Genomic DNA, 288,358 nt, shown 5'->3' on the forward strand with positions numbered 1-288,358 from the left:
AACAGGGGTCTAATTTGAAAATTAGCTTGTCGTCTAGCACCTTGAGGAAGGGTTCCTGTATGGACAGGGCCTGGAGCTCGCAAACCCTCCTTGCGGAGGATATGGCCACTAGGAAGATGGTTTTCAGAGTGAGCCACTTAATAGATAGGGAGAGCAGAGGCTCAAACGGAACATCTGACAGCCCTAAAAGGACAGTGTTGAGGTTCCATGGTGCGACCATATTCCTGACTCTGGGTTTTAGTCGATCTGCCGCTTTCAGGAATCTTGCTACCCAGGGGACCTCATAGAGGCTGGTATTATAGAGGGCCCCCAAGGCAGACACCTGAACTCGCAATGTGTTAGGAGCAAGACCCAAATCCATCCCATCCTGGAGGAATTCCAGGATAAGCGGGATATTAGGGGTGGACTGGTTGAACCTGACTCCTCCCCAGGAGGCGAACTTCCTCCAAACCTTGAGGTACGCTTTGGAGGTGTTAGACTTCCTACTGAGTAAGAGGGTCTTAACTACTCTCTCAGAGAGCCCTAGCCCTAGCAAGAGGGATTGCTCAGAATCCAAGCGGACAGCTTGAGGAGGTTGGTATTGGGGTGCGGTATGGGACCCTGGGTTAGAAGACCCTCCTCCGGCCGGAAACGAATGGGATCTTCCGGGCTGAGGGACCTGAGGAGCCCGAACCAGCTTCTCCTGGGCCAGAATGGGACCACCAGAATCAGTCTGCACCTTTCGGACTGAAACTTTTGGAGCACTCTTGGGATTACTGGTATCGGGGGAAAAGCGTAGACAAGGCCAGTCGTCCAGCTCTGGGTGAAAGCGTCTATTGCCACACCTGGGTCTCTCCGATTGAGGGAGAAGAAATTCTGAACCTTGTGATTCTTTGCTGATGCGAACAGGTCTAGGATGGGATTCCCCCAACGGTCCCGAATTTGTTGGAAAGCGGTCTGGGACAAAGACCACTCGCCTGGATCCAGACTTTGCCGACTGAGGTAATCCGCCTGGAGATTCAGGGATCCCTTTAGATGTACTGCCGCAAGGGATTGTAGATTCTTTTCTGCCCAAAGGAAGATTCGGTCTGAGAGCCTCTGGAGATGACCGTGTCTTGTTCCTCCTTGGTGCTGGATAAAAGCCACTGCTGTAGAATTGTCCGAATGGACCAGGACGTGGCGATTTTTGGCCTGTATTTGGATGGACCTGAGGCCTTCCCACACCGCACGGAGCTCTCTGTAGTTGGAGGACATCTCTCTCTGGTCCTCGGACCAAATCCCCTGGAAAGTCTCCGAAGCCGTGAGGGCCCCCCAGCCCCAAGAGCTGGCGTCCGTCGTGAGGGAAAACACACTTTCCTGCCTCCATGGAACTCCCGATTCCAGGTTCTTTGCCTTGAGCCACCAGCCCAGTGAAGCTTGTACCTCCCGGGACACTGACAGCCCCTGGTCCAGGGATGATCGATACCCGTTCCATTGCTTTAGAACCAGCTTCTGTAAAGGCCTCGTATGGAATTGGGCCCAGGCTACCGCGGGGATGCAGGAGGTGAGATGGCCCAGCATTTTATGCCCTGCCTTATTGAGCAACGGGACTGTTTGGTGAAGTGGAGGACCCTTGACCTCAGCTTCTGTACCTTTAGCGGAGGGAGAAAAGATTTTTGAAGAACTGAATCCAAGAGAATACCCAGGAATACCTTCCGATGGTCTGGGAACATGTCGGACTTCTCCCGGTTGATCAACCAGCCCAAGTTCTGGAGGCGCGAGAGAACCACCTGGATGTGTCTGTGAAGGAGATCTGAGGATTCTGCTACTATTAGCAGGTCGTCTAGGTAAGGGACGATTATTATCCCCTCCTTGCTTAGGGAGGCTACGACCTCCGCCATCACTTTGGTGAATATGCGGGGTGCCGATGATATGCCGAACGGGAGGCACTTGAACTGAAAGTGGCAAAGTGTCCCGCCTTGCTCCACCGCGAACCTCAGATATCTTCTGGAACGGACCTGTATTGGGATGTGGAAGTATGCGTCGGAGAGGTCTATTGTAGCCATCATAGACCCTCTCTTGATGAGCTTCACCGCTGACTTGACTGTCTCCATCCTGAACTTGTGGTAGGTGATGTGTTTGTTCAGGGGTTTTAAATTTATGATGGTCCGAAAATTGCCATTCGATTTCCGGACCAGGAATAAGGGGGAATAGTGACCCTTCCCCAAATCTCTGGCGGGTACCTTTTCTACTGCCCCCAGGCGTAATAAGTTTCTTACGCCCTCGGATAAGGGAGACTCGAGGCCCCTGGTGAGCTTGGTCAGGACGAACCTCTGCGGAGGAAGGGAATCCAGTTCTATAGTGTAGCCATGTTCTACGATGCCTAATATATATGGATCCGTGATGGTTTGCTCCCAAACCCCTAGAAAGGAGCTGAGCCTTCCTCCGACCGGGATGATGTCATTGTTTTGATGAAGAGGGAGAGGGATCTCCCCTGTTGGGATTAAGGAAAAAACCTTTTCCTCTCCCGCCTCTCGTAAATCCGCGACCCTCGCGGCTCCTCCTATCGGCCCTGGGATCCTGCTGGGGCCTCCGAAAAAACTGTCTCCTGGACTTGGATTTGTCCTCTGGAAAGCCCTTCTTACGGTCCGTGGCATTCTCAAGGATTTTGTCCAGGTCGGACCCGAACACGTACTGACCGTGAAAGGGTAGGGATATCAGCCTGTTTTTCGATACGGAGTCGCCCGACCAGGCTTTAAGCCATAGTACCCGTCTGGTGGTATTGGACAGAACCGCCGTGCGGGCAGAAAGCCTAACCGATTCTGCAGCGGCATCGGCAAGGAAGAAAGTAGCCTTCTTCAGAAGAGGAATACTATCCAGGATCTCCTCCCGAGGGGCCTTATTCGCTAAATGGTGCTCTAGTTGTTCAAGCCACACCGCGAGTGTACGAGCCACACATGTCGCTGCTACCCCCGGTTTTAGGAGAGCTGCTGTAGCTTCCCAGGTTCTCTTGAGCAGACTCTCGGCTTTCCTATCTAGGGGGTCCTTGAGCTGCGCTGCGTCCTCAAACGGAAGGACCGTTCGTTTCGCTACCTTAGCGACGGGAGCATCCACCCTGGGAATGGTCTCCCAGTCGGCACAGTCCGCTTCGTCGAAGGGGTATCGCCTTTTGAGGCCCCGTGGGATAAAGGAACCCTTCTCTGGCTTCTCCCATTCTGCCCGTATCATCTTCTGGATATTGTCCGGGACCGGGAACACTGATTTGTGCCTCTCCCCTAAACCCCCGAAAATCTCCTCCTGGACTGACTTGGACCTCTTAGGGACCTCCATCTTAATAGTAGCCCTGATGGTTCGGATCAATTCTTCTATATCCTCTGGGTTAAAGAGGAATCTCCTGTACTCACTACTTTCCTCCAATTCCTGAGATCTAGCCGAAGTCCCCGCATCTGACAAAACAGAGTCGGCCGAGTCCAGATCACTCCCGGAGTAGTCCAGGCCTCTGGAGGAGGGTGGTCTGTGGCCCTGACAGGGCTGGGGTATAGGGGAGGCAGGGGGGTCCCTAGCGGCCAACGCTGATTGGACCTCCGTTCTGACCAGAGTCTTGATCTCCTCCATAAAACTAGAGGACTCTGCCTTCACCACGGTAGAGGTGCAGTCCTTACACAGTAACTTGGACCCTGAGGAAGGAAGGCGCTTAGAACAGACGCCGCACTTCCTGGGTTTGGATTTAACAGAGGAGGAAGACTCCTTTTCTCCCTGCAACACACAAGGGAGGAAAGGGTCAGCCACTGCAGGGAAAATATGCAATAAGAAAAGGTGCCAGCAGGCTACTCACACCGCCCAGAGTGGTAGGGGGCTCAGGACCCGAGCCAGTGGTGGTAGGGGCGCTCATCCTCTCAGCTCCCGTCCACTTACGATGCTGTCAGCAGGTAGGGTGAATCGTAGAGGCCTCAGAGCGGTCCGAATCGGTGTCCCTTTTTGAATTTGGCGCCGCCCGCGGCCTCCGTGACGTCACGACGCTGGCCACGCCTCCCGGCGTCCGACGTCATCACCTGGCGACTGGAGGGAAGCGCGTCATAGCGTCGCTCCAGCCGCCCTACCGCACTGCTTCAAGCCCGCCTGGGCCGCCGCAGAGGGAATTTCGCCGGGGTCACAATGAATGAGGGTGACCCGGGCATAGACCGCACCTGGAGGAGGGAAGAGCCGGACCCCGGAACCGACCTCCGGTCTAACGGATGACCCCCTGCCGTAGCAGGGCGAGAAGAAAAAAGGTAAAAACCGAAGAAAAAAAAGGACTAGGGAACCCAGAAGAGCTCCCAGCACCTCTCTGGCATTCCTTCCTTGTCAGGACAGGAAAAAACACTGGCGATGAGGGGTGGGGGTGGGGTTTTAACCTCTCTGTGTGCTTTTTCCTGTCCTATCAGAGGAAGGCAATCTCAGTTTGTGCTGTCATGGAGACGACTGGGGAAATATATATATATATATATACAGTACAGACCAAAAGTTTGGACACACCTTCTCATTCAAAGAGTTTTCTTTATTTTCATGACTATGAAAATTGTAGATTCACACTGAAGGCATCAAAATCTATGAATTAACACATGTGGAATTATATACATAACAAACAAGTGTGAAACAACTGAAAATATGTCATATTCTAGGTTCTTCAAAGTAGCCACCTTTTGCTTTGATTACTGCTTTGCACACTCTTGGCATTCTCTTGATGAGCTTCAAGAGGTAGTCCCCTGAAATGGTTTTCACTTCACAGGTGTGCCCTGTCAGGTTTAATACGTGGGATTTCTTGCCTTATAAATAGGGTCGGGACCATTAGTTGTGTTGAGGAGAAGTCAGGTGGATACACAGCTGATAGTCCTACTGAATAGACTGTTAGAATTTGTATTATGGCAAGAAAAAAGCAGCTAAGTAAAGAAAAACGAGTGGCCATCATTACTTTAAGAAATGAAGGTCAGTCAGTCAGCCGATAAATTGGGAAAACTTTGAAAGTAAGGGCTATTTGACCATGAAGGAGAGTGATGGGGTGCTGCGCCAGATGACCTGGCCTCCACAGTCACCGGACCTGAACCCAATCGAGATGGTTTGGGGTGAGCTGGAGCGCAGAGTGAAGGCAAAAGGGCCAACAAGTGCTAAGCATCTCTGGGAACTCCTTCAAGACTGTTGGAAGACCATTTCAGGGGACTACCTCTAGAAGCTCATCAAGAGAATGCCAAGAGTGTGCAAAGCAGTAATCAAAGCAAAAGGTGGCTACTTTGAAGAACCTAGAATATGACATATTTTCAGTTGTTTCACACTTGTTTGTTATGTATATAATTCCACATGTGTTAATTCATAGTTTTGATGCCTTCATAGTCATGAAAATAAAGAAAACTCTTTGAATGAGAAGGTGTGTCCAAACTTTTGGTCTGTACTGTATATATATATATATATATATATACTTCACAAATAACGAGGCAGCACATCCAGCTTTAGGTGGTAGGGTAAGGACCCCAAAACTTTAATCCCAGCAACGTTTCGGCCTGCTCAATGAGGCCTTTATCAAGCTTGATAAAGGCCTCATTGAGCAGGCCGAAACGTTGCTGGGATTAAAGTTTTGGGGTCCTTACCCTACCACCTAAAGCTGGATGTGCTGCCTCGTTATTTGTGAAGTATATATCGTGGAGGAGGGGCCGGCCTCTGTGGGGAATTGCACCCAGTCTATTAAGTCTGACTGTGCTGCTGCGATATTTGTGATTTTATATATATATATATATATATATATATATATACATATATATATAGATATACAAAGTGCATGTGCAATGAATCGTGAATCAATATATATAATTAAACATAAAAAACTAAAATAAAGTGCTAAAAGTGCCATAAATAGTGCATAGTGCCATTGAACATCATAATGTATTCATACAATTGTGCACATAATTATCATATCCCTATACAAAATACAGTGAGTACACCAAATCACATAATACCATAATTAATATTCATTACAAAGCATAATTGCTCCTGTATACTTCATATGCAAATGATTATTCAATGAATAGATCAAAAGATTCAGCTCACCAGGGGACAAACAACATTTGTGCACGCCGATGACAGCGTTCACCTGGCGCCAATGACCCTCTTGGGCAACCGATTGTCTCTCTGGTATGAGTTCTATTTTCTCACAAATAGCCATCTTTTTAGACAAGATATTATGTTGTTTTGCAACTGATGCACTGTCCTATATCCGTAATACTTCAGACTTTTTATTGAAACTACAGAATGTAGACTTGTCCGGTCAGAGTAATGTCATTTTGGCTTCTTTGACATTACAAGTAGTGATTAGTGGGAGGTGCCATATTCGATTTTGCGATATTTCGCGAATATTCGATTGAATATTCGTCTTAAATTCGTCGAAATCGAATATTTGTCATTATTCTATTTATCGCGAATAATATACGATTTAATTATTCGCGTATTGCGATTTTTCTTTTGACAGTATAAGGCAACGTTCCTATGACAATGGCTAGGCTAATATGTGTATTTTACGAATATTCTATATATAGCTATAACTTCGTCTTTTAGAATATTACGAATATTCTAAAAGACGAAGTTAGAACAATATTATGAATATTCGTAAAATACACATATAGATTGTAATTTAGCTAATATAGTGCTATAATCTTTTTTTTTTTTGTTTAATTTTTTTTGCCTCTTCTGAACTTTAGTTTTGGAAAAATGTACACTATTAAAAAATTATTATAGCACTATATTAGCTAAATTACTGTTTATATGTGTATTTTACGAATATTCGTTATATTGCTATAACTTCGTCTTTTAGAATATTGTGAATATTCTAAAAGACGAAGTTAGAGCAATATTACGAATATTCGTAAAATACACATATAGACTGTAATTTAGCTAATATAGTGCTATAATCTTTTTTTTTTTGTCTAATTTTTTTTGCCTCTTCTGAACTTCAGTTTTGGAAAATATGTACACTATTAAAAAAATTACTATAGCACTATATTAAATATTAGCTAAATTGCAGTGTATATGTGTATTCTACGAATATTCGCTATAATGCTATAACTTCATTTTTTAGAATATTCGTAATATTCTAAAAGACGAAGTTATAGCAATAGAGCGAATAAATTCGTTATTTAGAATATTCGTCTTTTTTTCCCCCAATGTGTACTGTTATTCCACTTTGGCATACTGCTCCCCGACAAGCGTCCCCGTAACCATGGGAACGCCTGTGGGTTAGAATATACCATCGGATCTGAGTTTTCACGATCTCAGGGAAAACTCAGATCCAATGGTATTTTCTAACCCACAGGCGTTCCCATGGTGACGGGGATGCTTGTCGGGGAGGAGTATGCGAACAACTGTACAGATAGGAAAAAAATAATGCCAAAATTCTAAATAACGAATATATTCACTATATTGCTATGTATTTGTTTTTTAGAATATTGGTCATTTAATTTTCCATATGAAAACATGATTCCCCCCTGCTTAAAGAGGACCTTTCACTAGAATAGAAAATCTAAACTAAGTATACAGACGGCGTCTCCTTCTCCCATGCTTTTCAGTTTTTTTTTCTCTCAGGCTATGAGCTGAGCGCCAGCGCTACAGCCTGGGAGAAAGAGACGCCGGCAGTCTCAACTGGGTGGAGCCGAACATATGAAGATACTGGAGGCTATACCGGGCGAACGGAGCGGCGCCCAGGGATAACAGTAAGTGCAGGGAGATCCCTGGGCGCCGCTCTCCATGTCCGTATACTTAGTTTAGATTTTCTATTCTAGTGAAAGGTCCTATTTAAGTTGCTTGTGGGCCAATGGCTTATTGACCCACAAGAAAGAAGCAGGGAGGAATCATGTTTTCAGATGTTAAAAAATGACGAATATTCGATATAACGAATATATAGCACTATATTCGTAATATTCGCGAATTTATGAAGTTACGATATTCGCAATTAATATTCGCTATTCAAATATTTGAGCTCAACACTAATTAAAAGCCTTTTTACTTCAATTGATAATGACAGAGGCCTGCAGGTTGTACAGAATATGTTACACCTTTCTATGTTTTCGGATAATGCTCAATATTTTATTCTGTCACTTCTAGATATTGTGCTACGATGCAATTATTTTTTATTCCAAAAAGATTTCTATATTCAGCAGAAGGGCGTAGCCACGTGGTCTAATGTGGCCGCAACATACGCTAATATGTATATGAGACATCTGGAGGAGGACATCATCTATGTTTCCCACCATTTCTCCCACATTTTGAGATGGTGGCGTTACACTGATGACGTCTTCCTCATTTGGGTAGGATCTCTTGAATCCTTACTTTTTTTCCATACTTTTTTTAATAATATCGATCCTGGGGTTAAGTTTACTGTTGTATGTTCTTTCAGTCATATTGAATTTCTCGACATGACTGTAAATATACTGAATAGCAGATTACAAACTGAATTATTTACCAAACCTACTGATAAGGATTCTTTGCTTAGATATGACAGTTGTCACCCTAAAAATATGATTCAACATCTACCATACAGTCAATTCTTACGTGTGAAACGAATTGTTTGTGATGACACGATCCTTATGAGTGTTGGAGATACACCAACTTACAGCTTAGTCTATTGCTGGATTGACTGCTTTTCACAGTTATAACACTAGATGCACTGTTACTAATGCTCACTTGTAGTCTCTCACTTTCTATGATGTGTTGTATTTCCTGTACATTGAGGTGAACTCACTGATTTCTTTTTCCTGTCTGTGCCATTCACCATGTAAGGTGACCTTCTGTTATTGCACACATGTTCCAATAAAGCCAGTTTCTGTTACTCCACAATGTCTGATCTGAATTGACTCTGCTGTACCCAGCAATCATACTCTGCAGCAGGTAATGGGCCCAGTGACCAGATAAAGCCCAGTGACTAGACGCGGCCCAGGCAGTCCAAAGCCCCGAACGGGAGACAGTGTGGCTGATGCTGAGATCGACATAAGGAGCTTTCCAGAGACATCTCCTGTAGACAAGTAAGAATGTTCATATATAAAGGAGGGAGAATGGCCAAAAACTCAGAGGTTAAACTCTCAGTGGCCAAGCTGAACAATGACAATTATCAGCTATGGAAGTTTAAAGTGGAAATGCTATTATCCCGAGATTGACTTGTTGGAGGTCACCACCACAGAGAGGCCACAGGACAATGATCAGGACTGGGACAAGAAAAACAGACAGGCACGGTCCACCATAAGCTTACTAGTGGAGGATGATCAGCTCATTCACATACGCCATGAGGGCACAGCGAAAGGCATGTGGGATATACTGAAAAGATTGCATGAAAGATCCAATTTAAACAGCAAGTTGTTTCTGCTGCGGAAACTTTACCAAATAAGGCTTAGCAGAGAACAGGACGTGCAGGAGCATATAAACGCCATGCTGGAAGTGATTGCACAACTCAGATCACTTCCAGATGTTCGGGGAGAACATAACAGACAGTCATCCCGCAGCCATGTTGTTGTGCAGTTTACCCGATACATATAATGCACTGATCAATGCACTGGAGACACGGCCTGAGACAGATCTGACACTGTTATGGACTATTGAAACAGTATGGATACTTGCTTGTTTTTATACACTTGTGTCACACTGCTCAGACACCGCTTAGTAGAAAAATCCTGCTTCCTGGATGTACCACCAGGTGCACACAGCTTTCCCACTATCTTGAATATGGGAGAGGGGAAGGAGCGCATTCCAAAGCCATAGATACATGTCAATGAGGGGGCTGCGGAGCTGCGCTGTTAGATGATTTCTTAAGTCAGCCTGATGAAAAAATAAGTGTGAGATTAACCCATTGAATGCTTGCTATTACTTCCCAGTAACCAATAAAAATGCACCACATTTAGTCACCTCCCACTGGGAAGGTATATTCTGTGTGAACACTTGCAATTAAACTAGAGATTTACTTTGACTCCAATTGGTGTGTCAGAGTTTGATTTCTCCATGCATGTTAAAACAATTTTCTACTAATTTGGATCAGTACTTCAACCTACCTGGTACCTTGACCAGATCCCAAAAAGTTGGCTCTCAACGTGGAGCTTGAAGGAAATGACCCCCTGATCTGGTACCCCCGATGACCAGACAAGGAGGACCTCACTAACGGACACCAGGACTGCAGCCGGTGATAAGAGGTAGGAGTTACCTTACCTCCATGTGTCCTTTGGTGTAGTCCAGTCTTCCTGGCTCACTGACATTCAATTACCCGGTTCTGGACTAGAAGGGGTCGTGCAGCATAACCCTGTTACCAAGCCACTTTCAGTCACTTCCCCTGGATTCTCCCGGACCAAAACCCCTCAACTCCACCTTCCAGCAGGAGTCATGTCGCAATTTGTTGTCAGCCAAACATGTCCCTTCAATCTGTTAGGCTCTGATCTTCTTCAGAAAATCCAAGCTAACATACAGTTCAGAGAGGATGGGATGGTCAACCTCGATACAGCTCTATACCCGGAAGAAACTTGCCTCCTCATGGCATTAGGGTCACTGATAAATATGAGCAAGGGGATTTGCACCTCATCCCCGATATCCTCTGGGCCAAAGGACCCCAGTATATCGGACGCCTTATTGTCCCACTAGTCACTGTGACCCTGAAGGACCCCAAGGTCCTGCCATATAAAGCACAATATCCGCTTTCTGTCTCACAACAGGATGCTATTACACTCCAAGTGCAGGCCCTCCTGCAGAATGGGGCAAATAAAATCACTACCTCTCCCTGTAACTCGCCCCTTTACCCAGTCCGGAAGAAGAGGGAGAAGGGACAACCTCCTATTTACCGCATGGTTCAGGATCTCCGAGCTGTCAACGAGGCCACTGTCCTCGAGACACCTATTGTCCCCAACCCGCACACACTCCTTGCTGGCATCCCACCCACCGCCACTACTTTCACCGTCATTGATCTGGCCAATGCATTCTTTTCTGTTCCCTTACATAAGGGCTGTTAATTCTTTTTTGCTTTCACTCATGCTGGCAAACAGTACACCTGGACTGTTATGCCTCAAGGAGCCCAAAACAGCCCTTCCTGCTTCAGCAAGGCTATGTCCTCTGTTATGCAACCCTGGCAGTCCGACTACATAGAAGTGGAACTCCTGCAATATGTGGATGACCTACTCCTCTGTGCTGTTTCTCTGTAAGTCTGCCTATCCATGTCTGTTTCACTTCTTCAGTTCCTAGCTTCTGCTGGCTATCGAGTCTCACAAGCCAAATTGCAGCTGTGTCTCCCCAAAGTTGTCTTCCTAAATCATTGTATCTCTCAAGGTAGCAAGCACTTCACTGATGCCAGGAAAAAGGCCATCTCTGACATCCAACTCCCGGACACCCCTCATCAGCTGCAAACCTTTCTGGGACTCATCTCCTACTGCAGACCCTGGCTCCCTGATGCTTCAGTCCTAATGCAGCCCCTATAAGACTGTATACACCGCAATGCTACTACTCCTTTCCAGATGACAATGGAGGCCGGAGAATCCATTCAGTCATTGAAGGCCGCCATTGCATCTGCCCCTGCTCTTGGCATCCCCAACTACAACCTTCCTTTCCGACTGTATATCATGGAATGTCAGGGCCACACGACTGGAGTCCTTACTCAAATTAATGGTGGCTGCAATAGACCCTGGGTTACTATTTTAAGTGCCTTGACCTCGCAGCCAGAACTGCCCCTTCCTGTGTCAGAGCCGTCCATGCTGCCAGCTCTCTTCTGGACGTCACATCTGACGTTGTGCTTGGTCACCCTCTCACTATTCTGGCTCCCCATGACATTTCTGCCATCCTCCAGCAGACACAACCTAAACACCTCACTGCACTGCGCCACCTCCGGCTCCAGTGTAGTCTGCTCCTGACAAATAATGTCACCATTCAAAGATTCCACATCCTTAACCCTGCTGCACTCCTTCCTCTTCCAAGGGGGGAGTATACTGAAGATTCTGAAGATTTTATTGATCTACATGCTGAAGAGGATCTTCAGGAAGATGAACTATGGGCTTCAACCGACTCTTTACAAAAAAAAGATCATGATTGCATCACAATCATGGAAGCTGAAGTAGGGACACCAGCATCAGTCCAAGACACTCCTCTGACAAACCCACATTGGACTCTCTTTGTGGATGACTCAAGGTATGCCAATGACAAAGGGAAGTTCCATACAGGCATGGCGGTCACTAGTGAGAATCAGGTGCTGTGTGCAAGACAATTGTGCCCAGACCAGTCAGCACAGGAGGCTGAACTCATTGCCCTCACTGAAGCCTGCCTCATGGCAAAAGACTACCGCCAATATCTACACAGACTCTAAATATGCCTTTGGAGTGGTTCATGACTTTGGAGTAATATAGAAAACCCGGGATTACATCACAGCCGCAGCAATCCCAATCAAGAATGCTTTAGCAGTAGCAGCTCTAATGGCAGCAGTACTCCTGCCCACCCAAGTGGCAGTGATCAAGGTAAAAGCCCATACTCGAGCTGACACCTCTGAGGCCAGAGGAAAAGCCCTAGCTGACCAAGCAGCCAAGAAAGCAGCAGTGGAAGAGAAAAGAGTCCAGTCAGACCAGATTATGGTAGCACAGGAAGACCTGGAACAGAAAGAAGTCACATGGGACCTACTGAAACTAATGCAGAAACAGGCCACTCCCATGGAAAAGGAAACCTGGTTGAAAGAGTCAGCCCTTGAAGAAGAATCTGGACTCTGGACACAAGGAAAGAGAGTGTGTCTACCCAGAGCCCTCTATCCCTAATAGCCTCAGTGGCCAATGGACCCACCCACCAATCCAAAACCATTATGAAAGAACTAATTGACAAAATATGGGTGGAGCCAGGAATCACCCCAGTCCTGGTAAGACATACCCAGTCTTGCCTCAGTTGTGCCGTGTGCAACCCAGGCATGACTGAACCCACACCCACCAAGTGCCTTTCCAGAGCCCTGTACCCATTCCAAAGGATCCAAATCGATCACATCCTTGATGCCAATGTGCCAAGTGTTTCAATATGTGCTAGTAGTGATAGACTTGTTCTCTGGGTGGCCAGAAGCCTACCCTGTCCGAAACCAGACAGCAACCACCACTGCTAAGAAACTAATGCAGGAAACTGTTTGTAGGTTCGGGGTACCTGAGGTCATTGAGCGTGATCAGGGCCCAGTATTCACTGCTAGTCTAACCCAAGAGGTCTGGAAGATGGTAGGGTTACACCTAGCGTTTCAAACCCCTAACCGACCCCAAATCAGCGGCAAAGTTGAAAGACTGAATGGGCTGTTGAAATAAAAAATGCTGAAGATGACCAGAGAGACAGGGCTTAATTGGGTTCAGTGCTTGCCTATGACACTCTTTTCAGTTATTAAATCTGTATTCAGTGCACTCTGTATAGAGACTGGGTGTAGGGTTCCACCCCAATTGACGCAATAAAATTAACAGCAGCCTTGAATATCGATGCTTGGGTACATTTATTGATGTTAATTAATTAACATCAATAAATGTACCCAAGCATCGATATTCAAGGCTGCTGTTAATTTTATTGCACTCTTTTCAGTTAGGCACACACCAAGGCCCCCACACAAACTGACCCCATACGAGATCATATTTGGGACAGGGCCAAGAATGGGACAGCATTTTCCGCAGCAGCTACAAATGCATTATGAATCTGTTGCAAAATATATGATAGCATTGAGCAAACAACTGTCTAACATACATGCACAAGTTCTCTCTTCAATTCCAGATCCAGACTCCCTAGAAGGAAGCCACACTCTGAAACCTTGAGAGTGGGCGGTAGTCAAGAAACATGTCAGAAGTACCCTCCAACCATGATACGAGGGACCCTACCAAGTGCTGTTGACTACCCCAACTTCCATGAAACTCGAAGGGAAACCCACCTGGATCCACGCCTCACATTGTAAAAGAGTCCTGATGACCCTGGAACAATAAGCCATGAAGAAAAGGCAACGCCATTCAACACGGTTCCCCCTCCCAGCTATGATGTCGTGCAGGGATAGGGTAAGATAAATCCTGGGGTACTATCATAAGCCCTGAAATTGGGAGCTTATCTATTAGAAACATAGAAACATAGAATGTGTCGGCAGATAAGAACCATTTGGCCCATCTAGTCTGCCCAATATACTGAATACTATGGATAGCCCCCGGCCCTTATCTTATATGAAGGATGGCCTTATGCCTATCCCATGCATGCTTAAACCCCTTCACTGTATTTGCAGCTACCACTTCTGCAGGAAGGCTATTCCATGCATCCACTACTCTCTCAGTAAAGTAATACTTCCTTATATTACTTTTAAACCTTTGCCCCTCTAATTTAATTAGAGATAAGTTGTCGCCACTGTAGGTGAAGAGGATACGAAGGGTATGCCCAGTGGATTCGGTAGACTTTAGGGATAGCCAACAATTAAGTTTCCAAGGGGGGACTGTTATGGACTATTGAAACAGTATGGATACTTGCTTGTTTTTATACACTTGTGTCACACTGCTCAGACACCGCTTAGTAGAAAAATCCTGCTTCCTGGATGTACCACCAGACGCACACAGCTTTTCCACTATCTTGAAGATGGGAGGGGGGAAGGAGCGCATTCCTAGATACATGTCAATGAGGGGGCTGCGGAGCTACGCTGTTAGATGATTTCTTAATTCAGCCTGATGAAAAAATAAGTGTAAGATTAACCCAATAACCCATTAAATGCTTGCTATTGCTTCCCAGTAAATTAACTTTTATAATATGCTAATTAGCCTCTAGGAGCAGGGGGGCGTTGAACCTGCTCCTAGAGTCTCTGTTTGCGCACCTCTTTTCACGCCCTTCTTCTCTTGATTGACAGGGCCAGGCAGCGCTAATCTCCTCCCTCTGGCCGTGTGTGCAGTGTAAATCTCGCACCGTTCAGTATTCGGCACAGGCGCAGTGAGGAAGCCAGCATCCGCCGAGCGTCCTTCCCTCACTGCGCCTGCACCGAATACTGAATGGCGCGAGATTTACACTGCAGACACGGCTGGCGGGAGGAAAGCAGCGCTGCCCTGGCCCTGTCAATCAAGAGAAGGGCGTGAAAAGAGGTGGGCAAACTGAGCCTCTATGAGCAGGTTCAATGTCCCCCTGCTCCTAGAGGCTAATTAGCATATTATAAATGTTTGTTTTTCTCAATAAAGGCTTTAGGCAGTGAGATGGCACTAATATAGTTATGTTCAGCTGACATTAGCACATCGCTAATGTCAGCCAGCGTAATACCCATTTTTCAGATGACAGAAACCCTTTAAAGCTACAGACTCAAGGTTACACAGGAAGGAGACCAGGGTGTGTTTTAGATGCCACAAACAGAGACACGTAAAGAAAGACTGTACTATGTGGAAAGCAGAGCAAATGAGACAGCTTCCCTCGTATACTAAACAAAAGATCAAAGCCACAATCTCTGATCCATGGGAAGGAAACTGGAATGCCACATTTAAAGTGATATGCAACCATAAATGTCAATGCTGGTGCAGCAACTCAGGGGGCAACCAGTCACATGACGAGTGATAGAAGTTTTTTCACAGAACTTGATCTGAATAACAAAGAAACTATTTACCTTGCAGATAGAAGTAAAATACATGCAGAAGGATATGGGCATGGAACAGTGGTATGCCCTGATGATGCGGGACACAATTTAGCCATACCAGTGAAAGATGTGCTTTATGTTCCTGATGTAGAAGGAGGACTCTTATCTGTGAAGCTTCTAACAGCCAAAGGACTCACTGTAAAATTCCAAGGTGACAAGTGTTCTATCCTGGACGGCAAGCAGACAATAGCAAGTGCCAATCTGGATGATCATCTGTATCACCTCAACACCGTGAAGGAAAAGGTGAGACTATGTACACATAAACACGATGACTGTATACACATGTGGCACAGGCGCCTAGGCCACAGACACCCAGAATGCATACAGGAACTACCTAAAGAGGAATCTGACAAAGGATCTAACAGTATCCCCTTGTCCAGTTACTGTTAAGTGTGAATGTTGCATCAAATCCAAAGCTACAAGAGAAACACTTCACAAAGTCAGTCAGAAGAGAGCTTCAAGACCACTTGACCTAGTTCACAGTGATGTATGTGGTCCCCTAAACCCACCTACAACTGGAGGCAACAGGTACATAGTGACTTTCATAGACGACTATTCAAGATACACAGTCACTTACCTAATGCAACACAAGAGTGAAGTGCTTGACAAATTACAAGACTATGTAGTGAAGACCAGTAACAAGTTACAGAGGAAGCCTCTCATACTTCAGAGTGATAATGGAGGTGAATTCACAGGACATAAGATACAAGAGTACTTAAAACAGAATGGAATAGAACATCAAAATACAGTCCCATACACACCAGAGCAAAATGGGGTAGGCAAAAGAACAGAACTCTGACTGAAATGATCAGATGTATGCTGACAGACTCTGGACTACCACATAAATCCTGGGGTGAGGTGGCAATGACAGCCACATATTTGCAGAACAGACTCCTTTCCAGAACAGTGGAGAAAACTCCATATGAACTGTGCACAATGAGAAGCCAAGTGTAAAACACCTAAGAGTTTTTGGATGCAAAGCGTTCATCTACATTCCAGAAGAAAACCCCACCAAACTCCAAAACAAAGCATTTGAAGGTGTCTTTGTTAGATACAGTGACAATGTTAAGGGTTACAGGATCCTAAATCCCAAAACAGACAAGGCCACCATTAGCAACAGCATAACTTTTGTTGAAGATCTGATAGACAATGTAATGACAACAGGAGAAGCAAGAACAGAAGAGAAAACTGACACTGACCAGACCACTTCTGAACAAACAGTTGAAGAGAGTGCAGACCAGTAATGAAGAGCAGACACAAGCAAGCTCAGAAGCGAGACGCTCAACAAGAGAAAACAAAGGTAAACCACCTTTACGTCTCTCATACAAGGCAAGCACTGCCAATGAACCTGCAACCTGGGAAGACATATCTCAGCTTTCAGAAGGGGAAGCCAGTAAATGAATAAAAGCTGCTGAGGCAGAGATAAAATCCATGCATGACACTAAAACATGGACACTTACAGAACTACCACCTGGAAGGAAAGCCATAGGCTGTAGATGGACTTTGAAAGTTAAGTTTAATGCAGATGGCACAATTGAACAATACAAAGCAAGCCTCGTAGCCAAGGGATATTCTCAAAATTATGGAAAGGACTATGATGAGACATTTGCACCAGTAGTCAAACACGCTACAATAAGGACTTTGCTGACAGCAGCCGTCACAAGGAAAATGCAAGTGAAACATTTTGATGTGAAAACTGTGTTTCTACATGGCAAGATAACAGAAGAAATCTACATGGAACAACCACCAAGGTTTAAAGAAGAACAAAGGCCAGACCTAGTATGCAAACTTCACAGGAGTATACATGGTCTAAAGCACGCAGCCAGAGCGTGGAATATAAAAACAAATGAAGTGCTTACACATCAGGACTTTCAAAAGAGTAAAGCAGACCCCTGCTTATACACAAAGAAATTGGCAAACAGATGAATCTATATGCTTATTTATGTGGACGATATCCTGATTTGTTTTGAGCAGGAAGGGGATGAAGCAGAAATACTGAAAATCCTAAATCAGCACTTTGAGACCAAAGATCTTGGCGACAAAGAATTACCTCGGCATCCAGATTGAGAGAGAGGAAGATGGCAGCTTTCTTCTGAACCAAAAACACAAAATACGAGAAATAATTGAAACATTTGGAATGGAAGACGTCAAACCAGTAAAGTCTCCCATTGAAACCAACTACCTGAAGGAGATGAACAGCCAAGATACCCCGTTACCAAATAATACTCAGTACAGGAAAGCAATAGGGAAATTGCTGTACCTTACCACTGCTACAAGGCCCGACATTGCAGCAACTATTCGAATCCTATACAGAAAGGTTTCAATGCCAAGTCAGATGGACTGGAATGCTGTAAAGCGAATCATTCACTATCTTAACCCCTTAAGGACTTAGGACGTACCGGTACGCCATGTTTGCCGAGTCCTTAAGGACCCAGGGCGTACCGGTACGTCCTGTGTAGTTTTGATCACTGCCGTACGGCCGCCAGTGATCGGAACGGGGTGCCTGTTGAAATCATTCAGCAGGCACCCTGTGACAATGCCTATGGGGGTCCTGTGACCCCCCTGCATTGCCGATCGCTACAAACCACAGGTCAATTCAGACCTGCGGTTTGTAGCGCTTATGCAAGTTTCTGATCCCTGCGGTCCGTGACCGCAGGGATCAGAAACATTAAAGTGCCTATATTTCGATGTTAACCCCCCCCCCCTGCAGCCCTCTGTGTTTTTGTGCCTGCGGGCGCACCTGGGGGGGGAGGATTGCGGGCGGTGCGGGAGGCAGGCGGGAGGCAGGCGGCAGTGTGGGGGGGCGGGCGCGCGATCTTCCGCCCGCCCCCCGTTTATTTTTAGGATGACCGAGCGGTTGAATCAGAGTGTCAGCTCATTGCTGACACTCTGATTCAAATGGCTGACATCTGTGCAGATGTCAGCCGTTTTAACCCCTTCCATGCCGCGGTCCGTAGGGACCGCTGTATGGAAGAGGTGAAGAGGGAGCTGTGCCTTTGCAGCCCCCGGACAGGATGGGGTCACAGAGGGAGGGAGCCACCCTCCCTCCCCTTCCCCGTCTGCTCAGTTGTGGCAGACGGGGAAGGTTCCCATGGCAACAGGACGCCTTCTCAGGCATCCTGCTGTCCATGGTGCTGAACAGCTCTGTGCTAAAGGCAGAGATCGGTTCAGACAAAGTGTGAGTCAAATACAGTACAGTACACTATATAGCGTACTGTACTGTATTATACAGACATCAGACCCACTGGATCTTCAAGAACCAAGTGGGTCTGGGTAAAAAAAAAAGTAAAAAAAGTGAAAAAAAAGTAAAAAAAAAAAAAAAACATTTCTCCCTAATTAAAAATTTAAAAAATTAAATTCCCTACACATGTTATATAACGACCCGATCTATAAAACGGTCATGTTACATTCCCCACACGGTAAACACCATAAAAAAGAAAAACTATGATGAAATTGAAATTTTGTCCACCTTACTTCCCCAAAAAGGTAATAAAAGTGATCAAAAAAGTCGTATGTACGCCAAAATAGTACCATTCAAACTGTCGTCTCATCCCACAAAAAATGAGCCCCTACATGAGACAATGGCCCAAAAAATATAAAAACTATGGATCTCAGACTATGGAGACACTAAAAAAAGTTTTTTTGGTTTCAAAAATGATATTATTGTGTAAAATTTAAATAAATTAAAAAAAGTAAACATATTAGGTATCCCTGCATCCGTAACAACCTGCTCTATAAAAATAGCACATGATCTAATCTGTCAGATGAACGTTGTAAATTTTTCCCTTAACAAAGCAAGGGTTAACAGCCAAACAAAACTCAATATTTATTGCCCTGATTCTTTAGTTTACAGAAACACCCCATATGTGGTCGTAAACCTCTGTACGGGCACACGGCAGGGCGCAGAAGGAAAGGAATGCCATATGGACTTTGGAAGGCAGTTTTTGCTGGACTTGTTTTTTGACACCATGTCCCATTTGAAGCCCCCTCTGATGCACCCCTAGAGTAGAAACTCCAAAAAGTGACCCCATTTAAGAAACTACACCCCTCAAGGTATTCAAAACTGATTTTACAAATGTTGTTAACCCTTTTAGTGTTCCACAAGAGTCAATGGCAAATGGAGATGAAATTTCTGAATTTCACCTGTCTGCCCCATAGGTTGATTTTAATTAGTTTCAGTATAAAGCTGTAGCCTGCTCTCACTACATTCATTGGAAGCTGTCTCGCACAAGGAAAGGTATAGAGTGGGCTCGGCATGCATGTTGGTACCTGCATTCCTTGTAATGGAGGCCATTATGGCACCAAAAATGGTAAAAAGCAGAGTGGATCCAGCATGCATGTGGATCCAACAATCCCTGAACTTTATGGCGGCCATTATGGCGCATAACAGGTAGTATTTAGTGTTAGGACCCGTCTAACAGAGATCGCCTTGACGTACGGCAGACGGGCTCAGATGGTTTTGTACAAAATGCATTGGCCAAGCATCTCACTTTATAAATAAGCGTAGCATTAGCACTATAATTTTTGGCATTATTGTACTTTATCTGATTTGCAGGGTGCTGCTGCATTGTCTCTTTTTTTCGTCTAGGTCTTTGCCATGGCAGCGTGCACCTGCGCACTGGGAGGTGCTGACGAACACCCTTTTTTTTCTAGAATGGGGTCACTTTTGGGTGGTTTCTATTATGTAAGCCTCACAAAGTGACTTCAGACCTGAACTGGTCCCTAAAAAGTGGGTTTTTGAAAATTTCAGAAAATTTTCAAGATTTGCATCTAAACCTCTAAGCGTTGTAACGTCCCCAAAAAATAAAATGGCATTCCCAAAATGATCCAAACATGAAGTAGACATATGGGGAATGTAAACTAATAGCTATTTTAGGAGGTATTATTATTTATTATAGAAGTAGAGAAATTGAAACTTTGAAATTCGCAAATTTTTCCAAAATTTTGGTAAATTTGGTATTTTTTTATAAATAAAAATGAATTTTTTGGACTCCATTTTACCAGTGTTAGGAAGTACAATATGTGACGAAAAAACAATCTCAGAATGGCCTGGATAAGTAAAAGCATTTCAAAGTTATCACCACATAAAGTGACACTGGTCAGATTTGCAAAAAATGGCCAAGTCCTTAAGGTGAAATAAGGCTGAGTCCTTAAGGGGTTAAAGGGACATTGCACTACAAGCTAAAGTTACCAGCGAGTGATGAAAGCACCCTAACAGGATATGTGAATACTGACTTGGCCGGAGACACCAGCTTCAGAAAGTCTACCAGTGGCTACTTATTTCTTCTGTCAGGAGTTGCTATCAGTTGGACTAGCAGAAAGCAGCTCTCTGTTACACTATCTTCTACTGAAGCAGAGTACGTTGCAGCAGCGCAGGCAAGCCAAGAAGTTATATGGCTGAGACAACTATTAACAGATTTGGATCAAACACAGTTGGAACCAATAAAAATGTTTGAGGACAATCAAGGATGCCTTGCACTTGCGCAGATGGAAAGAGTTAACTCAAGAACCAAGCACTTTGATGTGAAGTTCCACTTTCTTAGGAATCTTCAAGAACAGGGACTTCTTGAGTTACTTTATTGCCCGACTGAGGATATGACAGCAGATATCCTTACAAAGCCCCTGACCACTGAAAGACACTCAAGGCTTACAAAGAAGATGGGTTTAACGGACTAAGCCTTAGCTTGAGAAGGGGTGTTGGAGATACAACAACTTACAGCTTAGTCTATTGCTGGATTGACTGCAGTTCACAGTTATAACACTAGATGTCACTGTTGCTAATGCTCACTTGTAGTCTCTCTATGCATTTCTATGATGTGTTGTATTTCCTATACATTGAGGTGAACTCACAGATTTTTTTTCCTCTCTGTGCCATTCACCATGTAAGGTGACCTTCAGTTATTGCACGCATGTTCCAATAAAGCCAGTTCCTGTTACTTCCTCATACTCTGCAACAATCAGTACCTTTGATAATATGGTTCACAAATTTCAGAATAGGGGTTACCCCAATTCAATACTACAACCACAGAAAACCAAAGTACTCACTCTTGATAGACAACAAACATTACAGAGGACAGTCAGATCCCCCTCTGGATCCAGGATTCCTTTTATTCCTACTTATAATGAGCACAGTTTGCACATTCATTCTATTATCAAACACCATTGGCCTATGCTCTCTGAGTGTGTAAAGGAGATTCCTGAATTTACAATTCCTCCTTTATTCTCTTATCGCAGGTCCAGGAATCTTAGGGATCAACTGGTATCTGCTGATGCATCATATAATGTGAGCCCTAAACAGACTTTACTGTCCATACGGAAATCTGGTTGCTTCCTTGCTTGAGATGTGTCAACTGCCGCCTGATGATCAAAGGCGACCGTTTCACACATCCAGTCACTGGAGAGACATTCCCTATTAAGCATTTTTTGACATGTGACAGTGATCACGTCATTTATGTACTATCTTGCCCATGTAATTTACTTTATGTGGGTGAGACTACTCTTGACCTGAAAACTCGACTCATCCAACATCGCTACACCATTCGCAAGAAGCGTCAGAATTTACCAGTGTCTAAACATTTCTCTGAAGACAAACATAGTGAACATCAGCTGCCGTTTCAGATTATTGACCATGTCCCCCCATTAAGAAGGGGTGGCAATAGATCTGACATTTAGAATAAAAAAGAGCTTCAATGGATCTTTAGATTAAACACGTTAAAACCCACGGGACTCAATGTAGATTTTAAATTGAACACAATAATACGCTGATCTCCTTCACTGTAAACGTATGCTGGATGGCTTGCCCACCACTCCTGGTGCTCTCTCAATCAGCACTAATGTGAGAGTAAGTTTTTTGCAGTATATCTATTATAATTTTAAGTTAAGCTTATTGTCTTTTTCTTTCATATATCCATGATTAACCCCTTCTACACCGGGCCAGGGCGCAGCAGAAAAGGAACGCCATATGGTTTTTGGAAGGCAGATTTTGCTGGACTGGTTTTTAGACGCCATGTCCCATTTGAAGCCCCCCTGATGCATCCTTACAGTAGAAACTCACAAAAAGTTAAATTTTTATGGTTCAATCAGTTTTTATCGAAAGAAGGATAATAAGTGCGATGCACCGTCATATAGGTTGTACATAAATACACAAAACATCCAAAATTATGTCTAGAAGAAGGTTTTGGAAAAAAAAAAACGCATCCAGGTATATAACAAGATATGTCTTTCTAAATGGTAATAATTAAATTAAAACACCATATTAGCAACATTGAGTCAACAAATACAAACAGGGGGAGAGACTGAGACAAGACATATGGAGGGAAAGGAGGGGGGAGGTGAAGGGCGAATATCCAATAGATGACACCAGGATTCTATGTATCTTGAGAGATGATAATACCATGGGCATGCATTTTTATGCTGACAGATGGGAGGTGACCAAAGACATGACCCACCTGGTAACAAGGGAATGGGAGCTGGAGCAGACCTACCTACACCTGCTCAGCTCTATTCAGCCCCAACCTACCCGACAAGCAGAGCCAGATCTGCCATCCAACAACTGGGAAGACTGGGCGGCGATATCCCCTGCTTCCCTACCAGCTCCCAAAGTAGGGAACTTCATCGACTGGTTCTGGGAAGACCTCCCGATGGCAGGTATAGATGGGACCGAAGTATCTCCACTGGCTCTACAGGGATGCTGGGCAGCCGGCCTGGATCCCCAACTACAGCCAGTGTTACCCGGAGTCCAGACAATCGGTCTGACTCCCCAGCGGTAGCTTACCTTACAGGGAAAGATGACAACCGGTCTCTCTCCCCAGTGGCACACAGGATTTCAGGGAGAGGAGATTGTCGGTCCCTCATTCCAGCAGCAGCAGGTGGTTAATCCCCAAGCAGCGTTACCGGGAGTCGAGACAGTCAGTCTTACTCCCCAGCGGCAGTGTTTTGTAAAGGGAGAAGAGACAACTGGACTCTCTCCCCAGCGGCAGTGTGTCCTACAGGGAGTGGAGACTCCTGGTGCCATGCGCCAGCGGCTGTGTACGTTACAGAGAGAGGGGACCACCGGTCCCCCTCTCCAGCAGCAGCTGCTCAACCAAGTCCTGGTGGTAGTGGAGGAGACGTTAATACCCACTGACCCCTTTCCAGCAGAAGAGCTGGCATCCGGGCAGAGCGCTGCTAGCCTCTGCCCTACCCTTCCCTTGATCCAGAGCCTGACTGCTTACAGGTTGTCCTAGCAGAAGCGCTGGCACCAGGGAAGAGCGCAGTCGGCCTCTGCCCTCCCCTATCCTCTTGTCCAGAGGCTGACTCCCCACAGGCTACCCCAGTGGAAGAGCTGGCATCTGGGCAGAGCGCAGTCGGCCTCTGCCCTCCCCTATCCTCTTGTCCAGAGCCGGACTCCCCACAGGCTACCCCAGCGGAAGAGCTGGCATCTGGGCAGAGCGCAGTCGGCCTCCTCCCACCTAGTACCCACAGATCCAAGCTTGAAAGCAACAATGCATCAAGGAGTAACAGATGCACACTCAACAGCTGGGGACATACAGAACAGAGCCAGGCCCCCAGAGTTCAACAGGACCAGTGTTTGTTCATGGGTGGGCTACTCGACTAACTCACGCACCGACCAACAGGAGGTCAGGTACCTGGTTAGTCTACTGTTGGGAGGGGAGAAATGTGACGGACTGAACCATCACTGGGGCTGCTGGAGAAGCCTGAGGGCCAGCCTCCTTCCTACGGACTATGGACGCAGAACTATGGAGACCCCTCAGACCCTGCGGTTACAAGGAACTATGAACCCTGATTTATGTGTGGAGTTTATATGCCACATATTTCCTATTGACCACAAAAGGTGCAGGGTGTGAATCCAGCAACACAAAAAGGGTTAACTCTGCACTTAGACTCCCACTGATTGTGTTAGTGATGGGATTAAGATAGCTGACTCTAGGAGTAGCCGACTCCAGTGTAGATGAGTAGATCACCCTATGATACACTCAGGAAATAATCCCATCACATGTGTCTCCTCTCTCCCTATTCATTCATTAGGGAGGGGGTGAAGATGTCTGTTTGCATGTTGTTCATGGTTGATTGATTTATGTTGTTAGACTTTTTGAGCTGTATATATACTGAGTTGATCTTCAATAAAGGCAGTTCCTGTTTTACCTTCAACATAGAGCCTCGTCTCATGTGTGGGGGGAACAGCTATATTTACTCTGGGGAATGCTATCGGTAATATACTCCCCTGAGATTACAACACGGTTCTACCCACTGGAAGCTGGATCCTGGTCTTGGGCCCAGGGTGGGTGGAAGACGGCGAGATCCCAACCAAGCTGCGGCGGTTCGTGGGGTCGGCAGTGCTTACGGTGTCAAGTGGAGTGCTTGGAGTCCTCGGGAAGCACTAGGAGCATCACTCAACGGAGGTACCCAGTCGGGGTCCCAGGATATCCGTTACACACGCGGAGTAACTTTTTTTTTTTTTGCGGACCTATTGAAATGAATGGTTCCGCATACGGTCCGCAAAAAAACGGAATGGACACGGAAAGAAAATACGTTCGTGTGCATGAGCCCTTAAGCACATTTTGCATCCATTTTTTCCATTTCCACTTGAGGTCTGTTTATTTTTCTGTTCTTCTAATGGATCAAAAGGACGAAAAAATAAATGGTGATGTGAACCCGGCCTTACCTGAGATGTTGTTAACAGCATTTAGAGATATGTTTTACTGCAGCCACCATGGGCTATAGACACAATAGTATGATGGGGACTCATTGACTTCTAAGAGAGTTTTCTAGGCATGCTCTATGACCAGTTCAGAGTGTATCATTGTACAAGTTGATAAAACTGTGCCCATCAACCACTGTGAATGGTGGATCCTAGGTTTTCTATATATTGATGATATCTGTCATTGTAATCCTGCCTGTGATGATAATGAGATGACTGCTGAAAATGGACGTGTACAGACCAAGAAATGGCGCCTATTAATAGGCTTATTATAATAGGCACTATTATGAAAACTGAAGAATAAGAATTTTTAGGATGTTGACTTGAAAAATGTAAAATCGAATCACTAAAAAAATTCTTTAAAAATATGTTTAACATAAAAACTTGATTTAAATAATAGGTCATTTTCTGATGACATTCCTTTTAATGCCCTTTCAGCCCTGGTTATTAAGAGGTTAACAAAAGTGCTTCCCAATTGGTGCAAAGTACTTAAAGGGGTTGTGTCATCTCTAGGATTTGCCAACAATGTCTGATAGCTGTGGATCCCACCTCTGGGACCCACAGCTATCACTAAAACAGAGCCTGTAAAGTAAAAGAGAGGAGATCACGCATTAGCGGCCACGCTTCATTCACTACCACGGCAGTCCCATAGTAATAAATGGAGGGCGGCTGCTCATGCACGGTCCGGTCTCCTTCACTTTGCAGGCTCTGTTGTAGATATACTGTAGGTGCAGGTCCTAGAGGTGGGACCCACAACTATCAAACATTGGTGGCATATTCTAGTAATTTTCCACCAATGTATGAGCTGAAACAACCCCTTTTAACTCTTTCCAGACCTCCGCTGTACATGTACGGCGGAAGTCCGGTCTTTACAAATGGCGCCAGCTTGCGAGCGCTGCAGGTGCCATAACTGCTAGTTATGTTTTACACAGCAGAAGACTGGGGTTAATGTATGTGCGGAGTGTAATGCTGATCGTGGACATTTAACCCCTAAGATTCCATGGTGAAATGTGACTACAACATCCAAGAAACCTAAAACTGGGAATCGAGTGCTCGCCGGACCAGGCCGCCTTCCCCTGGCTGAGAGATATTGTACTAGTAATAGGCCTACATGCTCATGCACACAAACATATTTTCTTTCTGTGTATGTTCCGTACTTTTTTTTTTTTGCGGACAGTATGCGGAACCATTCATTTCAATGGGTCCGCCAAAAAAATGGAAGGCACTCCGTGTGCATTCCGTTTCTGTATGTCCGTATTTCCGTTCCACAAAAAAATAGAGCATGTCCTATTATTGTCCGCATTACGGACAATGATAGGACTGTTCTATTAGAAGCCAGCTGTTCCGTTCCGCAAAATACGGAATGCACACAGACATCAACCGTATTTTTTGCGGATCAGTTTTTTGTTGACCGCAAAATACATACAGTCGTGTGCAAGAGGCCTAAGTCTGTACAAGACTTACAGGCCAATTACTAGTCTATTCCAATGCCTGCTTGTAGGTGGCAGCACTGCATTGGAATAGACTGAATTCACTATTCTGTAATGCATAGATATGCATTACAGAATACAAGATGCATTTCAATGATTGCATGTTATAGTCACTTAGAGTCAGGGCTTTTTTTCTGGCGGAACGCACCGGAACGGCGTTCCGCCACCTTTTGACATCGCAGCCTGCCATGCTCCAGCATCGCAGGCTGCGATGTAATATCAGCGGGGAGGGACTGGGAGGAGGAGCTGGGGGCCGGTGCGTTCACTGTGCTCCGGCCCCCAGCTCCAGTACAGTTATAGAATGTGTAAAATTTGAAATGATTCCTATTCATGAGGCCCCCTCTGTAGTAAAACATTCAATCTATCCATCCTACTCACAGGGCTGTTATCGTAATCCAGGCCGGCCGGGCAGACGAGCGGCAGCGTCACTGACTGACGTCACGTGCCTGCCCGGCCTACTTTATGAATGAAGCAGGCGGCGCAGGCACGTGACGTCAGTCAGTGACGCTGCCGCTCGTCTGCCCGGCCGGCCTGGATTACGATAACAGCCCTGTGAGTAGGATGGATAAATTGAATGTTCTACTACAGAGGGGGACTCATGAATAGAATCATTATTAATTTTACTGTACACATTTTATAACTGTACTGGAGCGGCAATGGGGGGGGGGGGGGTCTGTGGATAGCACTGTTAAGGGGGGTCTGTGGATGGCACTGTTAAGGGGGGGTCTGTGGATGACACTGTTATGGGGTGGGGGGTCTGTGGACGGCACTGTTATGGGGTGGGTGTGGATGGCACTGTTATGGGGTGGGGGGGTCTGTGGATGGCACTGTTAGGGGGGGGGTCTGTGGATAGCACTGTTAGGGGGGGGGGTCTGTGGATAGCACTGTTAAGGGGGGGGTCTGTGGATGGAACTGTTAAGGGGGGGTCTGTGGATGGCACTGTTATGGGGTGGGGGGGGTCTGTGGATGGCACTGTTATTGGGTGGGGGGGTCTGTGGATGGCACTGTTAAGGGGGGGTCTGTGGATGGCACTGTTATGGGGTGGGGGGGTCTGTGGATTGCACTGTTATAGGATGGGGGGTCTGTGGATGGCACTGTTATAGGATGGGGGATCTGCGGATGCCATCCCCAGATCCCCCATTAACAGTGCCATCCCCATCTGGGGGGTTTCTTTGCTGGGCTGGACTTTTATAGTCCCCCCAAATTTTACTTGCATCCCTGTTCTCTAAAGGGGCGAATTTAGGGGGCGGTCCTAGGGGTGGGTAGGGGACGTGGCCAGGGGAGGGGGGCTGAGTTCCACCACCTTTTCTCTGAGAAAAAAAGCCCTGCTTAGAGTGAAAAAAAAATTTAAAAACTGTTTTAAAAATATAAAAAAATTCAAATCAGCCCACCTTTCCCTAGAATAAAAAACAATAATAATAAAAAAAAAATTGCCCATACTATTAAAATATAAAAATATTTGTCCCATATGGTGAACGGTGTAACGAAAAAAAAAAAGGTAGGTTTGCCATATTTTGTCACTTTATCTCTGCCAAAAAAATGAAAAAAAAAGTAATAAAAAGTCAAACACACTCCAAAATGGTATCAATAAAAACTACAGACTGTCCCGCAAAAAAAGGGCCCTCACATAGCTCCATAGACATAACTATAAAAAAAAAAGTTATGAGGGTCAGAATATGCCGATGAACAGATGAAGAACTAGATAAATGTGGTATCGCCGTAATCATACGGACCTGGAGAATGAAGTTTTATTAGATAGGGAACGCTGTAAAAACAAAACCCAATTCCACCCCATTTGGAATTTTTTCCCACTACTATGTATACAATAGTAAATAGTGCCACTAAAAATGACAACTTACCCGCAACAAATAAGCCCTCATATGTCTATTTGAACAGAAAAATGTATGGCTTTGGAAAGGCAGAGAGTAAAAAATGAAAATGCAAAAAGGGAAAATCACAGGGTCCTGAAGGGGTTAAAGCATACCTCCCAACTTTTTGGACGGTCAAAGAGGAACACTTTCATTGTGTGAAAGATACATTTTTCATGCTTATTTATACACTTCAATCGTTTTCTTTCATGGAATAGTGCTAAAGTGATCTGAATACATAAATTTCTAAACTCTAAATGACATCATATACAAGGCGGGCTCTAATATACAGATAGGAAACAGACCAACACCTTCTGGATCAATATTGTATATATAATAATGCAAATCTATACCTCAGATCAAAAAGATGGACAGTTAAGGAGCAAAGAGGGACATGGGTGAAAAGTAGGGACTATCCCTCCAAAAGAAGGACACTTAAGAGGTCTGCTTAAAGTTGTGCAGCGGGTTTATATTAATGTCCTATCCTCAGGATAGGTCATCAATATCAGATCAGCTGTTTGAAGAGGAGGTGGCACTCGTGCAAGCGCTTTTTCCTCTTTAAGATTACACTGCGAGTCTTCTCTCTTGCAATGGCGGTGCAGGGTAATTGCAAGTGCTGATCCCATTCAAGTGACTGCTCGCAAGTGCTGATCCCATTCAGTGCTCACACGAGTGCCTACTCCTCCTAAAATTGCTGATCAGCGGAGGTGACAGGAATGGGACCCCCGCCAATCTGATATTGATTACCTATTCAAAGGATAGGTCATCAATATAAACTCATGCACAGCCCCTTTAATTCACAATACAGGGAGTGCAGAATTATTAGGCAAGTTGTATTTTTGAGGATTAATTTTATTATTGAACAACAACCATGCTCTCAATGAACCCAAAAAACTCATTAATATCAAAGCTGAATATTTTTGGAAGTAGTTTTTAGTTTGTTTTTAGTTTTAGCTATTTTAGGGGGATATCTGTGTGTGCAGGTGACTATTACTGTGCATAATTATTAGGCAACTTAACAAAAAACAAATATATACCAATTTCAATTATTTATTTTTACCAGTGAAACCAATATAACATCTCAACATTCACAAATATACATTTCTGACATTCAAAAACAAAACAAAAACAAATCAGTGACCAATATAGCCACCTTTCTTTGCAAGGACACTCAAAAGCCTGACATCCATGGATTCTGTCAGTGTTTTGATCTGTTCACCATCAACATTGCGTGCAGCAGCAACCACAGCCTCCCAGACACTGTTCAGAGAGGTGTACTGTTTTCCCTCCTTGTAAATCTCACATTTGATGATGGACCACAGGTTCTCAATGGGGTTCAGATCAGGTGAACAAGGAGGCCATGTCCTTAGATTTTCTTCTTTTATACCCTTTCTTGCCAGCCACGCTGTGGAGTACTTGGACGCGTGTGATGGAGCATTGTCCTGCATGAAAATCATGTTTTTCTTGAATGCAGACTTCTTCCTGTACCACTGCTTGAAGAAGGTGTCTTCCAGAAACTGGCAGTAGGACTGGAAGTTGAGCTTGACTCCATCCTCAACCCGAAAAGGCCCCACAAGCTCATCTTTGATGATACCAGCCCAAACCAGTACTCCACCTCCACCTTGCTGGCGTCTGAGTCAGACTGGAGCTTTCTGCCCTTTACCAATCCAGCCACGGGCCCATCCATCTGGCCCATCAAGACTCACTCTCATTTCATCAGTCCATAAAACCTTTGAAAAATCAGTCTTGAGATATTTCTTGGCCCAGTCTTGACGTTTCAGCTTGTGTGTCTTGTTCAGTGGTGGTCGTCTTTCAGCCTTTCTTACCTTGGCCATGTCTCTGAGTATTGCACACCTTGTGCTTTTGGGCACTCCAGTGATGTTGCAGCTCTGAAATATGGCCAAACTGGTGGCAAGTGGCATCTTGGCAGCTGCACGCTTGACTTTTCTCAGTTCATGGGCAGTTATTTTGAGCCTTGGTTTTTCCACACGCTTCTTGTGACCCTGTTGACTATTTTGAATGAAACGCTTGATTGTTCGATGATCATGCTTCAGAAGCTTTGCAATTTTAAGAGTGCTGCATCCCTCTGCAAGATATCTCACTATTTTTGACTTTTCTGAGCCTGTCAAGTCCTTCTTTTGACCCATTTTGCCAAAGGAAAGGAAGTTGCCTAATAATTATGCACACCTAATATAGGGTGTTGATGTCATTAGACCACACCCCTTCTCATTACAGCGATGCTCATCACCTAATATGCTTAATTGGTAGTAGGCTTTCGAGCCTATACAGCTTGGAGTAAGACAACATGCATAAAGAGGATGATGTGGTCAAAATACTCATTTGCCTAATAATTCTGCACGCAGTGTACTATAGTAATATGTATAGTAGTTTGTAAACTGTGGAGATACATGGCTGGGTTCTTCCTTAGACATCGTGGCTGCCTTCTGTGAGAGCCTATGAAATCCAGCCCCCTGGATCTCACAGCCAGGAAACTGTAAGTGTATTACAGTGAGTAATACACTTACAGCCAATGCATTACAGAAGTATTGTAATGCATTGTACAGGGGATCAGACCCACAAAAGTTGAAGTCCTAGAGTGGGACAAAAAATAAAGTTAAAAAAGAAGTTAAAAAAATAAAGTTTTACAAAAAAATTACAAGTTTCAAGTAAAAAAAAAAAAAAAAAGAGTCCTTTTCCAAAAATAAAGTAAAAAAAATTGTAAAAGCATAGGGGGAAAAAAAAGTAGCGTCTGTATCGACCGGCTCTATAAAAAAAAATATCACATGACCTAACCCCTCAAGTGAACACTGTCAAAAAAATTTCATATAAACTGTGCTAAAAAAAACATTTTTTGTCACCTTACATCACTTAAAGTGCAACACCAAGCAATCGAAAAGGCATATGCCCCCAAAATAGTACCAATCTAACCATCATCTCATCCCGCAAAAAATGAGCCCCTACCTAAGACAATCGCCCAAAAAAATAAAAAAACTATGGCTCTTTAGACACTAAAACATGATTTTTTTTGTTTCCAAAATGCTTTTATTGTGTTAAATGTAAAAAAATATATAAAAAAGTAGACATATTAGGTATCACCGCTTCCGTAACAACCTGCCTTATAAAAATACCACATGACCTAACCCCTCAAGTGAACATTCTTAAAAAAGATAAAATAAAAACGGTGTCAAAAAAGACATTTTTTGGCACCTTACATCACAAAAAGTGCAATAGCAAGTTATCAAAAAGTCATATGAACCCCAAACTGTCATCTCATCCCGCAAAAATTATATCATACCTAAGACAATCACCCAAAAAAAAAAAAAAACTATGGCTCTCAGACTATGGAGAAATGCTGTTTATGTAAAACTGAAACAAACAACAACAAAAAAGTAGTCATATTTGGTATCGCCGCATCCGTGACAACCTGCTCTATAAAAATACCACATGATCTAACCTGTCAGATGAACATTGTAAATAATAAAAAATAAAAACGGTGCCAAAACAGCTATTATTTGTTACCTTGCCTAACAAAAAGTGTAATATAGAGCAACTAAAAATCATATGTACCCTAAAATAGTACCAATAAAACTTCCACCTTATCTCGTAGTTGTCAAAATGGGGTCATTTTTTGGGAGTTTCTACTCTAGGGGTGCATTAGGGGGTCTTCAAATGTGACATGGCAACTTAAAATTATCCCAGTGAAATCTGCCCTCCAAAAACCATTTGGCGTTCCTTTCCTTCTGCACACTGCCGTGTACCCGTACAGCAGTTTATGACCACATATGGGATGTTTCTGTAAACTACAGAATCAAGGCAATAAATATTGAGTTTTGTTTGGCTGTTAACCCTTGCTTTGTTACTGGAAAAAATGGATTAAAATGGAAAATCAGCATTCTTGTGGAATACCTAAAAGGTTAAGAAAGTTTGTAAAATAAATTTTGAATACCTTGAGGGGTGTAGTTTCTAAAATGGGGCCATTTATGGGTGGTTTTTATTATGTAAGCCTCACAAAGTGACTTCAGCCCTGAACTGGTCCTTAAAAAGTGGGTTTTGGAAATTTTCCGAAATATTTCAAGATTTGCTTCTAAACTTCTAAGCCTTCTAATGACCCAAAAAAAAAAAATGTTATTTACAAAATGATCCAAACATGAAGTAGACATATGGGGAATGTAAAGTAATAACTATTTTAGGAGGTATCACTATCTGTATTAAAAGCAGAGAAATTGAAATTGAGAAAATTGCAAATTTTTCAAAATTTATGGTAAATTCGTTTTTTTTTTATAAATAAAAATGAAATATTTTGACTCTAATTTACCACTGTACAATATGTGACGAGAAAACATTCTCAGAATGGCCTGGATAAGTAAAAGCGTTTTAAAGTTATCACCACATAAAGTGACACATGTCAGATTTGCAAAAAATGGTCTGGTCCTTAAAGAGGACCTTTCACCACAGGGAAAGCCTCTAAACTAACTATACAGACGTGTAGAGCGGCGCCCAGGGATCCCGCTGCACTTACTGTTATCCCCGGGCGCCGCTCCGTTCGCCCGGTATAGCCTCCGGTATGTAAGTAGTTAGGCTCCACCCAGTTGAGCCTGCCGCGGTCTCCTTCTCCTATGCTGTAGCGCTGGCCAATCGCAGCGCTCAGCTCATAGCCTGGCTATGAGCTGAGCGCTGCCATTGGCCAGCGCTACAGCATAGGAGAAGAAGACGCCGGCAGGATCAAGTGGGTGGAGCCTAACTACTTACATACCGGAGGCTATACCGGGCGAACGGAGCGGCGCCCGGGGATAACAGTAAGTGCAGCAGGATCCCTGGGCGCCGCTCTACACTTCTGTATAGTTAGTTTAGAGGCTTTCCTCTGGTGAAAGGTCCTCTTTAAAGGTGAAAAATGGCAGGGTCCTGAAGGGGTTAAGAGTTTAAAGGGAACCTGTCATCAACTTTATGCTGACCATATTAACGGCAGAATAAAGAAGAGACAGGTGAGTTGATTTCTGCGGTCTGTCATTTAAAAGTTAAAAGTAAATAGTTGCTGAGAACCAACATCACAATTATTGCAGACTGGGCCTGGAAAAGAGTCCCGGCCACCTGAGAAGAGTCCTGGTTATTCATGAATTCCCGCTCTCCTGCCCACCTGCTGATGACTGACAGTCTTCTACTTAGTTTTCTCCCTTTTTCTCTAAGAGAGAACTGCCAATCATCAGCAGATGGACAGGAGAGCAGGAGATTATGAATAACCAGGACTCTTCTCAGGTAGATTTGACTCTTTTCAAGGCCTAATCTGCAATGGTTATGATGCTGGTTCTCAGCAACCACTTACTTTTAGATCATAAGTGACACACCGCTGTGAGGTCAGCATAAAGTTGATGACAGGTTCCCTTTAAGAATTGTAAACGCAAAATTATACAAGATTTTTAATCTAAATTTTTTGCAAAGTTGCTTTTTTATTTAAGTTAGGGTACTTTCACACTTGTGGCAGGACGGATCCGACAGGCTGTTCACCCTGTCGGATCCGTCCTTCCGCTATTTCGCTGTGCCGCCGCTCCGTCCCCATTTACTATAATGGAGATGGGGCGGAGCTCCGGCGCAGTACGGCAGTTTGCGGTTAGAGGCCGCTGGACTAAAAGGTCGGACATGCAGGACTTTTAGTCCGGCGGTCTTTCACCGTGCACTGCCATGCTGCGCCGGAGCTCCGCCCCGTCCCTTATTATAGTCAATGGGGACTGAGCGGCGGTCCGGCGAAATAGCGGAAGGACGGATCCGACCGGGTGGACAGCCTGTCGGATCCGTCCTGCTGCAAGTGTGAAAGTACCCTAATACAGTTGTTTCTAAAGTTGAATAAATGTATGTAGAAACTAAAGGTAGAAATTGTGGGATATGTGTTAAGGCTGGCCTCAGGCTAGCCTGGATTTGTGGGAGGGGCCGGTACCTGTCTTAAGCAGTCTGGCTCTCCCAGGCAGCCTGGATTTGTGGGAGGGGCCGGTACCTGTCTTAAGCAGTCTGGCTCTCCCAGGCAGCACGTCGGCATTCGGACGTCTGCTACTTCCGGGTGTGACGTCATCAGCAAGCGTCCTGCACGAGTCGGATCTCAGAGAAGCCGGGTGTACCTTTCACTTCAGTCTGCAAGCTGTTCAGGTCGTTTTCCATGATAACTGCTTTGTTTGGGGAGCGTGGCAACGTGGAGGAGGGTAGGAGGGTGTGTAGAGAGGGGGAAGTGTGCCGGAGGATCGCTTCTCCTCACTGCGTTCAGGCACATGCAATTCAAGTTTTGGCACCAATGGGCAGCATTGTCACATAGTTGGAGCTCATTGCCTGTCTCAGCATAACCTGTATCTAAGTTCATACAGGGGCTGCGAGTCATCTGGGCTCAGCAGGTTAAACTCTGGCAGCTGGGTGCTGGTGCCATTACTGAGTTGATTACTTACAAGGTTGCTGCTTGTGCACATGTTTGACACTCATCACATACACTACATACATACCTTAGACACATAGTTCGCACATCAGGCAGTTTGACGAAAAAAAAAAAAAAAAAAAAAAAAGTGGGTTGTTCAAATAAAGAAAAAAAAAAAAAAAAAAAAAAAAAAACTTTATCCACCAAGCTGCATCCATACACCTCTAGCACAGGTTCATCCGCCAATACAGCTACACGCTCGCACGACATACACACCCCGTTTCATCTCGTAGACTAGTGTCATACGTCATACGGTCTGTTTTCCACAAATCCTATACTTACATACATCACCTACCACGTCTGTAGGTTCTTTAGCCCGCAGTATTCGTTTTTAATTAATCTGCCACGTCACAGATTCACACAAACTCGGGCTCGCTTCATACGTCAGTGGAAACGACTATCATACTCCCTGTCAGCCTCGAAGGCTTTTCGTTCAATCGTTTCACGCTGCTGGGGGGGGGGGGGGAGGGGAGGGGCTTAGATTCCGTCAGCTGGGTCCTGGTGCCATTACTGAGTTGATTACTTACAAGGTTGCTGCTTGTGCACATGTTTGACACTCATCATACACTACATACATACCTTAGACACATAGTTCGCACATCAGGCAGTTTGACGAAAAAAAAAAAAAAAAAGGGTACAAGTGGATTGTTAAATAAAGTAAAAAAAAAAAAAAAAAAGTGGGTTGTTCAAATAAAAAAAAAAAAAAAAAAACTTTATCCACCAAGCTTCATCCATACACCTCTAGCACAGGTTCATCCGCCAATACAGCTACACGCTCGCACGACATACACACCCCGTTTCATCTCGTAGACTAGTGTCATACGTCATACGGTCTGTTTTCCACAAATCCTATACTTACATACATCACCTACCACGTCTGTAGGTTCTTTAGCCCGCAGTATTCGTTTTTAATTAATCTGCCACGTCACAGATTCACACAAACTCGGGCTCGCTTCATACGTCAGTGGAAACGACTATCATACTCCCTGTCAGCCTCGAAGGCTTTTCGTTCAATCGTTTCACGCTGCTGGGGGGGGGAAGGGGAGGGGCTTAGATTCCGTCATCTTGTTTGTCGGCTTACGGGCAGCAGGTCGTAGGGTTAACAGGTTGTTTTTTTTAAGGTCCTAGAATTAAGATCATTAACACAGTACGATCATGATGCCTGTGTAGCCGACAGCCTGACACCCGGGGCAGTAGCTGGCAGGGCTCAGGAGGCAGCTGCCTTGGGCCCCCCCAGGAGCAACTGGGCCCGGGGCGGCTGCCCCTTTTGCCCCTTGGTAAAGACGGCCCTGGCGGCAACGCTGCTAAATGACGGTTGGGAAGTTGGCTGGTGGGTTCACTGGGCAGGCGGGCCCCCAGGCAAGTGGGGCCCCCGGGCAACTGCCCAGCGTGCCCATTCGAAAAGACGGCCCTGGTGGTGCAGGGAAAATATTCCAATAAATTTCGTTTGATTTATGATTTGTCTGCTCCACATTCTTCCCACGTTCCTAGTCTCAACTCGTTGATTCCGTCCGAGGAATTTTCCTTGAAGTATACTTCCGTAGACCAGGCTATCCAGGTCATTCTTCAAGACAGGCATGGGGCTTGGCTGTCCAAAGCAGATGTCTCTGATGCGTTCAAACTGCTGCCCATTAGCCCATATCTCTGGCAGTGGCATGGCATCAAATGGAGAGATGCGTACTATTTCACCACCAAGTTGACGTTTGGTTCCTAGAGCAGCCCCAGTCTGTTTGACAGGTTAGCGCAGGCACTGGAATGGATTTTGTTGGAACAGGGTTGCCAGAGTGTCATTCACTACCTGGATGATTTTCTGTTGATCGAAGAACCCTCTCAGGCACCTGTTGACTTGCAGGTTCTCTTGCAGGTCTTCAAGGAGTTAAACATTCCAGTGGCCGAACACAAAACAGAAGGGCCTGCGCAGGTTGTCACGTTCTTGGGGATCTCTCTGGATTCACGTGCCATGTCAGCCAGTCTGCCACAAGTCAAACGCGACAGAATCAAATCAGGTGTCCGTTCCTTGCTCATGTCTCAGGTTTGCACCAAGAGAGAATTGCAGTCTCTGTTGGGCATGTTATACTTTGCCATGAGGATCATTCCTCAGGGTAGATCATTCATTTCAAGATTGCTAGTCTATTACAACAGACCAGTGATTTGGACGCATCAGTGCATCTTAATGCTAACGCCCGAGAAGATCGGTTCATGTGGGACAGATTTCTCAGTGGGTGGAACGGCATTTCCATGTTTATTCCGAGGGCCACTTCTGATTCTCCACACGTATTTTCAGACGCAGCTGCCTCGGTAGGTTTCGCGGCCATATCTGCTCACATTGGTTCGCCGGCTCATGGCCCACACACGTGCTACAGTTGCCGGGGTTTTCTCAGATGTCGGCATTGTTCGAGATCTATCCTATCGTAGCAGCTGCTATAGTCTGGGGGCATAGGTGGTCGGGTCACACGGTGGTTTCCACACTGACAACATGGCGACCGCAGAGATCATTAACAAGGGCAGATCTAAATCGTTACTTATCATGTCTTTCATGCGTAGACTGACCTGGATAGCTCTGGAACGGGGGTTTCATTTTCATGCCCGGTTTTTGGACGGGGTCAGCAACGTTGCAGCTGATGCTTTATCTCGTTTTGATTTTTCTCGCTTTTTCTTACAGAACCCAGAAGCAGACTCAGTGGGCACCCCGGTACCGGACTGGCGGCTGCTGGTCTTGGATTAGACTCTCTGATGGTGGTCGCCAGTTCACTCATTACCAAGTCTTTGTCGGCCAGTACGTTGCGGTCGTACCGCCGAGCGTGGGTGTTTTTTTTTCGAACTTTAAGTTGGCATATCCTAGAGGTGACACAGGTCAGGTCAAGTATATGGTGGCTTTCGTGTCTTATTGTCATTCGGTATTGGCTTTATCCTGCAACACCATTAGGCTATATTTGGCTGGGGTGCTGCATTTTTTGGCACTTCAAGAGCCAGACAGACCCTCTATATTTTCAGCTCACCCGATCAAGGCCATCCTCAGAGGCATTCAAAAGAGCCAGGTCACGGTCAAGTCGGTCCGTCGACCTATTAAGGGGGACACGTTTCTTAGCCTGTCGGAAGTTCTCACATTCTCACCATTCAGAGTCCTTCCCAGCCTGGTGATCAAGGCGGCGATGTACTTGGCGTTTTACGGGTTTTAAGACCAGGTGAAGTGACACAGGCCAGACAAGGGGCGGTGGCTCTCCGCAAGGGAGATTTAGTCAGGATGGGCAGTAACTCATTGCAGTTGCCTCACAACAAAACAAGGCAGGTAGGTCCCGGCCATGTAGTTAAGTTCTTCCAGACCACAAACGCATGGTGTCCAGTGACAGTCTTGGACAACCTCTTGCTGGCCCTTAGTCTTCACAGCCCCACCGACCCATTACTTCCATTCCCTGTTGGTCCACTGACGTCCAGCCAGTTCATCAAACATATTCGCATCCTGTTGACCAGTGTAGGATTGAATCCGGCTCAATTCTCGGGGCATTCTTTCCGCATCGGTGCGGCATCCGCAGCGTCCAAGCATGGAGTCCCTGTGCATATCATTAAACACTTGGGGCGCTGGCGCTCGGGGTGCTTTGTACGGTATATCCCGGAGCCACAAGCGGAGCTGGTCCAAGCATTCAGCACCTAGCACCTCAGGCCTATCCTTCCCTCACTGGTGGGTTTTGCCCCCTTTTTCAGGCATACCGACCTAGTGAGGCCAAGGCACACCTCAGGCCAATTAGGTAGGGGGGTGGTGGTTGGGCATCTTCCACTCGTTTAGGTCCTGACCACAAGTGTTAAGGCTGGCCTCAGGCTAGCCTGGATTTGTGGGAGGGGCCGGTACCTGTCTTAAGCAGTCTGGCTCTCCCAGGCAGCCTGGATTTGTGGGAGGGGCCGGTACCTGTCTTAAGCAGTCTGGCTCTCCCAGGCAGCACGTCGGCATTCGGACGTCCCCTGCCCACCCATTCCCATTCTTCATTCAGTCATTCAACCATCACATTCAGGGTATGCCCCCTTTTTCAGGCATACCGACCTAGTGAGGCCAAGGCACACCTCAGGCCAATTAGGTAGGGGGGTGGTGGTTGGGCATCTTCCACTCGTTTAGGTCCTGACCACAAATTGTATTTAGATTCCAGGAGTTTGTTAATAGGATGTCACACAGGAGGTTACTGAATCCATTAAGGGATAGCAGTCTAGGGAAATCGAGCTATACTGGCTTGAAAACTGTCTTGAGGATAGAAGGTAGAGATTTGTTATTAATGGACTACCTCCGGCTGCTGTCCTCAGTCCACTGCTTTTTAATTTGCTTACTAACAGCACTGTAAGCTGCGCGTTTACGTCTGCTGATGGCACAAATTCTAAGCAGATATTTTATAAATGGGGACTGGAAGAACAAGCGACATGTAAAGTTTAACAAGATGGCAAACAGCGCAACTGGCATTATAAGGGAGCAAATTAATTGATTTCTGGAGGGGAAGTAACTTAGCAGGAAATTACTGTTAAAAAGATGCTGGCACCGAAAAAAGGCTTTACACGTTATTGTCTGGTAAGAACTTTTCATTTTCCCATCGCATTATATAGTACATTGCTCATTTCCAGAGGTTATAACCACCCTGCAGTACAGCAGTGGTGGTCATGCTTGCACACTATAGGAAAAAGGGGCGGCCCCTCTGGTGGTGGGGCCGTGCAAGTGCGCGATGACGCGCTGGTACAGCAGCTTCCGTCACGGCCACTTTGTATCTGTGCTGCAGCCAAACGAACAGGTTATAATACGATGGGAAAATAAATCTAGTTAGCATAGAAGGCAATATGGAGAATCACAATACATTAGTAAGTGCCTTGTATTAACTTTATCTACATGATAAAGGCCATTTGCTGAAGTGAAACAACCCTAAGGGTGCACTGGCCATAGACCGTACAGGGAAATTTTAAGGTGGGCCGATGCCCACCCAAGCCCTCCTCTTGGGAGGAGGTCTGATTCTCTTAGCCTATCTGGTTCTGCTGGGGTAGTATTTTGTGCTCTACGGTGGTATTTGGTTCTGCTAGGACAGTATTTCGTTCTGCTCTACGGAATTACAGCCCCCCCCCCCCCCCTTCTGTTAATTTCGAAATGCCTCCAAAATTGGGCCACTTTTTTTTTTTTTTTTCCAAAGCCACTTTAAGTTCCCAGTCCGCCCCTGGAAATCCCCTTTTAGGGTCTTTTAGGGTTGTAACTAAAAACCGTCCCTTTATTTGTAAAACCACCAAGTCTTAGTGCCTTTACTGAAAAACAACCAAGCCCATTGAACCTCCAGTGAGAGGAAAGTTTCAGCGACCATTACATCCCTCGCATTCTTCTCTATTAACCCTGTCTTGACAAACTTACGACCGAATGATCATGAGAGTAGGTAACCGTTTTTCCCTGCTGAGAAGGACAACTCTGTCATCTACTGCTATTGTTTTACTTTACCAGGGCTTACTGATTAAAGAAGAGGAAATCAATGTGTCAGCAATGTGCATAGCTATGTCTGGCATAAAGTGTCTAGGGACAGTAGTCTGAACATCAGCACTGTATACTGTTCACTGCAGTGTTCGTCTGTGTATTGCATGGGGGGACTACTGGCAAAACGGGAGATCTCCTTGAAGAATCGCCTATTATGCACTGAGAGACTAAGGTCACTATGTGAGTTTTGGGTGTAAGTGAAGTCTGGGGTGATGGGCTATGGCGACAGGTTTTGTTCCATGCATGAAGACATAATTTGCATGTCTTAGTACAGTTCCTGTGTACTACACATACATATGCACCGACACGTTACGTCAACATGGCACATATAAAGGGGTGGCCCCCAAACTAATTTCAGTTATGGCCATGAAATTATTTAGCACACCTATTTACTGGTGTTATGTTCCAGCATCGAGGATCCTGAGCCCACTATTTTCGGTTCCCTGATGACTGCAAGTGGGACGTCCCATCTATGGTCATGTGCACCACTGCAGCCATTCATTGGCCTCAGCAGTCATGTGCCACTTGGGGACATGTCACTCACTCTTTCTTTTCTTTACACTAATCACATTTAAGGCCATAACTGAAATTGGTTTTAAGAGGCACAACATATGTCTATAAAAATTGACTGCCCCAACTTGTCCCTAAAGAAATTTCTCAAGTATAGGTTATCATATCAAAAAGAATGGATCTATATAGGAAGTCCTATGAAAGAAGCCAGCAGCAGCGTTAAATGTTTTCTTCTGCTGAGCCCAACCACCACTTGTACTGAAAAATCACACCATTTAATAATCCTAAGGGCCCACGCTCACTGAAGTGTCAGATGAATGTCTTATGGATCCATAATATACATCTGTATTCTGATATGGGCCTGGACGGTACCTTTGTGTGCTTCTGATTTTATAGATGCACTCAGAGACTTCTGCTCTTGGATACGCACAGAAGTAAAAAGATTGGCATTTCTCCTAGAGGAGAATATAAAGTTTTATGGAGGTACTAGATGGCCAGACCATATGGAATACCTAGTGTGCACGGAATATAAGTAGTTCAAGATGTGTTTTTCTTTTCCAAATCCGGTTCATTTTAGGAAGGGACTGCAGGTTCAGCGGGTGGCTGTCACTGTCTTCATTTGATTAATAATAGACACCGAGAACACATGGGAGATTGCCTGTTTCCACCTTCACATTGTGACAGGAGTACAAATGGGAGATGGATAATCCCATCAATGAGTTCTATGAAATAACCGGGTAGATGGCATCCACGGAATTGATGGGAGAGAAGGCGGCTACAGCTCCATTAGCTGAACTATAACAATCCTGAATAAGCACGAAGGTTATCACAAACAAAACTGACAATAAACTGGTGAGAGGAAAAGTAGTAGAAACTAGTTTCCAATGTTTAGTTACATTTTCCCTGTCCTTCACCCAGTCATCTGTGATCTGCATGTTTTTAGCAGTCACCCGATGATTAGGGAACCAATGGTGGCATCCCAACTGGTGTTGTCCTAACCTTTCTCCGATGGCAGGAAAAACAGGTCAGGTAGTTGGATAGTTAGGTTTTAAAATGGCCAATTTTTTGTTCACAAGAGGAGAACAACAGAGGTGTCTGGCAGTGTCTTCATCCCTCTTGCCATAGAGAACATATGTTGTATGGGGGCGGGAGTAATAGTTATCGTCCTACAGCTATTTAAGGTGTATGGCCACCATCAACCTTTTACTACTCCAGAACACCCTTTAATTATAGTATAACTGTATAGTGGTATTATTGGGAACACCCACATTTTAACAAACCAATGCAAATTTGACCATACCAACTTTACCTTGGCCAACCATACAGGCCTCAATGTGCCCACCTTTTATTCTATCTTCTAAACCCATGTACAGTATGTCTGTGCCTTATATGGTGTATGCAAAGATCTTGCACAAAATGACTTTAAAATTAGCAATTATGCACAAAATTACTCAGATTTTTTATTTATTTTTTTTGCAATAGAGGATTAGTATAATGTGGAACAAAGAAAGCTGGTATAACATGGGCACACCAGGGGTATGTATACAGGGAGTGCAGAATTATTAAGCAAGTTGTATTTTTGAGGATTAATTTTTTTATTGAACAACAACCATGTTCTCAATGAACCCAAAAAACTCATTAATATCAAAGCTGAATATTTTTGGAAGTAGTTTTTAGTTTGTTTTTAGTTTTAGCTATTTTAGGGGGATATCTGTGTGTGTAGGTGACTATTACTGTGCATAATTATTAGGCAACTTAACAAAAAACAAATATATACCCATTTCAATTATTTATTTTTACCAGTGAAACCAATATAACATCTCAACATTCACAAATATACATTTCTGACATTCAAAAACAAAACAAATCCAAATCAGTGACCAATATAGCCACCTTTCTTTGCAAGGACACTCAAAAGCCTGCCATCCATGGATTCTGTCAGTGTTTTTATCTGTTCACCATCAACATTGCGTGCAGCAGCAACCACAGCCTCCCAGACACTGTTCAGAGAGGTGTACTGTTTTCCCTCCTTGTAAATCTCACATTTGATGATGGACCACAGGTTCTCAATGGGGTTCAGATCAGGTGAACAAGGAGGCCATGTCATTAGATTTTCTTCTTTTATACCCTTTCTTGCCAGCCACGCTGTGGAGTACTTGGACGCGTGTGATGGAGCATTGTCCTGCATGAAAATCATGTTTTTCTTGAAGGATGCAGACTTCTTCCTGTACCACTGCTTGAAGAAGGTGTCTTCCAGAAACTGGCAGTAGGACTGGGAGTTGAGCTTGACTCCATCCTCAACCCGAAAAGGCCCCACAAGCTCATCTTTGATGATACCAGCCCAAACCAGTACTCCACCTCCACCTTGCTGGCGTCTGAGTCGGACTGGAGCTCTCTGCCCTTTACCAATCCAGCCACGGGCCCATCCATCTGGCCCATCAAGACTCACTCTCATTTCATCAGTCCATAAAACCTTAGAAAAATCAGTCTTGAGATATTTCTTGGCCCAGTCTTGACGTTTCAGCTTGTGTGTCTTGTTCAGTGGTGGTCATCTTTCAGCCTTTCTTACCTTGGCCATGTCTCTGAGTATTGCACACCTTGTGCTTTTGGGCACTCCAGTGATGTTGCAGCTCTGAAATATGGCCAAACTGATGGCAGCTGCACGCTTGACTTTTCTCAGTTCATGGGCAGTTATTTTGCGCCTTGGTTTTTCCACACGCTTCTTGCGACCCTGTTGACTATTTTGAATGAAACGCTTGATTGTTCGATGATCACGCTTCAGAAGCTTTGCAATTTTAAGAGTGCTGCATCCCTCTGCAAGATATCTCACTATTTTTTACTTTTCTGAGCCTGTCAAGTCCTTCTTTTGACCCATTTTGCCAAAGGAAAGGAAGTTGCCTAATAATTATGCACACCTAATATAGGGTGTTGATGTCATTAGACCACACCCCTTCTCATTACAGAGATGCACATCACCTAATATGCTTAATTGGTAGTAGGCTTTCGAGCCTATACAGCTTGGAGTAAGACAACATGCATAAAGAGGATGATGTGGTCAAAATACTCATTTGCCTAATAATTCTGCACGCAGTGTATATATCTACACACTGTATATAAATGGAAGGCACAGCATACTGGTATGCATTGGACACAGAGGCTATGTACAATGCCTGTCCCAAAAAAAAGTCACCAAAAAAAAAAAAAAGATTCTCAATGGGGTTAAGGTCTGGACTCTGTGGTGGCCAAAATGTTGTCTCATGCTCCCTGAACCACTCTTTCACAATTTGAGCCCGATGAATCCAGGCATTGCCATCTTGGAATATGCCCGTGCCATCAGGGAAGAAAAAAACCATTGATGGAATAACCTGGTCATTCAGTATGTTCAGGTAGTCAGCTGACCTCATTCTTGGAGCACATACTGTTGCTGAACCGAGACCTGACCAACTGCAGCAACCCCAGATCATAGCACTGCCCCCACAGGCTTGTACAGTAGGCACTAGGCATGACGGGTGCATCACTTCATCTGCCTCTCTTTTTACCCTGATGCGCCCATCACTCTGGAACAGGGTAAATCTTGACTCATCAGACCACATGACCTTCTTCCATTGTCCAATCTTTATGCTCCCTAACAAATTGAAGCCTTTTTTTCTGGTTTGCCTCACTGATTCGTAGTTTTCGTACGGCTACACAGCTGTTCAGTCCTAATTCCTTGAGTTCCCTTCGCATTGTGCGTGTGGAAATGCTCTTACTTTCACTATTAAACATAGCCCTGAGTTCTACTGTTGTTTTTCTTTGATTTGATTTCACCAAACGATTAAGTGATCGCCGATCACGATCATTCAGGATTTTTTCCCCGCCACATTTCTTCCTCGGGTATGATGGGTGCCCACTATCCTTCCAGGTTTTAATAATGGGTTGGACGGTTCTTAACCCAATTTTAATAGTTTCTGCAATCTCCTTAGATGTTTTCTCTGCTTGATGCATGCCAATGATTTGACCCTTCTCAAACAGACTAACATCTTTTCCACGACCACGAGATGTGTCTTTCGACATGGTTGTTTAAGAAATGAGAAGGAAGCAACTCATTGCACCAGTTGGGGTTAAATAACTTGTTGCCAGCTGAAAGATAATATCCCATGCAGTAATTATCCAATAGGAGGCTCATAACTATTTGCTTAGTTAAATCCAGGTGGCGACTTTTTTTTTTTGGACAGGCAGTGTATAATAGTGTAACGTATCAGTAATGGACTAAGGGCCCTACTTCATCGATTATTAAGGGCGAATGTTCTTATGAACGCTCATTCCAGACAACTGCCCCATGTAAAAGTGCTGCCGATCACACGATGAGCGAGCAATAGTCCCCATCTCCCCTCTGCCTGCCAAGTGCAATCGCCGAGTGCCGATAAAGACAACAGAAAGCGGGGGCCTAACAAAGGCCTCCATGTCTGCCATGGCATGGCCTGATAGATTATGTGTAAGTTTTACACTCGGGCTATGAACTGCTTTGGTATGCTGTGTATACTAAGCATTATCAAACAGTTGAATTGTGAAGTTCCCTAGTGGGACTAAAAACTTTTGATGAAAGCAGCCTTTCCTTAATATTTATGGTTCTGCTCCTTTTTCCCCACCCCCCTAAAATAATAAATGTGAACGTTAAGGTACGCCTTAAAGGGACTGTTCTGTAGGCTACTTTCACACTTGCGTTTGGTGCGGATCTGCCTTGTATCTGCACAGACGGATCAGCACCAATAATGCAAACGCTTGTATCCGTTAATAACTGATCCGTTTGCATTATTCATAAAAAATAAAGTCTAAGTCAAAACGGATCTGTCTTGACTTACATTAAAAGTCAATGGGGGACGGATCCGTTTTCAATTGCACCATATTGTGTCAGTGAAAAACTGATCCGTCCCCATTGACTTACATTGCAAGTCTAGACGGATCCGTATGGCTCTGCATAGTCAGACGGTCACCAAAACGCTGCAAGCTGCGTTTTAGTGTCTGTCTAAAAAACGTAATGGAGACCAAACGCAGCCAAATTGATGCATTTTGAACGGATCCTTATACATTCAGAATGCATTGGGGCTGAACTGATCCATTTTGGGCCGCTTGTGAGAGCCCTGAAACGGATCTCACAAGCGGACCCAGAAACGCCAGTTGTGAAAGTAACCTAATTTATATACAGGTCATTAATATCTGATTGGCGGGGGTCTGACTCCATGCAGCCCCGCATCATCAGCTGTTTGACAAGAAGGTGGAGTTCCATGCAGGCCCCGCTTCCTGGTCATTACACTATGCATCACCTTCTGCGGAGCGGTGGCTTAGTGTAATTACAAGTACTTGGTACATTCAAGTGAAAGGAGCGAGCACTTGTCATTACACTGCGCTTCTGAAACGAACAAAGGTTCCATGCCTCACATCCAAAATGAAAAGAAAGCCAAAACCTAAACATACAAAATACTGTTAAGGCCTCATGCACACAACCGTTCCGTTTTTTTCGGTCTGCAAACCGCAGATCCGCAAAAAACGGAAGCCGCCCACGTGCCTTCCACAATTTGCGGAACGGAACAGGCGGCCCATTGTAGAAATGCCTATTCTTGTCCGTAAAACGGACAAGAATAGGGCATGCTATATTTTTTTTGCGGGGCCACGGAATAGCAATGGATGCGGACATTGAAGTGAATGGGTCCGCACCCGAGCCGCAAAAAAATGCGGCTCAGATACCGACCCGAGAAACGGTCGTGTGCATGAGGCCTAACAGATATAGATTTAATGAAGGGCTTTATTTTATTAAAATACATAATTTTTTGTTATTTCTAAGAATGTGATGACTGTAAAGTTCTGCGTCTCTCCTTCAGTCCATTGAAATTTCGTTTTTCTGATCTTTCAAGCAGCAGAATACAATGGCTATTGAATAACACTACGCCGGCCTAGAAGGGAAAGTTAATGTTGATTACCACAACATAAACTTTTATTCCAAAATCTATTCATCCTGTAACATGTCTAGAGATCAGCAATTTCTGGATGCATTTGACAAATTAATGTCTATATCCAAGAACACGTCATAATATTGAGAAATATACAAACCTGTAAAGGTTTCCACACATAGGGGTACATTTAACAATCCCCTACAGCAAAAATGTAGCACCAAAAAGTTGCACATTTTTGAGAAAAGCCATGTTTGTAACCTTTTTGAGAATTTTTTAAAAGTGGGAGAGAAGTAGACATGGTTAGGTGTATCCCAGATTTATCACCAATGTTACTAAGATGTGCCGTTAGAATGTCAGATAGGTGCGTTCAGCTCTGGGACCCGCTCCTGTCTATAAAGTCGGGCCCTAAAGTAAAGGAGAGTGCACCACAAATATGCTCTGTGCTATCCATTCACTGCTATGGGAGCTCCGAGTGAGCGCTTGGGTATTTTCAGAACTCCCATAGTGGTGAATGGAGAGCGGCCTCACCTGAGGCAGTGCTTGGCTTTCTCTTCCCTCACCTGTGCCATTTCCCGGGTCTAACCTCCTTCACCTGAGGCAGCACTCGACTCTCTCGTCTTCACCTATGTCACTGTCTGGCACTCTACAACCCTCACTTGTGGCAGCACCTGGCACTCTCCTCCTAACCTGTGGAACTATCTGACTCTCTCTTGCCTTGCCTGTGGCAGCAGTCAGATCTCTCCCCCTTACCTGTGGCAGTGCCTGGCTCTCTTCTCTCTTACCTATGGTACTGCCCAGCTCTCTCCTCCCTGTGGCAGTGCTCCTCCCTCACCTGTGGCACTGCCCGGCCCTCCCCTCCCTCAACTGTGGCCGTGCTGGGCTCTCTCCTCCCTCACCTGTCGAAGGGTCGGTCTCTCTTCTCCCTCACTTGTAGCACTGTCCAACTCTTTCCTCCCTTACATGTGGCAGTGTGGGCTCTCTCCTCCCTCACCTGTGGCACTGCTCGGCTGTCTCCTCCCCCACCTATGGCAGCCCTCGGCTCTCTCCTCCTTCACCTGAGGCAGTTCCGGGCTCTCTCCCCCCTCAACAGTGGAAGCTCCCGGCTCTCTCCCCCAACAACTTTGGCAGTGCCCGGCTCTATCCTCCCTCAACTATAGCAGTGTCCAGCTTACTCTTCCATCGCCTGGCTGTGTACTTCCTCAGCTGTGGTATTGCCTGGCTCTCTCATCCCTCACCTGTGGCATGCCTGGCTCTCTCCTCCCTCACCTGTGGCACTGTCTGGCTCTCTCTTCCCTCACATGTGGCACTGCCCGGCTCTCTCCATCCTCACGTGTGGCACTGCCCGGCTCTCTCCTCCCTCACCAGTGGCACTGTCTGGCTCTCTCCTCCCTCACCTGTGGCACTGCCCGGCTCTCTCCTCCCTCACCTGTGGCACTGCCCGGCTCTCTCCTCCCTCACCTGTGGCACTGTCTGGCTCTCTCCTCCCTCACCTGTGGCACTGTCTGGCTCTCTCCTCCCTCACGTGTGGCACTGCCCGGCTCTCTCCTCCCTCACCTGTAGCACTGTCTGGCTCTCTGCTCCCTCACCTGTGGCACTGCCCGGATCTCTCATCCCTCACCTGTGGCACTGCCCGGCTCTCTCCTCCCTCACCTGTGGCACTGTCTGGCTCTCTCCTCCCTCACGTGTGGCACTGCCTGGTTCTCTCCTCCCTCACCTGTGGCACTGTCTGGCTCTCTCTTCCCTCACCTGTGGCACTGCCCAGCTCTCTCCTCCCTCACCTGTGGCACTGTCTGGCTCTCTCCTCCCTCACGTGTGGCACTGCCCGGCTCTCTCCTCCCTCGCCTATCTCCTCCCTTACTTGTGGAAGTGTCAGGCTCTCTCCTCCCTCAGCTGCAGCAGTTCTGGGCTCTCTCCTCCTTCACCTGTGACACTGCTCAGCATTATCCTCCCTCACCTACAGTATGTCAGTGCTCAGATCTATGTAGAAGTTGTTTGGACGGCACTCCTTTAACAGTGGTCCGGTGCTCAGCGGTAGACAGTCAGTATATAAAGAATATTAAACCGCGGCACTCGAATTGAGTAGTTAAGTATTTATTAATCCATCCACAAAAATAGGACTTAAGGTCAACGTTTCGGTCTCATCCCGAGACCTTGTTCACGGCCTAGAAGCAAGAAACGTCTGGTGTGGAGGATGGCTAATAGCTATTAGCCATCCTCCACACCAGACGTTTCTTGCTTCCAGGCCGTGAACAAGGTCTCGGGATGAGACCGAAACGTTGGCCTTAAGTCCTATTTTTGTGGATGGATTAATAAATACTTAACTACTCAATTCGAGTGCCGCGGTTTAATATTCTTTAAGTGCTCAGATCTCTCCTCCCTCACCTGTGGCACTGCCTGGCTCTCTCCTCCCTCACCTGTGGCACTGCCTGGCTCTCTCCTCCCTCACCTGTGGCACTGCCCGGCTCTCTCTTCCTTAACATGTGGCACTGCTTGGCTCTTTCCTCCCTCAACTTTGAAAGCTCTCGGCTTTTCCCCCCCTCACCTGTGGCAGTGTCTGGCTCTCTTCTCCCTCACTTGTGGCACTTCCCTGCTCTCTCCCCCTCACCTGTGGCAGTGCTCAGATCTCTACTCCCTTACCTGTGGCAGTGCCCGCATCTCTACGCCCTCACCTGTGGCAGTGCCCGGCTCCCTCCTCACTCACCTGTGGCAGTGCCCGGATATCTCCCTCTCACCTGTGGCAGCTCCTAACTCTCTCCTCCCTGACCTGTGGCAGACCTTTGGCAGTGCCCGCCTCTTTCCTTGCTTACCTGTACCACTGCCTGGCTCTCAACCTCCTCAACTGTGGCAGTGCCCAGATTTCTCCTCTATCACCTGTGGAACTGCTTGGCTTTCTCCTCCCTCACCTGTGGTAGTTCCCGCCTCTCTCCTCCCTCACCTGTGGCAGTGCCTGCCTCTCTCCCCCTCACCTGTGGCACTGCCCGCCTCTCTCCTCCTTACCTGTGGTACTGCCTGCCTTTCTCCTCCTCACCTGTGGCAGTGCCCGCCTCTCTCCTCCTCACCTGTGGCACTACTGAGCTCTCTCATCCCTTACTTGTGTTAGTGCCCGCCTCTCTCCTCCTTACCTGTGGCAGTGCCCACCTCTCTCCCCCTCACCTGTGGCAGTGGCTGCCTCTCTCACCCGTCACCTGTGGCAGTGGCCGCTTTCCTCACCTGTCGAACGCCGCGCATCTCTCCTCCCTCACCTTTGGCAGTGCCTGCTGCTCTCCCCCTCACTTGTGGCAGTGGCTGCCTCTCTCCCCCTCACCTGTGGCACTGCCAGCCTCTCTCACCTGTGGCACTGCCCATCTCTCTCACCTGTGGCACTGCCAGACTCTTTCCTCCTCACCTGTGGTACTGCCTGCCTCTCTCCCCCTCACCTGTGGCAGTGCCCGCCTCTCTCCTCATCACCTGTGGCACTGCCCCCCTCTCTCACCTGTGGCACTGCCCGCCTCTCTCACCTGTGGCACTGCCCGACTCTCTCCTCCTCAACTGTGGTACTGCCTGCCTCTCTCCTCACCTGTGGCAGTGCCTGCCTCTCTCTCTCATGTGGCACTGCCAAACTCTCTCCTCCTCACCTGTGGCACTGCCTGCCTCTCTCCTCACCTGTGGCAGTGCCTGCCTCTCTCTCTCTCATGTGGCACTGCCAGACTCTCTCCTCCCTCACCTGTGGCACTGCCTGCCTCTCTCCTCACCTGTGGCAGTGCCTGCCTCTCTCTCTCTCATGTGGCACTGCCAGACTCTCTCCTCCCTCACCTGTGGTACTGACTCTCTCACCTGTGGCAGTGCCCGCCTCTCCTCCTCACCTGTGGCACTGCCCTCCTCTCACCTGCAGCCGAGGTGCTGCTCTCCTGCCCGCTGAGACTTGTTGCTGGCACCGCCCCCAGGTGCCCATTGGCTGCAGGAGCCGCGGGTCGGAGCGGATTCCCGGGGCACGCCCGGGAGAGGTGGAGCGGCGGCGTCCAGCGGTGGCTTAGCAGAGGCAGAAAGGTGGGAGAAGGTTCGCGCATCTCCCGGACATGGCGCCGTGTGACACCGGCTACCCGGCTGTGTATAACTAATGCCGGTGCCTGGGGAGCGCCTCTCTGCGGTACCGGCTCAGGAAACGCACGTTGTAGTCCGGGGGAGATGGACGGCAAAGTTTCCGAGGGAGCTGACAGCTCCTCCTCTTCATCACTTTCTTCCTCGGGCTCCCAGACTCTGTCAGAAGGGGAGATGAAGGCGTCTAGTGAGGGGAGCAGCACCGACTGCGACTCTGAGGGTCAGCACCTCACACAGGAGGAGGAGAGGAGACGGCGGAGCAGAGGGGAGCAGGACGAGGCGGACGAGGAGGTGAGCGCTGCCCCGTGAGTGTATGTATGTATGTGTGTATCTATATGTATGTGTGTGTGTATGTGTATATGTGTGTGTGTGTGTGTGTGTGTGTGTATATGTATATATATGTGTGTGCATGTATGTAGGTGTGCACCTGTGCTTATCTGTGTACACCACCATTGCTGCGCTGTGCACACTGCAATCCCTGGTCTGTCTCCCAAGGAGCTTTCAATCTAATGACCTTATCTTGTAGGCACCTGCTTATCCAAGTCTATCTGTCTGTGACCACATATGTGCCTGTATGTATAGAGCTTTCTACACCTGTGTGTGGTGTTTATATAGCACCAACCTATACCATGGTGCCAACCTGATTACCGGAAAACCTATCCAAACATCACCACCAGCCGACATTTTTTATGAGAATGTGTAATAAATCCTCTTGATTACTAGCGATCTATGTCTATAGGGGGGGGCGCTAATTCTATATGCATCTACTGTGACCAATAACATGATAATGACGACATATATATATTTTTAAAGTTACTTACAGACTGTTGGGGTCAGGCTGACCGATCTATCCTGCTATCTAATTTCCCTATCTGAGACACACGTGTATGTATCCGGACAGACACGCGCGGCGATTCTATGTTGACAACAGCGATGAGCAGGACGCGTTCCTTATGTCTGCACCTCTGTGGAATACACATTATACACTCGTGGTCATCTGGACTCTTAGGCTAAATGCACGGGATCAGGATTGCGTGCAGGTTTTCCGCGCGGATTTGCGTGCGGAAAATCCGCACCGTAGTTCACGTACATTGTATTCTATGAGAATTTGAAATTCTCAATGCACACGATGCGGATTTTGACCTGCAGTGCGGATTTTAAAATCTGCAGCATGTCAATGTATTTTATTTTTCCTGACCGGATTTTCTTCATTCACTTAGTGGGCACTAAATCCGCATGCAAATCAGCACCAATTGATGCGCATCGACCGCACAGATTTTCCTGCGCATTTCAATGCGGTTTCTCCGCACACAAATCCTGAACGTGTGCATGTACCCTTAAGGTGCGGTCAGGTTTTCGGATTCAGTTTTGGAAGCCAAAATCAGGAGTGGATCATAAATGGTGAGGAAGTATAACGTACAGGTACGACTTCTTCTCCTTTAGGAATACATTCCTGGTTTTGGCTTCCAAAACTGCATCCGGAAACCTGACCGCGTGGCCGTACCCATAGGCATACACAGGGATTGTCCACCTCTCAAGGTTATCACGGCAACTATGGTCCCAAAAAAAGACCAGATTCTTGACTTTTTGGACCCACTTTACTATAGTGACGACACAGATTGGAGTTCTAGCAGACGGTCGGTGGATGCATTTCTGAGGCACTCTGTGCTTGCAGTCCTATAGCTCCCATGGGATGTTGGCGGTGTACATGGCGCGTTCCCTCCTTCCAGCCAGTATGGATTAGAATTGCAGATTGGGAGAAGTCCTCCTCCCGTCCTGTGGCAGGGAAGTGCTGAGACGTGCAGACCTCTGGCTAATGTTACACTGTGTAATGTGGCAGCCGCTCATTAGACTACATCCACCAGGAATGATTAACTGGTGGAATGAGTCTTGAGTGACGCCTCGGCAGATCGGGGCTCCTGTGCGGGGCGGGAGCTTTGATTTGTGATGTGTTAAGTTATTCTCTTCCTGTCTCGCCGCGCTGTAAACCTGAAATAGAATTTCAGCCGTGTGACCCCAGGTGAGACTTTGATAAATGCCTTTGTCATGGGGCGTCAATGTTCTCGGTGACGGTGGAAGGGATTCGCAGACCGTCTGCTCGCCGTCTCCAGTACAAAATGTGACCTTTCCGAGGAGACGGGAAGAAGAAAAATGTAAACCTCTAACCTGTGAATTTATTACTTTCATAACGTTCTTAGACTTCTCCTACTTTGACAGATCTCAGTTCTCTGGTCCAGTCCGCTCCGGCATTTATCACCTGCACAGTAGAAGTAATGGGGCCCAATGTCTGGGTCTGTATATGGCGACAAAATCTCAACTCCCTGCAGTTCTACAGATCATTTTACGCTGCCTCTCAGGGGCATAATTATGATTTAAAGGGCCACGTAGCAAAATAAGATGGGAGGGCCCCTATTACCTAGCGTAAGAAAATTAAAACGGCGTCATAAGTAGCAATAAATAAAGGTATGTATAATAGCGGAATATAATAGAAAACCCATATTATAGCAAAAGGCAATACATTTTTATTATACAAAAAAAGGAACAATGTTCTGGTACCTGATAGGGGCCCATTTCAGGCGCCATGCCTGCTATGGCTATAGTTACGCCCATGGTTCCTCTGGTAATCTGATTGCTGTCTGTAATAGATACGGGTCATGTACTAATGCTCTTTACCAGATTTTTATTTATTTATTTTTTGAGAAAAGTCATAAATTTTGTCACAAATTTGCAACTTTTTAACTATGGCACTATTCAAAAAGTGGGCAGTAGGCGGTGACGCAATATGTGCACCTATAAACTGGTGCACCTTACACCAGAGACATGGTGGATGGCATGGAGGCACTGGGGAAGGGGGACATCATGGCAGTCTAGATGGCATGAAGGGACTGATGGCAATGCAATCATGGGGGCACTGGGGGACATGGCATGGAGGGGCTGATCTGATGGCACAGAGGCACTGAGGAAGGGGGACATCATGGCAATCTGGATGGCATGGAGGGGCTGATGGCAGCGCCATCATGGGGGCACTGGGGGACATGGCATGGAGGGGCTGATTTGATGGAACTGGAGGAGTAGGGGACATGGCAATGGATGGCATGGGGGTCTGGCTCTGATTGCAGCAAGGGAGGGTCTGATGGTGGCAGCCTGGGGGTCGGATCATGGTGGCAGGGGGTCTGATTGCGGGCTTGCGTCATGGGGGGGACTGATTTGAGGGCAAGGCTGACTGACTTGGGAGGGGTCTTATCAAAATGCTATGTCACTGTGCTGCATTTTTTTGTCTGGGTCCCCATTACAGTCAATGGGCATCCAGCAATGACTGATGCAGCCAGTGAACTCCGGCAGTCTGTTCCTCCACCGGAACAAACTGCCGGAGTTCACAACATAACCTTAGATACACATTCTCAGTTATAGGAGAAGGAGAACGGATTCGGCACATAACGGAGCCTACTGACCCCATAGACTATAATGGAGTCTGTCAGGTTTCCCCTTAGAAGAAGATTTTGGAGCAGAGACAAAAGTTGTGCGCGCAGGACTTTTGTCTCCGCTTTAAAAATCTTCTTCTGAGCGGAAACCTGACGGACCCCATTATAGTCTATGGCAGTGGTGGGCAAACTTTTTTGTCAACTGAGCCAAATATCGCCAAAACGACAATTGAAATTTCTTTCGAGAGCCACATTTTTAAAACCTAAAATATTGCGTCAACAGTACCAGTGAGGACTATTAGGGCTCATGCACACGGTCCGTGTGCCCGCCGTTGCCATATTGCAGGCCGCATACGGCGGGTCCGCAATACACGGGCACTGGCCATGTGCAGCCCGCATCATGGACCCATTCGCTTCAATGGGTCCAGGATCCGGGATATAAGTGCTACAGAGTGCTTCCGTGGTGCTTCTAGCTGTGCCTCCGCACCGCAAAAAAGTAGCGCATGCACTACTTTTTTGCGGTGCGGAGGCACAGCCAGAAGCACTCTGTAGCACTCATATCCCGGATCCTGGACCCATTGAAGTGAATGGGTCCATGATGCGGGCTGCACACGGCCGTGTGCAGCCTGCATCATGGACCCATTCACTTCAGCATGCGCTACTTTTTGCGGTGCGGGCAGTCGGATGCGGATCGCAAACCCCATTCAAGTGAATGAGTCCGCGATCCTCATGCAGCTGCCCCATGGTCTGTGTCCGTGCATTGCGGACCGCTATTTGCGGTCCGCAGCACAGGCACGGCGCCCTTACATTCGTGGGCATGAGCCCAGAGTGTGTTTTTACATACTTTTATATGTACTTTCTTTTATTTGGATCTTGATTATTATTTCATTTTATCTTTATCATTTTTTACTTTTGTTAAAGGGAACCTGTCACCGGGATTTGGGGTATAGAGCTGAGGACATGGGTTGCTAGATGGCCGCTAGCACATCCGCAATACCCAGTCCCCATAGCTCTGTGTGCTTTTATTGGGTAAAAAAAACTAGTTGATACATATGCAAATTAACCTGAGATGAGTCCTGTCCCTGACTCATCTCACGTACAGGACTCATCTCAGGTAATTTGCATATGTATCAAATCGTTTTTTTTACACAATAAAAACACACCGAGCTATGGGGACTGGGTATTGCGGATGTACTAGCGGCCATCTAGCAACCCATGTCCTCAGCTCTATACATCAAATCCCGGTGACAGGTTCCCTTTAAACTTGTCTGCAGATGTGGATGTAATGTGGATGACGCACTTATGGGGGATATCTGTGGATGACGCACTTATGGGGGATATCTGTGGATGACGCACTTATGGGGGATATCTGTGGATGACGCACTTATGGGGGATATCTGTGGATGACGCACTTATGGGGGATATCTGTGGATGACGCACTTATGGGGGATATCTGTGGATGACGCACTTATGGGGGATATCTGTGGATGACGCACTTATGGGGGATATCTGTGGATGACGCACTTATGGGGGATATCTGTGGATGACGCACTTATGGGGGATATCTGTGGATGACGCACTTATGGGGGATATCTGTGGATGACGCACTTATGGGGGATATCTGTGGATGACGCACTTATGGGGGATATCTGTGGATGACGCACTTATGGGGGATATCTGTGGATGACGCACTTATGGGGGATATCTGTGGATGACGCACTTATGGGGGATATCTGTGGATGACGCACTTATGGGGGATATCTGTGGATGACGCACTTATGGGGGATATCTGTGGATGACGCACTTATGGGGGATATCTGTGGATGACGCACTTATGGGGGATATCTGTGGATGACGCACTTATGGGGGATATCTGTGGATGACGCACTTATGGGGGATATCTGTGGATGACGCACTTATGGGGGATATCTGTGGATGACGCACTTATGGGGGATATCTGTGGATGACGCACTTATGGGGGATATCTGTGGATGACGCACTTATGGGGGATATCTGTGGATGACGCACTTATGGGGGATATCTGTGGATGACGCACTTATGGGGGATATCTGTGGATGACGCACTTATGGGGGATATCTGTGGATGACGCACTTATGGGGGATATCTGTGGATGACGCACTTATGGGGGATATCTGTGGATGACGCACTTATGGGGGATATCTGTGGATGACGCACTTATGGGGGATATCTGTGGATGACGCACTTATGGGGGATATCTGTGGATGACGCACTTATGGGGGATATCTGTGGATGACGCACTTATGGGGGATATCTGTGGATGACGCACTTATAGCATAAGATGCTATATATGTGTCATCCACAGATCTCCCCCATAAGTGCCTTCTAGTAAGTAAAGTAATGTATTAGTGGGGGGGGGGAAGGAAGGAGGCAGGGACACTTGTGGCGGGGCCGGTGCAGTGCCCGGCGCTGTGCACACACCGGGGGCAGCTCCTACCTTTCTGCTGCAGGACATTTTGCTCCTCCTGAGCGGCGGCCTCTTCACCACTCCTCACATGGCCGGCAGTGGGCAGCCGAACTAGAGCGCCGCTGCCCGCCCTCCTGCTGCTGTGCGCAGCGTGACATCTCACCCTCCGTCATGCACCTCCTGGCCCGCCTGCCTGCTTCATTCATAAAGTGGAAGGCGCAGACAGACGGGGCAGGAGGCGCATGACGGACATTTTGCAAGCAGCTTGAGCGGCGTGATATGGCTGCACGGCCGCCAGCCCGCACCAAAGAGCCGCATTGAAGAATCTAAAGAGCCGCTTGTGGCTCGCGAGCCGCACTTTGCCGACCACTGGTCTATGGGGTCAGTAGGCTCCGTTATATGCCGAATCTGTTCTCCTGCTCCTATAACTGAGCAGGTGAACGGAAAGGCTGAACGGTGATGTGAACGCAGCCTTAGAAATCTGCAGCATGTCAATTGTTTGTACGATTCATTTATTAATTTATTTTGTCCAGATTTCACCCTTTGCAGAGCAAATCCGCACCAAAAAATGCAAGTAACACGTGAAATTTGGTGCAGAAATGCACTGAAATCTGCACTTTGTTTGAAATCTGCACTCCTGTGCAGGTACCCTTAGGCTGCCTTCAAAAAAAAAATCCACCAGAAAATATACAGGTGGGGATTTTTATCCACCGATTAAAGGGGTATTCCCATCACAGACAAAGGGGGCATATCGCTAGGTTATGCCCCCATTGTCTGATAGGTGCGGGTCCCACCTCTGCCGGAGCTTGCAAAGCCGCGGAGGGCGCACTGTGCTATTTCCGCCAGCCCCATAGAAATGAATAGGTGCGGGTCCCACCTCTTGTGTGGCCACACTCCCATCAGACAATGGTATGCCCCCATTGTCTGAGATGGGAATACCCCTTTAAAATGCCGATTTTGTTGTGGATTACATCCCCCATTAACATGAATGGAGACCTTCTGAACCACATTGCATTATTTACGTAGCAGAGGGGTGAAACTTTTCAACCTCAAAGGATCACATGAAGGAAATTTTTATGTTGCATTTTTTTTAATGGCAGATTTTTCCGCCACATGTGAAGGCACCCTTATCTGCATTCAGGAAAGAAGTGGAAGCAAATTCTTTATGGTGCTTGATCTAAACATCTCCAAGACGCCCACAGCAATTCTTTATCACCCTTGGCAATGTGGCAACTGTGCGCTGTCCAGCTCTGGCAATCTAGTTGCCTCTGCTTGCATCTTTTTACCCCTCCGATGGAAGAACGCTTTGGTCTGGAGGTGCCACCGATGCACTTGGTAGACCTTCATATCTGACTAAAGGCTTGTGTAGGTTGGAGTCTTTCTTAACAGGCATTGTATAATAATAATTATTTATATGGCACCACCATATTCTGCAGCTCTTATTGGTAACGGTTGCTGGGACCTCTCTGGAGCTCACAGCTCCAATGTCATTTTGTACGTTGTGTGCCAGAAGGTTGAAAGTTATTTGGGGGGGGGTGTACAATCTCTCCTCGGGGAAACGGCGCCTTAATCGGCGTGAGGAGACTTAAAGGCCATACATGCTCCTCTGAAATTCTGAGAAGAAAGGGATGCAAATGAGCTCTTAACAAGCTCTGCCTCTGATGCCAGAAGATGTAGGAGAAGGTTGAAAGCACTTGTAATGTAAAGGAATGAGATGTTTGCCAGGTCCTGGTATCTAAGGCTGAAATGAAGCCGTCCTAATATTCTAGACGAGTCCTGATGACAGACCAATTTGTCTGAAATAAAGCTGATTAACTATGATGGAAATAGATCATCCATGAGATTCTCCATTTTCTTAATGCAAATATTATCATCAAGTCTTTCCCATAAATGAACTTGTGTCTTTTGATTAGTGACCCGTCCATCAGCAGGACGCAGAGCTAACACCATGTTGGATTGCGTTTGCTTTGGCCTTATTTCTTCCTGTCCTGGTGTCCGTCTTCATTTCTGTAAAGTGAAATATCCTCATATTGCCAAGGATAATTTCACGCCTCATGATTGCCTCACCTCAGAAATCTGCTCTTCCCATGCACAGTAAATGAAGCCCCTCATTTGTAAGAACATCTAGAATAGAAGTGGACTTTCTCATCTCAAGCCAAACTGAAAATTGGCTTTTTCTGGGGCGCCCCACTAGAGCTTGCTTAAACCAACTAGAGCTGTGTGAGGTTGTTGTTGTTGTTGTTGTTGTGTTTTTTATTTTTTATTTAGAAAACTTATATTTCTTCTAACCTTGGGCTCCAAACACTTTCCACTTCACAGCTGAATACAGGTAGGAATAAGGGCAGGGCCTCATGGTGTTCCTGCCATACTACTGTGCGGACATTAACAATGAAGACCAAATATAAATATGGTCCTAATTAATTTAATCTTACTCCGGCTTGTATGGCTGCGCGGTACTTGGCCGCCATGTGGCCGTACCCTGAAACAAACACCTGGAGCAGAATTATTAGACCTGTGCCCGTCATCTGTAAGCCATGTTCACACAGAAAAGGGAGCCTGTCGCCACCTTTTTCCATTCTAAACTGCTCCTGGTGCCCTGTAGATCACATTTACTATATCCCAGACATCCCTTTTTGTTGATGTATCGATCTTTGTTTCCCCCCAAAAAGATATTTTATTCTGATATTCAAATGAGTTTAAAAGAGCCCAAGGGGCAGTACCCTTGGGCATCGGAGCCCAGCTACCCCCATTAGAATCGAGGCCTGTTCCTCTCGTCGTCTTTTCTGACGTCAGAAGCCTAGCACTTGAAATCTTACACAGATGCATATCGCCCATCTGTTTTTGGCTGCACCGTCTGCTCCTTAGCGAAATCAACTGTGGTGCACATGCGCAGGAGGGATTGATGACCGATACTAAAGGGCCAAAGGCTGGGCCGCCTTTTTTTACGGCAGCCCAGTCTAAGTACACAGGTCTGGATGGACAGAAGCTGTAATGACCCGCACTACACAATTATCGTGTAATTTATCCCGTACGGTGAGTGAGTGTTTTTTTGCTTATTCGCCACAAAAAAATAAAATAAAAAGTGATCAAAAAGTGTTGTGTACCCCAAAATGATACCAATGAAAAGTAGAAGTCGTCCTGCACAAATGAAGCCCTCACACAGTTCTGTAGAAACAAACATAAATTTGAGTGTTTGAATGTTTTTTTGTTTTTTTATTGTGCTAAAATAGTAAAATGTAAAAAAAAACAAAACTATGGGGGTCATTTCTTAAGATCGGCGTCTTATTAACCCCTGCGCTTGCGGTGGATCTGCTGAAGTTATGTAGAGGCGGTTAATAGACTTTAATTTTTTTGAAAATCTTTTCTTACTTGGGTTCCTTTTGTGCTTCTTCTGATTAGTAAGACAATCACTGGTAACATGTTCACGTTGTCTCGTCTGCTGATCACACGCTGAAGGCTTCATGACTTGGAAAACTGCATTGTTAAAACCTGAGTGGCATTGTAAGCACAATAAATAAAATGAGACAGGTCCATTATCTTAGTAATCTGTGTATGCTAATAACAGTCCTGTAGATGATGCTGTGCTGGGTGAGCATTGGTCTACACCAGGAGCCTGATCAATCACAGACTTCACAAGGGGGGTATGAAGACCTGGAGGCTTGATAAATGAGGCAGGACCATCATAGATCATCTTGTGGATTGGCACCTGTACGCACCTCAGCTACTTTTTTGTCATACTTTTTAAAGGGCTGGAGGGACACTTACAAACTGAACTAGAATGACTCAAGTGGTGTCATTTTATCAACTAGATGTCACCAACCGAGTAGAGTTTTTTTTTTTTTTTGGCCAAAATTAGGGCTAAGCTTGTCACAATAAACTGGCATATGTGCTTTATACTACATTTAGGCTGGAGCTATACAGCTTACATGCGACAGAAGGTTGCTGTATAGTACTGCAGCCTCGCAACATAATGGCAGTGAAGGGGTTTGCATTACGTTTCCGCGACCAGAGAATCCCCAAAAATATTGGGAGTGTCCATGGCCTTACTCTGTAATTGCCGGATCTGTATGAACTGTTCACTATTTTTCCATGTTTCCAATCTCTACACTTTTTGCTTCTGTTCTTGAATGTGGCTGCATGTTTGACATGGTTATAAGGGAAAATAATAGCATTCTGAATACAGAATGCATGGTAAAATAGCGCTGAAGGCGTTAAAAAAATAATAATATTTAACTCACCTTAGTCCACTTGATCGCGATGCCCGGCATCTCCTTCTGTCTCCTTTGCTGAACAGGACCTGTGGTGAGCATTCATTACAGGTTAAGGACATGATCCATCACATGATCTTTTACCATGGTGATGGATCATGTGATGACCGGAGTGACGTCGCCACAGGTCCTTAACCTGTAATGAATGCTCACCACAGGTTTTGTTCAGCAAAGGAGACAGAAGGAGATGCCGGGCATCGCGATCAAGTGGACTAAGGTGAGTTAAATTTTTTTGAATTTTTTTTAACCCCTCCAGCGCTATTTTACTATGCATTCTGTATTCAGAATGCTATTATTTTCCCTTATAACCATGTTATAAGGGGAAATAATACAATCAACAGAACACCTAACCCAAACCCGAACTTCTGTGAAGAAGTTTGGATCTGGGTACCAAACATGGTGATTTTTCTCACGCGAGTGCAAAACGCATTACAATGTTTTGCACTCGCGCTGAAAAATCGCAGGTGTTCCCGCAACGCACCCGCACATTTTACCGCAACGCCCGTGTGAAAGAGGCCTTATTGTTTCTGGGCAGCAGATCATCCTGTCTAAGCAGCGATCTGCTGCCCAGAAACAGAGCAGCTGTATGAGGAGATGTATAATGTCCTCATACTGTAGAGGTGATCGCTGCATGTAAATGCCGCACCTCACCTCCACTGAATGAGCCGCCAACTGTAGGGGAGGAACACTTCCTTCCTGACAATCTGCTCGTCTGCCTGTGTAAATGCAGCTTGAGGCCTGTATTAGACCAGCAGATGTGGCAGACAATTGTCGGGAAGCGTTCCGTCCCGGCAGTCTCCTGCTTGTCAGCGTAGGCGACCACTATTTACGTGCAGCGATTTCCTCCACAGTATAGGGAGGAGCAGTGATTGCTAATGCCATTGTCTGTCACCATACAGGATCTTTATTAGATTAGACTGCACAATGCTTTAATATTGTGATTGCTAGATGAACGAGCATTTGCTCGTTGATCGGGTAATCGGTGGCAGTAATATTCACATAGATTATTGCTAATGAGCGTTCCTACAAACGTTTGCTAGAGATGATCTGCACTATTATCGCTAGGTGTAATACAGCCTTTAGTGTCTTTGAGGTTAGCTAGTTTATAGCGCCATATCTACTGTACATCCATTTTGATCCCCACAATGTGAGTTTTTCAGAAATAAAAGATTTTCCTACTTGCTTTGCTGCAATCCTTTTTTTTTTTTTTTTTTTTTTTTTTTTCCTGGGAGAAAAGAAAATATGGATGCCAGTATGAATTTCATATTTGTCCTTGCAAATATACCAGTGATCCAGTGGATACAAGTATTTCATGTTAGGCCCCCTTCACATCTGTATTGGAGCGTCCATCACTCATTCCATGATAAATGGCAGAAAAAATAACAATGCTACATGCAGTACTATTTATTTATTTATTTTCCTGGTAAAATGCCAGAGACCATCTTGTCAGTAATGTGTTAATGGCATTTGTTTTCCCATGATGAACTGTTGGGAGACGTGTACACACTTTCCAGATTTTTATAATTTATAATTTTTATTTTTTTGTGAAAACCATGTATTATTTTCTTTCCACCTCACACATACTTGCTACTTTGTGGTTGGTCTATCAGATAAAATCCCAATAAAATACAATTAAAAACTATGTACACCTTTTGGGAGCTTTTTTTTTTCTGCACAGAGCTGAGATGCTCTACTAGCTGCCTGTGGATTTTCTGTCTTTTCCGTCAGACCAGGAGCAGACGGACTCCTTATCTTTGCTTTCGTTATAGCTTAGTCCTTAGGCCCCTTTTACACGGGCGAGTATTCCACGCGGGTGCAATGCGTGATGTGAACGCATTGCACCCACACTGAATCCGGACCCATTCATTTCTATGGGGCTGTGCACACAAGCGGTGATTTTTCACGCATCACTTGTGCGTTGCGTGAAAATCGCAGCATGCTCTATATTCTGCGTTTTTCACGCAACGCAGGCACCATAGACGTGAATGGGGCCGCGTGAAAATCGCAAGCATCCACAAGCAAGTGCGGATGCGGTGCGATTTTTCACGCATGGTTGCTAGGTGACGATCGGGCTAGGGACCCGATCTGTATTATTTTCCCTTATAACATGGTTATAAGGGAAAATAATAGCATTCTGAATACAGAATGCAAAGTAAAATAGTGATGGAGGGGTTAAAAAAATTATAATAATTAACTCACCGAGTCCACTTGATTGCGTAGTTGCGGATCTCTGTCTTCTGTAATGTTGAGCTGCCGGCTAAGGACCTGTGGTGATGTCACACCATGGTGATGGACCATGTGATGAGCACAGTGACATCACCACAGGTCTTTTGCCAGGTCCTGAAGATAGAACAGAGACCGGCAGCTATGGAGCAGGTAAGTTAATTTTTTTTTTTTTTTTTTTTTAACCCCTCCATCCCTAATTTACTTTGCATTCTGTATTAAGAATGCTATTATTTTCCTTTATAACCATGTCATAAGGGAAAATAATAAAATCTATACAACACCTAACCCAAACCTGAACTTCAGTGATGAAGTCCGGGTTTGGGTCTGGGTACCAAACATGCCAATTTTTCTTACGTGGGTGCAAAACGCATTAAAAAGCTTTGCACTCGTGCGGAAAAATTGCGCATTTTACCGCAACGCACCCACATCTTATCCGGGCAAAAAACATGACGCCCGTGTGAAAGAGGCCTTATCTTACTGATAAGAATGTGTCCTAAATAAGTATTTATGATCTCTTAGTAGTTTAGAGATAAGGTTTATTAGGCAAGGGCTAGGCGGCGACACTGATCACGCGACACCTGTCGCGGCCAGAATCGCATAGTAGCGTTGATCCCATAGAAATGCATGAAATCGAACACAGCTGGATTTTTTGCGACTGCCGCGGCGATCCCATTCATTTCTATGGGATCACCGCTTCTCAGCGATCCTGGCCTTAGATGAGTGGCACAAAGGGAAAGTAAAAGTACCAGTCACACAGCTAAGAAAACAGTTAACCCTTTGTGACAGAACAGCTCAATATTTTTAATAAAGGCCAATTGAAAATATGACTTTTAGCCAAAAATGAGTAAAATGCAATCGTAAACAAAAATTGCATCCAAAGGTGTACGTAGCCTTAAAGTTTGTGGGTGGAACATGAAAAACATGTGGCAAAGTTCAAGGAGTATGAATACTTTTTGTAAGTGAAGCGGTGGTTTATATTTCTGTATGGCCTCATGCACACGGCCGTTGTTTTGGTCCGCATTCGAGCCGCAGTTTTGGCGGCTCGGATGCGGACCCATTCACTTCAATAGGGCTGGGAAAGATGCGGACAGCACTCCGTGTGCTGTCCGCATCCGTTGCTCCGTTCCGTGGTCCGCAAAAGAAACCAAACATATCCTATTCTTGTCCGCGCTTTGCGGTCAAGAATAGGCAGTTATATTAAAGGCTGTCCATGCCGTTCCACAAATTGCGGAATGCACACAGACGCCATCCGTGTTTTGCGGATCCGCGGTTTGCACAACGGTCGTGTAAATGATGCCTTTATTGCAGTATTTCAGCGTACTTTATAGGATCCTTATGTAGTAACATCAGCTGTTGGTTTATACACTGCAAGGAGCGTGGTGATACTGACGGCACATGGCTTTTTTAATAAATTATCCATTAGGTTCTTGGCTACAGCTGTCAATAAGAAATGTTTTTTGTTTAACTTGAATGGGATCTGTATAACTGTATCTCTCTATATTAAAAAATGGGATCCTGTGCTGGAAAATGAGCAATTAGAAGCAGCCAGACTGTCCTCCCTTGGGCTCCTGTTACAGAAGTCAGAAATCTGATATTTATGAGTTTCTCGGTGAGGTTGCTGAATTGGCACTATACGAGCTGTTTGAAATCCTGGATTGTTTGATCCGACACGAGTTAAATGTATAAATGTATAGCTCGAACATCCCTATTGCCAAATCTCGAGTGCGAGATGAAATGATGTCTGCACACGTGAAGAGGATTTGTGCAGCGTTAATCCGAGGCAAAGGCCTCTCGTCATTAAAAGGAAATACTACTACAGTCTTCTGTGCATTGTACCATCTTCTCATTGAGAAACGTGGCCCACCATGACTTGTGGTAAGGAGGAACATCTGCAATGATATCCCCAAAAAACTACATAGAATGTAAGACTGATTTGTTTTGCATGAAAAAAGGGTTTTCAGTCCCGATGTAGCTTGCAGCTCCTTCGCCTCAGTGCAGAATCTGTAAATGCCCCCTCCACTTAGCATGGGCCATTCATAATGCTGGTACTCAGCTGGTACCTCTGCATCCCTTGTTGTCCTGGGGTTCATTTCTTACCACCACGCCGCTGCCCATGGATTCCGTAGGTAAATACTAGACATGGCAATCAAGATGGCAGTGGTCACATGAGTTACCCAAGTGACTGCTGCCCTGGGCGCATCTCTTCTGCACTTGCTTCTCTGCTATATGGATCTGCACATGCGCTGAATTGGATGTATCTGGGGCAGTACTCAAGTGGGTAAATCATGGGACTGCCAGTGCTTTGATTGCCATGGATGCAGTGGCATCCATTGTTTGCAGATGGAATCCATGGGCAGCTGGGGCCACTGAATTGTGGGAGCTTGGAGTTTCTAATGCTAGGTCCTACAATCTTTATGTCTTTAGGCTGAACTCGCATCTCCATCAAGGAGATCTGGCAGGCTGTTCTAGCACAGAGCAGCCTGCCGGCTCCTGCAGGATCTGTAATGAGGTCCGGCTGTGATCTGGCCTCTTTCCAGGATAATGCCTCATTCACACAGTCAGTGTTTCGGTCAGTGATTATGAGCCAAAACCAGAAGTGGCTCTAAACACAGAACAGGAGCAGATGTTTTCCTTATATCTTATGTCTGAGTAGGCTCCAATCCTGCTTTTGACTCATAATCACTGATGGAAATCACTGACCAAAACACTGTGTTAATGGGGCATAAATGCTAGGTTTCCGCCAGACAAACACTGTTGCATGCAGCGTTTTTTTTTGTCCAGCCGGCATTTGTGCCGGATCTCTTCGACTGAGATGTGAACGAGGCCTTAGATATACTTTTTAGAAAGCGGCCATCCCCTTTAAGGCTGAGTTCACACGAGCGTGTCCGGATGCGTTGCGGCAAACCCGCGCGAGTAGGTACCCAATTGCAGTCAGTTTTGACTGCGATTGCGTTCCGTTGTTCAGTTTTTATCGGGCGGGTGCAATGCGTTTTGCACGCGCGTGATAAAAAACTGACTGTGGTACCCAGACCCGAACTTCTTCACTGAAGTTCAGGTTTGGGTTCGGTGTTGTGTAGATGTTATTATTTTCCCTTATAACATGGTTATAAGGGAAAATAATAGCATTCTTTAATACAGAATGCTTAGTAGGTGGTCAATTGAGGGTTAAAAAATAAATAAATTATTAACTCACCTTCTCCTCTTGATCGCGTAGCTGCCGGTCTCTTCTTACTTCTTTAATCATGAGCTGCCGGCTAAAGGACCTGTGGTGACGTCAGATCACATGGTCCAATCACATGGTCCATCACCGTGGTGATGGACCATGTGATGTGATGTCACCACAGGTCCTTTAGCCGGCAGCTCATGATTAAAGAAGTAAGAAGAGACCGGCAGCTACGCGATCAAGAGGAGAAGGTGAGTTAATAATTTATTTATTTTTTAACCCTCAATTGACCACCTACTAAGCATTCTGTATTAAAGAATGCTATTATTTTCCCTTTGTAACCATGTTATAAGGGAAAATAATACAGTGAATAGACTGTCATCTTAGCAACCATGAGTGAAAATCGCACCTCATCCGCACTTTATTGCGGATGCTTGCGATTTTCACTCGGCCCCATTCACTTCTTTGGGGCCTGCGTTGCATGATAAACGCACAATATAGAGCATGCTGCGATTTTCACGCAACGCATAAGTGATGCAGTGCGGGTGCAATGCGTTCACCTCCCACATTGCACCCGTGCGGAAATCTCGCCCGTGTGAACTGAACTCAGCCTAAGGTGTGCTATACTTTCGTAATCTAGCGGAGAGTATCACTGAACATACAAGAAGGCCTTTCTACCCATCTTCTCTCGGTGTCATAAAAGCCTTACACGCTCTGACCACACGCGGTCCTTTTATTTTGTTATCTTAGTATTATGTAATACTTCTGATTTTATCATTAAATGCACTCTGATGCATTAGGAAGGTGAATAATCCTCTCACACGGCAAGCCTTGCTTATGTTTTGATTTGACAGGCTCATGAATTCTGCATTATTTTGTCTGCTTTCTATGGAGAATACTTACAAGAGCCTTCTGCAGCTTCTGATATATTTAGTGCAATAATAACATATGGTTAGTCCTGGTCATAGTCATGACCTGATTATCAGTGGAAAGACAATTACCTTCCCCGACTTTACCTTTAACACAACCCTTACTGAACATGTTATTTCTAAGGCCGACTTCTCATCACTGTTCAGTTTTCCGTTCTTCTGATCCGTCAGAAGAACAGAAAAGTAAACAAAAAACCAGATCCGTTTTTTTAAGCATCCATTATGCTCAGTTAGTGTCAGTTTGCACTTCAAATAAGGCTAGTTTTACACCACACTCCTGGATGCAGACAGAATGTCCGCCGGCACCGTTAAAGGGGTATTCCTATCTGAGACAATGGGGGCATATTTGCTTGGTTATGCCCCCATTGCCTAAAAGGTGCGGATCCCACCTCTGGGACCCTCACCTACACTGAGAACGGAGCTGGGAAGGGGGTGGCCACCGCCAAGAGTTCTCCCCATAGGATTGAATGGGAGCGCACCACGCTTGCGCAGCCACCGCTCCCATTCATTTCTATGGGGCTGGTGGAAATAGCAGAGCCAGTGCTCCTCTCTTTTGAGCGGCCCCATAGAAACGAATGCCGGGTAGCTGCACATGCGCGGTGCCCCCTCCACAATCTTCAGGGGTCTGTTCTCGATGTAAGTGCGGGTTCCAGAGGTGGGACCTTGTGACAGGGGTCAGAAGATGTAGGAGACTGGCTGCATGTGATGTAATCTGACCGCCTCTCTGGTTTCGCTCTTCTGTGTTGTTGCTGGGTATGACCACACCTCTGGTCTCAGGTGTTGCTTAAGTGGTAATTCCTACTCTTCTATTTTAGTCTGGCCTCACTCATCATGCTATGCGGTTGATAACTCCTTTTGGTTGTGAAGAGCTGGTGTCTGGTTCTCCTCTGAGTTCATGCTCGTCTGCATATTTTGGAGTTGTCTTTTCCCGATTTCTTGTTCGTTGTTTTCCCTTACCTTTTGGTAAGTCTACTGTTCTATCAGCGGGGAAGGAACAGGTCATCTCTTGTCCTGACATGATTTCCAGGGCCCTTTGGGGTCAGCTAGGGCCCTAGGTTCCAGCGTATGAACATTCCTACCATCAAGGTCTGTTCATACTTATAGTGCTCGGGTCAGGGATTCACTAGGTGGTGACCTTTCCCCCTTTCCCTAGTTTCCAGGCCTAGTACCTCTTCCCTTCCCTCTTGTGGTCGGTGTGGAGTTATCCTCCCACACCGTGCCGTGACAGACCTGTACCTATCAGACAATGGGGGTATATTCTAGTGATATGCCCCCATTATCTCAGGTGGGAATACCCCTTTAAGTATAAAGTGATCTGGAGGAGATCCAACCACATTCCGGCAGACAATGCGGAGAATCGGTCGGACACAAACCGCTGCATCGGGAATGTGAAACTAGCCTAACTGATCTGTTTTGTTTGAGCATCACTTATGCTCAGTTTGTGTCCGTTCCATCAGAGATACATTATTTTTGAACAGAGAAAAAGTCCTGCATGCAGTACTTTTTTCTCTGTTCAAAAGTACCTGATCTCTGGATAGATAGGGTAGACCAAATCTTCAGATTAGAAGAAATCACTGCATGTCCCATGACTGTTTTGAGTTACCTATGGCTCCCTTGGTCCTTCAAGAAATCCATGCATCCTTAGGGTCCCCTTGACTTGCTCTCTGTATATTATCTTTACATTGATGGGCCTGAGATGTCTTCAACCTCCCTCCTGTTATAAAGATGCCGCCGAGCTAAGCTTGATGGTTAACGCGTTAAGTAAAGCATGACAAGAAAAAGATGACTAACTTTTCAATGGCTCTTGTCACCAAATAAACACATGCCAGTGTTATCTCGGTTATCAGAGTCAATTTTAGCTCGACTACATCTGTAGATACACCTCTCACAGCAAACTCCATGTTTTCAGCCTTGCAGTCCCGACTTGGAATGTTAGGCCTCTTTCACACGGGTGTTGCGTGTGAGGGCCGGACAAGATGCGAGTGCGTTGCAGGAAAATGCATGAGTGCAAAGCGTTTTAATACGTTTTGCACGCACGTGATCAAAATCAGCATGTTTGGTACCCAGACCCGAACTTCTTCACTGAAGTTCGGGGATCGGTGTTGTGTAGATTTTATTATTTTCCCTTATAACATGGTTGGGGTGGGTTCACACTAGCGTTAGGGATTCCGTTATGGCTTTCCGTTATAACAGGGTTATAACGGAATCCATAGGATGGAATGCAAAACGGAAGCCTCTAAGAGGCATTCCGTTTTTCTCCGTCCTAATAGAAGTCTATGGGAAAACATAACGGGTCCGTCTGGGTCCCGTTATGCAAGACGGAAAACAAAGTCCTGTTGACAGGACTTTTGTTTTCCGTCTTGCATAACGGGAACCAGACGGATCCGTTTTGATTCCCATAGACTTCTATTAGAACGGAGAGCAAACGGAATGCCTTTTAAAGGCGTCCGTTTTGCATTCCGTCATAATGCGAGTCTATGGGCAGCAAAACGGATCCGCCCTTCCGTCTTATGGATTCTGTTATGTTCCGTTATAACGGAAAGCCATAACGGAATACCTAACGCTAGTATGAACCCACCCTAATAAGGGAAAATAATAGCATTCTTAATAATGCTTAGTAAAATGTCCATTGAGAGGTTAAAAATAATAAGCAAATTTAACTCGCCCCATCCACTTGATCGCGTAGCGGATCTCCTCTTTCTACTTTCTTCAGGACCTTTTGATGTCACTGCGCTCATCGCTTGGTCCATCACCATGATGATGGACCATGTAATGAGCGCAGTGATGTCACCACAGGTCCTATTCATAAAAAAAAGACATGCCAGGCTGAGCGTTCAAGTGGATTAAGGTGAGTTTATTAATTGTTTTTTATTTTTTAACCCCTCCATCACTATTTTACTATGTATTCTGTATTAAGAATGCTATTATTTTCCCTTATAATCATGTTATAAGGGAAAATAATAAAGATCGGGTCCCCATCCCGATCGTCTCCTAGCAACCATGTGTGAAAATCGCACCGCATCCGCACTTGCTTGCAGAGGCTTGCAATTTTCACGCAGCCCCATTCACTTCTATGGGGCCTGCGTTGTGTGATAAACGCACAATATAGAGCTTGCAGCGATTTTCACACAACGCACCAGTGATGCGTGAAAATCACCGCTCATGTACACAGCCCCATAGAAATGAATGGGTCCGGATTCAGTGCGGGTGCAATGCGTTCAACTCACGCATCGCATCCGCGTGGAATTCTCGCCCGTGTGAAAGGGGCCTTAGGCTACTTTCACACTTGCGGCAGAGAGATCCGGCAAGCAGTTCCGTCGCCGGAACTGCCTGCCGGATCAGGCAAAATGTATGCTAACTGATGGCATTAGTAAGACTGATCAGGATCCTGATCAGTCTTAAAAATGCCTGATCAGTCGAAAAAATGCATTGAAATGCCGGATCCGTCTTTCCGGTGTCATCCGGCAAAAACGGATCCGGCATTTATTTTTTCACCTTTTTTTCAGTCTGCGCATGCGCAAACCGGAAGGACGGATCCGGCATTCCGGTATTCTGAATGCCGGATCCGGCACTAATACATTCCTATGGGAAAAAATGCCTGATCCGGCATTCAGGCAAGTCTTCAGTTTTTTTAGCCGGAGATAAAACCGTAGCATGCTACGGTTTTCTCTTTTGCCTGATCAGTCAAAACGACTGAACTGAAGACATCCTGATGCAAACTGAACGGATTACTCTCCATTCAGAATGCATGGGGACATACCTGATCAGTTCTTTTCCGGTATAGAGCCCCTGTGACGGAACTCTATGCCGGAAAAGAACAACGCAATAGTTATTAACATGTCATTCTAGAAGCTCAATATAACATCCTATTATACGGACTCCTCTTGATCTATTGAACTGACCGTAACAGATTGGCTGACTTGATCTTTTTGCTCCTTTTTGTATATGCTTTCAATGTATATGTTGTTTCTATATTCAATTTGACTACAAATAACTGATCTCTGACAGAACTGACAAAAACTGGTGTAAAGTGATCATAACTTTTATTTTTTTCCTGATATGAACTCTGCCTAAGAAAGCAAAGGAACAATAAGCAGCTAAACCTAAATGCCGCCTATCTGGGGTGTTTAGATAAAAAAAAAATCCTGGTTCACCCAGTGTTATTGAACCCATTAGATGGAAGCTAATGAAAATAGCAGGATCTGTCAGCAGTTTTCTAATATCTATGGTCCATGTAAGCTGGCTGATGCCTATGTGCATCCTATTGTCGTTTGCAGTAATCATAAGCTATGAATGACACCAAAAATCCCTGACTAATTTCAATGGAAGTCTGGTTTTTAATAACTGATCTCTATTTTCTCACTGCATAGTCCTCGTCATGTAGTCTTGGACATTCAAAGCATGCATGAATCTTCCTGTCGGTAGCCAGAAAATCTGAACAACCATGACAAATCCATCATCAATTTGAAATGAATGTGTAATTGTAAAACAACCTCTTGTTTAAATCAAGTTTTTATATAAAACTTTTTTTGAAAATTTATTTTGGGATATATATTTTTAATTTTCCCTGCCCCTATCTATATTTAAAAAACAATATAAATAAAATGAAATCATGCAGTTTTAGGCCACTAGGCCTAAAATATGTTAAGACTTTCTGTTTTTTTGAGAGCAGCCACATGGGCTATCGATATATAGATAGGAGGGGACCTCATTGACGTCTGAGAGATTTTTCTAGGCATGTTTTGTGACCTATGCAGATGTCAGGAGGGAGAAGCTGTGATATCACCTGTTGTTAATGGTGGATCCTGTGTTATCTATAGAGGTGATAACTGTCCTTGTAATTCTACCTGTGATTATAATGTGATGGCTACTGAAAAGTTACTTATACAGAAGGGAAATCGAGACATATTAGGCCTAGTGGTCAGTGCAGGATTTTATTTTTTTAAATATGTGACATGTAAAATTAAAACAAAAATCACAAATTTCAGTAGCTGTCAAATGAACTGTTAAGCTAAATTCTATCTCTAACGTCTCCCACATACTCACTTGGCCTGGTTGACCATGTATGTGTTCTCAAGAGAGCGAGGAGAAAGCCACAGCTTGATACCTCTGGCCTATCTCTCGAAAGAACCAAAGGATTGGAAGTTGAAATCGACATCCCCCACACTCATCTGTCAGGAGCTCCCCATAATCATTAGATTGTTGGTTGGCCAACTGAAAATGGTGGGGTCGGCCAACAATACTGTATTGTGCATGGGAGGCTTTAGGTTGAAATATGCAGTTTTTGCAGAGCTAAAGCCGGGTATTGTCCCAAAAGACAGAAAATTGTAAAACAAAGACTGATACTACTTTTCATCTCTTATGTTACCTTCCATGTTTGACTATGGCATGATAGCTTTTTGGAACCAGTTTGAATTTTTTAGTAGCCAGGCAATAAGAACTTCCATATCCTTATCTGTACCAAAATAATCCAAAATCTTATGCACCAGCACCAAAAATCTATAAAGGTGGCTATATATATTAGATAGAAGATGGTTGGACAGTACATCTGGTGAGTGATTGTTTTGCAGACACGGCCACACACATTTGACTCCATAATACAGTTGTTCAAACTGTCCATACACATTCAATGAAACTGGGCGATGGACCAAAGATCTTTCTGGGAACGTTCTTTCAAAGAAAGAGCTTTAGTTCCACAATCTTTCTTTGAACAAAAGATTTTTGTTGTCCAACTACCAGATGAAAATATTAAACCTGACCGACCACTTTTCAGATGATGATTGGCTGGAATGGCCAAACTCTGCCATACTGGCCAACTTTAATCTTATGTGTTTGGCCACCTTTAAGTGTATTGCCTCCTTTAAAGGGGTTCTATCCTCTTGGACATTGGGGGCATATTGCTAGAATATGCCCCCAATGTCTGATGGATGCAGATCCCACCTCTGGGACCTGCAACCATCCTTAGAACAGAGCCTGCAGAGTGGGAAGCGCGTTGTGCAAGTGCGGACACTGCTCCATTTACTTCTATGGGGCTTATGGAAATGGCCAAGCCAGTGCTCGGCTATTTTTGGCAGTCCCATAGAAATGATTGTGGGGTGGCCGAGCATGTGCGGTGCGCCCTCCTTCACTTTTGTGGGCTCCGTTCTAGGGATAGTTGCAGGTCCCAGAGGTGGGACCCACACCTATCGGACATCTGTGGCATATCCTAGCAATATGCCCCCTATGTCCAAGATGATACAACCGCTTTATCTCCCTGGCTTCATAGTCTTTTCAAGCCCTGATTTTCTCCACATGTAAACAGTAGGCATCATTACTTACCAGCCAGGAAAATGACTGAATTATTTTACGTCAGTTAACCCCTTATATAGAGTCCTCTTTGTTAAATCATATCCTTGTACATCATATTTAATTAAAAGAAGGCGGCATGTAAAGGAGTCTGGTGACTCATCCGGAAAGTAATACAAAGTTATCAACAGAAGTAAAACACGCCTAAGTGTTGTCATTAATAAGTAGTTCTTGCTCTGGACTTTAGTAGGAAAGGCTTAAAGGGGTTGTCTCCCTTCAGTAAGTGGCATTTATCATGTAGAGAAAGTGAATACAAGGCACTTACTAATGTGTTATTATCCAAATTGCTTCCTTTGCTGGCTGGATTAATTTTTCCATCACATTATACACTGCTCATTTCCATGGTTACAATCCATCAGTGGTGGTCGTAGTTGCAAACTATAGGAAAAAGCCTCAGCCTCTCTGGTGGCCGGGACTGTGGGGGCGCACATAGGCTGGTGCTTTTTCCTATATTGTGCAAGTACGGCCACCACTGATGGATTTCTCTACACGATAAATACCACTTGCTGATGTGAGACAACCCCTTTTAAGTGTAATAAACATATTTTTAGACTGTCTCTTTTTTTAAAATCTTTTTATTAAGTGAATGTTTTTTGTTCTGCTTGGATAAAAAGCACACTCAAGCATTTGTGTTGTGCACATTCAATTCTCGAGCGCCTCTGTGATTTGGTGCCTGACTAAACAGATGGCAAGCATTTAGTTTGAAATTGTTGCCGTAAACATAACTTTTTGCCCTCCGCTCCTGTTAATGTGTGATCCAGCTGTGCTGCTGTTGCTTTATTGGAGGTTTTCTGTGCCTCTGCGGGCTCACATTCTCTGTAGCACTTCAAGTAAGCAAGGTGCTTGGGAAAAATGTCACCCATAAACGTAATTACAGATCAACTCTGCGATGCATGCTGACACTGTATAAATTTACAGCAGTAAAGTAAGCGCCAAGTGTCTGGAGGCACTGGAGTTACTGAGACTGCGCCGAGCCTCCGGAGGAGGTGGGGTACACGTGTCACAATTTCCACGGCCGACATGCAGTCATGTACAATTAAGTCTCGTTACCTGTCATTTATTTCTATGATCTCAGACGCACATAAACAGCCTTAGAAAATGATCAAGAATATTAAAGTTTATCATCCGATAACTGGAGATCAACCTTTCATAACGTGGGGAAGGACTTTTGGCTCGCTCTTCTTTGCGGAATTGCTTTTGGCTTGCCTGTTTATCCTGGCACAGCTTCTCAATGAGGTTCAGCTCGGGACTTTGACTAGGCCATATGAAAACCTTAGTTATATTTCTATTGGGCTATTTAGAGGAACACAGGCTCCTGTGGTTTGGATGGTTGTTCTGCTGTGTAAAGCTGGCTATATGCAATAGATACATGTTAGCCAAATCTGCTCATTTTGGCAGGACTGACCGATCGTCTAATGTCGGGGGGGGGTGTCTCCTAAATCTCCCTCGCCAGCAGATGTCAAAGGAAGATAAGAATTGGGCTGTTGGATTTCACTTGCCGAATCCATTTGTTCTTGTGGAGTTAAGCCACTGCCGAATGTGGCAGCAGCTTTCTCCCCGTTAAGTACACATGCAAGCTCGGCCAAGTGGCGCATGCAGGTATAGGGAGGGGTAGGGAGTCATAGATGGCGGCTGAATGAGCAATTTTATAAGTCTGGTCAACCTCACCCAATTGTGTTTGAGCTTTAGTCTATGTAATGTAAACCAGACATTCTCTTTTTGTTTTGGTAGATTCATGGTCCGTCTGTTATGGCAGGTCACCTAGGCACCAAAGCCACACTAACACATTATTACTGTAGAATGCGGTGTTGGCTTTGTCAAAGAAAATGGAGCCTAGGTTTTAATTCCCATTCATTAGTCCACAGAACATTGACAAAAGACTTAAAGGGGTTGTGTCACTTTAGCAAGTGGTATTTAACATGTAGATAAAGTGAATACAAGGCACTTGCTAATGTATTGTGATTGTCCATATTGCCTCCTTTGCTGGCTGGATTATTTTTTTCCATCACATTATACACTGCTTGTTTCCATGGTTACGACCACCCTGCAATCCAGCAGTAGTGGACCGCCTTACACACTATAGGAAAAAGGACTAGCTTGTGTGCTCTCCCATGGTCCTGGCCACCAGAGAGGCTGGCACTTTTTCCTATAGTGGGAAAGCACGACCACCGAAGATGGCTTGCAGGGTGGTCGTAACGCCTGGATGCAGTGGTGTAGCGTGGGGGGGCATTGCAGGGCCGCACCGGCAATTTGGCAGAGTGAGGCAATCTCCCAGGCGCCGCGGCCCTGGTGACAAGTGGGGGGCAGCATCCACATTTCCGGTCAGCGGCTCCGTACTTCCCGTCCGTAGCTCCCGAAAAAAATAGAACATGTCCTATTCTTGTCCACAATAGTGGACAAGAATAGGCATTTCTATATGGGTGCCGGATCTGTGTATTGCGGATCCGCAATACACTACGGACGTCTGAATGGACCCTTACCCTGTAGTGATGGGAGGGTGGATATAGAATTTGGCCCACCCTGCCGCATCCTGGCCCCAGACTTCAGGTCACACTGTGCGTGTTCTGAATTCTGGGAGCTCACACCCATCTACTACATTATCTGCACTCGGAGAGTTATCACTGTGTTATCTGTGGTGTCCTGTGTATTGCAGACCGCAATATGGCCACGGGGGACACACGGTCGTGTGCAAGAGGCCTAAAAGGTCCCTTTACACAAGACAATTCAGCAGGTGATTGTCGTGAAGAAAGCGTTCTTTCCCTGCAAGCGCCTGCTCATCAGTGAAGTTGACCACCACATTTACATGCAATGGTCTTCTCCACATACATATTAGTTCAGCCACATAATCATAATTTGCCAGCAGCACAGCGTGTTTTAGACAGCGCGATTTGCGTCTGGCAAACAACAATTTAGCCGATCACTCGATCACTGTTCTTATGAACACTTGTTAGCAATTATCTAGCCAAGAATCAGCTTGTGAAAAGCGGCATTAAAGGGCGAGGTGTATAAACCTTGTATGTCAGTTTTGTAGTGTACAAAATAATTTTTACCCTTTTCCATCTCACTTTCCACTTTAAAAAAAAAATATATAAAAAAAAATTGGGCGAGCCGTGGCCATTAGGAGGTGGGCCGCTTCAAACAGGACCTCCACTGCTAGGGCTGATTTACCATGTGAGGCAGAAAAGCCTTTCACGTTCCTTTGGTTCACCCATGATCCCTATCTGAAGCGAGTGAAGACTGCAGTGTCTTAGGTGCTCATCACTTTTGGAGAAATTGCATCACTCCAGAGCCTAACGCTATAAATGGCTTTCTAAGGGTATGTTGACATGTGGCAGATATGCTGTGGTTTTTCTGCTGTGGGCGTAAATTCCACAGTGTATTACAGTGCCAAAAGACTGAATGAGACTTTACAAAATTATCATCCACACGCTGTGGAAAAAAATTACCGTATTTGTCTCCCTATAAGACGTACCGACCCATAAGATGCGGCTAGGTTTTAGAGAAGAACAATAAGAAAAAAAAAAATTTCATTAGACCTCAGGTCAGACCAACAATCAGAACCCCAATGTTAATCAGACCTCAGCTCACAGCCCCTATCAGACCCTGAATGTTGATAAGTAAAAAAGAGAAATCCTGCTCCGGTGCTTCGAACCCAATTCAGACAGTCTACATCCAAGACTGGGTTTGAAGTGCCGGAGCAGAATTTCTATTTTTTTACCTAAAGCACCTTTCCAGATGGACTGGACATCCCTTCTGAAGGAACCCCGACCTGCGGCAGCACAACCAAGGACCCACTCTTGTGTGACAAGCCCTCAATAGGGTTGTGCCTATACTAGAACAACCCCATAAGGTGAGCCTTTAGTGTACACCTTTGTTGCCATCTAATCGAACGTACTACCCTATTGTGTGCTTTCTTGAGCCTTAGGCACGTCCACCTCTCTAAAGAACTGAATGTTAATAAGACCTCAGATCAGACCCCAATGTGAATGATCCCCAATCAGACCTCAGATAAGAACCCCATGCCTATCATCGGCCCCCATTGCCTCATATCAGTCCCCATTGCCTCTCTTCAGCCCCTATATGAGCCCCCATGCCTCTCATCAGCCCTTTATATGAGCCCCCATGCCACAGAGAACTTAAAGGGAACCTGTCATGTGGATATTTGATTATAATCTAACTGTCACTACCAGAGCTTTGGGACGTTCTCACAGCTCTGTTTCTCCACCCCTGTGATGATGTCACTACTAGAGCTGGGAGGAGTTTTCTGTTTCCTTCCTCCCAGCTGTTTCTCCTCCGTTTGATTTCCCTGCCTTTATATTCCCCCTCCTCCTATTGTAGGTGTGGATTATATTTCTCATTTGGGTTGTAGCTCTTGCTTGAGTATCTTCCCTTGTATGCTATCCTTTCACTGGACCTGTGTTCTGCTGCAGCAAGTACTCCGGATATTGCCAACCTGTCTTTGGATCCGTCTTCACTGCGGCTGCAGCCCTTCAGCTAAGTGTGCAGACATTGCTGTGTATCTGTGTGTTTTCTGACTGGATCCGAGGCGACCACGGTTCCCTCCATATACTGAGCAGAGCACCGGTGGCCGTGCCCCTTCCACTATTGTAGGGGTTACAGTGGTCATCAGTCTTAGGTACGCGGGCATGCCTCCTTCCACCATTTGGATCCGGGCATGGGCTTAGCAGCATAGGGAGAGCTTTTGAGGGTCTGACAGGGGTCACCCTTTATCCTCCCTAGTTTGGGTCCGGTCAGTAGCTCTATTTTCTGTGCATGCTCTTGTTGCTCACATACAGCCGTGACATTATAATCCACCAAAACCGTCTTTTTTTGACATGGATCCGCTTTCTGGCCTGGTTGACCGCATGCAGGGTCTTTCTTTGGAGGTAGCGGATCTCCGTCAATCTATGACTCAGCTTCAAGCATTGGGCTCTGCTCCGGCCCATGGAGTCTGTTGCGAGCCAAAGGTCTCACTTCCGGAAACGTTCTCCGGGGGCAGTGAGAGTTTTGTTCGCTTCAGAGAGGCATGCAAACTCCATTTTTGCTTGTGTCCACATTCCTCTGGTAATCAGGAGCAGAGGGTGAGGATTGTCATCTCCCTGCTCAGGGGTAATGCTCAGACTTGGGCTTTTTCGCTGCCATCAGGGGATCCCTCCCTTCGATCCGTGGAAGGATTTTTTGTGTCCCTGGGGCAGATATATGATGACCCGGATCGTGTTGCTCTGGCCGAATCTAACTTACGTTTTTTATGCCAGAGCAAACTGTCTGCGGAGCTTTATTGTTCTGAATTTCGGAGATGGGCAGCTGATTCAGGTTGGAATGATGCTGCACTCCGGAGTCAGTTCTGTCATGGTCTCTCAGAGAGATTGAAAGATGCGTTTGCTTTCCATGAGAGACCAACGTCCTTAGTCTGCCATGTCATTGGCGGTACGCCTTGACAGGCGTCTAAGAGAAAGAAACGAGACCTCTCTGTCCAGCCATTGTCAGTCTAGGGGCAGTGGTGCGGACTCATTCAGTGTGCAGGGGCCTCATCCTGTCTCGCTCCCCTCTGAGGAGGAACCCATGCAGCTAGGTCGACTTGCCCCTGATAAAAGAGGATTTAGTCCTCAGAGTATGGTGTGTTTTTGTTGTGGGGGCATAGGTCATTTGGCAAATGTTTGTCCGTCTAGGAGATTCTTGAACTGTACTAAGAGCGATAAGAAGAGAAAAACCTCAAAAGGTAAATCATCAAACTCTGCTTCATCTCCTACTTTGGGCAAAGTTGATATAGGAATTGATGCTTTTCCTCTGACCTGCAGTTCCCGTTTTCTCCTGTCTGCCAGGGTGGCGCTAGAGAGCAAAGTCATTTCTTGCGAGATTTTTGTTGATAGTGGAGCGGCCGTCAATCTTATTGACACTCAATTTGTAGCCATGCATGGTTTTTAGGTTTGCACATTAGAAAAGGATATACCTGTTTTTGCTATTGACTCTGCTCCACTCTCACAGAGATCTCTGAAGGGCATTGTTCACAATATCCGGTTAGCTGTAGGTGACACTCATGTGGAGGATATATCTTGTTTTGTCCTTAACGGATTGCCTTCTCCTCTAGTTTTGGGGTTACCCTGGCTCACTAGACATAACCCCACTATTGATTGGCAAGGAAGGCAAATAAATGAGTGGAGTGACTTTTGTAGAGAGAATTGTCTTACAGCGACTTTTGCAGAGGTGTCTACTAAAACTGTGCCATCATTTCTCTCTGATTTCTCGGACGTGTTTTCCGAGAGCGGTGTTCAGGAGCTACCTCCTCACCGAGAGTTTGACTGTCCCATTAACCTCATTCCCGGCGCCAAGCTGCCAAAAGCTCGCCTCTACAATCTCTCACAACCGGAAAGAATCGCAATGCAAACCTATATCTCCGAGAGTCTCGATAAGGGGCATATTCGTCCCTCAAAGTCACCTGTGGCCGCGGGTTTTTTTTTGTTAAAAAAAAAAAGATGGCTCTCTGAGACCTTGCCTAGATTTTAGGGAGCTGAACCGTATCCCGATTCGCGATCCCTATCCCCTTCCTCTGATCCCGGACCTCTTCAACCAAATTGTTGGGGCCAAGGTTTTTTCCAAATTGGATTTGAGAGGCGCGTACAACCTGGTCAGGGTCAGAGAGGGGGATGAATGGAAAACGGCCTTTAATACCCCTAACGGGCATTTCGAGAATCTCGTTATGCCTTTCGGCCTGATGAATGCTCCGGCCGTCTTTCAGCATTTTGTTAACAGTATTTTCTACCATTTAATGGGGAAATTTGTATTGGTGTATCTTGATGATATTTTGATTTTTTTCCCCTGATGTTCAGACCCATCAGGATCATCTTTTTCAGGTTCTGCAGATTCTGCGGGAAAATAAATTGTACGCCAAGCTGGAGAAATGTGTTTTTATGGTATCGGAGATTCAATTTCTGGGTTTTCTCCTCTCTGCTTCTGGTTTTCGCATGGATCCGGAGAAGGTCCGTGCTGTACTTGAGTGGGAGCTTCCTGAGAATCAGAAGGCATTGATGCGCTTTTTGGGTTTTGCGAACCATTACAGAAAGTTCATTTTGAATTATTCCTCTGTGGTCAAACCCCTACCTGACATGACAAAAAAGGGGGCGGATTTTTCCTCTTGGTCGGAGGAGGCGCTTGCAGCTTTTTCTAAGATTAAAGAGAGTTTTGCATCTGCTCCCGTCTTGGTGCATCCCGATGTTTCCTTACCTTTTATTGTTGAGGTGGATGCTTCCGAGGTGGGTGTGGGTGCGGTTTTGTCCCAGGGCCCTTCTCCTGCCAAATGGCGACCCTGTGCCTTTTTCTCTAAAAAAAAAAACTCTTCCCGGCAGAGAAAAACTATGATGTGGGAGATAGGGAGTTGTTGGCCATCAAGTTGGCTTTCGAGGAATGGCGTCATTGGTTGGAGGGGGCCAGGCACCCTATCACCGTTTTTACCGACCATAAGAATCTGGCATACTTGGAGTCGGCCAGGCGTATGAATCCGAGACAGGCCAGATGGTCTCTGTTCTTCTCCAGATTAAATTTTGTCGTCACATTCCGCCCTGGGATCAAAAATGTGAAGGCTGATGCTCTCTCTCGCTGTTTTCCGGGAGGAGGAAACTCAGAGGACCCGGGTCCCATTTTGGCGGAGGGGGTAGTTGTTTCTGCTCTATATTCGGATTTGGAGGCCGAGGTCCAGGCTGCCCAGATTGAGGCACCTGCCCGTTGTCCTTCTGGGAAGTTGTATGTGCCTCCTGAGCTACGTCACAAACTCTTCAAGGAGCATCATGATACTGTTCTTGCTGGTCACCCCGGGAGTAGAGCCACGGTAGATCTCATTGCTCGGAGATTTTGGTGGCCGGCTCTTCGTAAGTCGGTGGAGGTTTTTGTGGCTGCTTGTGAGACGTGCGCTCGCGCTAAGGTCCCTCGTTCACGGCCTTCAGGTTCCCTTCTCCCGTTACCCATACCTTCCCGTCCTTGGACACACCTGTCCATGGACTTTATCACGGATCTTCCTCGTTCCTCAGGGAAGTCGGTGATCCTGGTGGTGGTGGACCGTTTTAGCAAGATGGCTCATTTCGTACCTTTCCCTGGTTTACCCAATGCTAAAACGTTGGCGCAAGCTTTTGTTGACCATATTGTTAAATTGCATGGCATTCCCTCTGATATTGTTTCCGATAGAGGCACGCAGTTTGTGTCCAGGTTCTGGAAGGCTTTCTGTTCTCGCCTGGGGGTTCGGCTGTCCTTCTCTTCTGCTTTTCACCCGCAGTCGAATGGTCAGACTGAGCGCCTCAATCAGAATCTGGAGACATATTTGCGCTGTTTCGTGGCAGAGAACCAGGAGGATTGGTGTTCATTTCTCCCTCTTGCTGAGTTTGCTCTGAACAACCGCCGTCAGGAATCTTCTGATAAGTCGCCATTCTTTGGTGCATATGGGTTCCATCCGCAGTTTGGGACATTCTCGGGAGGGGCTCTTTCTGGTTTGCCTGAGGAGGAGAGATTTTCCTCGTCTTTGTCTACCATTTGGCAAAAGATTCAGAGTAATCTTAGAAAGATGAGTGAGAAGTATAAGTGTGTGGCTGATAAGAGACGTGTGCCTGGTCCGGACCTGAGTGTGGGTGATCTGGTGTGGTTGTCTACAAGAAATATTAAACTGAAGGTTCCCTCCTGGAAATTGGGTCCCAAGTTTATTGGGCCTTTTAAAATCTTGTCAGTCATCAATCCTGTTGCCTTCCGTCTTGATCTTCCACGGGTTTGGAAGATACATAATGTATTTCACAGATCTCTCTTAAAACCATATGTCCAGCCCACGGTACCCCCCTCTTTGCCTCCTCCTCCGATTTTGGTTGATGGCAATCTGGAGTTTGAGGTTTCCCGAATTGTGGACTCTCGCATTGTCCGCAGTTCTCTCCAGTACCTCGTTCATTGGAAGGGTTATGGTCCTGAGGAGAGGATGTGGGTTCCGGTGTCGGACATTAAAGCCACTCGCCTCATCAGGGCATTTCATAGGGCTCATCCTGAGAAGGTGGGTCCTGGGTGTCCGGAGTCCACCCGTAGAGGGGGGGGTACTGTCACTACCAGAGCTTTGGGACGTTCTCACAGCTCTGTTTCTCCACCCCTGTGATGATGTCACTACTAGAGCTGGGAGGAGTTTTCTGTTTCCTTCCTCCCAGCTGTTTCTCCTCCGTTTGATTTCCCTGCCTTTATATTCCCCCTCCTCCTATTGTAGGTGTGGATTATATTTCTCATTTGGGTTGTAGCTCTTGCTTGAGTATCTTCCCTTGTATGCTATCCTTTCACTGGACCTGTGTTCTGCTGCAGCAAGTACTCCGGATATTGCCAGCCTGTCTTTGGATCAGTCTTCACTGCGGCTGCAGCCCTTCAGCTAAGTGTGCAGACATTGCTGTGTATCTGTGTGTTTTCTGACTGGATCCGAGGCGACCACGGTTCCCTCCATATACTGAGCAGGGCACCGGTGGCCGTGCCCCTTCCACTATTGTAGGGGTTACAGTGGTCATCAGTCTTAGGTACGCGGGCATGCCTCCTTCCACCATTTGGATCCGGGCATGGGCTTAGCAGCATAGGGAGAGCTTTTGAGGGTCTGACAGGGGTCACCCTTTATCCTCCCTAGTTTGGGTCCGGTCAGTAGCTCTATTTTCTGTGCATGCTCTTGTTGCTCACATACAGCCGTGACACTAACTAATTATAAACAATCATTAACTACTAAAAAGTGCCTTAGATGTATTCACTTACTGGTGTGACAGATGGTTATCTCATAATATACACACAAAGATGCCACATGCTAATGAGCTGATTTGAGTCCAGCGTGATGTCATTGAGTCCAGCGTATATTTAATTCAGAGCTATAGCCACTCCCCTGCCCACCTGCTGCTGATTCATATGGAAAATAACTGTCAATCAGCAGCAGGTAGGCGGGGAGAGTCAGGAGCTCATGAATATTCATGACTCATCATTATCAGCTGGAGCTTTTCAATACAAGATGTTGGCAGATTGACTGGGTCAATTAAAGAAAGTGACCCAGCATTGTGCTAAGAGAATCAGTCACTTATTTATGTTGCCTCTAGTTAGGACACCATAAAACTGGTGACAGGTTCCCTTTAAAATAAAAAACACTTACCTCTCCTGCTCTGGATGCCGCTGCTCCTCACCCACAGCGCGATCCTCTTCATCCTGCTGTCGGCTATGCTGTGATCTGACGCGCACAAAGTGAGGTCACAGAGCGCCCTCACGCTGTGTGCAGCTACTGCACAGCTGAAGACCAGGAAGCGGTGAGTACAGAGCCTTCACCGCTTCCTGGTCCTCCGGTACTAATGAGCTCTTCCATAATGTGTGAAACCTTTATGGGGCAATCTAGTGTATGCCTTCTGTCTAATATCAGAAACTCCAAAAAGAATAGGTTAGCATGGGCTACCTTCTGGTCAAAGAGATCTTGGATTCAACTGTCATTCACTTTTCCCAGGAGATCACTGATGTCTCCCTATGGGGTCCATTCACACGAACGGGTGTGGAACCATTAATTTCAATGTGGCCGCAAAAGATGCGGACAGCACACCGTTCTGTGGCTCCGCAAAAAAGATGGAGCCTGTCCTAATCTTGTCGTCAAGAATAGACATTTCTATCATACGGCTGGCCATTGATGCGGAACGCATGCGGCCAGTACCTGTGTCTTGCAGATCCGCAATTTGCAGAGCCCAAAACAATTAAGGTCGTGTGAATGGACCCTCAGACAGAGGATCTTTCCTGGTCCGGCATTCCGTCCAAGATGTTCACAAAGCCTTTCCTGAGTGGCTTCGGGTGTTGTAGGTTGCCCTGGCAAGCTTGATCTGCTGGATGTGTCTCCCATCATTGGATTGTATGCAGGGGCAGATTGAGAACTAAGTGGCCCCATGTTATAGGTGGGTCCAAACTGACAGAAGGCAACATAATTAGGCAGGGCCAAAAGAAGTGTGCCCTAGAGGACACCTGGGGCTGCTGGTCAGGTGCGTAGGAGAGAATCAACGGCCCATCAGGAAATTTCCCTGTAAGGTCTATCGGCAAAACGCCCCTGATTGTATGTAGCAGCCAAAAACTATAACTTGTAATTTTGTAAAATTCTTTTTTTGGCCGGATATTTTTTAACAGGTACAACGGATGGTGCTGGACACAGCAGCCACTGCACAGATGACCTTTAATAGGATACAAAGGAAAAATTATCTTATCTGAACACAGCAGTCATTTTGGAGTAGTGCACAATAACAGAATCTGACTATTCGGCGGTATGAGAAAATGCAGCATGTGCAGAACGTAATGAGGAGTCCTCCTTTATCAAAGAATCAGAGCCACATTGTAATCCAATGCTGGGGTAAAAAGGCAGGCTTTAGAGGTCGCTGTAATTTTGTAATGTATTTATTTTCCTTTTATTTCTCTTGTATTCAGTTTTGAGCTGTGGTCACATGACCATGTCCATGCAGCTCTTATTTCCTGTGATGTTATGTCCATGAGCAGAGCAGTGATAGGGGAGTGTCTATGTAACTAGCTGGGGGGGAGGAGCTATAAACTAGCTGGGTGGCGTTAGGGGCAGTAATGGGGCACGGTCTATGTAACTAGTTGGGTGGGAGGAGCTGTAAACTAGCTGGGCGTTAGACACTCCCCTATCAATGCCCCTAACACCCAGCTAGTTTACAGCTCCTCCCACCCAGTTAGTTACATAGATACTCCCCTATCACTGCCCCTATGTAACTAGCTGGGTGGGAGGAGCTATAAACTTGCGGGGCATTGTTAGGGGCGGTGCTTGAGCTGTGGCAGAGAAAGAAGTGCATCATGGGTTTGGTTGGATACAGCAACAGGAAGTGCTACATGCGTTTGTCAGAGGACCAGAGTTCAGAATGTGAACTCACACTGCCACACGCAGTGAGCTTCTTGCACTTAATTTGCTTGTTTGTGTCTGGCCTTAAAGGGGTTTCTCACTTTAGCATGTGGCATTCATCATGCAGAGAAAGTTAATACAAGCTACTTACTTCCTTTGCTGGCTTAGATACACTGCTCGTTTCCATGGTTACGACTACTCTGCAATCATCAGTGATGGTTGTGCTTGCACACTATAGGAAAAGTGGCAGCCTATCTAGTGGCCTGGACCATGGGAGCTCACTTATGCGTTTTTAGGAAAAAGCACCAGCCTAGGTATAGGTCCGCGCTAATTGTTTTCCCCCTAGAGGAATGTTCACAAGCAGTCACTCTCCTGGAGCCGTCTCTCCTTATTCCTGGCTTTCGGCTTCCTCGATCCCTGAACCGACCGGCAACAGAAACCTGTTCTTCCTTCAAAAGGACATACATATAGTACAGACCCGCAAACAGACAGGTTCACTGTGCTTTTATTGTACTTACAAGACCATTTCTTGCAACATCACATAGAATACGTTTTTCTGTGTATCTCTGCCCAACCCGGGTTTCGCTACCAGCTTTGTCTGGGGCGTCGTGATTTCACATTCCTTGGGGCGGTATTTATTATCTGTGATTAATGGGACAGATAATAAATACCGCCCCAAGGAATTTGAAATCCCGATGCCCCAGATGAAGCTGGTAGCGAAACCCGGGTTGGGCATAGATACACAGAAAAACGTATTCTATGTGATGTTGCAAGAAATGGTCTTGTAAGTACAATAAAAGCACAGTGAAACTGTCTGTTTGCGGGTCTGTACTATATGTATGTGCAGTGTACTCAAGTTGTGCAGTAGGTGTTTCTGGGTGTAGTAGTGCAATATACACTAACCTGGTACAGCTGACTCTCTGCAAGGGCAGGTATAGGTAGGGAATAGTTCGTGACGCCAGTGCCAAGTAAACGGTGGCACGCCGTTTGCGGATGCAGGAATAAATTGAGGAAACGTAGTCTTAAACAGAACTTCAACTTTAGTAGTTTGCAGGCAGAGACAATATTGGAAACGCAGTTCCTCAGCATACGGTCGATTTTGCAATTCGGTCGATGCAGGCAATTCAGTACAGCAGGGTAATTACAGAGTGTTGAACACAGGACTTGCAGCACAGGAGCTAGCACTCTAATTCTGTCTGATCCTGGAATATAGCATATCTTCACCAAGGCCCATTAACCTAGTTCTGGCTTTATATCCTTGGCTATAGCTTAGATAAGTACCTCCTCTGTCTTTCTGAGTACCTCTGGCTCCTCTGATCTTTGCCTCAGTCTCTCCTAGCTTCTGAATGGTTCCTCAGGCCCTTAGGCTAAGATGTTCCTGCTTCTGCATATGGGTATTCAGGAGGGAATCTTCTCCTGAACAGCAGGCTTCAGGCCTGGACTTGTCTCAGACATAGTCTAAACTCCAACTGTAGGTTACAGATACTAGACTCCGTCTCCCTTGCACTTCCCTGACTGGCCTTATATAAACTAGGGCTCCCTAGCTCCCTCTATGGACTAGAAGTAGGAATGACACCCCTAGCAGGCCTGTAAGTGCAAGTTTCAGTGACAGGAAAATACACACATTACATTTTATAAAACTGACATATAGCAACTTCCCATAATTAGGAGGGACGACAGCACACCAAGTGACCTTTGGTAGTAACGGGTATTACAACTCCCGTATACTACATATGTCCTTTTGAAGGAAGAAAAGGTTTCTGTTGCCGGTCGGTTCAGGGATCGAGGAAGCCGAAAGCCAGGAATAAGGAGAGACGGCTCCAGGAGAGTGACTGCTTGTGAACATTCCTCTAGGGGGAAAACAATTAGCGCGGACCCATACCTATGCGTTTTTAGTTGAATTTTATAGGTGTACGGTCCGTTTCTGGGACTGCAGCTGTGAGAAAGTTTAAAAACCTGCACACTCATTTGTTTTGATTGTGGTGATGGTGCTTTTTCCTATAGCATGCAAGCACGACCACCTCTGCTGGATTGCAGCGTAACCATGGAAATGAGCAGTGTATAATGTGATGGGAAAAAAGAATCCAGCCAGCAAAGGAGGCGATATGGATAATTTGTAAGCGCCTTGTATTAACTTTCTCTACATAATGCAATTTGCCGAAGTAAGACAAGCCCTTTAGGCCCCTTTCACACGGACGAGTATTCCGCGCGGATGCGATGCGTGAGTTGAACGCATTGCACCCGCACTGAATACCGAGCCATTCATTTCTATGGGGCTGTTCACATGAGCGGTGATTTTTATAAAGCTGTTACAAGAAACTGAACATATACCTAAAACTGCTGTCGGTGTAGATGGAACATGATGTCCCCTTCTACTACTTGTGTACTTTAAAATCTTGCAAGATGTTTTATGCATATGTCATGTGGAAACCAAGATGCAAATGGAATAAAAATGCTTCAGACCACTTTTATGAGCTTGACAGAAGTATATACACTGCAAGGACACTTAATAAGACACACCTGTCCTTCATGACTGGGTCTTCTTCCCTGTACTGAAATCAGACATTGGAAAGCAGCATAATATTAAGTGAGCATGTTTTTTGTGGACCATCTTCAGTCTGAATCCACATTAGAAAGGGAAAATCTGGATGACTTCGTACAGCCCATCGCCAGCGGCTTGACTAGCTGGGGCCAGTATTTTAAAACTGCCTACCCTGTGAGGTGCGCAGCAGCGTTAAGAGTATACCAAAAATGGTCTGATCGAGGGATAACTGTTAAATCGGCCTCCCGTGCCTGCGATTCTCTCCCTACACGCAAGTACGGGCGCTGGGCTTCCTCATTCCTCCCCGCTGCTGCACGCCGTGCTGACAGGAGTGGGCAGCTGTGGTCTGCGGAGAGTGCACTGTGGCTCAGAGTTCCTTGTGTGTATTTAGGGTGTGCGCGGGCTCCTATCTTTCCCAGCCTATGGGTAGTCTGCAGGAGGTATTTAAAGGTACCTGAGCAACTTTGGTTCCTAGCCTTGTCTAGTTCCTGTGAGCAAAGGTGTTTCTGTAAGTTCTGCCATTACTGTGTACTGGACCCTGCATCTTGTTCAACGGATCTTGCCTAACTGCCGCCTGCCCTGACCTTGTATTTTGTCTTACGGATTTTGTTATCTTGCTGCCTGCCCTTACCTCGAACCTCATTTACGGACTTTGCCATATTGCCGCCTGCCCTGACCTCGGACTCTATATACAGACCTTGCCGTGCCTCCGTCTGATCAGCCTCTGGCCCACTAGCACCCTCTGGGTGTCCTGTAATATCTGGAGGCCAGTCCAGTGGGTCCACACTCGGGTTCTTGTATTCTTGTATTCCAACCCCCCTTCAGAGTTAGGGCCTGGTGTACCCCTCAGGAAAGTCTATCTTCACCATCAGAGGTATTGTGAAGAACGAGGGATACACTTAGTAATTCCCCTATGAGGAGGTTGGGCACGTGGGACAGCAGGTTTGCTCCCACTGACCATTACAATAACAAGGGATCCTGTGGACGTAAAGGGTCAGAGGAGGATGTCGAGAATTCAGGTGGTCTAAGGTAAAAAGTTGCAGCCAATTACAACACTGGTGCTCCAACTAATGTATCTGAACACAAACCATAGCAGAAGGACACTTTCTGAAGGACAGTTACCATGCCTTTAGGGTTGTATACTCAAGAATTGGTGCCAGGGACATGACAGTGAATTTTCCTTGCTTCCCTGGCCTTCACTGTCACCAGATCTTAATCCTATAAATCATCTCTGGGATAAGTTACAGCTGGCTGTGGAATCTATGCCGACAATGAATTGCTGCTGTTTTGAAGGCAAAAGGAGGTCCAATGCACTACAAAATGGTTGCATTAACAAAGTGCCCATTCAGTAACTGTGAACAGTTAAGCAAGTTGAAGATGAAATGATCTCCAAAAGACACAAAGTTAAAGATGATATATTCCATTTGTATTTTAAGCAAAAAAAACTATGTTTTACCACTGCCCTCACAGTCCCCTGATCTGAACATTGAAAACCTGCGTGTAGACCTTAAAAGAGCAGTGCATGCAAGACCACCCAGGAATCTCACAGAATTGGAAGACTTTTGCAAGGAAGAAAGGATGACAATCCCTCAAAGAATTGAAAGACTCTTGGCTGGCTACCAAAAGTGTTTACAAGCTGTGATACTTGTCAAAGGGGGTGCTACTAGGTGCTAACCATGCAGGGTGCTCAAACTTTTGCTTTGGGCCCTTTTCCTTTTATTGGTTTGAAAATCTAAAAGATGAAAATAAAAAAAAATATTTTTGCTTAAAATACAAAGGGAATTTGTCATCTTTAACTTTATGCCTTTTGGAGAACGTCATCTTACTGTTCACAGTAACAGCAATTGTGACCGGGGACATGCAAGTGTATGCTGTATAACTTACATTTTCCATCAGCGTATATGCATTTTGTGTGCATGCTAACACAACTAAAGCTGTTTACTTCTGAAGCCCACATCAATTTACACTTTACTATTCCCTTCAAACATGTTACTCATGGTTGTAGACCTGCAAAGGCAACATTGCCAGCTTCTTATCACTGTCCTGCATCTCTGGGCGGGCAGGGTTACTGCTAAACTCACCCTTCCACTGGTCCAGCAGTCCAGATCCTCTGCCCTCCAACAGTGGGACCAGCTGACTGAGTCCTGTTTTCCATCTTCTGCTGCATCTGTACTGTTTCCGTAGGGTGTGTATGCTCCCCAGCGTTAGGAGGCCAGCAATCTTCACCAGCCGATTACTGGTTGCCCTGGGGTACTTAAAGCGGTTGTCAGTTATTTTTTTTATTCTTTATATGTTTCTAACTAATCAAATGTAACAGCTTTACCATGCACTTATGCATCTGTAGTTGCCCCTTTCTCAGATTACACTGAGGGTCACATGACCTATGATGTCAGCTTTGATTTGTGCACAACCCTGAGATAGCTGTACACGAGACATCACTGTGCTGACCACGCCACCCCCCTGCACTGGCAGCTGCTGCTTATTGCTCTCGCTCTGGATTCTTAACCCCTTCAGCAGCACAGACTCAGGGCTGAAGGCTTTAGTGAGTAGCTGCAGGCAGTGAGGAGACAAATGCTGGGCACAGGAGCTGACAGGAGTTTTTCAGAGAATTGCATAACAGGAAGGGGGAAGATCCTGTGTGTATCAGCAGTGTCATTGTATACCTGGGACCTGTAGCCCTACACATACAAGTTGCTGCTGCTGAGTCTCCGAGCAGGCAGACATGTCACTCAGGGCAGAGCAGGAGGAGGGGCAGAGATTGTTGTTATTGCTGGTAAACAAAGGGCCAGAAGAGAACCAGGGAAATGAGGAAAGTTGTGTTTTTGTTTTGTTTTTTTAATACCTAAAACTTAATTAGTTCGGTTATATATTGCTGCCCATCAGATTTACAGTGAGATATAGATTATATAATTTTTTTTTATTTTTTTCATAACTCGAACAACCCCTTTAACCCCTTAGGAACTTAGGACGTACCGGTACGCCCTGTTTTCCAAGTCCTTAAGGACTCAGGGTGTACCGGTGCGTCCTAACTTTAAATCGCGATTGCGTCGCGGCGGGGGTTAATCGCAACAGGATGTCCGCTGAAATCATTCAGCGGGCATCCTGTTACAAAGCCGGTCAATTCAGACCTGCGGTTTGCGGCTTTTACCTTTTATCCGGCGGGCGGCGGTGCCATCGGGTCCCCATGTGGCTGTAGGGGGGACCCGATGGCATGGAAGGCAGCGCAATGCATTCCTTAGGCATCTGCGCTGCCTTCCGGTGACGAGCCTGTGAGATCCAGCCCCCTGGATCTCACAGGCCGGAAGCTGTATGAGTAATACACACAGTATTACTCATACAGCCAATGCATTCCAATACAGAAGTATTGGAATGCATTGTAAAAGGGATTAGACCCCCAAAAGTTGAAGTCCTAATGTGGGACAAAAAATAAAGTAAAGAAAAGTTGAAAAAATTAAGTTTTCCCCCCCAAAAATTAAGTTTCAAGTAAAAATAAACAAAAACGTCATTTTCACCAAATAGTTAAAAAAAAATATGGCTCAGAATATGGAGACACTAAAACATCTTTTTTTTTTGTTTCAATAATGAAATCATTGTGAAAAAAAAAATAATATATATACATATTAGGTATCGCAGCGTCTGTAATAACTTGCTCTATAAAAATATCACATGATCTAACCTGTCAGATGTTGTAAATAACAAAAAATAAAAACGGTGCCAAAACAGCTATTTCTTGTTATCTTGCCTCACAAAAAGTGTAATCTAGAGCAACCAAAAATCATATGTACCCTAAAATAGTACCAACAAAACTGCCACCCTATCCCGTAGTTTGTAAAATGGGGTCACTTTTTTGGAGTTTCTACTCTAGGGGTGCATCAGGGGGGCTTCAAATGGGACATGGTGTCAAAAAAAAAAACAGTCCAGCAAAATCTGCCTTCCAAAAACCGTATGGCATTCCTTTCCTTCTGCACCCTGCCGTGTGCCCGTACAGCTTTTACGACCACATATGGGGTATTTCTGTAAACTACAGAATCAGGGCCATAAATATTGAGTTTTGTTTGGCTGTTAACCCTTGCTTTGTTACTGGGAAAAATGGATTAAAATGGAAAATTTGCCCAAAAATTGAAATTCTGAAATTTCATCTCCATTTGCCAATAACTCTTGTGGAACATCTAAAGGGTTAACATGTTTTAAAATCAGTTTTGAATACCTTGAGGGGTGTAGTTTATAGAATGGGGTCATTTTTGGTTTTTCTATTTATGTAAGCCTCGCAAAGTGACTTCAGACCTGAACTGGTCCCTAAAAATTGGGTTTTTGAAAATCTGACAGAAATAAACTCCTTATGATATCAAAGGCATAAAGAGTACAGTATAGGGCTCATGTTCCTGTATAAAAGTCTTTACAGCGCCATGCAAAACAAAGCTGCAATATGGCAGATACCATGGTCTTAAAGGGGTTATCCGAGACTAAAAATGTCCCCCATATGGCCAGGCCCCCACATTGAATCTACTTACACGGCTCCCTGCGCCGCTCCTGGTCCTCGCACTGCCACTGCTGCTTCTCCCCGTGCTCGAATGAAAACAAGGGGGATGGGGGGGGGGGGGGGTTGGGGGATGCAGCCAATGGCAGGCAGTAACGGGGACGAGCCTCCTTAGCGTCACCTGCCCCATTGGCTGCCCCCCTTCCCCCTGACACCGGGGAGAAGGTGCGGGGAGCCAGGTAAGTAGTGAGGGACCCGGGCATATAGGGGACATTTTTTAGTCTCGGATAATCCCTTTAAGGCCAGGGTTATGTGGACACTTTATGTAGCTACAGCAGGAGTACTTTGAGTATTTGAGTGACATGCAGGTCTGCACATTCGGAATGCAGCTGTTACTCAGCATTTAGTGTAGTGGAATGGAATTGGAAAAAACACAATTGCTTTTTTTTTTTTTTTTTTTCACTGTGTGGTAAAAATGGCACATTACCTTTCCTGTGGGTCTGTACAATTACAGCAATACCAAACTTATATAATTTATTTTAAAATCCATGTCCTTTTTTTTGTATAGGGAAATAATGCCACATTGTGGAAAGGGATATAAAAATAAAATAAAACACAAAACCGACCCCCCAAGTGTAGCTTTTTGTATGTTCTTTAATGCAGCGGACTAACACTGTATATGAACAGGGTTGTCTACAACCTTCTTGCTCCGTCTGCCCCCGGAGCTAGTTTTGTAATATTAACATGGCTATTTATTGTAAAGGTAAATAATTCAAATAGTCGAACTGCACAGCAATGTCAAAGTATAATCTTGTGACTTCTAGGTAGTGATTACATTGTCCTCTTTTGGGACTCGTCTACTTGTCTTCCAGTGAGTTGTGTAGAATAAGTTTAGTTTTTTCCCTTTCTGTACACCTGACATTGGGATCAGTGCAGCAAGTCTTTATTTACTGCTTAATATTCATTGTAATGTTGTTCCAAGTTCTCCAGTACATACAGTCCCTGTCATGAGATTGGGTGCCGTAGCGTCTAAACACAAGGAAGAGAGCAGATTGCTGCGGGGTATATTCAGCTGGCAGGAAGACCACAAAATACTAGGAAGTATCTTAAGTAAAATTCTAATAGCAGGATGTTTGCTAAATGAGACTAAGCAACCTAAAGTAAGCAGGAAATAAATTTTTTGAAGCATCACTTTGTTTTATTGGAACAATATTAAATGCAGCGTATGACATCCTCCCCCCCCCCCCCCAATGGTCCCCTGTACCTGATGCCACTCGTCATGCTGCCTATCATTATCTTATTCATGTCAAAAAAAGAACAAAAAAACTTTATAACTTGTATGTAAATTAGCTGATTCAAGTCAATGGGATGGAGACTAGCCACACAAGTTAAATTCTACACTCCCATAATCCGGCCTCACAGGCGTGACTGACACCCCAGAGAAGTGGGAACATCAGTACAAGCCTGTAAAAGCGATCCCGCATGGGCCATTGCCCTTCAGTTCTGGCACATGCGCTGGCTTCAGAGGTGTATGACAAATGCGCCAGAGTTGAACCTTAACAGCGCATGCACAAGATTTTGCACAGACTTGTACTGCCGTTCTTGATGCTCTAAGATGTCCGTTAAGGGCTTATGCACACAATTTTTTTGCAGCTCGGATGTGGACACCTTCACTTCAATGGGGCAGCAAAAGATGCGGACAGCACTCCGTGCATACGTAACAGTTGAATTTCTGCTGATCATGGGCTGATGGCATATGCCTCCAGTATCTCTCATGAGACAGCCACTTGAGAGAGGTTGTCAGTTATGATAAAAAAGGTTCCCCCTCAGGTAGTTGTGAAATAATAACAGAACATATACATAAGTATTTCACAATTCACAGCTTCCAGCAACACAACTGTGATCCTTCCTGTTGCTGAGGCCATTATGTCATCATCTTGGCAGCAATGATGGCAAGCCCATATACCCTAGACCAGGGCTCAGCAACCTTCGGCACCACCGCTGCCGTGAAACTACAACTCTCAGCATGCACACTTGCTCAGCTGTTCTTGTAACTCCCATGGAAGTGAAAGGGGGATTCTGGGAGTTGCAGTTTCAGAACAGCTGGAGGTTGCTGATCCCTGCCCTAGACATTGCTGCCGCCAGTTGCTGGCCTCAGTGATATGCAACACATGAACACTGAGGTCAGTGATTGGCTGCTGCGGTCATATAAAGTATACAGTTACATCACCACTGCAGTCAAACAAAGCTCTACATGGAGGGTCAGACTGGTGAGTGGGTGGCTGAAATTGGCAGTTCCTGGTGGGCAGAAAACTTTTTATTTTTTAAAGGGAGTCTATCACCCCAAAATTGGACCATAATCTACAGTAATGCATGAGTAGTACTTAAGATATGGAGCCCAGATCACTATTTTATATTGCCACTGCCCCCCTTTCCTCCACTGTGAGAGCTGCATTGTAAACACATGGTCAGGACTGCTGTACATGCTCACAGGAGTCCTCTCCATTATGTAAGAACAGAACAGCAGTCCAGACTGTGTATTTCAGTGCAGCTTTGAGTGCTGACAACTGGGGAACGGGATAGTAGGGGGGAAAAAAATAAAAAATAAAAATGGTGATCTGAACTCCTTACCCGCAGTACTACTCATATATTACTCTAGATAATGGTCCAAAGTCAGAGGAACAGATTCCCTTTAATAGCTTGGCTAACCATTTTTTAAGGTGTGGACTTTTTGTTTAGGATTACTACATTGGTGCACAACCCAAGTATGCTTTAGGTTACATAGACAATAGCATTTTTCCTCAAGAATTATTTCTTACAGAATTCAGGGTTTCTCCACTGATAACAAGTTGACTGGAGGCAGCACAACATTGTCATGACAGTGCTTTTCCATCCTTGTTTTTTGACTGTTTGTATCATGTTATTTTGACTGTGGAGCTTTTTTTTTTTTTATCTGTCTATTAAATATTATTTAGAAGCACTTCAGGTTCATCCAAGTGTCCAGGGACCAGTCACCTAATATATCTAGATTACACCCAGTTTATATTTGCTGTACTGTGTTCTATGTATTTATTTTAGAGAATTCCACTTTTATATCCATTTCCTGTGAAAGGATAATGGACAGTGTGGCTAAAGATAAAGGTGAAGATTTACTAATCTTAAACAATACTTAAAGGCTATGTATACCTTTGGAATTTTTTTTCTATGATTGCATGTTTATTTTTGGCAAAAAAAAATTTCAATTGGCCTTTATTAAATTTTTTTCTAGCTGTGTGACTGGTACTTTTCACTTTGGGCCGGTCATCTAATAAACCTCATCTCTAAATTACTGAGAGGTCATAAACACTTAATTAAGCCACATTCTTATCAGTAAGATAAGAATTTAACTTTGAGTGTTTATAAGCTCAGAGAGCAGAGATAAGGAGCCAGTCTGCTCCTGGTCTGACAGAAAATCCAAAGGGTGCTACTAGAGCATCTCGGCTCTGTACAGAAAAAAGGACACCATATATTTAATAAAAAACTATTTAAGAAAATTTGTTAAAAATGCCCTATTCACATCAGCGTTCAGCCTTTCCGTTCTCTTGCTCTGTTATAGGAGCAGGAAAACGGAAAGGACGGATTCGGCTCATAACTGAGCCGAACGGAGCCTATGGACCTCATAGACCCCCATAGACTATAATGGGGTCCGTTAGGTTTCCGCTCAGAAGATGATTTTGGAGCGGAGACAAAAGTCCTGCATGCAAGACTTTTGTCTCCGCTCCGAAATCATCTTCTGAGAGGAAACCTAACGGACCCCATTATAGTCTATGGGGGTCTATGAGGTCCGTAGGCTCCGTTCGGCTCAGTTATGAGCCGAATCCGTCCTTTCCGTTTTCCTGCTCCTATAACGGAGCAAGAGAACGGAAAGGCTGAACGCTGATGTGAACATAGCCTGAGTACAATGCAATAAAAAAAATAAAAAATTGCCCCCAAAGGTGTACATAGCCTTTAAAGCAGCCATACACATTACAAGTTAGTTGATGGTTAAACAGCAGTTGAACAAACATCTGGTGAACATTCATTTCACACACATGGCCATACTTGTTTTAGTCCATATCAGGCATTACAGTTGTTCAAACTGCCCATACATGTTCAATAAAACTGGGTGATGGATGAAAGATCTTTCTGGGAGTGTTCTTTCATCAGACTATCAAACAAAAATATTAAACACGGCTGCCTTCTTTTCAAATGAAAATGCTGTGTCATCAGCCGGCTCAACCGATCATTTGTTGTTAAATTTAACTGACGAACGTTCGTTTTGGGTCACATTGTCTGTTTTTGATCAACTTTAGACTGTGTGTGGCCACCTTTTAGACAGTGTAAACTTAGACTATACAGTCTAAAGATGCACAAAATTGATCACTGGTTCATGCTGGATGACAAATGGAATTATTGGTTGGATTACTTTGCATGAAACTTTGGTACAAAGTTGGTATACATTGGTGTATATTAACCCCTTAAGGACTTAGGACGTACCGGTACGTCCTAACTTTAAAACGACATTGCGGCGCGGCGCGGCGGGGGTTAATGACTATTTTAGTGTTTTTTTTCAGTGACCACTTTGTAAATCTGATGGTGGAGCAAACGAACGTGTTCGCCCAACAGTTCATTGCTCAACACCCGGGCTCATTTTTGGCTAGGTCCGGTCGCTGGACTCCGGTCAGTGCAGCCAAGATGAGGACGTTTTGGAGCCTCGTGCTGCACATGGGCCTAGTCAAAAAAAAAACTGTGTCAGGCATTATTGGAGTGGGGACATCCTCTACCAGACCCCACTTTACAGTACGGCCATGACACGTACATCCTATACCAGACCCCACTTTACAGTACGGCCATGTCCCCCCAAGGTTATCCTGCCTATGACCGCCTGTACAAAATCAGGCCGGTCATCGATCACTTTGGGGCCAAATTTTTGGAGGCCTATGTACCTGGAAGGGAGGTCACGGTTGATGAGTCTCTTATTGCGTTCAAGGGGAGACTCATTTTCCGCCAGTATGTTCCCTCTAAGCGGGCGAGGTATGGCGTGAAGCTGTACAAACTTTGTGAGAGTACCTCAGGGTACACTTACAAGTTTAGTGTGTACAAGGGGCGAGATTCCTGTATTCAACCCCCAGAATGTCCCCCCACTCTGGGTGTTAGCGGGAAACTTGTGTGGGACCTTATGCACCCACTGCTAGATAAGGGTTACCACCTGTACGTGGTTAACTTTTATACTAGTATCCCCTTGTTCCAGTCCCTCGCCGCCAGATCCACGTCCGCTTGTGGGACCGTGCGGAAAAATCAATGCGGCTTCCCTACCCACCCCCTCCAGGTACCTATCCCCAGGGGTGAGACCCGTGCCCTTACCAGTGGAAACCTGTTGCTAGTCAGATATAAGGACAAGAGGGATGTCCTTGTACTGTCCACAATTCACGGTAACTGCATCACCCCTGTCCCTGTTCGAGGTACCGCGGCAACGGTCCTCAAGCCCGATTGTATCGTCGACTACAATCGGTATATGGGAGGAGTTGATCTTTCTGATCAAGTCCTCAAGCCATATAATGACATGCGCAAAACCCAGGCATGGTACAAAAAAGTTGGGGTCTACTTGGTACAGGTTGCCTTGTACAACTCTTTTGTGCTGTCCCAGAGCGCTGGTAACACAGGGAAATTCCTTCAGTTCTATGAGGCAGTCCTCAAGGCCCTGATCTTTTCTGACCGGGAAAGAGCAGGCCGGAGTACCTCGGGAACTGGAGGCGCCCGGATCGTCCCTGGCTAACACTTTCCAGGTGTGGTCCCCCATACTGGAAAGAAGGGACGGACCCAAAAAAGGTGCAGAGTGTGTCACAGGAGGGGGATACGACAGGACACCACCACTCAGTGTGACACGTGACATTCGGTCCTCTGCATTATTGGGGAGTATCACACTTCCATGGAGTACAAAATTTATAATCCCTTTCCCCAATTTTAATTCCATTTAGCCACTGACAATCGAAAAAAAACTATGGTTCTCAGACTTAAGACCCTAAAACAAAAAAAATATTATTTTGTAAAACTAAAATAAATTAAAAAAAAGTTGACATATTAGATATCGCCGCTTCCGTAAGAATTTGCTCTATAAAAATACCCCATGACCTAACCCCTCAGATGAACGCGGTCAAAAAAAAAAAAAAAAACGCAAAAAAAAAGGTATTTTTTTTGTCACCTTACATCACAAGAAGGGTAATAGCAAGTGATCAAAAAGTCATATGCCCCCAAAAATAGTGCCAATAAAACCGTCCTCTCATCCTGCAAAAAATTAACCCCTACCTAAGATAATCGGCTAAAAACTTTAAAAAAAACTGATTCTTAGACTATTGAGATACTAAAATGTTTTTTGGTTTTTGTTTAAAAAAGGATAATATAGTGTAAAACCTAAATAAATTTAAAAAAGTAGACATATTAGGTATCGCCGCATCCGTAAGAATCTGCTCTATAAAAATACCCCATGACCTAACCCCTCAGATGAAAACAGTGCCAAAACAGCAATTTTTTGGCAAATTTTCGATTTTAATCAGTTTTTTCCAGTAACAAAACAGCCAAACAAAACTTTATATTTATTACCCTGATTCTGCAGTTTACAGAAACACCCCATATGTGGTAGTAAACTGCTGTATGACCAAACGGCAGGGCGCAGAAGGAAAGGAACGCCGTATGGTTTCTGGAAGGCAGATTTTGATGGCCTTTTTTTTGGCACCATGTCCCATTAGAAGAACCCCTGATGCACCCCTAGAGTAGAAACTCCAAAAAATTGACCCCATATAAGAAACTACACCCCTCAAGGTATTCAAAACTGATTTTACAAACTTTATTAACCCTTTAGGTGTTCCTCAACAGTTTATGGCAATATAGATGAAATTTCAGAATTTCTATTTTTGGTAACCTTGCCTCACAAAAATGTTATATAGACAGGGGCGGACTGACCGGTCGGGCATTTCGGACGTGGTCCGAGGGCCCGGTCAGGATAGGGGCCCGCCGCAGCTGTGCTAAAGAGTTTTTTTTCACCGCCTATTCCTCCCAGTAGCCCATACATTACAGGCTTTTTCTAGTTGGAGGAGGCTAAAAGACCTTTCATGATGTCACGACCACGTGATCCTGCGTGGGCGGAGTCAGTCTCCTGGGCTGGCTGTTCAGCGTGAGGAGGTAAAGGATCTGTGATGATGTCAAGACCATGTGATCCTGTGTGGGAGGAGTCAGGCTCACAGGCTGTGTAACTGGAGGAGGTAAAGGACCTGTGATGCTGTCGCTACCCTGTGATGCTGTATGGGCGAAGTCAAGTGAGATTCCCTAGGTAAAGTCTGTGACCAGGGCCCCACCTGTGTTGCAGATCTACAACTTTCAGAATTTCTTGCCCACCAAAGACTGCCAGGACATGCTCAGAGTTTTAGCAGCAGCCTCAGAGCCACAGGTTGGAAAATATTGGTCTACAGAATTATTTATATATCTTAGGGCTCTTTCACACTTGTGTTGTCCGGATCCGTCGTGCACTCCATTTGCCGGAGGTGCCCGCCGGATCCGGAAAAACGCAAGTGAACTGAAAGACGGATCCGTCTTCAAAATGCGTTTAGTGTTACTATGGCAGCCAGGACGCTATTAAAGTCCTGGCTGCCATAGTAGTAGTGGGGAGCGGGGGAGCAGTATACTTACCGTCCGTGCGGCTCCCGGGGTGCTCCAGAATGACGTCAGAGCGCCCCATGCGCATGGATGACGTGATCCATGTGATCACGTCATCCATGCGCGTGGTGCGCCCTGACGTCACTCTGGAGCGCCCCGGGAGCCGCACGGACGGTAAGTATACTGCTCCCCACTACACTTTACCATGGCTGCCAGGACTTTAGCGTCCCGGCAGCCATGGTAACCATTCCGAAAAAGCTAAACGTCGGATCCGGTAATGCGCCGAAACGACGTTTAGCTTAAGGCCGGATCCGGATCAATGCCTTTCAATGGGCATTAATTCCGTCTCCGGCCTTGCGGCAAGTGTTCAGGATTGTTGGCCGGAGCAAAAAGCGCAGCATGCTGCGGTATTTTCTCCAGCCAAAAAATGTTCCGTTCCGGAACTGAAGACATCCTGATGCATCCTGAACGGATTTCTCTCCATTCAGAATGCATTAGGATAAAACTGATCAGGATTCTTCCGGCATAGAGCCCCGACGACACGGAACTCTATGCCGGAAGAAAAGAACGCAAGTGTGAAAGAGTCCTAACTTGAGCAAGTAATAGTTCATTTGGCTTCATTTGTGTCATCCTCTAGGCTCAAACTTGCTTGTCTAAAATAAATATTTCCCCCCCCCCCAGTATAATAAACATTGAGTGCGGCGCCCCCCCCCCCCCCCCCCAGTATAATAAACATTGGTGGCGCAGTGGGCAGTGCCAATGAGGGTTAAAATAAAGAAATAAAAATTAACTCACCTCCTCCAATTGATCGCGCAGCTGCCGGTCTCCTGTTCTTTCTTCAGGACCTGTGGTGACGTCACTGAGCTCCATCACATGGTCCATGATCATGTGATGGATCATGTGATGAGCACAGTGATGTCACCACAGGTCCTGAAGAAAGAACAGGAGACCGGCTGCAACGCGATCAATTGGAGGAGGTGAGTTAATTTTGATTTATTTTTTTAACCCTCATTGGCACTGCCCACCAATGTTTATATATTTATTATACTAGGGAGGGGGGCGCACTGCGCCACCAATGTTTATTATGTTGGGGGGGGACGTACTGCGCCACCAATGTTTATTATACTGGGGTGTTGGGGGGGCGCACTGCGCCACCAATGTTTATTATATTGACCTTCTACTACGCATTCTGCATTAAAGAATGCTATTATTTTCCCTTATAACCATGTTGTTATAAGGGAAAGTAATACAGTGAATAGACTTTCATCCTAGCAACCATGCGTGAAAATCGCACGGTTCAACCGGAAGGATGGATCCGGCATTCCGGTATTTTGAATGCCGGATACGGCACTAATACATTCCTATGGGGAAAAATGCTGAATCCGGCATTCAGGTAAATCTTCAGTTTTTTTCGCCAGAGATAAAACCGTAGAATGCTGCGGTTTTATCTTTTGCCTGATCAGTCAAAAAGACTGACCTGAAGACATCTTTTCCGGTATAGAGCCCCTGTGACGGAACTCTATGCCGGAAATAAAAAACGCTAGTGTGAAAGTACCCTAAAATATTAAGTTTAAATCCCCCCTTTCCCAATTCTACATATAAAATATATAAACAATAAATAAACATATTACATAGCGCTATGTCCGAAAAGTCCAAACTATTAAATTATTAAAAAATATTTCCTATGCGGTGAGCATTCGCCATTTTTTGTCACCTTGTCACCCCAAAAAATAGGATAGGACTGTTCTATTATGAGCCAAACGTTTCATAAAATGCGAAATGCACGCAGCTTTTTTTGGTGTTTTTTTTTTTTTTAAAATTTTTTTGCACGGTATTGAGTATCGCAATACTTTTTTATGGTGACTAAAGCAAATCAAAACTTTGGTATCGAAACAACCCTACGCCATTCTGATCGGCGTAGCGTTGTCACGATACCAAAATTTTGATTCAGTTTTGATTTGGTGACTAAAAATTTAATTTGGCTCCTAAATTTTTCAGTTCAGGAGCCAATGGCTACTAGGTATTTTTTTTTGTCTGGAGCACTGTGCCCAGCACCCCGATTCCGAATGTTATGCTGGCCTGGTAATGGCAGCGGGGCCCGATGCAGTCACTGTATTCTATTACACCGGGCCCCGCTCACTGTAATACTAATATTCATATGTGAACAACTTGAAATCCTCTGCGATCCTCTCCCTCTGAGCTCTCTGTACTCACAAACTCAGTAGCAGGCCGGGCGGCAGCGCAACTCACTGACGTCACACGCCTGCTCCTCCCACTTTATGAATTAAGTAGGAAGAGCAGGCGCGTGACATCAGTGAGTTGCGCTGCCGCCCGACCTGCTACTGAGTTTGTGAGTACAGAGAGCTCAGAGGGAGAGGATCACAGAGGATTTCAAGTTGTTCATATATGAATATTAGTATTACAATGAGCGGGGCCCGGTGTAATAGAATACAGTGACTGCACCGGGCCCGCTGCCATTACAACACCAGATGCCGGCCCCCAGACCCTGTATTGGGGATCATTCACTCACAGGGACACTGTTATGGGGGGATCTGTGGATGACACATATATAGCATAAGGTGCTATATATGTGTCACCCACAGATCCTCCCCACAACAGTGCCACCCACAGAGCCCCCCCACAACAGTGCCACCCACAGAGCCCCCCCACAACAGTGCCACCCACAGAGCCCCCCCACAACAGTGCCACCCACAGAGCCCCCCCACAACAGTGCCACCCACAGAGCCCCCCCACAACAGTGCCACCCACAGAGCCCCCCCACAACAGTGCCACCCACAGAGCCCCCCCACAACAGTGCCACCCACAGAGCCCCCACAACAGTGCCATCCACAGAGCCCCCATAACAGTGCCATCCACAGAGCCCCCATAACACCTTTTGGTTCAAAATATTTTTTAATTTGGCTATTCCCCACCCCTCTTGTAATTGTTCCGCTACTTGTGGGCTGCGCAGGAATGAGTTCAGTCACTTCGGTGCGCAATCCTGTCCTGCAGCGCGTGATCCCGCAAGACCCGCCGCTGTAGGTCACGGGTCTCGCGGGATCACGCGCCGCAGGATGGGATTGCGCACCGAAGTGACTGAACTCATGCCCATGTAGCCCGCAAGTAGCGGATCAGTGGAACAAGTACAAGGTGGGTGGGGGGATGATCTGTGGGGTTGCCCAGACGGCTAGGCCCTTCACAGTAGTTATTAACCCCTTTCAGCAGTCCCCCATTCACTGCTGAAAGGGATTAATAACTACTGTGAAGGGCCTCCCCCCCCCTTCACAGTAGTTATGCCCAGATATGTGCCCCCTTCACAGTAGTTATGCCCACACTGCTTCTAACAGAGGCTCACTAATGGACGCTGAGATTAGATCACCCCATACGAAAGCATTGACTCAATGCTTTCCTATGGGGAAAAAAATCTGACCCTGGAGGTCATCGTGCAGAGTGTGAGGACGTCCAGCGTCAGATACCGGACCAAAGGTCTGTTTTACTCCAGGAAGCCCTCAGGTGGCTGCCAGCGACTAGAGGCTGACTTATTGCTGGAACGTAAACAATGCAGCTTCTCTAGAACATTGCAGCACGATTTGCAAAAGGGACACTGTACCCAGACCACGTCAATGAGCTGAAGTGGTCTGGGTGCCTTTTGTGTCACTTTAACTTTGAAATCTTATTAAAGATTGTGTAGGGTGTGGCTGGAGGCGGGGCATGGAGGCGGGACAAGGGTGCGGCTTGCAGCAGAACATGGGTGGGGCCTGTAAGGGGGCCCTTGATTTATTTTGCCCGGGGGCCCTGAGGGTTCTCAGTCCGCCCCTGTATATAGAGCAACCAAAAATCATATGTACCCTGAAAATAGTCCCAACAAAACTGACACCTTATCCCGTAGTTTCCAAAATGGGGTCACTTTTATGGAGTTTCTACTCTAGGGGTGCATCAGGGGGGCTTCAAATGTGACATGGTGTAAATAAACCAGTCCAGCAAAATCTGCCTTCCAAAAACGACACGGCGCACCTTTCCCTCTACGCCCTACCTTGTGCCCGTACAGTAGTTTACGGCCACATATGGGGTGTTTCTGCAAACTACAGAATCAGGGCAATAAATATGGAGTTTTGTTTGGCTGTTAACCCTTGCTTTGTTACTGGAAAAAAATGGATTAAAATTGAAAATTTACCCCAAAAAATCAAAATTCTGAAATTTTATCTCCATTTGCCATGAACTCTTGTGGAACACCTAAAGGGTTAACTATGTTTGTAAAATCTGTTTTGAATACCTTGAGGGGTGTAGTTTCTGGTCATTTTTGGGTGGTTTCTATTATGTAAGCCTCACAAAGTGACTTCAGACCTGAACTTGTCCTTAAAAAGTGGGTTTTTAAAAATTTAAATATTTGCTTCTAAACTTCTAAGCCTTGTAACATCCCCAAAAAATAAAATGTCATTCCCAAAATGATCCAAACATGAAGTAGACATATGGGGAATGTAGAGTGATAACTTTTTTGGAGGTATTACTATGTATTATAGAAGTAAAGAAATTGAAACTTGGAAATTTGATAATTTTTCAAAATGTTTGGTAAATTTGGTATTTTTTTATAAATAAAAATGAATTATTTTTTACTCCATTTTACCAGTGTCATGAAGTACAACATGTGACGAGAAAACAATCTCAGAATGGCCTGGATAAGTAAAAGCGTTTTAAAGTTATTCACACATAAAGTGACACTGGTCAGATTAGCAAAAAATGGCCTGTTCCTTAAGGTGAAATATGGCCGTGTCCTTAAGGGGTTAAAGGAAAGTATTTGAATAGCTGTTTTGGTCAGAGGGAAAAAAAATTTGGCCAATAATCAGGTCAATAGTCTAAAAAAAAGTTACATTAAACTAACAATCACTAAAATATATATAGTCAGGTCCATAAATATTGGGACATCAACACAATTGTAACATTTTTGGCTCTATACACCACCACAATGAATTTTGAAATGAAACGAACAAGATGTGCTTTAACTGCAGACTGTCAGCTTTAATTTAAGGGTATTTACATCCAAATCAGGTGAACAGTGTAAGAATTACAACAGTTTGCATATGTGCCTCCCACTTGTTAAGGAACCAAAAGTAATGGGACAATTGGCTTCTCAGCTGTTCCATGGCCAGGTGTGTTATTCCCTCATTATCCCAATTACAATGAGCAGATAAAAGGTCCAGAGTTCATTTCAAGTGTGCTATTTGCATTTGGAATCTGTTGCTGTCAACTCTCAAGATGAGATCCAAAGAGCTGTCACTATCAGTGAAGCAAGCCATCATTAGGCTGAAAAAACAAAACAAACCCATCAGAGAGATAGCAAAAACATTAGGCGTGGCCAAAACAACAGTTTGGAACATCCTTAAAAAGAAGGAACGCACCCGTGAACTCAGCAACACCAAAAGTCCCAGAAGACAACGGAAAACAACTGTGGTGGATGACCGAAGAATTCTTTCTCTGGTGAAGAAAACACCCTTAACAACAGTTGGCTAGATCAAGAACACTCTCCAGAAGGTAGATGTATGTGTGTCAAAGTCAACAATCAAGAGAAGACTTCACCAGAGTGAATACAGAGGGTTCACCACAAGATGTAAACCATTGGTGAGCCTCAAAAACAGGAAGGCCAGATTAGAGTTTGCCAAACGACATCTAAAAAAGCCTTCACAGTTCTGGAACAGCATCCTATGGACACATGAGACCAATATCAACTTGTACCAGAGTGATGGAAAGAGAAAAGTATGGAGAAGGAAAGGAACTTCTCATGATCCTAAGCATACCACCTCATCGGTGAAGTATGGTGGTGGTAGTGTCATGGTGTGGGCATGTATGGCTGCCAATGGAACTGGTTCTCTTGTATTTATTGATGATGTGACTGCTGACAAAAGCAGCAGGATGAATTCTGAAGTGTTTCGGGCAATATTATCTGCTCATATTCAGCCAAATGCTTCAGAACTCATTGGACAGCGCTTCACAGTGCAGATGGACAATGACCCAAAGCATACTGCAAAAGCAACCAAAGAGTTTTTTAAGGGAAAGAAGTGGAATGTTATGCAATGGCCAAGTCAGTCACTTGACCTGAATCCGATTGAGCATGCATTTCACTTGCTGAAGACAAAACTGAAGGGAAAATGCCCCAAGAACAAGCAGGAACTGAAGACAGTTGCAGTAGAGGCCTGGCAGAGCATCACCAGGGATGAAACCCAGCGTCTGGTGATGTCTATGCGTTCCAGACTTCAGGCTGTAATTGACTGCAAAGGATTTGCAACCAAGTATTAAAAAGTGAAAGTTTGATTTATGATTATTATTCTGTCCCATTACTTTTGGTACCTTAACAAGTGGGAGGCACATATGCAAACTGTTGTAATTCCTACACCGTTCACCTGATTTGGATGTAAATACCCTCAAATTAAAGCTGACAGTCTGCAGTTAAAGCACATCTTGTTTGTTTAATTTCAAATCCATTGTGGTGGTGTATAGAGCCAAAAATGTTAGAATTATGTAGATGTCCCAATATTTATGGACCTGACTGTATATAGTGATATTTTATCTACCGGTTACATTTGGCATCCTCTAACCAGCTTACTCTTCTATTATGTCTCTCACTTAATGTTGACTTGTGTGTAATAAGAGGAGCCTGTGCTATTAAGCAATGTAAGAGCCATTGACTCGAGGACTGCAGGCAAGGATTTTGAAGATGCATTCACCCTGACATTCTTTCTGGGAAGTACTTGTGCTGCCACTACATAGGTTTACCTAAAAATAATCTTTAAGCATTTTCATTGCATTTGCAGTTTCATTGTCAGGGGATTTACACAATTTGCAGTGCTATTCTATGCATTCACAATATACTGTTTACATATTACACCTGGTATTTGTGTGATTTGACCATTCATCACCAGAAAGCTTCACTTCTGGACCTTTCTTAAAAGTAAACACACTGGGGGGCCGGGTAAACTAATGTATGTACCCTGGAATTGTAACGCACATGCCATGCGCCACTTTCTGTGTTTATTACATGACTATATGACACTTTCTATATGACACAAAATTATTAGCTATTTTCTGTGTTTCATAAGATATGTCTGCTTGTTGGCCAAGCCTTTTATGCTGTCCACGGGGAGGTCCTGTCTATAAAATGGCCTCTGATAGAGGGTTATGCGACCAGGCAAATCGCCTCCATGTGATGTCTCCTCCATTCACATACACTGCACCTGCCATCATCTACACTTGCACTGTTGGGTGTTTAGTGCAGGTTCAATGTGTTTGAATGGAGGAGGCTGAGGGATGTATTAGCGGCCATCTTGTAGTCAGAACCTCTATGCAGACAGAACAGAAGATTTGCCTAACAAGGGGAGATGGCTTATGAAATGTAGCTAATGGCACAGGTAGGTCTTACATGCACATTGGTCACAAGTAGCCAGAGAGTCGCCAACCCCTTTGTGTCTTGAAAAGGCCCAACTGGATGTTAACAGTTGTGGTTGTTCCTGCACAGTCTGACACTATCCAGTCAGTACTGCTAATATCAGACTGTGGTGGGACTCAACCCCATTTGGTAAAATCCAGCTGCCCTTTTAAAGGAAGCTCCTAAGTTCTCTATACTGACTGTGTCATCACGTGACTCCTCAATATACTGCTGAACATCATTGAGTGTGATTTGTTAAAAACTTCACTGTAGAACTTTCAGGCTCCACATCATCAATTTATTTGGAGATTGGAAAGCGCTTTATGCTCTGCTGCACTTGCTATGGCAGCCTGTCTCCATATGCCCTATTTGTGCATATGGCTGGCATAGTGGTACAACCTCACTGGACTCTCTTTAGTGAACAAGATCAGTTCCAGTTCTACCAGACCTCATGGGGAGACCAACTTTCTAGCAAAAAGTTTGTGCATTCAAAGGGGTTGTCCTGGTTCAGAGCTAAACCCGGACATATCCCTATCTTCACCCCTCCATCCCCCCGGACCATTTCATGCTCTGATTTTCTCTTTTTTCTTTACTTTCGCACACCGCTAGGCAGCCGTTTTACAGGCTAGGGCAGCGCTAAAGCCTTCCCATCAGTGACGGTGACGTCACCGGGCTCACTGCTGGGTGGAAGCCTCCGCCTAGCGGTTCCTTTGGAGAGCCTAGTACGTCACCAGATCCTAAAAATGGTTTTGCCCTGCGCAATTTAGCGCAGGGCAAAGGAGTGCATTGGAGCATGAGATGCTCCGATGCTCATGTCAGGGGGGCTAGGGGGGTGAAGATAGGGATGTGTTCGGGTTCAGCTCTGAACCCGGACAACCCCTTTTAACTGAGCCACACATCAATGGAATTTCCCACAAAAATTACATATCCCCTACCTGCCGTATACCATATGAATAACTGCTGTGACCTCTAGTGATCATGAACATAGTTACCAAAGTGCCCCATGAAATGAAGCAGTGGTGAACATGCGTGACTACCACAGCATTCACTTCTGGGATATGTCTGGGTGTAGTAGTTGTGCCGTCTCTGGCAGTCTCATACAGGTGAGTGGAGGGTGGTCACCCATACACACTACCACTCCATTCTCATTGGACACTTTGGGACCTCTGTCTAATGGGAATACCTCTTTAGGTGCATGTAATATTATAAATAAGATGTATTATGAGACACAAGCACATTAAGGGGCTAAGTACAAAGAGTGTCTAGGGTTGTATTGTGACCACCTTCTTTTGCTGTTGACAGTCATGATATGAGATAGCAGATCCTTGCTGTGTACTACTGTTTTTTTTTTTTAAATATAGTATTTTAAAGCTTACGCTGCTTCTAAGTCCCTTGTTACCTCTCCATGCATCACATCCAGTCTAATGTTGCATAATCTAATGAAGAATTTTCTACTCTGTCATGCAAATAATACCTGATGTTTAATTCATTTCATCACAGATGTAAAAAATCTAAAGTATCTATAAAACATTATGATATAATACATTGTTTTTTTTATTTTTCGGAAGGTGAAATATTTATTGTAAAATGTGCTAGATCATAGCAAAAAGATGCATGAAGGGGGATATTTATCAAGGCTTATAAGCTGCAATAATAGCATTAAAAAGTCGCAACTTTTGTTGCATTCAATATTTGCAACACTTTTCTCACGTGATGAGAAAAGGAGGCGGGTGGTGCAGGAGGGTCGGCACATTTACCTTTATTAACGTCATTTTTCTGGTGCGAATAAAGACTGAAATCGAAAGCAGCTAATATGTTGCGGTAGATTTTAGTCTGTGGCACGGCCTGACAGAAGATGCGACATACAGTGGATATAAAAAGTCTACACATCCCTGTTAAAATGTCAGGTTTCTGTGATGTAAAAAAATGAGACAAAGATAAATCATTTCAGAACTTTTTCCACCTTTAATGTGACCTATAAACTGTACAACTCAATTGAAAAGCAAGCTGAAATCTTTTAGGTAGAGTGCACACCCTTAAACTAATACTTTGAAGCACCTTTTGATTTTTTTACAGCACTCTGGTGAAGCCTTTCCTTTGTTGATTTGGATGTATGCTTTGGGTCGTTGTCATGCTGATAGATGAAGTTCCTCTTCATGCTCAGCTTTCTAGCAGAAGCCTGAAGGTTTTGTGCCAATATTGACTGGTATTTGGAACGGTTCATAATTTCCTCTAGTTTAACCAAGGCCCCAGTTCCAGCTGAAGAAAAACAGCCCCAAATCATGATGCTGCCACCACCATGCTTCACTGTGGGCATGGTGTTCTTTTGGTGATGTGCAGTCTTGTTTTTGGGCCAAACATCTCTTTTGGAATTATGGCCAAAAAGTTCAACCTTGGTTTCATCAGACCATAACACCTTTTCCCACATGCTTTTGGGAGACTTCAGATGTTTTTTTGCAAAATGTAGCATGGCTTGGATGTTTTTCTTTATTAGAAAAGGCTTTAGTCTTGCCACTCTACCCCATAGCCCAGATATATGAAGAATACGGGAGATTGTTGTCACATGTACCACACAGCCAGTACTTGCCTGCAGCTCCTTTAATGTTGCTGTAGGCCTCTTGGTAGCCTCCCAGACCAGTTTTCTTCTCATCTTTTCATAAATTTTGGAGGGACGTCCAGTTCTTGGTAATGTCACTGTCGTGCCATATTTTCTCCACTTGATGATGACTGTCTTCACTGTGTTCCATGGTATATCTAATGCCTTGAAAATGCTTTTGTACCCTTCTCCTGACTGATACCTTTTAACAATGAGGTCCCTCTGATGCTTTGGAAGCTCTCTGTGGACCATGACTTTTGCTGTGGGATGCGACTAAGAAAATTTCAGAAAAGACCAACTAGAGCAGCTGAACTTTATTTGGGGTTTATCAGAGGCACTTTAAATGATGGCAGGTGTATGCTGACTCCTATTTAACATGATGTGATTGAATGTGATTGCTTAATTCTGAACACGGCTACATCCCCAGTTATGCAACCATATTATTTTCTTTTTTTTTCTTCCCTCTACCTAAAAGATTACAGTTTGTTTTTCAATTGAGTGGTACAGTTTATAGGTCACAATAAAGGTGGAAAAAGTTCTGAAAGGATTTATCTTGTGTAGACTTTTTATATCCACTGCATATGGGAGCCGTGCACCTTCGCATAAATTTGGTGCATCCTCTGGCTGCTCAGTGAGAATCAAGACCGGTGCAGGTCTTGATAAATGTCCCCCATGGTGCGTAGGTTATAATAATTCTCTGATGCAGCACTGACTAAGTATAGGCAGCAATTTAGAGCATTAACAATTTTTCTTCCTTTTTCCTTTCCATGCCACATACTGCTGCTGAATACCTGTAGCCTCCTAAGCATCTACATCAAGTACAAAGCCTTGGTGTCTGATGCTTTCATTAAGGCAAGCTTCCTAGGTCTAATGACTGTGAGCCAAGCCTGGCCATTATCACTGAGTATTTGTGAACTTCAAGTTTTTTCTTTTGCTCCTTTGGCGTCTGGTTATGCAGGCCAATGACGAGCAGTGACTGGTTAGCCTTGTGTATGCTGGAATCTTACTTTGCTAGGCTCCATGCACTCAGCAGATATTCTATAAGGTCTTTTTCCATAAAATGACATCCAGTGAAACACATCGTGATTGGAGGCATATGAGAGTGCAGTATGGTCCAATAGACTGTACTCATGTATGCCTTATGCTATAAGGTACAACAGGGCTCGACAAATCCCAGGTCGCCATGGCGACCAGGAATTTGGTCCTGGCGCTTGGGTATTTGTCAGCCCGTTTTCAAAGATGCGCTCTCGGCCGCACCATGGTTTCCTGAGCCGGCACAGTGGAGAAGGAGAGGAGTCCCTCCCTCCCCACTGTGCGCGGTTGCCGCTGACCACCAATGAGAACAGAGGAGGAGGGGAGGGCCTGTGGCCACTGCGCCACCAATGAATGCCTGAATACCAATGTGCCGGCCATATCCCGGCCCTTATGACTGCACGATGTGATCCGCGCGATTAACCCCTCAGTTGAGGGGTTAATCGCGCGGATCACAGCGTCCTGTCAGAGGTCGGGTGCCGGGAATGTTTGTCTGCATTGGTGGCAGTGGGCAGTTCCGATCGGAGTCCCAGCAGTGTAATGCTGGGGCTCCGATCGGTTACCATGGCAGCCAGGAGTCACGCTACTGAAGTCCTGGCTGCGATGGTATGTTAGTGAGCAGCATTATACTCGCGTGCGCCGTGGCCGCCGGTCGCTCCTTCTTCTGTCTGTGCGGCGCATTGCTAATGCTTATAGCATTAGCAATGCGCCACACAGACCTATGAGAAGAAGGAGCGCCCGGTGGCCACGGCGCACGTGAGTATAATGCTGCTCACTAACATACCATCGCAGCCAGGACTTCAGTAGCGTCCTGGCTGCCATGGTAACCGATCGGAGCCCCTGCATTACACTGCTGGGACTCCGATCGGAACTGCCCACTGCCACCAATGATGGGGGGGGGGAGGAGGAGGGGGACCCTGTGGCCACTGCCACCAATGATTAATACTGGGGAGGGAGGGGAGGTGGGTTTGTTACCAGAGGGGGCTGATAAGAGGGAGAAGGGGGGGGGGGCTGATCAGAGGCTGGAGGGGCTGATCAGAGGCTGGAGGGCACATGATAGGCTGGCTGCCATGGCCAGCTCCCTGCTGTTGTGTGCACAAAGCACAGGGCAGCAGGGAGAGTGTAAAGTCCTATTCACCCTAATAGAGCTCTATTAGGGTGAATATGACAAGGGTTCTAGCCCTTAAGGAGGCTAAGAGTTATTAAATAAAAAGTAAAAAAAAAGTTTAAACCCCCCCAAATATAGAAAACAATATATCGCATATCGCACATGCTTAAAATTATATCGCAATATAGATTTTATGACGCGGCTCCGCCTGGCTCCTAACTTTTTTAGCTGGCTCCTAGATTCTAAGGAAATTTGTCAAGCCCTGAGGTACAATAACATGGGGCAGATTTTCTGTAGTGGAAATTCTGCTGCCAATATTTTGTAGGGGATTTCAACCCGTGCAATAAAATCCACGGTGGAAATCCGCAGCAGAAATTGAAATGTACATCTTTAAAATCCACACCGCAGGTTACTATATGGTGCAGAATTTTTTGCAGCATGTGGATAAGCTTTCTTGAAATCTTATCAGCATTGGCGGTACCGTAAAACGGTATAGATTTGCCACACACAAATCCATAGGATTTACTCCCCATACGGACGTACCTTTTTTATTCTGTGAATTCACAAGCACGTGTGGCCGGGGGCATCAACTACATAAATTATGCGCGCTACAACTGCATACAAATCTGAAGTAGACCATACACACTGCAAACCATTCATCAGCTGCACTCAGAGATCGCCATTTTTTTGGTTTGTATTTCTTTCACTACACCCTGTATTTCTTTTTAAGATCACTAATCTAATTGCACATGGTCTTTGGCATGTCACCATGATTAGAATAACATAATTGATGTTTGGTACTAGGTACTAGCCTTCCACTAGGCACTAAACGGTGTCACTGACACTTGGCTCTAAGGGTAATAAGTTTATTATGCACCAGGGTTTTCACAGTATTTGAGGCATGGCTCCTGTTCTATTACCCTTAGGGCTCAAGCCTGCGAGCGTACTTGCTCAGTGCCCGTGCTGTGGACTGCAAATTGCCTTGAATGAGTCCGCGATCCGTAACATAAAGCCAAAGATAGAACATTTTCTATCTTTTTGCCGTGTGGAGGCACGGATCGGAAGCCCACGAAAGTGCTTTGTAGTGCTACCGTGGCATCTGCACCACAAAAAGTCAGTGGGTCTGCATCTGTGATACGGAGTGCACACGGCCAGTGCCTGTAAACAGCTGGCCCGCAGTACGGGCTCTGAGCCAGTACGCTCATGTGTATTGCTGCAATTTAGGACGAGTCCCAAACATGTGCATGAGCCCTTACTGTAGTAGTTGACACCAGATCTGGAAAGATTTCATTGCAGCTTGTCTTGTTTTAGTATGTTGTCTAATATAGTTGGTAGAGATGAGTGAATAAAAGCTGACGAAGTGGAATTCGATCCGAATTTCAGGAAAAATTTGATTCGCAACGCATGCGAATTTCCTCGCATTTCGTGGTAACGAATAGCAATTTTGCCTAAAATGACGGCTACTTGTGTGAGGACATGGGGCAATCAGCAGGCAGCCCTATGATGTCACAGCCCTATAAATACGGCAGCCATCTTGGATTATGATATTTTTCAGCGTTCTGAGTGCAGGGACAGACATTGCAGGCGCTAGGGAGAGTTATACTGAAAACCTCATTGTGAAAAAATAAAAGCGATTTTATATGTGCAGGGAAACGATAGGGAGGAATCATTTCACAGCATCTTAGTGCAGGGAGAGATGTCTGAAGTCGCTAGGGACAGTGCTAGAAAAACCTCATTGTGAAAAAAAAAAAAGCGATTTACACATGCAGGGAAACATTATTTGGGGATCCGAATAACCATTATACAGCTCTGGCATTCCAGCAATTTGTTATTGTGCAAGTGCCATGTTGAAAAGTCTTTAGTGACTTAAATCTGTGGAAAAAGAAAAATATATACGCACTTCACTTCTGCACAAATAGTGTTAAAAAAGTTTAGTGGCCTATTTCAGTACAAAAAGGAAAAAATATACCCACTTCACTGTTGCATTTATTTGTGGTGAAAGCGTTTAGTGGCCTATTTCAGTATAAAAAGGAAAAATATATACGCATTTCACTCTGGCAGTTATTATTTTGGTAGAAAAACAAAATTTAGTCAGCGTTCAGCACTGTACTTATATGCGGTAAAATTTCCATGATGCCTCCATGTTAAATCTGCAGCGTGGGGGCCCCGTCTGGCTTCTTCACACTTTCAAAATAATCCTCCATGACCTTCCCAGGAGCTGCTGTCGGGAGCAACAGTTAATTTCTGAGATGTCCGTATAGTGCGGGTTGATTCTGAAGACCCTCTCCATCTCCGTGCACCACAGGATGTCCTCCTTCCCATCCTTGATGACTGGGAACTGGTGAGGTTTTCCCATTCGGTGGCCTCCTCATGCTGCCGCCACCTCCAGACTAAGTCATTGTGCCACTCGGTGGCCTCCTCATGCTGCTGCCAACTCCAGACTTGGTCATTGTTCCACTCGGTGGCCTTCTCCTGATGCTGCTGCCGCCACCTCCAGACTAGGTCATTGTGCCACTCGGTAGCATTCTCCTGCTGCTGCCAACTCCAGACTCTGTCATTGTGCCACTCGGTGGCTTTCTCCTGATGCAGCTGCTACCGCCACCTGCAGACTAGGTCATTGTGCCACTCGGTAGCCTTCTCCTGCTGCTGCTGCTGCCGCCACCTCCAGACTAGGTCATTGTGCCACTCGGTGGCCTCCTCATACTGCTTCCACCTCCAGACCCTGTCATTGGGCAACTCTGTGGTCTCCTCATTCTGCTTTAACCTCACCACGATGACACCGCCTGCATCCATTATGAACGCATACGGTTGTATTGTCTTTAACATAACCAAAACAAATCCGTCATGAACTCCATTGAAAGTCAATGGGGGATGGAACCATTTTCTATTGTGGCAGATTTTGGCAGAGAAAATGGATCCATCCCCCGTTGACTTGCATTGGGGGTCATGCTGGATCCGTCTTGCTCCGCATCCCAGGGCTGAAAGCAAACTACAACATATTGTGGTTTGCTCTCCGGTCTGGGAACGTTACGCAACTAAACGGAACGGAATGAATTCTGGTGCTCCCCATTCTGTTCAGTTCACTTTTGTCCCCATTGACAATGAATGGGGACAAAACTGAAGTGTTTTTTTTCCGGTATTTAGCCCCTATGACTGATCTCAATACCGGAAAACTAAAACGCTTGTGTGAAAGTAGCCTTACTCGTGTGAAAAGGCTATGTGTTGGAATGTGGAAAGTCTTATGTCGTGTGAATGGGTTTGATGCAGTCACCTCTCGGATCAGGATGCAACTTAACATTACTAAGGCTTACACTTAGCACTAGGTTCTCTCACTTCAGATAAATGAACAACCTCTACAGTAATTATGATGTATTGCTTAAGATTTTGCCTTCAGGAAAAGCAGGACTTGTACTATTGTCACAGTCGTAGGTGCATTGACTCTATATGGCTAGTCCTAGTCCACTGTGCATCATTTACTTTTCCCCTCGTAGTAAGCACTGATGCGGTAAGACTTTTATTGTCATTTATGATTGTACCTGCCTCTAGTAGAAGATCCAGGGGATGTTCATTTCTTACAGTCTTAGTTTAGGTAATGAGTGATTGATTCTTGCAGGAGCTCCTGCGGAAGCATTTGTTGCCGTAGGCTTCTTTGTTTACATACATAAGCTTTGCTGTTGCCTTCTTGAATGGAAAGATGTGGGAATATCGATTATTTCTTTCCACCATCGACTTGGTGTCCTCAGGGAGCGAGGCTCCTGTCAATAAACTTGAAAGAAGAATGCTGCGCTGTGATTTTGTCTTAATCCATCAGCATCCCCTTCATCAGATACATTTATAATCCCATCACTCGTAAACCTTTTACATTTTATTGTTTCAATATTTGTGTAATTACCTTGTGGTTGTGGCTGAATATAACCTTGTCCATGTAGACTGTAGGAGAAGGAATCTGTGTTCTATCCTATTAATATTGATTGTCTAATGGAAAAAAGCAGATCAGCTAGCAGCTTCACTGATTTTCAACATGCGCGGATTAAATTATTTTCAAAAACCATCTTTGCGAGGTGACCATAAAACGTAAATTGGTATCAATACTTTCTTAGTAGCAAACTGCGTGAGGTCATCGCTTCTTGTCTCCTTGTGTGTGTGTGTTTTTTTATTTATTTTTTTATTTTTTTAGGGGTTAAACAAATATACCTCAGTATTGATCTTGCTGACAACTTTGAGAAAAAAAATATTCATAAAGGTTTCTTGATTTTTGTAAGTACATAGGAATTGACATTCCTCTTCCGTATTTTTTTAATCCACATTTGAGCTACAATTTCCCAGAGGCTGGCTGATTGATTTATGGAAATATGAAAGTTAATATCTCTCACCCTGCTCTCACTTATGAAGACTCGTATTTGCTGACTTGGTTTTTTATTCTTGGCTGTAGTAAAGTTAAATTAATCTGTTTTGAAAGGCAAGGACTACTTTAACACGGTATATGACATGTAGCTATAACAATCCTCGGCCAGTGATCTTGGGTAGTTATGCAATTTATAATGTTGTATTTGAGTTTCTCCTAGAACCAAATATCTCCTCTAAGGAGATGGAAGGTTCTTGAGAATGTGTATCTGTAGACTATCTAAATATAAGGCCATAGGACTCTGGCTAGGATTCAGAATGGCATGCCAGTTTTCCTTCCAATGTACTTTAAGGACTGTTATGTATCTGCCAACTGCAATACTCTAGACCAGGCATGCTCAACCTGCAGCCCTCCAGCTGTTGCAAAACTACAACTCCCAGCATGCCTGAACAGCCTACAGCAGGGCATGGTGGGAGTTGTAGTTTTACAACAGCTGGAGGGCCGCAGGTTGAGCATCCCTGCTCTAGACTAATATATATTTTTGTTGCCTGTTTGCTCTTTACGGTATGTTTACATGCAGTAGATTTGTTAAAGAAATGTCTGCTCCTGAAGTTCCATTCAGGTAAGGGTACTTTCACACTAGCGTTATTCTTTTCCGGCATTGAGTTCCGTCCTAGGGGCTCAATACCGGAAAAGAACTGATCAGTTTTATCCTAATGCATTCTGAATGGAGAGTAATCCGTTAAGTATGCATCAGGATGTCTTCAGTTCAGTCACTGTACGGCATCATGCTGCAGTTTGCTATCCGGTATGAGAACGGAATGCATTTTGGAGCATTCCGTTCTGTTCAGTTACATTTTGTCCCCAATGACAATGAATGGGGACAAAATGGAAGCATTTTTTTCCGGTATTGAGAACCTATGACTGATCTTGATACCGGAAAATACTAATGCTAGTGTGAAAGTAGCCTAATCTGCCACATGTAGATGTACCCTTAGGCCATGCCTCCCAAGTTGTCCCTTTTTTGGAGGGACTGTCCCTCTTTTTGACCCAAGTCCCTGTGTCCCTCTTTTTGACCTGGGGAATTAATGCATAAATGTGCATTAATACATTTACTAAATTGCTCCTTACTAAACTATCTGCATGGTTTCTACCTGTATATTAGTCCATAACTTCATTATTTTGTGCAATTTCGACCTTAAAATATCTTTAATCTGATGATTTATGTGCTAATATTTAAATGGCTATTTTAAGTGCAAGAAAAAAATAGTCCCAGGGGCTCCACATGCTGTAAAAAATAAAGGAACTTACACTCACCTAACCGATCCCCAGCTGCTACAGTTGAGTCAGTGTTTTGGGCGGAGTTAGAGACTTGGCCTAGTATGAAAAAAACTGCCGAGATGTGCGCCGCATATATTGTCCCTCTGCAATTTTCAAAAGTTGGGAGGTATGCTTAGGCGCCTGGATGGCTTCACTGAGTAAATGGTGAGGGTGCTGCCACTATGTCTGTTGAATGATGTTGTTTTGGTTATTAATACCATAACTTTGTGACATTTTTGTACAAGTGTTTTTTGGGGTAGTGTTTTGTAGTCACACTTTTATTTATTTTTTTATTTTTTTCCTAGAATTTTTTTTTTTCTCTCTGCGAAAAATGCCACACCCAGAGCAAAAAAAAAAAGTCTAAGCAACAGAGCCCTCCATTGGAAAATAAATTTGACACCTAACATTTTAGCAGCCAAATTTATGTCTTTGGTACCAATGGTGATCACTCTAAGATGATAATGTATTGCATGTACACTGTACAGCTTGCCGTCTGTCAAATACTTGTTCAGAAGCGTTCCACAACCTCAGGGTAAAAAATGAGTCACAAACTGGATGTTAATACAGATTTTCATTGAGGAGGGTGAACAGGTTGGACTGGGAATTTAAAGCAGCCCTGGGGAAAAACAAACAAATAAAAAACCTAAAAACTAAGTGGCACTAAGTTTTAGGAGAGTCCAAATTGACCAGCAGGTGAGGCAACATAAGTAGGCAGGGACAAAAGAAACCGCAAGTAGACCGGGCCAGCAATACCATAGTGCAGCACAAAATACCGCCCCAGCAGAACCAAATACCATAGTGCAGCATTAGATACTGCCCTGTCGCCATACCGAGGACTCTGATACAGTTGTATTCAGGAGGGCACCTGTGGGCATTGGTCAGGTGTGTAACTACCTGATGCTCCTAACATTCATTAATCCTAATTAATTAAGAATAACAGATCGTTATATACCTGGTCAGCGGACGTGAGGAGAGCTGGATAGCTCCCTGGGCATCGGCCCACCCTGGAATTTCCATGTCCTATATGTGGCCGGTCCACCCCTGAGGGTGAGTGAGTCTGGTGTCTTAGTGGTATTCCTAGATTGTAAGCTTCTGAGGCTACTTGTGTCTGTTCTTGCGCTTATTTTACAGTGAAGTAAGTGGTTCTTGCACAGCGTTGCTCTCCATGTCTTAGGAAGTAAACGAATACACTCATCTGATGAGAGCTGTCGGGGATCTGGGAGAATGAATTACTGTGCAGCCCTCCAATAATACTGCTAAGGTATAAAAACAAATACGGTTGACGTTAATTGTCTCTCCAAATTAATATTTGGTTTCTCCCTGTGATTTAATAGGCCATAATTCCTACTATATTTGCTTTCTTGTGATGGAATTGAACAAAACTTAATTTCCAAGGAATTGATTTTCTTTTCCTCCCAGATTAATTTGGATTTGAAGCCTTCGTGTTATAAGGCAGCATGCATCTTCGATAAAATTCCTTACTATACACCATGTCAACATAATTACAGTGAATATATTTTCCAGGTCCCGCAGCATGTCGGCAGTGAGATATTCCAGTGGTGATCTCAGACCTAGTCAGTGCGTCTATCACTTCCCGAGTCTTCAGAGTCTGTTGGGGCATGCTAGGCTTGGTGTTGCTGTAATCACCCATGTACATACGCTTAATACCCAAGAGGAAGTGTAAGAATTTCTGTACAATTGTGGGATGGGAGATGGTTGTTCATTTTTTTTTTTCATAACACAAGATTTTAATCGTGACCTACTTTCCATCTGGCAGCAGGCGTGTGCATTGCTCATGCCTTTTAATGTTTCGCCTGCTTGCTTTCTTCAAGAAGCCAGTTTTATGTTTTTTCTACATCTCATTCCAGAAACATGACTTTCTTGCAGAGGCAGCCCTGGTAGGAACATTTTATTCTACTTGAAAGAAATCCGTTTAGCTGTTTGCTACTGCTGACATGTAGATGGCAGCACTGTGGCTCAGTGGTCAGTAGTTTTGAGCGAACTTGTGTTTTCAAGTTCGGTGTACAAGGTTCGTGTTCTCTAGGAATTCCGTTATGGATTCCGTTACCACCGACCATAAGTTATGGTCCATGGTAGCATAATCCATAACGGAATTCTTAGAGAACACGAAACCAAACCCTTGAAAGCACAAGTTTGCTCAACACTAGGGGTCAGCACATCACTGGGGACCCTAGGTTCAAATGTTGACCAAGGACACCATCTACATGGAGTTTATATGTTCTCCCTGTATTTGCATGGGTTTCTTCCCACACTCAAGAGACATATTGATGGGGAATTTAGATTGTAATCTCCACTGGGGACAGAGAATGATGTTTGTAGAAACGCTTCCGAATATTTTAGCACTTATTACTGTAGGCCTTTTTCAGACAGGTGTGTTTTACCTGTGTTACTGTCCATATTCCATATGCCATATTGGCCATTTGGACTCCCCGCAGATCCATCATATGGATCTGTATACCCAGTTCAGTCGGGACGAGTGTTACACAAGTCTTCAATTTCTAAAAGTTAAAGGCAACACGTCAACTATGTATTTTTTTTCTGTCCGTGAAATATGCAGAGGTCAGGGGGGAGACGATAAGCTGTGATATCACCCATTGTCAATGGTGGATCCTGCATTACAGGGGTTCTGCAGTTTGTTTTAATTGATGATCTATCCTCTGGATAGATTAACAGCATCTGATCGGCGGTGGTCCAACACCTGGGACCTCCGCCGATCAGCTGTTTGGGAAGGCAGCGGCGCTCCAGCACCGCCGCGGCCTTCTCACTGTTTACCGCTGGCCCAGTGATGTCACGACTAGTATCACGACTAGTACACGAAAACTTTACAATGTTATTAAAGGGGTTATCCAAGAGTAAGACAGACCTCCCAGAGTGGCAACCTGCAGTACCTGGTTCCCGCTGCTGGGTTTGTTTTCTGTCGCTCCTGGGACGGCTCTTCCCCTCCCTGCCACACTGAGATCTAAATCCATCCATAGTGGGACACATGACTACTGGAGAAGGTCACCTCTTAGGCCTGTGATTGCCTGCAGCAGTCACGTGTCCCCTGGTTGAGGAAGGGTTATCCCAGTAGGGAGAGGAAGAGCTGGAGTGCAGGCGCATTAACCCTCACACTGCCGTGGTCAGCGGGATCGTGCGGGGTGGCCATCGGGTGCCCGCGCTGCTGTGACGAGGACCTGATGCCTTCCACAGGCATCGTGCCTGCCTTCTGTGACAGCCTGTGAGATCCAGCCCCTGGATCTCACAGGAAGCAGGCTGTAAGTGTATTGGTGTCCCAGAGTGGGACAAAAAATAAAGTAGGAAAAAAGTAAAAAATAAAAAAAAGTTTTACAAAGAAATTAAAAGTTTCAAGTAAAAAGTGTCCTTTTCCCAAAATAAAGTTAAAAAAAATTGTAAAAAATAGGGAAAAAAAGAAAAGTAGACATATTAGGTATTGCCGCTTCTGTATTGACCGGCTCTTTTTTTGTTTGTTTCAAAAATGTTATTGTGTAAAACTTTAAATAAATTTAAAAAAGTATACATATTTGGTATCGCCGTGTCCGTAAGAACCTGCTGTATAAAAATATCACATGACCTAACCCCTCAGGTGAACACCGTAAAAAAAATAAATCATAAAAGCCATTTTTTGTCACCTTTACATCACAAAAAAGTGTAATACCAAGCGATCAAAGTCATATGCACCCCAAATTAGTACCAAAGCAAAGAGCATTTTTTGGTAAGTGCCGCATTCTTTTTTTCTTTTCTCTCCTTTGCTGCAAACCGTCATCTCATACCGAAAAAAAATGAGCCCCTACATAAGACAATCGCTAAAAAAATAACTAAAAAACTATGGCTTTCAGAATATGGAGACACTAAAAAATATATATTTTTTAAATGCTTTATGTAAAATGGAAACAAACAACCAAAAAAGTAGTCAAATTTGGTATTGTCGCGTCCATGACAACCTGCTCTATAAAAATACCACATGATCGAACTTGTCAGATGAACATTGTAAATAACAAAAAATAAAAACTGTGCCAAAACAGCAATTTTTTGTTACCATGCGTCACAAAAGTGTAATATAGAGCAACCAAAAATCATATGTACCCTAAAATAGTACCAACAAAACTGCTACCTTATCCAGTAGTTTCCAAAATGGTGCATCAGGGGGTCTTCCAATGTGACATGGCAACTTAAAATTATTCCAGTGAAATCTGCCCTCCAAAAACCATAAGGCGTTCCTTTCCTTCTGTGCTTTGCCGTGTGCCCAGTGGCGTCGCCAGGGGGGGGGCCAGAGGGGGCCACGGCCCCCCTACATCAAGCTGTGCCCCCCCAACTAAAATGTCCCCCATTCATTTTGGTACTAGTTGGTCTGTGCTGTGCACTGCGTAGGCACTAGGCAGCCCTACCGGACATCTTCACATCTGATGATCTGATCTGACTGAGTCTCGGACTCTGTGCCGTTGCGGTCTCACTCTCTAGTCTCCACCCACCGCCGCCGCGCCGCGTCCCCGCCGCGTCCCCGCCCCAGGCCCCAGGACCTGACCAGTTGAGTCAGACTCAGTCAGACTCAGTGGCAGTGCTGTGCATAAATCAGCACGCCGCTAGTCGAGACTAGCTGATTCTGATTCATTCAACTACTGGCAGCAGCTGCTTAAAGGGCTTCTGTCACCTCACTAAAGTCATTTTTTTTTTTGGTAACTTAAATTCCTTATAATGCGATATATCAATATATAATGCTCTTACTCATTTTGGTTGGGCAGTTTCTTCAAAAAACTGACTTTTATAATATGTAAATGAGCTCTCTACCAGCAGGTAGGGCGGCTACTTGCTGGTAGCAGCCGCATCCTCCTTTCATAAAGACGTCCCCTCCTCATGTTGATTGACAGGGCCAGCGAACGTGCTCGTCCTCTGACTGGCCCTGTCTGCGTTTTTAAATCTCGCACCTTCGCCGGACCTGTCTTCAGTCGGCGCACTGATAGGAGGATGCTCGCTCGGCCGCTCCTTCCTCAGTGCGCCTGCGCCGGGTGTAGATGTGACGTCATCGGCGCAGGCGCATTGAGGATGGAGCGGCCGAGCGAGCGTCCTCCTCTGTGCGCCTGCGCCGACTGAAGACAAGTACGGCGCAGGCTGCAGATTTTGAATGCAGACGGGGCCAGCCAGAGGACGAGCGCGTTCGCTGGCCCTGTCAATCAACATGAGGAGGGGGCGTCTTTATGAAAGGAGGATGCGGCTGCTAACAGCAAGTAACCGCCCTACTTGCTGGTAGAGAGCTCATTTACATATTATAAGTCAGTTTTTTTTAAGAAACTGCCCAACCAAAATGAGTAAGAGCATTATATATTGATATATCACATTATAAGGAAATTAAGTTGCCCAAAATAAATAAATAATGACTTTAGTGAGGTGACCGAAGCCCTTTAACCACTTCAGCCCCCTAGCTTAAACACCCTTAATGACCAGGCCACTTTTTACACTTCTGACCTACACTACTTTCACCGTTTATTGCTCGGTCATGCAACTTACCACCCAAATGAATTTTACCTCCTTTTCTTCTCACTAATAGAGCTTTCATTTGGTGGTATTTCATTGCTGCTGACATTTTTACTTTTTTTGTTATTAATCGAAATTTAACGATTTTTTTTGCAAAAAAATGAAATTTTTCACTTTCAGTTGTAAAATTTGGCAAAAAAAACGACATCCATATATAAATTTTTCTCTAAATTTATTGTTCTAAATGTCTTTGATAAAAAAAAAATGTTTGGGTAAAAAAAAATGGTTTGGGTAAAAGTTATAGTGTTTACAAACTATGGTACAAAAAAGTGAATTTCCGCTTTTTGAAGCAGCTCTGACTTTCTGAGCACCTGTCATGTTTCCTGAGGTTCTACAATGGCCAGACAGTACAAACACCCCACAAATGACCCCATTTCGGAAAGTAGACACCCTAAGGTATTCGCTGATGGGCATAGTGAGTTCATAGAACTTTTTATTTTTTGTCACAAGTTAGCGGAAAATGATGATGATTTTTTTTTTTTTTTTTACAAAGTCTCATATTCCACTAACTTGTGACAAAAAAATAAAAACTTCCATGAACTCGCTATGCCCATCACGAAATACCTTGGGGTGTCTTCTTTCCAAAATGGGCTCACTTGTGGGGTAGTTATACTGCCCTGGCATTTTAGGGGCCCGAATGCGTGAGAAGTAGTTTGAAATCAAAATCTGTAAAAAAATGGCCGGTGAAATCCGAAAGGTGCTCTTTGGAATGTGGGCCCCTTTGCCCACCTAGGCTGCAAAAAAGTGTCACACATCTGGTATTGCCGTACTCAGGAGAAGTTGGGCAATGTGTTTTGGGGTGTCATTTTACATATACCCATGCTGGGTGAGATAAATATCTCGGTCAAATGCCAACTTTGTATAAAAAAATGTGAAAAGTTGTCTTTTGCCAAGATATTTCTCTCACCCAGCATGGGTATATGTAAAAAGACACCCCAAAACACATTGCCCAACTTCTCCTGAGTACGGTGATACCAGATGTGTGACACTTTTTTGCAGCCTAGGTGGGCAAAGGGGCCCACATTCCAAAGAGCACCTTTCGGATTTCACCGGCCATTTTTTACAGATTTTGATTTCAAACCACTTCTCACGCATTCGGGCCCCTAAAATGCCAGGGCAGTATAACTACCCCACAAGTGACCCCATTTTGGAAAGAAGACACCCCAAGGTATTTCGTGATGGGCATAGTGAGTTCATGGAAGTTTTTATTTTTTGTTACAAGTTAGTGGAATATGAGACTTTGTAAGAAAAAAAAAATAAAATCATCATTTTCCGCTAACTTGTGACAAAAAATAAAAAATTCTAGGACCTCGCCATGCCCCTCACGGAATACCTTGGGGTGTCTTCTTTCCAAAATGGGGTCACTTGTGGGGTAGTTATACTGCCCTGGCATTCTAGGGGCCCTAATGTGTGGTAAGTAGGTAAATGACCTGTGAAATCCTAAAGGTGCTCTTTGGAATGTGGGCCCCTTTGCCCACTTAGGCTGCAAAAAAGTGTCACATGTGGTATCGCCGTATTCAGGAGAAGTTGGGCAATGTGTTTTGGGGTGTCTTTTTACATATACCCATGCTGGGTGAGAGAAATATCTCGGCAAAAGACAACTTTTCCCATTTTTTATACAAAGTTGGCATTTGACCAAGATATTTATCTCACCCAGCATGGGTATATGTAAAATGACACCCCAAAACACATTGCCCAACTTCTCCTGATGTGTGACACTTTTTTGCAGCCTAGATGCGCAAAGGGGCCCACATTCCTTTTATGAGGGCATTTTTAGACATTTGTATCCCAGACTTCTTCTCACGCTTTAGAGCCCCTAAAATGCCAGGGCAGTATAAATACCCCACATGTGACCCCATTTTGGAAAGAAGACACCCCAAGGTATTCAATGAGGGGCATGGCGAGTTCATAGAAAAAAAAAATTTTCGGCACAAGTTAGCGGAAATTGATTTTTTATTTTTTTTTTCTCACAAAGTCTCCCTTTCCGCTAACTTGGGACAAAAATTTCAATCTTTCATGGATTCAATATGCCCCTCACGGAATACCTTGGGTGTCTACTTTCCGAAATGGGGTCACATGTGGGGTATTTATACTGCCCTGGCATTCTAGGGGCCCTAAAGCGTGAGAAGAAGTCTGGAATATAAATGTCTAAAAAATTTTACGCATTTGGATTCCGTGAGGGGTATGGTGAGTTCATACTTGGGCCAAAAAATTCCGCTAACTTGGGCCAAAAAAAATGTCTGAATGGAGCCTTACAGGGGGGTGATCAATGACAGGGGGGTGATCAATGACAGGGGGGTGATCAGGGAGTCTATATGGGGTGATCACCCCCCTGTAAGGCTCCATTCAGACGTCTATATGTGTTTTGCGGATCCGATCCATGTATCCGTGGATCCGTAAAAAACATACGGACGTCTGAATGGAGCCTTACAGGGGAGTGATCAATGGCAGGGGGGTGATCAGGGAGTCTATATGGGGTGATCACCCCCGTCATTGATCACCCCCCTGTAAGGCTCCATTCAGACGTCCGTATGTGTTTTGCGGATCCGATCCATGTGTCGGTGGATCAGTAAAAATCATACGGACGTCTGAATGGAGCCTTACAAGGGGGTGATCAATGACAGGGGGGTGATCAGGGAGTCTATATGGGGTGATCAGGGGTTAATAAGGGGTTAATAAGTGACAGGTGGGGGTGTAGTGTAGTGGTGTTTGGTGCTACATATTGCTGAGCTTCCTGTGTCCTCTGGTGGTCGATCCAAACAAAAGGGACCACCAGAGGACCAGGTAGCAGGTATATTAGACGCTGTTATCAAACGATCGCCGCTGGCAGGCTGGAGATCTACTCGCTTACCTTCCGATCCTGTGTGCGCGCGTTCACAGGAAATATCGCGTCTCGCGAGATGACGCGTATATGCGTGACTCTGCGCAGGGCTGCCGCCTCCGGAACGCGATCCTGCGTTAGGCGGTCCGGAGGCGGTTAAGCCAGCCAGGCCCAAACTAGAGACTGTGAGACAGACAGTGTGTGGCGTGGCGTAGCCCTACCATACCCTACCCTAACCTACCGATACCGAACAGACTGGACTGAGACTGACTGAGCCTGACCTAGTGGTGACGGTGTAGCAGGTTAACTTATAATAATAATAATAATAATAATAATTATTATTATTATTATTATTATTATTATTATTATTATTGTACAACTTGCAAGTAGTGACTAGTGACTGAGTGGACTGACTAAGTCTTTTTCTATTCTAACTAGAGAGATTAGATCTGACTCTGACTGAGTCTGAGAGGAGAGCTGGCTGGCGGCTGCCCCTGAATCTTCCTGATTTAAAAGTTAAAGGGGTTCTGCACTTTAATTTAACTGATGATCTATACTCTGGATAGATCATCAGCTTCTGATCGGTGGGGGTCCCGGGTCAGACACCCGGGACCACCGCCGATCAGCTGCTTGAGAAGGCACCGGCGCTCCAGTAGCGCCGCGGCCTTCTCACTGTTTACCGCCGGCCCAGTGATGTCACGAGTTACGACTAGTATCAACTAGCGTGGGCGGGGCTAAGCTCTATTCAAGTGAACAGAGCTTAGCCGCGCTCAGGCTAGTTGATACTAGTCGTGATGTCTGCCAGTGGGCCGGCGGTAAACAGTGAGAAGGCCGTGGTGCTGCTTGAGCGCCGGTGCCTTCTCAAACAGCTGATCGGCGGGGGTACCAGGTGTCTGACCCCCGCCGATCATCAGTTAAATGAAAGTGCAGAACCCCTTTAAAGTTAATGTCAGTGCAGCCTGGATGATTACAGTGTTTACTACTTTACAGTTTAGAGAAATCATGTTCAAATGTGAGCGGTGGGGAGGGTGATCTGTGGATGTCATGAGTCATTACACTGTTATAGGGGGGGAGGGATCTGTAGATGACACGGTTATGGGGGGGGGGGGGGGGATCTGTGCCACTCTGTGGATGACACTGTTAGGCTCCATTCAGACGTCCGTAACAGCGGCAATGTGCGGGTCCGCATTTTTTTTCGGGAACGGAATTGCAGACCCGGAAGTGCGGGTCCGCATTTCCGTATACGGCAGCACGTCGTGCTGCCCTATAGAAATGAATTGGTCCGCAATTTTGGATGTGTGAATGGGGCCTTTATAGGGAGAGGGATCCCGGTATGACACTGATATAGGGTGGATCTGTGGATGATAAACGGTATGTGTCATCCACAGATCCCTAGGCAGCTAGGACATGTTGAAATCTGAGTGATTGGGGTTTTTCTTCCCCATTGCGGTTTTAGGTATTGGGTAAAGTATCGCAGCATTTCTAAGCATACTTGTTTAAATGTATCGTTGTTATAGCTGCCCCCCCTACTTTTGTCCTGGCCCCCAGTGTGCCCCCCCAAAATTTGAAAGCTAGAGACGCCACTGCGTGTGCCCGTACTGCAGTTTACGACCACATATGGGGTGTTTCTGTAAACTACAGAATCAGGGCAATAAATATTGACCTTTGTTTGGCTGTTAACCCTTGCTTTGTTACTGGGAAAAAAATTATTTAAATGGAAAATCTGCCAAAAAAGTGAAATTCTGAAGTTTCATCTACATTTTCCTTTAATTCTTGTAGAACAAGAAAGGGTAAAGAAAGTTTGTAAAATCAGTTTTGAATACCTTGAGAGGTGTAGTTTCTAAAATGGGGCCATTTATGGGTGGTTTCTATTATGTAAGCCTCACAAAGTGACTTCAGACCTGAACTGGTCCTTAAAAAGTGGGTTTTGGAAATTTTCGGTAAAATTTCAAGATTTGCTTCTAAACTTCTAAGCCCTCTAACGTCCCAAAAAAAAGAAAATTGCATTTACAAAATGATCCAAACATGAAGTAGACATATGGGAAATGTAAAGTAATAACTATTTTAGGAGGTATCACTATCTGTTTTTAAAGCAGAGAAATTTAAATTTTTAAAATTGCGAATTTTTCCAAATTTTTGGTACATTTTTGTATTTTTTTTTTGCAAATAAAAATGAAATATTTTGACTAAAATTTACCACTGTCATGAAGTACAATATGTGAGGAGAAAACAAACTCTGAATATCCTGGATGAGTAAAAGCTTTTTAAAGTAATCGCCACATAAAGTGACACATGTCAGATTTGCAAAAAAAGGGCCTGGTCCTTAAGGTGAAAAATGGCTGGGTTCTTAAGGGTTTAAAAGGCTTGTGCAGGATCCTAAGAAATGTCATTTAATTGTGTAAACCTCGTCTAGTCTTGTACAGAGTATAATAGTGTACCTGTCAATTTTTCCAGAGTCTTACCGCTTCTTGGTTGTGGGGGTAGATGAGCTGCAGCCACAACACTTCATAGTATTGTACGCTGCAAGGTCAGGCAGAAATGTAAACTCCTACCTCCTCAATAGTCCAGGCTGCAGTCTGTCTGAGCTGATTTCCATATAGCAAGGGCAGAATGGTTATAAGTTACAGATCATTAAAAGGGTTTTCCTGGAGTACAATATTGAGTAAGAATAGGTCTTTATTAATTAGATCAGTCGAGTCCGACTCCTGGCACCCCTGCCAATCAAATGTTTGAAGAGGCCTACGGCATTGAGATCTGTTCCTAGGCCATTGAGGTTGGGTTTATCGGTCACATGGCCTATGTGCTGCTTAGTCCTATTCAAATGAATGTTTGGGCTGCAATACCAAGCACAGCCACTATACAGTGTATGGTGCTGTGCTGTGAGGAGGCTGCAAACAACTGCTTGCCAGGGGTGCAAGGAATCGGACCCTCACAAATCTGATATTAATGACCTATCCTTAGGACACTGTACTGCCAGTGAGAAATAGATAGACGTTGAGTTATTTCTGAACATTTTAATGTTAGGTTTTCCCATATGCAATGTTCCATTGTGCAAATATTTTAATCCTGTTTCCTGAGTGCATCTAGATAGTAGTAGTAATAGCATATAATTGTGGTAAGGGTTCATTGAGGGCTTCATGGCATCGTATGAACTGTCCATTCGGCGGTCTGAACAAAGACAACCTTGTTGGCAGGCAGTGTGCCTCATGAATTGCGTTGGCTGGTTTTGGACAATATACAATGAGAAGATTTGGGAGCTGTATGTCCTTATTAGTGAAATCCACGGTTGTGGTGGTAGTGTATTGGTTTTCAGAATTGCTGCTTTGCAGTGTTTTTTCCTGTCTGCCCGATTTTTATGCATTTTAATCTCTTTTGCATATTAAGTTAAAAAAAATTAAAATCTCATTCCTCATTAACATCTTAAACTCTGTGTTATCACAGATGAAATTGCAGCGCCTGGGACTTCGGCGTAAGCGCTGGATAAATAACAATTAATTCCAATCATTGAAACGTGTATAACAATCTTCATTCTAATCCTAATGCTAACATTTTTACTTGATCGTGTTTTGTTTTAGTTCTGATCTTTTAATCAGCCAATGTGTAATTTACTTTAGATAATGACATTTTTCCTACTTCTTGAAGTGCATACTTATTAAAACACAGTCCTGTGCCATTCTGATTTCAAGCTCCCTTTCAGTGTAGAACTTGTCACTATGCGTCACTGAGAATATATAAATTGTAAACCTATAATCTCCACAATGACTCCCTTAATGCTCGGATCCTTTGTCTCAACGATTTCTGAGGACATATTGGGAGAAATGACATGAGTTTGGACAACTTTTTTTCTTAAGGATACTGTGTACAGCTTTAAAGAATGGTGGCCATTCCAGGAGAACTTTCTGCAAGAAGTAATGTGCTGTCTTCCAAAACATAATTGCTGTGCTATCATTGGAATAATCTTAAAGGGGTTGTCTCACTTCAGCAAGTGGCATTTATCATGTAGAGAAAGTTTACACAAGGCACTTCCTAATGTATTGTCATTTATCCATATTGCCTTCTTTGCTGGCTTGATTAATTTTTCCATCACATTATACACTGCTCATTTTCAGGGGTTACCACCACCCTGAAATCCAGCAGTGGTGGCCGTGCTTGCACACTAAAATGTGCCAGCCTATGTGCACTTCCGTGGTCCCGGACACCAGGGAGACTTTTATAGTGTGCAAATACGACCACGGCTGCTGAATTACAGGGTGGTCATAACCATAGAAATGAGCAGTGTATAATGTGATGGAAAAATTTATCAAGCCAGCAAAGGAGGCAATATGGATAATGACAATTAGCGATGAGCAAAGTGAGCTTTGGATCATCTTCCAGCAGTATTGAAGCTACCCATGTTAAACTTCTTACAGCTTCTGCCCAATTTAAGCAAGGGGTAATTTACAGCAGACTTGAGTGTTATTTTGTCTAAACCAGCTCTAGTCTGAGGGTTTCAACCATTTCTTAAATCCAGCAATTGTTCGATTTTATATATATTTTTTTTTTTATTCAAGCGGATACTTTAAATAATTTTCATAGAATCGTAATACTGTATTGTGATATAATAGTTAACCACTTCCCGACCATAAATGTCCTGGAGGTCAGGATTTATCTCTGAATGGATGTTTTAAATTGTCCATTCAGAGATCGCAACTACACTCTAATCGTGCAGCTGCTGTGCTGTGCACCCCAAAGAGAAGGAAGGGACCGTTCCTGGGTGTCCCTGCCTTCTAGATCGCTGCAAAGACATCACTGAACCAGCGCTGTGTATTCAGCTACGGAAGCCCTATGCCGCCTCCTATTCAGCTAAGGAATCCTTATGACCGCCAGTGCTGGGGGACTGCAGGTGCTGTCAGGTCTTCCTGAGACCGCAATCAGCCCTGCACTGAGGCTGTACAGCCTTTCTGGGGTTTGTATTCCCCCTGTAACTGGGGCTACCATGTCGGCCAAAGTTAGAGGAGAAATCGATCGCAAAAATTTTTTTTGACTTTAACTGTCCCCCAGAGGTCTTGTAAAATAAAGTTTTATAAAAATTTTTACAAAAATTTTTACATGTAAAAAGCACCCTTTACCCCAATTGTCATTTAAAAATTGTAAAAAATAGAAAAAAATTAATAAAATTGGACATATTTGCTATCTCCGCGTCACTAATGACCGGCTCTATAAAAATAACACATGATCTATCCCATCAGGTGAACGGTGTAAAAAATAAATAAAAAAATTGACATCTATTTATTAGTTACCTCACCTCCCAAAAAATATAATATCAAGCAAGGGCGTAGCTATAGGGGAAGCAGAGAAAAAGGCCACTCGGGAGGAGGATTAAAAATGTTATTGTCGGAGCAAATAACGTATACAGTGACAGCATATACAGTGACATGACACACAGTATATAAGTGTAGGAAACTGACATTTCTGCTGCCGGGCCTGGTCTGAGAGAGCGTTCTTGACTTGTCACAGGAGTGGGGGTTGCGAATAAATTTCTAGGGGGGGGGGGCAGGCGTTCAAAAATTTTATGTGGGGCCCAGTCATTTCTAGTTAGGTCGCTGATATCAAGTTATCAAAAACTTGTATGTACCAAAATGGTACCAATAAAGTCACCTCATCCTGCAAAAAAAACGAGCTTGCACACCATGGCCATAAAAATAAAATACAACTAAGAAAATGGCAACAGAAAAATATGATTTTATTTTTCTAAAAATGTTGTTGCATAATATCAAAATTATAGAAATAAAAAATAGACATATTTGGTATCACCATGTCCCTAACGACCAGGTGAACATCATAAAAAAAAAAAAGCCAAAACAGCTTTTTTTTTTTTGTCACCTTGCCTCCCAAAATATATATAAAGTCATCAAAAAGTCTTATGTACCCAAAAATGGTATGGATAAAAAGTACAGTATGTCCTGCAAAAGACAAGCCCTCAGACATCTACGTTTTATGGGTGGTATTGTATGTGTTAATGCAAAATATAACAGATTTTTAAAGGGGTTGTCCGAATTCTTTTTTTGTTCTTTGTATGTTTCTAACTAATCAAATGTAACAGCTTTACCATGCACTTACTGCATCTGTAGTTGCTCCTTTCTCAGATTTCACTGAGGGTCACATGACCTGTGATGTTAAGCTTCTCTCCCTGCTCTGATGTTTCGTGCACAAGCCTGACAGAGCAGATATGTGTCTGTACACAAGACATCACTGTGCTGGCCACACCCCCTGCTATGACGTCTGCTGCTGCTGTCTGCCTAGTGTCTCCCTCCCACTGGATACTTCAGGAAAGATTAACCCCTTCTGGACCACAGACTCAGGGCTGAAGGCTTTACTGAGTAGCTGCAGGCAGTGAGGAGACAAATACTGGGCACAGGAGCTGACAGACTGGAGGAGTTCTGCACAAGAACAGGTAGGGGGAAGATCCTGTGTGTATTAGCAGTTTTATTGTACAGCTGGGACTTGTAGTTCTACACATACAACATGATGCTGAGTATACCAGCGGGCAGACATGTCACTCAGGGCAGCACTTGTATTCTCCTATTATCCCCTGTGAAAAAGAAATTTTGGTCCTAAAGCACCATTTGTTTTGTAGGAATTTTTATTTTTATTTTTTTTTACATTTTCACAGCCAAGTGTTATAAATTCTATGAAACACCTGTTGGGTCAAAGTGCTCACTACACCTTTAAAAATTCCTTGGGTGGTGTAGTTTCCAAAATATAGTCACTTTTTGGAGGTTTTCACTGTAGGGGTCTCTTCAAAGCAACATGGCACCCAAAGACCATTCCAGCAAAATCTGCCCTACTTGCCTTCTGAGTGCTACTGTGTGCCCATACAGCAGTTTATGACCACATATGGGGTGTTTATGTAAACTGCCAAATCGGAGCAATACATATTGAGGTTTATGTTAACCCTTGATGTGTTACAGGAAAAAATGGATTGAAATGGAAAATCAGCAAAAAAAAAATGGAATTTTCGAAATTTCACCTCCATTTTGCTTTAATTTCTGTAGAATATGTACAGTTAACAAGATTTCTAAAGTCAGTTTTTAATAGTTTGGCGGTGTCCTTTCTAAAATTCATGGGTAGTTTCTATTATGTAATATCCTCAAAGTGACTTTAGAACTAAATTGATCCCTTTTAAAAATTTTAAAAATTGATTCTTAAATTTGAAACCTAAAGCCCTAAAAAAATAAATAACATCAACATAAAGTAGACTCATGGTGAATGTTAATTGAATTTTTCCACATTTTCTATGAATCTTAGATTTTTTTTTTTTTTTTTTAAGCATATTGGCTCAAATTTACCATTTAACATGGCATACAATGTGTCATAAAATAATCTCTGAATGGCTTGGATAAGTAAAAGAATTCCAAAGTTATTACCACATAAAGCAACACGTCAGATTTGCAAAATTAGGTCAGGAAGAGGGTAAATGGCCTGGTCTGGAGATGGTTAATAAATCATGTAGTACTAAAGAAATCACGCTAGCATGTGCAGGGACCCTCTTTGTACCAAGAGTAAATTAGTTGCATTGTAGATGTTTGTGTGAAAGCAAAACCAATAAAATCTCAAACACAGGAGAACCTATGAAAACCAATGAATACAAGCCAAGAAGGAATTAACAATGTGCCTTAATTGTATAATACCAGTATTACCATTCAGAAAAACAACACGAAGGCCTTGTGCTGGGATTCTTTTATTCCATATTGGTTAAAGAGGTTGTTAGCTACCTGGTCTATTAGTACGAGCAGAGAGTGCTACAAATAGTATGTTTCTCAGGACGCCCTGGCACATTTGTACATGAAGAATCTATTGATTTCAATGTCCAATTAGTCATTTTACGTTTTTAGGAATTTTAGGAGCAAATTTTCAAGTATTCAAGAAAATTTCAAAAGTCATAATTTCTGAAGTCACTTTGAGGGTCTTGCATAAAAAAACACCCATGAATGACCCTATTTTTGAAAATTCATCCCTCAAATTATTCAAAACTGAAATGCAGAAATCTCTGGGGTCATTTATTAAGACACGGCGTTTTAGATGCCAGTCTTAATAACTCTGCGCTGGCGTTTGATGCACCGAAGGCTACTTTCACACTCGCATTTGGTGCGGATCCGTCATGGATCTGCACAGACAGATCCGTTCAGATAATACAACCGTCTGCATCCGTTCAGAACGGATCAGTTTGTATTATCTTTAACATAGCCAGACTGATCCGTCTTGAACACCACTGAAAGTCAATGGAGGGAGGATCTGTTTTCTATTGTGCCAGATTGTGTCATAGAAAACGGATCCGTCCCCATTGACTTACATTGTGAGTCAGAACGGATCAGCTGGCATAGATTTTAGATGATGATATTAGAGACGGGCCTGCCAGCCTGCCCCTTACAGACACCCTTTTTTATTTTTTAAGAGCTGGCTTATGTGAATATGGAAGAAGTCATATATTCGGTTGCAAATCCCCATTTTTGTGGAATAGGTTGTCATTGGTACTATTTTGGAGTACATATGACTTTTTGATTATGATTTTGCTATTTAGAAGCAGGAGGAAGAAAAGGCAGCAATTCTGCCATTGTTTTTTGGGTGTACTGTGCACTGTGTTTTACCTTTTTATGTGCTGGTCAGTGTGATTACAGTGATACAAATTTTATATTTTAATGTTTTGCTACTTTTGCAGGATACAAAAACCTTTTTTTTTTTTTTAAATGCTTATCACCATTTATTTTTATTTTTCTGGCAATAGTCTTGTTTGTGAGAGACTGCTCTTTTTTGTGGGATGAGGTAACTTTTTCATTGGTAACATTTAGAGGTACATAATTTTGTTCTGGCATAGTTACTATGAATAATTCATATTTTTGTATCACTATTTTTGGAGAGCTAGATCTTTAAAAAATGTTATGGCTTGTGTGAGGACTTTTTCTTTTGCAAAAAGAAGTGACTTTTTCATTGGTACAATTTTGGGGTTCATATAGCTTTTTGATCGTTTTATGTTTTTTGTGAGGTGACCCAAAAATAACTGCTCTGGCATATCCCTGACGAGAGAGATCATGTTTTTATTTTTATAAAAACTATGACGTGATGACACCAAATGTCTTTTTAATTTTTTTCTATTGTTTACAATGATAAATGTCTTGATAAGGGAATTTTTTTATTATTATTTTTTTAATACTTGAAACAGGTGTTTTGTAAAAAATTTGTAAACTTTTTTTTCTTCTTATAAGGCTACTTTCACACTAGTGTTCGGGGCTCCGCTTGTGAGCTCTGTTTGAAGGGGCTCACAATCGGCCCCGAACGGATCCGTACTGCCCCAATGCATTCTGAGTGGATGCGGATCCGCTCAGAATGCATCAGTCTGGCAGCGTTCAGCCTCCGCTCCGCTCAGCAGGCGGACACCCGAACGCTGCTTGCAGCATTCGGGTGTCCGCCTGGCCGTGCGGAGGCAAACGGATCCGTCCAGACTTACAATGTAAGTCAATGGGGACGGATCCGTTTGAAGTTGACACAATATGGCTCAATTTTCAAACGGATCCGTCCCCCATTGACTTTCAATGTAAAGTCGGATCCGTCTGAAGCTACTTTCAGACTTAGAATCTTTTCTAAACTATAATGCAGACGGATCCGTTCTGAACTGATCCAAACGTCTGCATTATAGGAGAGGATCCGTCTGTGCAGACAACAGACGGACCCGCTCTGAACGCAAGTGTGAAAGTAGCATAAATTGTAATTTTTGTTTATTTGTTTATTTTACACTTTGTGCTCCAAACAGTCATATAATATATTTGGGGGACATTTAACTTAACTTTTTTTTTTATTATTGCTGATTTCTCCTGTAACTTCGCATAATTGCCTAATTATCGTGCAGTCTAAATGTATTAGTAATACTGCATAGAAGTAGTCCAGATCATGATTTTTTTTGTTTCCTACTGTCCTCTTTAGGCCACTGTGGGCTCACAGTGCTGCACTGAAATGCACAGTCCGGATTGCTGTGCTTTGCTAACATAATGGAGAGGACTCCAGTTTTTTTCAGCACAGCTTTAAACTCTGACAGCGGGGTAACAAGAGGAGTTAGAAAAATAAAATGGCAATCTTAACTGAGATCCAGGAATAAGATGAGGTTTAGGGACATAAAAGGTTTACTAAACTATGATAAACCTACAGAGTAAATTAAGTAACAGTCACCCAGGCCATAGCGACCTCAATGACCAGTTTCCAACATGGCATCTGGTCGAAGTCCATGTGATACAGAGAGATAGTTACAAGACATTTTACCCAGTCAGTGTCATCAGATGAGCTCAGCTCCTTGTTACATGCAAAGAGTTTTCTAGCTTCCTGGCCCCTCCTAAGGCTCCATTCACACGTCCGTGGTGTGTTGCGGACCTGCCCGGCACCCCTATAGAAATGCCTATTCTTGTCCGCAAGATGCGGACAAGAATAGGACATGTTCTATCTTTTGTGGAGCTGCGGACCTGAAGATCTGGGCCGCGCTCCGCAAATGTGGATGCTGACAGCACACTGTGTGCTGTCCGCATCCATTCCGTCCCCATAGAAAATGAATGGGTCCGCACCCGTTCCGCAAAATTGCAGAACGGATGCAGACCCATTTGCGGACGTGTGAATGGAGCCTTAGTTGGTGTGCAACAAAACTGACCTATCCCACTGCTGTCAAGTTGTGTTAAAATATAGATAGTGTTCTATTAGTGGCCAAAAAGTTCTATTGCAGTTTTGGCCATGTCCTATGAGTCCCAAAATCTGAGGTCCTAATCAATATAAAACACTATGGGGGAAATTCATTACTCCACCTAACCCTACATGGAGGTAAGTCTTTTGAATGCCATGATGACTTTTCTACTCACAGTTAGCATTTTACACCTCACAAATTTTACGAAAAGGGGGCATGGTGTGGGCAGAGTGAGGGTAGGGTTATCGCCTCTGGCTCATTCATCATTATTTACTCTAGAAACTGCTATAAATAATGATTGAAAGCTACAGCAGCGCTGTGCTGCCAAGGCCGGACTGCCCCTTCAGGTAAACTTCCCAGTGGGCTCAACATGCCTCCCAAACCTTCCTCACAGCCGCCGGCTGGGTGCATAACGATCTGCTGCTGTAAGCATTAAAGGGGTTATCCAACTCCCCTAATGCCTGGGCACCTCACATAGGTTATACTTACTCTGCTCCCCGACACCCTCGTTGCTCCTGATGCCCGTACGGCAGCTGCTGCATCTCCCAACGAGCCTCCCTAGCATCGTGGGTGACGCTAGGGAGGCTTGTCCCCGTTGTGGCCTGCTATTAACTGCCTCCCATCGCCAGATGTTTTGATCTGCGCGACCGGTAGATGCAGCAGTGGCCCTGTGGACATCAGGAGAGACGCAGGTGCCGCGGAGCGGGATAAGTATAATCTATCTGAGGGGCCTGGGAATTAGGTTGGATAACACCTTTTATTAATGCATGAAGTATCAGTTACTTATGCACCTGTCCTCGGGATGGTGATACAGTTAAATACTGTGGTGAAGGTGGCAGTATTTTGTGCTACACTGTGGTATTTGGTTCTGTTGGGACGATATTTTGTGCTGCATTATGTTGGCCCGCCTTCTGTCAATGTAGACACGCCTACAACACAGGGGCCAATTTAAGTTCCCAGTCTGCCCAATGCAAGCTTCCATAGCTGGAGGAGCTATGACATTTTATAATTTATCCTGTGCCTCTCCAGAAATTATATGGCAAACGTCAGTCCCGATGATTCAGGGCCTATGGTTAGAATAGAAATGGAGAGAGTCAAGCGGAAACATACCAAGAGCACTTTTTCTGCAAATGGAATGCACTCACCTGTTATCACATTGAGATTGAGAGCATGAGATTGAGAGCATTTACAGTAGATACACAAATTGGTACTTGATTACACTCATGTAGGGTTGAGCGAACCCGAACTGTAAAGTTCGGGTTCGTACCGAACGTAAGGATTTTTGGACCCGGGACCTGAACCTGAACTTTTCAGTAAAAGTTCGAGTTTGGTGTTCTGCGATTGATTGGCGCCTTTTGAAAGGCTGCAGGGCAGCCAATCAACAAGCGTTTAACTCTTGTGCCCTTAGAAGCCATCACAGCCATGCCTACTAATTGCATAGCTGTGATTGGCCAGTGCAGCATGTGACACAGCCTCTATATAAGCACGTCACTCTGCTCTTACTAGTGTAGGGATAGGATGCTGCTGCTGTGAGGGAGAGAATAGGAAAGAATCTATCAGAACTTGTTAACTCTGCGATCTACAGCGATTTATTTTTTTTATTTTTTTTTGTGGGTGCAATGCAACATTTTTGTACCCTGCCCTGAGCCCATTGATACAAAAAAATTAGTTTTTTGCAATTTTGTGCAAGTTCAGTGCACTAGCACTGCATATGTGCCAAGGACAATAATTTTATCCTGTTCTTTTAGTTCAGTGGGCAACATATACCCATTTTTTAAGTGCACCTGCACTGCATATGTGCCAGGGGAAGGGAAAATATAGGGAATCCGTCTGTGAGTTCAGGGACCCAGGGGGAGACATATTCACATTTTTTTCTGTAAAGTACAATCCATCTGTTTAGATTCTGTGGGGACAAATTATTATTATTTTTGTTAAAAAGTACATTTACGCCTTGCACTGCATCTGTGATAGTGAAAGAAAATCAGTTAAATCCATCTGTTTAATTGTGGGTGAAAAAAAATCATATATATTTTTTTCCATAAAGTACCTTTGCGGCTATTGCTGCATTTCTGACAGTCCAATACAAGCGTTAAATACTGCTGTTATATTTTGGTTTAAAAAAAACTTCAATTTTGTGCTAGATACTACATTTTTGCGGCCTTTGCTGCATTTCTGACAGTCCAATACAAGCGTTAAATACTGCTGTTATATTCTGGTTTTAAAAAAACATCCATTTTGTGCAAGATACTACATTTGCAACCTTTGCTGCATTTCTGACAGTCCAATACAACCAGTTAATACTGCAGTTACATTGTTGGTTGACAAATTCACATTTTATGTGACCGTAAAGTAATTGTATAAAATTCGCCTGTCACACTGTGTGACCTCAATAAATGTTTCCTCTTTATGACACCGGCACTGCCTTACTGTCAGTGAACTTAATTGTTGACTATTGGCGGCTACATTGTCGCCTGACACAAACCATCTGTTAGTTTGGTGGGTGAACGCAAAGAATGAGGAGAGCGTCAAATAAGGGACGTGGCCCTGGTTGTGGTGTTGGTGGGGCTCCTGTTGCATGGAGAGGACGTAGTCGATCTGTGCCAGCTACACGCACAAGTGAAACACCTTCCTCAGGTGCGAGTAGGCGACAGAACCTTCAGCATTATTTGGTAGGGCCGAATGCGGCTCTGCGAATGGTGAGTACAGGCTATAGTAGATTGGTTGGCTGACAGTGCCTCCAGTTCCTTCACATTTTCTCCCACCCAGTCCCTTGCTAAAAGATCAGAGTTGGCACCTGCAGCCCATGGCCATCAGTCTTTCACCTCACCCCCTTGCAAATCAGCCAAGCAGTCTGAACCCCAAGTCATGCAGCAGTCTCTTCTGCTTTTTGATGACTCTGCTAGCAGGGTTTCCCAGGGCCATCCACATAGACCTGTCCCAGAAGAGGAAGAGATTGAGTGCACCGATGCCAAACCACTTATGTTTCAGGATGAATACATGGGAGGACCACCGCAGCATGTCTCGGATGATGACGAAACACAGGTGCCAACTGCTGTGGCTTTCTGCAGGGTGCAGACGACAAGGAGAGCAGGGGTGAAGACTGAGTGGAAGATGATGTGGAGGACGATGAGGTCCTCGACCCCACATGGAATCGAGGTCATGCGAGTGACCTGTCTGTCTAGTTCGGAGGAAGAGGCGGTGGTCGCACAGAGCCACCAGCACAGCAGAAGAGGCAGCAGGGTGCAAAAGCGGAGCGGCCGTCCCCTAGACAGTACGCCTGCTACTGCCCCCCGCACCAAGGGACCGAGCACACCAAAGCCAGCTCCAAGGAGTTCCCTGGCGTGGCAGTACTTCAGACAATGTGCTGACGACAAGACGTGACTGGTTTGCACGCTGTGCAATCAGAGCCTGAAGCGAGGCATAAACGTTCTAAACCTGAGCACAACCTGCATGACCAGGCATCTAAGTGCAAAGCATGAGCTGCAGTGGAGTAGACACCTCAAAAATAAAGAAAGGTCTCTGGCTCCTCCTGCTTCCTCTTCTGCTGCAGTCTCGGCCTCTTCATCCCCCTCTGGAGTGACAGTGGCACCTGCCACCCCGCCTGGGTCACCAAGCATCTCTTCAATGTCCCATGGAAGCATTCAGCTGTCTATCTCCCAAACACTGGAGCGAAAGAGGAAGTACCCCCCTACCCACTCGCGATCCCTGGCCCTGAATGCCAGCATTTCAAAATTCCTGGCCTTTGAAATGCTGTCATTCCGTCTGGTGGAGACTGAGAGTTTTAAAAGCCTTATGGCAGTGTCTGTCCCACAGTACGTAGTTCCCAGCCGCCACTACTTTTTCCAGGCGAGCCATCCCTTCCCTGCACAACCAAGTGGGGGACAAAATCAGGTGTGCACTGCGCAACGCCATCTGTGGATACGTGGATCAGTAAGCACGGTCAGGGACGTTATATCTCCCTAACAGCACACTGGGTAAATGCAGTGGCGGCTGGGGCTGAGGCAGATAGCAGTTTGGCGCATGATCTTCCACCACCGAAGATTGTAGGGCGTTTCTCTTTGCCTCCTGTTGCTTCCTCCTCCTACTCCGCTTCCTCATCCGGTCAGCGTAACACCTTCAGCACAGCCAGGGGTAAACGACAGCAGGCAGTTTTAAAACTTATCTGTTTGGGGGACAAAACCCACACCGTGCAGGAGCTGTGGACAGGCATGGAACAACAGAGCGATGAGTGGTTGGTGCCAGGCGAAATCTCGTAGCGGCTCGGGGCCTAGCCGGTTTGACGCACATCCCTTGCCTGGCGCATGTGCTGAATTTGGTGGTGCAGAGGTACCTGAAAAATTACCCCAATATGTCAGAGCTGCTGCAGAAAGTGCGGGCCGTCTGTGCGCGCTTTTGGTGTTCTCACCCTGCTGATGCTCGCCTGTCAGCGATGCAGCGTAACTTCGGCCTTCCCGCTCACCGCCTCATATGCGATGTGCCCACAAGGTGGAACTCCACCTTGCACATGCTGGCCAAACTGTGCGAGCAGCAGCAGGCAATAGTGGAGTTTCAGCTACAGCACGCACGGGTGAGTCGCTCTGCGGAACAGCACCACTTCACTACCAATGAATGGGCCTCCATGCGAGACCTGTGTGCCTTGTTGCGCTGTTTCGAGTACTACACCAACATGCTGTTCTCAGCATTACTATTCCACTTCTATGCCTCCTTGAAAAAACTCTTCTGGCGATGATGGAAGAGGATGTGGCACAGGAGGAAGAGGGATCATTTACAAGGGTTTTAGGCCAGTCATTTACAAGTGGCTCCGAGGGTGGGTTCCTGCACCAACATACGCCAAGTACACAATTGTCCAGCCAGGGCACAGTTCTGGAGGATGAGTAGGTGGAGGATGAGGAGATGGAGGAGGAGGAACAGTGTTCACAGCAGGGTGGCACCCAAACCAGCTCATAGCCATCACTGGTGCGTGGCTGGGGGGATGCAGAGAACACAGATGATACACCGCCCACAGAGGACAGCTTGTCGTTGCCTCTGGGCAGCCTGGCACACATGAGCGATTACATGCTGCAGTGAGACACATTCTAACTTGTGCTGATTACTGGGTGGCCATGCTGCTGGATCCCCGTTACAAGGACAACATACCGTCCTTAATTCCGTCACTGGAGCATGATCGTAAGATGCGTGAGTACAATCACACGCTGGTAGACGCGCTGCTGATGGCATTCCCACCTGATAGCGGGGTAACAGTAGAAGCACAAGGTGAAGGCAGAGGAGGAAGAGGTCGCCAACGCAGCTGGGGCACCGCCAGCACCTCAGAAGGCAGGGTTAGCTTGGCCGAAATGCACACCACGACAACCAGCACCACCAGCTGTTATGGAACGTCTTAGCAGGAGGCAGCATTTCAGCAACATGGTGGAGCAGTATGTGCGCACACGCCCCCCCTCCAAATTGGGCACATGGCCTGAGCTTGCCCTTTACGCCTTGGAGGTGCTGGCCTGCCCTACAGCCAGTGTATTGTCTGAACGTGTGTTTAGCACGGCAGGAGGGGGTTATCACAGACAAGCGCAGCCAATTGTCTGATACATTGTTGGGTCACATATCCCACATTTTTGGCTGTGATATACCCCTGCTCTACATAGTGGACCGGGAAATACATTTCACTAATTCGTCTGTTACATTGTCGGGTGAAATTCACCAATTTTTGGCTGTGATATACCCCTGCTCTACATAGTGGACAGGGAAATTCATTTCACTGATTCGTCTATTACATTGTTGGGTGACAAATGCTAATCTTTTGCGCTAGAAAGTACATTTGCGGCCTACACTGCATTTAGGACAGTACGAATGGTGAGGCCAGAACAAGTACAGACGATAGTAGATTGGGTGGCTGACAGTGCCTCCAGTTCCTTCACATTGTCTCCCACCCAGTCCCCTGCTGAAATATCAGAGTTGGCAACTACAGCCCATGGCCATCTGTCTTTCAACTGACCCCCTTGCAAATCAGGCAAGCAGTCTGAGCCCCAAGTCATGCATCAGTCTATTATGCTTTTTGATGACTCTGCTGGCAAGGTTTCCGTGGACCATCCACATAGCCCTACACCAGAAATGGAAGAGATTGAGTGCACTGATGCCCAACCACTTATGTTTCAGGATGAGGACATGGGGGGACCACCGCAGCAAGTCTCTGATGATGACGGAACACGGGTGCCAACTGCTGCGGCTTTCTGCAGACCTACAAGGAGGGCAGGGGTAAAGACTGGGTGGAAGATGATGTGGAGGATGATGAGGTACTAGACCCCACATGGAATCAAGGTGATGCGAGTGACTTGTGCAGTTTGGAGGAAGAGGCGGTGGTCGCACAGAGGCACCAGCACAGCAAAAGAGGGTGCAAAAGCGTCTGTTACATTCTTGGGTGACATTTTACAATTTTTGCCGTGAATAAACCCCTGCTCTACATAGGTGACAGGGACCTAAATTAAAAAAAAAATCGTCTGTTAAATTCTCAGGTGACTTTTTGCCATATACAAACCTTTGCTCCGCATAGGTGACAGGGAACTAATTTTTAAAAAAAATTCTGTTTAATTGGTGGGTGACATTAACCCAGTTTTGCCGTGAATAAACCCCTGCTCTGCATAGTTGACAGGGACCGAAATTTAAAAAAATCATCTGTTCCATTGGAGGGTGACATGAACTCAGTTTTGCCGATGAAAAAACCCTGCTCTGCATAGGTGACAGGGACTTAAATTTCTAAAATTCGTCTTTAATTGATGTGCACCCCCTCCTTTCATTCGATCCTTCCGCTTTAACAACTTGTACCACATTTCCGCTCGATCACATTTCAGCCATTGACCTCCCTTGGATGTGGTATCCCTTTCTCACGCTCCCTCTCCGACATGGAACCCTGATTCCCTGTTACCCGTGATCACCATGGTAGGCGCATAAAAGAACATCGAAAGTTGATAGAGAAGATATCCAATTGGATCGTGGACGTCATGGGGACGTGCGATCAGGCAGAAGTTATCTTGAGTCAACAAAGCGGCAGCAGGGCCTCTCCTGTCTAACGTTTCCAAATCCAAAATACCCCAGTGTAATTTTTTATTAATCATTCCAATAACAGGGCATCTCAAGAGTCTTGTATTGTTATTTATCGTCACTACCTCCCTGAGTCGGGAGTCGGTAATTGCCACGCGCTCCCTCCTTTACTTGGATGCTTCTGCTTCAATAACTTGTCCCACATTTCCACTCGATCACATTTCATCCATTGACCTCCCTTGGATGTGGTATCTGTCTCAGGCTCCCTCTCCAGCATGGAACCCTGATTCCCTGTTACCCATGATCACCATGGTAGGCGCATAAAAGAACATCAAATGCTGATAGGGAAGATATTCAATTGGATCGTGGACATCACGGACACGTGCGACATGGTGGAGCAGTATGTGTGCACACGCCTACGCTTACTGACTGATGGGTCTGCCCCCTTCAACTTCTGGGTTTCCAAATTGGGCACATGGCCTGAGCTTGCCCTTTACACCTTGGAGGTGCTGGCCTGCCCTGCAGCCAGTGTATTGTCTGAACGTTTGTTTAGCATGGCAGGAGGGGGTTATCAAAGTGAAGCGCAGCCGCCTGTCCACAGCCAATGTGGACAAGCTCACGTTTATTAAAATGAACCAGGCAGGGATCCCACAGGACTTGTCCGTACCTTGTGCAGATTAGACATGTATACCGGCCTCACCCAGCCATTGTTGTACTCCAGCGCACTTTCTCTTTGTTTTATTTTTTAAATTTCGAAATGTTTTGGGGTCTACCCAAATTTGAACTAAAATAAAATAAAAAACAAAACCAAAAACCAGTGTTGGCTACCTCCTCCTCCACAGCCGCTTCCATCTACACCGCCACATCCACCGCCTCCTCAACCTCCTACTCCATATGGACCTCCTCCTCCTCCTAGATCAAGATGATTATTTTTTATTTTTACATATTTTATGTTATTTAAAGTTGCCATGCTCTTAACCACATTGTGCTGCCATTTGCAGCCTTCTAGCCCTTTCTATGACTTTTTTAGAGCCATTTCAGTGCTCCAAAGTTCGGGTTCCCATTGACTTCAATGGGGTTCGGGGTCAAGTTCGGGTCCCAAACTCGAACTTTTTTGTGAAGTTCTGCCGAACCCGAACATCCAGGTGTCCGCTCAACTCTACACTGATGGAGTCATTCTTAGGCCTCATGCACACGACTGTTCCGTTTTTTTTTGCGGTCAGCAAACTGCGGATCCGCAAAAAACGGAAGCCACCCATGTTGCCCTCCGCAATTTGCAATATAAATGCCTATTCTTGTCCGCAAAGAGTGGACAAGAATAGGACATGTAATATTTTTTTAAAGAGGCCACGGATGCGGACAGCACACTGAGTGCTGTCCGCATCTTTTGTGGCCCCATTGAAGTGAATGGGTCCGCATCCGAGCCGCCGTTTATGCCGTCGTGTGCATGAGGCCTTATATGTATAGTACTTGTCCGCAGATGACCTCCTAAAATCTTTTCTAGCAGTATACAAACTATTTTGCAGTGAGTGTTAAAAACATAAGCTGTATGGTAAAATGTGATGTGTACCTATGTCAGTTGATCAGCCTGTATGAATACCATTTCTGCTAAAATGCATTAAAAGGGTTCTCTGGGAATTTAGAAAATTTAAATACTTAAAGGGATTCTGTCATGAGATTTGAGGCCTATAACCTAAACATATGGCCAGGTCCCTACTAATACCCTGAATCCGAAACAGACCTTATTAAATGTGCCTGTGGCTCTATTAGCATATAAAACAGGTTTTTATAACCTGTCATTCACGTACCTAATGTTTTCAAGGGGACGTCTCATCATGCAGGGTGCCCGGCTGCAGCCATCTCAGTCTGGTGCCCAGCGCCGCCTTCTCAGTTGAAATCGCCGCCTTCCTCACCTCAGCCCCGCCTCCGCAATCGTCCGTTCCCTCAGGTTATGCCATAGTGATGGGGACGCTTCTAGTTAGAATATACTGAGAACTGTGTACATGACTGCTGCCTGGCAGCACCCGATCTCTTACAGGGAGCTGTGATCCGCACAATTAACCCTTCAGGTGCTGCACCTGAAGGGGTTAATTGTGCATATCATAGCCCCCTATAAGAGATCAGGGGCTGCCAGGCAGCAGGGGGCAGACCCCCCTCCCTCCCCAGTTTTAATTTAATTGGTGGCCAGTGCGGCCCCCCTCCCTCCCTCTATTGTATTATTTTCATTGGTGGCACAGTGTGCGGCCTCCGTTGGCCCCCCCTCCCTCCCTCCCTTTATTGTAATATCATTCGTGGCTAGCGTACAATCATTGGTGGCAGCGGAGAGTTCCGATCGGAGTCCCAGTTTATTCGCTGGGGCTCCGATCGGTAACCTTGGCAACCAGGACGCTATTGCAGGCTTACTGGTAAGTGACAGATCATTAAGCAATGCGCCGCACAGACCTGTCACTTACCAGTAGGAGGAGCTCCCGGCCGGTCACAGACAGCGCAGCAGGTAAGTATGATGCTTCTAATATTGTAATATTGCTAAGTAACCATGGCAACCAGGCCTGCAATAGCGTCCTGGTTACCGATCGGAGCCCCAGCGAATAAACTGGGGACTCCGATCGGAACTCTCCGCTGCCACCAATGATCGGGGGGGGAGAGGGGAGGCCGCACACTGGCCACCAATGATATTACAATAGAGGGAGGGGGGGGCGCACGCTAGCCACCAATGATAGTACAATAAAGGGAGGGAGGGGGGGGGGGGCGACGGAGGCCGCACACTGGCCACCAATGATATTACAATAGAGGGGGGGGGGGGGGGGGGGGCGCACTGGCCACCAATGATATTCAAACTGGGGAGGGAGGGGGGTCTGCCCCCTGCTGCCTGGCAGCCCCTGATCTCTTACAGGGGGCTATGATACGCACAATTAACCCCTTCAGGTGCGGCACCTGAAGGGTTAATTGTGCTGATCACAGCCCCCTGTAAAAGATCGGGTGCTGCCAGGCAGCAGGGGGCAGTCATGTACACAGTTCGTAGTATATTCTAACTAAAGCGTCCCCATCACTTATGGGAACGCCTCTGTGTTAGAATATACTGTCGGATCTGAGTTTCACGATGTAACTCAAATCCGATGGTATATTCTAACATAGAGGCGTTCCCATGGTGATGGGGACGCTTCAAGTTAAAATATACCATCGGATTGGAGAAAACTCCGATCCTATGGTATATTAACTCCTGACTTTACATTGAAAGTCAATGGGGGACGGATCCGTTTGAAATTGCACCATATTGTGTCAACGTCAAACGGATCCGTCCCCATTGACTTGCATTGTAATTCAGGACGGATCCGTTTGGCTCCGCACGGCCAGACGGACACCAAAACGACTTTTTTTTTCATGTCCGTGGATCCTCCAAAAATCAAGGAAGACCCACGGACGAAAAAACGGTCACGGATCACGGACAAACGGAACCCCGTTTTGCGGACCGTGAAAAAATTTGGTCGTGTGCATGAGGCCTAAGGTGGATTTGAGCTTTTCTAAATGTATGGATTGAGCAGAGATTATCTTCTACTGTATTAGTATCACTATATTTTTTATATTCCGGCTACGGCTACTTTTTATTCCCCCCCCCCCCCCCAAAAAATAAAAAAAAATAAGTCACAATGTTTGACCCAGGGCACTCAACCAGTCTTGTTCCAGCCCTGTTGGAATCTATGAAATATTTGTTGCCGGAAACTTAAAGCTCCAAAGTTTCTTTTTTGTAACTTGCTTTGAGTATGACCTTGAATGCACTGAAATAAAATAACCGTCCATGTACAAACAGATTCCTTCTTTCGTATCTGGTTCATGTGCTACAGTAGATACAATAAAGTCTTGGATTATAATACATTCTTCTCTATAAAATTTCTCTGCCGGCCCAGCTCGTAAGCCGGAGGACCTTTGTGTGACCAAGTAATTCCTACAACAGTCTGTGGTAACATCAAGGCGAAATTTGCGCCCGGTTTTGGAATTCCATGTAAAATAGAGTAAAAATGTTTCGGTAGAAGGAAGTCAGAATTTATTATTTGTTTCTCATCAACAAAGGAGAATCTATGTTTGAAATCTTCTCCTATATCTCAGTATCTCAGTGAGCTGTGATCCAAAGTGATTATACCTGATCTCTGTTTAGGCTTCACTACTGGTTTTGGCTCACAATAACTGATTGAAATGACTGATCAAATAACTGAAGTGTGAATTTGGCCTATGTGAAACACCTCGCGGATGCAATGCGTTTTTCACTGAAGCCCCATTCACTTCTATGGGGCCAGGACAGTGTGAAAAACGCTGAATAAAGAACATGCTAATTTTTTCACGCAACACAGAACTGATGCGTGAAAAAAACCGTTCATGTACACAGACCCATTAAAATGAATGGGTCAGGATTCAGTGCTGGTGCTATGTGTCCACGTCACGCATCGCACCCGCTCGGAAAACTTGCTTGTGTGAAAGAGGCCTTAGGCATCCTGCACACAAGTGCAGGCTATCTTGCAGAAATCCCACACAAATTTCCATATGGATTATTGTGCGTTTCCACACCAAAAGCATATGCATTAGGGATGAGCGAATTGACTTCGGATGCTTCATCTGAAGTCGATTCGCATAAAACTTTGAATACTGTACGGAGTGAGCTTTCCGTACAGTATTAAAATGTATTGGCTCCGATGAGCCGAAGTTATTACTTCGAGAAGTCTCACGAGACTTCGGGTAATAACTTCGTAAATTAATTTCTACTGTAAAAAACCTTGGTACCGAACTCTGGTTCGATTCCCAGGTACCACCCGAAGTCTGGCTCATCGGAGCCAATACATTCTAAGGGCTTATTTAGACAGCCGTATGTTGGAAAAATGTGGATCCGTTTTTTTTGCGGACAGTCCGCAAAAAAAGTATTGCATTCCGTATTTTTGCGGACCCATAGACTTCAGTGGGGCCATGTCCTGATTTTCACTGAAAAGTTTAGGACAGGTTTCATTTTTTTTGCGTAGCCGTGGAATGGAAGAAAAGGGCCCGATAGAAGTAAATGGGTCAGCATCTAATCGGCAAAAAAACGAATTGGCATTCTTGTAGACAGCATACGGCCGTCTAAATGAGCCCTAATACTGTACGGAGCGCTCAAAGTCGATTCTCTCATCCCTAATATGCATTTGCTTCTTGAGGTTTTTGGTGCAGATTGATGCTGTTTTGCCGCAGATCTCACCCTAGCATGAAAAGGATGAAATCCGCATAAAGGATGGACATGCTCTGTACATCTAAATCCACACAGCAGGGCAGTATACATGAGATTTGTGACCTCTCACACACTTTGCTGGTGATGTATTATGCTGTAGTTTTTCTGCACGAGAATCCCCAAAGGAAAAACGCGTGTCATCCACAACGTGTGCAGGCAACCTAAAGGACTAGGTCTGATTCAGGAGCCAAATCTTGATGAACTCCTCTATCATTCTGAATAATTGTCTTGACAAACTAATCACCTCAATTTTTCTTTGCAGCTCAGAGCACAGCAGGGCTGGCCACATCAAGATGTAGTTACTTTAAAATTTCTTTAAAAGCCACTTTGAAAAAAAGTTTCCTTACAAAAATCATATAGTATATTCTGTTGATCTTGCAATAGAAGAAAAGGCACATTTGTTAAAAACGAAAGGGGTTTTCCAAGTTTATTTTTTTTATTGATGACCTATTCTCTGGTAGCTGATTGGTAGAGGTCCGACACCTAGGACCAGGGGCGGACTGGGAACTTATTTATTTATTTTATTTTTTATTTTTTTTCAGGGCCACTAAGTCGCCCCATTTTGTAGGCAGGTCCAAATTAACAGAATATGGGGCAAACAAGTAGGCGGGGTCAACAATACCATGGTGCAAAATACCATCCCAGCAGAACCAAATAACAGTGTAGCACAATATACTGCCCCAAAAACTGTCCCTGGCCATCAATAGCTACCATCTCCTGTCTTTCTTCTCCAGTTGTCTATGGAGCAGGGGGCTTAGGAGGTGAGGTGCAGGCCACAGCAGTTGGATTCAGGAGGGCATGTGTGGTTGCTGGCTGGGTACATAAGTACCTGATTCTTACAGCGTTAATTACTGCTGAGAGCTCACTATGTACCCGAACAGCGGCAGAGAGGAGGACTTGGGTGGCCCCCTGGGGCATCGGCCCACCGGGAAATTTCCCTGTAGGGTCTATAGCCAATCCGCCCCTGCCCGGGACCCCCGCAGATCAGCTGTTTGAGAAGGCACAGGGGCTCGCAGTAGCACCATGTAGCCTTCTCTCTGCTCACCAAGCGCAGCGCCGTAGATTATATAGCGGCTATGCTTGGTGTTGCAGCTCTGCCCCAGCTGCGCCAAAGCTATGATTTGACCAATGAATGTGATGTCACATGACCTAAGGAAATCTGGAGAATGCCACGGTGCTACTGAGAGCACTGCTGCCATCTCAAATAGCTGATCTGAGATGTGTTGGAGCCCCACTGATCAGATACTGATAGCCTATCCAGAGAATAGGTAAACAGTAAAAAAGCAAAAAAAAAACTTTTGGAAAACCCCTTTTAAATGTTTCTGTTTTGGCAGAAACGGGTATATTAGTTTACTATATACAGTAGTAATAGATCTTTCCTTACTTGTAAACGGTAACTTGTAACGGTGAGATGGGCTGCATGAAGACTAAAATTTGTCTATGAATAAGGCTACTTTCACACTGGCGTTTTGGTTTCCTTTGTGAGATCCGTTCAGGGCTCTCACAAGCGGTCCAAAACGGATCAGTTTTGCCCTTAATGCATTCTGAATGGAAAAGGATCCGCTGAGAATGCATCAGTTTGTCTCCGTTCCGTCTCCATTCCGCTTTGGAGGCGGACACCAAAACACTGCTTGCAGCGTTTTGGTGTCCTTCTGGCGAAGCTGAGCCAAACTCATCCATCCTGACACACAATGTAAGTCAATGGGGACGGATCCGTTTATTATCCGTTTATTTATATTAGAAATCTGTGATACAAAAGTAGACTTTGACAGGTCATAAAATACTTGCAAGTACTTGGAAAGCCCACTGATTGTTAAAGCACAAGCACTAGACTGCAGACCAAGTCGTAAAAGGGGTTGTTACATGCATGGTAGTGGAGACATACCACACTCAAAACCTCCATCTGTTAGCCAGAAGGCACCATGCAGTTGTGGCTTCTCCTGGCAATACCAGCTGATGATTTGAGGGTTAGAAAAGCCACTTATTATTATTATTATTATTATTATTATTATTATTATTATTATTATTATTATTTATACCGTATTTTTCGCCCTATAAGACGCATTTTTTCCCCCCCAAAAGTGGGGAAAAAATAGCAGTGCGTCTTATGGGGCGAATGCTGCTGATTTTGCCGTATTTTCAATGATGCACCCGCTGCGATGCCGCGCGGCGGGTGTATCAGCTGTGAGGGAGGAGGGGCTGGGGGCCAGCATCTGCTTTTATAATGACAGCGGGGCCCGTGCAGTGACTGTATTCTACTACACGAGCCCCGCTCACTGTATAATCCTATCTGTAATAGTTAATTATGTATATACCGGTAATCGCATAATCAGCGCTACTTACAACTTCAAGCGCTCGGTAGGTAGGAGGGAGGAGGCAGGCCGGGGAGGACGGGCGGGCGGCGCGTCACTCACTATGTCACGCGCCTGCGCCGCCCACTTTATGAATGAAGCAGGCGGCGTGGGCGCATGACGTAGTTACTGACGCTGCCAGCGCCCGTCCTCCCAGCCTGCCTCCTCTCTGCTACCTACCGAGCGCTTGTAGTTGTAAGTAGCGCTGATTATGCGATTACCGGTATATACATAATTAACCATTACAGATACAATTATACATTTAGCGGGGCCCGTGTAGTAGAATACAGTCACTGCTCGGGCCCCGCTGTCATTATAAAAGCAGATGCGACCCCCACCCCCTGTATTGAGGGTCATTCACTACAGGGACACTGTTATGGAGGGGATCTGTGGATGACACATAGCATAAGATGCTATATATGTGTCATACACAGATCCCCATAACAGTGCCATCCAGAGACCCCAATAAGAGCCACCCACAGATACCCCATAAGTGTCAACCACAGATACCCCATAAGTGTCAACCACAGATACCCCATAACGGTGCGCCACCCACAGATACCCCATAACGGTGCGCCACCCACCAAAAGCACACCTGTTGGTTCAAAATATATTTTTTCTTATTTTCCTCCTCAAAAACCTAGGTGCGTCTTATGGGCCGGTTCATCTTATAGAAAAATACGATATATGTTTTTTTTATTTTTTATTATAAGGGACAGGTTGGCTTTGTCTATCAACCCATTTAAAGGTTAGAATTACACTTTTTATCATGCTCTACAAGAAATGCTCAGAACTTGCTGTCCATTGAGTCAATTGAAAGTCATTTGAGAATAGCAAAAGTGGAGGGACTCGCAACCTATTTCTTCTCACTACTTGATAGGATGCTTGAATTTAAAACTAACTACCGGTAGTTACTTTTTTCTTACTCAAGCAATGTGAAAATTTCTTAATATTTTTTGGGAAAAAGTCTTACTACAAAAAGTCTAGCTCAAGATGGGCCACACTTGGATACGGTCTATGGCATGTGCTAAGTGCGTAACGTGCCAAGGAATGTCGATGGTTGCTTCCAGCTGATTGCTCGTCCACCTTGATGATAATTGGTTAGTGGTTTCTGGTTTATGTGGCTTAATGGCATACTGTCTTTTGTGAAGCCCCATTTCCTTGCATTGTGCTTTGCAGTGAATTTTCTGTATGTAAAATTCTACAGATCTGCTTATCTGTAGACATGGTCTAAAGTCCAGGCATTGATCATTTTAGAAGAGCACTGCCAAGTTTCTTATATAAAAAGAGCCTTCATTGTTTTTCAATAGATTTACCAAATTTCACCATCCCAGTCAACATAAAACGTGGAATTTATCATAAAGGTAATATTTGAAGTAAATTTTTCCTGTCTGTGTTGGAGTACTGTATGGCACATTTATCAAATGTCACAGGTTTGATAAATTTGTCTTTTCCTTAAACCTAACACTTTTGTCTAGAAAAGCTTCTCCAGTTTTCCTACTCCACCCTCCTCCTGGAGTGAGATTGCAACTTTTTTTTACGACTTTAAAAAAAAAAGTCTCTGAAAAAGGATAGATATTGGTTATGAATATCAATAATTATCAACAGAAATATCTGACCTTACTGGAGTAAAAAGGTGAACTATTACCAATTATCAGATGACAACGAACAATATTCCCCTTTTCCCCCTAGCTCGTGGGATTGTTCTCAGTTTATACCACAGCTACAGTATGTTGCCTTGGTATCACCAGGAGTAACACACAACTCTTGCAGATATAACATAAAAGACACCTTTAATTAAAGGAAACCTGTCACCTGGATTTAGTGTATAGAGCTGGGGACATGGGCCGCTAGCACATCTGCAATACTCAGTCCCCACAACTCTCTGCGCTTTTATTGTGTTAAAAAATCTTTTTGATCAATATGCAAATGACCTGATACGTGTCCTGTGTCCGGAGCTGAGTCCAGCGGAAAGGAGCCCAGCACCGCCCCGCGTCCTCCGAATCTCCTCCTTGCTGGCTGATGTCACAGAGCTGGAGCGCCGAAATCTTGCGATGCGCGAGCTAGCGCATGCGCAGTGTCTGCATCATGTTCATTCCCTGTGCTGGCATCAGCACAGGGAACGAACTACGCATGCGCTAGCTCGCGCATCACGAGATTTCGGCGCTCCAGCTCTGTGACGTCAGCCAGCAAGGAGGAGATTCGGAAGACGCGGGGCGGTGCTGGGCTCCTTTCCGCTTGAGTCATCTCCGGACACAGGACTCATATCAGGTAATTTGCATATGGATCAAAAAGGTTTTTTAACACAATAAAAGCGCAGAGAGCTGTGGGGACTGGATATTGCAGATGTACTAGCGGCCATCTAGCAACCCATGTCCCCAGCTCTATGCGCAAAATCATGGTGACAGGTTTCCTTTAACTACAATGTAATACAACATATACAAATACTTTCATACACCATGTAACTGGCCTATAGTCTAACAATATAGACAAAAGATACTTAGCCTTAGGCCTCCTGCACACGAACGTTGTGTGCACCCGTGGCCGTTGTGCCGTTTTCCGCTTTTTTTCACGGACCCATTGACTTTCAATGGGTCCGTGGAAAAATCGGAAAATGCACCTTTTGCAGCCGCATCCGTGATCCGTGTTTCATGGCCGTGAAAAAAATAGGACCTGTCCTATTTTTTTCACGGCCAACGGTTCACGGACCCATTCAAGTCAATGGGTCCGTGAAAGAACACGGATGCACACAAGATTGGCATCCGTGTCCGTGATCCGTGGCCGTAGGTTAGTTTTTATACAGACGGATCCGAAGATCCGTCTGTATAAAAGCTTTTTCAAAGCTGAGTTTTCACTTCGTGAAAACTCAGAACCGACAGTATATTCTAACACAGAAGCGTTCCCATGGTGATGGGGACGCTTCTAGTTAGAATACACTACAAACTGTGTACAAGACTGCCCCCTGCTGCCTGGCAGCACCCGATCTCTTACAGGGGGCCGTGATCAGCACAATTAACCCCTTCAGGTGCAGCACCTGAAGGGGTTAATTGTGCTGATAACGGCCCCCAGTAAGAGATCAGGGCTGCCAGGCAGCAGGGGGCAGACCCTTCCCCCCCCCTCCCCAGTTTAAATATCATTGGTGGCCAGTGCGGCCCCCCCCTCCCTCTATTGTAATTATTCGTTGGTGGCACAGTGTGCGCCCCCCCCCCCCCTCCCTCTATTGTAATAATTCGTTGGTGGCACAGTGTGCGCCCCCCCCCCCCTCCCTCCCTCTATTGTAATAATTCGTTGGTGGCACAGTGTGCGACCCCCATCGCCCCCCCCCCCTCCCTCTATAGCATTAACAACATTGGTGGCCAGTGTGCGGCCTCCCACCTCCCCCCCCCCCCCCCATCATTGGTGGCAGCGGAGTTCCGATCGGAGTCCCAGTTTAATCGCTGGGGCTCCGATCGGTAACCATGGCAACCAGGACGCTGGTTGCCATGGTTACTTAGCAATAGTACAATAGTAGAAGATTCATACTTACCGGGCCGGCTGCTGCGATGTTCGTGTCCGGCCGGGAGCTCCACCTACTGGTAAGTGTCATTGCTAAATGAACTGTCACTTACCAGTAGGAGGAGCTCCCGGCCGGAAGCAGAAATCGCAGCTCCCAGGTAAGTATGAATCACTACTGCTAGTAACCCGCTGCCACCAATGATGGGGGGGGGGGGGGGGTAGATGGGAGGCCGCACACTGGCCACCAATGTTGTTAATGCTATAGAGGGAGGGGGGCCAATGGGGGGCGCACACTGTGCCACCAACGATTACAATAGAGGGAGGAAGGGGGGGGCGCACACTGTGCCACCAAGGAATTATTACAATAGAGGGAGGAAGGGGGGGGGGGGCTGCACTGGCCACCAATGATATTCAAACTGGGGAGGGGGGGGGGGGTCTGGCGGGGGTCTGCCCCCTGCTGCCTGGCAGCCCTGATCTCTTACAGGGGGAGATGATAGCACAATTAACCCCTTCAGGTGCGGCACCTGAAGGGTTAATTGTGCTGATCACAGCCCCCTGTAAGAGATCAGGTGCTGCTAGGCAGCAGGGGGCAGTCATGTACACAGTTTGTAGTATATTCTAACTAGAAGCGTCCCCATCACCATGGGAACGCCTCTGTGTTAGAATATACTGTCGGAAATGAGGTTTCACGATCTAACTCATATCCGACAGTATATTCTAACATAGAGGCGTTCCCATGGTGATGGGGACGCTTCAAGTTAAAATATACCATCGGATTGGAGAAAACTCCGATCCGATGGTATAAAAGGGACTCCAGACTTTACATTGAAAGTCAATGGGGACGGATCCGTTTGAAATGGCACCATATTGTGTCAACGTCAAACGGATCCGTCCCCATTGACTTGCATTGTAATTCAGGACGGATCCGTTTGGCTCCGCACGGCCAGGCGGACACCAAAACGACTTTTTTTTCATGTCCGTGGATCCTCCAAAAATCAAGGAAGACCCACGGACGAAAAAACGGTCACGGATCACGGAAAAAACGGGACCCGTTTTTGCGGACCGCAAAAAAAATACGTTCGTGTGCAGGAGGCCTTAGGCAGAGTTCACACGAACGTGTGTGACCCGTGCCTGTGCTGCACGATCGCCGGCCGTAGGTCAGCCGCATCGGATCGCGGACCCATTCACTTTAACCACCTCAGCCCCCAGTGCTTAAACACCCTGAAAGACCAGGCCACTTTTTACACTTCTGACCTACACTACTTTCACCGTTTATTGCTCGGTCATGCAACTTACCACCCAAATGAATTTTACCTCCTTTTCTTCTCACTAATAGAGCTTTCATTTGGTGGTATTTCATTGCTGCTGACATTTTTACTTTTTTTGTTATTAATCGAAATTTAACGATTTTTTTGCAAAAAAATGACATTTTTCACTTTCAGTTGTAAAATTTTGCAAAAAAAAAGACATCCATATAGAAATTTTGCTCTAAATTTATAGTTCTACATGTCTTTGATAAAAAAAAAATGTTTGGGTAAAAAAAAAATGGTTTGTGTAAAAGTTATAGCGTTTACAAACTATGGTACAAAAATGTGAATTTCCGCTTTTTGAAGCAGCTCTGACTTTCTGAGCACCTGTCATGTTTCCTGAGGTTCTACAATGCCCAGACAGTACAAACACCCCACAAATGACCCCATTTCGGAAAGTACACACCCTAAGGTATTCGCAGATGGGCATAGTGATTTCATAGAACTTTTTATTTTTTGTCACAAGTTAGCGGAAAATGATGATTTTTTATTTTTTTATTTTTTTTCATACAAAGTCTCCTATTCCACTAACTTGTGACAAAATTTATTTTTTTCCATGAACTCACTATGCCCATCAGCGAATACCTTGGGGTCTCTTCTTTCCAAAATGGGGTCACTTGTGGGGTAGTTATACTGTCCTGGCATTCTAGGGGCCCAAATGTGTGGTAAGGAGTTTGAAATCAAATTTAGTAAAAAATGACCTGTGAAATCCGAAAGGTGCTCTTTGGAATATGGGCCCCTTTGCCCACCTAGGCTGCAAAAAAGTGTCACACATCTGGTATCTCCGTACTCAGGAGAAGGTGGGGAATGTGTTTTGGGGTGTCATTTTATATATACCCATGCTGGGTGAGAGAAATATCTTGGCAAAAGACAACTTTTCCCATTTTTTTATACAAAGTTGTCATTTGACCAAGATATTTATCTCACCCAGCATGGGTATATGTAAAAAGACACCCCAAAACACATTCCTCAACTTCTCCTGAGTACGGGGATACCAGATGTGTGACACTTTTTTGCAGCCTAGGTGGGCAAAGGGGCCCATATTCCAAAGAGCACCTTTCGGATTTCACTGGTAATTTTTTACTGAATTTGATTTCAAACTCCTTACCACACATTTGGGCCCCTAGAATACCAGGGCAGTATAACTACCCCACAAGTGACCCCATTTTGGAAAGAAGACACCCCAAGGTATTCCGTGAGGGGCATGGCGAGTTCCTAGAATTTTTTATTTTTTGTCACAAGTTACTGGAAAATGATGATTTTTTTTTTTTTTTTTTTTTTTTTCATACAAAGTCTCATATTCCACTAACTTGTGACAAAAAATAAAAAATTCTAGGAACTTGCCATGCCCCTCACGGAATACCTTGGGGTGTCTTCTTTCAAAAATGGGGTCACTTGTGGGGTAGTTATACTGCCCTGGCATTTTCCAGGGGCCCTAATGTCTGGTAAGTAGGTAAATGACCTGTGAAATCTGAAAGGTGCTCTTTGGAATGTGGGCCCCTTTGCCCACCTAGGCTGCAAAAAAGTGTCACACATCTGGTATCTCCGTACTCAGGAGAAGGTGGGGAATGTGTTTTGGGGTGTCATTTTACATATACCCATGCTGGGTGAGAGAAATATCTTGGCAAAAGACAACTTTTCCCATTTTTTTTTATACAAAGTTGGCATTTGACCAAGATATTTATCTCACCCAGCATGGGTATATGTAAAATGACACCCCAAAACATATTCCCCCAACTTCTGCTGAATACGGAGATACCACATGTGTGACACTTTTTTGCAGCCTAGGTGGGCAAAGGGGCCCAAATTCCTTTTAGGAGGGCATTTTTAGACATTTGGATATCAGACTTCTTCTCACGCTTTGGGGCCCCTAAAATGCCAGGGAAGTATAAATACCCCACATGTGACCCCATTTTGGAAAGAAGACACCCCAAGGTATTCAATGAGGGGCATGGCGAGTTCATTGAAAAAAAAAAAATTTGGCACAAGTTAGCGGAAATTGATTTTTTGGATTTAGTTCTCACAAAGTCTCCCTTTCCGCTAACTTGGGACAAAAATTTCAATCTTTCATGGACTCAATATGCCCCTCAGCGAATACCTTGGGGTGTCTTCTTTCCAAAATGGTGTTATTTGTGGGGTGTTTGTACTGCCCTGGCATTTGAGGGTCTCCGCAATCATTACATGTATGCCCAGCATTAGGAGTTTCTGCTATTCTCCTTATATTGAGCATACAGGTAATGAGATTATTTTTTTCCGTTCAGCCTCTGGGCTGAAAGAAAAAAATGAACGGCACAGATTTCTTCATTCGCATCGATCAATGTGGATGAAAAAATCTCTGCCAAAAAAAGAAAAAGGAGGGGAAAGGCGTCTGCCAGGACATAGGAGCTCCACCCAACATCCATACCCACTTCAGCTCGTATGCCCTGGCAAACCAGATTTCTCCATTCACATCAATCGATGTGGATGAATAAATCATTGCCGGGATTTTTTTTTTTATATATACAAAGTGTTTGCCAAAGTATATGAACACCGCCACCTCCTCAGCTCATATGCCTCGGCAAACATATCTTTTACTGCAGAGGAGAAATCTCGTCTTGCAGCGCGCATACACCGACTTGCGTGTAATCTGACAGCAGCGCAATGCTTCTGTCCGAATGCACATCAGTGCTGCAGCTGGTCGATCGGTTGGTCCACCTGGAAGGTAAAAAAAACAAAACAAAAAAGAAAAAACCAGGCCGCAAAGCAATAACTTTATTAACTTTAGAACAGAACATATTAACTTTTTTAAACTTTTTTAACTTTTTTACTTACCGGTAATTTTTTTTTTGTTTAGTTTTTTTTACCTTTATAGAACAAACCTCTCCTTCCCCATGGGACAATGTGCAAAGCGCAAATCGCCCAAAGATGTGGCGAAGTACGTTATGCACTTTATCCCAGGTGAAAGGAGAGGTTTGCAGCAGCTGAGAGTAAAAGGGCCCTAATAGCCCTGTGTGCCTGTCCTGTGAGATGCAATCCCTATGCTAGGTGTACCTGTGTGTGGTACTTCCGGAAACACTCTCCATAGCATAGGGCAGGGTGGTCCGGACAGTCAGGACAGAAATAGCGGGTGTCACGCCTTATTCCACTCCTGCTACAGACACGACATCTTTTTCGGGGTGACGGTTGGGTTGAGGTACCAGGAACGACACTGGGGAAATGTTGCTCGTGTAGACGGCTAACTACACTGGGGGATGGGGCCACGGAACCTCCTGGGTAAAGGAGGTTCTCGATGATCTCTTCCTGGAATTTGAGGAAAGATCGTGTTCTCCCAGCCTTACTGTAGAGAACAAAACTATTGTACAGCGCCAATTGAATTAAATATACAGACACCTTCTTATACCAGCGTCTGGTTCTGCGGGAAACTAAATACGGAGACAACATCTGGTCATTGAAGTCCACCCCTCCCATGAGCGCATTATAGTCGTGGACACAGAGGGGCTTTTCAATGACACGGGTTGCTCGCTCAATTTGGATTGTCGTGTCTGCGTGAATGGAGGAGAGCATGTAAACGTCACGCTTGTCTCTCCATTTCACCGCGAGCAGTTCTTCGTTACACAAGGCAGCCCTCTCCCCCCTTGCAAGACGGGTGGTTACAAGCCGTTGGGGGAAGCCCACGCGACTAGTTCGCGCGGTGCCACAGGCGCAAATCCGTTCTATAAACAAATGCCTAAAGAGGGCCACACTTGTGTAAAAATTGTCCACATAAAGATGGTACCCCTTGCCGAATAAGGGTGACACCAAGTCCCAGACTGTCTTCCCACTGCTCCCCAGGTAGTCAGGGCAACCGACCGGCTCCAGGGTCTGATCTTTTCCCTCATAGACACGAAATTTGTGGGTATAGCCTGTGGCCCTTTCACAGAGCTTATACAATTTGACCCCATACCGGGCACGCTTGCTTGGGATGTACTGTTTGAAGCCAAGGCGCCCGGTAAAATGTATTAGGGACTCGTCTACGCAGATGTTTTGCTCGGGGGTATACAAATCTGCAAATTTCTGGTTGAAATGGTCTATGAGGGGCCGAATTTTGTGGAGCCGGTCAAAAGCTGGGTGGCCTCTGGGACGGGAGGTGGTGTTGTCGCTAAAATGCAGGAAACGGAGGATGGCCTCAAATCGTGCCCTGGACATAGCAGCAGAGAACATGGGCATGTGATGAATCGGGTGCGTTGACCAATATGACCGCAATTCATGCTTTTTTGGCAGGCCCATGTTGAGGAGAAGGCCCAAAAAAATTTTAATTTCGGAAACTTGGACTGGTTTCCACCGGAAAGGCTGGGCATAAAAGCTTCCCGGGTTGGCGGATATAAATTGTGTGGCATACTGGTTGGTCTCTGCCACGACTAAGTCCAAGAGCTCCGCAGTCAAGAACAGCTCAAAAAATCCCAGGGCCGAACCGATTTGAGCCGTCTCAACCCGAACTCCAGACTGGGCGGTGAAAGGGGGAACTACAGGTGCGGCTGAAGTTGGTGACTGCGAATCAGGGTTTGCCAGCACCTCAGGGATTCTAGGGGCTCTACGGGCCTGTCTGCGCGGTGGCTGCGACGGGGTAACTAGTGCACGTGCCACCGTACCAGCTTCAACTGCCCTTCTGGTGCTCGCCACGTCACCATGTTGTACGGCAGTGCTGGTACTAGGTCCAGGGAGGGCTGCGCTGCTGGTGTATGCCTCACCACGTGATCCGGCAGCGACAGCCCCACTCTGCTGCTCTTGAAGCGGATCCTGCATAACCTGTGGTCTAGCGACACGGGGCCGGGTACGCCTGGTGCTGCCAGGGACCTCAACCTCCTCGTCCGAACTTTGGGTCAGAGAGCCACTGCTTTCTACAGGTTCATATTCTGACCCGCTAGATTCGTCAGATGAGGGTTCCCACTCCTCATCCGACTGGGTCAGAATCCTGTAGGCCTCTTCAGAAGAATACCCCCTGTTTGACATTTTGGACTACTAAATTTAGGGGTATTCCCTGAGACTACCCAAGAAAAAAAGCAAGCCTGTCTTACAAAGGGGAGGCTAGCGAAGTACCGGAGGCCGCTGCGGTTGATAAAAAATATCAAAACTGATTTTTTTTATCGCCGCAGTGCAGTGATCAAAAAATATATATTTTTTGTCACTGCGGTGGGGCGGGCGTGGGTGAACGCACGTGTGGGCGACCGATCAGGCCTGATCGGGCAAACACTGCGTTTTGGGTGGAGGGCGAACTAAAGTGACACTAATACTATTATAGATCTGACCGTGATCAGTTTTGATCACTTACAGATACTATAAAAGTACAAATGCTGATTAGCGATACGCTATTCAGCGAATAAAAGTGACTGCGGTGCGGTGGGGTGGGGGCGCTAACTGACGCTAACTACCTAACCAAGGGGCCTAAACTATCCCTAAAACCTAACAGCCAATACTAGTGAAAAAAAAAAAGTGACAGTTTACACTGATCACTTTTTTTCCTTTCACTGGTGATTGACAGGGGCGATCAAAGGGGTGATCAAAGGGTTAATTGGGGTGCAGGGGGGTGATCAGGGGCTACAGTGAAGTGTTTGGTGTACTCACAGTGATGTCTGCTTCTCTGCTGGATCCAACCGACGAAAAGGACCAGCAGAGGAGCAGAGAAGCCATATAACAGATCATATTTACTAATATGATCTGTTATATGGCTTGTGATTGGATTTTTTAAAAATCGCCAGCCTGCCAGCCAATGATCGTTGCTGGCAGGCTGGTGACGAACTTGTTCTTTAACTTTTGCCGGCCCGCGATGCGCATGCGCGGGCCGGCTTGGAGCGAAATCTCGCGTCTCGCGAGATGACGCGTATATGCGTGACTGTGCGCAGCGCTGCCACCTCCGGAACGCGAATCTGCGTACAGCGGTCCGGAGGTGGTTAATGGGTCCGCGATCCGCCCGTTCCGCTAAAAGATAGGACATGTTCTATCTTTTTGCGGAACGGAAGTACGGGACGTAACCCCACGGAAGCACTCTGTAGTGCTTCCGAGGGGTCCCGTCCCGTGCGGCCGTTCCGCGATTCCGGATTTGCGGACCCATTGAAGTGAATGGGTCTGCATCCGTGATGCGGAATGCACACGGAACTGTGGCCGTGTATTGCGGCCCGCGATTTGCGGCCATGGATCACACACGTTCGTGTGAACTTGGCCTTTGCGTGTAAGATTGTACTACTTCCTCAATCTAAGAATCCACAGGAAGCTTGTCTGGCTGAGGAATGTCCCAGTGGCTAGGTTTATTAACACCTGCCTCCCCCAATTCATTGTACCTGTAATGTAAGCACAGATAGGGGCGGGGTCATGACTATGGAACCACATGGCAGTGATTTTACTCACTCAACCATGTGTCCAATTTAAATATTAAAACAGGACTGAATCTCAGCGGTATAACAGTCTCAATGATAAATCTAGAGTGACGCTAATTAATAGAGATGAGCAAAGTTTTGAAAAATTGGATTCGGGAGCTTCGCCGAAGTTTGACAAGAAATTTGATTAGTTAAGAACTAATTTGTCATAGGCTGAATAGGCTTTTAAAAGTAATCTATCAATCACTGGGACTGTTGTTATGGCCACTTAGACAGAAGTACACTCGTCTAACAGCCGTTAAAAATGGTAAGATGCTCGTGTAATATGGACTTTTGGGTTTAAAAAAAATTTGTACTCACCTAGCCCAGAGACTGTCTGCTCCTCTATTGATTCAGAAAGACCTTCCGAAGGACCTGCGCTGAGCGTGATGATTAGTGTTGAGCGAATCAAACTTCACGCAGTGGACTTCTATTCGAATTTCAGGGAAAATTCTATTCATTATGAAGCCAAATTTCCTCGCCGTCATCACGCACTGCATGAGATTTCACGATGGATCTTCAATCAAGATGGCCACGGCAGACTCTTTGTGGGCAAATGGATAAGGTATTTGTAATTTATTTTTTTAACAGATTAACCCCTGACAGCCCTTAATGGTCAACTCAGATGCTGGGATCAGCTATGAACGTGGCATCTGAGGGGTTCAGTGATGGGTGAGAGGCCATTCCCCATCATTGCGCCTGCTACTTACAGAGAAATGCGCTTCGTGACAGAGTAATTCGTTACAAAGTGAATTTTATTGTGAAATTCAGCGAAGCAGGCCGAATCGATGTTTTGAGCACTTCGCTCATCTGTAGTGTTGATATCACTGTGTGCTTCCAGCATGTACACGTGGTGATGTCATCGTCCCCACGTGATTATGCTGGGAGCGACAGGGGACGTCATGGTGCTCAGAGCAGGTCCTTCGGCAGGTTTTTTTTCTATCAAGAGAGGACCAAACTGCCTCTGCGTGAGCAAGTGGATGAGGGGAGTATTTTTTAGTCCATTCTTTCTAAAACAACTCCAGCCGCCATTTTAGTAAAAATGATTAGTTACCAGGAAGCACAAAGAAATGCGCCTTCGTTTAGAATTACATTTTTCCTAAAATTCAGCTCGAATTCCACAGCGGATGCTTTGCTCAACACTACTCGTTAACATAGCTAACCATGACCACTTTTCCATCCACATTTCAAAACTGGAGTGAGCGGTGAGAAACTGCAGAAAGTCACAAAAGCCCTTTGCCAGAATTCTGGAGTGAAGGAATGATAAATCAGGGCCAGAGTGCACAGTATGTTTGCAGATGCATGTACTTTACTTATCTTGTACTTTTTTTGTGTAATGTTACTACGGAAAGCTAAATTCTGAATATTCTGTTACCAGGGAGCAGTGTCTTGTGGGAGCTCAGATATGATAATTATGCGGTTAGTCCTAACTAGTTAACCCACCAGAAAACCAGATTTTGAGAGGGAACAGGCTTAATTTTTACTTTCACTTAGTGTGTAAGTGATAAGGGAAATGTCTCGTAGCTCAAAATCCATGCAAGATAAATAAAGTTAAGTAATTTCAAAGTTACCCAAAGTAGATTTTTACTGCTCTTTTACAGTGTTATAAACATGAATACAACGGACACCGAAGTTGTCTTTATAAAAATTTTTTATTTTGTGCCGTTTTGGCTACTAGTAGTACAGGGCTTTGGCCATAAGGGGTTGTCTGGGTTCAGAGCTGAACCCGGACATATCCCCTTTTTTCACCCAGGCAGCCCCTCTGAGATAAGCATTGGAGCACTTAATGCTCCAATGCTCTGCCTTGCCTTATCGTGCAGGGCAAGGTTTTTTTTGTTAAAACTTTTCACGAGGCTTCCGCCTAGTAGCGTTGCCGGTGACGTCATCGGCACTGATGGGTGGGTTTTAGTGCTGCCCTAGCCTGTTTTACAGGCTAGAGCATCGCTAAAGCCTGCCCATCAGTGCTGTGACGTCACCAGATCTAATGAAAAAGCCCTTGCCCTGCGCGACTCGGCGCAGGGCAAAGGAGAGCATCACAGCATGAAATGCTGCGATGCTCATCTCAGAAGGGCTGCCTGGGTGAAAGAGGATATGTCCCGGTTCAGCTCTGAACCCGGACAACCCCTTTAAGCTGACAGTTGTACTGCAAGCAACTAAATTCCCTTTAATGGTAGCTACTAGTAGTAAAAAGTGAACCATACCTCCCAGCCGACAGAGGGAAGGAGGGGAATGAACACCCTCCGTCTCTGTCTGCTGGGTGGTATGGTTCACTTTTGCACCTCTGCTTCCAGATTATCTATGGCATGATCTTTACTCTTTGTTCTTTGATGCTATGTTTGAATTAAAATTGGGTTCCAAAGGAGGTGCAGGCAGCATTTTATCCGTTTTATTGTGATCTATACCATTTATATTGATAGCTTGTATCACCCAGTACCAGCAATATTTATAGTGAAGGGGGGGGGGGGGGGGGGGGGTTGTGTGGTTAGGTACAAGTGTGTAATTTTGCCTCGTACCTAGTTTTTCATGTGTTTGTAACAGTTTTTTTTACATTTATAGTGTGCTATAATAAAATTATATTTTTGTGTTATTGGGTGGGTCAGTCTTTTTCATGGACTATATACATATTGGGGAGATCAAAACTGGTGCAAAGGAAAACTGACATAGTTGTCCATAGCAACCAGAGTGATCCTTTCATTTTCCAAAGGAGCTCTGAAAAATTAAAGGTGGAATCGTATTGGTTCCTAAGGGCGATTAAGTTAGTTTTCCTTTTGCACTAGCTTTGATGGCTCACCCCCATTTGTCTTTTGTTGTATGTGATGGTTCCCCAGATCATCACAACTGCAGTGGGAGGCAATGTGTTGCTCCACAGTAGGGCTGCACGATATGGGAATTTTGTGCGATTGCGATTAGGGCCCTAAAAATTGCGATAACGATATGCGATATTTTAAGGGAATTGTGCTAGAGGTCTATTTGCTTGGATTTTCCCATATGAGCCGCTGACGCGGCTGGGTATGACATAGTTATGTGGGAGATCTGTGGATGACGCTGTTATGTGGGGGATCTGTGGATGACGCTGTTATGTGGAGGATCTGTGGATGACGCTGTTATGTGGGGGATCTGTGGATGACGCTGTTATGTGGGGGATCTGTGGATGACGCTGTTATGTGGGGGATCTGTGGATGACGCTGTTATGTGGGGGATCTGTGGATGACGCTGTTATGTGGGAGATCTGTGGATGACGCTGTTATATGGGGGATCTGTGGATGAAGCTGTTATGTGGGGGATCTGTGGAGGACGCCGTTATGGGGGATCTGTGGAGGGCGATGTTATGGGGGATCTGTGGAGGGCGATGTTATGGGGGATCTGTGGAGGGCGATGTTATGGGGGATCTGTGGAGGGCGATGTTATGGGGGATCTGTGGAGGACGCTGTTATGGGGTATCTGTGGAGGACAGTGTTATGGGGGATCTGTGGAGGACGCTGTTATAGGGGATGTGTGCTATGACACATAGGGCCATGAGGGGGGCCAGCATAAGACATATAGCATCTTATGCTGGTCCCCCTCATGGCCCTATGTGTCCCCTCATGTGTCCTAATCTGTGCACATAACTGGCTTTGTTTAAAGTATTTTACTAGTGTGTAAAACAATCTCTCTCCTATTGATAACAGGTCCAGCCTCTGTACTCACTGTCACGATGAATGCACTGCAGCGAGCTGGCCGGCCGGCGCGTGACTGACGTCACTTAGTAACGCTCCTCCCACTTCAGGAAGCAGGAGCGTTACTAAGTGACGTCAGTCACGCGCCGGCCGGCCCGCTCGCTGCCGTTAGCTGCAGTGCATTGCATTCATCGTGACAGTGAGTACAGAGGCTGGACCTGTTATCAATAGGAGAGAGATTGTTTTACATACTAGTAAAATACACTGCTCAAAAAAATAAAGGGAACACAAAAATAACACATCCTAGATCTGAATTAATTAAACATTGTTCTGAAATACTTTGTTCTTTACATAGTTGAATGTGCTGACAACAAAATCACATAAAAAAAAAATATGGAAATCACTTTTTTTAACCCATGGAGGTCTGGATTTGGAGTCCTCCTCAAAATTAAAGTGGAAAAACACACTACAGGCTGATCCAACTTTGATGTAATGTCCTTAAAACAAGTCAAAATGAGGCTCAGTAGTGTGTGTGGCCTCCACGTGCCTGTATGACCTCCCTACAACGCCTGTGCATGCTCCTGATGAGGTGGCGGACGGTCTCCTGAGGGATCTCCTCCCAGACCTGGACTAAAGCATCTGCCAACTCCTGGACAGTCTGTGGTGCAACGTGACGTTGGTGGATAGAGCGAGACGTGATGTCCCAGATGTGCTCAATTGGATTCAGGTCTGGGGAACGGGTGGGCCAGTCCATAGCATCAATGCCTTCGTCTTGCAGGAACTGCTGACACACTCCAGCCACATGAGGTCTAGCATTATCTTGCATTAGGAGGAACCCAGGGCCAACCGCACCAGCATATGGTCTCACAAGGGGTCTGAGGATCTCATCTCGGTACCTAATGGCAGTCAGGCTACCTCTGGCGAGCACATGGAGGGCTGTGCGGCCCTCCAAAGAAATGCCACCTCACACCATTACTGACCCAATGCCAAACCGGTCATGCTGGAGGATGTTGCAGGCAGCACAACGTTCTCCACGGCGTCTCCAGACTCTGTCACGTCTGTCACATGTGCTCAGTGTGAACCTGCTTTCATCTGTGAAGAGCACAGGGCGCCAGTGGCGAATTTGCCAATCTTGGTGTTTTCTGGCAAATGCCAAATGTCCTGCACGGTGTTGGGCTGTAAGCACAACCCCCACCTGTGGACGTCGGGCCCTCATATCACCCTCATGGAGTCTGTTTCTGACCGTTTGAGCAGACACATGCACATTTGTGGCCTGCTGGAGGTTATTTTGCATGGCTCTGGCAGTGCTCATCATGTTCCTCCTTGCACAAAGGCGGAGGTAGCGGTCCTGCTGCTGGGTTGTTGCCCTCCTACGGCCTCCTCCACGTCTCCTGATGTACTGGCCTGTCTCCTGGTAGCGCCTCCATGCTCTGGACACTACGCTGACAGACACAGCAAACCTTCTTGCCACAGCTCGCATTGATGTGCCATCCTGGATAAGCTGCACTACCTGAGCCACTTGTGTGGGTTGTAGACTCCGTCTCATGCTACCACTAGAGTGAAAGCACCGCCAGCATTCAAAAGTGACCAAAACATCAGCCAGGAAGCATAGGAACTGAGAAGTGGTCAGGTCACCACCTGCAGAACCACTCCTTTATTGGGGGTGTCTTGCTAATTGCCTATAATTTCCACCTGTTGTCTATCCCATTTGCACAACAGCATGTGAAATTGATTGTCACTCAGTGTTGCTTCCTAAGTGGACAGTTTGATTTCACAGAAGTGTGATCGACTTGGAGTTACATTGTGTTGTTTAAGTGTTCCCTTTATTTTTTTGAGCAGTGTACTTTTACATGCAAAGCCAGTTATGTGCACGGGGCCCCTTCATATATAATCGCGGCATTTTCGGGTCGGCCAAATCGCCATATCGCATTTGCCGATTATCGCGATTCGATTATTTTTTCGATTTATCGTGCAGCCCTACTCCACAGCAAAGGTGGGATTGAAGAGCTCACCACGAGGCCTCTATACTCGAACCTGACCATCATCAAATCCCAAACCAAGCCTGGATTCATTGATAATACATTAAATACATTATGGATCCAGTCTGCTGCAGACCACGATTTTCATTCATGACTTCACTGCAAATGAAGGTGACGGTGGCTGGCTGTCAATGGCAGGACACTTCTGCGCTGGCCTTGATATTCCCTGCGCTGCTGGAGGATGTGCCTAATTTATGACTAACTGCACGCCTCGTCATAAATTAGGCGCATCCTTTGGCAGTACGAGCTCAGAGCTGCCATAGATTTCTGGCTTCATTTGCACCAGAAAAGTGGCATAAATGTAGATGCATTTTCCGCACCTGCTGAAAAGTGGTGAGAGCAGTGCAAAAAGGGAGATGTGACAATTAAAAAAAAAAAAAAAAAAAAAAGCTGCAAACACATAGTTTGTGACTTTTTACTCCACTTTTCAGGCACAAAAGAGATGAATAATCTCCCCCAATGTTTATCATAACGAGGCGAGGACTAATAGGCTATTAAAACGAGATTATTCCAAAGCCACTGTAAAACAGACCATACAGTATAGCAGCATCAAAAAGTCGTGGAGAATGCTTTAAGGCTGGGTTCACACCTGAGCGTATTCGATAAGCGCTGTTTACAGGCGTTTTTATCGGGCGTTTTTGTATTTTGGAAACGCGCGTCGTACGCGCGTTCTTGCTATTGACCACAGAGGCGTACAATGAAAAACAGAGGTGTTGCGCGCAACAATACGCCCCAAAGAAGCTACTTCTTGGGGCGTAGGGCGTTTTACAGCGCGTTCGTACGCGCTGTAAAACGCTCAAGTGAGAACCATGCCCATAGGGAAACATTGGTTTTTGCCTGTTGAGCGGTTTACAGCGCGTAGGAACGCGCTGTAAAACGCTCAGGTGTGAACCTAGCCTTACACTCACAAACGAAAATCAATAATAACCTCAGATTACTTTTAGCACTACAATTAGGGTACTTTCACACTTGCGGCAGAGGATTCCGGCAGGCAGTTCCGTTGCCGGAACTGCCTGCCGGATCCGTCAAAACGCATGCAAACTGATGGCATTTGTCAGACTGATCAGGATCCTGATCCGTATGACAAATGCATTGAAATGGCGGATCAGTCTCTCCGGTGTCATCTGGAAAAACAGATCCAGCATTTATTTATTTTTAAAAAAAATTGCGGTCTGAGCATGCGTCTGTCTGAAATGTGTAGGCCATGATGTTGTACCTGGATGTTAAGCTTTTAATGTGATCTAATAAAGAAGACTATTTTATGGACGTGCTGCTGGATTTCTTCTGTTTAGGATGTGTAATGAAAGTGCCACCTTGGTATGTATGGTGGACAACTAAATTGGTTGGAGCTGGTTGTGCATGTTGGCGGATCCATTGATCCTCTCTACTGGTGGTCTGTTTGGGCTGTCTAGAGCCTGTTTGCTGTTTGTGCATGCCCTCACGTAGCCACTGCTCCCAACACCTTCTAACAGCTAGGTCAGAATGGCCTGGATGGCAGGCAATTTTTCAAAATGACCATCTTGCTTCTGTAGGTCCAATGACGCAGCTCCTTTTTAAATCTGTCAACTGGGCAAAATGTGCTTTGTAAAAGCATGTCTAGCAGTCAACAATGTCTCACCAAGAGATATGCTACCGTAAAGTAGCTCCTAGAGCCTTTAGGGCAGCGGGTAGCACTTTTTGAGGCAAGACCCAGTTTCTAATTGGACCTCACCTATAATCATTTACATATATCCTTTCCTAAAGCCTCCGAACATAAAGTAGACTCCCTTATCTGCGGTATGACTTCTGCTCCATTCTCAGACACTTTCAGTCCTTGCAGGTCTAGGTGGCACCTGGGTCCCATGATCGCTGCAGCCAATCATAGGCCTCAGCAGTCATAGTGAATTTAACGGTACGTCAAGCCACTCTGATTGCTGAGGCCTGTGATTGTCCGCAATGGCCATGGGACCCAGCCGTATCTAAGTCCTATGGGGACCAGGAATGTAGCATCGGCAGGACCGAGGATAGGCAAGACTTCCACTTTTTATGTTCAGGGGCACAGGGCAAGACCAAATGTATTGTTGGCTCCAAGGCTAAATTAGTAACTTGCTAGTTTTCCATTGGGTTATGGTTTGAAGTTAGTGTTTTCAACTTACAGTGGTAAGTGGTAACAAATTTGTGTTGTAACTTGTTTTTCTTATGAAGAGCTCTAAGTCGCCTACATAAGCATATAATAACAAGTAAATTTGAAACAAACAATTGTTTACTTTAAATCCTATTCAGGGCTTGGACGAATATGATTTTTTTTCCAGAGGCTCAAAAACCCAACTATATTCTTAATGTGTTTTTCCAGGAATGTAATACTTTTAAGTTAATAAAACATTGCAGTACTTACCTGTAGAAACATCTTCTTAAAGGGAACTATTGTTTAAATCATGTTTTTATGCTTAACACGTTTTTAAATAATCTTTAATATTTCATGTCCGTATTTATATTTACCGTCAAACAAAAAGCATAAAATCCTAAATTTTTTGCACTGGCCACAAAGCCTAATAATAGGGTAGATGCCACTTCTTGGTGTGTATAGATCACTTTACCGCAGTTATTTCCTTATCTGTTGTTCTAATCCCGCCTGTAATGATAACACCTCTGTGTATAGATAAGACTGGATCCACCATTCACAATGGGCGATTGTTAAAGTTGATCTATTCTTTCCTTATACAATAACCTCTGCACAGCGCATGCCTAGAAAACTCTCCCATAGAAGTCAATGAGATCCTCTCCAGACCACTGTGTCTACGGACCATGGGGCTGCCGTAAAGCAATTTTCTTAATGCTTTCTAAATACTGTTAAAAAGGTTTTCCAAGACATACATACATACATACATACATACATACATGTTTTTATCGATGTATATAGGTTTGTAGCAATACTGTATTTCTGGAAACTAGTGACTTTTATATGGGAGTGAGCATTTATGGAGTGTGTGCACACAATAGGGCTATGAAGAAGCACGTAACCACACGAAATGGCGGTCGCCTCTTTTTCACATTCCTCTTGTCCCTACTATATTTTATGGAAAAATTCATGGACAATATTTTAATAGTGAGTGCCACTATTTTCTTTTCTATTAGTCTTGGTTATCATTGTTATTATACTCTTCTAAATATAGTTAAAGGGAGTCTGTCAGCAGTTTTGACCATTCAAAACTGCTGACAGCAGTAGGGAGGGGCTGATGAGAGCATGACAGACATACCTTTTTGTGGAACTTTTATCATCAAGAATAGTTTTAAACTTTCTGCAAGGTTCTGCTCCTGCAAGTGTCCTGGAGGCGGGGTTTCAATGTGAAGTGCTCTCTGCATTAAGCTGTTTCACAGCTGCTCTCCTTTGCCCTGAGTGACAGCTGTAGTGGACTCCTGGTTGGATACTATAATTGTCCGTCAGAACAGAGGGGGAAGTGGGGTCCTGTGAAGCAGTTCAGTGTGGAGAGCACTTCACAGTGAAGCTCCTGCCTCCAGTTAGCTTGCAGGAGCAGAACTTGGCAGAATTAAACGTGATATTTACATACCTTTTGATAATAAAAGCTTTACAAAAGGTATGTCCCGCTGTCCTCAGCCCCTGCCTACTGATGTCATCAGTTTTGCATGGTCAAAACTACTGAAAGACTCATTTAAAGTTTGGATGCAGGTTGTCAATGATGATCTTAAGGGGATTGTGCAAGAATGTTTTATTTTATTTATTTTTTTTGGCAACTACTCACCATTCTACCGGACCTGCAAAGAGAAGCTAACTTACCTGCTCCCCGGCGCCAGCTCCATGCTCTTTCTCTTGGCTTGCGATGCTCCGCAGGGCTTGGAATCAAGTTTGACAGTCACAGCCAAACACAGGCCATGGAGGTGCCAAGTGCCCCTTGCGTCATGACAGATTGTCACATGGTCGCAAGGGGAGCCTAACACTGCTGTGACATGTGATTGGCTGCGACAATGTGAAACCAGATTTTGACATCGCTGGAGCCCATAGGAGCAGCACAGGCCTTGAGCAGGAGTGCCGGGAAGCAGGTAAGTCGTCTGTCAGAATGGGTGGTGACTTGCACACGACCGTGTCCATTTTGCAGACCGCACACCGCGCATCCGTGTGCTGCTGGGTCCATGCGGCCATGCTGTAAGAGAAATGACACATCGTATTCTTTGCCGCATCTTGCAGATTACGGACCTATTGAAGTTAAACGGGGTTGTCCGAGTTATGAAAAAATATATATGGCACTGAAAATCTGATGGGCAGCAATATATAACTAAGCTAAGCAAGTTTTATGCAAAAAAATATATATATTTCCTCATTTCCCTGGTTCTTTTCTGGCCCTTTGTTTACATGCAATAAAAACATTCTCTGCTCCTCCCCAGCACTGCTAAGGGAGTGCAGTGCTCCAGACAAAAAAAAAAATGACCAGGAGCCATTGGCTCCTAAACTAAAAAATTTAGGAGCCAAATTACATTTTTTAGTCGCCAAATTTAAAATGCATATAATTAAAAAAAAAAGGACTTTGAGAAGATGAGACGCAGGTGCACTACATATAGGAGAATACAGCAGCACATGCCTCTCACATCCAGGGACTTCTTCTGGGGGACAAGATGACTAAAAATGGCGAATTGCGTGGTTTAGAGTTTTTTTTTTTCTGTTACTGCCTTCACCGAGCGGAAATATTTTTTAATATTTGAATAGCTCACACTATTTGGGACGTGGCGATATGTAATATGTTCTTTATTGTTTGTAAATTTTATATGTAAAACTGGGAAGGGGGCCATTTAAACTTTTAGTATTTTGGTGTTTTTTTTTACTTTTTATTTAATAACCATTTCTTCCCTTAGGGACTAGAACCTGGATCTTTTCTTCCCTTGTGCTATTCACCCTGATAGAGATCTATCAGGGTGAATAGGATCTCACATGTCTCCCTGCTGCCCTGGGCTCTGTGCACAGAGCAGCAGGGAGCTGAACATGGCAGCCGGGGCTTCAGTAGTGTCCTGGCTGCCATGGTAACAATCTGTGCCCCAGCAGTGTAATCTGCCACTGCCACCACTGGAGGGGATGGGGACGCTGTGGCCACCATATAACAATGGGAGGGAGACGGGGACGACTTGTGGCCAGTGATAATGGGGGGGGGGGGGGGAGGCTTTGGGAGAGCGCACTGCACCACCAATGAATGTTTAAAGAGGACCTTTCGTGGGTCCAAAGAATATGAACTAATTAGCAGGCTGCATAGAGCGGCGCCCAGGGATCTAAGTGCACTTACTATTATTCCTGGGCGCCGCTCCGTTCGTTCTCTGTGGCCCCCGGTATTTTCAGCATTCAGAGGAAGGAGGAGGAGACGCCAGTGTCTCTCCGTCTCCATAACAGCAGCGCTGTCCAATCACAGCACAGAACTCAGAGCCAGGGAGAAAAAACCTCCCTGGCTCTGAGCTCTGCGCTCTGATTGGACAGCGCTGCTGTCAGGGAGAAGGACAGACACTGGCGTCTCCTCCTCCTTCCTCTGAATGCTGAAAATACCGGGGGCCACAGCGAGCGAACGGAGCGGCGCCCAGGAATAATAGTAAGTGCACTTAGATCCCTGGGCGCCGCTCTATGCAGCCTGCTAATTAGTTCATATTCTTTGGACCCATGAAAGGTCCTCTTTGACTCATTTATACAAGTGTCGGCAGCGGTATCACAGACCGGGCACCCGGCCTCAATAACAGGGCATGCGATCTGGGGCACCTGAGGGGTTAATGGCCGCGGATCGCATGCCCTGTTATTGAGGCCGGGTGCCCGGTCTGTGATACCGCTGCCGACACTTATGTTTTACATTCATCGGTGGCGCAGTGGCGACAGCTCCTCCCCTCCTCCTCCCTGCTATATCCCCATTGGTGGTAGTGGCGGCCGCGTCACAGTGGAGAGGGAGGGACTCCTTCCTTCTCCACTGTGCCGTGTGCTACTGAAGGGAACGTAGGCTGCGCAGGATCGCGGCGGGACAGTCGCAAATGGCGACAAGACTAAAAAGTCTTGTCGCCATCTGCAAATTTTAAGGCGCATTGGCGACCGTTTTGGTCGCCATCTGGAGCCCTGGAGTGGCTACAAGAGCTCCTCTGAGTGACATGTCTGCCTGCTGGGAGACTCAGCAGCATGTTGTATGTGTAGGACTACAAGTCCCAGCTGTATAATGACACTGTTAATACACACAGGATCTTCCCCCTACCTTCTTGTGCAATGCTCTCTCTAGTCTGTCAGCTCCTGTGCCCAGAATTGTCACTGCCTGCAGCTAGCCAGTCTGTGCAGCTGAAGGGGTTAAGAATCCTAGGAGAGAGTCGGCAGTGAAGGGGGCGTGGCCAGCACAGGTCTTGTTTACAGGCTTGTGCAAGGAACTTTATCAGAGCAGGGAGAGAAGCTGACATCACAGGTCATGTGACCCTCAGTGAAATCTGATAAACCAGCCACTGCAGATAAAGTGAGTTAATTGTAAAGTTGTTATATTTGCCTAGTTAGGAACATAGAACAAAAAAATAACTCTGACAACCCCTTTAATGGGTCTGCACTGCGATGTGGGATGCACATGGCCAGTGCCCGTGTTTTCAGATCCGCAGTTTGTGGTCCGCAAAATGGATAAATGGATATGGTTATGTGAATAGACCCTTAGTCTAGGAATTGGTTTTACCTTGGGACATTAAACCTAGTTGCCCTGTTTTATAGCATGTGTATTGGAGTTCGGTTTGGCCTCCTGACACTGACATTGATTTTCCCCTCTATGTTTATGCTCTTTTTACTGGTGAAAGAAAATGTTCTGGTATGTGCTGTATGACTGGAAAACCAGTAAACGAGGTGTTGGGTAAATGGTTTTACGCCTTATATGGGGGGAAAATGAAGCAAATGCTTTTTATAGCCTAAAACGAAGGCAGTTGAATATTTTTCTTTTTCCCAATTAAGTATAAATAAGGTTTTGTAAGTATTTTATCTATTAGCTGTGCTAGTCCAAAACACAATTCTCTGCAATATCTTCAGCCATTACTGTCACAAAGCGCATATCGGACTTGAGTAGAAATCATATGAAATTGTAGCTATTTTCTAAAGTAACCTCCTGAGATTTCCAGCTTTGCTCATTCCTATCGGATGTGCTTTTTGGTGTACGAGCGTTTTTAGACAAATGGTTTGCTTTGTGAGATTACATGTAGGTTTTGCATTTCTGTTACTCGCTTGTTAAAAGCGTATCTTAGAGGGTCACAGTTGTTTTGTGTAATGTTGCGGAGTGTAAAATTCATTCGTTTTCAAGATTTTTTTTATTTATGTGCAAGACCCTCCCCAATCCATCCCTGCAACAGTCACGTGCCGTTTATCATTCATGTGATCACTGCAGTCAGTCACTGGTAATGATGGACAAACATTTTAAAAGGCTACTTTTTTATTTATCTTTTTATCTTGGAAACTCACTTTAATCTACATGGTGGTTTCATGTTAAAGGGTTTCTGTCACCCCGCAAAACTTTTTTTTTTTTTTTTTTTTTTGGATAGTTAGATTCCTCATAGCGCGATATAGGAGAATATAATAGTCTTACTTACTTTCATGCGGCCGATTCTTTATAAAACGAACTTTTATAATATGTAAATGAGGGCTCTACCAGCAAGTAGGGCGTCTACTTGCTGGTAGCTGCTGCAGAAATCCGCCCCCTCGCCGTGTTGATTGACAGGGCCAGCCGTGATCTCCTCCGGCCGGCCGGCCCTGTCAGTAATTCAAAAATCGCGCGCCTCTGGTCATTCGGCGCAGGCGCTCTGAGATGAGGAGGCTCGTATCCTCAGTACTCCCTCAGTGCGCCTGCGCCGATGACATCACCGAAAGAGAAGACGTCATCGGCGCAGGCGCACTGAGGGAGTACTGAGGATACGAGCCTCCTCATTTCAGAGCGCCTGCGCCGAATGACAAGAGGCGCGCGATTTTTGAATTACTGACAGGGCCGGCCGGAGGAGGAGATCACGGCTGGCCCTGTCAATCAACACGGCGAAGGGGCGGATTTCTGCAGCAGCTACCAGCAAGTAGACGCCCTACTTGCTGGTAGAGCCCTCATTTACATATTATAAAAGTTCGTTTTATAAAGAATCGGCCGCATGAAAGTAAGTAAGACTATTATATTCTCCTATATCGCACTATGAGGAATCTAACTATCCAAAAAAAAAAAAATGAGTTTTGCGGGGTGACAGAAACCCTTTAAAGCATACTGTATACAAGAATAATTTACAATTATTTTGTTTTTCCATCTGTCTGTGTCAACTGTGATGCAAAGGGAGTAGGTCACTGCTGCAGTCTGAGTAAGCCAGCTAGTTATTTTAAGGTTAGGCAAAAATGTCCAGCCTGAGCCATTGTGATAAATCTGATGCAAGCCATCTACAGGCTTTGTGAATCTGCTTCATAGTAGGTTATACATATGGATTTTATAGTGGAATCCCCAAAATCCTGACAAATCTGCCCTGTATGTGCAACCGAGGCGACGGCAGCCTTAGGGGTCCCTTTAAGGTGTTGTAAGCGTTTTTTGTTGTGGCACCAGTTGCATTTTAAGCAACGAGGGACAGAGTCCCCCTAAGTAGATGGTGATGGTGGTAGCCAGGTGTAGGAATGCCAGAGTGGTGTAAGGGTTGCCTAAAATGTCCCTTTAGGTGTTGCCTTGCACATGTCATGGTGCTTCTACCTGGATATCCTGGAACCCCAAGCGTGGTCGTCCGTTGCAGAAGAAGGGATAGTTGATGAAGGGGATGATGAAATAAACGGAGTCCAGACTGTGTATGGAACGCTACGACAGCGGCAAGGGGTCCTTTCTTAGTGTTTTTGTCGTGACGCCAGTTGAAATGAAGAAACAAGGGCACAGGGCCCCTTTTGGTGATGTGTTAGTACCCAGTGTAGGAATGCCAGAGTGGTGTAGGGTGGCCTAGATGTCTCTTAATGGTGTTGCACGTGTCACGGTTCTCCTACCTGGATACGCTGGAACCCCAGGCGTTGTCGTGCGAAGCAAAGCAAGGGATAGTTGATGAAGGGGATGATGAAATTAATGGAGTCCAGACCTTGTGTTGAAGTCGATAACAGCTGTACTTAAACGCATAAATGCATAAACGTTCATCAGGAAACAATCTTCCAACTTTGTCTTGGTTACCAACAGGCTTTGGCATGAATTCTGGCAGGCAAACACACTCTGCTCTGCTACATCAGTTGCTCTCTGACTTTGATGTGCTAACAGGCTTAAATAGGAATCTTTTCCTTTCCTTTCTGCTGAACTTTACTTTCTATAGTCTGATCTGTCTTTATCTTTATCCAGGGAACTTGTCTTCCTGGCTGGGGAGGCTTACAGCTTTGGCCTCTATATCCAGCAGAGCTGAAGGTGCTTGGCTGTCTTGCACACACCCTTCCCCTCTCAGGGGGTACTCTATTCTGACCTCTAACGAACACTGAACTTCTCCCTTTCTAGAGAGGGCTAGAATGGATAGAAGGGCTCCATTCTAGACAAAATAGCTCTGCCAAGCTTTCTGCCACCTGCTGGTGAATCGGGCACATTACACGTAAACATAACGTTTGCAATGAGAAGTGCACAGTGTTTGAACCTGGAATAAGTACACATTGTGACATCAAATCAACCATAAGAGCTAGTAGAGGGGTGTAAAAAGGTGGTAATACCACTCTGTGGCGTTACAAGTATAACATTGAACAGCAACTTTACTTGAATAAACTTGCATCAGAGAACAATCTTTCAACTTTATCTTGGTCACCAGCAGGCTTTTGTATTAATTCTGAAAGGCAAACACATTTTGCTCTGCTACATCTGTACTCTTTGGCTCTGCTGTGCTAACAGGATTAAATAGAAACTTTTCCTTTCTTTCTGCTGTACTTAACTTGGTAGTCTGACTCTGTCTTTTATCTTTCTCTTTATCTCAATCTTTATCCAGGGAACCTGTCTCCCTGGCTTCTGAGGCTTGTAGCTTGCACCTCTATGTCTAGCAGAACTTAGGGTGCTCTGCTGGCTTGAACACAGCCTTCCCCTGGCAGGGGGTACTCTGAACTGCCTTTGGCAAGGTCTGTTCAGCAGGGACGAGGACCTGCTTCCTCCCCAAACAGGGCTAAAGCTAGACTGACCTTCACTAACTAAAACTCCTCCCTCTCTAAAGAGGGCTAGAATGGACAGAAGGTTCCGCTCTAGGCAAACTAGCTCTGCCAAGCTTGCTGCCACCTGCTGGTGAACCAGGCACATTACATTTTAACATAACATTACAGGGAAATGAAGATGCACATTTTTCAGGCCCTGGAAATAAATACACCTGATGACATTTAATCAACCATAGGCGATAGTTGGGGTGTGTAAAAGGTGGTAATGACGCTCTGGGGTGTTACATATGCAGGTACTCACAAGCTGTAATCGCACATGGTGTTTTTAGTGTAGTGCGGGGCTCCACTTATTGATCCAGCCAGGTCTACAGAGAACTGGAACTTTCATTGCCACATAAAGTAACACAAAACATTGTGAGTTTTTAGCATTAGGATTACCTGTAGTTCTACATAAAAATATAAGTTATTGCGTGTCACATGGAGTTGTACCAAAGATGATTTTGACCCTGCCTGTAATATGGGACAAAATTGACTTAAGACTGATATATACAGTTTTAATCTTTAGCCTGATCCTTCTTTATTTTATTTACTATTAACACATGTTTTATACAAAATGATTACTGAACGAGGAGATCTATTCCCCCTCCCGCCACTCTCAATACTTTGTCTGCTGATCTACACCTTCTGGTATTTTTGGACTGCTTCTTCTGTTTTTGGGAGCGATTTGCTAAAGGCTAGAACTGCATGCTTTGTTATAAAAATACAGGGTTGTACTGGTGACATCATACACTGTGATAAGACAGAAGAAGCTGAAGAACCGCATGCACGGCACTAACCTGTTCCATACCCAGCCACTGTTCTCCTGGATTTAGTAGTTCTTCTTCCATAGATTTATGTTGTGTTGGGAAGCACAGAACATGACAACTAAGGCAGAGGAAACAGTATGAATTGGTTACCATTTTTGTATAGCATGGAAGGTGATGGAAATAGGGAAATAAACATTGATAATTTAAAGCAGAAAATGTACAGTAATGCTATTTCCTCTGTATCCCTGCTTTTGGGGGGAAATAAAAAAAAAAGTGGCAGAATTGATCAAAAACAAATAATTGTTAATCTCACTGAAATAACTTGTCCGATCACAGCGGGCAGTCCAAGCAATTCTCTATTGGAATTAGAGATGAGCGAATTTTTCAAAAATTCCACTCGGCCGGTTTGCCGGATTTTCAGAAAAAATTTGGTTCGATCTGAATTTATTCACTGCAAATCGTGTAAAAAACTGCTATTTCCTGGCTGCAGAGATCCTTTATAGTGGTGTAGAACACTGAGCCTTTCAGTAAGACGCATAGGGAGTCTGCTGTGGTAGTGAAATAATATTGTGAGTCCCTATGACATGCAGATGACAGGTGTTGCTCTTAGAATCACTGCACACTTCACTTATTTGTGCAGTCATGGGGCCAAAACTGACCAAATAACTCAAGTATGAACTCAGCCTTACAGGTCGATGTTAGCATCAAGAAGAAGTGCACTCCTTTTACACAGTCGTCAGCTGATTCCACATAGATGTCTACAGAACCTGTTCTATTAAACGCTTACACAAGTAGTGCCCCTCAACAGAATGAAGAGGGTGCCAGCAGTAAGTTTGTGTGGACGTCACTGATTATTTTGCCCTTCCTCTGATCTGTCATAACAATAACCCCAAAACCAAACAGGAGTGGATCCATAACAGAGATGTCACGTGAATGGAATATTTGCATGTCTTATATGTTTTGTACCCACTCCTTTTTTTGGCTACCAAATCACAAGCCAATTCTGATGGGACCATACAGGCCTTACAGCTGTTATACAGACAATATTCATTGTGCATCTAATTTTTCCTTCCTTCTGACAGATCAGAAGAAAGGTCAAATAAATGGTGATGTCAGCCAGGCCGAAAGGCAAAATGGTGGCCCAGTCGTGAAGTGGGGAGGGTGGGATGGGAACAGCATGAGAAGTCCACAAAGTGGCCCTATGACATAGTGGTAAGGTGGAAGCAGCATGAGGAGACCACAGAGTGGCCCAATGACAGAGTCTGGAGGTGGCAGCAGTATAAGGAGGCCACAGAGTGGCAAGGTGACATAGTGTGGAGGGGGCAGCAGCATGAGGATACCACGGAGTGACCCGGTGAGTGGGGAGGTGGGTGGCAATAACAGTACCCGCTGGCAGTGGGTGTAAGAAGGAGCACTTGGCATCAGATATGTGGCATCAGGTGGGTGGCAGCATCAGAATAGTAGTTGAGGCAGGTAGCCCGAAGAAACTGGTCTTTTTTTGTCAGTGTTGGTGTGGCACCATATATTATCTAGTCTGATGCATCAGGCATTGGTGGGTGTAAATCCTAGCTGATCCACGCCTGATTCATTTTGACAAAGATCAGTTTCTCCACATTGTGGGTGGACAGGCGAGTTCTTCTTGGGGTAACTATGGCTCCCGCCAAACTAAACACCCACTCTGATGCCACACTACTGGCCAGGCAGGACAGCTTTTCCAGGGCAAACGTAGCCAGTTGCAGCCACAAATCAAGTTTGGCTGCCCAGTAGTCCAGCGGGTCTTCAATGTGGGGTGGCAGGGTGCTGTCACAGTATGCCACCACCTGCTGGTTCAGGTTCTGCTCCAGGTCTAGATGCTGGTGAGTAGTTTCTTCACTAGGCGGGTGAAGAAAGCTGCTCATCAGCGACTCTAGACTCGGGCTGCTGCTGATGGAGCTGGTACTGATCTTGCCAACCCACCCCACCAGTCCCCAACAGCCATGGCAGTAGAACATGAGCGCACAGGGCCCCCCCCGATCAGACCTACGAGAGGATGGACGATGGCGCAGATAGGCAGCGGCCAACTGACTACATAGGATGTCTCTTTAGTAGTTCAGTTATTCCTCCCTCTCAGCGTCAGCGGGTGAAAAAAAATGCCCCCATTTTGGACCGGTAGCGAGGGTCCAACAAAGTGGAGAGCCAGTAGTCATCCCTATGCCGAATGGTGACAGCTCGGCTATCACTACCCAAGCAAGTGAGCATGCATCAGGCCATTTGTGTAAGTTACTCGGAGGGACTCCCTGCCTCCATCTCCACTGCATACTGCCACGGTGTGTCTGGGTCCTCTGCCTAGTCTTCCTCATTGCCCTGTAGCTCCTCTGGCTGCTCCTGCTCCTCCTCTCCTGTCACTTGTGTATAAAAACCACCCATTTCGCTACACATTGCTTGTGCTCCAATGTCTTCCTCCTCCAGTTCAGACCCCACAGGGCTCATGTGGCCGTGAGATCTAGGCACTACGTCTCCAGTCCCCTGACCAGCCAGATTTACCAGCCTCTGTTTCAGGACATGAAGCAGTGAATGACATCGTTCATCCCGTAGTCCTGGCGACTGAAAAATAGCGTGGCCTCCTCAAAAGGCCTGAGCAAACGGCAGGTGTCACGCATGAGCTGCCACTGGCTGACATCGAAGTTACACAGGGGAGTACTCCTGTCTGCTTGGATCATCAAGAAATCGTTTATGGCCTTTCTCTGTTCGTATAGTCGGTCCAACATATGGAGGGTGGAATTCCAACAGTTGGAAACGTCGCATATCAGCCTATGTTGGGGGATGCCGTTCTGCAGCTCAAGGGAAACGTGTGCTTTGCGGTGTACGAGTGGCTGAAGTGCATGTAAAGTTTCCTGGCTATTTTTAGGATGTCTTGCAGATGGGTGGAAGACTTCAGGAACCACTTGACAACCAGATTGAACATGTGTGCCATGCAGGGCGCATGACTCGTTGTCGGTCACCATGGTTCTGATTTTGAGTTGTTGCGGAGAAAGCCAGGATTCAATTTCTTGATGAAGGACACAGAGCAGTTCCTCCCCTGTGTGACTCCATTCGCCCAGGAAAACGAGGTGCAGAACAGCGTGGCACCGCCGTGCCCTGCACATGTGGTATGCTGGAGGGACACTGTAAATTGTCCCTGTAGTGGAGGCTGAGGTCACAGTGGAGGATGAGGAGGCAGAGGCGGACATTGTCGCAGGACCAACGGCGTGAGAACGTGGAGGCGGAAGCGGCATCACCTGGCCAAGTTGCTGGTGTGGCTGTGCAGGAATCACATTCACCCAGTGGGCCGTAAAGGATATGTATTGTCCCTGACCGTAGTTACAGTTCCACACGTCGGACCTGCCATGCACTGGCTCAAGGACTGGCCCACCTTCTGTTCTACATGTGTGTGCAGGGATGGTACTGCCTTTTTGGGAAAGAAATGACGGCTTGGGACTCTCCACCTTGGCTTGGCACAAGCCATCAGTTCTCTGAAAGGTGCAAAGTCCACTTGGTGATCGATTGCTGATGGAATGACCGACGAGAAGTAGGAGGGTGAGGAGCAGGAGCATCAGGACCAGCAGATGATGGGAAGGACAGACAGCTCCCTTCGGCTGAGGTGGTGGAGCCTTGACTGCCTGAAATCTGATGCGTGCCACGGGTTGCTACGGCAGGCTGGACCACCACATCGGAGCCACGGTTCTCCCAGGCCACTTTATGGTGACGTTGCATATGTTGACGCAGGGCCATGGTGCCAACATTGACACTCTGGTTACGCTTTACCTTCTGCCCACAGATTCTACATATGGCCATGTTCACCTCCTCCGGCGGCTTAACAAAAAACTGCCACACCGCCGAGTAAGTGATTTTACCCCCAACACTACGCACTGACTGACTGCTACTGCCTCTGCCTCCGTGAACCCGTGCACCTCTACTTCCCAGGCAGGTAGGCTCCTGCGAAGCGGGTGGTCTATCCCGGGCACGTTTGGCTCCTGACCTCACACTGCTGCCCCCCTGCTGACTTCCGGCCATGCTAGCGACTTGCTGGCTCCACTGCTGCCTCATGGGCAAGCTGCCACCCCGGCTCCCAAGTGCGATTAGCTACATCATCATCGAGTACTGTCTGCACGTCACTAATGTCCTCCTCAACTGTCTCTGGGTCAGGAGCCTAGCTGGCTCCGCTATTGCCTCATGGGCAAGCTGCCACCCTCTTCTCCTGATGATGATGATGAAGGCCCTGTGTCACCCGCCTCCCAAGTGCGATTAGCTACATCATTATCGACTACTGTCTGCACGTCACTGATGTCCTCCTTAACCATCTCTGGGTCAGGAGCCTGACCGCTTGCAACACCAGCTCCCACGCCACTCTCCCCATCACTACTTGCCCGCCTAGTGGAGGAAGCGGCGGATGTCTCCTCCAAATCTTGGCTTGCCAGTAGCTGCTGACTGTCTTCTAGTAGCTCGTCCTCACTGTATAGTGGAGCTGAGCCCACAGCATACAATACTTCTCTGGCTGAGGGAACAGAAAAGGACAGAGGCAGGTTGAAGACAGGTGAGGGCACAGGGCCTGCTCCCGGGCCATGCCAACTAAGGGTTGTGTCTGAGGAACCCACTGACTCTTGGCTGGGGGTGTCTGATGTCACTTGCGACGAAGTCGAAGATCAAGTCAACCATTCAAAAACCGCTGGGTTGCTGGTCAAGACACGACCGCTAGCTGACACTGGGAGCTAAGGCCTCTTGAAGTGACCCCTGCTGCCACGGCCCCTTACTTTGCTGCGACTTCTGCCTGCGCCAGAAACATTTAAGCCTCTGTCACTCCCCTGTGCAGGGCCTGGCACTTGTCTGCCTGACATACTGTTAAATCAAATAAATAAATAAAAAGGAAATTAAAACACCCCAAAAAGTCTGTAATTTTATCATTTCACCACACAACGGCTAATGAGCCCTTTTTTTTGCACTAATACTGCACCGCTGAATGGCAAATATATTTTTATTTTGCCACTAATACACACCACAAATGGCTTTAAAACATATAACTGCACCGCTGAACGGAAAATATATTTTACTTTTGCCACTAATACATGCCAAATTGTGCTGTAATTTTAGCACTTCACCACACAACGGCTAATGAGCCCTGTTCCCACTAATACAAGCCAAAAAGTTCTTTAGAACATATAAGTGCACCGCACAATGGCAAATAAGACTTAGAAATATTTCCTTGTAATAAACCCTGTTAATGGCTGTAACACCCCAATAACAAGAATGGTTTGCTGGAATTAGAGCTGTATAATGGCAGTTTGGGTCGCCGGTAAGTGCACCAAGAGAAGACAACAGGTGCACAGCCACTGCTTCTGGTGCCCTGTTAACCAATATTCCTGATGAGCCGAGTCCATACTTGGTGAAACGCGTTGGATGATGGTATAGAAGATATCTACTAGGGAGGTAAGAGCATAGGGCTTCATAGTACAGGCCCGAGGTTCCTGAGGCTGGGGGTCGTCTTTCTAAGGACGAGTGCCCCGACTACAGCCACTGAGGTATTCACACTCAGTAGACCAGGCCAAGTAGGGTGAGCACTTAGGGTGAGATACTGTCCTCATTAGTAGGCTCCTCCCCATTATTCCCCCAACATACTCGGTAACCAACTAGGTCTAATCTGAAACTATAGACTCTCTGTGCTCCCTCCCTTCTATAGTGCAGGAGTTTACTACACTCTATTGTCTCATATATTTTAGAAGACATAAATAAAAGTTTAATATTAATCTAAATACACAAAGGCATTCTCAGTCCCGTATATATCTAAGTGCAGCAAGGTGTAATAGGATTGTTCCTATTACCCAGGCTGTAACCTCCCCTACTGAACCCTATTCAACATAAATGCTGTGGAATGATTGCTCCCTATCCTTTCCCTACACCAGGCATGCTCAACCTGCGGCCCTCCAGCTGTTGCAAAACTACAACTCCCAGGATGCCCAAACAGCCTACAGCTATCAGCCTACAGCAGGGCATTGTGGGAGTTGTAGTTTTACAACAGCTGGAGGGCTGCAGGTTGAGCATGCCTGCCCTACACCTTGAGTAATCTTTCCCTGCACTTGTAAATAGTTTTTTTTTTTTAAGCACAATGACGTTTTTTGTAGCACTGTCCCTAGCCCCTGCACTAAGTATCACTGGAAAATGGCAGAATCCAAGATGGCTGAGGCTATTTATAGGTCTGTGACATCACAGGGCTGGCTGGCTGCTAATTGGCTGCATGCATGGCATTATGGGTGATCCCACCTTCCCAGAGTTCCTTGCTTAATTTCCTCAAACATGCAGCAGCCATTTTAGGAAAAAATGCGATTCGTTACCACGAAGCGTGAAGAAATTCGGATTCGGTGCAAATCAAATTTTTCCTGTAATTCGGATCGAATTCCACTTCGTTAACTTCGATTTGCTCATCTCTAATTGGAATATCCCAGAGTAGGGGCATTACTATTTTTGTACTGATTTATTGTATTTTTCAGAATTCGGATGTGATCTTTATATATGACATGTATTACACCTGGTTCACCAGCAGATGGAGTGTGCTCGGCCATGTCAGCCTGCCACCATACCTCCTCCGCTGGTGCCAGAAGGAATTGATCCCCAGGGGGGCGACGGCCTGAAGTAGAACACCATGACACAGCTACAACACTACATCAGGGCCACTAACCCTCCCATCCTTTACACCGGCTCCCACGGGGGCTCAATGCACTATGTTGAGATGGGGACCTGAAAGTGTAAAGCAACATGGACATTTTCACTGCCTGGCCCTGTCAATCAAAGTGGAGAGGTCACAGTGGTTGCAGAGAAAGCAGAGCCTCTAGGTGTAATGGCAACACCCCCCATTGCTCCTAGAAGATCATTTACATACATTTTAATCCTCATTTTTCTCAGCAATGCAAGCACATGTGAACATGGGACCAACACGGATGCCTTCAGCTGCCAAGTGTGCATGTAACAGGTCAGCCAGATTCATAGGTACAAATCTGCCCTTTAACTACTTGCATTGACATAACCATAACAGAAGTTATGGTTAGTGTCCCTCAGCCATCTTTTACACACAAGCAATAATGCTTTCAAAGTAGGTTGAGCAAATGAATGTTTCCCTTTCCAACTGTAATTTCTCATTTTCTGCTGCTTAGAGGTTAATTCCACTAATTATTATTAATTTACTAAGAGGGAATGAAAAGAACACCCTAGACTATTATGTAACCGCAATATCTAGACAAAATAGCGTTTTCTCCAAATAATTCCAATTGAAAGATTTGTGCGATCTCACAAAGAAATGTAATGTTTAATTATGGGACTAAAATGTTAAAATGGTCGGGGAGGATGTGGACTGGACTGTCTGCTTTCTGGACTACATTATCTTCAGTTAAAGAGCGTGGTCTGATGGCATGCAAGTTGTACCTCCAGTGGAAACAATACAATTTCATATTATGGAAGAATTTTATTTAATGCACAGAATTAAAGTTTCACCATACACTGCGTTCATTTAGTTTCCTGTAATCCTTTTGTATTGCGCCCTCGTATGACTTGTTCCGTGAGTAGCTCAGACACAGCTGTGTGACATCTGGCTACACACAAAACATAGCTGGATTGCATGCCTGTGATAGTTCAGCCATGTTTGAGCACCCTCCCGCTGTTTCCCTTCTGGTTGGACTTCTGTCACCACTAGCAGATTGGATGTAAACACCATCACTGAGGCACAATCTAAGAAGTAATTAAGAAGAAAAACCCATTCTTCAGTCACTCCTGTCTGCGACTTCACATATCCCTGTACTCATTTCTTATATTTTCTTATTGTCAATACCACTCTGTAATGATGGAACCTTTCATAAGAAAGCTTTTTATTAGAGATGGGTGAAGTTCTTAAAAATTCATTTCAATTTTCAAAAGAATTCACTTTGTGATGAATTGCCTTGTCACAAAGCTTTTTTTTTTAAATTTAAAAATAATAATAAAATTGTAAATAGTAGAGCAATGACGGGGAGAGGTGATTGTGCCGCCCCCGCCCCCATCATGGAACTGCGCAGATGCATCTGAGATCAATATTAAAGCATTTTAGGGGTTGCTCGTTAAACAAAAAATAAAATAAAATTATGAATTGCCATTCATTAATGCTAGTATAATTTCTTCTCATCCCTCATTAGGAATAGCAGCTACTTCTCACACAAATGTCACTGCTAGACCACGTCTTTTCCCTCCTGAACAAATATCATGTAATATACTGTATATAGAAATATACTATACCTATCGATATCTATCTCTCGCGCTTGTGTGTGTGTGTGTGTGTGTGTGTATATGTGTGTGTGTGTATATATATATATATATATATATAATCTCAAATCAACAAGTCAATATACCCTTATAATAATATGTATCATACTATATGTAGCAGACATCTAATAGTATTGATATGTTAAGTATTACAGCTTGGTGCAATGATAGTGTTCATAGTCATCGTAGTTTATTAGTATGTTTTCTTACAGAAAAACATAGCGCCTCACCTATCGCCAGGTTGGCTGTGGAATATGTCAGTCAATGAGAGTTAATGGAGCTGCAATATCGGGTACAACCCAGACACAGGTGTGAATGGGTGTGGGTCTCTTTCTAGGAGAAAGCAGCCATGGTTTTTTTTTTTTTCTTCTAATTCTAGACAAACCCTGTACTAGCTTGAAAAGAAATATAAGGGAAAAAAAAGTCGACCAAAAATTATAATAAACCCTATTTATTGGTAACCCCATAATGGTAACACAAATGTACAGGTAAATATAGTACATTATTCATGATTGTTGAATTTCCCCCACAAGGTAGATAATTCTGAGGGAAATGCTAGGTTATATGCAGCCCCCAATCAAGGTGAGAAGAAACATGGCATCATGCCCCACAGGTCTAGAACAGCAATGACCTTGTTGATCTAAAAAGTCACGACTGTAGGAATTTGGAGGGCATAAATTAGAGATTATTCTGTTAATAATTATTCTGTCAATAATACATTTATACAGTTGCCTTTGGCAGCAATTTCAGTCTTGATCCAGTAACATTACTGGACAGGATGTCTTTTACTTATTTTTCAGCTACCTGTATGTGTCTTCTGTTATGATAAGATCCTTTAATTTTTTTTTTTATGTGCCATAGTTACATATTCTTACATATTCTGTTCTTTTTTCTTCTTTTTATACAAGCCACAGTTGTATATTTGGTTCAGTGGTTCTTTCGATTAGATCATTAAATAATTAGTTCCCGCTCTGTAACTGAGTATCCAATTAAACTGTGAGCAATAAACATATTAAATGTAAATGGGACTTGTAAAAGCTGCTTTTTAATGTGCTGAAATGTCTTATCCGACACCAGTGTGTCTGTTACGACTTTTATCATGAATATTTTCTTGAGCTTGAACCAGTAAGTACACGGCTGAGCTAGTTGTGTTCCAAGTGGCAAGAAAAGAATCTGGTGCTATGAGGAAATATTTTGTTAAGTGTCCCATTGTTTAAGTAGAGTTCTGGTAAACTTTTATAAACATCACTTCCTAAAGTCACTCCCTAGATTTAAAAAAATTCTGACTTCGTGCAGTTTTAACACTGTAGGTAGACACTTCCTTATCTGTAGATATCGCTTTGCAGAAGTTATCTTATTCTCATCAGAGGCAGGATCACAATTAAAGGTGGCAACTCCATTCTAAAACTGAAAGCAGATAATTACCATATCCACCATTAAGAGTTAGCCCATGATTAGTGTGTAAAAAATAAATACAATTTAAGACGACATATACACCCTGTACAGAATTATTAGGCAAATGAGTATTTTGACCACATCATCCTCTTTATGCATGTTGTCTTACTCCAAGCTGTATAGGCTCGAAAGCCTACTACCAATTAAGCATATTAGGTGATGTGCATCTCTGTAATGAGAAGGGGTGTGGTCTAATGACATCAACACCCTATATCAGGTGTGCATAATTATTAGGCAACTTCCTTTCCTTTGGCAAAATGGGTCAAAAGAAGGACTTGACAGGCTCAGAAAAGTCAAAAATAGTGAGATATCTTGCAGAGGGATGCAGCACTCTTAAAATTGCAAAGCTTCTGAAGCGTGATCATCGAACAATCAAGCGTTTCATTCAAAATAGTCAACAGGGTCGCAAGAAGCGTGTGGAAAAACCAAGGCGCAAAATAACTGCCCATGAACTGAGAAAAGTCAAGCGTGCAGCTGCCAAGATGCCACTTGCCACCAGTTTGGCCATAATTCAGAGCTGCAACATCACTGGAGTGCCCAAAAGCACAAGGTGTGCAATACTCAGAGACATGGCCAAGGTAATAAAGGCTGAAAGACTACCACCACTGAACAAGACACACAAGCTGAAACGTCAAGACTGGGCCAAGAAATATCTCAAGACTGATTTTTCTAAGGTTTTATGGACTGATGAAATGAGAGTGAGTCTTGATGGGCCAGATGGATGGGCCCGTGACTGGATTGGTAAAGGGCAGAGAGCTCCAGTCCAACTCAGACGCCAGCAAGGTGGAGGTGGAGTACTGGTTTGGGCTGGTATTATCAAAGATGAGCTTGTGGGGCCTTTTCGGGTTGAGGATGGAGTCAAGCTCAACTCCCAGTCCTCCTGACAGTTTCTGGAAGACACCTTCTTCAAGCAGTGGTACAGGAAGAAGTCTGCATCCTTCAAGAAAAACATGATTTTCATGCAGGACAATGCTCCATCACACGCGTCCAAGTACTCCACAGCGTGGCTGGCAAGAAAGGGTATAACAGAAGAAAATCTAATGACATGGCCTCCTTGTTCACCTGATCTGAACCCCATTGAGAACCTGTGGTCCATCATCAAATGTGATATTTACAAGGAGGGAAAACAGTACACCTCTCTGAACAGTGTCTGGGAGGCTGTGGTTGCTGCTGCACGCAATGTTGATGAACAGATCAAAACACTGACAGAATCCATGGATGGCAGGCTTTTGAGTGTCCTTGCAAAGAAAGGTGGCTATATTGGTCACTGATTTGTTTTTTGTTTTGTTTTTGAATGTCAGAAATGTATATTTGTGAATGTTGAGATGTTATATTGGTTTCACTGGTAAAAATAAATAATTGAAATGGGTATATATTTGTTTTTTGTTAAGTTGCCTAATAATTATGCACAGTAATAGTCACCTGCACACACAGATATCCCCCTAAAATAGCTAAAACTAAAAACAAACTAAAAACTACTTCCAAAAATATTCAGCTTTGATATTAATGAGTTTTTTGGGTTCATTGAGAACATGGTTGTTGTTCAATAATAAAATGAATCCTCAAAAATGCAACTTGCCTAATAATTCTGCACTCCCTGTAGTACATGACAATGTATTTCTAACAAAGCTAGAACCAGCCACTTACATCACATAGATCCAGAGGAGGGATGAGAAGATTTGTTGAAACTTGTAATATCTTTTTCTGGAAAGAGAGAGAGAGAGAGAGAGAGAGAGCTCTTTGCGGTGCGCTTTATTATTAGAGAGACCAAAAAATATTCATGAATATTGTATGCCAGGCAACACTGTTTTTTATTCATGAGTATTGTATGCCGGGTAACACTGCTCTCTGTCTCTGGAAAGAATAGATGCAGATTCACGTATCTTGTTTATGCTTCCTTATTTAGCCAGGATATCCCCTCTGTTCTGTTTTGTCAGGCAAACTAATTTGCATACCTTTTGGGTTTCTCGGAAAGATATTCAAATTAGCTTTTCTTCCAAAAATGTAGAACACTAATCTTATCTGATGTCAGCCAACTTGTTAATTAATTATGCAAATGGTAGAATGACTGCGTATCCTTAATTCTAACAAACCCAAATATTTTGCTATTCATTTCAGGCAAAGAGAAATAGTACTGAGCAAGAGGTCCCCCGATGGCCTCTGCTAGAATAGATTATTCAGTCTGCTTTGCTCTGATAAAAGGCTTTAGTCCTGGAAGAGCTGTTTGCAGATGTGTGGCTGGCTTAGCTATTATCCTAGTTATGCTATCAATCCTGTTTTAGAAGGCTGAGCAATAATTGGAAGACTTTGCTCTAGTTGTGAAAGCTGGATTGTACGTTTTTCACCTGCAGATCTCTCTCGATTTGCCTGAAATGAATTGCAAAATATTTGGGTTTATTAGACTAGATAGAATTAATTTGCTCATCTCTAGTATCTATATTTATACACACCTCCATGTGCGTCCTAGATTAATCTTCTCCTGTTTTTTCCCACTAAGTTTCTATGGTAGCCTCAAACTGTCTAATCAGTGCTTTTTCATTGTAAGATTTTTAACCTGGTGGTAACTTCAAACTGTTCAATCAGCGCTTTTTTATGATAAGTATTTCTGTCCCCACATAATGCTTCTCTGGAAAACAGTTATGCAAGCTAATCTTTCCAAATAGAAAGGAAAACTGTCTCATACCAGAAATCCAGATCTTCGAGGGTGACTCCCCTTTAACAGAGCTGAGCAACCTTGCTTGGATGCCTGAGAGGCCTCAGTTGGAGTACTATTTCTTATAGAGTGCATGGAGTATGCATGATGATAAATGTTCCTCTGAGTTTCTGGGGAAAAAAATATAAAAATTAGCACATCTTACATCTGCTGGCATCAGATTGGCTTAGGAAAGCTAATTTGAATATCTTTTGCAGGCAACCCAAGGGGCGTTGCCTGCACCCCAATTCTCTGCTCAAGTACTACGCATACTTGGTGCTCTCCATGAGAGTACCCCCAGACTATATATAATTTTGCCAGGAAACCCTAGGTGGCATACTAGGCTGGCTTGCTTGCATTTTCTCCCTTCCTCCCACATTCGCCCGAATCTTCGGATTCGTTTTGTGAACAAACTTTTGCGAAATTATGAATTAACGCATCAGATCTAAGTGCCGGTTTGAAAAATAAAGAATATTTTTCATGGGACAGCCTCTTTACCTAGAACAGGTATCAGCCATCTCCGGCACTCCAGCTGTTGTGAAAATACAACTCCCAGCATGCTCCACTCACTTCTATGGGAGTTCTGAGAACAGCCAAGCAAGTGTGCATGCTGGGAGTTGCAGTTTCACCATACCTGGAGTGCCGAAGGTTGCTGACCTCTGACCTAGAGGCTCTTTTTACAGCTCAGTTAATCCCCACTCCTGCAGTGTCCTTTGCACAGGTTACAGAGCATGCCCACAACACTCTGTTGTGGCTGCGCCATCATTTACCGACAGTAAAATCCAAAAATCTACAATCAGAATGAAAATGGATTTGAATCAATTAAAGGATAACTGTCATATTTTCATAAAAAAAAATCAGTTTTAGCATATGTTACTGCTGCAGCAGCATTATGCATAAAGCAATCTTTAGTTTCTTCACTTACCACTGTTTTTCTTGAGTTTCCCCCTTAGTTACGGCTGTTTTTAATCCTACATTATGAGGATCTTCTCAAGATGGCTCCTCTGCCAGTTCTCTGAGGCCAAAACTGCATTCCCTCAGGTCACATACAAACTTACTGTAGCCAGCAGCTTCCTGCCAGCCAATCAGATTGGATTACTGAGACACCAGGGCTCAAGACTAAAAAAAATATCAAGGAGCCATTGTCTGCTAACCTGAAAAATGTAAAAGCCAAATTGCAATTTTTAGTCGCCAAATTTAAAATACATATAATTACGGTATAATTAAAAAAAAAAACACATGTCTTACCTAGGGTTGTCACGATAGCAAAATTTTGACTCTATTTCGATACCATAAAGTATTGCGCTACTCGATACCACGTGAAAAAAATAAAACCCCAATAAAACTGCGTGCATTCCATTTATTTATGGAACGTCTGGACCATAATAGAACAGTCCTAACCTAATTTTTGTAGGGACAAGGTGACTAAAAAATGGCAAATTGCATTTTTTTCCTGTTATGGCGTTCACCGCATAGGAGATATTTTTTAATATTTTAATAGTTCGCAATTTTTCGGGCGTGGCGATATGTAATTTTTTTTATTGTTTATATTTTATATGTAAAATTGGGCAAAGGGGTGATTTAAACTTAACATTTAGTTTTGTTTTTGTTTTTTTGTTTTTTTACTTTTTATTTAATAACTATTTCCCCCCTTAGGGGCTAGAACCTGAGATCTTTCATCCCTTGTCCTATTCACCCTGGAAGAGCTCTGTCAGGGTGAATAGGACTTTACACTGTCCCTGCTGCCCTGTGCTCTGTGCACACAGCAGCAGGGAGCTGACTATGGCAGCCAGGGCTTCAGTAGCGTCCTGGCTGCCATGGTAACCGATCGGAGCCCCAGGCTTACACTGCTGGGGCTCCGATCGGAACTGCCACCAATGATTATAATACTTGGTGGGGAGGGGGTGCACTTTATCACCACTGAATATAGTTTATGCTTAATACAAACGCAGGCTTTGCTGCGGGTGCCGGCCATATCCCATACCCGGCACCTAGCCTCTGACTGCGTGCTGCGATCCGCCACTATTAACCCCTCAGTTGCTGCACCTGAGGGGTTAATAGCGGCGGATCACAGCATGCAGTCATAGAGGCTGGGTGCCGGGTATGGGATATGGCCAGCACCCGCAGCGAAGCCTGCGTTTGTATTAAGCACAAACTATATTCATTGGTGGTGCAGTGGCCACAGCCCCTCCCCTCCTCCTCCCTGCTATCAGCCCATTGGTGGCAGCAGCACAGGGGGGTGGGACTGCTGTTGAGAAGAACATGGCATGCGCTGACAGCAGCGTGTCCCATGTCAGTTCCTCCTGTGTGAGAGGCAGAGCAGCGGAGGGTCTAGGCGCAAATGGCGACAAGACTACAAAGTCTTGTCGCCATTTAGCAAATCTAAGTCGCATTGGCGACCATTTTGGTTGCCATCTGGAGCCCTGGACACGCCTCCTCACACTGAAGCCTAATGCAGGCATGCAGTGTAAAGGACCGCCCCTCTGTCTTCCTAGCCGGAGACAGATCAGCCATAGCAGGGAGCAGTGGAAAGGGACAGGAGACATTAATGAAAGCTGTTTATTATAAGGTAATTACAGATCTTTTGACAATCATTGACAGACTAACTCAGGTATACATACCTAGCTCTAATAAATAGCAAATTAAAGGATAACTGTCATATTTTTTTTTTATGTTTCACTATCCAGTTTTAGTTAAACTTCATGATGCATTCCCTTTAACTCCTTAACGACATCCACCACACATGTACAGTGGATGTCGGATCTTTTAAGATGTCGCTACCTCCAGAGCAGAGCGAGCACCATAGGCTGGCACCCGTGGCTAATGTCCGTGATTGGCGGTAATGCCGACCGCGTACATTTATCCCCTCCGATGCTGTGGTCATATATGGGCAGGAACGTTTTCTACCTGTGGAGATTGAGGGAAGGGTTCTATGCTGGTAATGAGTTTGAGCCTGTACTAGGCTTCCAGGCTCATTACTTGTCTATTACAGTTCATGTCAGCAGGTGGCAGCACTGAACTGTAATATACCTATTTCTCTATAGAATATTTGAGCAAATTCCATTATTCTATACCAATTGCAATCTCATGATTGTAAAATGGGGTCCACTTGGGGGTGTAAAAAGGGAAACATGTAAAATTTTTAATTGCTCCCTTTCCCTCAAAATAAATAAACAATTAAAAAAAATATCATGGGCATCACCACATGCAAAATAAACACTACTATTAAATTTTTGGCTGATTTGACGTTTTTTTCATCACTTTACTTCCCCGCTAAAATTGAAAAAGTGATCAAAAAGTCATACACGCCCCAGACCATCCTGCAAAAAAAACAACAACAAAACTGAAGTTTGGTGCAGGTGCGGTGTAATTGAATGGAGGAGGCTGATTGATGTGACTGGTCACATGACCCTCCATCTTCAGCCATCTCATAGACAACACCTCTATGTGGACAGCACACTAGATTTGACCAACAAGGGGACATGGCTTATGAAATGCACCACATACAGCAGATAATATCAAGAATGACTATATTAGGAAATGCCATATAGTCATCTTACATACACACTGGCGATCCACTGGAAGGTTTGTTTTGCATGTTGTTCCCAATATTCATGTCTGTCTGGGACTGGAGTCCTGTGTTCGAATTCTTCATCTACGTGGAGTTTGTGTGTTTTCGGCATGTTTGCGTGGGTTTTCTGCAGAGACTACAATTTCCTTCCACACTCCACAGGCATACTGATAGGTTATTCAGCTTCTTCTGGCCCTAGTTTGTGTCTGAGTTTGAAATAGGGTTCATTTCAGGGAAAGGACTGATGTGAATGGTGTCCGACTTTGTGCAGTGCTGTGAAATATTTGCTTCAATATAGGTACAGGAAATAAAGTAAAACAGTTGAAGGATTCAATCAGATATTTGAGAATTTACGTTAATGCTATTAATCAATAAAATATTAGTGTTTTTCCCGCATCCTCAAAGTGCCATTTACAGTAACTTACAAAAGGAACGATATTGCACCCCTGGTGGAAACTGAGAATATATACTTATGGCTGTGTCTAGGCTGCGGGGAATCCAGTCCTGTGAGAAGAATGAGGTCCGTCTTTGGGATTTATTTTCTCTTCCTTTTGGATATTTTGCGGTTTTGGTGTTCAAATAATAATAATAAAATGCTGTGATGCTACTGTATCAGCTTTGAAATGTGTCACCTCTGTGCCTATAATAATGCAATTAATTGCTGTTTAAGCCATCTTATCAGGGTTCTAAGATATCGGCTGTAGGTATAATGACAAGCTACTTAGAAAAGAAGTTGGTCAAAAAAGCGTGAAAAGTCATACCTTGTCTGCACATTGCAGGTGAATTCCGATTTGCTCTGCCCATAATCCTGTTAAGTGTGGTAAAAGAGTTTTCTTCCTCCCCTAGGGTGCACAAAGCAATATGTGTACTTTGAATGCAATAGTTGCTGTGTTTATAGGGATTGTCTAGGCTGTCTGACCTCCCTTAGGCACTTAGAGGTTCTCAGAGCTGGGAAAACACAAGTCAAACCTGTTACAAAAGTTTAATGCAACGACACCTGACATAACAAAGATCCTATAGTTTTGTGGATTTTTCTTTAGTTTTTGCCAATTTGTCAAAATTGCTGCTAAGCACATCTGTCAGCATAATCAACCCTAGTAAACAAGGCATACTGCTGGTGCACCGCTCTGAGATCCGAACTGCGCATGCGCTGATTGCAGTCTCGCATGTCACATGCGTGAGATTTCAGGGCAAGGTGCCTGAACAGTTAGGATACCTGGCACTGTCAATCAGTGCAAGAAGGGTAGTGGCAATGGAAGAGAGGAGATGGGGAAATGGTGCTCTGAGGGACAAGGCCAGCCCCTTGGTGTTCTGAGCACCTCTTTAACATAAAAATAAAGTACATATTTCTCTAAAAAACAACACCACTTATTGTTGCAACAGAAGTGTCATTACAGTCTGGATGTTGAACCCTACCAGATATTATGCCTGGTTTACTAGGGTTGATCATGCTGGCAGATGCTCTTTAAGCATTTCAGATTATCCAACTGTTAAAAACAATACACAAATTGCAGTTTTAAGTGATCATTCCATTTACTGAAGATAAAAATGTGTTAACAACCTATATCACCCATGTGAAAAAGTAATTGCCCCCTAAACGTAACTGGTTTTGCCAAGTGTCTTTCTCATTGTGGAATTGTGTACATCATTGATTAGAAACGGTTGAATTTCTAGAAATTAGTTTCAGTTGGGATTTTGATGAATTTTTACAAAAATTGTATTTAGTTAAGAATCAATTCTATTGAAAATACTTTTAAAGGCACAGAGAGATATAAAGCTGCATGAGACGGTCACCAACCGATATTTGTGGGGCTTCTGAGTGCATGAGGTATGATGGATCAGGCTCTAAAGGATGAGGATAATTAGGGATGGGGTGAATGGAGAAAAGTTAGATTTTGAGATTGGATAGGCCATCCTAAAAAGATGTGTTTTTAGGGAGCACCTAAAACTGTGGATGTTGGGAATTAACCTAATTGCATGGGGGTAGGACGCAGAGAACGGGGGCAGCTTGAGAGAACTCTTGGAGACTGGAGTGAGAGGCTTGAAATATGGAGGATGTTATCCTTTAAGGAGGTTATCCTATGACTAATGTAAAAAATTTAAATCGGACATCATATAGTCCATGTCAAAACCTTTCTAACAAAGCTAGAACCCTCCCTTGGCTCCAGAGATCTCCCCATTCATTGCTCTGCTAGATTTATATCAAGCTGACAGCTCAGGGGGAATGTCTTTTCTGCTGCAGTTTTGGGTTATCTTTATGTAATATTAAAAGTAGTTTGATCCGAAACATTCAAGTGTGGCCAATATGAAAAAATAAAATGAAAATAAAAAACGAAATTGGGAAGGGCGCATATACTTTTTCAAAGCTCTATATACTGTATAACAAAAGGAAAATCAGAAACGAGGGGGTCCAACTTTCTTTGACATATTGAAGTGTGTGGGCATCGCAGTCTCAGAGTCCCCCTCAATGGATCAGAGCTGGAGGCTGATAAGTGGCTCTGCCATATTTCCAAATGTATGACTGGCTGTTGCTTTTATTGCTGGTGGTTCGAGGAGCTGGAGACATGACGATCTGGAGAAAGCTCCATTAATCAGGTGATGAGAACCATTCTTCTGCAGCTCATTATCTACAATTATAAGCAGAATAAACCGCTTTAGACCATGTCCACACATGTTGTTGCTGACTCCCTGGCTCTGGGCCACCCCAGCCCACAGGCGCAGCACTGCATGATCTGAACAGATCGCAAAAATGAACATTTCCGTGTGGCCTCAGTAATCAGAGACCAAGTGGGTATTAAGGAACTGTAACCGCTCCTGACATGCCTGTTTTGGTAGCTACTTGCGTTCCCCATGTAATAGCAATTCGGAAACATTTATTCTTATGTCTCTATGTTGTACCATTCCTTTATTATTCCTGCTAGAAGTTATGAATGAATTGCTAGCAGTTTGCAATGATGGGCCAGCTAGGTGTTACCAGTTTGGGATGGGGGGGGGAGAGACTGTCCCTGCACAGTCTGACACTATTGAGTCAGTGCTGCCAGTGTCAAACTGTGCCGGTACACCTCCCTCCCCAACTGGTAACACCCATCTGGGCCATATTGCAAACTGCTCGAAATTCATTCATAACTTCTAGCAGGAATAATAAATGGGTGGAGTGCGGATACCATAAAAGAACCAAGATGGGACAATGAATAGGAATGCAACATTGTAGAGAAAGACATAGGGAGGAATTTATTATTCCCCCTACACCAGTGTACTAGTTTTAAAAAGTCACATTACAATGTTTTTTTACTTTAAAAATGCCATTGTGACTTCTTAAGTTGCAGCTGTCATTTTTACGTCGTCCTTGCCTGGTATTCAAAAAGGAGGGGGGGGGGGGTGTAGAGAGCAGGGCCGTCGTCCCCGACACATTTATCATTATTTGCTCCAGAAACTGGAGTAAATAATGACTGAAATCTACAGCGCCTCGGAGCTGCCGCACATTTCAGTCTGATGCACGGACGGAGACGTTTCATTTCTGGCAAGGCCTGGAGGCCAGCACAGTCCCTAAAGAAGACCAGTATAACACATGCTTGTTTTGATAAATCAGGACCATAGATCGCACATCCACCTGCCTTGCGTTTAATCTAGTACTGTGAAGCATAATCTGAACATGAGTATCCATGTAGGTTTTGTTCAGTATACATAGGGCCACGTCACTAATTTTGGTGCAGCTGCATATTATGACCACCGTAACACAGCACCTGTAGGCGGCGAGACCCTGACTGATCAGATATTACAGGGATAGTCGCCTGTGCTGTTCGTTTCCTCTGCAGTGGTTGCTATAAAGGAGTTGTAATCCTGACCATTCAGATGTGCCACAAGAGCTGCTGCTCGGTGGCTTTCCACTCGTCTGGTCTCGACAACCTCTTCTAATTAAAGGGGTTGTCCTACCATTTATATTGATGACCTTTCATCAGGATAGGTCATCAACATCTGTTCGGTGGGGATCCGGCACCCCCACAAATCAGCTGTTTGAAGATGAGGCCATGCTCCATGCGAGCGCTGCTTCCTGTTATTTACACTGCCTGGCATCTCGGCAGTTACGGCGGTGCAGTGTAATGCCAAGTACTTGCTCCATTCACTTCAGTGGAGTGAGTACTTGTCATTACACTACGCCGCCGCTCCACAGGAGAGCAGCATTCGTATGGAGCGTGGCCTCCTCTTCAAACAGCTGATCGTGGGGGTGTCTGATCAGATATTGATGACCTATCCTGACGATAGGTCATTAGTATAAATGGCAGGAGAACCCTTTTAGTTTGTCATCAATGCTTAGTTGGGAAAAACCTTTTAACGTTTGTTGCAAAGTAGAATACAATAGTGTTAAATGGGTTATCGAACACCTATATTGCTCCTAAAAATGCCCGGGACCCTCATGCAGGTTATACCTGCCTCGCTCCCCAGCACCCACGCCGCTTCTGATTCCCGCACGGCCACCGCTGCATCTCCCCGTTGAGTGTATAAAAACATCCGGTGACGGGTGGGGCATCCAATTACAGGCAGCAACGGGAACGAGCCGCTCTAGCGTCACCCGCAATGCTAGGGAGGCTCGTTCCAGTCTTGCCCTGCTATTGGCAAAACCCCCCCGGCGCCAGATGTTTTTGATCGGCACGGCGGGCATCAGAAGCGACGTGGGTACGGGTGAACGAGGTAAGTATAACTTGTATGAGGGCCCTGGGAATTTTGAGTGGCATTATAGGTGTTGGATATCCCCTTTAATGTATTTACCTATTCTGAGAATATCTCTACCATACCAGAGAATTCAGAACATGTAAAATGGTAATTATTTTCATGTTAAATCTGCAGACATCCCAAAGGAAACCTTTCCAATTAGTGTGTTGCATACTTGTGCGCAGAGTAACTACAGTGTGTGCATCGGAGCGTCGCTAGTAGAGATGAGCGAATTTCATATTTTGAAATTTGTTCACGCTTCTTTGGTGGTAAAAGCAGAATTGCGTTATAGATTCAGTTACCACGGACCATAACGCAATTCTATGACGGCATGTATAACGGAACGCCTTTAGAGGACTCCCCTGCAAAACAAACGGAACGGATCAGTTTTGCAGCCCATAGACTTCTAAAATAACGTAATGAATAACTGAATGCCTCTAAAGGCATTCCGTTATGCATTCCGTCATGGAATTGCGTTATGGTCCGTGGTAACGAAATCCATTCACCTTTTACCAGTAAACGAAGCGTGAACGAATTTCATGACCGGAAATTTGCTCATTTCTATTCACTATGTCTGCAGAATGTTGTTATTTTCACTAATTTAATGTAAAACAGAATCCGCCACCTCCAGCCTACACGCAACGAATAGCAAGTTTTAGACTTTTTGACGTTTTTTACCTTTTTCCAAAGTTCATCTTTGTTGCAAAACTTTCTTATAAGTAATACTGTTTTTATATATTTAAGTGATATAAAGGAAACTTTAGGTTTTGTAAAAATGATGGTTGGAGCTCAAACGCCACGCTGTTTGATTGTCTTTACCTTCACAATTCTATCATTAAAACAGGTATATTTCTGGTATTGATCTGCGTCTGTCTCATGACGGCCCAGCTGTGAGGTGTTCCCCGCTGATCCAGGCAGCCTGAGCAGTCTCTTAGACAAAGGGATTCTTTCCACGAACCGCTAATTAGAGATAAAACCGCTACTTATTATCTTCTCCTGAACATAAGAAACCCAACATACTATAGATCCCTCGAAAAATAAATAGATGTGACACTGAGTTTTTTTTATTTTTTATTTTTTTTTAAGTGTAAGTGTAGTTGTGATGGTAAGAAAGTGGGGAAATGTTATCTGTAATAATGACCAATGTGTTTGCAGCCATACATTTGAGATTTCCAAGCAGACATATTATGCTAAATGCCATTTTTAAAGGGGTTGTCTCACTTCATCAAATAGCATTTATTATGTAGATACAGTTAATACAAAGCACTTACTAATGTATTGTGTTTGTCCCTATTGCCTCCTTTGCTGGCTTGATTAATTTTTTCCATCACATTATACACTGCTTGTTTCCATGGTTATGGCCACCCTGCAATCCAGCAGCAGTGGCCGTGCTTGTACACGATAGGAAAAAGCACTAGCCTATGTGCGCTCCCACGGTCCCAGCCACCAGAGAGACTGGTGCTTTTTCCTATAGTGTGCAAGCACGGCCACCAATGACGGATTGTAGGGTGGTCTGTAACCATGGAAACGAGCAGTGTATAATGTGATGGAAAAATGAATCCATCCAGGAAAGGAGGCAATATGGACAATCACATTACATTAGTAATTGTCTTGTATTACCTTTCTCTCCATGATAAATGCTACTTCCCGAAGTGACAAAACCCCTTTTAACCCTCTCAGGACCTTCCATTTTTGGTTTATCGCTCCCTGCCTTCCCTGAGCCATAACCTTTTTTTTTTTTTTTTTTTTTCTTCACATAGCCGTATGGGGGCTCTTTTTATCATTATTATTATTTTATTATTTTTTTTATAGACAAGTTGTACTTTTTAATAGCATTCCCTTTGCAGTAAAACTGACCTGTGCCCATTCTCCGGGTTAATATGGTTACATTACCACATTTATATAGTTTTTCGTGTTTTAATACTGAAAAAAATAAAAACTTATCACCATATTTTGGTAGAGTCCGAATTTGGCGTAAACAGAATGAGAACATGTATCTATCCTCTGATGGCTACTTCCAGCAGGATAATGCACCATGTCACAAAGCTCGAATCATTTCAAATTGGTTTCTTGAACATGACAATGAGTTCACTGTACTAAAATGGCCCCCACAGTCACCAGATCTCAACCCAATAGAGCATCTTTGGGATGTGGTGGAACGGGAGCTTCGTGCCCTGGATGTGCATCCCTCAAATCTCCATCAACTGCAAGATGCTATCCTATCAATATGGGCCAACATTCCAAAAGAATGCTATCAGCACCTTGTTGAATCAATGCCACGTAGAATTAAGGCAGTTCTGAAGGCAAAAGGGGGTCCAACACCGTATTAGTATGGTGTTCCTAATAATTCTTTAGGTGAGTGTATACACCCACAAATCAATTAATCAATAAAAAGAGTAAAAAATAGTTAATACAAATAACATCAATATCGATATGAAAAAATACATAAGTGAAAGTACATCATCCGAGTATAAAAATACAGTGATTATATAGCATATAATATTATAAAAATCAAGATACATCATAAATAGTGATAATTACATGATTAGAAAAACATGTGAAAACGCATGTGTGACAAGTTAAAAAACAGCTTTAAGCAATAAGGACACATTGTGAAAACTGACCAGCATGGAGACATATCATCAGTCTGAGCGTCTTCAAGAATCGACTGCGCAGATTACGCTTGAGAATGAGATGTATGAGCCGAAACGTCGCTCCGTGCCACTTTATGGGTGAATAAAGTTTCTTCACTGACTATTTGGAAAGTCTACAGGAGTGCAGTCCAATTTTTCTTTCTATACTAGTGGGTAAGCACCTATTCCCATACTTGGGCTCTGCACCCGTTTCCCCCTTTTTGTGGATGGTGCTGCTGGTGATTTTTTCATTTGTGTATATATGTATGTGTGTGTGTGTGTGTGTGTGTATGTATGTATATATAATATATATATATATATATATAATGTCTTTTATGCACTTGATATTGATCAATTGTGATTTATTTATTTTTTTCTGCAAATTTCTGTCTTACCAGGTCTTTCCACTGTTTTTGCAAGTTCTCCTTTGTTTTATTTGCCTTTGGTGAAATGATGCGCTTTGGGATCAGTTCAGTGGGAGTTCTAATGTTTTGTTTCAAGTTGCATATGGCTGCTTGGAAATGGAGGTGAAAACTACCCTCAAAATAGGGAGTTCTGTGAGGATATACTAAGCTAAAATGGTCTTTGCTGTGATCGATAAGAAAGCTGTGTGTTAGATTTCCCTGAATTCATCTTAAGAGACAAAGCATACATTTTTCAAGAACCCTTAAAGGGGTTTTACAGGATTTTAGACCTTTTTTAACTAGCTGCCAGAGTGTGTGTTACCTAATGAAAAAAATCATGCTCACCTGCTCTGTTCCAGTGCTGTGGGTCCGTTTGGCAGGCTTCCAGTCCCCAGCCTGTTTACAAATGGAGCCAGGGGGCAGGAATTGAGCATCGGGGAACAAGTGAGGATGACTCTTTCAGTACCACACGTTCGGAGGGCTATTTAAAGAGGGCCTTAGGCTTCATTCATACGTCCGTGAGATACCGGACTGGCATCCTGCTTAGTTCAGGATCGCATGGCGTCATTGGTTGCTATGAAGCCATGCGCTTTGTGCCGCCGCCGCAGTACAGTAATACACTTGTTTAGATCATACTGTGAGGGAATTCCCCAATGTCTTTTTAAGCCTAATTATTCCACTTTTCAGCTTGAAAATTAGCTTTACTTTGCATAAATGTTTCTCCAAACGGTTTACAGACTTTATCTTTGTTCCAGCAGGCTTTGGCATTAAAACTCTGGCAGGCAAACTGGTCTCTGCTACACCTTTTGCTCTCTGACTCTGCTGTACTGACAGGCTTAAATAGCATCTTTGCTTCTTCTCTATGCTGCAACTTCTCTCTGTAGTCTGACTCTAGATTATACCAGGGAACATTTCCTCCTGAGGTTCTAAGCTGTGGCCTCCATATCCGGCAGAGCTGAAGGTGCTCTAGCTAGCTTGGCTTGGGCATGGGCACGTCCAACAGCGACAAGCCCAGCACTTGCTTCCTTCCCATAACAGGGGGTAAGCTAGACTGCTTCTAAACTAGTCCCCACCCTTCCTGCAGGACGTGGGGCTTGCCCACTCCTCCACAGAGGGGGGTTAGAATGGAATAAAAAGCTTAATTCTATGTAACAATAGCTCTGCCGTGTTTGCTGCCACCTGCTGGTAAACCAGGCACATTACACTTGAATGTAATAGTTGCAAAATAGGAAATGCGCAGAGTTTGGACCTGGAATAAATATACATCATGACAAGAGGTTAACCAATAAAGACAGTAGCAGGCTGCAAAGGTAGTAATGCCACTCTGGGGTGTTACATAAGGACTAGCTCCTGTGATGTTCACAAGCAGTTCTTCCATCAGGCTCAGGATCTCTGCTAGCTGACACGCCCCGCCCTGCCTTCCTCTCTGCCATCTTCTGTGTCTCTGTTACCAAGGACGGCGACACTTTAAGGCTGGGTTCAGACTTGAGCGTTTTACAGCGCGTTTTTACAGCGCGTTTTTACAGCGCGTTCCTACGCGCTGTAAAACGCTCAACAGTCAAGAAGCAATGCTTCCCTATGGGCATGGTTCTCACCTGAGCGTTTTACAGCGCGTACGATCGCGCTGTAAAACGCCTGACGCCCCAAGAAGTACAGGAGCTTCTTTGGGGCGTCTTGTCGCGCGTTCCCGTACATAGGCTTCAGCGGGAACGCGCAACAATGGGCGTTCGCTTGTTCCGGAGCCGCGTCTGTAAACGCGCATACAATCGCGCATACAGAGCGCTCCATCCCGTACGCTCAGGTCTGAACGCAGCATAACAGCAAACGCTAGACTTTCTGCCCTTGTATACATTTTGTTCACAGAGTATTGCTGTGATTCCGTTAGAATGATGAAAAAATACCTTATGACAAAAAGATTGGATTTGATTGAGTGAAATGTTTTAACTTTGAAGGATGCGTGATAAAATTTGAATTGATCATGCTTGCAATAATAGCAATCTGACAGGTCTGGATTAATCACCGAATGTTTGTGGGTAGACGTGATGTCATCAGCTTTGTACGTTCTTCATATAATACCATTCCATTGTGATTTCTAAAATCTATTTGGGCCTGCTTTGTTATTGTTAAAATTGTATCTGTGGTCACATTTCGTTATATGGTTAAATACCAGTTCCTTCTAAGGGAAAGAACTCTCCTCCATTTGCTTTTATCCTCTTTTAGCAGAGAATTAATTCCCTTTATATCCCACTGTCTTTGCTCCCAGACAAACGCACAGCAGGAAGAATTTTAGTTAAATTTACATTTAATAGGCCGGGTCATAAGCAGGGCTGACGCGTGTTCTCCTAAGGTCTGATAGCAGTAATTTCAAAATGAGAATTTGTTGTTTTCCTCCTTGCTGATTTTAATATTGCTGCATTTTGGGGACGGTGTTTTCAATGACTCTGTGATTGTGAGGATGTTGACACCTCTACTTTTCTGGCTGAAGAAGACTAATTGTCTGCTTGCTGCTTTATCTTTCATGACAAAGCCTTGGATTCCAACTTGTGGCCCTGAGGCTGAATACGCCACTTATGCATTGCTTATACGCTGAGGTCTTGAAGTAACTATCGCAAAGAAGGTCAAAATTAAAGATATGACAGACACTAATTATGTTGGAACTGCTGCACTGCACACCATTGTGTCATTATGAGCTCTTGTTCTTGTTCTTGCTAACTTGTTGCCGGCAATATGTGTAATAGTTTGTGAACAGATAAATGCTGAATGAGGGATTTTGCAGTCTTTGCGAAGCCGTCATAGGCCACAAGTGATTTGTCTTAATGTACTGAGTTAAACATTACTGCAACTATAAAATACATTCTAACTTAAAGGGGTATTTTTTTTATTTTTTTATTTATTTACTTATATAATAGGAAATCATACACTTTTCTAATATACATGTATTTAAAATTCTGTAAACATACCTTTCTTATATCAGGCAGTTGACCCCTATATGCAGGCATCAATCGTGGGACACTCTTTACACCCTAATATTCATAAAGCAGTGTTATATGCCATACGTGTGCTGGGTCAGCACACAGGACACATTCATGTGATAAGTACATACGGACTGGTGGTAGAATCGTGATTTTTATATTTTTTTTTTACAGTAATTGTCATTATAGCCTGTCTGTAGTGATTTGTAAAATGGCTACCTGTCTCTAACTGATGTTGTCTTGTTAATAAAGTTTAATATAAAAAAAAAATCAGGACACAGATGTGCTTCTACACTGACAGACATGAGGTGCTGCTGCAGGTTGTAGTACTTTATACAGTGTTTATGTTCTGCTCTTCAGTACACCACTGTTCACCTGTTAGATACCTGGATAGTTGACGGAAAGTCAGGTCACATGATACTTTTGAGGGTCATATGATGACTCACATGACCAATGCCATGTTTATTCCAATGTAGATCTCCTACTGATGCATTTTACAGGACTAAAATGGACTGAACCGTTATTTTTTTTCCTTAATCTCTTAGTGACCTCACAGATTTTTTTTCATAATCTCTTTCCAAGAGCTATAACTTTTTAGTTTTTCCATCAATGTGCCTGTATTTGGGCTTATTTTTTGCACGCCAGATTATAGTTTTTAATTCACCATATAAGTACAGATAAGATAAAGGTCTGCAAGCAAAATGTTAAATAGGTGTATATTAGAAAATTGTTCGACATCCTGTTGTCTAAAGCAATAAATGTAATTGTTAAAACTGGAATACCTTTTTAACCTGTTCCGGACACATGTCCCGGTACTTAAGGACACATGACGTACCGGTACGTCATGTGTATTTCCGATCGCTGGCGGGCGGTGATCGGAACAAGGTGCCTGCTCAAATCATTGAGCAGGCACCTTAGGTCAATGCGCGGGGGGGTCCCATGACCCCCCGTGTCAGCGATCGCCGCAAACCGTAGGTCAATTCAGACCTGTGGTTTGCGGCTTTTTATGGTGTGGCAGCGGTGCCATCGGGCCCCCGTGGGGCTTTAGGGGGGACGCGATGGCATGGAAGGCAGCGCGATGCCTTCCTTAGGCATCGGCGTGGCCTTCCGGTGACGAGCCTGTGAGATCCAGCCCCCTGGATCTCACAGGCAGGAAGCTGTATGAGTAATTCACACTGTATTACTCATACAGCCAATGCATTCCAATACAGAAGTATTGGAATGCATTGTAAAGGATTAGACCCCCAAAAGTTAAAGTCGCAAACTGGAACAAAAAATAAAGTGAAAAAAATAGTTTCCCCCCCAAAAAATTAAGTTTCAAGTAAAAATAAACAAAAGCGTCATTTTCCCCAAATAAAATAGGGGGGGAAAAAAAGTTTACATATTAGGTATCGTCGCGTCCGTATCTACTGACTCTATAAACATATCACATGACTTAACCCCTCAGATGAACACTGTAAAAAATATAAAATAAAACTGTGCTTAATAAAAAAAATTGTCACCTTTCATTACAAAAAGTACAGCAGCATACGATCAAAAAGGCGTATGCCCACCAAAATAGTACCAATCTCACCGTCACCTCATCCCGCAAAAAATTAGCCCCTACCTGAGACAATCGCCCAAAAAATAAAAAAACTATGGCTCAGAATATGGAGACACTAAAACATCATTTTTTGTTTTAAAAAAGCTGTTATTGTGTAAAACTTACATAAATAAAGTATACATATTAGGTATCGCTGCATCCGTATCGACCGGCTCTATAAAAATATCACATGACCTAACCCCTCAGATGAACGCCGTAAAAAATAAAAACTGTGCTAAATAAACCATTTTTTTGTCACCTTACATCACAAAAAGTGTAATAGCAAGCGATCAAAAAGTCATATGCACCCAAAAATAGTGCCAATCAAACAGTCATCTCATCCCGCAAAAATCATACCCTACCCATGATAATCGACCAAAAACTGAAAAAACTATGGCTCTCAGAAAATGGAAACACTAAAACCATGATTTTTTTTTTGTTTCAAAAATGAAATCATTGTGTAAAACTTACATAAATAAAAAAAAAAGTATACATATTAGGTATCGCCGCGTCCGTGACAACCTGGTCGATAAAAATACCACATGAGCTAACCTGTCAGATGAATGTTGTAAGTAACAAAAAAATAAAAACTGTGCCAAAACAGCTATTTCTTGTTACCTTGCCTCACAAAAAGTGTAATATAGAGCAACCAAAATTCATATGTACCCTAAAATAGTACCAACAAAACTGCCACCCTATCCCGTAGTTTCTAAAATGGGGACACTTTTTTGGAGTTTCTACTCTAGGGGTGCATCAGGGGGGCTTCAAATGGGACATGGTGTCAAAAAACCAGTCCAGTAAAATCTGCCTTCCAAAAAACGTATGCCATTCCTTTCCTTCTGCGCCCTGCCATGTGCCTGTACAGCGGTTTACGACCACATATGGGGTGTTTCTGTAAACTACAGAATCACAGAATCAAAGCCATAAATATTGAGTTTTGTTTGGCTGGCTGTTAACCCTTGCTTTGTAACTGAAAAAAAATGATTAAAATAGAAAATCTGTCAAAAAAGTGAAATTTTGAAATTGTATCTCTATTTTCCATTAAATCTTGTGGAACACCTAAAGGGTTAACAAAGTTTGTATAATCAGTTCTGAATACCTTGAGGGGTGTAGTTTCTAGAATGGGGTCATTTTTGGGTGTTTTCAATTATGTAAGCCTTACAAAGTGACTTCAGATCTGAACTGGTCCTTGAAAAGTGGGCTTTTGAAAATTTCTGAAAAATTTCAAGATTTGCTTCTAAACTTCTAAGCCTTGTAACTCCCCAAAATATAAAATATCATTCCCAAAATGATCCAAACATGAAGTAGACATATGGGGAATGTAAATTAATAACTATTTTTGCTGTATTACTATTTATTATAGAAGTAGAGAAATTGAAACTTGGAAATTTGCTAATTTCTCAAAATTTTTGGCAAATTTGGTATTTTTTTTTAAAAATAAAAAAGATTTTTTTTATACTCCATTTTACCAGTGTCATGAAGTACAATATGTGACGAAAAAACGGTCTCAGAATGGCCTGTATAAGTAAAAGCGTTTTAAAGATATCACCACATAAAGTGACACTGGTCAGATTTGCAAAAAAGGGCCTGGTCCTTAAGGTGAAAATGAGCCCGGTCCCTAATGGGTTAAAGAGGTTCTCCAAAATCTTGAATTTTTGGCATTCTATCCGCAGGATCAGCTGTTTGAAGGCCTACATTTGCAGCGACTGGGTCGGGTGGATAATATAATATATCTTGTATTTGTCATGACGCCAATTGCAGTGTGCACAGGGTTCTATCCCAGGGCCCTTCCAAGGTGTTATAACGCACGTCCCAGATTAGGAATGCCAGAGTGGTGTAATGGTAATGTCACTGTAGGGTAGTGGTAGTTGTGTCACGGCGTCTCCTACCTGGGTACAGCCGGACACCTGGCACACATGCAATAAATTTGAGTGTAGTGATAATAGGAGTAATAGAGGAATTTTGCAGAAGAAATGATGTCCGGACCTTTAGATGAAGTTCAAACGTTGCTTTACTTGAGGTAATTTGCATCCAAGCAGTATACAGCTTTTGGTCTCGTGGTCCCAGCAGGTTTTGGCAATCATTGGCAGGAATGAGTACTTCTGCTTTAAATGTGGAGCTTGCAGGATAAATGTCTGCTTGGTAGCTCTGTAATTGTGGCAGGATTAGCTTCTGCACTTATCTCTTTTACCTTCTGCTGTGTGGGGACAGACTAGCTGAGGAGGAATTGGCTTCTCCTAGAACTCTGGACTTATCTCACAGATGGATTTTTAGGGGATGCTTTCTTCCTGGAACTCTGGAGTTTGTTGGAGTTTGTCTGTAGTTTCTGCTTTCCTCATCCAGCTGAGCTGAAGTTGCTCAGACTCGGTATATGGTCAAGTCTCAGCCGAGACTAGGTCCTTGCTGTCTTCCCTATACAGGGGGTCTCCTGGACACTATCACACAGCCTTCCCGTAGCAAGGGGGAGGCTACACTGACTCTAACTTCCTTCTCCACCCATGCTGCAGTATGTGGGACCAGCCCACCTCTCCACAGAGGGGGAGCTAAGCTGGAATAATCCATTCCAGCTTAGATTCACTAAACACTAAACTAAACTTTATTTTCCAATGGATTGCTACCACCTACTGGTAACCAGGCAAATTACATGAATGATTGCATTAACATGGATTTATATGCACATTTGTGGAGGACATAATATAAATTACATCAGATGACAGTATAAAGTCTCTTAGGAGATAGTAGCGTTGTAGAGGCGTGTAGTAACACAACTCTGGGGTGTTACACATTCATTGGTCACATGGCCTAGGTGCAACTCCGTCTCATTCAAGTTAATGGGGCTGAGCTGCAATACCAAGCACAGCCACTATACAATTGATGGTGCTGTGCTTGGTAAGCTGCGAGGAGTCCGTGCTGTTCACCAGAGCTCTGTGTCCTCCTCAAACAACTGATCCGACACCCAGGACGCCCGCCGATCTTAAATGGGTAGGTCATCAATATCAGAATCTTCGAAAAAAAACTTTTAGAGTTTCCATGTAGACTGATTTCCCTGCACATCTATTATTTGTATTATTATTATTTATTATTAAAGTGCCATTCATTTCCTGGCGCTGTATGAATGAAAAGGGATATACATACATAATACACACAATTGCAATAAGCATGAACAAGACGAGTGACAGACTGGTACAGAAAGATAGAGGAGCCGGCCCGTGAGGGCTTATAATCGACAGTGTATGGTGAGGGTGGTATGTATTACTTGTTACAGGAGGAAACAGGATAACACTTGGGATGTGCCTGCAATAAAGAATTGGATCACTTTACTAGCCGTTCACTTGCTGCCACTCTGGTTATACCGGCCAGGCCTTTTGTACCTGGCTGCAGCAGTGACGTCATGCCAACCTGTAACTGCTGCAGCCAATTGCTCTCCTTAGGGGTGCAGTGCTGAGGCCAGTGTTTGGGGGTAAACACTGGGATCAACATGGGATCTGCTAGGTAAGTGATTATCTGTTTTTTATTGTAGGCACATCCCAAGTGTGTTCGGTTTTCCTCCTGAAACCAACCAACCAACGTACAAGGTAAGTTGAGGATGAAGTGAAGTTTTGGTTGCTTATGTTAAGGTATAGTCCTTAAGATTAAAGCTAATCTCACACATTGAGGATTTGACTGGCGAGTATGACTTGTATTTTACTAGATAATTTGTAGCAGAAATCCAAGCCTAGCTGTTGGATTTCTCACTCAGATTTGCTGTCGATCCAATGTGGCTAATCTGTGGATTTTTAGTATAGAATTCATGAGAATAATGAATATGCTCTTTATTTTCACTCCCCCTGCCCAGTATGTTAATGCTGTAGCATGGTCTAATCACAGCGGAGAGCGTCACAGCTAGTGACTAGTGAGAAGGTGAGAGATTTTTTTTTCTCCCTGGCTGTAACGCTCTCCGCTGTGATTGGATCGCGGCACAGCCAGGGAGAAGGGGACGCCCATTGAGAAACCCTGGTGTCTCCTCCTCCCTGTACCGATGCTCAGTATTAACATACTGGGTGGGAAAACAGCAGGGGGGCACAGCGGGGCGTACCAGCGATATTTAAAAAAAAACAGGCAGGGTGGCAGCATCAGCTGGCAAAGAAAGGTATTTAATTGAACAAAAAAAAAAAAATCTATGAAAGGTCCTCTTTAAATCAGGTTTTTGTTAAACATTTTTTTTTTTTATATACAGTTGCAAGAAAAAGTATGTGAACCCTTTGGAATATGTATTTCTGCACAAATTGGTCATAAAATGTGATCTGATCTTCATCTAAGTCACAACAATAGACAATCACAGTCTGCTTAAACTAATAACACACAAAAAATTTAATGTTACCATGTTTTTCTTGAACACACCATCTAAACATTCACAGTGCAGGTGGAAAAAGTATGTGAACCCCTAGACTAATGACATCTCCAAGTGCTAATTGGAGTCCAATCAAGGAGATGAGATTGGAGGTGTTGGTTACAGCTGCCCTGACCTATAAAAAACACACACCAGTTCTGGGTTTGCTTTTCACAAGAAGCATTGCCTGATGTGAATGATGCCTCGCACAAAAGAGCTCTCAGAAGACCTACGATTAAGAATTGTTGACTTGCATAAAGCTGGAAAGGGTTATAAAAGTATCTCCAAAAGCCTTGCTGTTCATCAGTCCACGGTAAGACAAATTGTCTATAAATGGAGAAAGTTCAGCACTGCTGCTACTCTCCATAGGAGTGGCCGAACTGTAAAGATGACTGCAAGAGCACAGCGCAGACTGCTCAATGAGGTGAAGAAGAATCCTAGAGTGTCAGCTAAAGACTTACAAAAGTCTCTGGCATATGCTAACATCCCTGTTAGCGAATCTACGATACGTAAAACACTATACAAGAATGGATTTAATGGGAGGATACCACAGAGGAAGCCACTGCTGTCCAAAAAAAACATTGCTGCACCTTTACAGTTTGCACAAGAGCACCTGGATGTTCCACAGCAGTTCTGGCAAAATATTCTGTGGACAGATGAAACCAAAGTTGAGTTGTTTGGAAGAAACACACAACACTATGTGTGGAGAAAGAGGCACAACACACCAACATCAAACCTCATCCCAACTGTGAAGTATGGTGGTGGGGGCATCATGGTTTGGGGCTGCTTTGCTGCGTCAGGGCCTGGACAGATTGCTATCATTGAAGGAAAAATTAATTCCCAAGTTTATCAAGACATTTTGCAGGAGAACTTAAGGCCATCTGTCCACCAGGTGAAGCTCAACAGAAGATGGGTGTTGCAACAGGACAACGACCCAAAGCATAGAAGTAAATCAACACCAGAATGGTTTAAACAGAAGAAAATACGCCTTCTGGAGTGGCCCAGTCAGAGTCCTGACCTCAACCCAATTGAGATGCTGTGGCATGACCTCAAGAAAGCGATTCACACCAGACATCCCAAGAATATTGCTGAACTGAAACAGTTCTGTAAAGAGGAATGGTCAAGAATTACTCCTGACCGTTGTGCACGTCTGATCTGCAACTACAGGAAACGTTTGGTTGAAGTTATTGCTGCCAAAGGAGGTTCAACCAGTTATTAAATCCAAGGGTTCACATACTTTTTCCACCTGCACTGTGACTGTTTACATGGTGTGTTCAATAAAAACATGGTAACATTTAATTCTTTGTGTGTTATTAGTTTAAGCAGACTGTGATTGTCTATTGTTGTGACTTAGATGATCAGATCACATGTTATGACCAATTTGTGCAGAGATCCATATCATTCCAAAGGGTTCACATACTTTTTCTTGCAACTGTGTATATATAAAATAAATATATATATATATATATATATATATATATATATAAAATTATATTATATTTATTTATTTATTTTTTATAAACAATCCTAAAATCCGGCAGTTTTCACACTGATTTCTAAGCCTTAACCTCTTAAGGACACATGACGTACCGGTACGTCATGATGTCCTGGTACTTAAGGACACATGACGTACCGGTACGTCATGTGTTGTTCCGATCACTGCCGCCCGGCCGGCAGTGATCGGAACCCGGTGCCTGCTCAAATCATTGAGCAGGCACCTAGGCTAAATGCGCGGGGGGGTCCCGTGACCCCCCCATGTCGGCGATCGCGGCAAACCGCAGGTCAATTCAGACCTGCGGTTTGCTGCGATTTCTGCAGTTTCTGGTCCCCGCGGTCCCTGACCGCGGGGATCAGAAACTTTATATGCCTAAAAAAAGTTTTATTCACCCCCCCCCCTGCACCCCCGAATGATTTTTATGGTGGCGGGAGGTGCAGGGGGAGGGTTGCGGGCGGTGTGGGCGGTGCGGGAGGCGGGCGGTGCGGCAGGCGGGATCGCGATCCCCCGCCCGCCTCCCCTTGAAAATTCATTGGTGTTCAGTGGGTATACCAGGGTGCCAGCACATTGCTGGCACCCTGGTATAAACGGCTGACATCTGCGATGCGATGTCACCTGTTTAACCCTTTCCATACAGCGGTCCGTACGGACCGCTGTATGGAAAAGGTTAACAGCGTAGGGAGCTCCCTCCCTCTCCCATCGGGGGGCTGCTGTGCCTTTGCAGCCCCCCGATGGAGAGGGAGAGAGCCCCCAGACAGCCCCCCGAGAGATCCCCTCGAGAGCCCCCCGAGAGGTCGCAGACGGGGAAGGTTCCCATGGCAACAGGACGCCTCTCAGGCGTCCTGCTGTCCATGGTGCTGAACAGATCTGTGCTGAAAGGCATAGATCTGTTCAGTGTAAGTAAAATACAGTGCAGTACAATATATATTGTTCTGTACTGTATTATACAGACATCAGACCCACTGGATCTTCAAGAACCAAGTGGGTCTGGGTCCAAAAAAAGTGAATAAAAGTGAAAAAAAAAGTAAAAATCAAAAAACACATTTATCACTGATAAAAAATGAAAAAAATAAAATTCCCTACACATGTTTGGTATCGCCGCGTCCGTAACGACCTGATCTATAAAACGGTCATGTTACTTTACCCGAACGGTGAACACCATAAAAATAAAAAATAAAAAACTATGATGAAATTGAAATTTTGCCCACCTTACTTCCCAAAAAAGGTAATAAAAGTGATCAAAAAAGTCGCATGTACGCCAAAATTGTAACAATCAAACCGTCATCTCATCCCGCAAAAATCATACCCTACCCAAGATAATCGCCCAAAAACTGAAAAAACTATGGCTCTTAGACTATGGAGACACTAAAACATCATTTTTTTTTTTTTCAAAAATGAAATCATTGTGTAAAACTTACATAAATAAAAAAAAAGTATACATATTAGGTATCGCCGCGTCCGTATCGCCCGGCTCTATAAAAATATCACATGATCTAACCCCTCAGATGACCACCGTAAAAAAATAAAAATAAAAACGGTGTAAAAAAAGCCATTTTTTGTCATCTTACGTCACAAAAAGTGTAATAGCAAGCAATTAAAAAGTCATATGCACCCCAAAATAGATGCCAACCAAACCGTCATCTCATCCCGCAAAAAATGAGACCCTACTTAAGATAATCGCCCAAAAACTGAAAAAACTATGGCTCTTAGACTATGGAGACACTAAAACATTTTTTTGGTTTTAAAAATGAAATCATTGTGTAAAACCTACATAAATAAAAAAAATTGTATACATATTAGGTATCGCCGCGTCCGTGACAACCTGCTCTATAAAATTACCACATGATCTAACCTGTCAGATGAATGTTGTAAATAACAAAAAAAAAAAACGGTGCCAAAAAAGCTATTTCTTGTTACCTTGCCGCACAAAAAGTGTAATATAGAGCAACCAAAAATCATATGTACCCTAAACTAGTACCAACAAAACTGCCACCCTATCCCGTAGTTTCTAAAATGGGGTCACTTTTTTGGAGTTTCTACTCTAGGGGTGCATCAGGGGGGCTTCAAATGGGACATGGTGTAAAAAAAAACAGTCCAGCAAAACCTGCCTACCAAAAACCATATGGTGTTCCTTTCCTTCTGCGCCCTGCCGTGTGCCCGTACAGCGGTTTACGACCACATATGGGGTGTTTCTGTAAACTACAGAATTAGGGCCATAAATAATGAGTTTTGTTTGGCTGTTAACCCTTGCTTTGTAACTGGAAAAAAAATATTAAAATGGAAAATCTGCCAAAAAAGTGAAATTTTGAAATTGTATCTCTATATTCCATTAAATCTTGTGCAACACCTAAAGGGTTAACAAAGTTTGTAAAATCAGTTTTGAATACCTTGAGGGGTGTAGTTTCTTAGATGGGGTCACTTTTATGGAGTTTATAATCTAGGGGTGCATCAGGGGGGCTTCAAATGGGACATGGTGCCAAAAAAACAGTCCAGCAAAATCAGCCCTCCAAAAACCAAACGGCGCACCTTTCACTCTACGCCCCGCTGTGTGCCCGTACAGTAGTTTACGGCCACATATTGGGTGTTTCTGTAAACAGCAGAGTCAGGGCAATAAAGATAGTCTTGTTTGGCTGTTAACCCTTGCTTTGTTAGTGGAAAAAATGGGTTAAAATGGAAAATTAGGCAAAAAAATGAAATTCTCAAATTTCATCGCCATTTGCCAATAACTCTTGTGCAACACCTAAAGGGTTAACGACGTATGTAAAATCAGTTTTGAATACCTTGAGGGGTGTAGTTTCTTAGATGGGGTCACTTTTAGGGAGTTTCTACTCTAGGGGTGCATCAGGGGGCTTCAAATGGGACATGGTGTAAATAAACCGGTCCATAAAAATCAGCCTTCCAAAAACCATACGGCGCACCTTTCCCTCTACGCCCCGCTGTGTGGCCGTACAGTAGTTTACGGCCACATATTGGGTGTTTCTGTAAACGGCAGAGTCAGGGCAATAAAGATACAGTCTTGTTTGGCTGTTAACCCTTGGTTTGTTAGTGGAAAAAATGGGTTAAAATGAAAAATTAGACAAAAAAATGAAATTCTCAAATTTCCTCCCCATTTGCCAATAACTCTTGTGCAACACCTAAAGGGTTAACAACGTATGCAAAATCAGTTTTGAATACCTTGAGGGGTGTAGTTTCTTAGATGGGGTCATTTTTGGGTGGTTTCTATAATGTAAGCCTCGCAAAGTGACTTGAGACCTGAACTGGTCCCTAAAAATTGAGTTTTTGTAAATTTCTGAAAAATTTCAAGATTTGCTTCTAAACTTCTAAGCCTTATAACATCCCCAAAAAAATATCATTCCCAAAACAATTCAAACATGAAGTAGACATATGGGGAATGTAAAGTCATCACAATTTTTGGGGGTATTACTATGTATTACAGAAGTAGAGAAACTGAAACTTTGAAATTTGCAAATTTTTCTAAATTTTTTGTTAAATTAGGTATTTTTTGGTGCAAAAAAAATTATTTTTTTTGACTCCATTTTACCAGTGTCATGAAGTACAATATGTGACGAAAAAACAATCTCAGAACGGCCTGGATAAGTCAAAGCGTTTTAAAGTTATCAGCACTTAAAGGGACTCTGGTCAGATTTTCAAAAAATGGCCTGGTCCTAAGGTGTAAAAAGGCTGTGTCCTTAAGGGGTTAAATATGCCAAGAGTTCCTGTTGTCTGAGAGCAGCCACATGGGCCATAGACACAATTGTCAGGAGGGGATCTCATTGACTTCTGTGGGAGAGTTTTTTAGGCATGTGCTGTGACCTGTGCAGATGTCAGGACTCGGGAGGGATCAGATAAGTTGTAATATAACCTATTGTGACCAGTGTTGGGCTTAATACCTGGCAGGCCGCCCATCACCCGGTCCCCATTATAGTTAATGGGGCTGGACAGAGACTCTTTAGATTCTGGTAATGCTAAGCTGACAGAACATCCTGCCAGATATTAAGCGCTAGTGTGAAACTAGCCTTATCTGTACAGAGCTGATAACTGTCATTGTAATCATATCTGTAAAGATAATGCAATGGCTACTGAAAAGTTGTGCATATAGATCAGGAAGTCTCAACATATTGTTAGACCTAGTGGCCAGTGTGAAAACAGTTTTAGATATTTTTTGTAACTATAGTGACATGGAAAATTAAAACACAAATTGCAAAAATTTGAAAAAATATGTTTTAGGCTCCATTCACACGTCCGTAGTGTGTTTTGCGGATTGACAGATCCGCAAAACACGGACACGGCAATGTGCGTTCTGCATTTTGCGGACCGCACATCGCCAGCACTAATAGAATATGCCTATTTTCCGCAATTGCGGACAAGAATAGGACATGTTCTATTTTTTTCGGGAACGAAAATGCGGACCCGGAAGTGCGGGTCCTCATTTCCGGAGCCGGGCCGCACGATGTGAAAGGAATGGGTCCGCAATTCCGTTCCGCAAAATGCGGAATGAAATTGCAGACGTAAAAACATGATTTAAACAATAGGTCAAACAATTTAATGATGACACACTTTAAGCTGCTTGTGGAAACCCCATTCACTAGCTTGTGAGATGGATTGAACGTGGATTTGATAATGGGTTTTTAGCATGGATTCCTCATGCACACGACCGTAGCCTGTTTTGCAGTCCACAAATTGCAGATCAACAAAACACGGATACTGGCTGTGTGCATTCCGCATTTTGCGTAACAAAATGTCTCGCCCTTTGAAAAACTGTCCTGTCCTTGTCCGTAAAACGGACAAGAATAGGACATGTTCTATTTTATTTATTTTTGAATTTAAAAAATTTTATTTTATTTTTTTGCGGGGCTGGGGAATGGACATACGGATGCGGACAGCTCACGGTGTACTGTCCACATTTGTTTCGGCCCCACTGAAGTGAATGGGTCCGCATCCGACCCACACAAAATGTGGATTGGATGTGGGGAAAAAAATATGTTCGTGTGCATGAGCCCTAACTCTGAGATCTCTATCCTAAAAGCCGATGGGGCATCAGTGGCATATCCGGTGGGAAAACATTTTCATGATTTGCAAATAAAACTTTGGCAGTGTCTCTTTGATACTATTGGAATTTTTCTTATCAAATTTTCTAATTAAAAAGACTTTCCAGTGGGCCATCAATATGAAAAGATGAGAAAACCCTTTTCATGTGCCTTTCCACATAATGATTTTTCAAACCAACAACAAATTATCTATAGTTTGGGACCATCCTTATTACTGGCTGATAGGAGTTTCCTCCCAGACAGAAAAGGAGCATCATTGTTGCTTAGGAATGGCTCTCTCAACAGCTCGGCTCTTATAAATGTCGCTTCAAGGGAAACCGTGCATCTGGTAAAGATTATGGCGGCACAGTTGATCAAGATCGGCAATAAATGATAAGGCACAACAATTGACGTATATGAATCATGTACAATATCTATTACTTACAATGTAAAATCCACCTTGACACCTTTAAATAAAATGTGTATTTGTTTAAAGTTGTCAAATTACTTGAGTGAGCGTGGGTCCTCATGTGGGTTTTTACCTGCATATTTTTACATCAGCGTTTTTGGGTACGTTCTTGCAGTAAAAGATCCAGATGCTACTTGAACGTCCATGGGAAATATGAAATGCAGGACACACATTTTTTTATTTTTATGTTTTTTATTAAAGTTTTACTTAAGTTTTAGTTAATTAGGTGGTGTTTTTTTTTTTTTTTTTTTTCTGTCTTCTTTTTAAAAAAAACAAGCATGCTGGAGCTCTTGCCATTATTTTCAGACCTTTACACGTAGGGGGAAAAGCCAGGAAGAAAAAAACTGGTGGCTAAACACAGATCAACAGTAAATGGTCAGGGGAGTGAGGGGGCAATACGGAGGTCAGGCCTAGGTCATGTCCGGTCAGTTACAGAAGGGTCAGAATCAAGTAAATGGGCAGAAAGTCAATACATGGGCAGACAACAGAGCAGACACCTTTTGTGAGATACTAGCGTGCCTTAAATACCCCAGAGTTGACAGCCATTGGGTGGTAAAGATGTATACCCTGGCCCTTTAAGAGCCGGAGTGAGTGCACATGTTTCCTGCAGGTACAGAAGGAGCAACCCGCTACCTGTGTAGGGGGTCAAAGCAAGCCTGGAGGCTGGGCCCACCAGGAAGGACACAACGGGAGATGGGTCAGAACCGCTAGTAGAGGTGAAGAGAGAAGCAGTGGCCGCAGGCTACCGCTGTGACACCTCTTTTTGGATCAGCCTATAGTTTGTTCGAAAAACGACAGTGAGGCCCCTTTCACGCGGGTGCAATGCGTGCGGTGAACGCATTGCACCCGCACTGAATCCGGACCCATTCACTTCAATGGGGCTGTGCACATGAGCAGTGATTTTCACGCATCACTTGTGCGTTGCGTGAAAATCACAGCAAGCTCTCAGAAGTTAATGGGGCTGCGTGAAAATCGCAAGAAAGTGCGGATGCATTGCGATTTTTCACACATGGTTGCTAGGTGATGATCGGGATGTGGACCCGATCTTTATTATTTTCCATTATAACATGGTTATAAGGGAAAATAATAGCATTCTAAATACAGAATGCTAAGTAAATTAGGAATGGAGGGGTTAAAAAAAAAATGCAACTCACTTGATCCACTTGTTTGCTCAGCCCGGCTTGTCTTCTTTCTTCTTCTTTGAAGACCTGGGAGAAAAGGACCTTTGGTGACGTCACTGTGATAATCACATGGTCCATCACATGATACATCACCATGTGATGAGCGCAGTGACATCACCAAAGGTCCTTTTCTCCCAGGTCCTCAAAGAAGAAGAAAGAAGACAAGCCAGGCTGCGAGAACAAGTGGATGAGGTGAGTTGAATATTATTATTTTTTAACCCCTCCATCCCTAATTCACTATGCATTCTGTATTAAGAATGCAATTTTTTTCCCTTTATAACCATGTAATAAGGGAAAATAATAAAATGTACACAACACCGATCCCAAACCTAAACTTCTGTGAAGAAGTTCGGGTCTGGGTACCAAACATGCCGATTTTTCTCACGCGCGTGCAAAACGCATTAAAACTCTTTGCACTCGCGCAGAAAAATCACGCATTTTCCTGTGACGCACCCGCACCATAGCCGGCCCTTACACGCGACGCCCGTGTGAAAGAGGCCTAAGGCCCCTTTCACACAAGCGAGTTTTCCGCGCGGGTGCAATGCGTGACGTGAACGCATAGCATCCGCACTGAATCCTGACCCATTCATTTCAATGGGTCTGTGTACATGAGCGTTGTTTCTCAAGCATCAGTTCTGCGTTGCGTGAAAATCGTAGCATGTTCTATATTCTGCGTTTTTCACGCAGCCCTGGCCCCATAGAAGTGAATTGGGCTGCGTGAAAAACGCATTGCATCCGCAAGCAAGTGCGGGTGCGATGCGTTTTTCACTGATGGTTACTAAGATATGTTGTTTGTAAACCTTCAGTTTTTTATCGCGCGCGTGAAAAAACGCATCAAAACACATTGCACCCGTGCGGAAAAAACTGAACGCAGTCGCAGACAAAACTGACTGAACTTGCTTGCAAAATAGTGCGAGTTTCACTGAACGCATCCGGATCTAAACCGTCACGCTCGTGTGAAAGTGGCCTAAGGCCTCTTTCACATGGGCGTTGCAGGAAAAGGTGCGGGTGTGTTGCGGGGACATGCGCGATTTTTCCGCGCGAGTGCAAAACATTGTAATGCATTTTGCACGCGCTTGAGAAAAATCGGCATGTTTGGTATCCAAACCTGAACTTCTTCACAGAAGTTCGGGCTTTGGATCGGTGTTCTGTAGATTGTATTATTTTCCCTTATAACATGGTTATAAGGGGAAATAATAGCATTCTGAATACAGAATGCATAGTACAATAGGGCTGGAGGGGTTAAAAAATAAATAAAAAATAATTTAACTCACCTTAATCGACTTGATTGCGCAGCCCGGCTTCTCTTCTGTCTTCTTCTTTGCTGTGTGCAGGAACAGGACCTGTGGTGACGTCACTCCGGTCATCACATGGTCCGTCACATGATCTTTTTACCATGGTGATGGATCATGTGATGACCGGAGTGACGTCACCACAGGTCCTTTTCCTGCACACGGCAAAGAAGAAGACAGAAGAGAAGCCGGGCTACGCGATCAAGTGGATTAAGGTGAGTTTAATTTTTATTTTATTTTTTAACCCCTCCAGCGCTGTTTTACTATGCATTCTGTATTCAGAATGCTATTATTTTCCCTTATAACCATGTTATAAGGGAAAATAATAATGATCGGGTCTCCATCCCGATCGTCTCCTAGCAACCGTGCGTGAAAATCGCACCGCTTCCGCACTTGCTTGCGGATGCTTGCGATTTCACGCAGCCCCATTCACTTCTATTGGGCCTGCGTTGCGTGGAAAACGCATAATATAGAGCTTGCTGCGATTTTCACGCAACGCACAAGTGATGCGAGAAAATCACCGCTCGTGTGCACAGCCCCATAGAAATGAATGGGTCAGGATTCAGTGCGGGTGCAATGCGTTCACATCACGCATTGCACCCGCGCGGAATACTCGTCCGTGTGAAAGGGGCCTAAGAGTTGAGATTTAATTGAGTCCTTCCCTAAGAATTCCTGATGATAGAACCTGATGTAAAGTAAACTGGCGATTGATCCTCCTTTACCATTAAAAATGATTATATTGCAGTATAAGACCGCCATTTTTTTGCTTTGGAAGGCAATATTTAGCTAAGATTGCAAGTGATCTTTGCTCAGACTTCATACCAGAATAGTCACAGGACGGACACATGAAACGCTTTTTCTTAATGGATAGAAGAAAAGGCATCCCTCGTTTTAGTGTTTTTTTTTCTCTATATAAAAACCCGTCAGACTGACTGATCCCTTATCTATTTGTACAAAAGAGCAGCTTCTTCTCTCTTGACTTTGTATTTTTTTTCATAAGGTCACATCACAGAATCAAGAGCGATACCTGACACGCTTACATATGAGGAGAACATTCAACCTAAAAAAAAATAAAAAAATTGCGATTCCCTAAAGGTTTAGAAAAAAATGAGATGTTTCAGCCTTGATGTTTGCCCCGGTTTTCATGTGGATTTAAGCTTCTGATACAGGAACAAGTTAAAGTACTACACCGGCCGTCTGTTGTCTGAGTGAGCTGAGAGCAATTTTCATTCATACATTATTGATTTTATTCTGACCGTCTTTTTTTTTTTTTTTTTCTTGGGAAATACTGAATGAGAATTGTAGTGATTAAATACACACTATGACATTTATAGGTCATATGTGATAGCTGCTGATTTATTTAAGGGGTTTCAAAGTCCTTTTATTTTGATGGCCTAAATTTAGGATAGGCCATCGATATCTAATGGGTGGGGGATCGACACCCTGCACAATCGGCTGTTCTGCAGTAGCTCCAGCGCCAAAACTACACAGCACTGTCCATTGTGTGTAGTGGATGGAGCTGGTTACTGCAGCGCTGCTCCCATTCACTTCAGTGGACTCCCGCGGATCAGATACTGATGGCTTATTCTGAGGAGAGGCCATCAATATAAAAGCACCGTAAAACCCAGTCTTGACGGTGAGAATTCTCCTCTATAAACACTTATGGCGGCGCTGTAGAGAAGTTGAACACCTGCTGCCGTCCTTTCATGCGGATTAGAGCTAGTGTCATGTAAGGCAGGAAGCAAGGAGATAGGAAATATGTGATATCACATTGGGTAAAGGTCCCTTTAAATGGGCCAGTGATCAGGGCAATTATCAGGAAGGAGCTTTCCTAGCAATGCTCACTCCCAATAATTGCCCTGTATAAATCTGCCCACAATCACCTGATGAACGAGCAAACTCTTTGGTGAAATCATTGCCAATATGGTTACCTTAAAGGGGTTGATTCATGTAAAAAAAATGAAAATCATATAGTACATGATCTATTTCTAACCAAGCTAGAACCAGCCCTGTGCCTCACATGGACCCACAGATCTCCCCATTCATTTCTCCAGTTGCTCTTCTAGATTTATAGCAAACTGACAGGTAAGGGACGTGTCCTTACTGCTGCTCAGGAGGTGTCCTTTTCATTTACTGCAGCTCTCTCCATATCACAGCTCAGGAGGCAGTTGAAGGATGGAACGGAGCATGTGTCCACATCAGTGAGATGAACAGCTAAATAAGGAAAATAATGAACAGCAGGTGGCGCTATACGGATACTTTTTGGAATAATTTTATTTTTTTTATTACATGCAATTACAAAAGTATTCAGATCCAGGTGCTGGTTTGAAAACTGCAGAATATTTTTAGTGCGACAACACCTTTAAGGCCCCTTTACACAAGCTGACACAGCAGAATGTTATTGTGAACAAACCATTTGTTCCTGATTACCGTAATTGCATTCTACAGGAGGTGAGAGCTGCATTTACATGCAGCAATCACCTCAGCTGTAGTAGGACGCGTGATCTCTTGTCCCCATATACTTTTATTTCTAGTTAGCAGATCACCGTTTAGACAGCACGATGTGCTGCCCCGAAGCAGTTAGGGCTCATGCACACAAATTTATTTTTTCCCTTGTCCATTCTGTTTTTTGTATCCAGAACCATTTACTTCAATGAGGCGCAAAAAAAACGGAAATGACTGTGTGCATTCCATGTCTGTATGTCCTCAGGACTGTTTCTCAAAAAAAGAAAATAGAAAATGTCCTATTATTGTCCGCATTATGGATAAGCATAGGACTGTTCTGTTAGGGACCGGTCCTTCCATTCTGCAAACTGTGGAATTCACACGGCCGGTATCCGTGTTTTGCGGACCGCTAAACAACAAACAGTTGTGTGCATGAGCCCTTATTTAGGTGACTGCATCAGGGATGCTTTCACCCTATAAACAAGTGTTTGGTCATTCATCGGGTAATTGGTGGCGCCTTAAGGGCTCAGGCACACGGCCATATGTGACAATACGGATGACGTTCGCGTCACATCCGTATTGCATCAGTTTTTTTTTTCGCGGATCCGTTATGACAATGCCTATTCTTGTTTGCAAAATGGGCATGTGGACATACGGAACTGGAATGCACACAGTCATTTCCTTTTTTCCTGAACGAAAATACGTTTGTGTGCATGAGCCCTAAAGCAGGGCAATTATCAGGAACAAGCATTCCCAGGAATACTTTTTCAGTAATTGCCTTGATCATTGGCACGTGTATAGTGGCCTGAAATCAGGATTCTCTATGGGAAGGAGTAATTGTAGGACTGAACCCTCATCCCCTTACAGTGGAGGTGATTGCTGCATGTAAGGGTGCCGCCACATGTCGCAGTGATGCTAGAAAAAAAATCCGCGTTTTTACAACAACATATCTGTGTTTATGCTGCATTTCCTTCCAGCAAAGGAACAGATGAAAAAGCAAACTACACTCCGCGAAAATGAATTACGTTAATGTGATCCAGGTCTGCTGTGTGTCTTCCTTTGCTGGAAGGAAACGCAGCATAAATACAGGTATGGTATTGCAAAAACACGTTTTTTTGCCAATTTTTTTTATGCCATATTCAACATGCAGCACTGTCGCAATGTGTGACAAAGCACCCTAAATGCAGCTCTCGCCTTCTATGACAAGCAGGCAATTATCGTGAGCGGATGGCTCGTTTCTGCACACATTACGGATCACGCATTGACTTTTGTTAAAAGAAACCCTGCAACATAGTACAGTACCAGCAAAGTGTATGCCATTAGACAAATCTCATGTACACCCTGCAGTGTTTTTTTTCCTTGCAGAAATTGACCTGTCGTGTGGATATTGCAATCCATACCATGTCAATGGTTTGTGCGATTTTATTTTTATTTTATTTTGCAATGCAAAGTTGAAATCTGCAGCAAGACTACATCAAATCTGCACCAAAAACCGCAAGTAACAAATGCGTTTTTTGGTGTGAATTTGGTACAGCAACATAAATCCGCACCAAAATTCTGTATCGCAACCCGCAGCCTTAGGGTACCTGCACACAAGTGAAGGTGTATGCTAGAATTTCCACGCAGATTTGTGTAACAGCGGGTTCAGACCGGAGCGTACTGAACGTACGCTCTGTACGCGCGATTGTACGGGCGTTTACAATCGCGCGTCGGACAGAAGCGAACACCCATTGTCGCGCGTTCCCGGAAGTCTATGTACGGGAACGCGCGACGCTACGCCCCAAAGAAGCTCCTGAACTTCTTGGGGCGTCTGGCGTTTTACAGCGCGATCGTACGCGCTGTAAAACGCCCAGGTGAGAACCATGCCGATAGGGAGGCATTGGTTTCTCCTTGTTGAGCGTTTTACAGCGCATAGGAACGCGCTGTAAAACGCTCAGGTCTGAACCGGCTGTCAGTTTCTGCAGCATATCTGCACCAAAATCTGCAATGTCTAACAGCGGTTTTTTGGTGCAGATTTGATGCTGTTTTTCCCAGATCTCACCCTTCCATTGAAAAGGGTCATATCTGTAGCTAAAACCGCAAACATAATTGACATGCTATTTGCTTTGAAATCCGCATGGCCGGTCAATGTTTGCAAGAAAAAAATTCATAGAGTCTGAGATTTGTAATGCACTGTGTTTTTTCTCCATGGGAATCCGCGCTGAAAAAGTGCATGTATTCCGCATTCTGTGCAGGTTGCCTTAGGCCCCCTGCACACGATCAGGATTGCGTGCGGATTTTCCGCGCGGATTTGCGTGCGGAAAATCCGCACCGTAGGTCATGTCCATTGTATTCTATGAGAATTTGAAATTCTCAATGCACACGATGCGGATTTTTTCCGCGCGGATTTTGACCTGCGGTGCGGATTTTAAAATCCGCGACATGTCAATTAATTTTTTTTTTCCTGACCGGATTTTCTTCATTCACTTAGTGAAATCCGCATGCGGAAAATCCGCACCGAATCCGCACCAAATCCGCACGCAAATCCGCATGCAAATCCGCACCAATTAATGCGGATTGACCGCACGGATTTGCCTGCGAACACCTGCGGATTTCAGTGCGGATTCTCCGCACATGAATCCTGATCGTGTGCATGTAGCCTTAGGCTTCATTCACATCACAGATCCATCAGAAGAACAGAGAAGTAAAAAAAAGCTCATCCTTTATCTTAAACATCCGTTGGTCTCATTTTGCATCCATTTGTGTCAGTTTCATCAGATATCCGTTATTTTTGACTGGAGAAAAGGTTCTGTAGTGATGTGGACGAAGCCTGAGATTTTAGGATTGAAGCATACATAGTTATTTCTATATGTTTGCTTTTTGAAACATTTAAGTTCTTCAAAAAGTAGAAAAACTTGACGTGACGGACATTTTCTCGCTCTTATTTGTTCTGTTATAATAAATGGTCTAATGAAGGAAAGAATCATTTGCTTTAGCAGGAAGGGCTTGTGTAGCTAAAAACAGAAGCCTTTTTTCTGTCTGAGGATGGAGACCGTTTTGGGCGCCGCTTGCTTGTTATTATGAAAGCCGTGTTCTAATAGGAGTCTCCTGACTGAGGAACCTCAACATCTCTTATTAATATCCCGGAGTTCTGTACGTTCCCTACATGCTGTGGCAGATGTATTTAAGCTTTTATCACACGTCCTTTCCTTGTGTGCTCTGAACCCAGCTTGAGCAACGCTTGGAAATGAAAGCCTAATGATAAATGCGCTTATAATGCCTGAAAAAGAAAGCTTCGTGCCTAGGAATGTGACATTTTTTCTCCTAGATAAAAATAATTGTTAAAATCTATAAAACTTGATTTGGTGGTGCGCTGAGACTTTATTATTTCTTCTGTACCGTTACGGCTGGGACACAAATTGAGTCAAATACACAACTTTTAAAGCCGCAAATTAAATTTTTAAATGCGCATTGAACCAACATAACAAACCATATTTTTAAAGGCACAGCCATGTTTTTTTAAATTTTTTTTATGAAAGAACATTATACTTAAATAGTCTTAAAGGGAACCTGTCACCAGGATGTTGTCTATTAAACCTAGCACAATGCCCTGTGGGGCTAGTGCAGCTGAGTGGAATGATACATCTCACTTAGCGATCTGTTGCTTCTTTCTGGTGAAAAAGTACTTTTAATCCGTGTGAAAATGAGGAATTAAGTGCACTGAGGGCAGGGCCGAGCCACTCTGTGCAATCTTCCTCCTGCTTCCTCTGCCAACCCCTCGCTTTCTTGATTGACAGGGCCAGCTTCCTGCCTAGCCACCTCGCCTGTCCCTGTTGATCAATAATGAGAGAAAGGGGCTGATAGAGGAAGTATGTGAAAGGAGTAGCTTGTGCCCACCCTTAGTGCACTTAAAGGGGTTGTGCATATTTGGAGGGGTGTTTTAGCAAACCATCCTTCCTGGGCAGACCTGAAAAGGGACGCATACTTGCCTGCTACCCAACGCTGGCTCCTGCACTCTCTGGCCTTCTCTTCTCGGGTCCCTGGATGTAAACTTCCATTTTGATGCCGGTACAGCCAATCACTGGCCACAGCAGAGACTTGATCTCCTTGCGTCATGTGACCATTTGTCATGAGCAGGTAAGGCTACCTTCACACTGGCGTTTTGGCTTTCCGTTTGTGAGATCCGTCAGGGGCTACCACAAGTGGTCCAAAACGGATCAGAATACATCAGTTTGTCTCCGTTCAGCCTCCATTCTGCTCTGGAGGCGGACACCAAATCGCTGCTTGCAGCGTTTTGCTGTCTGCCTGACGAAACTGAGCCAAACTGATCCGTCCTGGCACACAATGTAAGGCTACTTTCACACTAGCGTTCGGGGCTCCGCTTGTGAGTTCCGTTTGAAAGCTCTCACAAGCGGCCCCGAACGGATCCGTCCAGTCCTAATGCATTCTGAGTGGATGCGGATCCGCTCAGAATGCATCAGTTTGGCACCGTTTGTCCTCCGCTCCGCTCAGCAGGCGGACCCCTGAACGCAGCTTGCAGCGTTCGGGTGTCCGCCTGGCCGTGCGGAGGCAAACGGATCCGTCCAGACTTACAATGTAAGTCAATAGGGACGGATCCGTTTGAAGTTGGCACAATATGGCTCAATTTTCAAACGGATCCGTCCCCCATTGAGTTTCAATGTAAAGTCAAAACGGATCCGTTTGCATTATCATAAACATTATCATTTTGTTCATGGTAATGCAAACGGATCCGTTCTGAACGGATCTAAGCGTTTGCATTATAGGTGCAGATCCGTCTGTGCAGATACCAGACGGATCCGCACCTAACGCAGGTGTGAAAGTAGCCTAAGTCAATGGGGACGGATCCGCTTTCTATGACTCAATCTGGCACAGAAAACGGATCCGTCCTCCATTGACTTTCAATGGTGTTCATGACAGATCCGTCTTGGCTATGTTACAGATAACAAAAAACGGATCCGTTACAATAATACAACCGCATGCGACCGTCATGAACGGATCCGTTTTTGCAGATCCATGACGGATCCGCCCAAAACGCGAGTGTGAAAGTAGTCGAAGTATGCTTCCCTTTGCAGCTCTGTCTGGGAGGGGAAGGGTCGCCAAAACCACCCCCCAAATGTGCACAAACCTTTTTTTTTTAAGCTCATTTGCTTATGGATTAAAAGTCCTTTTTCTCCAGAATAGAGCAATGAAAGGTATCATTACATTAAGCTGAGCTAGTGCTTCAAGGCACTGTGCCTCGTTTATCAGTAGAATTTATAGTATCGGGCTATAAACACGATGGGATGTTTGACACGATGGGATGTTTTTTCTTCTATATTGAATGTATTGTGGATGCAGAATCATGTTTAGGATTGTTTTTTATTGCGGATTTTGAACCGTTTGCCTTCTGCGGTGCATTTATTGCAGTACATATCCAGCTGCTGAATGTCATTCAGTGTCAATTCTGTCAGACAAGCTCCCTGACAACTCCAGCCTCCTACTGTCTACTCCTGAAATACCGTCTAAGCAGTTTCTTTTATCTGTAAAAACTGTAATAGTATGTAAATGTTAGAATCCACACAACCAGATTAGTAAGGCCCCCTTCACATGAGCGAGTTTTCTGCGCGGGTGCGATGCGTGACGTTAACGCATGGCACCCGCACTGAATCCTGACCCATTCATTTAAATGGGTCTGTGTACATGAGCCTTGTTTTTCACGCTTCAGTTCTGCGTTGCGTGAGAATCGCAGCATGTTCTATATTCTGCGTTTTTCACGCAGTGCTGGCCCCACAGAAGTGAAAGGGGCTTCAGTGAAAAACACATTGCACCCCGATGTAACCTGGATGCAGTGCGTTTTTCACTGATGGTTCCTAGGAGATGTTTGTAAACCTTCAGTTTTTTTTTAAAATGCACTTGAAAAATGCATTAAAAATGATGGTACCCGCGCGGAAAACTGAAACACTGAATGCAATCGCAGACAAAACTGACTGAACTTGCTTGCAAAACCATCAGTTTTTTTCCCCCTAAACACGACCCTGGGAGAATTCCTAAGGCCTCTTGCACACGACCGTGGTTGCCGCATTTTTTGTCCGCATCCGTTGCTCCATTCCGTGGCCCCGCAAAAATGATAGATCATGTCCTATTCTTGTCCATTTTGCGGACAAGAATAGGCATTTCTATAATGGGCCTGTTCTGTTCTGCAAATTGCGGAAGGCACACCGTGTTTCGCGGATCCGCAATTTGCAGACTGTTCATGTGCAAGAGGCCTAACGCTCACGTGAAAGAGGCCTTACAGAAATTTCTGCCGCTGAAAAATCAGTTGAGAAACCTGAATTGGTTTGTTTCTGCAGCACGTGCTACGATTTCTGATGAATTGGGACTGTGGCAGAAATTTCTGCCAAAGATCTGCTGTCTTAATTTAAGATCAGATTCACCGTTTTTGGTGCTTGAGTGGATCCAAAAACAAGTGAAGTTATAAAGGAAACACTGATGTTTTTTTTTTGTTTTAATTCACTCTTGGCGTTACAAAAAAAAACACATCATCTACAACGGAATCTGTTAATCTAGTCTAGCGTGGCACGTGCTGGAGTTATCTGTATCTGCTGTGTCTGTCTATATATCAAATAGTTACGGACCATAATTACAGCAGAAGAGGAGCATCATTTTTAATGGACCCTTATAATTCTTTCCACAGCTCGACAACATATTGTCCCCACCTCCTATGCAGTTGCGCAAATGCAGTACTCCCGAGGTGTCCTTTCGGTCAGGCAAGTCTGTAAAATACAAAAAGTCGCTGAATGACGATGGACGGCTGCTGAGAAGAGGGAGTCTGGGAGGAGCTCTGACAGGTGAGAAGCTATCTGAGAGAGCTGGATTATTGCATGTCTTCTATATTTGGAATAGTGTTGCTTTCATGGGAATCTGGTTTGTAGTTTGACTTTTATACCTTGCTCGCTTCATTATGAGCTATTGTGGCCAATGCTGATAAACATGGAGTATGCATCCGTTTACAAGGCGAGACTATGCAGGCTTATACATTCTAAGACAATAGATGTATTGTTTACAAAATGGTAAAATGTTACAAGTAGATTCCTCTTTAATGTGTCTTGTGATATTTTTCATAAATTGGTGGCGGCCCATCCCACACTTATTCTAGAAACAGACGAGGCAATAATGCTTAAAGGGGTTATACCATGTGTGGGGATTTTCTCTGGTAGACAGGTTAGCGGACGCAGTATAGAGGCAAGGAACCAGGTTGTAAATCAAACTTCAGTGTTTTGTTCACACTCTGCAAAACATAACAGTCTTGGTGCTTGTTCATACACAGCAAAACAAAACAGTGTTCATCTGGAATCCTAGGTGTCGCTTCACACCTGGCTGAATGCTCATCCACAGAATAGTTTACTGGCAGGCTTCCAGGCAGCCTGCACGCCTGTTTGCAGTCTTCAGCTTAGATGACTCCACAGCTTCACTGTCAATGGAGGAAAATCCACCCCACCTGACAGTGCTGACTGCTTTTATAAGCCTGCCAAGACCCGGCCTGGAACGTGGGGAGTAGCCACCCACCCAGCACTTTGGCTACTCCCAGTAAGAGCTGTCCCGGATCAGCTTTACAGCCATACTAAGCAGCTAAAGTGTCAGACTGCAATAATGACACTTCAGGGAAAAAAACGGCTCTTAACTCACCGAGGCCAAGAAACTCGGTGACACGTACCGACCATCAATGATGGCCCCTTGTTCCTTCCTACACATGTTTAATGTGAAAAAGGAAATCAGACTCCATATAATACATGACAATCTAACAAAGCTAAAGCCAGCTCTGTATTTCACATGGATCCAGAGATCTCCCCATTCATTGCTCCAATTGCTTTGCTAGATTTATTTCAGGCTGGCAGCCCAGGGGGTGTGTTCTTTCTGCAGCAGCTTTCGTTTTACCCCAGCTCAAGGGGGGCTGCTGCTGCTCTTTTCCCTGTCACAGCTTCTAACAGTAGATCCAGCTGGTGGCAGTTGAAGGACGGAACTAAGCATGTGCAACCACCTCAGCATGGTGGACAGAGAAAAAAAAAAAGGAATAAACAGTATGCAGATACATTTTATTTAATAACTCAGTGAATATACACAATTTTTAATTACCGTACCTTTTAAATTACAGAATTATTTAGATCCAGGTTTTGGTTTGAAAAAAGTAGAATATTTTTTGTGAGACGACACCTTTAAACCTGTTGGATATCAGAGATTTGTGTCATATTTCCACTGCTCTATGACATATACAGTACAGACCAAAAGTTTGGACACACCTTCTCATTCAAAAAGTTTTCTTTATTTTCATGACTATGAATGCATCAAAACTATGAATTAACACATGTGGAATTATATACATAACAAACAAGTGTGAAACAACTGAAAATATGTCATATTCTAGGTTCTTCAAAGTAGCCACCTTTTGCTTTGATTACTGCTTTGCACACTCTTGGCATTCTCTTGATGAGCTTCAAGAGGTAGTCCCCTGAAATGGTCTTCCAACAGTCTTGAAGGAGTTCCCAGAGATGCTTAGCACTTGTTGACCCTTTTGCCTTCACTCTGCGGTCCCCCCAAACCATCTCGATTGGGTTCAGGTCCGGTGACTGTGGAGGCCAGGTCATTTGGCGCAGCACCCAATCACTCTCCTTCATGGTCAAATAGCCCTTCCTTTGAAAGTTTTCCCAATTTTTCGGCTGACTGACTGACCTTCATTTCTTAAAGTAATGATGGCCACTCGTTTTTCTTTTCTTAGCTGCTTTTTTCTTGCCATAATACAAATTATAACAGTCTATTCAGTAGGACTATCAGCTGTGTATCCACCTGACTTCTCCTCAACGCAACTGATGGTCCCAACCCCATTTATAAGGCAGAAAATCCCACTTATTAAACCTGACAAGGCACACCTGTGAAGTGAAAACCATTTCAGGGGACTACCTCTTGAAGCTCATCAAGAGAATGCCAAGAGTGTGCAAAGCAGTAATCAAAGCAAAAGGTGGCTACTTTGAAGAACCTAGAATATGACATATTTTCAGTTGTTTCACACTTGTTTGTTATGTATATAATTCCACATGTGTTAATTCATAGTTTTGATGCCTTCAGTGTGAATCTACAATTTTCATAGTCATGAAAATAAATAAAACTCTTTGAATGAGAAGGTGTGTCCAACTTTTTGGTATGTACTGTATATATATATATATATATATATATATATATATATATATATATATAATACAGGGAGTGCAGAATTATTAGGCAAGTTGTATTTTTGAGGATTAATTTTATTATTGAACAACAACCATGTTCTCAATGAACCCAAAAAACTCATTAATATCAAAGCTGAATATTTTTGGAAGTGGTTTTTTGTTTGTTTTTAGTTTTAGCTATTTTAGGGGGATATCTGTGTGTGCAGGTGACTATTACTGTGCATAATTATTAGGCAACTTAACAAAAAACAAATATATACCCATTTCAATTATTTATTTTTACCAGTGAAACCAATATAACATCTCAACATTCACAAATATACATTTCTGACATTCAAAAACAAAACAAAAACAAATCAGCGACCAATATAGCCACCTTTCTTTGCAAGGACACTCAAAAGCCTGCCATCCATGGATTCTGTCAGTGTTTTGATCTGTTCACCATCAACATTGCGTGCAGCAGCAACCACAGCCTCCCAGACACTGTTCAGAGAGGTGTACTGTTTTCCCTCCTTGTAAATCTCACATTTGATGATGGACCACAGGTTCTCAATGGGGTTCAGATCAGGTGAACAAGGAGGCCATGTCATTAGATTTTCTTCTTTTATACCCTTTCTTGCCAGCCACGCTGTGGAGTACTTGGACGCGTGTGATGGAGCATTGTCCTGCATGAAAATCATGTTTTTCTTGAAGGATGCAGACTTCTTCCTGTACCACTGCTTGAAGAAGGTGTCTTCCAGAAACTGGCAGTAGGACTGGGAGTTGAGCTTGACTCCATCCTCAACCCGAAAAGGCCCCACAAGCTCATCTTTGATGATACCAGCCCAAACCAGTACTCCACCTCCACCTTGCTGGCGTCTGAGTCGGACTGGAGCTCTCTGCCCTTTACCAATCCAGCCACGGGCCCATCCATCTGGCCCATCAAGACTCACTCTCATTTCATCAGTCCATAAAACCTTAGAAAAATCAGTCTTGAGATATTTCTTGGCCCAGTCTTGACGTTTCAGCTTGTGTGTCTTGTTCAGTGGTGGTCGTCTTTCAGCCTTTCTTACCTTGGCCATGTCTCTGAGTATTGCACACCTTGTGCTTTTGGGCACTCCAGTGATGTTGCAGCTCTGAAATATGGCCAAACTGGTGGCAAGTGGCATCTTGGCAGCTGCACGCTTGACTTTTCTCAGTTCATGGGCAGTTATTTTGCGCCTTGGTTTTTCCACACGCTTCTTGCGACCCTGTTGACTATTTTGAATGAAACGCTTGATTGTTCGATGATCACGCTTCAGAAGCTTTGCAATTTTAAGAGTGCTGCATCCCTCTGCAAGATATCTCACTATTTTTGACTTTTCTGAGCCTGTCAAGTCCTTCTTTTGAACCATTTTGCCAAAGGAAAGGAAGTTGCCTAATAATTATGCACACCTAATATAGGGTGTTGATGTCATTAGACCACACCCCTTCTCATTACAGAGATGCACATCACCTAATATGCTTAATTGGTAGTAGGCTTTCGAGCCTATACAGCTTGGAGTAAGACAACATGCATAAAGAGGATGATGTGGTCAAAATACTCATTTGCCTAATAATTCTGCACGCAGTGTGTATATATATATATATATATATATATATATATATATATTTTTTTTTTTTTTTAATACCTTATGAAGAATTGATTAGGCTCTTATCAATTCTGTTAGACAAATGCAATGAGCCGGACCATGGGACGGTTACACGGACGCCAAATTATGCAGTGGGTCAGGATATGTGTACTGTCGCAGGGCCCTTTAAGGTGTTGTAACTCACGTACCAGGTTGGGAAGGCCAGAGTGGTATAATGTCTCTGTGTGGTAGTGGTAATGGTGTCAACAGTGTCTCCTACCTGGGTACGGCTGGACTTCTGGATCCTGGCTCACTTGCAATAAATTGAGTGTGGTGCTAGTAGGAGTAATAGAGGAATTTGCAGCAGTAATTGAGATCCAGATGTAGTGTCCCACTACGTAAAGGTGGGCACTACTAAGGGTTATGTTGCTCCCACCTCCTGTGGGAGAATGGTGTTTTGTATTGCATTGTAATGCCATGTTAATTCCTGTGTACCAGGCCTGTTAGGGGTGTAGTTTCTCCTCCCAAGCTGTAGAGGGAGCTAGGGCACACCCTAGTATATATAGTTAGGCCCAGACAGGAAAGAGTCCGTGCAGTATATTCCAGGAGGTTAGTTAGTACATTCTAGCCTGCCTGCGTTTCCTGAGCAAAAGAAGCTCAGAAGTGTGACCGATGAATGTGATGTCACATGACATAAGGAAAGGTGAAAGAAGGTTGTGGTACTACTGCGAGCGCCGCTGCCTTGTCAAACAGTGGATCGGCAGGGCTCCCGGGTGTTGGACCACCACCGATCAGATACTGGTGACCTATCCAGAACATAGGTCCTCTGTATATAAGTCTCAGAAAACCCTTTTAATAAAATGGTGTTGTTTTTCATCTAAGGGTTACCCGTACAGGGTGTGGCCATGGCTGTGGAAATGCATGTGGATTACCACGAAAAGGCTGCACTTGTACATGCAACTGAAACCTGTACAAGTTCAGCCGACATTAGCAGTAGTCTACTTGTTGCAATTAGATAGGAAGATATTACAGAATCAGTAACTATAATTCTATCCTGCTGATGTAGGAGACCTCTGGTCCTGGTAGCTTTCTTTATGTAGTGCTCAGGTCTGCAGCTAGCTGCCATTCAGAACATTATAGAATTTTATGTCAAAGGTTATGGATTATTACGACCACATAATGCAGGTATGTAATGTAACGTTCAGACTCCCTAATTGAGTGTACTTTATATTTTCTAGGACGATACTTGCTACCCGCTGTCACTGCGCAACAGTCTTGGCAGGTATCTGCGGAAACCTCTAATTTGGTGCGAATGCGGAGCCAGGCCCTAGGGCAGTCTGCCCCGTCTCTAACAGCCAGCCTAGTAAGTGATTTATTTCCTCATATGTATAAGGGCATATTCTGATTTAACAGCAGTGTTTATGTAAAGCTGGAAAACCAAGGGGAAAACTGTATCATTATTGACAAAAACCTGTTTCATCCTGGAACGCGCTGTATGTGGTGATGATACCCTGATCACGTGGAGTTTATTTACAGTTTATATATTAATGTTCATTGAAAGGGAGTAACTTTGTAAATACATTACTTACCTTGTACTGACCTTGTATACTTGTATATTATATTCCGGAGCCGCATTCCCGGTTCCTCTGGTTGTCATTAAACACTGGACAAGTTGACTATAATGTGGTGGGATGTCGTCCAAGTGGTGTCCACATTTGTGCAGCCAGGCTGCAAATTATAGAACTTGTCCTATTCTTGTCCATTTTGCAGACAAAATAGGCTCCCCCCCCCCCTCCCCCAGTAAATCAAGTGAAAGTGTGGGATGCACACAATTTTGCAGATCTGTAATTTTTGGATCGCAAAACGGTTACTGTCATGTGCAGGAGGTCTAAATTCCAAGATTAATTGCCAGTTATAATATGCAAAGAGGTATCTCCCATAGAAAGAGAACCATCTCGCCAGCGCCACCTCTTGGGAAGGGTAACTATGAGTTAATGTTCAAGATTTTATTATGCCTTGACAAGGGACAAGGGAAAATATGCAAGCCGTATATCTATCTGCTGACGGCTGTTTTGGGGTACTTACCCCTCATTGGTACGGATTAGGGGTCTGGCTGAATAGCATGTTTATTTGTGGCTACAAGAAAGGAATTTTGTGACGAGGGCCGTGAAGATGCAAACAACTACAAAATCAATGGTTACATTCTGCTTAGTGTATATTAATAAGAAATAATAATGTAATAATATTAAACACAGAAATGTGACACAATAGAAGTTGGATGCACATGTAGGAGACTAAAGTCATAACCTTTCTAGTGTAGACCAATACTTCATCACATGTCACAGATCAGTAATTCACTTTACAGTGTTTGCCATAGAAAAGACTAATTCGAGAAGGCGATCTAAAAAGAACCCTGCTGGATAGGGAGACTTTTTGGATTTTTCATTTAAATAGCAGATATCCTAAGGGGTTTAAAAGAAATATTATTTAATTTTTAATAGTTTCAGTATATTTTTACTATTGTGATAATCGTTACACCCTCTCATCTGCAGGGAGTGTGGGGTTTCGCTCTGGTAGATAGGGTAAGCTGGCGCAGTACAGAGGCAAAATACAAGTTCTTAACTCAAAACGTCAGTGTTTATTCACACTTGAGGCAATTGCACAAAACTGCACGTAACTTTGCAGTCTTGGTGTTAATTCACGCACAATGGAAAGTTCATATAACACAAGTCACCTTTCTGGCAGTTCTGCCTCCAGTAGTCCATAGCAGGCTTTAGGGGGCCTGTTTTCCCAGCATGCTGCTCTCAGCCCTTCAGCACAACACAAAGCCTCAGATCCCAAAAACAGAGACAACTCTGCTGAGCCCAGCTGCCTAATTACCCCTTTCATGACCAAGGGTCATTGATGCCCCCATGTCCATGTCTAATTTTGCAAATCTGACGTATGTCACTTTATGTGGTAATAACTTTGGAATGCTTTTACTTATCCAGGCCATTCTGAGACACTTTTCTTGTGACACATTGTACTTCATGATAGTCATAAATTTGAGTCAATATATTTCACCTTTATTTATGAAAAAATCCCAAATTTACCAAAAATTTTGAAAAATTCTCAATTTTCAAAATTTCAAGTTCTCGGCTTTTAAAACAGAAAGTGATACCTCATAAAATATTTATTATTTAACATTCCCCATATGTCTACTTTATGTTGGCATCAATTTGTAAATGTCATTTTTTCCTTCTGTCTCCTTTACTGAACAGGACCTGTGGTGAGCATTCATTACAGGTCAAGGACCTGTGGTGACGTCACTCTGGTCATCACATGATCCATCACCATGGTAAAAGATCATGTGATGGATCATGTGATGACCGGAGTGACGTCACCACAGGTCCTGTTCAGTAAAGGAGACAGAAGGAGATGCCGGGCAGCGCGATCAAGTGGACTAAGGTGAGTTAAATATTTTAATATTTTTTTTAACCCCTCCAGCGCTATTTTACTATGCATTCTGTATTCAGAATGCTAATATTTTCCCTTATAACCATGTTATAAGGGAAAATAATAATGATCGGGTCTCCATCCCGATCGTCTCCTAGCAACCGTGCGTGAAAATCGCACCGCATCCGCACTTGCTTGTGGATGCTTGCGATTTTCACGCAACCCCATTCACTTCTATGGGGCCTGCGTTGCGTAAAAAACGCAGAATATAGAGCATGCTGCGATTTTCACGCAACGCACAAGTGATGCGTGAAAATCACCGCTCATGTGAACAGCCCCATAGAAATGAATGGGTCTGTATTCAGTGCGGGTGAAATGCGTTCAACTCACGCATCGCATCCGCACGGAATACTCGCCCGTGTGAAAGGGGCCTTAGAGCTTTAGAAGCAATTCTCAACATTTTTAAGAAAATTTCCAAAACCCACTTTTCAAGGACCACTTCAGTTCTGAAGTCTTTGTGAGGTTTACATAGTGGAAACCCCCCATAAATGACCCCATTGCAAAAACTACACCCCTCACGTTATTAAAAACTGATTTTGCAAACTTTGTTTACCGTTTAGGTGTTCCACAAGAATTAATGGAAAATGGAGATGAAATTTCAGAATTTCACAATTTTGCCAGATTTTACATTTTAATCCATTTTTTCCAGTAGCAAAGCAAGGGTTAACAGCCAAACAAAACTCAATACTTATTACCCTGATTCTGCGGTTTACAGAAGCACCCCACATGTGGTCGTAAACTGATGTAAGGGCACATGGCAGGGCGCAGAAGAAAAGGAGCGCCATATGGTTTTTGGAAGGCACATTTTGCTGGACTGGTTTTTAGATGCCATGTCCCATTTGAAGCCCCCCTGATGCACCCCTACAGTAGAAACTCTCAAAGGGACCCCATTTTGGAAACTAGGTGATAAGGTGCCATTTTTATGGGTACTATTTTGGAGTACATATGATTTTTAATTGCTCTATTACGTTTTTAGTGAGGCAAGGTAACCAAAAAATTGCTGTTTTTCCGTTTTTATTTTTAATTTTTTACAAGATTCATCTGCCAGGGTAGATCATGTGCTATTTTGATAGAGCAGGTTGTTACGGACGCAATGATATAAAATATGTCTACTTTCTTTGTTTCAGTTTTACATAATAAAGCATTTTTGGAAAAAAAAATTGTTTTTGTGTCTCCATTTTCTGAACGGCTTATTTTTTTATTTTTTCTGCCAATCATCTTGTGCAGAGGCTCGTTTTTTGCAGAAACAGGTGAAATTTTTATTGGTAAAATTTTTGGGTACATATGCTGTTTTAATCATTTATTATTACACTTTTTGGGGTCAAGTGACCAAAAAAATTGATTGTTTTGGGACAGTATTTATTTATTTTTACAGCGTTCACCTGAGGGGTTATTTCATGTGATATATTTATAGAGCAGATCGTTACGGACGTGGCAATACCCAATATGTGTACTTTTTCTTATTTATTTAAGTTTTACACTAATATCATTTTTGAAAACAAAATTTTTTTAGTTTGACCAATCGACTTAGGTAGGGTCTTATTTTTGCGGCATGAGGTGACGTTTAGCTTTGTACTATTTTGGGGGGCATTTGCCTTTTTGATCTCTTGGTGTTGCAATTTTTGTAATGTAAGGTGATAAAAAATTGCTTTTTTTGGCACTGTTTTTATTAACATTTTTTTACAGTGTTTCGCTGAGGGGTTAGGTCATGTGACTTATGCTGTTGTGTTGATATACCCTGTTTATTTGCACTGTAATTACACTATAGCTGCGCTGCACTGTGGAAATGGTTAATGCACAGCCAGCTGATACTGAGATTTTATTAATTTCTATGTATGAAAAGTTTTGTAGGGAAAAACAGACACACTGACCGTCTGGTTTACCTCTGTTTGTTTGACTGCTTATTTATTACCATAAACTTGTATTGAAACTTTATGCAAGTCTATGACAGAAATTGTGGCAATATTTCTGTTTAGGCTGTGCTTCTCTACTCCACGCCTTCTAGTTCAGCTAGTAACTGTATATAAAGAGCGCCCCTAGTTTCTGCAGATAGTGGCCAGTGCCTAGTAGTAGAGACTCTACTAGACTGCATGAGTGACCAGAAGAAGGTGCTGGGCCGCAGACCCTGGTTTACAAGCCTGTTGACCAGAGCTCCATCCGGACAACTAAGCCACAGACCCTGCACCACCAGACTTTGGCCAGGGTGCCAACCTTCTGAGAGAGAAGAGAACAGCTAGCTCAGGCCTTTCCTCAGCACTGAACCTTCTTCTGCCAGGGAGGAGACTGGAGAAGCCAGCCCAGTGCCTCGCCTGTATTGTTTTGCACTTGAGTTTCTCTGGTAAAGAAGCACACTGGTTGACTGCAGTCTCTGACTCTCTGAGCTTGTCTGCCATTGGGGTTCACCACGCCTTACCATCCCTTCCAGAGAGCAGCAACACTTAGTGACACCTCGATAGTGTCCAGGGCAAACAGTGTAGCATTGGCGCCACCCCAACCCCGGCCACTACACGTGGATTATAAACCTTAATAATTTGATGAAAATAGAATATGGATTTTCCTACAATTTGCATAATTTTAACAATCTTATTTCTGTGATCTGTAATTTGCTTAATTGGGCTTGTTTTTTGCATTAAACCTGACCTGAATGATCGTGTCTTCAGACCATCCTCTGTTCAGATTTATGTAAATTCATCTAATGCAGACGAGCGTTTTTAAAATGAAGGCTGGCATCTTGTTACATTCTCATTTTACAGAGCTAGGCTTCACGGTTAACAAGAAGAATTCAGCGCACATGCTTTAGAACAGCGGATGAAGAGCGGCTGTGAACATCCCAAATGCCTTTCAATTATTGGTAATAGAAACGGACAGGGAATGTTGCTTTAGCCTTGAATATTTAATTTATTTTTAAAAACGCAGAAACCCAATGGACAGTCACTGCTAAATGTTTATTCTGAGGAGGAGGATACAGGCTCTTAGCTCTTAAATGCAAAAATTCTGCATTAGCCATACAACAACGTCTGTGTATTTGCATGCATTGTGCATTATATCGTTCTGGCGATGGTGTATTTTTCTTCCAGTATCAGGATTGCCATTGTGTTTTACATTGTCTAATTGTTGGACTTTGTACTGTGTAAACTCTATTATATGGGAAGTTTGAAGGTATCAGCAGACGTTGCTAATTTGCCATTGTGGATTTTTGTGTAGCAAATCGGTATCCTAATACAGCAAAATCTATATTTTCAAAATTGTATTTACACGGGGTGGAAATTTGACCTGTGGAGTACATTTTAAAATCTGCAGCATTCAATTTATGTCTCACATCCGGAGCAGATTTCCGATATCGGAAAATCCACATTGATTTCAGTAGGGAGGTTATTTTGCACATGAAAACTACATGACTATTTGCTGGTGTGGATTTGCTGCTCTCATGCAACTTTTCCTGTGTTATCTCGTCCCTCTAGCGACCGCATTGCAGGAGGCTGAGTTGTACAGAGACCTGCATGGAGCAGGCAAAGGATCTAAGGATCCAACGCAATTGATGAGTTATCCCCCTCCCCCCCCTCATCTGTGTTCTGCAGGTGAAATACACAAGCAGATCCACACAGTTCAGTGGATTTGCTGCTGCAGATTTCCCAGTGGGTATTTGCTGAATAGCTGTAAAAAAAATTCACTTGTGCAGAAACCGCTTGAGTAAATTCACATGCAGCTTATCTGTTGCACATCCTACAATTTAAAATGGTTTCTATTTATCAGTATGAGGTGGTTTTTAGAGCAAGCATGTTCATTTATGAGTCTTTCAGATTAATGGGAAAGTCATAGAAATTTGTGAATATCTGCCATTTATTAAGTCTGTATCATCTGTGCATACACCTGCGACTTGTGATAATGCCATGGGACATTAATCAAGTCCAGAGGGGGAAATCTGAAAAAGGATCTGTCATGTCCTTAAAAAAACTAAAACAGAGAACATATCTTTTATAGTTGGTTCTTAAAGTGTGCACACGTTTTCAAAAAAGTTTCCCTAATGGCTGTGCTTCTTTGTACAATCCTAACCGTGAAGGAGCATATGTTTTTTGGGCTTTCCTGAAGTCTTTTGAGCTATATTATTCCCTGCTTTAGCTGTACAGCTAGATGCATTTCTCTCAGAAGCAGGGAGCATATTCCTTCCCAGCGCTGTGGCATCCTTTTCCTTGAATCCCACTATGTTTGTTTTCAGCTCACAGAACAGATGAGGAGGGGGAAATCACACTTAGACACACAGAAGGTTCCTATAATCTTCACAAGCAGTGTATAAGCAGTTCTTTTATCAGGCTCAGGATCTCAGCTAGCTCTGACATGCCCCCATTTCCTGTGAGCAAGCAGTCTTCTGAGTCACTGCTACTAGTGACAGATTACTGGACTGCAACTTAGGTGGAAGAGAGACCCCTGGTGGCTATGACTTTATAGCTTTTATTTCAAGCGGATGCAGCCATATATATTTTTTTTTTATGAAGTGTTTTATTTGCAAATTTGAGGGGAGAAACAGCTGATAACTCTAGAACAAGGCATTTTTCAAGGACACAATATATTACAAAGTTTCTTGTATTCATGTACTATGGATTTATGCAAAGTTGTCTGAAAAGTTAGTGACTATGGTATTTAACTTGAGCTACAGTAACCATGTACATGCTGATGCGACAGTAGCAGAGGCTCAGGTTAATCCCTCATTCATACTAGACAATGGAGATCACCCAAATGTCAAAATGTTAATTTATCATATCAAGCTCCAAAACGGATTATACAATTGTGAGAGAACAGGGGTCGTGGATTCTAATAGTGGAAAAAACTGCCCAGGAATCAGATAAACACCAGTTATTAAGATATGCCATTAGTTGTAGCCTTTTGAGGATAATATTAGCTTGAATTGGGTAATATGTACCGTATTTTTTGCCCTATAAGACACACTTTCCCCCCCAAAAGTGGGAGGAAATGTCAGTGCGTCTTATGGGGCGAATGCTGCACTGTTTTCACTGATACACCGCATGCTGCACAGCGCGGCCTTCGTGTGTATCAGCGAGGAGGGGCTGGGGGCCAGCCTCTAGTTTTGTAAGGGCAGCGGGGCCCGGTGAAGTCACTGTATTCTATTGCACCGGGCCCCGCTCACTGTACTAATCGTATCTACGGTAACTGCAGGCAATGTTTAACTATAGATATGTTCGATCCAGCAGCCTGTACTTACGAGCATAGCAGGCAGGAGGCTGGGCGGGCAGGCGGGCACTGGCAGCGTAACTTCCTACGTCACGTGCCTGCTCCGCCTACTTTATGAATGAAGCAGGCGGCGCAGGCACATGACGTAGTGAGTTACGCCGCCAGTGCCCAGCCTCCTGCCTCCTATGCTCGTAAGTACAGGCTGCTGGATCGAACATATCTATAGTTAAACATTGCCTGCAGTTACCGTAGATACGATAAGTACAGTGAGCGGGGCCCGGTGCAATAGAATACAATGACTGCACTGGGCCCCCGCTGCCATTTAAAAACTAGTGTAGATGCCAGCCCCCACCCAATGTATTGGGGGTCATTCACAGTGGCTGACACTGTTATGGGGGGATCTGTGGATGTCAAATAGCATAAGATGCTATTTATCTGTCATCCACAGCCCCCCCCCCCCCCCCATAGCAGTGTCATGCCATCCACAGAGCCCCCCCATAACAGTGTCGGCCACAGGCCCCCCATAACAGTGTCGGCCACAGGCCCCCCAGTTTTCCACATAGTGAATCACTGCACATTAACCAAGTGAATGACCAAAAATATGGCTGCTGTAAAGATTTCAGCTAGGAGTATATTTCACTTAAACAGATTGACACACAGACATATACAGTGTGTGTATGTGTGAATATATATATATATATATATATATATATATATATATATGTGTGTAAAAGCATCCTAAAATCTAATTGTGAGAGGTACATACCTTATGGGACTAAAAGGTTAAGGAACAAGAAAAAAACAATGTGGATAAATAGAACTGTAAAGAAAGCAATAAATGACAAAAGAAAGCATTTAAATCACTAAAACAGGAGGGTAGCGAGGAAGCACTGAAAAACTATAAGGAAAAAAATTGAATATGTAAAAAACAAAAGCAGCCAAACTAGAGACCGAGAGATTAATTGCAAAAGAGATTAAAACTAACCCTAAAATGTTCTTCAGTTATATAAATGGTAAAAAGTATAAATCTGAAGGTGTCGGCCCTCTACAGAGTAATGAGGGGGGAGTTGCAGAGAGCAATGAGGAAAAAGAAAAGCTATTAAATATATTTTCCAGGACGTCCTCCATGACAGCACTACATGGAGGTTGTCTCCCCCGCCCACTATTGGGACAGGAAACAGAGAGGTTAAAAGCTCCCCACCCACCATCACCAGTGTTTTTTCCTGTCCCAATAATGGACAGGGCAGAGAGTGGTCTCTTATAGACCTGCATAAACTTTGGCCAAAACAAGCCTGGTTCCCGGTCCTGTCCTCTCTGAGTCAAGAAGAACCGGTTTCCCTCCCTCTCAGGCCAGACCTGTTGCATCAGGGTCCAATATGGAATCCGGAAATAAACAGGCTGAAACTAACAGCGTGGCTTCTGAAAGGGACTTGTTAAGATTACAGGGGTTCTCAGAAGAAGTAATAGCCACTATTCAGAGAGGCCATAAACAGGTGACCTCGGCGATTTATAATAAAATCTGGAAAAAATTCTGCTCCTGGATGGCGCTGAGAGGGAAGAATCCTCTACTCCCGAGTGTGGGAGATATTCTTGATTTCCTCCAGGAAGGGTTTAACATGGGTCTCAGGCCCAGTACCCTTAAGGTCCAAACTGCAGCCTTAAGTTGGTTTCTAAACTACTCCCTGTCAGAAAACCGATGGGTAAGCAGGTTCTTAAAGGCAACCACACGGATTAGGCCAACACTAAGGTCCCAGGTCCCTCCCTGGGATCTGTCGCTAGTTCTTAATGCCTTAACAAAATCACCTTTTGAACCCCTACATGAGAGTAGCCTAAGAAACCTGACCTTAAAAATGATGTTCTTAGTGGCTATCACATCAGCCCGTAGACTAGGGGAGATCCAGGCCCTCACCATCCGTGAACCGTACCTTACAATCTGTGAAGACAGAGTCATATTAAGACTAGACCCGTCCTTTATACCGAAGGTAGCTTCTTCCTTTCATCGTAACCAGGAGATAGTACTACCAACTTTCTTCACAGACCCAAAGACCGAAAGGGAGAAGGAGTTCCATCTTCTAGACGTCAGACGTTATCTCCTTTTCTACTTAGACGTTACCAGTACCTTTAGAGTGGACTCAAATCTGTTTGTTCAATTTTCAGGCCGCAATAAAGGCAAGAAAGCTTCTAAAGCAACCTTAGCTAGATGGATTAAGATAGTCTTTAAAGAGGCCTATCAGAGCCAGGAGCTTCCCTGTCCCCAGGAGATTAGGGCTCATTCAACGAGAGCAGTCTCGGCTTCATGGGCCGAACATGCGAATGCGTCTATTGACCAGATATGTAGAGCAGCCACCTGGGCAAGCTCCTAAACCTTTTGTAAGCATTACAGACTAAATGTGTCAGGGAATATTGACCAGTCTTTTGGACGTAAAGTTCTTCAGGCTGCGGTCCCTCCCTAGTTATTGGATTAATTTGGTATTCCTACTCCATGTAGTGCTGTCATGGAGGACGTCCTGGAAAGTAAGAATTAGTCTTACCGGTAATGATGTTTCCAGGAGTCCGACATGACAGCACTGGTAGTTCCCTCCCTAATGATTAGAGTAATCTTCCTTTTACTTATTTGTACTATGTTACCCATTATTGTGTGATAATCTATAAAACACTGGTGATGGTGGGTGGGGGGGGGAGCTTTTAACCTCTCTGTTTCCTGTCCCAATAGTGGGCGGGGGAGACAACCTCCATGTAGTGCTGTCATGTCGGACTCCTGGAAACATCATTACCGGTAAGACTAATTCTTACTTTTCTCCACTGTATTCACTGAGGAAAATTCCCCATGAAAAGTGTCCTGTCTGACCCAAGAAGAAGTAAAGCGGCATCTTAAAAAGATTAAAATAGACAAATCGCCAGGATCAGATGGCATACACCCCGTATCCTAAGAGAATTAAGTAATGTCATAGCCAGACCCTTATTTCTGATATTTAAGGACTTATAGTGATAGGGAGTGTTCAACAGGATTGGCGCATAGCAAATCTGGTGCCAATATTGAAAAAGGGTCCAAAAACAGAGCCCGGAAACAATAGGCCGGTAAGTTTAACGTCTGCTGTGGGTAAACTGTTTGAAGGTTTTCTAAGAGATACTATCTTAGAGTATCTCAATGAAATAACAAATAACACAATATCAGCATGGCTTCATGAGGGATCAGTCATGTCAAACTAATTTAATCAGTTTCTATGAGGACGTAAGTTGTAGACTTGACCGCGGCAAATCAACGCATGTCATATATCTGGACTTCTCCAAAGCATTTGACACTGTACTGCATAAAAGGTTAGTATATAAAATGAGAGTGCTTGAACTGGGAGAAAACGTCTGTATGTGGGTAAGTAACCGGCTCAGTTATAGAAAACAGAGGGTGGTTATTAACGGTACACACTCAAATTGACTCACTGTCACTAGTGGAGTACCTCAGGGGTCAGTATTGGGCCCTATTCTCCAATATATTTATTAATGATCTTGTCAAAGGCTTGCACAGTAAAATATCAATTTTTGCAGATGACACTAAACTGTGTAAAGTAATTAACACGGAAGAGGACAGTATACTGCTACAGAGGGAGCTGAATAGATTGAAGGCTTGGGCAGAGAAGTGCCAGATGAGGTTTAACACTGACAAATGTAAGGTTATGCACATGGGAAAGAATAATGCAAGTCACCCGTACATACTAAATGGTAAAACACTGGGTAACATTGACATGGAAAAGGACCTATGAATTTTGGTGGACCGCAAACTAAGCTGTAGAAACCAGTGCCAGGCAGCTGCTGCCAAGGCCAATAAGATAATGGGTTGCATCAAAAGGATCATAGATGCCCGTGATAAGAACATAGTCCTACCACTTTACAAATCACTAGTCAGACCACACATGGAGTACTGTGTACAGTTCTGGGCTCCTGTGAACAAGGCAGACATAGCAGAGCTGGAGAGGGTTCAGAGGAGGGCAACTAAAGTAATAACTAGAATGGGTGGACTATAATTCCCTGAAATATTATCAAAATTAGGGTTATTAACTTTAGAAAAAAGACGACTGAGGGGAGATCTAATTACTATTTATAAATAGATCAGGGGTCAGTACAGAGATCTATCCCATCATCTATTTATCCCCAGGACTGTGACTGTGATGAGGGGACATCCTCTGCGTCTGGAGGAAAGAAGGTTTGTACACAAACCTAGAAGAGGATTCTTTACGGTAAGAGCAGTGAGACTATGGAACTCTCTGCCTGAGGAGGTGGTGATGGGGAATTCACTAAAATAGTTCGATGGGCCTGGATGTATTTCTGGAGTGTAATAATATTACAGGTTATAGCTACTAGAGATTGGTCGTTGAGCCAGAGGGTATTTCTGATTGGAGTCGGGAAGAATTTTTTTTCCCCTAAAGTGAGGAAAATTGGTTTCTACCTCACAGGTTTTTTTTTTTGCCTTCCTTCTGGATCAACTTGCAGGATAACAGGCCGAACTGGATGGACAGATGTCTTTTTTCAGCCTTATAAACTATGTTACTATGTTATGTTACTATGTTATGTTACTATGTATATGTTTACCGGGGCAGCCATCTTGCCTGAGCTTTTGTCAACAGCATATGGAGAGATGCTTTATAGCAGCCACATTGGTCACACACACACCATAGACTGGAAGGGACGATGACTTATATGGGAGAGTTTTCTAGGCATGCTCTGTGACTTCTGTAGATGTCATTGCACAAGGAAGGAGTAGATAAGCTGTAGCACCACCTAGTGTGAATGCTGGATATATTTATAAGTGATAACTGTCATTGTAACCTGCCTATGATGATGAGATGACTGTTGAAAGTTGATCTGTTCTTAGAAGTGGTGCCAAGATGTGGTGGCCAGTGTGAAAATGTGAGTATTTTATTATTAATAATTAATAATAATAATAATAATAATAATAATATTATTATTCTATTATTTTTTTTATATTTTTTTTAAATATAGAAATTGAAATGGAAAATTAAAAATTGCATCACCAAGCATTCTTTAACAAATATGTTTACTGTGTTATCAGCAAAGTGCAGAATCTAAGACGATTGTTGCCCTAGTGTAATTTTCTATATTTAATGTTCCATACAGTTGTAAAAAAGTATAGTAAGGCGCTCATAGGCATCTTTGGCCCCTATTGTACCTCTGTATGCCTTCAGTTTCATATGGTATTGTAGTATGTTCAATAGGATGCAGTATTACGGAGCTTTTCTCCCCCAGGGTAGAATAGTTTTAGAATGTGGTGCCATAGGGAGTCCACACAGAAGCTTGCTTAGTGCCTACCACCCTTTAGCTGGTACAAACCTTTGAAGGTGTTCTCCAGGCGATACATGTGCCTAGTGCAAGGCCTGAGGAAACAGAGCGTAGTACAGGGATTCACTCTCTTTGGTGGTGGTTGAATCCCTGTGTCATGCGCCACTCACTCAGGCACTGCATATAACCAGTTTGCCCAGAGCGTTCCTATAAGGGTACATAACACTGGGCTTCTTGCTTTGACTTAGAATTCCTTTGAAACCAAACCACTATAGATGTCCATCTTGTTCCTAGTTATTTGAGTTTTGCCTAGGTCTGCAAATTCAACATCTCGCCTGCAAAACAATCTTCCAATGCATTTTGCTTTCTAAATTACAATACATTTCTCAGTGCAGTGTCGTTTTGATGTGTGCACCAAGGAATATTTTACTCTTTATCTGATTTGGTGATTGTGGAGGATATTTGCCATTTGTGTACTTATTCACAGATTAACACGGCTACACTCGTTTCATGAGCTCTGCTTCAATAATTCTCTGCAGCATATAGCAATAACCTCTGCGTTCCATCCGAGAAATGCTTTTTATCTGTGGAAAACGAGTTTACAGTTCCTCCGTTGAAGAAATACACCTCATTATTTTGCATCCTTGCAAGATGTGCTGATTATTCAAAGTGCGAATCATGGCGCCATTCATCTGATGATACAAATGTTAAGCAGAAGCCTTTTAAACAATGCATAACATTATTTTTTAAGCGCTTGCACAGCGAATGTATCCCGTGTCGCAGCGGGGGATGAGTGGCGTAATGCGCTGTGCAGCTGATACATTAAAATACAGGTGACCTTTCGGCAAAGATTGTTTAATCTGTTCTGTTCCTGGGGAGACGAAACCCATGGAATGAAACACAACTTGAAAATTTTCCGAGGGGACAGTGTGAATTTTAATAAAAAGCAAAACTGGAGAGCAGCCGGGAACATACCTTCTGATCATCGCTATTAAAATAGGTCTCGTTATTTCCGAAAAGTTGTCCAACAGACCTTTGTGCCTGGACTCGGAGGATAGAACCGAAAATTTAAAAAGCAACTAAATGTGTTCTTCCATGGTGATTGGAGGCGGAGGTTATTGGTTGGCTTTTTTAGTACCTTCTTTTGCAAGGCTCAATCCGATCCCTAATTTTTCAGGTCCTCTAACATAGTGAGGGAGAGGTACTAATGGTCTGTAGATGTGCCAAATTTGTCACAGTGGCTCATGCTGAATATTCAATTTCATTCATGGCTAGAGCCCCTCCCCTTTCCTCACTGTGCCACGCCCACTCCATGGATGAGGCACAGTGGATTATTCTTTTTGGCTTTCTTGCTTCACAGATATGTCTAAAGTGAGATGCGCCAGATTGTGCCAAAGTGCACTAAATTTTGGTGCAAATTATACCAGAATTCAGACGAAGCCTCAATATTAGGTCTTTCTTTTCTTTTTCAGTTTTTAACTTTCTGTACAACCTTCCTGTCTGCTCCTAAACATTGGAGCCTGTAGTCAGGAGGTGAATCATTGAATTCTGTGGAGTGTGTTCTGAACATGCTCTGTGACCTATTCAGAGGTCATTGTGCAGGGAGGGGGTGATCTGGAACCATCACCTATTGTGAATGGTGGATCCTGTACTATCTACCTCCAGCTTATGTATTAGGAATATTACCTTTCATTGTAATCATGTCCTCTGCTGATAATCTGATGACTACTAGGAAGTAATCTCTACAGAACAGGAATTATCAGTCCGTTAAGAGCATCAGTGGTCAGTGTGAAAACTGGCAAATATTTTAAATATAGACTTGAGAAGAAAGCCCTATGTTTACCCGAAGAGCTAGAGAGTTATGAAAACTTGTCCATTTGGCCTATGTTGGGCTGGTAGATATCTATATACTTTATTTTACTGTGTAGAAAAGCATAGTCCTTTGCTATACATCTTGCAAGTGTACCAGCAGAAAAATCCAAGAACCCGAGTAATGAGTATTTTTGCATGTAAAATACAGAAAGTATATACACTAGACCAGTGATGGTGGACCTTTTAGAGACAGAGTGCCTAAAATGCACCCCAAAACCCACGTATTTATCGCAAAGTGCCTACACGGTAATTTACCCTGAATACTACAGTCCAATACAGTATGTCTTCCATGTACTTTATCATTTAGCTAAAATAGCCTGTCTGCAGTCAATGCGCTGCCTGCGCTGTCCATAGTGCGCCCTGCGCTGATGAATGGCAGGAAAAGCCTAAGGCATATCAGTACACCATAGATTTTTTTCAGGGCGTGGGTGTCCACAGAGAGGGCTCTGGGTGCCGCCTCTGGCACCCGTGCCATAGGTTCGCCAACACTGCACTAGACTGTACACTGACCCCCAGCGGCGGTCACACTAGAGCGCGGGCTGACCCCCGGCGGTAGTATTTGAAAGAGAAGCAGAGTTGTAATATGTATGACCAGCTTAAGAATGTATGTTTCGTTCCCCCCCACCCTTCACACCCTAGGTGACCGGAGAGCAGCCATATTTTGTGGCCATTCAGTAGAACGGCAGGATCACATAACAGTGCTCCTGTTATGTGGCATGCAATTTGTTTTCCATACTAGGGTATATTCCATATTATATATACTAAAAGGGGTTATCTTACCATGATGAAAAGTTATTGAAATTATTCTGGCCGGTAATAAGTGTTGATCTAATCAAAGTTAATGATGTGGACTTCGATCCGAATTTCAGGAAAAATTTGATTTGCAACAAAGCCGAATTTCCTTGTGCTTCATGGTAACGAATCAATTTTCCCTGAAATAGCAGTAAAAATAAGAAAAATCATACTTGCCCCATCCATCCATGAAGAGGCCGCTGCGGCCATCTAGCTTAAAGATCCTGGGCGAAATCTCTTGTGCGGTGACGCATGATGTCACCACGCGCCATGTGAAATATTGCGCTGTATCTTCAATCAAGATGGCCGTGGCGGCCTCTTCGGATGGGGTAATTATGATTTATTTATTTTTTTGCAAACCCTAAAATGCTTTAATATGGATCTCAGATGCTGCGATTAGTGATGAAAGTGACATCTGAGGGGTTCAACAATGGGGGGCGGTGCAATCACCGTTTCCTGTAATTGCTCCCGCTATTTACAAAGAAATGCACTTCATGATGAAGTAATTCATCACAAAGCTAATTTTTTTGTAAAATTCGGCGAAATGGCCGAATAGAATTTTAGAGAACTTTGCTCATCTCTACTGGTGATCTGCAGATTGCTGCAGGTTTGGCTTCTGAAACCTCTGGCCATCAGTTATTGCCTGCGGAAGTTTAATTCGGCCAAATATTTCTCCCGCATGGGAAAAGTAGTATTACTTGCTGGTTATTTAATTGAAGGGCTTTCTATTTATCAAATGGAAGGACCAGGCCCATCATAGCAGAAGCCGCTGATCATAACCAGGGCAGAGAACCGTGTGCATCTCACATCACGGATGCGGACTCATTCACTTGAATGGGTCCGCAATCCGGGAGATGTAGTGCGGTGCGTAACGAAAGCACGTATCGGAAGCCCACGGAAGCACTACGGAGTGCTTCCGTGGTGTTTCTGTCCCTGCGTCCGCACCACAAAAAAAATAGACCATGTAATTATTTTTTTTCCGTACATCTCCCACAGCGGCACTTCAGCAGGAGGGTACCCCACCCCCAGGGACAGGAAACGACGTAGAAAGCAGAAGCTTAAATGCCTCCTCCCCATTACCTTCTCCATTCGTTTCCTGTCCCTTGGGATGAGTGGAAAGCTGGCAGGCTCCCTCCTGCCGAAGTTTCATGTGCCCAGCCTGCGGGGAGTATTCCCTGCTTGTCAGGAGGGCTGTGGCAGAGCGGCGGGCGCCGGGGGCGAGTTTAGGCAGCCATCGGACGGTGCACGGGCTCAGGGGATAGCAGTTGCAGGGCCAGAAGGCGCGCAGGATCTCTGGGCTGAGATCTCGCGAGGCCTGTCATGTGACCTCGGCTGGACCACATGACACGCCAGCAAGTCATGTGACCAGGAAATGATTCATATTTGGCGGCGGGAAGCTGAAAAAACGCTGCAGAGTGTCTCCAGCAGAGCAGAGTGGATGCCTCATCATGTCTCTGCAGCAGGAGAAGCCTTCTGATGCCCCTAAGGCCTCCAGTCCGGTAAGCCTCCTCCTCTGGAGTAGTTTATATATACTATCACCTGTGGGATTTTGTTTTTTTGTAATCCTGGTGACGGCTACCCCACTCCTTCCCCTGCACTAAAGAAGAGCCCCTGCTCTCTTTTTGTACTTGCAGAAAAGAGAAACTGGAAGGAGTGGGGAATCTGCACAGAAGAAAAAATTTGCTATTTGCAAAAAGCATCTGGCAGGACATAGCAAAAAACGTATCTGCCAAAAGTGTACTGACAAAATAATGGCTGAAGATTCCCGTTCTCTAGTGGAAAATTTACGATCCATTATAAGAGAAGAAGTGAGTTCAGCAGTGGAAGCAAAAAATGGCGTCTTTTCCCTAAAAACCTTCCACTTCTAAAATGGTCACAAAACCCCAGATAGAATTGGATATGGAGGACGACTATTTTAATGATTCGTCGGACTCAGGATCCTCCTCTGATGAGGAAGTCAGCGGTCCGTTATGTTCATTAGAAGACACTGACGGTCTCTTGAAGGCTATAAGATCAACTCTGAATATTGAGGAATCTAGACAGTCACAGTCGGTTCAGGATCAGATCTTCAAAGGGCTGGGTGATAGGAAGGGGAGAGTGTTCCCCATCCATGACAGAATCCGAAAGCTTATACGGGACGAGTGGAAGGACCCAGAAAAAAGGGCCGGTACTTCAAAAAACTTTAAAAGGAAATATCCCTTTAGCGAGAAAGATTCGGCTCTTTGGGATAAAACACCAAAGGTTGACGCCCCTGTTGCTCGAATCTCCAAAAAGGCTTATTAAAAAATGCTATGGATAAAAAATGCGAATCCGTACTTAAAAAATATTGAGATTCCAATACCGCTATGTTGAGGCCTAGCATAGCTGCCACCTATATGGCTAGATCTCTGGCTCTCTCAGCTGGAGGAGCACCTGGTCTCTGACACCCCCAGAAAGGATATCCTGGCCTCCTTGCCGGTTTTGAAACAGGCCTCTAACTTCCTGGCAGACGCTTCTGCCGTTCTTGTAAAGTTATCAGCTAGGTCAGCGGCTCTTTCTAATACGGCAAGGAGGTTAGTCTGGTTACGCTCTTGGTCAGGCGATACCGCTTCAAAAAATAAACTCTGCAGTATCCCTTGCGAAGGAGATCTTCTATTCGGTTCAGTCTTAGACGATATGCTTGAAAAGGCCTCTGATAGAAGAAAGGGGTTTTCCGCCAGAGTCCAGGTTCTTCCAACAGCGCCGTTCCTTTCGCCCCCAAAAAATGGGAAGACAGGACCGTAGAAAAAACGATCCCTCTAGTTCTTGGCAGTCCTCAAAGGGGAGAGGTAGGAATTTCCTCTTTAGCCAGGATAAGTCTACAAAACAATCCTCCCAATGACTCCATGGGCCCGATGGGGGGGAGGTTGAAAGAATTTGTCTCTTTCTGGGAAAAGATCTTAAACAATCTTAAGATATTAAACAAAAAATTGAAGTCAGATCACAGTCTCCTAGAGTCTCAGGTTTCCCTTTTGTTAGAAAAAAGAGCGGTGGTTCCAGTTCCAGCAGACCAGGAAGGAAGGGGATTCTACTCCCCAATTTTTCTCTTAAAAAAAACCCAAATGGCTCCTTCAGAGCAATAATCAATCTAAGGCTCCTCAACAAGTATATAAAATACAAAAAGTTCAAAATGGAGACGTAAGATCTACAGTGAACCTTTTAACACAACTGCTCCATGGTAACACTCGACCTGGCGGACGCATATTACCATGTTCCGATCCATCAGAAACATCAAAAATATCTACGTTTCACCATTTTCAGGGGAGAGTGTCTTCTCCATCTCCAGTTTCAGGTGTTACCTTTTGCCCTGGCCTCAGCACCCAGAGTATTCACAAAGATTATTTCAGAAATCTCAGCTTTTTTCCACCAGAAGGGGATAAACTTCATACCCTATTTGGACGATTTTCTCATTACAGCAGCCTCCCAGACTCAGTTGCAGTTACAAGTGAAGTTTGTCCTGGAGACCTTAAGATCCCTAGGTTGGAAACTAAATCTGAAAAAAATCAAATCTATCACCCAGCCGAAAAATGACCTTTCTAGGTATTCTTCTGGATTCCAGCCAGATGACCTCCTTTCTTCCAGAACAAAAGATTCGGGACATCAAATCAAAAATTTCCATCTTTTTACGCCAGAGAAAGGTCACGTGACTTCGATGATTCCTGCGGTGGGATGGGCTCAGGCTCACGGTAGACCACTACAGGAATTCCTGCTAAAACAGTGGAACAAAAGAATCTTCTCCCTGGAAAAGGCTGTTACCTTACCTCCAAGGGTCAAACTCTCCTTGGGGTGGTGGCTAAACAAAAGAAACTTAGTCAAGGGGATCCCTTGGAAGCTCTCCAATCAGATAGTGGTAACAATAGATGCAAGCGGGGCAGGCTGGGGAGCCCATTGTCAGGGTCAGCTGTTACAGGGGTCCTGGGATGCAGAGACCCCTCCCCTTTCTTCAAACGCCAAAGAGCTTCTGACTGTGTATATGGCCCTAAAATCCCTGGCTCCAGCCATCTGATGACGAAACGTAAAAATCCTCTCCGACAACTCCACCACGGTGGTATATCTCAACAAGCAAGGGGGCACAAGAAGCAGTTCCCTTTGTCAGATAGCATCTCGGATCTTTTTTTGGGCAGAGTCAAACATCCAGTCCATAACCGCTGTCCATCTAAAGGGGGACGAGAACACACTGGCAGACTTCCTGAGCAGGAAGAGAATTTGGCCAGGGAATTGGAGCCTCAAAAAAGCGGTGTTCCAGAACATCTGGAGCAAATAAGGAGTCCCAATAATAGACCTTTTTGCTTCCCAAAAGAACAAACAGGTGGACCTTTTCTATTCCCTCTCGGCGAAGGACCATCCGGTGAGAGTGGATGCCTTAGCGGGTCCATGGCCGTTGGGTCTGCTCTATGCGTTCCCCCCCTTTCCAGCTCATACCAAAGGTTCTGGCAAAGATAATAGAGGAACGAGCCCATGTCATCCTAGTGGCACCATACTGGCCCAAAAGGCCTTGGTTCTCCCTCCTTCTGAACCTCTCCAAGGGTACTTCTGGACCCTTCCACAGTCTCCGGACCTCCTCCATCAGGGCCCAGCTTGGCATCTGGCAATCTGCCGACTAAAATTGACAGCGTGGAATTTGAGCGCTCCATTTTGAAGTCCAAGGGCTTCTCTGATGCAGTTATCTCCACCCTGCTCTCTAGCAGAAAGCAAGTAACTTCCAATATCTACTGGAGAACTTGGAAAACCTTCCTTTCATTTGCCAAGGAATCCTGGAATCCCACTCTTCCCCCAGATATGAGGGTAATCCTAGACTTCCTTCAGAAGGGGCTAGATAAAGGTCTTCTGGTCAGTACCATCAAGGTCCAGATTTCAGCCCTTAGGTGCCTTCTTGGATATGAGATTGGCGGATTTGGATGTGGTCAAGAGGTTCATAAAGGGAGCCAGCAGACTTCACCCAGTTATTAGATCTACAGTTCCGCCTTGGGACCTTAATTTGGTCCTTTCCGTCCTTATGGGCCATCCCTTTGAACCTCTTGAGTCAATCCCCCTAAGGTTGCTCTCCTTTATATCCGCTTTTCTTATAGCTATCACCTCAGCTAGGAGAGTGGGAGAGATCCAGGCTCTTTCATGCAGACCTCCATACCTATCCATCCTTGACGACAGAATTATATTGAGACATTAACCCTTCTTCTTACCAAAGGTATTCTCAAAATTCCACTGCCAACAGGAGATTTCCTTACCCACCTTCTGCGCACGGGCAAAATCTTCAAAAGAAAGACGTTTCCACCATCTGGATGTACGCAGATGCATACTTGTCTATCTGGAAGCCACAAAAGGACTGCGAAAATCCGACTGTCTTCTGGTCCAGTATGCAGGCCAAAATAGGGGCAGGCAGCATCAAAAATTACTATAGCCCGCTGGATAAGAATGACCATTGCAATGGCCTATACAGTTAATGGTCTTACTCCTCCAGAGGGTTTAAAAGCCCATTCAACCAGAGCGATTTCCACCTCTTGGGCAGAATCCGCCTCCGCCTCCTTGTCTCAGATCTGCCAAGCTGCTACATGGTCAAATCCTTCCACCTTTTTCAAGTACTATAGGTTGGACGTTCAGTCCAATTCGGATTTGTCGTTCGGACGAAAAGTCCTGTCAGCGGCAGTCCCCCCCTAATGGATTCCTTTGTTAATCCTCCTGCTGAAGTGCCGTTGTGGGAGGCGTACGGAAAATATGATAGTTACTCTTACCGTTAATTGGATTTTCCGTATAGCCTCCACAACGGCACAGAGTTTTTCCCACCCATTGTTTGCTTGTATTTCTTTGTCTATTATAACTTGATTAATATCTCCTTACGAATAAAAGGTTACTTCTTCAGCATCATCCTGGTTCCTTTGGTACTTACTGTAGAAGGTAATGGGGAGGAGGCATTTAAACTTCTGTTTTCTACGTCGTTTCCTGTCCCTGGGGACGGGGTACCCTCCTGCTTAAGTGCCGTTGTGTAGGCTATACGGAAAATCCAATTACCGGTAAGAGTAATTATCATCTTTTACGGTGCGGACAGATCATGGATCCATTCCAGTTGAATGGGTCTCGATCCGTCCTGATCGCCGCACGGATGTTGCCTGTGCATTGGGGACCACAAATTGCGGTCCCCAATGCACGGAATGGCCGCACAACGGCGTTGTGCATGAGGCCTCAAGCTAGACATTTTGTCATGCATTCAGTTGATTCTGGTTTTGTGTTTTAAAGAAAGGGGAAATATCCGAGTAGAATAATCCCTGATAGAAAATGTCACTTGATGCAGGTAGGAGAGAACATATAGTCCCATGGCTGATTTATATTTTAACATGTTGCTAAAATGACTCTGGGAACATCCCTGAGCAAATCTGTCTATGGATTTTACAACAAATTTATGAGACAAAGCATTGCTGCCGCTTTTCATTCATAGGACCGGAAAATAGCATTATTTTATAGCGTGCCATTTAAATAGAATTCACTCTAATTGCAAATTACTGACAAAAGATATCCATAAAATGAAATACTCTCCTAATAAAGTATCCGTGGCAGTCACAGTAAATTTACCTTCCACTATTAACGCATCCATTGGTTCCAAATGTTACACTGAATCATATTAATATTGAAGTGTTTTTGTACGTTCACCTGTAAAATATGTGCGCGGAAATAAAAAAAAAATATGTCAAGGAGAGCAGGCCCTGCACTGACTCAGCAAGCTAGCCTCGCAGGCAGGAATGCGTTGTTTCTTCAGTGCTGGTATTTCATGGATTGCAATAAGCAAATCCACTAGGTGGCAGATGGACAAGCTGCTCCTCTGCGAAGTGCACAGGCGTCCGTGGAGACAGATCTACTCAGCTGAACAGCAGATTGTCCTCTGCAAGTGTTTAGTTTAAACGTAAAGCGACATTTTATCCTTTCACAGGGCTGCATAGAGTATACATGGTATGTCTTCACGGGATAATGCCCCTTTGCTGCAATCTTATAAGAGTATTAGAAGTTACTTTGGACAGTTGTGACACTCTAACTTGACTTCTAATCTTAATAGTTCATGACGGGTAAATTATTACTAGTAATACACATTTCAGCTCCTGCAGATTGTCTTTTTTTTACGTGGAAGCAGTTAAAGGAGTAGTGCAGGGCTTTTATACTGATAACCTATCATCAGGATGAGTCAGTAATTTCTGATCAGTGGGGGTTCGACACCCATCACCTCTACCGATCAGCTGTTTGAAAAGGAGGTGGCGATCCATGGAAGCACTGCTTCCTCTTCATTACACTGCCCGTCGTCTCGGAAGTGCAGCGTAATGGCAAGTACTCTCTCCAGTCACTTGAACGGAGCGAGTACTTGTAATTGCACTACATCGTCGCTGCAAGGGAGAAGACGCATAGTGTAATGAAGAGGACGCAGTGTTCGCATGGTGCGCCAACTCCTCTTCAAACAGCGGATTGGTGGGGGTGTTAAATGTCGGGCACCTGCCGATTAGATATTGATGACCTATCCTGAGGATAGGTAATCAATATAAAACCGCTGCACAACCGCTCCTTTAAGGCACCCATACACATTAGTGTACTGGTGGCTGAACCCCCAGAGAATGGCGGGTTTAGCTGACGGTATTAATGTGTATGGGGATCTCCCGACTCTACCCAAACAGATGTCGGGAGAAAGAAGGATTAGGCAAAGTGAATGTTTGTCAAATTCTTTTGTTGTCTTCTGAGATAAGCTGCCCCCAGAGGCTTTCTCTTCTCTCCCTACTGAATACATCGACCAGAGCTCTCTTTTTAACGCGGGGCAAAAGGGGCAGCTGCCTCGGGCCCAGTTGCTCCTGGGGGGCCCAAGGCAGCTTCCTCTGACGTCATCGCGCCACCTGAGCCGTACAGCACGGGACACAGGCCGGAAGAGGCCTGCATCGCATCGCTGCCAGCCTGATGGAGGTAAGTATAAGTGTTTATTTATTTTTTATATGGTACTACTACTGGCACATGATTGGGGGGCATCTATGGGGGCACTTGTTACTGGCACATGATTGGTGGGCATCTATGGGGGTACTTGTTACTGGCACATTATTGGGGGCATCTATGGGGGCACATCTTACTGGCACATTATTGGTGGCTGTATGTGGGCACTTCTTGCTGGCACATTATCGGGGGCACTATGGGGGAATCTACTGAGGCCACAAAGAAGGGGTATTTTATATGGGGGAAGGGGGGAGAGAAACACTATGGGGGCTTCTACTGAGGCCTCAAAGAAGGGGTATTTTATATGGGGGGGCTCTGTATAGGGGTATTTTATACTGGGGCACATTATGGTGGGTACTATGGGGAATGGGAGACAGGATTACTATGGACTCATCTATGGGGGGCACTAAGAAGGGGTATTTTATACTTACAAATTATGGGCGACACTGAGGGCATCTACTGGGGAACTATATATGGGGCATTTTATACTGGCACATTATGGGGGCACTATTGGGGCATTAGCTCAACTGGGGGCATTATAAGGGGGTATTTTTTTCACTGGCACATTATAAGGAGAGTTATTACTACTGGGGGGCGTTATGACTGGCTTTATTACTACTGGCGGTCTATGGGGAACATGATTACTAGTATGGGCACTATGGGAGCATTATTACTTCTGGGGCACAGTGGGGACATGTTGGGGGCACTGTAGGAGCACTATTACTACCATGTGTGCTCTAGCAGAGAATTATTCCTTTTTTTGGACTTTTGGGAGCACTATTACTGTGGGGGCACCTTGGCACAGTATCACCACAATTATTTTTGTGGGATGTTATGTTTACACTATTGGTGTCAGGGGCACTATTTGCTGGGCGCAGTTATTTTAGGGCACTGTGTTCCAATAATTATTGAAGGGCACTATCTGCATGGTACTACTATTGTCAGGGGGTTTATCTGTTTCTGCAGTATAGTATTGAGGAGTACAGCGGCACAGTATTGGGGGTGGTAGGATGATTTGTCCAGAAGATGAGAGGATGATGGAAAAGTAGTAAACTAAGATTTTGTTTGTCAAACTGCAAAGACGAGAAATGGCTGAAAAATGTTGGTCTGGTCTGAAGGTCTGAAAGGAGAAGATGAGGAAAGAACATCTACATCGAAGAGATGTCCCTCGATGTGAGAGGTATGTGGTGCTGTATTAACCTGTATGTAGGGGTGTATGGAGGGGTTAGTAGTACAGTACTATCTGCACATTGTAAAAAAAATAAAGTAATCTGCAAAATACTATATATTTGTGTCAGAAGTTGTGCTTTTTTAATTTTTCTAATAATGATACAGCCATTTTATTTGATACTTTTGTGCTGATTCTTTTTTTTCCTTCTCTATATTAAGGGACACTATAGTCACCAGAACCACAACAGCTAAACGTAGTAGCTCTGGTGTCTATAGCATGTCTCTGCAAGCTTTTTAATGTAAACGCTGCTTTTTCAGAAAAAAAAGGCAGTATTTACATTACTGTCAAGGAACACCTCTATTGGCCACTCATCATTATTAAAGTTTACTACTCTACGAGGTGTGTGGATTTTTCTTTTTGTGTGTGTGTTGTGGTGGAGGGTGTGATTGCATGCTAGGGTGTGGGAAGGTGGGATCCAGGGGTCCAAGTAAATTCTTGCCCAGGGTCCAATCAATATTAAAGACGGCCCTGACACCGACACGTTCATCTGAGCCGACCATGTATATGTTTGGGGCAGCCGAACAAGCTATTGAATGTGTATGGCCACCTTTACACTGTGTAGTAACTAGCTTCTTACGATAACACGAGTTCTTCAAAATTAGCGCCTGTACTGTATAGAGCTCACATTTTTTCTTTGGCTTCTGATGGTTAAAATAGATCAGCTTTGCTGCATCATCGTATCCTAAATTCAGTTTGTAACCATATATGCCATAGAACCTGTGAAAAATCGGGAACACAAACGGCACTATAAATTTATGATTAATAATATATTTGCAGGGAAATTCATTTTGAAGGTGTTATTCAGCTCATGAGTAACAAATAGAAGTGGCAAAAAAAAAGGTAGTCTGATATGCATTGGCTGCAGCAGTCACAGGCCGGCCATTAAAAACAATAACTGGGTGGACCGCACAACTGCTGCGCTGGATCGCTCTGGGAAAGAAGTGAGTGGTCTTAATTTTTTGTGTTCTAACATTTGCCACTGTTTTTATTTTTCTCATGATCTGGATAATCCCTTTAGCCTTCATGCATACGACTGTATTTTACATGCTATGTGAACTGCATTTTTTTGTGGATAGCTCACTGACCCATTCATTTCTATGGAGCCATTCACACATCCGTAGTATTTTGTTTGTGGATCCGTGTGGCCATTCTGCAAACTATGGAGCATGTCGCATTCATGTTTGTATTGCAAATAGTGAATAGTCTTTTATATTCATCAAAGCGAGAAAAACATGGAAGGTTGACCGTATTTTGTGCATCTGTTATTTTTGGACTGAAATACGGACAAAGCCACAATGTGAATGAACCCTAAATCTGGCATCCCTTCAATCTGATAAAGTGGCGCTTGTTTTCAGCACAGAACTGCAATATTATGGAAACTTGAGATGTTATAAACCAGAAACAGTCAGGTCCATAAATATTGGGACATCGACACAATTCTAACATTTGTGGCTCTATACACCACCACAATGGATTTGAAATAAAAAAAAAACAAGATGTGCATTAACTGCAGACTGTCAGCTTTAATTTGAGGGTATTTACATCCAAATCAGGTGAACGGTGTAGGAATTATTACAGTTTGCATATGTGCCTCCCACTTGTTACAGGACCAAAAGTACTGAATAATAATCATAAATCAAACTTTCACTTTTTAATACTTGGTTGCAAATCATTTGCAGTCAATTACAGCCTGAAGTCTGGAACGCATAGACATCAAGTTCTAAAGCATTTGGCTGAATATGAGCAGATAATTTTGCCAGAAACACTTCAGAATTCATCCTGCTGCTTTTGTCAGCAGTAACATCATCAATAAATACAAGAGAACCAGTTCGATCGGCAGCCATGCATGCCCAGGCCATGACACTACCACCACCATGCTTCACTGATGAGGTGGTATGCTTAGGATCATGAGCTGTTCCTTTCCTTCTCCATACTCTTCTCTTCCCATCACTCTGGTACAAGTTGATCTTGGTCTCATCTGTCCATAGGATGTTGTTCCAGAACTGTGAAGGCTTTTTTAGATGTCGTTTGGCAAACTCTAATCTGGCCTTCCTGTTTTTGAGGCTCACCAATGGTTTACATCTTGTGGTGAACCCTTTGTATTAACTCTGGTGAAGTCTTCTCTTGATTGTTGACTTTGACACACATACACCTACCTCCTGGAGAGTGTTCTGGATCTGGCCAACTGTTGTGAAGGGTGTTTTCTTCACCAGGGAAAGAATTCTTTGGTCATCCACCACAGTTGTTTTCTGTGGTCTTCCAGGTCTTTTGGTGTTGCTGAGCTCACCGTTGCGTTCCTTCTTTTTAAGAATGCTCCAAACAGTTGTTTTGGCCACGCCTAATGTTTTTGCTATCTCTCTGATGGGTTTGTTTTGTTTTTTCAGCCTAATGATGGCTTGCTTCACTGATAGTGACAGCTCTTTGGATCTCATCTTGAGAGTTGACAGTAACAGATTCCAAAATGCAAATAGCACATTTGAAATGAACTCTGGACCTTTTATCTGCTCATTGTAATTGGGATAATGAGGGAATAACACACACCTAGCCAAAGAACAGCTGAGAAGCCAATTGCGCCATTACTTTTTGTCCCTTAACAAGTGGGAGGCACATATGCAAACTGTTGTAATTCCTACACCGTTCACCTGATTTGGATGTAAATACCCTCAAATTAAAGCTGACAGTCTGCAGTTAAAGCACATCTAGTTTGTTTAATTTCAAATCCATTGTGGTGGTGGATAGAGCCAAATTTTTTTTAATTGTGTTGATGTCCCAATATTTATGGACCCGACTGTAGCTGACAGATTTGGATAGTCATCTAATTGCAAATGAACATTCACAGTTTCCTGACTGTTCTCTACCTTTTATAAATTAGGTCTATATACTTTTCAATGATTATCCAATAATCCAAAATATTGTTAATCTGACACCATTTATGTCCAAATGATGGTGGTCATCCAGAATTAGAAAAACATCCCATGACATCGGTCTACAGGTTGTGTGTGGTATTGCAGCTCAGCCCAATTCACTTCAATGAAGCTGAGCTAAAATACCAGAAAAAAACTGGGCCGGTATAGTGCTGTTTGTAGAAGTAAGCAGCCATGTTTTTCAAGTCCTAGAAATCTATCTATCTATCTAGAAGTTAAATAGCCAGTCTAGAGGGCAGCTCAGTCCTTTGAATCCAGAGGAAAAAAAGCAGTCTGGTTTGAGAGCCGCACTTATACAGGCAGACAAACAACGCAAGTTTGTGAGAGTTCGCGTGTTAGAGTTCAATTGTGTGTTTGTATTAAGTGTTTGACTTTAGATTACGGTACATTAGGAGGGGACTACAGTAAGTTAGATATTTATCACTGCACCATATTGTATTTTTTCTCTTTTCTTGCGTAATCCCTATTTAGTATGTGTTCCATTATTGACAGCGCAGTCCAGTGCACATCTTGTGTAATGTATGCAGTCCTGGAACAGCCGTTTGGTGCATATCTTTATTCAAAATGTGAGCAAAATGCCCATTTGTAATCTCGCATCGTGTATCTAACTGGGCGAGTTTCAACACTGAGAAGCGTGGACAATTTGGAAAAGAGTTTGCTGCTCACTGAGCAGGCGCTCTATGGGGTAGATGTGGAGGAGGGTGGTAGTATGGAGGATCTGGAAAGTGAGGTAGCTAGCTGGGTAACAGGTTGGTTTCACAGGGCGTTGCGGGAAAATGCACGATTTTTTCCGTGCGAGTGCAAAGAGTTTTAATGCGTTTTGCACGCGCGTGAGAAAAATCGGCATGTTTGGTACCCGAACCCGGACTTCTTCACAGAAGTTCGGGTTTGGGATCGGTGTTGTGTAGATTTTTATTATTTTCCCTTATAACATGGTTATAAGGGGAAATAAAAGCATTCTTAATAAAGAATGCTTAGTAAAATGTCCATTGAGGGGTTAAAAATTATAAACAAATTTAACTAACCCCATCCACTTGATGGTGATGGACCATGTGATGAGCACAGTAACGTCATCAAAGGTCTTTTAGCCAGGTCCTGAAGAAAGTAGAAAGAAGAGGAGATCCGCTACACACGATCAAGTGGATGGGGTGAGTTAAATTTGTTTATTTTTAACCCCTCAATGGACATTTTACTAAGCATTCTGTATTAAGAATGCTATTTTCCCTTTATAACCATGTTATAAGGGAAAATAATAAAGATTGGGTCCCCATCCCGATCGTCTCCTAGCAACCATGCATGAAAATCGCACCGCATCCGCACTTGCTTGCGGATGCTTGCGATTTTTCACGCAGCTCCATTCACTTCTATGGGGCCTGCGTTGCTCGAAAAACGCACAATATAGAGCATTCTGCGATTTTCAAGCAACGTACAAGTGATGCGTGAAAATCACCGCTCATGTGCACAGCCCCATTAAAGTGAATGGGTCCGGATTCAGTGCGGGTGCATTGCGTTCACCTCATGCATTGCACCCACGCGGAATTCTCACCCGTGTGAAAGGTGCCTAAGAAAGCGGCGTAGAGGGAAGAGTGCCAGAGAGGCTAGCCCTGATATGACGCACCCCAACAAGTTTGCAAGGTTGGCAGAAGAGGGGGATGTCAGTTCTGGGAGAGCACTGCTGTAGCTGAACCCTTTATCTGCCAGTCAGTGGAATGTCAGCTCCAGTAAGCCGGGCAGGAAAGACATGTGCTGGTAGTGGGAGACTCAATTATTAGGAGTACAGATAGGGCGATCTGTCACAAAGACCGGGATCGTCGAACGGTGTGTTGTCTTCCTGGCGCTCGAGTTTGACACATCGCGGATCGAGTTGACAGATTACTGGGAGAGGCTGGAGAAGGTCCAGCAGTCATGGTCCATATCGGAACCAATGACAAAGTTAGAGGTAGGTGGAGCGTCCTCAAAAATAAAAATACAGCCACAAAATGGGATATTTTTAAAAGCATCCTAAAATCTAATTGAGAGGTACATACCTTATGGGAATAAAAGGTTAAGGAACAAGAAAAAAACAATGTGGATAAACAGAACTGTAAAGAAAGCAATAAATGACAAAGAAAGCATTTAAATCACTAAGGCCTCATGCACACGACCGTTGTGTGCACCCGTGGCCATTGTGCCGTTCTTCGTTTTTTTTCGCGGACCCATTGACTTTCAATGGGTCCGTGGAAAAATCGGAAAATGCACCGTCACTTACCAGTAGGAGGAGCTCCCGACCGGACGCAGACCATCGCAGCTCGCAGGTAAGTATAATGGTTCTACAAATTGCTAAGTAACCATGGCAACCGGGACTGCAGTAGCGTCCTGGTTGCCATGGTTACCGATCGGAGCCCCAGCGATTAAACTGGGACTCCGATCGGTACACTCCGCTGCCACCAATGATAGGGGGGAGATTTTAATTAGGAGGGGGAGGGAGGGGAGAAGGCCCACTGGCCACCAACGAGTTAACTACAGGGGAGGGAGGGGGGCCCACTGGCCACCAACGAGTTAATTACAGGGGAGGGAGGGGGGCCGGCCGCACTGGCCACCAATGAGTTAACTACAGGGGAGGGGGGGGCCCACTGGCCACCAATGAGTTAACTACAGGGGAGGGGGGGCCCACTGGCCACCAATGAGTTAACTACAGGGGAGGGGGGGGCCGGCCGCACTGGCCACCAATGAGTTAACTACAGGGGGGGGGGGGGCTGCTGCCTGGCAGCACCTGCCAGGCAGCAGGGGGCAGTCATGTACACAGTTCTTTTAGTATATTCTAACCTGAAGCGTCCCCATCACCATGGGAACGCCTCTGTGTTAGAATATCCTGTCGGATTTGAGTTTCACGATGTAACTCAAATCCGACGGTATATTCTAACATAGAGGCGTTCCCATGGTGATGGGGACGCTTCAAGTTAAAATATACCATCGGATTGGAGAAAACTCAGATCCAATGGTATATTAACTGCTGACTTTACATTGAAAGTCAATGGGGGACACATCCGTTTGAAATTGCACAATATTGTGTCAACGTCAAACGGATCCGTCCCCATTGACTTGCATTGTAATTCAGGACGGATCCGTTTGGCTCCGCACGGCCAGGCGGACACCAAAACAACTTTTTTTTCATGTCCGTGGATCCTCCAAAAATCAAGGAAGACCCACGGACGAAAAAACGGTCACGGATCACGGAAAAACAGAACCCCGTTTTGCGGACCGCAAAAAAATACGGTCGTTTGCATGAGGCCTAAAACAGGAGGGTAGCGAGGAAGCACTGAAAAACTATAAGGAAAAAAATACAATATGTAAAAAACGAATAAAAGCAGCCAAACTAGAGACCGAGAGATTAATTGCTAAAGAAAACAAAACTAACCCTAAAATGTTCTTCGGTTATATAAATGGTAAAAAGTATAAATCTGAAGGTGTCGGCCCTCTACAGAGTAATGAGGGGGCAGTTGCAGAGAGCGATGAGGAGAAAGCAAAGCTATTAAATATTTTTTTCTCCACTGTATTCACTTAGGAAAATAAACTGTCAGATGAAATGCAGAATGTAAAAGTAAATTCCCCATTAAAAGTGTCCTGTCTGACCCAGGAAGAAGCACAGCGGCGTCTTAAAAAGATTAAAATAGACAAATCGCCAGGACCAGATGGCATACACTCCCGTATCCTAAGAGAATTAAGTAATGTCATAGCCAGACCCTTATTTCTGATATTTAAAGACTCTATATTAACAGAGAGTGTTCCACAGGATTGGCGCATAGCAAATGTGGTGCCAATATTCAAAAAGGGTCCAAAAACAGAGCCCGGAACTATAGGCTGGTAAGTTTAACGTCTGTTGTGGGTAAACTGTTTGAAGGTTTTCTAAGAGATGCTATCTTGGAGTACCTGAATGAAAATAAGCAAATAACGCCATATCAGCATGGCTTCATGAGGGATCGGTTATGTCAAACTAATTTAATCAGTTTCTATGAGGAGGTAAGGGCTCTTTCACACTTGCGTTCTTTTCTTCCTGCATAGAGTTCCGTCGTCGGGGCTCTATGCCGGAAGAATCCTGATCAGTTTTATCCTAATGCATTCTGAATGGAGAGAAATCCGTTCAGGATGCATCAGGATGTCTTCAGTTCCGGACCGGAACGTTTTTTGGCCGGAGAAAATACTGCAGCATGCTGCTCTTTTTGCTCCGGCCAAAAATCCTGAACACTTGCCGCAAGGCCGGATCCGGAATTAATGCCCATTAAAAGGCATTAATTCGGATCCGGCCTTAAGCTAAACGTCGTTTCGGCGCATTGCCGTTTTTTGACGTTTAGCTTTTTCTGAATGGTTACCATGGCTGCCAAGACGCTAAAGTCCTGTTTGCCATGGTAAAGTGTAGTGGGGAGTGGGGGAGCAGTATACTTACCGTCCGTGCGGCTCCCCGGGCGCTCCAGAGTGACGTCAGGGCTCCCCACACGCATGGGTGACGTGATCACATGGATCACGTCATCCATGCGCATGGGGCGCTCTGACGTCATTCTGGAGCGCCCCGGGAGCCGCACGGACTGTAAGTATACTGCTTCCCCGCTCCCCACTACTACTATGGCAACCAGGACTTTAATAGCGTCCTGGCTGCCATAGTAACACTGAACGCATTTTGAAGACGGATCCGTCTTCAAATGCTTTCAGTTCACTTGCGTTTTTCCGGATCCGCCGTGTAATTCCGGCAAATGGAGTACACGCAGGATCCGGACAACGCAAGTGTGAAAGAGCCCTAAGTTCTAGACTTGACAGCGGCAAATCAATGGATGTTGTATATCTGGACTTCTCCAAAGCATTTGACACTGTACCACATAAAAGGTTAGTATATAAAATGAGAATGCTTGGACTGGGAGAAAATGTCTGTCTGTATGTGGGTGAATAACTGGCTCAGTGATGGAAAACAGAGGATTATTAACGGTACACACTCAGATTGGGTCACTGTCACTAGTGGAGTACCTCAGGGGTCAGTATTGGGCCCTATTATCTTCAATATATTCATTAATGATATTGTAGAAGGCTTGCACAGTAAAATATCAATTTTTGCAGATGACACTAAACGGTGTAAAGTAATTAGCACGAAAGAGGACAGTATACTACTACAGAGGGATCTGGATAGATTAGAGGCTTGGGCAGATAAGTGGCAGTTGAGGTTTAACACTGACAAATGTAAGGTTATGCACATGGGAAGGAATAATGCAAGTCACCCGTACATACTAAATGGTAAAACACTGGGTAATACTGACATGGAGAAGGACCTAGGAATTTTAGTGAACAGCAAACTAAGGCCTCATTCACACAACCGTTGGGTGTTTTGCGCTCCACAAATTGCGGATTCGCAAAACACAGATGGCATCCGTGTGCGTTCCGCAGTTTGCGGAACGGCGCGGACACCCATTAATATAACTGCCTATTGTCTGCAAAATGTACAAGAATTGGACAGGTTATAATTTTTTGGGCGGACTACGGAACGGAGCAACGGATGCGGACAGCACACGGAGTGCTGTCCTCATCTTTTGCGGCCCCATTGAAGTGAATGGGTCCGCATCCAAGCCGCAAATACTGCGGCTCAGATGCGGACCAAAACTGTCATGTGCATAAGCCCTAAGCTGTAGAAACCAGTGTCAGGCAGCTGCTGCCAAGGCCAATAAGATAATGGGTTGTCACAAAAGAACATGATGAGAACATAGTTCTACCACTTTACAAATCACTAGTCAGACCACACATGGAGTACTGTGTACAGTTCTGGGCTCCTGTGAACAAGGCAGACATAGCAGAGCTGGAGAAGGTTCAGAGGAGAGCAACTAAAGTAATAACTGGAATGGGGCAACTACAGTACCCTAAAATATTATCAAAATTAGGGTTATTCACTTTAAAAACAAAAGACGAGGGGAGATCTAATAACTATATATAAATATATCAGGGGTCTGTACAGAGATCTCTCCCATAATCTATTTATCCAAAGTACTGTGACACTGACGAGGGGACATCCTCTGCTTCTGGAGGAAAGAAGGTTTGTACACAAACATAGAAGAGGATTCTTTACGGTAAGAGCAGTGAGACTATGGAGCTCTCTGCTTGAGGAGGTGGTGATGGGGAATGCTCTAAAAGAGTTCAAAAGGGGCCTGTATGTATTTCTGGAGTGTAATATTATTACAGGCTATAGCTACTAGAGAGGGGTTGTTGATCCAGGGAGTTATTCTGATTGCCTGATTGGAGTCGGGAAGGAATTTTTTTCCCCCTTAAGTGGGGAAAATTGGCTTCTGACTCACAGGGTTTTTTTTCGCTTTCCTCTGGATCAACTTGCAGGATAACAGGCCGAACTGGATGGACAGATGTCTTTTTTTGGCCTTATGTACTATGTTACTATGTGCATATATGTGTGTGTGTGTAAGGTTATATACCTATCATCTCTCTCATGTCCATCTTTCTCATATCCGTCTGTCTCTCATATCTGTCTCTCTATCTGTCTCTCTGTTATCTGTCTCTCTGTTATCTGTCTCTCTCTCGTATCTATCTATCTATTTCATATATACAGGTATCTTTCCTTTTGGGATGAATACATTACATCTCGATAAAGAATAATATTATGCAGTACTTACAGCTTTAAGTCTCTATAAAAATCTATGCTCAATCAATCGTTGTTCTCTAAGAGGTCATGCTACAACATCTTTTGATGGAAATTCCCAGGAGCATTAAAAATCCATGTTTTGTAGGTAATTATTTGTGAAGAGACCTAGTACCTTTTCATATCACAGTTTTACATCTTGAATGTAATCTATAGAAGTCTTTATCTCCTGTTAGAAATAATACCACTCTCTAATGAACACAGAAACAATTAGTTAGTGAAGACCACGATAACTGTGACCTCTCCAGTGAAGACTAACAAGTCCGAGCTGCCTGCAGGCTCCTCGTTGCCTCTGCTAATTGCCTCACTTATTATGCAACTAGGAGTTAAGTTGCTTTGGAATAGAAATCTGCGTCTGTATACCAATGCTGTATTTATTTGTGTACTTAGAATAAATCTTAAATTTAAAAAAAAAAGACAGAAGATGAAGAAATATTACGGTACATAAATGTAAAGCTGGCCATACATTAGGAATTTCAGAAGGCTATATTCTGTATGACTTGTCACTCATGGTTAGCCTGTGAACGTTGTCCTCTTGGTCAACAGAACCATTAATTAAAGGACTTTTAGGCTACTTTCACACTTGTGTTTTTACTGGATCCGGCAGGGCTCAGCAAAAACGCTTCTGTTACTGATAATACAACCATCTGCATCCCTTATGAACTGATCCGGTTGTATTATCTTTAAAATAGCCAAGACGGATCTGTCATGAACTCCACTGAAAGTCAATGGGGGACAAATCCGTTTTCTATTGTGTCAGATTATGTCAGAGTTAAACGGATCCGTCCCCATTGACTTGCATTGTGGGTCATGCCGGATGTCTTGCTCTGCACCCCATGACTGAAAGAAAACCGTAGCTTTGCTGCGGTTTGCTCTCCGGTATGGGAACACAACCAAATGGAATGCATTTTGGAGCATTCTGTTCTGTTCAGTTACGTTTTGTCCCCCTTGACAATGAATGGTGACAAAACGGAAGCGTTTTTTCCAGTATTGACACCCTATGACTGATTCCAATACCGGAAAATAGAAACGCTAGTGTGAAAGTAGCCTTATCCGCCTTTTTTTCTTACTGATTTTCTATCTTTTCATCAGGTCACCAGCATCTGATCAGCTGTTTGAGAAGTAGCTCGCAGTAGCGCAGCGGCCTTCTTGCTGCTTCCACAGGCCAGTGACATCCCGATTATATGTCATGGGAGCAGCCCAGCCCCATTAAAGTGAAAGCTGGCGCCACTGTCTTCTCAAACAGCTAATCAGATGCTGATGACCTGTCCAAAGGATCGATAGTCAGTGAGAAAAAGGTGGATACCCCTTTCAGTCGACAAATGACAATCTCTGCAGTGCCACTCTATTCTCCTGCTCTCTCTGTGGTTAATAGAGGCGGTCCTGTCGCCCCTTATGACACATATCTCTAATGCACTATACTTTTTCCAGCAATAATTATTTTTATCAAGTGCCCACTGAAACTGAATATTCATACTTGCCTGTTCGACGCCGATCCGGTCCTCTACTTTGTCCCCTCTGTAGCAATCTTTATTTCCCCACACTGGGCATGGTAACATGCATCACTCCAGCCAGTGACTGGCTTCAGTGGTGACATGCTCACATTCTCTCATACTGGTCACTGGAAGTTCAACATGGCACCTCATGGCAAAGAACTCTCTGAGGTTCTGAAAAAAAAGAATTGTTGCTGTACATACAGATGGCCTATCCTATAAGAAGTTTGCCAGCACCCTGAAACTGAGCTGCAGCACGGTGGCCAAGACCATACAGAAGTGTGATGCTCCATCTACACACGTTGTATGTAGTGCCTGCATATGTCAGCACTGCGGTTATTCACTGGCTGCTTGCAGTCACATTTCTAGTCCAGTGGGGACCAGAATCTGGGAGAAGGGTGCTTTATGCTGGAACCAGAGTCTGGGTGACTTTTTATTTTTATAATCCCTGCACCTTGCCTGGCCAAGGAGTTCCTGATCTTGGAGAAACCATTTAATGACTGCAAGCAGAGCTCTTGAAACCTGATACAGGAAGCACAGAAAACGATATAATTTTTCATTATACAATGAATAAGCTTTGTGCGCTGAAACCGGAAAACTCCTTTATATAACTGGAAGTAACTGTGTCCGAGGCCTGTGCAGCACTGCGGGAGGCTGCTATTTGTGTAGACAGCTTTTCTAGAGCGGAGAAGGGTTGCCATGGGTTAGGCTTATTACATCAGTAATGTCCATAGAGAATACAAACCTGAAAGCCCCGAGCTTGGGCATCAGCACTATTGCAGTTGTCTAATTTGTAATGGTGTTATAGATGCCAAATAAATGGGCAAACTGAGATTTTTCAGATACTAAGAAGCGCAGAGCCCTGCAAGCCACCTTGTATTCCAACCGTCTTCCTTCCATAGACCCTAAAGCCAGACACAATTATCCTGAAGTTTAGTTTGTGCGCGTTTTAGTCATATGATGATTTTCTGATGTTTTAAAAGGGTTTGTCACATCACTGTGAACCCTGTCCATATACTTTATTAGGATAAATGCCCATTATCGAGAAGGGTCCCCTGTGTGAGACTCCTAAGCAGCCCCTCTTACTCGGCATACAGTGAAATCAACAGCACAATCTGCCCCAAGATCCATACGTAGAATCCTTAGGTCTGTGGCAAAGTAAGACTGGGGGCTACACCGATCAAGGTTTCCTGTGTTGCACTGCAGCCTTTGAACTGAATAGGGTCACAACACAACTTACAAGTTAACGCAACTGCAGAATTCAAAAATATTTAATACTTCTGTTTTTTCTTTTTTTTAATTCTGGGATCCAGGTTGCAGCAACTTGCAAATCCCACTGCAACTCCATTAAAGGGCATCTGTCAGCAGATTTATACCTATGAACCTGGCTGACCTGTTGGATGTGCTCTTGGCCGCTAAAGGCATCTGTGTTGGTCCCATGTTCATATGTGCCCGCATTGCTGAGAAAAATATTGTATTGTATGCAAATGACCCTCTAGGAGCATTTGCATATATTAAAACATCATTTTTCTCAGCAATGCGGGCACATATGAACATGGGACCAGCACAGATGTCTTCAGCTGCCAAGCGCACATGTAACAGGTCAGGCAGTTACATAGGTACAGATCTGCTGACAGATGCCCTTAAAGGGTAACTGTCATGTTTTCATAAAAAAATCAATTTTAGCATATGTTACTGCTGCAGCAGCATTATGTATAAAGCAATCTTTAGTTTCTTCACATACCACTCTTTTCCTTGAGTTTTTCCCCTTCGTTACGGCTGTTTAAACATATAATATGAGGACCTTCTCAAGATGGCTCCTCTGCCGGTTCTCTGAGGCCAAAACTGCTTTCCCTCACTTCACATACACACTTGCTGTAGCCAGCAGCTCCCTGCCAGCCAATCAAATTGGATTACTGAGAGACACGCCTCCTCACTCTGAAGCCTAATGCAGGTATGCAGCATGAAGGACCGCCCCTCGGTCTTCTGTTTATACTAAAGGGAAGACAGACAAGCCCTAGCAACGGTCTTTTAAGGGGCAGTGGAAAGGGACAGAGGACATTAATGAAAGCTGTTATTATAAGGTAATTACAGATCTTTTGACAATCATTGACAGACTAACTCAGGTATACATGCCTAGCTCTAATAAGCTAGCAAATAAAAATAAAATGACAGTTACCCTTTAAGTTTAATGGCTGCACTGCTATACAGCGATCATTGGTTATGCACTGGGGGCTTGACACTTGCACAGAGCTGTAGTATAAGCATAGGCATAAAGACTTATTCATAACATATAATGATCCTGCATATAATATATGGAAGAAATGACAAACTTCTATATTTGTTTTTGTTTTGTTTTTTCTCACATAGTTTTAGAAGATGGCAGAAAGTGGTTTGTTTCTTAATGGCAAAAGTATAGGAGATAGCAGAGATTACTGAAGCCAATTTACTTTGTTACCCCTATGGCAGTAAAGGGTTATCGACAAGATTCCTCCTCTTCTGCTAGAGGTCATAATCCGGCTTAATGGTTCTTTTTGTATCTCATACAAGTAATAGTTTGAACTTACAAATCAATGTTCATTCCAAAGGCTAAAATCCCATTGTACGAGGCACACACAAGAAGCAGTTCTTGAAAAGACACAAGTTCTTTAGCTCTTTTGTGCTGTGCAACACCCAGGTGTAATCTTAAAGTACAACTTTTTAAAGTCAAGCGCCACTTTTGTGTAATATTGACTGTAGAGTTGGCAAATGTAAAATTTAGCATACATAGCATTTATCATGAAGAGAAAGTTAATAGAAGCTAATTTATTAATGTATTGTGATTGTCCATATTGCTTCCTGCTTGTTTCCATGGTTAAAACCTTCCCTGCAATCCAGCAGTGTTGGCTGTGCTTGCACATTATAGGAAAAAGGGCTTGGCCTCTGGAGGCTGGGACTGTGGAAGCGCACATAGGCTGGTGGCACATAGGCTTTTTCCTATAGTGTTGAAGCATGACCACCGCTGCTGGATTGTAGGGTGGTCGTAACCATGGAAATGAGCAGTGTATAATGTGATGGAAAAATGAATCCAGACAGTAAAGGAGGCAATATGGACAATCACAATACAGTAGTAAGTGCCTTTTATTAACCTTCTCTACACAATAAATGCTATTTGCTGAAGTGAGACAACCCCTTTAACATCTTAAAAATGGCTTCTAAGGTTTCTTAATGATTTTATTTTTACCTTAAATAAATTACCCCAGACACTGCATATTTTTGCCCCATATACCTGTTTTTTCACGTCATCACCTTCCTTCCCCTGTCTTCTGTATCATTTCATCTTAGGGGAAGTTTACATGCAGAATTTCTTGTTTTCATCAGCTTTCTGATGGGTTTTCCAACTAAACCCAGCATATTTTTCAGGCCTTACTTCGCCTGCTGCACTGTTCCCTCTGCAGTAGTCAGGACTAGTGTTGAGTGAAATTGTGGTATAAATTTCTGCGTACAAGGTTCGGGTTATCTTAGAATTCCTTTATGGATTCCACTACCATGGACCATAACTTATATTCCCTGGTAGCGGAATACATAACAGAATTCTTAGATAACCCAAACCTTGTACGCCGAACTTGAAACCACAAGTTCACTCAATACTAGTCAGGACACTTATACCTCCTCTCTCCATGTAAGCAAGGTGAAGCAAGCCATGTGCAACATTACAGAGCAAAGCATACTGAGTTGGGTTGGAAAACCCAGGACGAAGCTGTTGAAAACAGGAAGTAAGCGAATTAAACATCCTGCCAGGATGCAGCGATTCTCAGAACAGGGGAAGGAAAGTGCTGATGTGAAAAACAAGTATATGGGCGTAAAATATGCAGTGTTTGTGGTACTGTGGGCAGATAAAGGGCTTCTCGGATTACATAGTGATTTATTTATTTTTCATTAAAAAAATTTTAAAGTCTGGTGCTACCATATACTGATATTTAGTCGCCTGTGAGTCACAGCAAAATTGTGACATTACTGTAACTGTACTGTGCAACCTTAGTATTTCCAGTTGTAAACAAGGCTGAGGACAAGTTTTAGCCATCACTAAAAAAATCTTACCTGGTTGCACTTGTGAACAGCTAAAATGCTGAACTTTGAGAAGGTAGGTCCTGGGGAGAAGAGGACACTGGTAGCTTTCCTCTATACCTATAAACAATGTCACAGGTAACCACCCTTAAAACTTAACTTTTAATATCTATCTAAAATAGCTACAAACCCTCCAACACAAACCACATAACAGTAAAATAAGAAAACAAGATGCAAGATATGATTAGGTTGTGTTAATTGTATTCAGAAACAGGGTTTTAAATAGTGCCTTAGTATCTAAATGATATTTAAATTGGTAGTTATGACCTTAATAAATATTTGTCTACTTGTGTATCACGGGTCAGGGCGTTATACCCGAAATCTCCTTTTAGTAGCAGCCACCTGGTTATGGTTGGCTTTATGAGTTGTAACATGCCGAAAGATGTGTCTGTATTGCCGTGTGTAGTACTGACTAATTGTCGGCGTCCAGTAATCAGAAGGATATAATAGTACTTCAGTGGTGTCTCTGCCGACCTTTTAGATGGTAAATCTTCGGGGGCCCAGTCCATGTATGATAACTCTGAACCAGTGACACTGCCATCTTTAAAGCAGTGTTTTCTGTCAGCGTGCGGCGTCCGATGGCTTCCCAGCGCAGGCAGCATTACAGATATGGGATTATGTGCTATCTGACAACTAATAGTATGTGTCTACAAGTATAAGCAGGTGATAGACTAATCATTTCATGATCTGTCTCTAAACTTTCATTACTTTTTATGGTATATTTGTTTTTTGTACCTTTTTGTCATTAGCAATTACAATAACGATTAACTAATAGGTTAGCATACAATAGCTACCAGGGACATCCAAGGGCATTCAGGAGGTTCCTGATACGGGATCACCCCTATCAGGGCGGCCATTCCGTTTTTTTGGCAGGGCACAAATAGCAAGAGGGTCAGCTATAGGGAGAGAGCCCATAGCTATACACTCACCTAAAGAATTATTAGGAACACCATACTAATACGGTGTTGGACCCCCCTTTTGCCTTGAGAACTGCCTTAATTCTACGTGGCATTGATTCAACAAGGTGCTGATAGCATTCTTTAGAAATGTTGGCCCATATTGAAAGGATAGCATCTTGCAGTTGATGGAGATTTGAGGGATGCTCATCCAGGGCACGAAGCTCCCGTTCCACCACATCCCAAAGATGCTCTATTGGGTTGAGATCTGGTGACTGTGGGGGCCATTTTAGTACAGTGAACTCATTGTCATGTTCAAGAAACCAATTTGAAATGATTCGAGCTTTGTGACATGGTGCATTATCCTGCTGGAAGTAGCCATCAGAGGATGGATACATGTTCTCATTCTGTTTACACCAAATTCAGACTCTACCATTTAAATGTCTCAACAGAAATCGAGACTCATCAGACCAGGCAACATTTTTCCAGTCTTCAACAGTCCAATTTTGGTGAGCTCGTGCAAATTGTAGCCTCTTTTTCCTATTTGTAGTGGAGATGAGTGGTACCCGGTGGGGTCTTCTGCTGTTGTAGCCCATCCGCCTCAAGGTTGTGCGTGTTGTGGCTTCACAAATGCTTTGCTGCATACCTCGGTTGTAACGAGTGGTTATTTCAGTCAACGTTGCTCTTCTATCAGCTTGAATCAGTTGCCCATTCTCCTCTGACCTCTAGCATCCACAAGGCATTTTTGCCCACAGGACTGCCGCATACTGGATGTTTTCCCCTTTTCACACCATTCTTTGTAAACCCTAGAAATACTGAGCAGATTGTGAAATACTCAGACAGGCCCGTCTGGCACCAACAACCATGCCACGCTCAAAATTGCTTAAATCACCTTTTTTCCCATTCTGACATTCAGTTTGGAGTAGGGCTGCAGTAAACGATTATTTTAGTAATCGAGTATTCTATAGATTATTTTTTACGATTAATCGAGTAATCTAATAAGAAAAAAATAATACTGTTTTCCTTTATAAAAACTCAGACACCCTGCCATTAGCCCCCAACACCCTTTGTTCCCCACTGTGCCATCAGCTCCACTATCCCCCAGTGCCATCAGCTCTCCCTCACCCCAGTGCCATCAGCTCTCCCTCACCCCAGTGCCACCAACTCTCCCTCACCCCAGTGCCATCAGCTCTCCCTCACCCCAGTGCCATCAGCTCTCCCTCACCCCATTGCCATCAGCTCTCCCTCACCCCAGTGCCATCAGCTCTCCCTCACCCCAGTGCCATCAGCTCTCCCTCACCCCAGTGCCATCAGCTCTCCCTCACCCCAGTGCCATCAGCTCTCCCTCACCCCAGTGCCATCAGCTCTCCCTCACCCCAGTGCCATCAGCTCTCCCTCACCCCAGTGCCATCAGCTCTCCCTCACCCCAGTGCCATCAGCTCTCCCTCACCCCAGTGCCATCAGCTCTCCCTCACCCCAGTGCCATCAGCTCTCCCTCACCCCAGTGCCATCAGCTCTGCCTCACCCCAGTGCCATCAGCTCTGCCTCACCCCAGTGCCATCAGCTCTGCCCCCTTGTGCCATCAGCAGCTCTGCCCCCTTGTGCCATCAGCAGCTCTGCCCCCTTGTGCCATCAGCAGCTCTGCCCCCTTGTGCCATCAGCAGCTCTGCCCCCTTGTGCCATCAGCAGCTCTGCCCCCTTGTGCCATCAGCAGCTCTGCCCCCTTGTGCCATCAGCAGCTCTGCCCCATTAGCTCTGACCCATTGTGCCATCAGCTCTGCCCCATTAGCTCTGCCCCATTGTGCCATCAGCTCTGTTGCCATGCTCCTCCTGACACCCGTAGTGCACAGCGTCACTGGTTTCTATGACGCTGTGCACTCCAGGCGCCTGGCCTTAGTTGCGCCCCCACCCCCTCGGTTTCATCCACTTACCTTTCCAGCAGGGGCGCTGCCGACACTCCATCGTTCTGCGCTGCTCTGCTCCTGACGTCACACAGTGCGTCGGGTCACGGCGTGCGTACGTCAGGAGGTCAGAGCAGCGCTGGACCATGGACGTACTGTGGAGTGTCCGGAGGCCGCCTGCTGGAAAGGTAAGTATTCCAAGCGCCGCAGGAGACCACGGAGCGGGAGTAATAGCAAGCGCTTCACTCCCGATCCGTGGTCACATGACACAAACGAATCTTCGATGCAAAAAATTTGCATCGAGGATTTTTTTGTGTCGAATTACTCGATTTAGTCGAGTAATCGTTTCAGCCCTAGTTTGGAGTTCAGGAGATTGTCTTGACCAGGACCACCCCCCTAAATGCATTGAATGAAGCAACTGCCATGTGATTGGTTGACTAGATAATTGCATTAATGAGAAATAGAACAGGTGTTCCTAATAATTCTTTAGGTGAGTGTATATTAGGCCCAATCTCTGCCATTCCTAGCCCCAAAGCTAAGTATCAACCTAATGATATCTTCCATCTTGTTTTCTTCTTTTACTGTTATGTGGTTTTGTGTTGGAGGGTTTGTAGCTATTTTAAATAGATATTAAAAGTTAAGTTTTAAGGGTGGTTAATTGGAATTTGCCACCCCAAACACATAAGACCTGCAGACGGGTTATTGTCTGAACTGTGAAACTCTATACCTAGAAGTCATCTTGGCTCTGATCGGGTCTATAATAATAAACTGGGGAGTTTCTTTAATAATCTATCAGGTTTTTTATATGAACATAGGCTGGTTGAGGTGCTGTACATTGAATATATGTATGTAGTGCAGTAAGTCTACTGTGTTATGTGCCACTTGTGCAGGGGTGGGAGACTAGGGGCCCACCTTGCTCATGGGCCCACCAGGGGATTTACCTGTGCCCCTGTGGGCCACTCCGAGCCTGCTTGCAGGTGAAGAACTCTTGTGGATGAGATGAATCAGTTCATACAGATTGATTTGATCATCCCTAGTGCAGATGCATGTCGCTGTGGCTGAAAATACAAAAGCAAACACACAGTGCAACAGCAATCTGTAGACATAAAATTTGCTAATGCCATATTCACTATTAAAAATTGATATAAGGTACTTGGCAAATATACACTGCTCAAAAAAATAAAGGGAACACAAAAATAACACATCCTAGATCTGAATTAATTAAATATTCTTCTGAAATACTTTGTTCTTTACATAGTTGAATGTGCTGACAACAAAATCACAAAAAAAAAAAAAAAAAAGGAAATCAAATTTTTCAACCCATGGAGGTCTGGATTTGGAGTCACACTCAAAATTAAAGTGGAAAAACACATTACAGGCTGATCCAACTTTGATGTAATGTCCTTAAAACAAGTCAAAATGAGGCTCAGTAGTGTGTGTGGCCTCCACGTGCCTGTATGACCTCGCTACAACGCCTGTGCATGCTCCTGATGAGGTGGCGGATGGTCTCCTGAGGGATCTCCTCCCAGACCTGGAGTAAAGAATCTGCCAACTCCTGGACAGTCTGTGGATAGAGCGAGACATGATGTCCCAGATGTGCTCATTTGGATTCAGGTCTGGGGAACAGGTGGGCCAGTCCATAGCATCAATGCCTTCGTCTTGCAGGAACTGCTGACACACTCCAGCCACATGAGGTCTAGCATTGTCTTGCATTAGGAGGAACCCAGGGCCAACCGCACCAGCATATGGTCTCACAAGGGGTCTGAGGATCTCATCTCGGTACCTAATGGCAGTCAGGCTACCTCTGGCGAGCACATGGAGGGTTGTGCGGCCCTCCAAAGAAATGCCACCCCACACCATTACTGACCCAATGCCAAACCGGTCATGCTGGAGGATGTTGCCGGCAGCAGAACGTTCTCCACGGCGTCTCCAGACTCTGTCACGTCTGTCACATGTGCTCAGTGTGAACCTGCTTTCATCTGTGAAGAGCACAAAGGCGCCAGTGGCGAATTTGCCAATCTTGGTGTTCTCTGGCAAATGCCAAACGTCCTGCACGGTGTTGGGCTGTAAGCACAACCGCCACCTGTGGACGTCGGGCCCTCATATCACCCTCATGGAGTCTGTTTCTGACCGTTTGAGCAGACACATGCACATTTGTGGCCTGCTGGAGGTCATTTTGCAGGGCTCTGGCAGTGCTCCTCCTGTTCCTCCTTGCACAAAGGCGGAGGTAGCGGTCCTGCTGCTGGGTTGTTGCCCTCCTACGGCCTCCTCCACGTCTCCTGATGTACTGGCCTGTCTCCTGGTAGCGCCTCCATGCTCTGGACACTACGCTGACAGACACAGCAAACCTTCTTGCCACAGCTCGCCTTGATGTGCCATCCTAGATAAGCTGCACTATCTGAGCCACTTGTGTGGGTTGTAGACTCCGTCTCATGCTACAACTAGAGTGAAAGCACCGCCAGCATTCAAAAGTGACCAAAACATCAGCCAGGAAGCATAGGAACTGAGAAGTGGTCTGTGGTCACCACCTGCAGAACCACTCCTTTATTGGGGGTTTCTTGCTAATTGCCTATAATTTACACCTGTTGTCTATCCCATTTGCACAACAGCATGTGAAATTGATTGTCACTCAGTGTTGCTTCCTAAGTGGACAGTTTGATTTCACAGAAGTGTGATTGACTTGGAGTTACATTGTGTTGTTTAAGTGTTCCCTTTATTTTTTTGAGCAGTGTACTTTGATCAATAATTTGTGCCCATGCACCACGACAAAGTGACTTCTTTCATATGAGACCCTGCTGTAAAATGACTGCTCTCCTCGTTCCCTGAGTTTCTTTGAGGCCTATTTGCACAAGGAGAGGATTTAGAGTAGGGTACCATTTTAAAGAGGTAAACTTGTGGGCACAAATTATTTTGATCAAAATCTATTTGCTACGTATCTTATATTCATTTATATAGTGAGTGTAGTATTAGTAGCATTTATAATCCTTGTTTAGTGTTTGTAGAGACCAGTTTCTTTGTGTGTTTGCTTTTATTTCCAGGTTTCTCTTAAAATATTTTGGATGCTAGTTGCTAGACTTTAAAAATGAGCATAAATGAAGAACTGTTCCAATACAAGTTGACTACCAACGCCCAGAAGAAGTTAAAAATGACAAAACTGTAAATCTGTTACTCTATAAACTGTACTTTTTATAATTTTCTACTGCCTTTAAAGGGAATTTGTCGCCCCAGGTTTATGCTGCCCTATCTTTATTTTTAATTTTTTTATAATAAAATATAACGGAAACAAACTTGGTATCTCCATATTCTTACTGACCCACAGAATAAAGTTGGCATGTCATTTTTACCATGCAGTGAACACTGTAAAAAGAAACCCAAATGCAGTGCCGCCTACCAGCGCCAAGTTGGTCTCATGCAGAGTAGGACCTGCCTGACTGAGACCACCTTGGCGTGGGTAGGTGGGCACAGATGTGTTTTGATCAAAATATATTGGCTGAGAGTCTTAGATTTTATTATTAGAGTGAGGGCTTAGTCCATATATTATGTTTGCATCTATTGTTTTAGTGCATTATTTTCCTTGATTTTATAAATGTAGCCATGCACATCCGTATATTTACTGTAATATCATGCAGGATGTTTTGTATCTTTTTCCGTGAGCATGGAATATTTGCGCCAAAATTGGTGACTTTTTTTTACACCACTGTAGTGGCGTACTACCTTTTTTAAAATAAGGCCCCTTGCAGACGAGCAAGTATTCTGCGCGGGTGCAATGTGTGATGCGAACGCATGGAATCTGGACCCGTTCATTTTAATGGGTTTGTGTACATGAGCGTTGGTTTTCGCGCATCACTTGTGCGTTGCGTGAAAATTGCAGCATGTTCTATATTCTGCGATTTTCACACAACGCTGGGCCCAAAGAAGTGAATTGGACTGCGTGAAAATCGCATCTGCAAGCAAGTGCGGATGCGATGCAATTTTCAATGATGGTTGCTAAGAGATGTTGTTTGTAAACATTCAGTTTTTTATTATGCGCGTGCAATAGGCATTAAATCGCATTGCACCCGCATGAAAACAACTGAACGCGATCGCAAACATAAATGAATGAACTTGCTTGCGAAATTGCGCATGTTTCACTGAACGCATCCGCAACGCATCCCGACCTAATCCGCTCATGCTTGTCTGCAAGGGGCCTAACACCAACGGTGGCAGTCCACAAATAAGGTAAAGATCTGGCAGTATGCAGTAAGACACACAATAAAACTATGTGGTGAATTACAGAGGGGCCCAGAAGAACATAATCGACATAAAGATATGGTACTGGGTAGGAAGCCATTGTCGGACTGGGGTTTGTTCCTTGGGCCCACAAGATAAAATGATTCTTGTGGCCGAAACCTTATATCATCCATGGTGTCGATTAGGTTTTGAATAAAAAAAATAGATCCTAGTGGCAAATGATTATCGCCAGATGCAGCTCCAAATTGTTTTTCTTTTGGAACTTTGGGACCCGCTATTCCATCATAGACAGAGCTCACCAGAGGATTCACTGCTACTGGATTTTTTTATTTATTTTATGCACTTATACAGCAGTGCTATATTCCGCAGTGCTTTAGAGGCATTAACATCTTGCTGGTACAGGTAAAAATACAAAAAGAAAAGTCAGTCCTGTGTCCCAACTCGGACAATTACTTGCGCTGCTGCTGGTCCCGGAGTGGTGTGGTAGGTCGTTCACACCGGTAATACAAATAAAGAAGGTTTTGGATCCTATTCTCTACCGCCTCCATGCCTAGTTTCTTTGGGATAACTGTGTACAGGGATGCCACATCAATTGTGGCCATCCATGTATTCACAGTGGGGGGGCTTAGGTCTTTAATCAGATGTAACACAGATCCAGTGTCCTTCAGATGCGAGAGGTTCTGCAACACATATCCCTGCAGGTAAAAATCAATATATTCCGTAATTCTACAAGTTAGCAAATTGAGACTCGAAATTATCATCCTCCCCGGAGGATCAGTTGGGCTTTTATGCACCTTGGGCAGGTGGTATATCACCGGCACCAGGGGAAACGGGATGGTAAGATACTCATACTCTTTTTTTTATTTAGTATTCCTTTTTTAAAGCCCTCTGTTAATATGCCGTCAAGTATCCGTTTATACTCCTGGGTGGGGTTACTTTTCAGTTTTCTATAGGTGACGTCATTATGAACACTGTAGGTAAAGTTTGAGGGAATTAAGATATTAGCTGTTACTGTTATGTTGTGGGACAGTAATGTTGGAGAGTAGGCTGAAAAAAAAATGTACATATTGATTAGAATTGCGGTAACCCGAAAGGGTGTATATGTGAATGATTTTATAACAGCAAGAGAAATTTTCTTATTATTATTCTGATTTTAATTGTGAATGTATAAAAAGATTACTAACTGTGACTTTAATATGTATGAATTGTAACTGTTGTTTGAAAATTTGGGATATGTTCCGGAGTAACACCGGCTCATGTAATGAGATAAGCTGGGCTATTTAAAGGGCCCCACTGCGGACATGCGCAGTTATCGCCCCTGAAGAAGCGAGGCAGCGAAACCCGGGTCGGGCAGGAACGTGACGATTGTATTGTGCTATACGCTTTTTGTCTACCGACTCTTGTGAGTAGAATAAAACCTTTTATGAAAAGATTGCAAAAGGGTGCTTCACTATTCTGCCAATCTTCTTTAACCCTGTAGAGGAGGAGGTCTGGGGAGATCGGATCCTTTGGGTGAAGAGGAGAGGGGCTGGTGCCCTATGCTATCCACTGTTGACCGGGGGACATAGTCTCTAGCAGCGTGGTTCCAAAACCTTCTTTATTAACATCTTGCTTTCCCCATTGGGGCTCACAATCTAAGTTCCCTATCAGTATGTCTTTGGAGTGTGGGAGGAAACCGGAGAACCCGGAGGAAACCCATGCAAACATGGGGAGAACATACAAACTCCATGCAAATGTTGTCCTAGGTCAAATACGAACCTAGGACCCCAGTGCTAACCACTGAGTCACCGTGCTCCCCCTGGATCAGTCTGACCCTGTCGGCAGCCGTTATGTTTAAGAATTGATACCAAAGCCCGATCCAATAAGCTTTATAATATGCTTGAATGCTATTGGACACCTTTGTGTCAATTTTTTTTTATTATTGTATTCTACTAAATTGCATTCAAATCATTTTTTCAGTTGGTCTTTATTAAAAGCCCTTGGTAGTAAAAAAAATAAAGTTTTATGAAATTTAAAAAATTGGTAATAATTGCTTTCCCACTTCCCTGCCTTTCTGGTGATAATGTTTCCCTGGTCTCCCACTGTTTCTGTTCATCCTTCTTCAGCAATGATGGGTGAATAAGACATGTGAATTGAGCAGCCAGAGGCTGGAGGAACCCAATGGAAGCATTGGCACTGGAGCGGAAGAAGTATGGTAAGGTGAATATTGCTCCACTTGTTATTTTACACTGTTGTAAGCTGCTTTAAAAAAATGTCAGGTGCTTGGACAACCGCTTTAATCAAATTTTTCTATAAATAAATGTAAGTTGGAGACATTTTTAACAATCCTGCTTTTGTGTAATTCCAATATTTGTATAATACATGTATTGTCTGTTTTTTGCTCAAGCAGAAAAGAGAAGCGTCGTACCAACATACATTATTTAGCTGATTATTTAGTTGTTTTGGATAGATTCACACTAGATGACAGAGGGGCATCTTGGGTGTCATGAATTTGGGATGAGGAAATCTTTTTTATGATGTGCTGAGTAGGTAGATATCATTGAGGGCCAAACATTTTTTCATGGAAATGTTCAGTGCAGCTGATTAATTATTGATGGCCTGTAAACTTTTCTAGAAAAATGTGAGCGTGTATTAAAGGCAGCATGGTTCTCCCATCTATATGTATATAGCTTCATAAAATAAAATGTCAACGTGCTTGCAATATTCCATGCTGAAATAACCACTCTTTTTCTTGTGGGAGAGGGCAGTAATGTAAATCTTACTTGAAGTTAGCCAACTGCTCGGGTTCGAGAATAAACACTACTCATAAAAGTGCAACTCTGTCTAAAATGTAAATGAACTCTACCCAAAGTTTGTTCAGTTGTTGCAGTAATGTTTTTGTTGAGGCTAGGCTTACATCATGTTTGGTCAGAAAACCTGGCGGGATATCTTACTAAAGCAAATAATTTTGCTTTGCTTCCGTGTGATAGTGTTTTATTTTATTTATTTTATTTTTTTTAATTAAGAGGAACTGAACATTTCTTCCGATGGAGGCAGATACCCTCAAAGGGGTTTTCTAATTTTTTTATTTTTGCCCCAGAGTACCCCAAACATTGCATACAGTATCTCACAAAAGCGAGTGCACCCCTAATTTTTTTTTATATATTTTCATGGGACAACACTGAAGATCTGACACAAGTAGTCAGTGTACAGCTTGTATAATAGTGTAGATTTGGTGTGCCATCAAAATAACTTAACACACAGCCATTAATGTCTAAACCGCTGGCAACAAAAGTGAGTACACCCCTAAGTGAAAATGGCCCAATTAGCCCAATTTTCCATCCCTGGTGACATGTGACTCGTTAGTGTTACAAGGTCTCAGGCATGTTAAATTTTGTGCTATTGTTCTCACTTCTGATTCTCAGCTGCATGATATAACTAGCACTCTGCCTCTCCAAATAACTCAGCCTCTTATATGTGAACAGGAAGCCAGTTTCTCTATGTATTTCTATGAAAGCCTAAATGTCAGTCTCATAGGAATGAATAGAGAAGTACCGTATTTTTCGCCCTATAAGACACACCCAGGTTTTTGAGGAGGAAAATAAGAAAAAAATATTTTGAACCAAAAGGTGGGCTTTTAGTGGGTTTTGAACTAATGGTGGTCTGTGGATGATGCACTGTTATGGAGGGGATCTGTGGATGATACACTGTTATGGAGGGGATCTGTGGATGATGCACTGTTATGGGGGGGGATCTGTGGATGACACTGTTATGGGGGGTATCTGTGGATGACACTGCTAAGGGGGTATCAAAATCCGAGTACATCCGTACATTTTCCGCTAGCATAGGAGGTATAATAAATTGTATGTCACTTTGAGCAGAATGGAAAGTTACAGAGCTAATACATAATACATACTATTTGCTATTATAAGAAAGTTCACATACTCCCTCTTCAGTTCACAATGTATTGGACTCGAATCTCCCACTGTCGATCAGAGCTCATCACCCGTACACCCCCCCCCCCTTGATGGTCATCTCGGTGGGCGCCGCCAATGATCGCCTCAGTCCCTCCCCCCAGCTCCGCCCCCTCTCCGGGCGACAACGGCACTCATGTAGCGCCTGCCGTATAAGCCTCGTATCTCTCAATCCTTATCAGAAGGTTTTTCCATTCCCTAATGCTAGGTGGTCTGTTTGCTCCCCACTCTCTTGCGATACTGACTTTTGCCGCCATTAAGCCTCTTATCCATACCCTTTTTTTCTCTTTTTCCCTGATTGATGGCAGAGAGTACCCCAGGACCGGCCAGCCTGCCTGCTATGGGAGTTTTGTAGTGAGTACTACGTGCGCTACTGCTGCAGAAGATAGTCAGGTCCATAAATATTGGGACATCAACACAATTCTAACATTTTTGGCTCTATCCACCACTACAATGGATTTGAAATGAAACGAACAAGATGTGCTTTAACTGCAGACTGTCAGCTTTAATTTGAGGAGATTTACATCCAAATCAGGTGAACGGTGTAGGAATTACAACAGTTTGCATATGTGCCTCCCACTTGTTAAGGAACCAAAAGTAATGGGACAGAATAATAATCATAAATCAAACTCACTTTTTTTTTGGGTTGTAAATTTTGTTTTTATTAACAAGCATAATAAAAGCGATAAAAGCTTACAGAAGTATGGAGTGAGGTAACAATCACCATTACAGATATATATATATATATATATATATATATGGGCAATATATTTTATTACGACAGCAAAGAGATATTATTTCCTAGTTCTAAGCACAGAAAGAAAATATCACTAGTGAAAAAAACATTTCTAATGATTATCATCCATAGTTTAATCTAATCCAGATTCATAACAAGGTGAGCGTTTATTGACTATGAGAACATTGCGAATAAGCCAGAAGAAGCGCATACACGCGCGAAACGGCTGTTGCTTATTTGCTGCTGTATCTGCAACCCTTGCACCCCCCTCCTGCCATGGAATAAAGTAACCTGCCTATCAACGGTGAGTGCCGCTCGTTTTGTTTTCTTTTTCTTTTTATCACATATGCTCACTGCAGCTACAAGCTGAGCACCTCCGTGAGGCACCACTCCTCGGCAGTCGCATCCTGACAATTTTAGGTTTGGTGTAGTGCCACTGGTTATCTGCTCTACATTTTACATGAACATTGCGAATAGATTAATATAAGTCAATGAAAGGAGGACTCGTAGAATGGTGAA

General features: G+C 44.3%; 1 protein-coding gene across 1 annotated transcript; it reads left to right on the forward strand.

The window, feature by feature from the left end:
- The first annotated feature begins 51,105 nt into the window (after window positions 1–51,105).
- LOC120992396 (microtubule-associated serine/threonine-protein kinase 4-like) lies at window positions 51,106–239,206 on the forward strand. Its single transcript, XM_040421363.1, has 4 exons — window positions 51,106–51,385; window positions 230,977–231,130; window positions 236,334–236,458; window positions 239,151–239,206. Exons 1-4 carry the CDS (start codon window positions 51,182–51,184, stop codon window positions 239,166–239,168), a joined length of 501 nt encoding a protein of 166 aa, XP_040277297.1. The 5' UTR covers window positions 51,106–51,181; the 3' UTR covers window positions 239,169–239,206.
- The last annotated feature ends 49,152 nt before the right edge of the window (window positions 239,207–288,358 follow it).

The sequence above is a fragment of the Bufo bufo genome, chromosome 2 (assembly GCF_905171765.1).
Source record: "Bufo bufo chromosome 2, aBufBuf1.1, whole genome shotgun sequence".
Classification (NCBI taxonomy): domain Eukaryota; kingdom Metazoa; phylum Chordata; class Amphibia; order Anura; family Bufonidae; genus Bufo; species Bufo bufo.

Excerpts from the sequence above, each read along its gene's own strand:
- LOC120992396 (XM_040421363.1), top strand. The coding sequence starts at position 51,182 with ATGGACGGCAAAGTTTCCGAGGGAGCTGACAGCTCCTCCTCTTCATCA. Across the intron at positions 51,386-230,976 it reads AGGACGAGGCGGACGAGGAG|CTCGACAACATATTGTCCCC; the intron begins GTGAGCGCTGCC and ends TTCTTTCCACAG. Across the intron at positions 231,131-236,333 it reads TCTGGGAGGAGCTCTGACAG|GACGATACTTGCTACCCGCT; the intron begins GTGAGAAGCTAT and ends TATATTTTCTAG.